Source organism: Apis florea, unplaced genomic scaffold (assembly GCF_048593485.1).
Source record: "Apis florea isolate Af1SG1 unplaced genomic scaffold, ASM4859348v1 contig_3078_pilon, whole genome shotgun sequence".
In the NCBI taxonomy this organism is placed as follows: Eukaryota; Metazoa; Arthropoda; class Insecta; order Hymenoptera; family Apidae; genus Apis; species Apis florea.
In genome coordinates, this window is record NW_028256702.1 from 820,484 (window position 1) to 1,088,467 (window position 267,984).

At 22.4% G+C, this 267,984-nt stretch overlaps 28 protein-coding genes, 1 long non-coding RNA gene and 1 pseudogene across 54 annotated transcripts; 13 read left to right on the forward strand and 17 right to left on the reverse strand.

Moving 5' to 3' along the window:
- Positions 1 to 13,441: 13,441 nt before the first annotated feature.
- On the forward strand, positions 13,442 to 29,097 carry nord (neuron derived neurotrophic factor nord). The gene is made up of 7 exons (XM_003697127.4): positions 13,442 to 13,975; positions 21,189 to 21,319; positions 22,042 to 22,351; positions 23,241 to 23,484; positions 24,817 to 25,050; positions 25,616 to 25,771; positions 26,293 to 29,097. The coding sequence occupies exons 1-7, from the start codon at positions 13,686 to 13,688 to the stop codon at positions 26,659 to 26,661; spliced, it is 1,734 nt and encodes a 577-aa protein (XP_003697175.1). The 5' UTR covers positions 13,442 to 13,685; the 3' UTR covers positions 26,662 to 29,097.
- SmydA-5 (SET and MYND domain containing, arthropod-specific, member 5) lies at positions 28,947 to 35,279 on the reverse strand. Its single transcript, XM_003697081.4, has 5 exons — positions 35,017 to 35,279; positions 33,383 to 33,879; positions 32,013 to 32,390; positions 30,450 to 30,785; positions 28,947 to 29,462 (listed from the first exon to the last, which is right to left on the reverse strand). Exons 2-5 carry the CDS (start codon positions 33,802 to 33,804, stop codon positions 29,156 to 29,158), a joined length of 1,443 nt encoding a protein of 480 aa, XP_003697129.2. The 5' UTR covers positions 33,805 to 33,879; positions 35,017 to 35,279; the 3' UTR covers positions 28,947 to 29,155.
- A 1,430-nt stretch (positions 35,280 to 36,709) lies between these two features.
- SMSr (Sphingomyelin synthase related) lies at positions 36,710 to 40,220 on the reverse strand. 3 transcript variants are annotated; one of them, XM_086908449.1, is made up of 7 exons: positions 39,674 to 40,220; positions 39,117 to 39,322; positions 38,318 to 38,648; positions 37,852 to 38,180; positions 37,655 to 37,795; positions 37,418 to 37,572; positions 36,710 to 37,329 (listed from the first exon to the last, which is right to left on the reverse strand). In XM_086908449.1, exons 3-7 carry the CDS (start codon positions 38,615 to 38,617, stop codon positions 36,926 to 36,928), a joined length of 1,329 nt encoding a protein of 442 aa, XP_086764575.1. In that variant the 5' UTR covers positions 38,618 to 38,648; positions 39,117 to 39,322; positions 39,674 to 40,220; the 3' UTR covers positions 36,710 to 36,925. The 3 variants fall into 3 exon arrangements, with proteins under 3 accessions (XP_086764575.1, XP_003697128.1, XP_031774645.1); XM_003697080.4 differs by lacking the exon at positions 39,674 to 40,220 and having other exon boundaries at positions 39,117 to 39,523; XM_031918785.2 differs by lacking the exon at positions 39,674 to 40,220 and having other exon boundaries at positions 38,318 to 38,644; positions 39,117 to 39,380.
- Sec63 (translocation protein Sec63) lies at positions 39,966 to 47,054 on the forward strand. Its single transcript, XM_086908446.1, has 12 exons — positions 39,966 to 40,441; positions 41,149 to 41,251; positions 41,310 to 41,424; positions 41,521 to 41,626; positions 41,792 to 42,015; positions 42,445 to 42,606; positions 42,823 to 43,063; positions 43,220 to 43,365; positions 43,954 to 44,101; positions 45,616 to 46,099; positions 46,173 to 46,464; positions 46,606 to 47,054. The coding sequence occupies exons 1-12, from the start codon at positions 40,318 to 40,320 to the stop codon at positions 46,744 to 46,746; spliced, it is 2,286 nt and encodes a 761-aa protein (XP_086764572.1). The 5' UTR covers positions 39,966 to 40,317; the 3' UTR covers positions 46,747 to 47,054.
- A 1,295-nt stretch (positions 47,055 to 48,349) lies between these two features.
- IKKbeta (inhibitor of nuclear factor kappa B kinase subunit beta) lies at positions 48,350 to 52,294 on the reverse strand. Its single transcript, XM_012491350.3, has 12 exons — positions 52,073 to 52,294; positions 51,693 to 51,895; positions 51,453 to 51,611; positions 51,126 to 51,343; positions 50,937 to 51,041; positions 50,724 to 50,862; positions 50,459 to 50,647; positions 49,834 to 50,045; positions 49,395 to 49,679; positions 49,176 to 49,325; positions 48,757 to 49,077; positions 48,350 to 48,667 (listed from the first exon to the last, which is right to left on the reverse strand). Exons 1-12 carry the CDS (start codon positions 52,179 to 52,181, stop codon positions 48,604 to 48,606), a joined length of 2,154 nt encoding a protein of 717 aa, XP_012346804.2. The 5' UTR covers positions 52,182 to 52,294; the 3' UTR covers positions 48,350 to 48,603.
- Positions 52,295 to 53,782: 1,488 nt separating this feature from the next.
- Positions 53,783 to 68,833, forward strand: l(3)80Fj (lethal (3) 80Fj). The gene is made up of 13 exons (XM_003697079.4): positions 53,783 to 53,843; positions 53,923 to 54,025; positions 54,819 to 55,014; positions 55,100 to 55,439; positions 55,545 to 59,355; positions 59,455 to 60,940; positions 61,608 to 62,244; positions 62,428 to 62,772; positions 63,207 to 63,400; positions 63,487 to 63,698; positions 64,158 to 64,411; positions 64,526 to 64,747; positions 64,831 to 68,833. The coding sequence occupies exons 1-13, from the start codon at positions 53,829 to 53,831 to the stop codon at positions 64,957 to 64,959; spliced, it is 7,944 nt and encodes a 2,647-aa protein (XP_003697127.3). The 5' UTR covers positions 53,783 to 53,828; the 3' UTR covers positions 64,960 to 68,833.
- LOC100872263 (uncharacterized) lies at positions 66,072 to 84,038 on the reverse strand. Its single transcript, XM_086908445.1, has 16 exons — positions 83,701 to 84,038; positions 83,223 to 83,629; positions 82,646 to 82,745; positions 76,447 to 76,625; positions 75,432 to 75,747; positions 74,934 to 75,109; positions 73,981 to 74,181; positions 73,765 to 73,868; positions 73,617 to 73,703; positions 72,906 to 73,059; positions 71,734 to 71,939; positions 71,302 to 71,604; positions 70,905 to 71,114; positions 69,485 to 69,601; positions 68,517 to 68,690; positions 66,072 to 68,425 (listed from the first exon to the last, which is right to left on the reverse strand). Exons 1-16 carry the CDS (start codon positions 83,992 to 83,994, stop codon positions 68,274 to 68,276), a joined length of 3,180 nt encoding a protein of 1,059 aa, XP_086764571.1. The 5' UTR covers positions 83,995 to 84,038; the 3' UTR covers positions 66,072 to 68,273.
- LOC100872144 (uncharacterized) lies at positions 76,092 to 81,305 on the forward strand. 2 transcript variants are annotated; one of them, XM_086908455.1, is made up of 4 exons: positions 76,092 to 76,998; positions 77,864 to 77,961; positions 79,239 to 79,457; positions 80,353 to 81,305. In XM_086908455.1, exons 1-4 carry the CDS (start codon positions 76,975 to 76,977, stop codon positions 81,221 to 81,223), a joined length of 1,212 nt encoding a protein of 403 aa, XP_086764581.1. In that variant the 5' UTR covers positions 76,092 to 76,974; the 3' UTR covers positions 81,224 to 81,305. The 2 variants fall into 2 exon arrangements, with proteins under 2 accessions (XP_086764581.1, XP_086764582.1); XM_086908456.1 differs by lacking the exons at positions 76,092 to 76,998; positions 77,864 to 77,961 and adding an exon at positions 78,456 to 78,734.
- Positions 84,039 to 85,430: 1,392 nt separating the features above from the next.
- Positions 85,431 to 89,474, reverse strand: LOC100871903 (uncharacterized). Of its 3 annotated transcripts, XM_086908462.1 has the most exons (7): positions 89,033 to 89,474; positions 87,986 to 88,163; positions 86,754 to 87,160; positions 86,064 to 86,163; positions 85,884 to 85,985; positions 85,640 to 85,795; positions 85,431 to 85,573 (listed from the first exon to the last, which is right to left on the reverse strand). In XM_086908462.1, the coding sequence occupies exons 1-7, from the start codon at positions 89,074 to 89,076 to the stop codon at positions 85,511 to 85,513; spliced, it is 1,050 nt and encodes a 349-aa protein (XP_086764588.1). In that variant the 5' UTR covers positions 89,077 to 89,474; the 3' UTR covers positions 85,431 to 85,510. The 3 variants fall into 3 exon arrangements, with proteins under 3 accessions (XP_086764588.1, XP_031774659.2, XP_031774658.2); XM_031918799.2 differs by lacking the exon at positions 89,033 to 89,474 and having other exon boundaries at positions 85,884 to 85,958; positions 87,986 to 89,014; XM_031918798.2 differs by lacking the exon at positions 89,033 to 89,474 and having other exon boundaries at positions 87,986 to 89,014.
- A 109-nt stretch (positions 89,475 to 89,583) lies between these two features.
- LOC100871785 (uncharacterized) lies at positions 89,584 to 93,393 on the reverse strand. 4 transcript variants are annotated; one of them, XM_086908459.1, is made up of 7 exons: positions 92,348 to 93,393; positions 91,663 to 91,721; positions 90,836 to 91,242; positions 90,232 to 90,331; positions 90,052 to 90,153; positions 89,797 to 89,952; positions 89,584 to 89,728 (listed from the first exon to the last, which is right to left on the reverse strand). In XM_086908459.1, the coding sequence occupies exons 3-7, from the start codon at positions 91,225 to 91,227 to the stop codon at positions 89,663 to 89,665; spliced, it is 816 nt and encodes a 271-aa protein (XP_086764585.1). In that variant the 5' UTR covers positions 91,228 to 91,242; positions 91,663 to 91,721; positions 92,348 to 93,393; the 3' UTR covers positions 89,584 to 89,662. The 4 variants fall into 4 exon arrangements, with proteins under 4 accessions (XP_086764585.1, XP_086764583.1, XP_086764584.1 ...); XM_086908457.1 differs by having other exon boundaries at positions 91,855 to 93,393; XM_086908458.1 differs by having other exon boundaries at positions 91,663 to 91,724; positions 91,855 to 93,393.
- LOC147657560 (uncharacterized) lies at positions 91,011 to 95,674 on the forward strand. The gene is made up of 3 exons (XR_015292193.1): positions 91,011 to 91,122; positions 94,759 to 94,869; positions 95,535 to 95,674. It is a non-coding gene; the product is annotated as an uncharacterized LOC147657560 (long non-coding RNA).
- On the reverse strand, positions 93,456 to 95,831 carry LOC105736498 (uncharacterized; annotated as a pseudogene). Its single transcript, XR_015292192.1, has 6 exons — positions 95,529 to 95,831; positions 94,590 to 94,989; positions 94,146 to 94,245; positions 93,961 to 94,070; positions 93,716 to 93,871; positions 93,456 to 93,654 (listed from the first exon to the last, which is right to left on the reverse strand). The product of XR_015292192.1 is annotated as an uncharacterized LOC105736498 (transcript).
- A 1,034-nt stretch (positions 95,832 to 96,865) lies between these two features.
- LOC100871549 (uncharacterized) lies at positions 96,866 to 100,059 on the reverse strand. The gene is made up of 6 exons (XM_086908461.1): positions 99,217 to 100,059; positions 98,056 to 98,462; positions 97,478 to 97,577; positions 97,294 to 97,395; positions 97,063 to 97,218; positions 96,866 to 96,990 (listed from the first exon to the last, which is right to left on the reverse strand). Exons 1-6 carry the CDS (start codon positions 99,508 to 99,510, stop codon positions 96,925 to 96,927), a joined length of 1,125 nt encoding a protein of 374 aa, XP_086764587.1. The 5' UTR covers positions 99,511 to 100,059; the 3' UTR covers positions 96,866 to 96,924.
- LOC116414991 (uncharacterized) lies at positions 98,399 to 138,134 on the reverse strand. Of its 5 annotated transcripts, none has more exons than XM_086908451.1 (7): positions 103,110 to 103,899; positions 101,667 to 102,073; positions 101,469 to 101,568; positions 101,278 to 101,379; positions 101,008 to 101,163; positions 100,861 to 100,902; positions 99,220 to 99,275 (listed from the first exon to the last, which is right to left on the reverse strand). In XM_086908451.1, exons 1-6 carry the CDS (start codon positions 103,494 to 103,496, stop codon positions 100,885 to 100,887), a joined length of 1,170 nt encoding a protein of 389 aa, XP_086764577.1. In that variant the 5' UTR covers positions 103,497 to 103,899; the 3' UTR covers positions 99,220 to 99,275; positions 100,861 to 100,884. The 5 variants fall into 5 exon arrangements, 4 of the variants coding, with proteins under 4 accessions (XP_086764577.1, XP_086764579.1, XP_086764580.1 ...); XM_086908453.1 differs by lacking the exons at positions 99,220 to 99,275; positions 103,110 to 103,899 and adding exons at positions 134,603 to 134,672; positions 137,999 to 138,134 and having other exon boundaries at positions 100,721 to 100,933; XM_086908454.1 differs by lacking the exons at positions 99,220 to 99,275; positions 103,110 to 103,899 and adding exons at positions 134,603 to 134,672; positions 135,940 to 136,077 and having other exon boundaries at positions 100,721 to 100,933.
- Dsk (Drosulfakinin) lies at positions 105,080 to 136,004 on the reverse strand. Of its 2 annotated transcripts, XM_086908465.1 has the most exons (4): positions 135,940 to 136,004; positions 134,603 to 134,672; positions 105,754 to 105,877; positions 105,080 to 105,342 (listed from the first exon to the last, which is right to left on the reverse strand). In XM_086908465.1, exons 3-4 carry the CDS (start codon positions 105,873 to 105,875, stop codon positions 105,192 to 105,194), a joined length of 273 nt encoding a protein of 90 aa, XP_086764591.1. In that variant the 5' UTR covers positions 105,876 to 105,877; positions 134,603 to 134,672; positions 135,940 to 136,004; the 3' UTR covers positions 105,080 to 105,191. The 2 variants fall into 2 exon arrangements, with proteins under 2 accessions (XP_086764591.1, XP_012346753.3); XM_012491299.3 differs by lacking the exons at positions 134,603 to 134,672; positions 135,940 to 136,004 and adding an exon at positions 106,107 to 106,245.
- On the reverse strand, positions 106,461 to 175,791 carry qtc (GRIP domain-containing protein quick-to-court). Of its 4 annotated transcripts, none has more exons than XM_086908448.1 (8): positions 175,552 to 175,791; positions 167,459 to 167,984; positions 157,475 to 157,753; positions 156,103 to 156,648; positions 155,570 to 155,806; positions 155,339 to 155,434; positions 134,603 to 134,672; positions 106,461 to 106,520 (listed from the first exon to the last, which is right to left on the reverse strand). In XM_086908448.1, the coding sequence occupies exons 2-7, from the start codon at positions 167,942 to 167,944 to the stop codon at positions 134,625 to 134,627; spliced, it is 1,692 nt and encodes a 563-aa protein (XP_086764574.1). In that variant the 5' UTR covers positions 167,945 to 167,984; positions 175,552 to 175,791; the 3' UTR covers positions 106,461 to 106,520; positions 134,603 to 134,624. The 4 variants fall into 4 exon arrangements, with proteins under 4 accessions (XP_086764574.1, XP_012346783.1, XP_086764573.1 ...); XM_012491329.3 differs by lacking the exons at positions 106,461 to 106,520; positions 134,603 to 134,672 and adding exons at positions 152,377 to 153,223; positions 154,485 to 154,586; XM_086908447.1 differs by lacking the exons at positions 106,461 to 106,520; positions 134,603 to 134,672 and adding exons at positions 152,377 to 153,223; positions 154,485 to 154,586 and having other exon boundaries at positions 175,712 to 175,767.
- LOC105736499 (uncharacterized) lies at positions 108,357 to 110,038 on the forward strand. The gene is made up of 2 exons (XM_012491297.3): positions 108,357 to 108,812; positions 109,508 to 110,038. Exons 1-2 carry the CDS (start codon positions 108,510 to 108,512, stop codon positions 109,943 to 109,945), a joined length of 741 nt encoding a protein of 246 aa, XP_012346751.1. The 5' UTR covers positions 108,357 to 108,509; the 3' UTR covers positions 109,946 to 110,038.
- On the forward strand, positions 111,725 to 113,148 carry LOC100865748 (uncharacterized). The gene has a single exon (XM_003697077.4). It carries the CDS (start codon positions 111,832 to 111,834, stop codon positions 112,912 to 112,914), a length of 1,083 nt encoding a protein of 360 aa, XP_003697125.1. The 5' UTR covers positions 111,725 to 111,831; the 3' UTR covers positions 112,915 to 113,148.
- On the forward strand, positions 116,656 to 129,342 carry LOC100865632 (tetraspanin-7). 3 transcript variants are annotated; one of them, XM_012491296.3, is made up of 6 exons: positions 116,656 to 117,594; positions 120,846 to 121,034; positions 121,230 to 121,400; positions 121,878 to 122,009; positions 123,400 to 123,584; positions 127,419 to 129,342. In XM_012491296.3, the coding sequence occupies exons 1-5, from the start codon at positions 117,388 to 117,390 to the stop codon at positions 123,553 to 123,555; spliced, it is 855 nt and encodes a 284-aa protein (XP_012346750.1). In that variant the 5' UTR covers positions 116,656 to 117,387; the 3' UTR covers positions 123,556 to 123,584; positions 127,419 to 129,342. The 3 variants fall into 3 exon arrangements, with proteins under 3 accessions (XP_012346750.1, XP_086764589.1, XP_003697124.2); XM_086908463.1 differs by lacking the exon at positions 123,400 to 123,584; XM_003697076.4 differs by lacking the exon at positions 127,419 to 129,342 and having other exon boundaries at positions 123,400 to 124,240.
- Positions 130,760 to 132,975, reverse strand: LOC105736500 (uncharacterized). Its single transcript, XM_012491298.3, has 2 exons — positions 132,325 to 132,975; positions 130,760 to 131,312 (listed from the first exon to the last, which is right to left on the reverse strand). The coding sequence occupies exons 1-2, from the start codon at positions 132,670 to 132,672 to the stop codon at positions 130,860 to 130,862; spliced, it is 801 nt and encodes a 266-aa protein (XP_012346752.3). The 5' UTR covers positions 132,673 to 132,975; the 3' UTR covers positions 130,760 to 130,859.
- On the forward strand, positions 138,542 to 143,424 carry LOC100865514 (ribosomal protein L11). The gene is made up of 6 exons (XM_031918796.2): positions 138,542 to 138,925; positions 140,017 to 140,423; positions 140,949 to 141,048; positions 141,771 to 141,872; positions 143,023 to 143,178; positions 143,271 to 143,424. Exons 1-6 carry the CDS (start codon positions 138,632 to 138,634, stop codon positions 143,334 to 143,336), a joined length of 1,125 nt encoding a protein of 374 aa, XP_031774656.2. The 5' UTR covers positions 138,542 to 138,631; the 3' UTR covers positions 143,337 to 143,424.
- RpL11 (ribosomal protein L11) lies at positions 145,038 to 146,843 on the forward strand. The gene is made up of 4 exons (XM_086908464.1): positions 145,038 to 145,186; positions 145,469 to 145,618; positions 145,681 to 145,828; positions 146,328 to 146,843. The coding sequence occupies exons 1-4, from the start codon at positions 145,106 to 145,108 to the stop codon at positions 146,453 to 146,455; spliced, it is 507 nt and encodes a 168-aa protein (XP_086764590.1). The 5' UTR covers positions 145,038 to 145,105; the 3' UTR covers positions 146,456 to 146,843.
- A 7,092-nt stretch (positions 175,792 to 182,883) lies between the features above and the next one.
- On the reverse strand, positions 182,884 to 183,690 carry LOC105736497 (uncharacterized). The gene has a single exon (XM_012491263.2). It carries the CDS (start codon positions 183,612 to 183,614, stop codon positions 183,102 to 183,104), a length of 513 nt encoding a protein of 170 aa, XP_012346717.2. The 5' UTR covers positions 183,615 to 183,690; the 3' UTR covers positions 182,884 to 183,101.
- A 1,495-nt stretch (positions 183,691 to 185,185) lies between these two features.
- On the forward strand, positions 185,186 to 199,204 carry LOC100871199 (uncharacterized). Its single transcript, XM_003697116.4, has 6 exons — positions 185,186 to 185,542; positions 192,543 to 194,669; positions 195,243 to 195,566; positions 196,165 to 196,398; positions 197,415 to 197,891; positions 198,050 to 199,204. The coding sequence occupies exons 1-6, from the start codon at positions 185,528 to 185,530 to the stop codon at positions 198,068 to 198,070; spliced, it is 3,198 nt and encodes a 1,065-aa protein (XP_003697164.3). The 5' UTR covers positions 185,186 to 185,527; the 3' UTR covers positions 198,071 to 199,204.
- A 1,662-nt stretch (positions 199,205 to 200,866) lies between these two features.
- Positions 200,867 to 216,911, reverse strand: LOC100871077 (uncharacterized). 2 transcript variants are annotated; one of them, XM_086908466.1, is made up of 11 exons: positions 216,816 to 216,911; positions 208,323 to 208,393; positions 205,834 to 206,104; positions 205,446 to 205,609; positions 204,994 to 205,138; positions 204,356 to 204,532; positions 203,935 to 204,030; positions 203,659 to 203,845; positions 202,685 to 203,010; positions 201,623 to 201,814; positions 200,867 to 201,535 (listed from the first exon to the last, which is right to left on the reverse strand). In XM_086908466.1, exons 1-11 carry the CDS (start codon positions 216,898 to 216,900, stop codon positions 201,387 to 201,389), a joined length of 1,863 nt encoding a protein of 620 aa, XP_086764592.1. In that variant the 5' UTR covers positions 216,901 to 216,911; the 3' UTR covers positions 200,867 to 201,386. The 2 variants fall into 2 exon arrangements, with proteins under 2 accessions (XP_086764592.1, XP_086764593.1); XM_086908467.1 differs by lacking the exon at positions 216,816 to 216,911 and having other exon boundaries at positions 208,323 to 208,992.
- On the reverse strand, positions 214,648 to 217,250 carry LOC100870956 (sentrin-specific protease 8). 2 transcript variants are annotated; one of them, XM_086908469.1, is made up of 2 exons: positions 216,816 to 217,250; positions 214,648 to 215,402 (listed from the first exon to the last, which is right to left on the reverse strand). In XM_086908469.1, exon 2 carries the CDS (start codon positions 215,391 to 215,393, stop codon positions 214,722 to 214,724), a length of 672 nt encoding a protein of 223 aa, XP_086764595.1. In that variant the 5' UTR covers positions 215,394 to 215,402; positions 216,816 to 217,250; the 3' UTR covers positions 214,648 to 214,721. The 2 variants fall into 2 exon arrangements, with proteins under 2 accessions (XP_086764595.1, XP_086764594.1); XM_086908468.1 differs by having other exon boundaries at positions 216,423 to 216,823.
- Positions 217,251 to 219,982: 2,732 nt separating this feature from the next.
- On the reverse strand, positions 219,983 to 228,577 carry LOC100870838 (methyl farnesoate epoxidase). Of its 5 annotated transcripts, XM_086908472.1 has the most exons (9): positions 228,229 to 228,577; positions 227,870 to 228,152; positions 225,501 to 225,798; positions 225,131 to 225,319; positions 224,874 to 225,060; positions 223,786 to 223,897; positions 222,744 to 222,924; positions 220,359 to 220,618; positions 219,983 to 220,183 (listed from the first exon to the last, which is right to left on the reverse strand). In XM_086908472.1, exons 3-9 carry the CDS (start codon positions 225,617 to 225,619, stop codon positions 220,002 to 220,004), a joined length of 1,230 nt encoding a protein of 409 aa, XP_086764598.1. In that variant the 5' UTR covers positions 225,620 to 225,798; positions 227,870 to 228,152; positions 228,229 to 228,577; the 3' UTR covers positions 219,983 to 220,001. The 5 variants fall into 5 exon arrangements, with proteins under 5 accessions (XP_086764598.1, XP_086764599.1, XP_086764597.1 ...); XM_086908473.1 differs by lacking the exons at positions 227,870 to 228,152; positions 228,229 to 228,577 and adding an exon at positions 226,929 to 226,998; XM_086908471.1 differs by lacking the exons at positions 227,870 to 228,152; positions 228,229 to 228,577 and adding an exon at positions 226,849 to 226,997.
- A 2,313-nt stretch (positions 228,578 to 230,890) lies between these two features.
- LOC100865158 (carboxypeptidase D) lies at positions 230,891 to 241,406 on the forward strand. Its single transcript, XM_012491347.3, has 9 exons — positions 230,891 to 231,347; positions 233,004 to 233,245; positions 233,601 to 233,734; positions 235,731 to 235,867; positions 236,229 to 236,416; positions 238,034 to 238,329; positions 239,103 to 239,279; positions 239,540 to 239,632; positions 240,015 to 241,406. The coding sequence occupies exons 2-9, from the start codon at positions 233,005 to 233,007 to the stop codon at positions 240,195 to 240,197; spliced, it is 1,449 nt and encodes a 482-aa protein (XP_012346801.2). The 5' UTR covers positions 230,891 to 231,347; position 233,004; the 3' UTR covers positions 240,198 to 241,406.
- A 4,826-nt stretch (positions 241,407 to 246,232) lies between these two features.
- Not11 (CCR4-NOT transcription complex subunit 11) lies at positions 246,233 to 248,869 on the reverse strand. Its single transcript, XM_003697072.4, has one exon. The coding sequence runs from the start codon at positions 248,594 to 248,596 to the stop codon at positions 247,232 to 247,234; it is 1,365 nt and encodes a 454-aa protein (XP_003697120.1). The 5' UTR covers positions 248,597 to 248,869; the 3' UTR covers positions 246,233 to 247,231.
- A 1,715-nt stretch (positions 248,870 to 250,584) lies between these two features.
- On the forward strand, positions 250,585 to 261,756 carry LOC100864564 (uncharacterized). Its single transcript, XM_003697068.4, has 4 exons — positions 250,585 to 251,054; positions 256,789 to 257,033; positions 257,878 to 258,028; positions 258,741 to 261,756. The coding sequence occupies exons 1-4, from the start codon at positions 250,922 to 250,924 to the stop codon at positions 261,578 to 261,580; spliced, it is 3,369 nt and encodes a 1,122-aa protein (XP_003697116.2). The 5' UTR covers positions 250,585 to 250,921; the 3' UTR covers positions 261,581 to 261,756.
- Positions 261,757 to 267,984: the final 6,228 nt, after the last annotated feature.

A 267,984-nucleotide genomic window follows, 5' to 3' on the forward strand; every position in this document is an offset into this window, starting at 1 on the left:
TTACTATAAAATTTTTCAATTCAATTACATTTTACTCACGATCATTATTACTTTTTCACAATATGTAATTATAAAAATACATATTAAAGATTTTTTTACGGTAATTTCAAACACTTCAAGGAATAACTAATAGATACTTTGTTTAAAAGCAAGAATTTTTTTTAAGTGAAACTAAATTTACTCACCTTCTACCATTATCATTTCATTATTTCATTAGGGATATTTTTTTTAATTGGATATCGCAGCGAAAATATTAAAACAGCTACTGAATATGTTATTAAAGCTTTGGCGAGAGCATTAAAACTAGGTAGGTATGAATGTCTTTTATAGAATTTTACGTTAAATTGTACGCGGAAATTAAAAGTTTTAATGAAATGCCGCCTAAATTTTTAAAAAGTATAGATCCTACTCGGCGCAATCTCCTCCTGTGTGGACCGAACTTTCAGAAAGTTTTAAATTACAAAATAATTTGTGCGAATTCGGGCTAATTTCTGTGAATTGTTTCGGTAATGTATGGCATTCTTCTACTTCCGTTCCGTCGGTGTATATTATATTCAAAATTACCACAGGAGGGAAATTTGCTGGAAACAGGAAACAGTGGATAAAAGCAAACGTGTCCCGATATATATTTGAACGATTAACAGTTATGAGTTGAAAAGTAAATTTATCAGGGTAACTGTTAAATATTAAAAAAAAGATAAACACTTCATCTTCGAACACTGAAAACTCTTTAATTTTGTACATATATTTTATACATATATTATACGTTAATTTTATATACGTGTAATAATTGTACTATATATATTATTTATAAAAATGAACGTTCTATCTTAATATATAATTGAAAACTTTTTAAAATTTTTTAATCTCTGTGTTTATATATATAATTAACACAGTGTATAAATAAAATATAGAATATTCGAATGAAATGGGTATAAAATTTAACAAGTGATTCTAAAACAAATATAACACTTCCATGCAAAAGGTTATTAATGCTTATTTTATAAACAAGTTATAGTAAGTATAGTAGTTCTGCATGCAAAATAAAATTACTTGAAACTTGAAAAACTTGATCTGTATGTATTTGATATATAACAATATTTTAACCTATATACTTTCCAAATTTTCATACCATGTTATTTGTATTATGCAATTATTTTCAAGATAAATTTCAAATTCTTTATTTACACACACACACACACACATATATCTAAATATTAAACAACATTACAAAATCACGAATACGAAAAAAAGAAAAAAGAAAAAAAGAAAAAGGAGGGGGAGCAAAATCGATTCGAACCATGTTGAAACGTGTTAATCGAGCGAAACAAATCTAAGAGCGAATTTGATAGGTCACGTTACAACCAACGTAGAGAAATATACGGTATAATGCATACGCGTGTACACGTTCCAAATAAGATCTCAGGTTGCCGATGTGACATCCGAGCACCCGAAAGGGACCTCACGTGGCCAGGTGAGATTTTCTTGCACGGTTATACGGTAACACTTGGACCGCGTAACACTTGGAAGGTGTCGGCAGGTCCTTCGTCCAGGGTCACTATCACGAGGTGGTGGATAGCGGGCGCAGAATAGGTCTTCGTGAACAGCACACAAAGAGAGAGAGAGAGAGAGAGAGAGAGAGAGAACATTCAAATTCAAGGTGGGAGTTACCTGTAAATTCGATACTTGACTGGATCATCGGGACCTGACATTCGAGGCTCCATAATAATGGCCGGTTCGAAAGAATCGATCTAAAGCGATGTATAGAAGATTAGGCGAACTCGCTTGACTTCGAATTATTTCACTTGCGAATTCGAAGAGGATTTAAGCCGGAATTTTATGGGTATTTTTAATATTGTGATATAATTGTTTCGTGTTCCTTTTAAAAGTACGAGGTGTGAGTCAAAATAAGAGAGAAAATATATAGAACGAAATTTTTTTCATCTCGTTTCGAGTAAATCAAGTTTGAAAAAATTTTAGATCAAATATAAAAGTTTGCTATAAGTTGAGGCTTTTTTATTCAAATATAAATGATTGAAGTTTGCATTAGATGAAACGAGATGAAAAGAGAGATGGCTCTACTATCGTCATATCGTTTTTGCATATTAACTTTTTTTTTTTTTTTTTTCTAGAATCGATCCTCCAAAAGTGTTCCACAAATACATTAACGCCCTAAATAAATCGTTTCTTGTATTTTTATCCATTATTTATATAATCAGTTGATTGTAAGTACACTTAATGATCAATAAGCATGTTCATATTTTTCGTTCGTATGTTCATTTAATTTGTTACAAAACGAGACATTTATTTCTCTGCGTTACATGTTGCGTTTACTTTACGAAATTTCAACATGATCACTTAATATTTTAATGATAATGAAATATTTGAAATGTATAATTTCGGGTAGTAATGACACGTTCTTTTAAAATTAATGTTTTATTGGGGAGAAAATTCTGACTTGATAAAGGTACGAAAAATTATTAAATTTATATTTCAAAATTACATAAAAAGTTATGTGTACATGTTTATATTAATGTGACATATAAACTTTTTCTGTCTGATACAAATTATCGATATAAACACGTGGTTATTAAAACGATTAACTGTCATCTTGATATCAATCTCTCGTGAATTGGGTCACTCGTGATCCGACTTTTAAAGAAGACTTTAAAGAAAACGAAAAAGATGAAATGTCAATAATTTTATTAATTGTATCTCAATGATTAAGAAAAAGGATTGACGTTATTATTGCCAATAACGATTATTATTATAAATTATTATTGTTAATGATTAATTTCGTAATATTTATTTTTGATTTCAAGCATTTATCATTTTCACTGTGTAGCATCTCATATTTATTACATACATTCGTAATATAATTTCTATAAGTTTGTAATTTTCTATAAATTAATAAGTAATAATAATAATAAATATATATTCTTTCGAATATTATTTTTTACAAAATAAGTCTATTACAATATTTTTTCTACGATTTTAATTTTCTCTAGAAAAAACGACATTACACATTTTTCTTAAGAAATAACAGAAATGTAATAATAAGTACCAGATAAATTAAATTTATTTATAAAATTATCATAAGTTTCATCCTATTAATATTTAATGCATTTTACATGTATCGATATCGATAAACTATAAATTCTGAAAACAAAAAAAGAATGAGTAGAAGTGATAAAATCTGTCATTTGAGAAAGTTACATAAATTCACAATGTATATACATATAGGTCAGATATGAATCCAATCATCCATAGCCATCCCAAAGGTTAACCCCATTCAACATTGTCTTCCCTTGCTTGAAATGAAAATTTACGCTTCTCGAATGTTTCGAAGATACTTATCTGTGATTCCGGGAAACGTTCCTTGAAATATACATATACATGTTGGTAACATTCGCATTATCTCGTCTCGAAGTACAAAAATTCTTATCGGCGTGAAAGATCGTGCAATTAAAACGCGTCATTGTCCCTTTGAGAGGTCGATGCGACGCGCGATTAGAGAAACGGTACAAGCTGAACAAAAATTTCGTGACGTTTGAGGGGAACAATCCCTAACGCTCGAGTTTCACTATTTTGCTGTAGCCTCTGACTTTTTCGAAAACCAAGAGAAGATGTTTGCTTGCATTTTATTCTATTCTTTTCGACGACTTAACGAAATCTTTCGAAAGATCATGAAGAAAATGTCTAAAACAGTTAGAATGGAACAAGAAAATTAAAATATATACACATATTCATTTTTTAATAATGAATGAACAACTTGTCTTTAATATTTCTTAAATTTTATGCGTGAAAAATAATTGTAAAATGCAATAAAAGGATTAAAGATTTTTGGTTCGTTTTTTAAAGTATGTTTTTAATTTTTATTTTATTAATAATTTATGTGTATACAATTTATCAATAACAGATATAATCAATTATAATAATTTTTCTCACTCGTGTTTTATGAAAAGAATGAATATGTAGAATGATATTAACATGAATGAGAAAATTAAAAATATTTGTGAAATAATAATTTTTCTCGATACATTCAAATTGTAATCCGTAATTTCTTTATTCAAAATTATACAGCATTATTTGCTAAATCTCGCTTTGATTTCGATGAGATGATTCCTCAAACCTAACCTAAATTTACTCCGTATTTAAAACTTATCCAACCCACGTGTTTGGGTTAAACGCATAGTAAATTTAACTCAAACTCGTTCTAAATTTCATAACTATAATATATCGAAAATATTTCAAGCAATAATAACCATAGTGTCAAATCGAATCCACGTATTTACGTAACACTTGTAGTTGTTCCAAAGCTTATTGCCTGCCCAAAGGAAAATAGCATTTCCGGAATTACCGACCAAACAGCAAAACCTGTCAATCGTACCCGAGACTTAAATCACAATTTAATCGTAGATTATCACGTTAATTGTGAAATTATATAATAGAATTACACAAAACATTATAAAATAAACTCTTTGTAGAAGAAACTTTGAAAGAGATGGTTAACAAAAGGCTAACGTATAACAATATTTTTGCTAATATCTTGGAAACAAAAATCGAAATTATATATGCATAGGGAAATATTGTTCATAATAATTGTTGTCAATATATTTCAAAAATATCGAAATCGATGGATTGTACGTAAATGATACATTCTTATATCAAAATCCTCGTGTCATTCTTAATGCTAAATTCGTTCATGGAATTGAATATATATACATATGTATGTCATCAGAATCGTAGTTTAACTGCTGGAAACATATTTTTCGCGTTCAAATCGATAAAAAAACGAATAAGATGAGTTCGATTGAAATTTATGCGAGAACTCAGTGGAAAGTTAAAGTAACACGTGCATACATCGTTCAAAAGACTTATCTGGCCTCTCTTACGACATGCGATCTTCGATATCCTAATATAAAATAGACAGGAATTGAAAATGTCTTTATTTTTTCGTTTTACGAGAAATATGATTAATAAAATTAATATTGGCTTTCATATTCTCTGAGAATATTAACCAATTCATAGATTTGTTAAATAATTAATGTATTCCAAATAAAAAAATGAGATCTTTAATCTATAGAAACTATAGTTATGAATAATTTTTTCAAAAAAAAGACATATCTCTACAAAATATATAAAAATTGTATCAATATTAAGAATATAATAATCACAATAATTATTATGAATTTATATAAAATTTTAAACATCTTTTATTAATAATTCATAACAAGTTATTAAATTTCTTAGTTTGGTTCTGATGTGGATGGCCACATTTTAATCTAACCAATATCAATTCAGCGAAAGATGATTAAGAAGAAGATCTAAGATGAAAAATGACGATCAAAAGATCTTCTGTTTCATCTTTTTATAAATTAGTTTTTGCTAAGCCAGATAAAATGGTTATGAGACCAGAAACAAATCAAGAAATTTAATAACTTGTCATGATATATGCATGATAACACGAACATAAGAAATGCTAGAACTACATGATAAGTTGATATTGTAAAAAATATATCAGAATAATAATATACATTGCACATATATATATATATATTTGCAGATATTTCACAAATTAAAGTGGTAATTATAAAATATGTAATTATGGGGAAAAATTGCTTATATTACTGACTTTGATAACATATTTCAAGGTCATAAAAATCAATGAGATCTTGCTTTAAAAATGATTACTATAATTTTCTCAAATAACCAAGAAACTCTTACAAAAAATTTTTATTCTTTATATAAAATAACACGAATCATGTTACAATAAATTTTATTCTTCAAAAATTTATTAAGATGGATAGCTTTCTCAAGTATCATCATGAAAGACGATTAAAAACGAAAAATGGTAAGAAATAAGAATTGTTGGAACTTAAAAATCTAATAAATATATAAATTGTTTCGTGAAATATTATTCAACGATTATTCAAAATACTGATTAATTTATTACATTTTTATTTTAAAGAAACAAACAGGTTATTTGATAAGTAAATATATCACTAATATATGTTATAACGATATAATTTCGTATCGAGATAATAAATGAGAAAATATTATCTTTATAGATGTTTGAAATTATAAGATGCGACAAGATTTGCAATCATGTAAACATTATTTCATTTTGAATAGTTCGTGTAAAAAGAGATAAAGATATGTGGTCAGAAAATAGTTACAAGAGAATATATATAAAATGATAGTGTTTCCTTTTATTATAACTCGGCATATTCACATATCATAATGATATCTTTATTATGAACGATAATCCTTCACGATAATAATACGATAGATAATTCTCCATTACGGAAAGTAAAATGATAACGTTTGAACAAAATTAACCCATTAATCTTTTTATAAAGATTATTTATACACATATTTACAATTTTATATAATAAGTTTAAGAAAACTTTAGTTCCTCGACAAACTTTGTAAAATTATAATCGCTCGAAATTTAAATCATACGATGAAGTTTATTTATTTAAAAAAAAAATGCAATAATTTTATCTGTTCTTGCATTATTTTTAAATATCATATTTATTTTAATGATAAGCTTTAATGAAAATATAAAGGTATTTCGATATAATTGTAATATATGAAAAAAATTATTATTTTATATTATTCCTTCATAATAACGTTAGACCTCGTATTATAAAATTATTCTTCTGTATTCTTTAGATCCAATATATATTTTCATTTATTCAGATTATTACAAGAACATTATTACAAAACTATATTAAAAATTTATAAATCATTAAAATCCAATAAATTAACTTCAAATATTATTTTACTTAAAAAATTAATTTTATCCAACGTGATTAATAAAAATGTTTTTATACGAATATTTCCCTCTTACTTGTATTACCTAGGATTGTCGTAAAGTCTGATTGGATTTTGATCAGGTTATAAAACATGTTGCCACTATACGCCAACATCTTGTGTACAAGAAGGTGTGGACTACAATGTTGCTGGTTACAGGTATAGTGTAGATCATCGACGTCCTCACATATCCCCAGGCAACAAAAATGACGACCAAAAGATCTTCAACTTCTTTAAAGTGAAGTCGTTATTTATTGCGATTGGCAATTTCGATACTGAAACTTTGGATTCGATATATGGACGATTATAAAGTATCTACACACATCACATTGTTATTGCTGGACCAGTTGTAAGAAGAAAAAAAAAAAAAAAAAAAAAGAAAAGAAAAAGGAGGAAAAAGAATAAAAAAAAAATTAAAAGTCAATTAAGCCGTAGACATACACAAATATTTCTGAAAAAATATTTGGCGGCTATGCTCTCGTGATTGAAATTACGCGGGCAGTTGGCCGCGACAACTCTGCAACTTTATTTGCCCCTATGTAAATTTTAACTGGAATTAATTGCTTGAAATTTGAATAAAATTAAATTTATCTTCTCGAATAACATAAGAACGATATTATTTCCATTCTGCCTCTTACCTGTGCACATTTTAACTTTCCTCTGTTCTCGTTTATCACCACGCACATGTATGCACTCGGTGAAATCGACCGGGTAATACGGACATTTAAACAGCTATATTTTCGAATGAATTTTTAAAATAAATACTGCCTATGAACGTTATATACACACGTACATGTATGCGCGTGTATACATCGAGAAATAATTAGTATCTTGTGATTTATATGTACAATTCTCATGAATAATACTTATTACGAGGGACAAAAATTTAAGGCGATTATCTTCTTAATAAATCACCGTACAATACTATGTAATAAATATTGAATAATCAGCAATTTGTAATTGCATATATTCCACATGTATGTTTTTTTTTTCTGAAAATAATTAAAAATTGTTGATTATCATCTATAATATTACTCTTACCGATATATATTCATTTTAAATTTACCGCCAATTGTTAAAAATATTACTACGTTAATCAAAATAAAAATTGTTTATTTAAAAGTAAAGTAACGCAGGCATTTCATACGTTATTCGTATTAAAGATTATTTCTGTATTTTTTACAAAAAAAAAATATATATATATATATATATACAAAATTATATGACTTTGCATTCCAAAAAAAAAAAAAAGAAAAGAAAAGAAATAGAAAACATAAATCGTAAGAAAAGTAATAATTGCAAAAAAAAAAAAAAAAATTTCCTATAATGCATCAACGATATTTAATGTAGTAACCGCACAGTGTTACATATATCAAAATTAAAAAGAAAAATTGACATTTAGAAAATATTACAGGTTTGATGGTAGGTATCTGAACATGCAATATCTCAGGTATTATTTACGAAGTCAGCTAACGATCCATATCCTGCTGAGATCAACAGAAGGAGATCCAATTTCATTGTGTTAACCCGTTTTGCTGCATTGTGCGTTCATGCACATGCGAACACATTCGAACAACTGTGCAGTATACCGCTTGTATATACCGTGTACGCGATATACACATGACTTCTCCGTGACCGTGTTGCAACAGGAAAGTTATACAATATAGCCATCGATTACGAGGACAACAGCTACTCGAATGTCTACAAAGGATTTTTCAGAAGAAGAAGAAAAAAAAGAGAGAGAGAAAGAGAATGAAAGAATGACGGAGATATAATGTTAAAAGCGATCGAAGCGACAACCTGCCAAAAAACCTCATGGAAGCCGTATCAAAGCTTGTTTTTATCCGTTGTAAAGATTTCGCTTCCCTGAACAATTCCCTCTTTCCTATCCTTCCTTTTTTTTTTTTTTCCGATGCACGTCTATTCGGAACCTGATCTTCTTGTTGAAATGCGTGTCCCTTTTTATGAATTACGTTACACTGTTATGTAACGTATAAAGTTCCGCATTACGCGAATAACTCGATGCACGCACGTGTGTGCATCGATTGCAACTTCTCTTCGTGTGCAAGTTTTCCCCCTCCCATGCAAAATTAGAACGCGGGAACTCGTTTTTTTTAAAAAAAAAAAAAAAAGAAAAGGCCACCCTTCGTTGTTACCTCAGGATAACGAGTATGCTATTTTCATTGATTCATTCAATTATTTTTCTATAATTAGGTTGAAGAAATATTATTTTTGGCATCTCCCGATCGAGCTTTTGTGATTCGAAACTCGGGATGATTGTATGATGAATTTATTTTTATTGAACAAAGCACAATTCGAGATTCATTTGAGGATTAAAAAATTATTTGGTGTCAAGTTCAAGCTGACAGACAGATTTGAATATCTTCTATATAAATATTTTGAAGCAATAAACTTCTCCAGATTTCTGAAGTATGTAATACTTGCAATAATCTAATTACACGCTAGATTAAAAACATCGCATAGATACGATATTTTCGAAATTATACACACATCATTTTTCATTATCCACAATTCTATATAATATCCAATGAAATTCTACTATAACAAACCGTAAATATCGCGCCATCGAATCCCGTCCCGTCGAATATCGATCTGGATCGCACGCTGTTCAACTTGGCTCCTCCTATCCATCGCTAATCGCAACATGGCTACAGCGATCTTCACATTTTTCTTTTCTTTCCTTTTCATTTTTTCCCTTTTCTTTTGTTTATTGAGCCGCCGTTTATGGACGCAGCAGCAGATCTTCCTCCTCGTACAATATTGCTGACACGGTTGAATGGCAAGGCTGCTGCGAGAGAGGATCGGAAAAGAAGTGATTACCGAAAAAGGCCGATGAGCCGGCAGCGCCATTACTGATTATACCGAGATACATCGTTGCCCCTCGCTGTAACAATGTATGATGTATTCATAAGGAACGCGTACACCTACACAGAGGGCGCAACGCCTGCATCATCAAGCCAGCGCCGGCCTGTGTGCGTTTTCTTGTACACACACGGGCGGTGGCCCGAGGAGTATGCATCCCGTTGAAGAGCGTGGAGAGGAGGAAGGAGGCTCGCCCGGGTTGCCGCTCGCACGAGGATGGAAAGAGAGGGAGGAAAGGAGAGAAAGAGTTGTATGCACGTACGACGTACGTGGTCACCCTGCGATCGACTCACGGGAGTAAAGGTTTTACTGATGGCATACCCCATACACGCAGAGAGGGGCATATAGGCAGAGGTTCCCACACTGTAAGCCATGATTTATTGGCCTGCCACCCGCCAGACCTGCTGTCATCATCGTCCCATGGTTGGTCCAAGATACGAAGCGAGGCGTACCGTATATAACTTCCCTTTCTGCACGATCTTCGCGCCATATCGACTCCTTCTTTTCCTCGCACCCCGGCGAAACCGTGGATGGAAGGGCCCCACGGTTGATGCCGCTCCACAACCGTCCATCCACCTTGTTTTACCTTATGTAGCCCGATATCTGCCGCTCGTCGTCGCCATTTAATAATTACCTCCTTCTTATCTACGCAACCGGCATTATCTCCGCGTAGGTAGCGCGGTAACACGGCTTGCCTCTTTTTCTTCCCCTCTTTCCAAGGACCAAGGACGCCTCTTTATCGAACGGTACCTTTATTCCAAAAGGCGATTCGTAACGTGACTAGCCGCTTTCGTAGAAATGAAACTCGAGTTTCTTTTTCCTTTTCTTTCTTTCTTTCTTTCTTTCTTTCTCTTCTTTTCTTTCTTCTTTTTGCAACACTGCTAATTGCAAGACGATGCGCCTCTTGTCGCAAATGATCGGATGCACTTGATGCACAACCCGACAACAACCCGAGGAATGCTTGTGAAAGTTTTATACTCGCTTGTGCTCAATTACGAATCAGGTTTCGACGATTTTCGGCCCGCAGGTCGTTACTCCTCTCGTCTCTATGTTAGCCGCGATCCACGGCACTGCAAACTTGGAGGATCTGCTGTCATATTATTGTTATTATCGTTATTGTTGTTGTTGTTATTATTATTATTATTATTATTATTCTACTCGGGGAGGGGGAAACACGTGTTGTTCGTAAGAGTCGATGCAGACGACGAGCGATGTATTTGTACGAAGGTAAAAGTAAAAGACGGGTAGATGAATAACGAGACGTCGTTTATTTCATCGATGCTTAAGTTCGACGATATCTGTAGAAAGTTGGACGATTCTATGGTGATTCGAATCTTTAATTTTTCTTTTCTATCTTTTTTATTTCATGGTTAAAATTTATTTGTGAAGGTACATATGTCGTGCGATACGAATTAAATGCATGTACAGATTTTGGACTATTGCAGTGAAGATGTTTTATTTTGGTAAATTGCTGCCTTCACCGTTTGATAAAAAGTAATTACGTTTTCGAAAGTGTGATGTTAATTAGAGGCGGCTTTAAATTCTGTTAAAAAATACGTGTATATTTATTCTTGTGTTATTATCTTTTTAAAGGGTGATTCTAGAGGCTAAATACGAAAATTGGTTCATCTAGTGATAAAACAAAGTTGTTTATAACTTGAAAAATAAGCTTCAACAGACACTTTTGCGTATCAACTTTCGTATTTTTTTTAATCTCAGTTTCTTACATTTTCTATCTACTTTTATGTTTATATAATGTTCTGTAAGTATAACGCTTTTGAGCCATGCAATTATGAAATCGCAACAATATCGTATTAGCAATTTGCATCTTATTATCAGTCTTTATACCATGTTTTTTTTTTTTTTCATTGATTCGATATTTTTTAATTAAGTCGATAGTTTAGTGTTCAGTGTATAATTCTTTACACTGGAATTAATTATAAATGGAATTAAATTATTACATAATAAAAACGTAGAAAGTATATGAACAGATACTTAATTCGAGGAGATTAGCGAATCGATGGAAAAATTTTATAATTTTATGATATAATTTTACTTATATAAAATTATATTTACAGATGACAAATGAGAAAAATTGTGATGATCGATCTCACGAGAGATTTGTGATCAAAATAATGGTTTCATGTGTATAATCCATTATGTTTTACAATAAAAACTTTTGAGTTAAGTAAATTTCCTTGTATAAAAGATAAGGGTACGAATACTTTCTAAAGTCACCGTTTAAATTAATTTTCTCTTCTCAACAGTTAATCATTACGTTGTTATAAAATAAATAGATTAATAGATTAAATATATGAAATAGGTTGATATATTAAGGAAGAAAAACGTTGTTGGTTGTTTGCAATATCTGTTTGGAGATGATAATAATTCTAGACACGCTGCTAAAACTACTGCCAAAACCAAATAAATTAGAATAGATTAGAATAGAATTAATTCCTTTTCAAACTGTTCTATTCAACAGATATCATACATTTGACTATTATCTATTTCGTCCAGTGTAATGTGATTTGAATAGAATGATTGAAATACTTGAAAAACGACGACGAAACGAAATATCGGATCTATTTCTTTGTCTCGAAATGGAATTCGATTCTTCTTTTTCTCTTTTCCATATAACAATACACGTAAATAATTCAAACTAGCAGATGTTGTTTGTTTCGATTAAATTTTTGAAATTGCAAATAACAGGCGGAAATTTTGTTCTTCAAACATCAAATCTTTAAACACTTAGAGAAAGTTTCGGAACTGGTTATAAATCGAAAAGAAAAAAAAAAAACAGAAACGAACGAACAACATTAGAAAATTTATGAAATATGACGCATAAATAGTTTCATCTATTTTTATACTCGTCCCTCCCTATCGATCGGAAAAATACGATATTTTATCACTTTTTTCGATGCTTCATAAATCATAAAATAAATAACAAGCCAAACAGCTTACACTTAAATGCACGATGTAAAAACTTGCCGGTATAAAACAAAAAAAAAAAAGAAAAAATATTAATGAACGGCAATGACTGTTGCAAAAGATTCTAATCTTCGTTTTACTTACCTTCTTCAATTATTATTAAATATACAGAGAAAGTTATTATACCAGCTACACAAGTTAGCGACTTATATATCCGTCATCCATCTTTAACTCGAAAAGAAAAGTTTCCTCTAAAACTCCTCCTCCTCCACCCCTCCTTCCCCCTTTCTTTCCTCCTTCAAATAAACAAACAAACAAACAAACAAACCACAAGTAAGAAAGCACAACCCTACGTACGAGAGGGTGAAGCTCCTCGCCACCCCTAGGGGACAGCACGCCCCCCTCCCCCGACGGACTTCCTGTTAATCTCGGTGGACAAATTGGCGGAACCCCCTCCTCCCGAAATTCCTGCGGATCAGGGTCACCCGCGTATGACGCTAGCTCGTTGTATATACACATACACATACGTGTGTACATACACAACACGTGCTCTCTTCATCTCTCTCTCTCTCTCTGTCCACGCTATCTCCACGGAGGCGAGAGCGTAACGAGTGCACAACACACTAACTAAGACCGGGCCGGGCTTACTTACTTACGAGAGCAGGGTTGCGAGAGCAAGGGAAAGGAGGCAAGGACGAGGAGGAGGAGGAGGGAGGGAGAGAAAGAGGGAGAGGAGGGGGGAGAGGGTTCCTTCCAGAAGATGGGGCAAACACGAAGTCGCCGCCTCGGTAGGAAGCGAGAAGAGGGGTTATTTCGTTTCGTCTCAGCGTGGTTTCCCAAGCCGGCGGCGGCAGCCTCGCTCGCATCGTCGTCTACCGTTCGGCAGCCACACAGTCGAACTCGTTCGCCACTGGACGACGGACGTCGCGGCGTCGCCGTCGCCCTTTCCATCCAAGCCGCCAAATTGTTCTCTCTCCTTCTCTCTCTCTCTCTCTCTCCCAGAAGCAAGAAGAAGAAGAAGAAGAAGAAGAAGAAGGGAATCATCGGCCGAGACGATGCGTCACGCGTCGCTCCGCTTCTTCCTCCTCGTGTTCGTGCCAGTGTACGCGCGGCAGGCCACCGGTTGCGCTTTCTGCGAGACGCTGTCCCAGCAACAGTTGCAGCTGCGCCAGCTACACCAGTTGTCCCAGCAGCAACAGCAGCAGCAGGGGTACGGCAAGACGATCGGCAGCCCGAGGCCTTTCGGCGGCGAGAAACCGACGAGGGTGCAGGAGTTCAACAGGACCGGCGTGCTCCACCCCGAGTACCAGATACCGGCCACCCTTCGACCCGGCAACGTGTCTCAGTGAGTATTTGCATTCGACCCTCCTTCTTTTTTCCCCCCTCCCCCTTTCGCTCGAAATAACTCTCGTTCGAGATTTTTATTTAACGAGATGTAAGGATTTCTCTGATGTAAAAAGGGCGGGCGGAATGATGGAATGGGTAAAATTTTAATAAGAAATTTTACTCGTTTTTCGAGAACCGATAGTTCTTGGCAAACGTTCCTTCTGTAATTTTCAAGTCGTAAATATTCTTGTTTGTGGCGAATTATTTCAATGTATTTCCGTACTTTCCGTTGTTTACGAGTATTTGCTTATTAATCAGGAAAGATAAAGTTTTTATAAAGAACTTTCGCAAAGAGTTTCAATTTCATAAAACGAATGATTATTATTCGTATTACAACTACTACTCGATGAAAGCGGAAATTTTGATATACGCGATAAACGTGTTAGAGAGAAAATTGAAACATCGATCCTTTCGTTTCTTCTTCGTATATAGGAAAATTCTGAAGATCGGATTGTGCATGAATGAACGAATTCGTCGTAACGAGCTATCAAATACGAGGAGGAGGGAGGGGCGGGAGAGGTGGAACGTACGTGGCATTCCTTTAAAAAGATTAAAGATCATCTCGTGATCAAAGAATACAAAACAAAAAAAAAAAAAAAAGGTTAATGCACGCTATTAAGTTGATTATAAGAGAAAACTGCAAAATTGTATTCTTCTTCGTCTTCTTACTTCCACGTTGGTTTGCAATATCGTGAACATCCTGTGTTTATCCATTTATTTGATTTATTTCGCAAATTATCCGTGTACTCGATTGAAAAAAAAAAAGAAAAAAAAGAAAAATAATAATTGCATAATTACATAAGACGTAACAGTAGTAATATTGTAATTGAACTGTTGTGTCTATAAATATATAATGTATAATGATGGAAATAAAAGCACGTTTCCTTCGTCTGTACGCGATTTTTCCTCCCCCTCCCCCTATTTTGAAAATAGCAAAATTCCATCTCTGTTTCCTCTCGTTGGAACGAACTATTTTATCATCGAAGTAACACGGATTGCGTTACCAATCCAATTCGCTTGGAATGCCAAATCCTTTGGCCGGGCGATATAATAGAAACGTATATAGTGGATACCTGTAGATTACATTACCGAGAACGTATTACACCTCTGACTATCAAGTATCGGGATATGCTAGAATGACTAATGTATCTTAGAAACCACCACCAGTCCATCTATGCAACAATTCGCTCGTGTACGAAAAAACAATTGGAAACTGAGACCGCTTTACTCCAAGTGAAACCATTGATCTGAAACACACGCTTAATATTATTATTCGCGCGCCTACGTTCAATCGTATCGAGACGAATTGAGAGGAATTTCGAAATTTTTGGAAAGAAATTTCAATCGATCGTGATTGATTTTTCTCTCGATCGAGTAAAACTCGAGGTGAGAGTCGAAGGATGCCGTGAGATCGTTAATCTGAAATTATCTTATTCAAAGGGTAAGATCAAAATTATGTATTGATCAGAATCGAGTTGTAGAATTTTGGCTTTAAAATTCGCATTGTTAGACGGTGTAGATAATTTCAGCTGTAAGAAGAAGAAGGATCGGTGAAGCTCAGTGACGTTTTTTTCTCGATCGAGTTAAACTTTGATCTAAAGATAAACGAAACCGTAAGAAAGGTGCATTCACTTTTCGCCGAACCATAGAAACAATTCGTGCGAATTTCGTTTGGGTTACATAGCTTGTTTATTCGATGCACGTGTACCCAGGCCCATGGAACTTTGAACGTTTATACGAGAACGTCACGAACCCCGTACCACGTTTCATCAACTGTAGCACGGATTTTACAAATGCAATTTGATTCGAATTATTGGCGGATGATATAATGATTCGCACAAGTGATCGATGATCATTTACACGGATGGAAAAATTAAAACGAAGCAAATTATCATTATCGTTGCATCCATTCGTTACATCATTTATTTGGCACTTATTCTTTCTTCTTTCATCGATTCAAAATACAGATTTGCGAGAGACGAAAAATGTTATTGCTCGATGTATTGGTATTAACAAATTGTTAAATCAATTCTTTATTAATTATATAAAATAATGAGCTTAATATATACTTGAATATATACTTTCTACTCCGAGTTTATTACGAGAAGAAAAATTGTCGATGAACTTTTAGTTCAAGAATTTTATCTAGAGACATTTTTCACGATGGATAGAGCATTAAAAATTAAACTTTTATATATATATATATTGACATGATTAATTGGTTAATCTTAGTTAAAACTAAATTAGTTAAATTTATAGTTCTTCGTATTATTATACGTTGTAACAGCATGCACTTAACATAATTAACGTATTTGTACATTGTGTGAACTTTGCAATCTAGTTAGTCATACTTTAGTGAACTTCGTATTATGTGAACTTCCCTGTAAATTAATCACTTAATCATTGTCCTCCATGGAAATTAGGAGAAAAAGCGAAGTATTCTTCGTAGATTTATATAACGTATGAATATATAAGAAACGAATCTTCATCGTAAAATCTGATCTTCATCTCATCACAAAGTGCATCTAATAAACTCGTCGTTAATACGAACGAATTGAACTTACACACAAAAGCAGAAAATGATAGAATTTAAATAATTAACCAATTATTGTAGAAAAATTAACATTCTTACATAACAAAGATATTAATTAATAATATCATTCGCTCAGATTCTATTAATTCTATTAACTTCACTGAAATTTCTACGAGAGGAAAATCTTTGCTCGATCGATTATTTCCTTTTACGCGCACAATTTTCTTCTCGAAGGGATTAAAACTCGCAGATGTGCGTCATTTTGTCGAGCAGGTATTGTCGTCAAACTCCACCTTGTTGCAACGGATCCACCCGCGTGGTTTTAATGGTCCGATGCGTCGCGACGCTACGCGTCATAAAGTCCTGCTATCAGATGGTTTCCGCGAAACTCGTACGCAAGTCTAATTGCACAATTGCTTCAAAGATTGAAACGCTAGGTTGCACGTTAAACTTGAACTTAACACGCGTATATTTAACTTTTTGATAGGTCAGTTAACGTACAGGAGAGGGATTTTAAATAGTGTTTTTTTTTTTAATTATCTCAAAGACGTGAGAAATAAAAAATTCTGAAAAGGTTTTTTAACGATTTAAATCTTGATTATTGCATACAGTGAAATTTATGACGTGTTACGTCTTAAAGTAAACAGTTGTATATAAATAATTCAAATTTCTTTATTAATATATTTGTGTATAATTATTATTTAAATTGTTATCAAGTCGCTTAAAATTTTTCGGAATATATGAAATTCAAATTATAATACATGATATGCAGGAGAGAAGAACGGGCTGGTTAATATTCATAAGAAAATAAAATCTATGATACAATTTATAAAATGATATTTATTAATTTATTCGTACACGTTAATTGTTATTTGTTACAAGAAGAATCTTTATAATTTGTTGGAGTTCCAGTCTTCAATTTAATAATCCTTTTGCTAAAAATGATCTTGTTTCAGAAGTAAGAAATGAATAATATTATAATTACGTGCAATTACACACAAATCGCTCAAACATATAGAAGAATGATCGTTTTAATATCTAAATATAAGTAACGAGTATACGAAATTATCCTTTAATCTTTTGTAATTGTTATTAAGCATGTTTAAATTTTGAAAAGATTCAGAGATAATAAATTTTCTGAATAATATTCTTCTGACAGAAAAATTCTTAAAGTCAAAACTTCTTAATTTCGTTATTATTCCCAACTCATTGTTTATCGTTTGGTTAAAATTTGTGAATCACGATTCATTATCGAAACGTGTTATCACTTTGCCATTACTTTCTTTTAAATTAATTATGTTCGAGAGGAATATTTTTATTTGTTCAATTATGTTGCAATGCTTTATTATGCTTTGACACTGCTTTCATTATTGCTTTTTGTAAATGAGGACACAATTTGGAAGCTATTTGTTGTTACGAAAGGGGGCCACGATTCGAAATAAGCGAAGGAACCAGTGTTCTAACGTTATAGACGCATCCGTCGACGTTTAACAATAGAAATAGCCAAGCAATACAAATTCCATTAGCTGACGGCGAGGATATAGGCATTATACACGAAATACATATTTCAAACGAATATTCAAGCAAAATATTCAAGATATTATAACAACAATATATTTGAAAACAACTATATACCATACCCCAATATTCTTTCATTCTACTTAACGTATAAAGAAACATTATCGTTACACTTCATAGATGGAATAATTTCTCTAATTTCATAGAATTTTTAACAAACTATCTCCAACTACCTCAACGCCCTCCTAATAATAATATCCCTCCTAACCTACAAAAAAAATCCCTAACCAATCGAAACTATTCCAAATCATTTCCCCTCCCCTCGTCCCGCATATAGACCCGTGCTAAGGAACGAAGATGCAAAAGCGATCGCGATCAAACTCCTTTCTCAGGAACTCCATTCACGCCGGGGTTCGTCGCCCGTTCCCTCCTCCTCCTCCTCCTCCTCCTCCTCCTCTTCCCTGAGTAAGCGCGTGAGAGGCTGAGAGCGAAAGGTCGCGCGCGACGTTCCCCTCGGAAGTGGGGTCTAGGCTAAGGTTCGGCGCGCGCGTGCGAGGAAGAGGCGTCGCGATGCCACGCGTCGCGGGCCCCTCTCCTCTGTGTGGATCGGCGTGTGGATTTCCACGAAAACACGGTAGACGGCCTCGCGGCGGCGCTGCCCGAATGACAGAATCAATTCCGTGGAGTCTGCCGTGGGACAAACCGTGGGCCGCCAAAATTAGACGGCGGGGGTCGTGGATGCGCGACCCCAGACGCCGCGACGCCGGCATTGTGTGTAGACGCTAATTTTACAATAGCCGTTTTCAGTGCCAGCCTCAGTGAACGAAGAGCACGTGCGGCGTCCCGACGACGCTCTTCTTCTCCTCGCGGGACGAGTCTTCGAAACTTTGGGGGCGGAGGAGGGGAGGGACAGATCGGAGGAGGGAGAGAAAGGGAGAGAGAGAGAAGCGGAGAAGGCGTAAACTTAACTTCGGTGTACGATCTTTTGAAAGGGGGACTTTTGCGCGATCAAACATTACGACTAAATATAAAACGGGTAACTGGGATTTACGTACACCCCTGATACGCGCGCGCGCGTGTGTGTGTGTGTGTGTGTGTGTGTGGCACGAGCGTGGGTGGATGGTGGGTCTCTACGTATTGTTGTAATTACGTGGATCAGTCGAGTGAGTGGAGGAGATGAAAGGGGGATGGGATGGGTAGTAGGAGAGATAGAGGGGTAGATGGAGGTGTTTCTCTTGGTCTAGATATTGGAGTAGAATAGATTTTTTTAACGTTTAAAAGTTTTTTAAAAGTAAAAGTTTCTGTTTCTGTTTACAAGTGGCAAAAAAACTTGGGTCTCAATGAAGTGAAGATCCTTTGTGCATGTCCATCTGTATGTAAATTAGTTGAAATTGATATAATTGGTTTGAAAAGATTCAATTTATTGTTTGAAGAATTTTTTTTTAATATAATAAATGAATCTAATTGTTTCTCATGTTTATTATAATAATATTGGGTGGAATAAACATTTTAAATGTGTAATTATTATAAAATAAAATAAACTATAATTGTTGTTTTATTTAAAATTTCTTAATTTTTCTCCTCTCAAAGTTACACAAAGTTTTTAATATTGATCTACTTGATGGTTTTGTTTTAATTTTTGAAAATTCTTCAGGTCGAATAACATCATCTTATATTCCTTTTTGTCTAACATAATTTTATTTTCATTTAGCATAACATTATATCTTGTATTATTTTATCTTGTTTCTGTAAAAGTTAATTGTCCGTTAGAACGTACAGTAGATTGACAAGTTCATTGGAACAGGAATAAATCGAGACAAAGAATTAGAAAAAACACATTTCTTATAACAGTGGAGATGTGTGAGAAACGATCACTTTACGACTCGATAATGATCGGTTGCAAACTGTTAAAACTACATCAAAACCAAATAAATTAAAGTAGAAAGTTGATTTTCAACTTATCCACATATTTGACACTTTATCTTTTCGTTTAATGCAATGTTATATAAAAGGATAACATTTATAAAATCATGATGAAACGAAGAATTTTATTTTTTATTTATTTTTAAAATATGTAATGAAAATAGATTATTCAAATTAATTATTGAAATTATGATAAATTATAATAATATTATTTTATTAAGTATTTCAAAGTAAAGAATTTGCAAAATTTATTGAACTTAACAACTTATTACCTTTCTGAAAAGAAATGTGGAGAAAAGATATTTTCGATCATTTTGATAAAAATTTATATTTAAACATTATTTTTACAATTACTTTAATAAATCTGTATATAAGCCGTATAATTTATGTAATTGTATCTGATTTCTTAATATCACTTTACATGTTACATTTTTCAGTTCGTCATTCATAAAATGATGACAATTAATCTTTTCTCATTTTCGAAGAAATAAATAAAAATTGGATGATCATACGTGTCGATAATAGAAAATATACGATTGTTGCATCATAGTCTAATAATTATTTACGTATCTTTTTTTAATACAAAATTTAATAAAACGAAATAATTTATTTATTATTTCTCTTCGATTTATGGATTTCGAATGATCGTTCTTAAATCTTGATCGACGGTTGAAGAATATAATTTGATAAATCTTTCACTTTTTATTTATTTTAATTAAAAATACTTACTCGAGACTTTTTATTATTAATTTTTAAATAAATAAAGAAACCATATTCGTATTAATTTAGATGATTATCAATTTCTCTAAAATAAAATTCATATTTTCTTCTGCAAAGCAATCTTTTATCATGTTGCTATATACAAAATTTACATAAATGAATTTTAATATTTTATATTTTAATTATATATATCTTATTACATACATATATGTCATAATCATTTTTTCTACTTTTAAGTAATTAATATAAATAATCAAGAAATATCTTTTTTTATACGAATATAAATATACAAAATATCTGCATATCATATTAATCTCTTGAAAAAAAGAAAATTAATATAATTAAAACAAGATTTGTTTCACTCTATGAAACAAACTTTTTGCATATCAATTTTGTTTAAAATATTGCTTCGTGTCTGGTTACGTTTAATACGTATCGAACATTAATATCATACTGGATGCAGATAAAATTATTGCAGGTTCTATTACCTGAGTCCACGTGAAGGACCACCTCTCACGTTACTCGTTAGCCCTTGTAGTGGACCGATATCATGGACCGTCAGTTACGTTGAACCACCAGAGAATGCTGAAGAGACAGATGGAGCAAAATGTATGTAGGAGTTAAAATGTACTAAATATTAATAAAAAATTTTAAAATCGAACGAATTCTCTTAAGAGAGAAAAGCGTGTAATTTATATATCGAATAGGCATTTAATTGGCAAGAAAAGAGTGAGAAAATTTAAAATTTAAAAAATTGCATCAAATATAAAAATTTATTTTAAATATAATTATATATGTAATTATATGTTATTAATATATAATTATATGTCAAATCATCTATAATGTATTTAACATTCCTTAATATTATTGTTAAAAATTTAAAATTGAAGAAATATTTTTGATATTATTACAGTTTTCAAATAAATCATGTAATAAAATATGAAAATGCTCTTTTAACTTTAATCTTTTAATTTTTTAATTATTTTAATCCATTATTTTTCGATATTACATTATTACAGCGGAACATAAACAACAATTTATTGCTTTTATTAAAAACGTATGATTAAAATTTTATTTTTATTTTTCAAAATTTACCAAAATAAATAGCAGAAAAACATCTTTTATCAAATTTATGAACATTCAAAATTATTATCAGAAATAATAAATTATTCTTGAAAAAATATTTAAACTAAAGCTTATCACATAGATTCTATCTAAAAATATTGATCGATCGATATTTAATATTTAACAAATTGAAATAATTTGAAATTTAACAAATTAGTAAATCTAATTAAAATAATACACGTAACAAAATATAATCGATGCAACAGCTCAAACACGATGGCCTGTGAAGAGTTTGAAGCCAGGTTCCCCCCTTTTCTCGTATGAAGGTGCGGAGGATCAGAATTTCACGATATCAAAGACACGCGCTGGCCTCTATTGGTTCGAAATTAAATCCGTGCACCCCCCTGGTGCCAGTTTGGAAAAATTGTTACCAAGCACGGTGCTTTTGTACGCCACGTCAAGCAACTTGAACCACATCCCCCAATTGTACGTGAATGAAAAAGAAAATCGTCGTCGTTCGTTAAGATTTCAGCAACGAAGAAGCAAGCGTCGACTTACGATATCGTGGAATAAAAGGTATCGTTAATAATTTTTTTCTTTTTTCTTTTTAACATATATTAATTAATTAATAATAATTAATATATTAATATATGTATATATTACTTTTAATAAATAATTAATAACCTCCTCTTTTTTTTTATGTAAGTTGAGAAAAAATTTAAAAATCAATACATCTTTTATTATATGTTGAATGATTATAAAAGACATTATCTTTGAACTGGTGAAGGAAATATGGTGGTGCAATTATATAAAATAAAAAATATTAAAATTTGTCTATGAAAAATAATAGCAGTCTTTTAAAGAATCTTCTTTATAATTTTTTTTTTTGTGATCACAATCTCTAAAGAATCACTGCATTACTCTCGAATGTGAATATTTTAATCTTTAGAGATCCAAGCAGAATAATTTAGCACAAATTAAATATTTTATATCTTGTAATCTTAAAATTTTATAACTTTAAATATTTCATTTTTTATTGTTTTTAAGATTGTTTAAATAATAAATTATTTAATAAAATTCAATATTAATCTTTGTATAATTTCAAATATTTCTATTATATTTAGAATACCTTCTTAAATCTTTACATACTTTTAAAGAAATATCGTATAGAGTTCTATAAATTAACAAATAAATATTTAAGATATGAAGCAAATCTCTGAAGTTAGCTTTCATTTTTTTTTTTTTAATTATATTTTTAACAATTATTTAAAGAGATTTTCTACCTCACCAAATGTCAAAATCGTAATTCTAAATAATTTCCTATATAAAATTAATATAAAATGTTGAATTAAACAAAAACAAATTATTTGACAAGTTTTCTTTGATTCATTGTTAAATTTGATTCTCAGAGAATTTAAAATTAGCTATAGCAGAGGGCAAATTCGAGAAAAATTTGTTTTTACAGCAACATAGATCCCCACCTCTCTCATTATTGTCTTGCCGTGACGTCGGGGTCCCAGCCTCACCCCTTGACCCTTTGTGCGGCGCAAAACGTTCTTCGTGTTCACCCACATCCGACGAAAGGAAGCTCTGCTTCCAAGGAACAGCAACACCGCGGCATTCCGGAAGGGCTTCATTGCGTGCGTCAAACAAAATTGACGCTTCACAGGATGAAGTACGACACTACGTACAATTTTACCTTATACGTGGTTAGTAATTGCAAAATAGGGAGGAGTAAATTTTATAATAATTGCTTGCAATATGTGACTTCGAGTAAATTGGATGTATTGAGCTGGTGGGAAGGTTATGTGGATTTTTAATAATTTGAAATGTGAAAATGCTGTTGAAATGATTCTTATAATTTCATTTCATAGAGAGGGATAATATTCCATTCTCATCTGAATTTAAAAATCAATTAAGTAGTTGTAACAGATATTTCTATTTTCAATGATTATTATACAGGATGTTATATTATTTATATATTTATGAGATACTCTTGGAAGATTCTAGATTCTAAAGATTCAAAAAAAAAAAATTGATATAAAAAAATGTCGATTGGGAACTTATTTATTGAGTATTTATTAAACAATTTAAAGATAGAAGTATTCTCATTTCTATCTTGTTTAATAAAATTCCATTGCTTATAAAATAAATCTTAATCAATATTTTTATATTTCTACGTTTGTTTTAGAATCGAATATCTTCAAAGGTATTATATATTCATTGACGTTTTATATGAGTTTAAAGAAAATATTCCTATGGAAAATATTTTCTTGTTGTTGAAATAAATATTATGTGTGAGTGCATTTTAATTTAATGATGAAATTATTCGTGTAACAAATAAACAAAATTTATTAGTAGACTACATAATAATCTTATAATAATTTACATAAAGTTTAAATAACATTAAAACTATATATAATACGTATTTATAGTATAGTATAGTAACTGTATCTAAAACTCAACATTATTTTCTCACCAACTTAATGAATTATTTTTTCTCATTATAAATAGACGAAATATAAAGTTTCTTCAAAAATTTTTATTTATACTACTTTTTAAATCATTGCATTTCTTTTTTTACCTATTAGGATAAAGCAAGATTGAAAGTAACACTTTGACTTTGTAATATAATAACTCAATAATTATTATATTTAAAACTTTTACTAAGTAATATGTTATATATTAATAAATTACTGCTACACTTTGTGATAAATAAAAACAAAATTATTAATAATATTTTAATATCGGATAATTACAATTATAATATCTCTCTGAACTTAATATGGTTATATTTTTTGAATGATCTGTTCAACCTGTTCTATCCTAATATATTTTAAAAATAATTTAATTCACTTTTGAGATTCGATGATTGGTTCATTTTTGACTCAAGATAACACTAAACATCTTAATCGTAATTAGATAAATTTTGATTTATTTATACTCTTCACTTTTCACTCGACCATCATATTCTATAACCTGAAAGGAATTCATAAAATTATTTATTATTATTAATCATTATTTTTTTTTCTGTGTTGAAGGTAAATACACGAAATAATGTATCGAATCGTATAGCGACTGATGCTATAAAATTTCGGAAAACATCGGAGTTAAGACTGCGCACTGGGCATTATAGCACAGCCAATTTGCGTAAAACCGATGGATTCGTCAATTTCTTTTATCGTCCTCCGGCAAATACTTCGAGTACCTTTTATATTCTTCCTTGCGGTGGCGGCATCGTTAGAGCAAAATTAAGTGCTCCAGGAATTTTAAGGGTAATAAACCATGTTCCAATTATAATTAATATATATTTACAGGCCTTAGTTAGAAGAAAATAAAAAAATCAATTTTTATTTTAAAAAAGCTTTAATAACGTTTATGTAATGTTAATTATTCGTTTAAATTTGTATTAAATTTTCGAATAATAATCACAATTTCGTTAAGCAAAAATGTCAGGTATTTAAGATCTTATTTATCTGTAATCGAATCCATTAATTCTCCAGCATATTCTTATGTTTTATAATTTTTATAACTTTAAAGTAAAAAAATTTTAAAAGCATGTAGAAATAATCATTTTTCCGGAAATAACAAAATTGTATAATTAATTGAATTTATATTCAAAATTTTATTTTGAAAATGGTATAAATATAATAATAATAATAATAATCTTAAAAATTAGAAACTAAAGTTTGCAAATTAATTTCTAGAATTATTAATTCATCGCTCTTATATATCTATTTATGTTTTTGAGAAATATTTCGTTTCTTTTTATTAAGTATGATTTCACACGAAAAGTCGTCGATGTTAGATGTCAATGTTATAGAAGATTTACATTTGTAGGAAAAGGAGGTAATAGGATATGCATCATTAAGGGTACCACCTTTAACTTCAGGGAAAGGATACACATTACGGATATCCGCTACGCCACAAGAATTAGTACGAGTATCTGCCATTAAAGTACTAGCTACCCAAGAATCGTCTGCCATATATCCACAGGTATGTTCATACAAATTGATACGACTGAATAAAATCCATTTTAAAAGCGTAAAATTATGTTTAATTTTAATGAAAATATGTATATAAAATTTAGCAACGGATCATCAGTGTATTGCAATAAAAATTTAACACAATTATTTTAAGAACAACAATTGTCTTAACAATGCTGATTCTTTTTATTCTTCTTCTATTTTTTATTTTCTTCTATGTTCTTGTATGCGTAAAAAAGAAATTTTCTCTTTCATGTCAAAATTGTGATAATACTTTTTAATACATTCTAGAAGAAAAAATAAAAATATTTCTGAATAATAATAAAAATTTGATTTCTGACACAATTTTATTAATCTCTAATGAAATATCTATTATTTAATTATATATGTTCAATATATTATTATTAAAAATAATCTTAAAATTAGATCTATTTATAGAAAATATCAACGATATCAAGAAACAAACATATCTAAACTTCAGAATTACAAAGATATATATTCCCTTTAAGAAGAGCTGAAAATCTTGTTTAGATTCCTACGAGAAGCGTGCCACGTGAGTACGGATCCCTAAGAACTTGCCACGAGGTGACAGTAGGGGTGGAATCAGCAGGTTCTGCCAAGTATTGCATCCTAGTGCGAGAATTAAAGAGCGGCTCGTCTTTGGCCAGCATGACAACTATTCCAGACCAATGTGGCCTTCATCGTCGGCGACGTTCCGAATACACTTTCGAGATCTGCGAGGAGAAAGAAAATCCACCGAAAGATCGAGCGCTTCCATTCACCCTTAAGAGGTTGCAACCAGGAAAAGCTTATCTCTTACAAATCACAGCCCAATTAAAAGGACAATCTTTGTCTTACCCTTTGTTAACCGTACGCACTCGACGTTCCTGTCTACCTTGATAATAATTCGATTCTCATCGAAGAAAATAGGATGATCTTTGAAAAAAACGAATAGTTCACTAAATCGTTACACTACATATTTTAGATCTTTCGTATTCGCCATTTTTAACATTTTTAATATTTTTCCTTTTTCGGGATGAATGCATTAAAAAAAAAAAAAAAAGAAAATCAAAGAATTACTTATTTATTAATGTTTGTCTTTCGATAAATGGGTAACTCTTTCGTGCATTAGGATAAAATGTAAAAGGAAAAAAAATTTTCGATTTAACATCAGTTCAAATCTTACAACCTTTAGAATCCCACAATTTTGTGTAAAAATTCAAAATGTTTAGGGTTCTTTATGGATTTTTATATACAATTTTTTAATACAAATAGTTTCAAATATTTCAGGTATTTCCAACACTTTGTGTATTAAGATGAAAATTAAATGATTGTATTAAATATTTTTCGTTATGAAAAGTGAATGAGAAAAAAAATTTTTTTTAACATTTTTTTTAAACCTAAGAAAAATTTTATAAGATAGAAATTACTTCGAAATATTTATTTGTAAAACGTCTGACTTATTCCTCTTGGGATCTCTAAAGAATCTCGCTAAGTATTACTCGCATAAGATTTTACTGTTTAAATGCATTTTACTTAAAACGTGCTTTTTCACTTCACTAAATATACTCCAGTTGATTGACATCGGTCGCAAACAGATAAAAAAAATTCCTAATGTTACCTAATGAAGAGAATTATTACCTAAGGAAATATTATATATGTATATAATAACAAAGATACTTTTTATTTTTGATAATTCTCTCTGATTCGAAAGTTTATTAACGAATTCATTTAAACAATTCATGATACAAATATCGATTGATGCACCATCAAATTCTACAGATTATTAAAATGCTTTCATTTCATCGTTTTTATTAATCATTAAAAATTAAATTCATCTGTTTATAGTTCATTTTAAAATTATTCCGAATAATATTTATATCCGAAAATAATATTTATCTATACTAAGCGAATCAATACGTTTAATATCCGTTTTATTGTAAAAGAACTTTTTTTTTTTTTTTTTCTTTTTATCATGGAAAAACCGTTACTCCATTTCGAGGCTAAATCTAGTCTAGATTTACAAGCTGTAACCCAATAATAACGTTTATTTGAAATTTATATCTTTTTTTTTTTTTTTTCTTTTTAGTTTAAGAACATTTTTTTATTTTTATTTTTGCAACAAGAACAATCACATTCAACGATATCGTTTGATGTAGATACAATTTACATTCACATTGTAAATAAAATGTTACCTTAACCAAATGTGACATGCAAAAACGAATCATAGAACTATATAGCACGGTGCTAATGATATGTGTACTGTGTAAATTAATAACTGCGATTCACTTTTATATTAATCGTTAATATTACGATTGTTTATTTTGCATTAACGACAAAATTTCATTTCACCCTTTCAAAACTTTTATTATTTAAAAATAATATATCCTAATACATCCTAAAATAATTTTTACAAGAATTAAGAAGAGTTGTTATAATTTATTTTTTGGTATAAAGCTATCTATTATAAAATTTGATCTTGAAAATTAAACTTAATTTACTTTTTTCTTTAATTCGAGGATTCTATAGCAAGAGTGATACGAATTTATTTTCGCCAATTTTAAAAATTGAAAAAATTTTTTATGAAATTGCTTTGATTTAATATTAAAAAGAAAACGATAATTAAATAACAAATTAATAAAAAAAATATATTTTTTTACACAACATAGCATTATTATATTATAAGCAAATTGAATTGATTATTCATTTTAGTTTTAGACAAATTTTTCAAATTTAAAACGCAAATATGTACAAATTGCAATATTTAATAGCAAAATTCCAAAATCAGAAATGAAATATTTTTTCACCTAAACCAGAACTTTACATTACACAAAATAATGACTGAAAAGTTGTCAAAAATAAATCTGCATTTCTTTTGCTGCAGAATCTTTAATTCATTCTGTTCTTTTAAATTAAAATGTTTTATCTAGCTGTTTTTAAAATAAAAAATATTATAAAAATCTTGAAACATTTTACATAATCTTTTATTTCTAAAGCAAAATCAAAATTCTATTTGTCTTTTGGTCTTATTTATAATCGTGTCTCGTTTATTTTTAAAAAAACATTGTAAAAAAAAGATAAAACTTTTCACATTAGTTAATGCTAGATAGAAAATTTTAACTAAGAAAAAACAGTATTGTATTTCATATTATTGTAATATCGCATCCATTGTCAAATAGAAAAAGTTCATCTCAGAAAGGGTATTTAATCTTGTGTCATGTTACATTTACATCATAGCGATAAGATAGTATGATAAAAAATAGTTTTTATAACATAAATGCATATTATAAATTTAATATAATAAACAGAAATATGAATAATTTTTACAATTCAAAATTTTGTATTATTATATACCATTTTATTAAAAGTTATAATATAAATATAATATAAACTGTTATAATTCGGATTCTATTAATATTCGTAGCTTTTCACCGGCCGAATACTGTGGCTCGTATTGCAATAACGATAGTGCCTTTGACAAAAGATGTTTCCTATCCTCTCCGGGACAAGTAGACAATTCTCTTAACGCGACTGCAGTGTACAATGCCAATCTAGCACCATAAGGATCCAATGTTTCCGTGGTTTCTATAATACGTTTACATAATTCAGATTTTTTAGGATTGTCCGCGGGCATTAGTTGAATCAATGAATGACTGACAGTAATGCACAGTTGATGTCCAGGATGTAACAATTTAGTGAGCCTGAAATTGTATAATTATTATTGAATTACAATCTTGATCTTTGAAACTTGTTTAAAATCAAAATAAATTGTTTTTTTTTTTTTTTTTTTTTACGAAATTTGTTTATTCGAAAAGGCATTTTTTTATCCATTGAAAATGTTTAAAATAAATAAAAATAGAAGATAAAATAACAGGGGGAGAGAATTAAAACTAGTTTTCATTTTCTTCCATGGAATGTATAACACATTATTTGAAATGAAAAATGAAATAATAATAATTCTGTATAAAATATGTACGTATTTTGAAACCACATCGTTTATTCCATTTTTCTTTTTTTTTTCGATCCGTTTTTAAGGCTTTTATTGCATACAGATTCTGGTTAATATTTTACAAGAATATTTGAGAGTGAAACTCTCGAGAGTTCTGGTATTTTTAATAAAAAATAAACACTACCTTGAGAGAACACTAATTATTCAATAATAACTTTTATTCTCGTCGCAGTTTTAATGAAAAATAACTCTGGATATTCTCAAATATATTTGCATTCCAAAAAAAATTATAATCAAAATATTTTAAAGTTGTTTTAAACTAAATGATTTTGTTCTATCACGATATTTCTAGTCTATTCCTAATATACATACCTTTGTAAAAAGAACACTAAATCTTTAATTTTTTTTTATATATACAACATATTATGATCTACAAATTATAACTCTTTTTAAAGTTCTATTTATATTATAAATTTTTATTTTTAATTCAAAATATAATAAAAAAAACTTAGAACGGTTGCTCGACTCTTTTCTCTAATTTAAATCAATTATTGAGAATATTTGAAAATAAAGCAAAGCGATAATTTATATTAATCATTGTAAATATTAAAATAAAAATAAAACAAAAAAACAAAATGATAATTTTAACCATTATTATATTTTAAAAAGATATCCTATATATTAAGAATGATATTGTTTTCGTTATTCGATTTAAATATAAAAAAATAAAAATCTTTACCGTGATAAAAGATTAACCAATTTATCCTTTTGCGCTGAACACATAACGTCATCAACATCTTCCTCCAATTTTCCAATGAATTGCATCATTTCCGATGCGGTAAGAGTTCCAGGGCACGAATCGCATCCCCATTCTGAATCAAAGTCCAATGGATTTTTAGATGAAATAAAGCCATCGTCTTGGGGGCATTTTAACGTTCCAAGATGGGTGCCCAATTCCGTTGGATCCGCGCATCGTTTACAGTGACAAGAAAAATATTTTGTCTCTAAAAGATGAGATCTTCGTGCCCTTGTTGCCCAAAGTGCGTGCGTATACATTGTACTTAGATGGTCCCCCCTGTACATGTGTAATAAATATACGTATATATCATGTATATAAATATTCTTAAACATAAATAAAAAACGAATAATATTTGAATAAAGAAAATACGTGATCGAAGTTCAAGAGGACGTTTTATTATTTTATTTGTTTAGAAAGTGCTAATAAATTTTAAAAAATATTAATCGTGAAAATTTATTGTAATTTATATTTATAGTGTAATAATAAACATTAAATATTTGTAAAAGGAATAAATTTCGACGAATTATTATAACAACAATATACAGAGTATTTCTTTTTATATCATATCAGGATAAATAAATTTTGAAAAATATTTGAATACGAAAAAATATATTACGACAAAAAATATAATAAGAAAAAAATATAAATCATTCTTGAATCGTTAAAATTGTAACTTTTTGTCTGAAACGTATACTTTCAAAAACGAGATATTTCTGGAAAATTAAAATAGAACAGTCTGTATACAATCTATACTGATAAATTATAATAATTTATGAAATACATTTTGCTATAGAAAGAGACCAGTCTCTTTAAACCAAGAAATATATCTATAATGTTCATTATTCAAAAAGGAAGTTACATTCTATTCTTAAACTAACTTTAAAACATACTTTTAAAATATGATCGCATATTGTTTTATATATTTAGTACATTCTGAGATTGAATGTTATATACAAGAAATATGTAATATGTATATCTTTCAAATATACGATCTGTATTTTATAATAAAGTAAACTTGCAAAAAAGTCAATTGATAGTTTCAAATAAATAAGTAATATGTTTCGTAAAATCGTTCGTTTCATATGCAACAATTTATATATTTATGATCTATGTCTAGAAAATTTTATCCTTAAAAATACGTATTTATAATGATATATTTGTGAAATTTTTGGAAGATTGATTCTAGAAGCGAAAACAAACACAAAGATTGATATATAAAAATGTTAACTAAAGTTTATTTATTACGTAAGCATTTGAAGTTTGCATTAAACATAAATAAAGTTTTATTCTTCTTCGTTATACTATATATTCGTCTTCCTTCGTCTTCTAACATGAAATTACTTATAATTTAAAATTTTATTCTCAATCGACATTTTTATTTGCTTTGGCCTCTAGAATCGATCTTCCAAACATATTTCACTCTGTGTATCTTTAAAAATATTAAAAATTACAAAAATATATATATATATATATGGCTTTTATGCGAGAGAAACGTATATTTACTTTTGTATAGAACACACAGCTTTCACTGTGATTCGAGGTCTACCCTTATCGTCGATTGTAAAACTGTGTCTCGTGTTAGCCAGACAAGAATGTTCCAAAAGACACGCTGTTTCATAAATTGCAACACAACCCTCAGGTGGTACTGTTTCCAATGCGTTTACATCTATTAAACCGCATATTTTGCTTACTATGTCCTTGGTAGAGGAATTATCTGGTAAAAGACGTTGAATATGGTAATATATATTCATCGTTTCTTCGTATGCGCTCGTTCCTGGGCCACGAGAATCTTCGTGGCTTTGTAATTTTTGTATAGAATTCCAATGTTTCGATTTCTTACGCCATAATATTAACATACGTATTACCAAAAGAACGTCGCATCTAAAAAAAAAAAAAAAGATAAAAAGAAATAAGTAACATCAATTATAAATTGAATTCTGAATAAAGTAGATAAATAAATATGTACAATATCTTTCACGCAATTAAATAGAGTTATATTTTCGAAATGAAAGAGAAAAAAAATTAAATTATATTATAACATATATATATATATTAATTTGATATTACTATTGATACTATGAATTGTATTCTTTTTTTTTTTTTTTTTTTAGAATTAACTATATTATAATTTTTGTTAGTTATAAAACAATTCTTTAAATCAATGAAAATGAAAATGAGAATGATAATTAATTAAATGTTTGTAATTAAGTTAGATTATAAATTACAAAATTATTATTTTGTGCTACAATTTTTTTTTACAAATTAGAAAACAAGCAAAAACATTATAAAAAAAACAAATAAAATATAGAACTATGTTAATAAATATTTATTGGGCTTTATTAATGATAATTAGATTATATAAAAAAGAAAAGAAGGTTACTTAACGTGACCATAAAAGAACATTTCATACATAATTGCATGCATAAAAAAATTTCATGTAATTATTACTTTTTTTTTCTTGTAAATTAATATACAGAGAATTTAGAAACCAATCATTAAAAATGAAATCAGATTAAAAATGATTCACATAATTCAAAAATTTTCTTTTCTCAAATTTCAATTAACAAATTGATTAAATCACTGCTAAAATACTGAAATAATTGAACGATTTATCAATTAAAAGTTTAAATAATAAAGAAATTCTTGTACTATGATTTTTAAAAAATATAATTTCCACTGACTGGCTAATATATCGAATTAACATATTTTCATATAAATATATAATATATATTAGTAAAAAAATATCGTAAAAAAAAAAAAAAAAATAAAAATAAAAATTTCAATTTTCATTTCGAAATGCTAGATAAAGGGGTGGAGGATATTATTTTTCAAATGCATCCATCTTTTGTGTTTCATCACACAATATTACAAACCTTGGAATGATCTTCGCTTTTATAAGAAAAGAACATTCCAAATCGTGTCTATTTTTATCTGTAAGACCAGAACAATCTACAGCGCACGCAGGCCAAAGACATTTCGTGCATCTTGTATTGGCACTCTTGCATTGTTTTCCACAACCAACGCAAAGTCTTTGATCCGAATGTATCGATGGTCCCCAAGCCAAAGGCGATTCAGACAGGATCACGTCACCTGGATTCAAATCCCTTGAGGCCAATAAATGTCGTCCGAGTTCGGAGTTCTCACGAATCTCCCACGCTTGGCAAATCAACTTGTGTCGAGGCCAATCCACTCGCTGATGCTCTTTTTTACAATAAAATTGTTGCTTGCAACCGCTACATTTCAACGTTGCACGTTGATTACAAATTGGACAAATACCTTCCATTTGTGATTCCATGTTTTCTCATTTATTGAACATTTTGATCGTAGCTTTAAAATTAAATCTTTTGTTTCTTCTCTGTCAATATTATCTCTTAGATAAAGAAGTAAAAAAAATTGATATTTAAAAACAAATTTCGGAACAAAATAAAGCAAATTATTTTACACTTCTGTTCAAAAATTTAAGAATAATTATTGTATTCGCTCTATAATTGAAAACATTAAATAACGATTAAAATACGTAAAAGAATTTACACGATTAAAAAAATATAAGATGTTGATATATTAATAATTTTATTGAAAAATAAGTGTTTCCTAAAATATTTGAGCAGCAGTGCTTAATATATACATATATGTAAAAATATGTTTGCTAGTTTTAATATTTAGGTTATTGATTTGAAATAACAATATTAATGTTACAAAATTAATGAAAAAAATTTTATTAAAAAGTTAGTAAAAAATTAATAAATAAAAATTTTATATAAAGTGTTCGAGCGAAGTAAGTAGAAAATCTAAAAAGTGATTTTTAGACACTAAAATAAATATAAAAATGAGATAGCTTTCGTCTCGCTTCATATAAAGTAAAACTAAATTGCTTATAAGTTAATAAATAAAATTTAACCGATATTTTTTCTGTCTGTCGTTTTAATCTAAATTACGTTTCAAATTTTATACATATTTCGAACATTTTGTATATTTTATTATCTTTTTACCAAAACAATAAATATTCACAATTATTATTTTTTTTTATCAATTTTGAAACTAAAATTTTTTATTAAAGAAAACTTACTAATTGTATATTTTTAAATTACTTATAAATTAAATATATAATTTGTTATAATTTACTAATTTTAAATATCACTATTCAAGTTAATTATTGTAGTCTTTCTATTGAAAAAAAAATCTTTTTAATCATATATTTTACATTTTCTTATGATTTAAAAATTAAACTATTTGAAAAAACGAATTTTTTAATTATAAAGATTTTGCAATTTTTGAAACTCGTAGACGATAATTAAAACTAAATTATTATCACATTTTTATTTTAATTTTTGAAATTTATTAAAAATTTATTTATTAAAATTAAAAATTAAAAAATAAAAAAATTATTAAAATTATTATCCCATTAGATATATGTAATAATAAATTCACTAAATCACGAATATTTGTATTTTTTTAAATAATTGTGTATATATATTATATTATTTGACAAAATGTACTAAAAACTTACCTATTTCTAAATCGAAATTTCTTTAAAATTTCAAAGAAATTTATTGTACATGTCAATAGGTATAATAAATTAACAATATAGAAATAATAAAAATAAAATTAAGAGAAGTATAGCACATATTGATTTGTGTTAAATATTTTATTAATTTTTTAATTTTTAAACGAAAATAAAAAATTAATATATAAAACAATGAAACTAGCAATATCACTAAACCTCGGTATTACAACTCTGAAACGACGACAGTCTAAACTGGTAGTTTAATTATAGGAACAGTATACTTACGTAGACATACCTATTTCTGACAAAACTATATGAGATTATTCAATATAATATTATTTGTTATTTCAAAAATATTACATGATGATATATTTCATGGAAAAAAAAAAAAGAAAAAAAAAGAAAAGAAAATATTTATCAATAGAAAAATGTACGTTCATGTACGTTTCATATAGAGAATGAATATTATAGAAAGAATGTATTATGAAGCATATTGTTATAATATTTTTATATATTTTTATTTATGTTAATATTAGCACCTTTCATATAGATATTAATTTTAAAAATAATTGTAAATATTATATTTACAAATCTTTGTTTTAATTAGATATTTGTAATTATATTGTAATCATATTATATGATATTACATTTATCGAATGTGCATCTATTTATTAAAAAAAGAAATATATATATAAAAAGTATTTATAACAAAACAATATTGAAAAAATTTCATATAACTTAATATAAAATGTTCGTAGAATATAACAATGATTATACACATATTTACAAATATCAATATATATAATTTCTTTCCTATTTTTGTGCTAATTGTTTTTTGATATTATAACATTAGAAATTTTTTTTGAAAATTTAAATAATAATACGCTCTATTTTTAACAAATATAAATATTGTGAATCATTTTATATATAATTTCTTATTGATAAAATCTCGCGAAAAGTTCAATATGTATTCAATTTTAATTTACTGCATAAAGAGTAGTATTATAATTGATGTACTTCAATCACATGTATAATATTACACATGTACTTACGTTTACATGCTACAAAGACTTAACAAATGTCTGATCATGGCCATCATATGATTTGTTGTTTTTTGGTCGTGCATATTTGTTTTTTATTATTTTGAATAAAATTTTTTCGCTTATACTTAATTTCAGTAAAAAATATATGAATCAAAAGTGCAAAACTATTCGTATCTCTATACAGTACTTATATTTCTATATAGTACTGTACTGTTCCATTTTTTATTTTTCTATAGATACATATCAAAAGTTATAGATTAAACAAATACTCAGATTTTTGTATCAAATTAATTTTTAGTACTGTTATTTGTAATTTATTTAAAATTCATTATTATGACTTTCATAAATTTGGAATTTAAATTTATAATGATGTATCTTAAATATAATCATAAATTTGAATTATATTAAAAAAATATATAAATAGTTGTAATAAAAATAATTAATAATCACATTCACTTAATTTTAAATTTTTGTTATTTACAAAATTCACTCAAATATTTAATTTTCATAATATATTTATTTATGAAAAAGAAAATGAAATCTAGTTTTAACTAATAGTAAAAAGAAAAAATAATAATATATTTAAAGTCAAATTTAAACATCAACTAAAGTTAAATTTAAAAAAAGATGATGAAAATAAAACTCAATATGAATTATACAAGAAATATAACATTTTACTAGGTTTTTTTTGGAAAATATTAGTTCAAATAAATTATTATAATTGAAAACATTTCAAAACAAGTCAAACATACCAAACATTAACTACAATTAATTTCGTTAAATAATATAAAGAGAATTGTCAAAATTAATACAATTTTTAAAAATCTATTATCAAATGAATATAAAACTAAAATAACTTATTAAATTGGCTAGTGTTCCTTTTTTGTGCTATTTTTTACACTGCTGTTTACATTACGCCATGATTTACGGAAGCAAATTGAAGATCGTACTAAATGCCATATGTCTTTTCCCGTACATACGAGATTACAAATGATTAAAGATGGAGATTCATATTCATTCGGAACGATACCATCGACAGAAGACTCGAAAAAACTAAATAATGGAAACCAAATTCTAGTTCTATTCGAATCACGTTGCATTAATGCTTGATTATTTGCTAGAGTATGATAATAAAGAAACAATCGAGAAGTAATGTAGAAAGCTACAAAAACATCAATGGAATAATGTTCGTGTGCTGCTAAGATAAAAAATATACCAAACATATTGAGCATCCATGTAAAAGTATGTAAGAAATACAATTGTCTTGGTGTATCTGTAAATAAAATAGTATAATAATAAATAGAATATATTTAAATATATATTAATAAATATTGTCTATTTGAATATATTATAATACTTACATTCTGTAATAAAAAAATTTAACATAGTTAATGCAACAGTATGTCCACTAAACATATAGTCGCCACACGTTCTAACACCTTGAATCGACATACCAGCACCACGCCATATAACATACGCCATAGCAATCTTATTGTACAATTCTACATATGCAGAACTACAAAAAAAAAATATAAATATAATTTTCTTTAATTTCAGTTTTATTTTTTATATAATAAGAAATAATTTGTCCAAAATACTTTGTCCAATCTTCAGGAACCTTCCGTGGTTGACATTGTAAATGTGCACCTGGTACTGATAAGGAAGTAATGAGCATTGTAACGCATCTTAACAGGAAGACTGTACCAGATAAAGCAAAAAATCTCCGTAATAAAATAAATCTGTAAATAAAAATTTGTTGAATGTTTTTAAAATTAATGAATGTTTTTAAATTTACCTGTATTTGTGAAAAATTAAAACAATAAGCCATATTGCAAAAAGTATAGTTCCAGTAACTTCACACATATCAAATGCCCAAGGAATATGTGGAACATTATCTAAAAATATATCAGGTAACGGAGGATATTTTTTCATATCAGGCACTCTATCATGAACAATAACCATTACAAAGGCAGTAATCCATGTAACAATAAATAAATATGCCAAACTAATGAAAGCTTTCCAAATTTCAGGGGGCAAATGTGATGCATGACCATCTTCTGACATAGATGCAGAATAAAATTCATGTTCAATAGAACCTTCATTATTTATACCACTACTAGGCATCTGTTAAAAATATGTATTTGTACTAAATAATGTGACTTTGAAATATTTTATTTATTATCACTTTTTTTTATTTAAAATATATATATATATATATTTAAAGATATTTAATGTTAAGTACTTAAAATTTTCTTTCTTACTTCATGTTTATGATGACTAAAAAAATTTGATGAAGGAAATATATCAATATATCCTAATTCAAATAATACTGCCATATTAGCTCTTTGTAATTGTTTTATACTAATATATAATCTCTTTATATCACCAATTTTCTTTATGTTTGTGGATATTAATTTTAAGTCATCTTCTTTCAAAGTCAAGAGCACCTTTCCATCAATTTCTTGATCAAGAAATAAATCAACAAATTTTTCATGTCCGCTTTCACTAAGCCACTTTGTCACATCCTTTTGTGTCCATTCAATTATATTTTTCTCAGACATTATTTATCTTAATACAAAGTACTAATCCTATCTAAAAAAAAATTTATTTTTTATTACTCTATCAGTGAAAATTTATATTAATAAGTTATTAATTATATTATGAAATATAAAATTATTGACCTATTATGTTTTAAAATAACAGAAAACATTGACAACAAATTTATAACATAGTCATATTCTTAAAACATTAAAAATAATATAATTTCATTAAAAATAATAAAAGTATTATATAATTTCTAATTACTATATATAATTGTATAAATGATTATATTAATGCAAAAATATATTATATTAATGCAAAAAATAATTTTAATTAAAGAGAATAATAATATTAATAAAATTACTAATATAATTAATAATATAAAATATCACAATAAAAATATATTTTTATATAAATTTTTGGTTATGAAATTTATCCTTGTATATATACATAATTGTTTAAATTATTTTCATTTTGAAATGTATTTAACCTTAATCAAATCAAAAATATTTGACTTACCTTAGAAATTTAATAAATAAATTATCAAAGTTAGATATCACAATTTTTTCGTGCGTTTATTGTACATAATGAATATGTATCTTAAATATTGAATATGATCTTATTGTCAAACGAAATCATACATTGGCAGTATTTGTAAATAAACCAATCCAGAAAGAACCATTGATCAGAATATCATGAATATAGTTGAATATATTCATTACTTACTATTTTTCAAATTAAAGCATAATAAGTATCTCGGTAATTTTGTAATTGCTTAATGTAATTTTAATTTTGAATTATATCAATTAATAATTAATATGAATAAATATTAGTAAATAACAAACAATAAATAAATAATAACAAATAAAGCACAGATATCTGATCAGATATAATCAGATAGCCATAAGATATATAAGATCAGATATAAATCAAATCTAAATATAATAAAAATAAATCAAAATTACTTTAAAATAAAATGTTAAGCAAAACAAAATACTTTTATTCAATTTTCGAAAATAATATATGTATTTTATTTTCTCCTATTTAATATTATTTTCGATTACTTATGTACTTACTTTTGTAGTAACTTTTAATTTTTAATATATAAATAAACATTTTATAAATTAACATTATTTGGAATAATTTCTAAACAATTCCCTTATAAATTAGTTAATACAGTAAGTATTTTTTCTCTATTTTTAACTTAGAATATATTAAATTTATAAAAAAAATAATATATTTAAAAAATAGTGATTCTTTTCTTATGGATTTATATTTATAAAGTCGATATATCTATCGATTTCAATATCGATTCAAGATTTGTTTACTCTTAACATTCATATGACGTTGGCATTAGTGACGTTATTCACGGTCAGAGTACAATAGAATCACAAATTATACTATTATCATGCAGTGGCATATTCTAAGTTCATTTAGAAGCAGTAAAATAATCTGTAATCTTACAGTGTGAAGAACGTATCATTTCTTAACGTGTGACTTTTAATTCTTTATATTTTTTATTGCGTGAATATAAACATAATCGGTCAAACATAAACGCCAATTGCACATCAGACCTAAACTAATAACATTCTGTGCTGAGTTGGCAGTCTTGACGGTGACAACTCTGTAACTGTATATTGAATGGTACCGTGAATTCAAAGAAGAGTTTAGTAATGAATGTACTTAAACAATATACTTAAAGATTATTACTTAATGAGCTATGAGCGGTCAAAAATTTCAATACGACGAAAGTGGTGGAATGTTTTTCTACTTTCTACTATCATTTTCGGCACTTCTTCAAATACCTGTGACATACTATTTTTGGCCACGTTGTCCCAAACAAGGTTAGCTCTAGACCAATCTATTTAAATTAACATAAAAAATAAATAATACTACAATAATGTTTCATATTTTCATATTTTCAATTGAATTATATAATTTTATTATATTTTATATTCGTTTTTTTCTTTATTTAATTCACTTCATAATGTTGTGATGAAAGACTAACTAGCACTTAATTGTGAATATCCCGTTACTAATTTTCTAATAACCTCAATAATGAAATGAAATATTTTGAATACTTGTACTTTAATAATATATTGAATACGATTATATATATATTAATATTTTCTATTTTAAGTTTTAATTACATATTTTTTAGAAGTAATTTGGATACACACATACACATCATTTAATAAAATTTGTTATTTTTAAGATGTATAGATTAATTATCATATAATATATCAATAAATTTTTTTATTTATATTATAATATATAATATAATAATTTAGTAAATTTAATAATTTCAATAATTTTATAAATATTTTTTTTTCAATAATTTTAGGATTTAATATCAAGAAATTTGTAATCTTCACTTTATTAAGTTTAATTTATATATCAATTATAAATTAAAAAGTTATATTTAGTATATTTATAAAATCATTTTTATAAAGTATTAAATTTTATTTATCATATTAAAATAAAAGATATCAATAATAATTAGATTATTTATATAATTAATTTATTTTTGTTATTACTTATAACTTATTAGATCCTGATCAAGAAGCAAAGGAATGCCAATGTGATGGATGCAAAAAGAAAAAAGTTATCTTACGACTTAATAAGCCTTGGAAAGAAACCAAGGCATTATTTGAGTAAGTATTAATTATTTTTATATTAATTTTAGATTTTCATAATGTTATATTATTGTAGCAAATTTCTTATTATTCTTGGATGGGTGGTTCTTATCTTTTTGACATATAAAGTATCCCAATTTGATTATGAAATGGCTAATTTTGATCCATTTGAAATACTTGGTGTGTCTTCTGTAAGTATTAATCAATCAAGTATTAACTATTAAAAATATATTTTTTATTTATTCAATAATGTTATCAATATATAATATTATTATTATTATTTATAGAGTGCAACTCAAAGTGACATTAAGAAAGCATATCGTAAATTGTCTTTAATCCTTCATCCTGATAAAGAAACTGGAAATGAAAAAGCTTTTATGCGATTGACTAAAGGTTAAAATAACTATAATATATAAAATATATTAACTATTTGACATATGCTGTTGTTATAATTGATTAATAGTAATATATTTAATAACATTATAATTATATTAAATAATTAAAATAATTTTAATTTCTATTAAAATTAATATTATTTATTTTTATATAAATTAATAGCATATCAAGCTTTAACGGATGAAGAAGCACGAAAAAACTGGGAAAAATATGGAAATCCAGATGGTCCTGGAGCAATGAGTTTTGGAATTGCTTTACCATCTTGGATAGTCGAAAAAGAAAATTCAGTATGGGTTTTGGGATTCTATTCATTGGTGTTTATGTTTGTTTTACCAACAGCTGTTGGAATGTGGTGGTATAAAAGTATTCGTTATACTGGTGATCAAGTAAATATATTTAATTTGCAATATATTCAGAATGTCAATATATTCATGGGATATTTTTGGTCTCGATTTTAAAAATCGAAATAAATAGAAAAATTGATACAAAAATTTTGACTTATTTATTGAGTTATAAGCAATTAAATTTTTAGATAAAAAGAGATGAAATCAAAAATGAAATTGTTTTTTTATCTTTGTCTATATCTCAATTCATCTAATATAAATTTAAATTGTTTATAATTATATATAATAAATAAGCTTTAAGCAAAATTTTTATACATCAATTTTTATTGTTTATTTTAGAATTTCTAGAATCATTTAAAGATGTCTCACTGAATATTAATATTAATAGAATATTAATAGGTATAATATATATATGTAACTAAATATAAACAAAATAAATATTACTGAATTTAATTCATTATTGATTTCTAGGTGTTGTTAGCAACTACTCGATTGTATTATATTTTTTTCATTGAATATCCTCAAATGTCATTAAAAAGAGTTATTACAATTCTTGCTGCTTCATATGAATTTCATAAGAAACGAAATGCAGAAATAGTTGAGAGATATACAGATAGTGAAGAAATTTATTCGGTAAAATATATATTACAGTATTTTATTATTTTTTATTATTACATTAAAATGAATAGAATGTACTATATATATAGTGGAATGTAATAAATGATCAGAATATTATTTTTTAATATTAGTTTTACATATTTAATTTATTTTTTTATTATAAAAAAATTAATGATATGATAATAATGACAAAATTTATTACTTCAAATAATCTTTATATTTTATTTCCAGCTCATTAAGCAACTGCCAGATTTAGGTGCAAAAAACAAGGCAATAGCATTATGTGATTCATATGATGGCTCATATTCAATTAAAGCTAGAGCTTTAATTCATGCACATTTATCTCGTATACCATTAAATCCGAATACATTAGAAAAAGATAAACAATATATAGTAAAAAAATGTCCATATTTGATTCAAGAGATGGTAACTTGTGCTAATAGAGTAATTTTATTAGCTTATGCTAGAAGAGGTACACATGTATATTATATAAATTATAAATTTTTTTGTTTTCTTTCTTCTTTTCTAAAAATAAAATATTCTAAAGTCACATCTTATACTAATAATATTTAATATAAATATTTAAATACACTTATATTTTGATGAATATTTCTTTTTTTTTTTGCAGTTCCCCGTTTACCAAGTATAAAAACTGTAGAAAATTGCATGAAATTATGTGCAATGATAGTACAAGGTTTTTGGGAATTCAAAAATCCTCTTTTACAGTTACCACATATAACTGAAGATAATTTAAAATGTTTTTTACCAAAAAAGGTATCATTCAATTATTATAAAAAGATATTTAAAAAATTTTAATTTTTTTTTAATATAGAATATCTATATTTCTCTATGTACAAAAAATGTTACAAGTCAAAAACATGAAATTTTTCAAATTAAAAAGAAACTGATTCATTAAAAATTATAATTAATCCAACAAGGCGAATCGAAAAGATAATATAGATGCATGATATTCAATTAATAGTGCAGTTATATTATTATCAAACAATAGACAATATGTTGACTTAAAAATAAATTTATAACAGTCTCTTGCCAAAAATTTTTCCATGGACCAGACGAAAATATTAATATTTTCATTGTAAAAATTTAGAAATCAAATCCGACTTATTCACCACACATTAGTTTATATTGATTTAATTAATTAGATCAACCATAATGCTATTTTATTTGAAGTATTTAACTTCAATATATATTATTTTTAAATCTAAATTAAAAAAATTAAATAAAATCTAAATTAAAAGATGTATTTCACATAATAAAATAAAAATTAAATATATTGACTTGTAACACTTTTTTTTATATGTTATAATTTAAAATTTAATCAAATTTATTCAACTAAATTAGCATCAAATCAAAAGTCTTCAACAATTTGCACAATTGAAAGGAGAAGAAAGAAGACTGATTCTTAGACATTTATCAGAGAGTCAATATGAAGATGTAATGAAAGTTCTTGGAAGTATGCCATATATAGAATTCAAAGTACGATCTGAAGGTAAAAATTATTTAATATTTTTTTACTTTTGATAACATTTTATATTTATATTTTAATGCTCTTTTAATTATATAGAAAAAGACATATCTCACAAATTTCAATGATTTTAAATATGTTATGTTAGAAAACAATATTTTATCCAATTTTTTCTTATATAACTATTATTTGGCTTTAATTTTCGAAATATTTGCAAAAAAATGGTTGCTATTACTACATTGAATTTCATCTATACTTATGTATCAATGATAGCGTATGCATCAATATGTTTTTTATTTAATGTTTATATAAATACATTTAATAAGCAATTAAGATATGTAGGATAATCAAAAAATTATTTTCTCATAAATTTTTATGAGTTTAAAAACCAATTCAACATTTCACAGATCCATAGAATGCGATAATAAAATACAATCTTTGGGCAAGTGAAGTCGGAATATTGGAATAACAGAAATTACAATAATAGCAATATATAAATTACAATAATAGTAATATCTCATATATAAAGAATAAAAAACAAATCTTATAGACTTTATAGTTCATACAGTGTTGTCATCGCCTATTCTATCGATTATCACATCGATAAGATATTTGTCCGGTATAATTATATATTTAACTTTTTTAATTTATTAAGCTTTTGAAAACTGATTGAATTTTATAGAGCACTGCTTTTTTGAAAAATCATATAACAATATTATTTATGTTATTTTTTGTTTCACTAACTTAAATAATAAAATATTTACTATATGTCTATAAATATCAATTATTAGAAATATATATATTCCACCTATGATATGAATAGAAAAAAAATGCTCGGGAATTTTTTTAGCATCCGCACAATTCGAGATTGCAATTGCTAATAAATCGATCTGATAGTCCATTTTTTTTCTTGTGATGATATCGTCTTATTTCTTTCAGGAATCGATCCACGATTGTCGATCATCTCCGTGCTTCGGCGATCATCATCTTTCACTCTCCACGTATATTAAACAGGTGTAGACTACCATGCGATTCACGTACCACAAAATTCTTTTACACATATTTAATATTTATTATTATAACATAAGTATTTAGTTATTGTAATTTTGCTCGCTTAAAGGTTATTTATTTATATTTATTTTTGCATTCCATAAATTCGAAAGATTCATGGAATGTACAAGCTTTCTATAGATAAGTACTAAATGATATTAGTTCATCCGTTTTTTATTTTTATTTTTTATTTTTTTATTTTATCAGCTGCTATGATGTGTTTATAAAATACTTGATAAGTGACAGTCATATATTAATGTGTACGCTATCATAGACGCATTCATACAAAATTCAATGTAGTAGTAGCAATCACTTCTTGCAAATATCTTGAAACTAAAATATATATATATATATATATGGAAAAAAGTTGTTCAAAATATTGTCTTCTATAATATATTTAAAAATTATTAAAATTGATGAGATTGTATCTTTTTCTATATATTTATATATACATAAAATATAATTTTTTTTTTTCTATTTAATTTCAGTAATTGATGATGAAAATCCAACTGTTTATACTGCTGGTGCTATTGTGACTGTAACAGTATCATTAACTCGTAAAGATATGAAACATTTATTTGGAGATGATACCATTAAAGAACAAACCATGATTGATGATAGTAAACTAAACAGTGAAGCTCCTGATGAAGTGTCAGAAGAACAGAATCAAACTGTAAAAAAGCCGGCATGGCTTAGGCAAAAGAAAGGTCAAAAAAAGTCCCATAAAAAAGGTACTAGTAAGAAATTTACTTCTACAAAGAATGCTCAGACACAATTACAGTCTAGCAATAACGCTCAACAAACAAATACTCCTAATGCAAAGAAAAAAGAAGATAAAATAGAGAAAGAGTCTTCCAAAGATAAACTATCTGATGTCAGTGACAGTGATGTTGATAGTGACAGAAGTAATGATGAAGATAATCATGAAAAAAAAGATATGTCTATAGATGATGATGATACAGAATGGGAAAGGTAAAATAATTATTTTATAATAATTTGATATATATAATAATAGTTTTTTATGTACTAATATTCTTCTAAGCAGATTTCAGCAAAGAATTTCAAAGAGAGAAAAAGTTTTAGAAGGAAGAAGTAATATATCACATGAAGTGCATTGCCCACTCTTTCCAGATGTTAAGCAAGAATATTGGTGGGTTTACATTTGTGATCGCAAAAGTCAAACTTTATTAACAACTCCTATTTATGTTACATCGTTAGCACATTTTGAAGAAGTTCAGTTAAAATTTACAGCACCACGATGGCCAGGTGTTTATACATTTACTGTGTGTTTACGTAGTGATTCTTATCTTGGTTTTGATCAAGCTCAAGATATTAAGGTGTGTGATAAAACTTTATTTATAGAAATTGAAATTTCATTGTTATTATTATTATTATTATTATTATTTTATTATATATTTTATTATATACTTGCTATTATTATCTATTATTATACTTAACTTAAAAATATTTATTTATAGCTGGATGTAAAAGAAGCACCAAAAGTTCCCACAGAACATCCTCAGTGGGATATTTCAGATGAAGAAACAGCAGAAGATGTAGATGCAGCTGATGAACATTCCGAATATACAACTGATGAAGATATCAGTGACAATGAATAATATCTATTTCTTTTGAAACAGTTAAAAGTTTTAAACTTGTTTCAAAACTCTAAATAGATATTGAAAATGTTCGCATTTTTCCTCTTTTTTTACTTGTCAAGTTAATGTACAATGAACTTTTATACGTGAAATTGCATAATTGTTAATATACGTGGACAATCTAGAAAAAATAGTATGGTGTGTAAGATTTTTCAGTGAAGAGAAAGTAATAGTAAATGAAAATCATATTTATTTTAACATTGTTGTTTAATCCTCAGTTTAGGATGTATATACAGTTTTTTTAATAAAATACATTTCAAAATATGAAATTGTTGATATATCTTATTTAATATTTTTCACTATTATATAGAATTTATGAAGAAATATATTAATTATATAAGAATTGAAAATTTTTTATGTAAGTGAAAGCAAAATAAAAACATTTGCCTTATATATTCATTCAACCATTCAACCATAAGTTTTTGTTGAAGGTAAAATCTATTGATATAGTTTATTATAAAACAGTCAGTATTCTATCTGTTTCTATGATACAATGAATCTTAAAATTTTAAACATCAGAATTGTAAATATAATTTAATTACAAATAAATTGTTAGATATACACTTATTCTTATATATATACAATAATAATCAATTTTATTACAGATATTAAAATCTATTCTTATATATTTATTTTTGTGTGTAATGTTTAAAAAAGGTATGTTTCATAATGTTCAAAATAAATAACTATTAATCAATTTTTTTTATTAATTTTTCTTTAAAATATATATTATTTTCATATTCATATAATTATTGTTTATTAAAATAATTTTGCTTAAAATATATATATATATGAAGAATAAATGTTTTCATCATATGTATATATAATATATATTAAATTATTTTATACTAATATAGTGTGTAAAAAAAGTACATATTATATAAAACTTTGCCATAAATTTACTTAATTATATTTTTATCACACATTTGTATTTATATGAAATGATTGATTAGCATTGTGCAAATACGTATATATATTTATTATAAATATATATATATATATTTATGTACATACATATACATGTATTTATATATCAAATTTTTTATTTATTAACTTTCATCTAATATATAAAATTTTGATATTCAATACAGATTGTTTCTTATTTATAAACGAAATTAAAAAAAATAAATAAAATTTTACTTTATTACAAAATTATAAACAAATATAATATGTAAGAATATATCATTTTATAAAATTAAAAAAAAATTATACATATATTAATCTTTCATATTTTATAATGTAAAATCCATTTGCTAATTTATATTTCATTTTGTAATTAATATTTGTTTATAATTTTAATATATTAAATCATTTTTGTTTAAAATTTTTTTTATTTTTACTTATACTATAAATTATGTATTTACAATTTTTCCAGAAAAATGAAAAATACTCTCTATATATATGTATATATATATAAAATAAAATATTTTTAATTTTTATATTAATAAATAATATTTTACAGATCACTTAACATCATCAAATAATGTTGAGTGGAAAATAAAACAGAAATATATAACAAATGGACCTATATATACATATCTTAAAACAGACAAAAATGCTAATATTAAATGGGGTGTACGACATTATATTTCAAGAAACCAAAAATATTAAAATATACTGCAATTATAAACAAATAAATAAACTTCTTTAAAAATATATATATAAACAAATAAATAAACTTCTTTAAAAAAAAATATATATTTTATAAAAAAAATGTTAAATTTAAAAAAAAAACAATAGTGAAAATCTATTAAAAGAAAAAAAGAAATAAAATCTTAAAAATCAAACAATGCAGTACATACATTCTTTGTTGCATGTTTAAAGTTCCAAACTAAGTAGCTCCATATATTTTTTTTTCATTTCTATCAAAAGATTATCTAACCTGGTAAAATAAAAGATAAAAGTATTTTACACTTTCATTTTAAATATCATATTCTTATTTTATAACATGAAAATTGTAATAAAACATACGTGTAACGTATTAATAAGTTATCATATATCACATCATTATCTGTATTTATAATTTCTTTATGTTTGACATTAAATGTATTCAAAAATTGATTACTATTAAATTCGTTTGATACTTCCATATTATCATTTGATAAAATATTTGCAGTGTCATGTAAAGTAGTAGATAAGTTTAAAGATTCTTTATCAGAAATATCAAACATATTATTAAAACTATGTTGCGTTATACTTTGAAATTCTTCATAATATATGCTCTTCATAGCAATAACTGAATTGAAAATCGTTTCTAATTTTGAAAGTTTTATTTCCAACTTTGTTATTTCTCTAAAATATTAATGTAATATAACAATTAATGCATATATTAATATATTACATATTATTAATATATACAATATAAATATGCTTATACATGGCATACATACTTTATAGTTTTAAAAATATTTTCATTACGAAATTGTATTTCTTCTTCTTTCAAAAATTCAAAAATTAATTTTACCATTTCTATTGGTTTTGCATCTTTATGAGAACATTTGTTTATATGCAACTCATAAATTTTTGCAGCTCTATCATATCTATATAAAATTCAAATAAATATTATACATATATATTTGTATTTAAAATATTATAAAATAAAATCTTACATTTGAAACATATCTTTAATACAATCAATAGATTGTACTGTATCTTTTAATTTACTGTTCTCCAATATTAGCAAATTAAATTTTAATTTTATTTGATTAGTGATCTCAATAAGTTTAGTAACTTTATTACATATAATTTCCAAAGTTATCAATTTATCTTTATTTGTAGATCCTTTTTCCCATTCAGTATGAACTATAGATAGTTTATGCAAAAGAGTATTTATATTTGTTAATGTATCTTTTATATTTTTATCAAATGTATCAAGTCTTGAAATAATCAAATCTCTGAAATATATAATAATATATAAAATAATTGTATTATGTATAATCAAAATATTATAATATATTATAAATATATTTACAGATAAATTATGTAAATTAAGTTTATATACATAATAATTTAAAATAATTATATTGAAAAATTATATGAAAAACTTACACTTTTATACTTAAAGCAAAAATATACTGTTGAAACAAATATATTTGCTGATTCATAAAAAATATTGTTACTCTATAATAATCTTGTAATGTTTCAAAATCTAATTGATTTTTTGATAATCCTATCATTTTTTGAATTTCCATAGGAATATTTGGTGAAGGAATATTGTCTATTAAAGAATTTTCATTTTTAAAAACAAATAAAATTGAATCCTACAATATAATCATTAGATTAAATTAAGATAAAAACAAAAAAATTAAATATGAAGAAATATAAATTTATTATAAGAAAGTAATTCTTCAATGATCAAGATAATATCTATGATATAAATAATTTATTTAAAATTAGTTTTAAACATAAATATTTATGCATGTTTTATTATAAAATAAATTATATGAAATATATGAAATATATGTATATGAATTATATAGTAATGAATATTATATAATATTTACACATATATTAATATATAAATTATACAAATAAAATTATAATTATATTAAAAATTTTATTATAAAGAATTTATATATAATAGAAATTATATAGTTTATTATATTATTACTACTAATCATTGAAGAGTAAAAAATATAATAACTATAAAAATGTATATAACATTATTTTATACCTGAATTTGTAATGAAAGTGGTATTTGATTTTCAATAAGAACTTTACCAAAATAATCTGTTAAAGTTTGTTGATTTATTGGTATATTAGTATCCTTCTCAATCATATATTGTAAATCTGTAATCTTAGTAGTATTAACTATTTCATATGAATTAATTTTATATATTGATGGAAAAAACACACGAATTATCTGAAGAAATAAAATATTTATATTTTTTTATATTTTAAAGTAATACTAATATAATAAAAATTACACACTAAAATACCTGTTTTGATAAAATAGAATGCAATAATTTAAACACCACTAAATTTGATGTTCCATCTTCATCATATTGTTTTCCTCTTTTTTTTGGATCCCATTGTAATACAATCTTAAACCATTCCACCAATTTATTTTGAAGATTTCTAATAAAAAATACGATAAGTTTAAATGAAATTAATACTTTTTATATTATATCAAATATTTTTATAGTTATTACTTTGATAAATTTGTGGGACCAATAATATCTTGACCAAAAATTATATTTTCTTCTGATTTAAAAGCACATATATCATCGTATTTTTTATTTTTAATATATTGCATCCTACAAAACATATAAGTTAATATATTAAAATTCTTATTTTAAATTATTTTTTATAGTTTTATATTTTTTATAATTTTAATATACCATGACATAGTATGTTGCATTCTAGGCAAAAATGGTCTTATACCACTAACAAGTTCATAAAAAAGAATTCCTAAACTCCAATAGTCTACTGAACAGCTATATGTTTGTTTCCATAATAGTTCTGGAGCTACATAATTCAATGTACCTACTAAAGATCCAGATATACTGGTTTCTCCAAGTTCTTTTGCAAATCCTAAATCTATTAATTTATATGAAATCTAAAATATATTTTATATGTATGTATAAATATATATATATATATATATATATATATATATATATATTTTATGCTATATTAAATGCTACAATGAAAGCAATATTATTTACTATATTATGTTCATCTTGTAAAACAATATTTTCAGGCTTTAGATCACGATGAGTAATGTTATTAAAATGTAAATATTCTACTGCAGAAGAAATATCTTTCATTACATTAATTGCTTCTTTTTCACTAACACCACAACAATTTTCTACTTTCTTCAAAACCTAAAATTTAAAAAATATTGATAATATAACCATATAAACATTTCATTAATTAAAGAAAGATAAATATATGTTAATATTTACCGATCTAAGATCACCCTTTCTACAAAATTCCATGCATAGTATAGGTAAATCTTTTTTATCATCAGGATGTTTAAATGGTAAGTCAAATCCTTTAACAATGTTTGGATGCTTTAAACGTTTCATCATATTTACTTCATAAATCCATCTTTTTTGTTGTGTTTCTGTTAAATGTTTGATATCTATCTTTTTGTAGATTTTAATTGCTATAATTTATAAAATATTTTATAATTTTTCAAATATTGAATTTTATAATATCATATCATACAATCATAAATATTGAATTATTAATTATAAATAATAATTATTTTAATCAGGAAGGATAAAATGTTAAAAATATTAAATTTCATCGTTTTATTTCTTTTACAAAAAAATTAACGTACCAATTTTTTTACCATTTTTATGTGTCCAAAGTTGAACAATACCAAATCCACCAGAACCTAAAACTTGATCAAAAGTCCATTCTTGAATAAAAACTGGTATAGCAGTCATATTAAATATTTTAATTAAAAGTTATTTAAAAATTATAAATGTAGAATTTTTATTAAATCAAAACATAGATATTTAATTCTTTATTATTTGTTTTCTGATATATTAATTTTATAAAAAAAAATTAATTATCTTAAATTATAAAATAATTATGTTCATAACACATATATTAATTACTTTGAAAAATAAATATACATATACATATTGTCAATGCATATAAAAATTGAAACCACTGATTGACAATGGTACCAATATAAAAACTTTTGTATGAATATTTAATATAATATTCAATGTATGAATATTCAATTAAATTATTGTTAAAGTTACGATCATATTATGTTTTTAAAAAATAAGAATAATTTAATAATAAATCGTAAATATTTTTAAATTTCAATACATATTTATACATTTATTAACAGTAAAATATATAACAAATATATAAATATTAATAAATCATAATATGATAAGATTTAAAAAAATCTATATTCTTATTTATAAAAATTATTAGTATTAGGGTTCACAAATATAAAGTATTTGGATACAAAATGATGTATAATTATATTTATGTATATAATTTTATTTTTTGATTAAATAAAAATATATTATTGATATCTATATTTGGTTTACATATTTTATTAGTTATAAATATCATGTATTTCATTCGTTAATATTCTAATAAAATAAAATTAAACATATTATATATGTATATATATACATTAATAATGTATACAAGATATTAATATTTATTCATAAAATACGTTTGGAAAGTCAATCTTAGAGATCAAAACAAATACAAAAGTTGATACGAAAATATCGGTTAAGGCTTATTTATTATGAACAATTTATATTAGATAACATAATAAGATGAAAATAGAGTTGCTTTATTTAATAAAGACATAAATATTATCATTTATCTTAAACTTATGTAAAAATATATCTTATTTTAAATAAATAAATATATATATAATTTATTTTTGTAGATAAATAATAACACATTTTTATTAAATTTTAATAAAATCAATTAGATAGTTAATGCTTCATATATTATTAATAATTTGATAATTATTATTAATTAATTATTAAATATAATTTTTATATCACATATATTTATAATATATGCGCATATATATTTATAATATATATGTTCATAATACACATACAGATATAATATTTAAATATAATAGTCTATGTTTATATAAAATTTTTTATTTCTAAAATATAAAATTTTATCTTTGCATTTATTTGACGTGACAGATATAATATGTATAATGATAAAAACTTTATCGAATATATTTTTGTCATTCATTTCAAATATGAAATTTGAAAAATTTAAAAATTATAAAAGTATACTATTTATAACAAATTTTAATAAATTATTTAATAAATTAAAATATAGAAATATTTTATATTATATTATTATATCAAAAACAGATATTTAGCAGATTATATTTTTTTAAAATGATATATATATATGTATATAAATATAACAATCAAATTATTAATAATTATGAATCATTAATATTATCTAATTAATTAAAATATATTTATATATATATAATTTAAGAATAAAAATTTTGAATAGAATAATTTGAATGTCTGTTTAAGCCAATGAAGGATGGCGCTTTAGGCCAGTCCGGTTTTTGAAGAAATATGGCGGATGTCGAGGTGAGTCTGTCACGTGGAAGTTCAAAAACTATATTATTGTCTTGTAATTACTAATTATTTATGTTTGATTTTATTATAGTTAACGAAAGCATTAAAAGATCTGCCAAATCGAGTTCAAACCGCCAGTAAAAACGAGCGGCGAGAGATTCTACAAAATGTCGTCAATGTGTTGTCAAATCCTGGTAAGAAACGAAAATGTGAATAATTTTCTGATAAGAATTTATAACTTTTTTAAATAAAAATATTTAATAATAGAAAAATAAAAAGATTATATATATATATATTTTATAAATATATTAAAAAATTAATGTATTAAGAAAAAATAACATTATATATAATATAATTTTATAACGTATCAATTTATTAACCGACATTTATTAACCGACAATTATTTAATTATAATACTTCTAATTTTTATGTAATTTATGTATATTATTTTTAATCTTTTAGTTTTTTTTCAGTTTTACTTTTGATCACATAAGATAAAGCTATTATTTTTACAAATATCAAAACAAAATATAATATATAAATCAAAAATATATATATATTAAATTTTAATATTTTGACTTAAATTTTTTAAAAAATGAAAAATATATAAAATATCATATTTTGTAGTTAATATACTTCATACTAATGTATTTCATATCTTATATTATGAAATAATTATATATAATAAAAGTAATATATATTTTAATCCTAACAATTAAATTATTTTTAATTAATATTATCATAAAAATGTGAATTATATTGTTTAAATTTCTAGCATAAATTTTGTAATTATATTACATAATATATCTATTATTATAATTTATATTGAAGCAAAAAATATGTAAATTGAGAAAATAAATTAATTTTATTTACAATAAGTATTTGTATAAATTTGCATTAAAATAGAAGAAATATTTAAAATATCTTTTATATATTGAAAATCTCATTTTAATTGAAACATTATTATTATGTATTATATATTTATAGGCATCAATGAGAAGATTGTACATGGAATTTGTAAAACCATATCTCTTACTTTACATCGATATAAGGATACTGCTTCCCAATCTTACGTGAAAAATTTAATTGAAGAATTATTAAAAAAACAACCAGAACCTTCAATAAAACATATGATTAATATTATAATAGAACAAGCTACATGGCATAAAAATGTAGTTCCTACGTATGTAAATGTTACAAATAGTTTCTCAAATATATTTATAATATTAATGAAATATTTTATAAGTTATTAATAAAATATTTTTTAGTCTAAACACAGCTTTAACTGCATATCTTGCATTAAAATGGTCAACATTAATTGTTTTACATGGATATAAGAGCAATTTAAACATCAATTCAGAATTACCAAAACTCATTGAAGCACAAGCAAATTTGAGTGCAGCAGCTTTGGCATCTATGGATAAAAAATTGACAGAAAAAGTATATGTTTTATTAGCACATCAATGGTCAAGTGTTAAAGATATTGACATTGAATATTTAGAAACACTAACAAAACTAGAAGTTGAAAATGGTGTAATTGTTCTTGCTAGTTTACTCACTAAATATTTAGTCACTGCAAAAAAAAGTGAATTAGTGGCAAAATTGAAGGTAATATTCATTAATAATATATTTCTAATAAAAATTTGTTTTTATTAGTAATATTTTTTATTTTTTTATAATGAAATTATTAAACAAATATATATTTTTTTACAGACAAACACCATAGATCCTTTCATAAAATTAACTATTAGTTGTAAGAAAAAGCCAGATCTATATGTTGTTCATAATGCTGTACCTCTTCTTCGTAGAATATCTCATGATGAATTTAAAAGTCAACTATTACCAGCTTTGCAAAAAGCTATGTTAAGAAATCCAGAGATTATTATTGAATCAGTTGGATATATTTTAAGTGGTTTAAGTCTTGATTTAAGTCAATATAGTCAAGATATAAGTAAAGGATTATTTGCAAACTTACATTCAAAAGAAGATTTAGTTAGAGATGAAGCAGTAGGAGCTTGTCGTAGACTTGCTCTTCAATGTTCAGATACTATTGCTTTGGAAAACTTATTGTCATCTGTATTTGCTGTATTTCATGGATCAGAAGGGAAACTTACAGTTGCAACTCATAAGATTTCTGTATTACAAGGTGCTGGCAATCTTAGTTACAATGCAGCTTCAGGAAGTAGTGTTGAAAGATTGGCTGAAACAGCTTGTGAACATTTCATCAAAGTTCTTGAAACTGAAGTTCATGAGAAAACTTTAATTCATGCTCTTGAAATGATGGCCTTATGGACTAACAAATTTGCAAACAATGTCCCAAAATGTGTAATAGATGCATTTAAAAAAGGCATGACTGCTAAAACTTCAACTGCCATAGTGCGTACTGCTTATATTAAACTTTTCTTTTCTGCATCAGTAGCTTCTTATTCTGAAACAATAACTCCATTATTATTACAATCATTAACAAGGGCTATACAACAATCTGCACAACCAACTGCAGTTACAGAAGGTTTAATAGCTGCTTATTTATTGTTGAAATTTGTGCTTGCTAATCAAGTAGAAAATGACAAACAAACTATTTTATGGAATGCAATTGATGAACAAATATTCTTTTCCGAAAAATTTTTGTCAACTTGTGGAGATGATATTTTATATCATCTTATGTTGTTTTGTGAAAGGTTAATTACTGAATTTGGAGATAGATTGAATGAAAAAACTTTAAATGGCGTTCATAGAGCAATTGTAGCATGTGCCATTGCTCCTAAGTATAAAATAAGAAAACGCTGTTTTCCGTTAATTAAAAAAATTTTAACTGGTTTAAGTACATATGGTCCTGCACAAGAATTATTAATGGAATATAATAAATTCTTAGAACGTGTAAAAATTAAATCTGAAAATGATAAAGAAAATAAAGAAGAATCTTTTAATTATGAAACGACTGGTAGATGTCTTGCAGATGGATTACTTGCTATTTGTTCAGGTTCTTTTTTGTTTGAATCACCTGCTATGCAAATGACAAGAGATGCATTGATACCATCTCATCATCCTGCAATTCATAAAGCAATGCCAAATTTATGGTTTAAAATTGCAAAGAATTTTAATCTTATACCAAAACACTTTTTATGTTCATTTAATCATGAAATAAAGAAAATACTTGTACAAAATTACAAACCTATTGCTAGCTATGAAAATGCATTAACAAAAGTAATATCTATTATACCAGACATTATACTACCTGTAATAATATCAAACATTACAAGTAAACTTGATGATGTAGAGATTTTAAAAGTTACTAAAGATGAATATTTTATTTATCTCACTCCAGAAGGAGAATTATATGATAAAAGTGTATTACCAACAAATGATGAAAATGATATTCTCAATTCAATGAATATGAAAAGAGAAAGCAAAGTATATTCATTTAAAGAACAGCAAGAAGAATTACAACTTAGACGAGAATTATATGAAAAAAGAAAGAAAGAAGGGAAAATAAAAGAACCTAAATTAACACCTAAACAAGAAGAAATTCTTAAAGCTCAAATGGCAAAAGAAAGTGCAATTCGTAAAAGATTAACAGAATTAAAACTTAAAATAGATAATGTTGTATCTCTAACTATATGCTCTATGCATGGAAATGGTCAAGAATTATCTTTCTATTTAAAAGATCTTCTACCTCCGATTTTAAAAAACTTAGGATCACCATTAGCTGCTCCTGCAATGTCTGATCTTTATATTCGTTTAAAAGAAATTATAAAAATAAACAATCCAGTTCTTAGTGATTTAGTAGCACATGTTACATTACGACAATTACAACCTCAATGTGATTTAAATCATGCTTGGGAAGAAGAAAATCTTGATACTGCAGTAAAAAGAACTTTAAATCTCTTGCATACAACAGCAATAAGACAAAAAAAATTATTTACAGCACCAACTTTTTGTTATATTTTTCCTTTTATAAAAAAAACTTTATTATCCTATAAAGATGATAATATGATTGTTCAAGGATTACAAATAATACAAGAACATGCTAAACAAAGAGGGAATTCTTCTGATTTCAGAGATATGAAACATCCTCAATTACTTCCACGTAAACATATGTTTGATCTGTTAATAGAATTAATGGAAATCACAAATGGAAGAGTACAGACCCATGCAGTGGCAACATTATTAGATGTTGCTCAATCTGGTAGTGGTCAACCAGGTACTGCAATAGCAACTAATGAAGATATAAATTCTTTAATTGGAGCATTACAAAATTCTTTATCTACAATAAGAGATGCAGCATTAAGAGCTTTAACAGTAATAAGACAAGCTTTTCCATCTCAGAAAGAAGATCCTGATCAATTTTTTTATCTTATTAGAAGAATATGGATTGCTAGATTCGATGTTTGTGACGAAAATAAAATTCTTGCAAATGAACTATGGAATGCTGCAGACTTAGTAATGGATGCAGAAAAACTTTCTGATGAACTTATTCAAGATACTGCACATCCTGTAGAACCTATACAGCAAGCTGCTGCTTGTGCTTTGGCACAATGTTTAACTGAAGTTCCCCATTTAGTACCAATAATATTGGACAAATTATTACAAATGTATCAAGATAAATTAGCTATGATTCCACCAAAATTAAACGATTTTGGTCGTATTGTTGAACAACCTATTGATACTTGGGGTCCACGACGAGGTGTAGCACTTGCATTAGCTCAATTGGCACCTCTTCTTAGTGCTGATACTGTACTTCAACTTGTGCAATTTTTTGTTTCTATTGGTTTAGGAGATAGAAATCAAGCTGTTCGTACAGAAATGTTAACTGCAGCTGTAGCTGTTGTTGATCTTCATGGAAAAGCAAATATAACTTCTTTATTACCAGTTTTTGAAGAATTTATGGATAAAGCTCCAAAAATTGGAAGTTTTGATTCAATTAAGCAGTCTGTAGTTATTCTTATGGGATCTTTAGCAAGACATTTGGACAAAGATGATTCACGTATTAAACCGATAGTTATGCGTTTAATTGCTGCTCTCTCTACACCATCACAACAAGTACAAGAAGCAGTAGCTAATTGTTTACCACATCTTGTGCCTTCTATTAAAGATGATGCACCAAGTATTGTAGACAAATTAATGGATCAATTATTAAAATCAGACAAATATGGAGAACGTAAAGGTGCAGCTTATGGTTTAGCAGGTATAATCAAGGGTATGGGAATTTTGGCATTAAAACAGCTTGATATTATGACCACATTAACTAATGCCATTCAGGATAAGAAAAACTACAGACATAGAGAAGGAGCATTATTCGCTTTTGAAATGTTATGTACAATGCTTGGTAGATTATTTGAACCATACATTGTTCATGTTTTGCCACATTTATTGTTATGTTTTGGAGATTCAAGTCAATATGTAAGAACGGCAACTGATGATACAGCTCGTGTAGTTATGAGTAAATTGTCTGCACATGGAGTAAAACTTGTTTTACCCAGTTTATTAGCAGCATTAGAAGAAGATTCTTGGAGGACTAAAACTGGTAAGTAATTTAAATATTACTATTTTTATTATAATTATTATATTATATTCTGAATTATAATTTGTATTCAAAGAATATAATTTTTTTTATCATTTTAAGGATCTGTTGAATTATTAGGTGCAATGGCATATTGTGCACCAAAACAACTTAGTAGTTGTTTGCCAAGTATAGTTCCAAAACTCATTGAAGTACTTAGTGATTCACATACAAAAGTTCAAGAAGCTGGTGCAGAAGCTCTTAAAGTTATTGGAAGTGTAATTCGTAATCCAGAGATTCAAGCTATTGTACCAGTTTTATTAAAAGCTTTACAAGATCCTTCTCATAAAACAGCTACTTGTCTACAAACTCTTTTAGATACACAATTTGTACATTTTATCGATGCTCCATCATTAGCTCTTATTATGCCTGTAGTACAACGAGCATTTTTGGATCGTTCAACAGAAACAAGAAAAATGGCAGCACAAATTATTGGAAATATGTATTCTTTAACTGATCAAAAAGATTTAACTCCATATTTACCAACTATTATTCCTGGTTTAAAAACAAGTTTATTAGATCCAGTACCAGAAGTACGAAGTGTATCTGCAAGAGCATTAGGAGCCATGGTACGAGGGATGGGTGAATCCAGCTTTGAAGACTTACTTCCTTGGTTGATGCAAACTCTTACATCTGAAACAAGTAGCGTTGATCGATCAGGTGCTGCACAAGGGCTTTCAGAAGTTGTGAGAGGATTAGGTGTTGAAAAACTTCATAAACTTATGCCTGAAATTATTAGTACTGCTGAAAGAACTGACATTGCTCCTCATGTGAAAGATGGTTATATTATGATGTTTATTTACATGCCAAGTGCGTTTACTACAGAATTTACGCCTTATATTGGACAAATTATCAATCCTATTTTAAAAGCTTTAGCTGATGAAAATGAATATGTTCGTGAAACAGCACTTAGAGCAGGACAACGTATTGTTAATCTTTATGCTGATTCTGCGATTATGTTATTATTACCAGAATTAGAAAAAAGTCTTTTTGATGATAATTGGCGTATTAGATATTCATCAGTTCAATTGCTTGGAGATTTATTATATCGAATCTCTGGTGTTTCGGGAAAAATGTCAACAGAAACGGCTAGTGAAGATGATAATTTTGGAACTGAACAATCGCATTTTGCCATTATCAATGCACTTGGTGCTGAAAGACGAAATCGCGTTTTAGCTGGATTATATATGGGTAGATCAGATGTTGCATTAATGGTACGCCAAGCTGCTCTTCATGTATGGAAAGTTGTTGTAACAAATACACCAAGAACTTTAAGAGAAATATTACCAACATTATTTACTTTATTACTTGGCTGTTTAGCTAGTACAAGTAACGATAAGAGACAAGTGGCAGCAAGAACATTAGGAGATTTAGTTAGAAAATTAGGTGAAAGAGTATTACCAGAAATCATACCTATTTTGGAAAAAGGTTTACAAAGTGATCAAGCTGATCAGCGTCAAGGTGTATGTATTGGATTATCAGAAATTATGACAAGTACAAATAAGGATATGGTGATAACTTTTGTAATCAGTTTAGTTCCAACAGTAAGGTAAATATGCATATATAACGAAATTTTAACATGTCAATATTTCTATAAGTTCAATTCAAATATTTGAATTTAAAATCATTTGAAATATTTATGATATTATAAATAATTGAATTTAATATCAATTATAATGTTTTGAAATCAGAAATATATTGTATTTTAAAAAAGTTTAAGTGATTTTGATTTTAATAAAAAAAAAATTTTTTTGACAATTTTAAATATTGCAATTTCTAGTTAATTTTAAATTTATTAACTTTTATTTGAAACATTTTTTATTAAATTATTGAAAATATTTAAAATATCATATACAATAGTTTGCTACTATTATTATTATCATTATTATTTAGATAATTAATGTAGAATAATTAAAATTATTATATATATAGTTATATAATATGTAAAATATTAAAACATTCACGAAAAACATTTGAAACATAATTTTTAAGATAAAAATAATAAATATAAAAGTTGATATAAAAATATCAATTACGATTTATTTGATTATCAAGTTTTGTGTTTGTTTTTATCTCTAGAATCAAATTTCTAAATATATCGCAAATATATTAATATATTAATCTCTATATATTCTTAAATTATACTAATTAATCATAAAAAATTATACTAATAAATCATAAATTATACTAATAAAATTTTATTATTCATATTCTAGAAAAGCATTATGTGATCCATTACCAGAAGTACGGCAAGCTGCAGCAAAAACTTTTGATGGTTTACATTCAACTGTAGGAGTAAGAGCATTAGATGATATATTACCAGCAATGTTAACGCAACTAAATTCACCAGATCCTGCAGAAGCAGAAAATACTTTAGATGGTTTACGCCAAGTAATGGCAATAAAATCTCGTGTTGTTCTACCATATCTAGTACCTCAATTAACAACTCCACCTGTTAATACAAAAGCATTATCAATCTTGGCAAGTGTAGCAGGTGAAGCATTAACAAGGTTTCTTCATAAAATTCTACCAGCATTGTTGACTGCTCTCTCTAGTGCTCAAGGATCACCGAATGAAGTGCAAGAATTAGAATATTGTCAAGCAGTAATTCTGTCTGTTACTGATGAAGTTGGTATTAGAACAGTTATGGATCAACTTATGGAAGCCACACGAGCAGATGATCCATCTAGACGTCGAAGCGCTGCAACTTTGTTATGTGCTTTTTGCCGGGATACACGTGCAGATTACAGTCAATATGTTCCACAATTATTACGAGGTCTCATTCATTTATTTACGGATGATGATAAAGATGTATTACAAATGAGTTGGGAAGCTCTTACAGCAGTTACCAAGGTTATTTTTGTGTTTCATTTATATAAATGAATATCTTGATCTTAATATAATATATCTTTATTTTTTTAATTTATTAATTTATTTATAATAATATTATTATTTATAATATTAATATTTTTTAATTTATAATTTTATAATTTATTTATAATTTTTGTAATTTAATATATTAAATTTCATTTTTAGACTTTAGCATCTGATCAACAAATTGCGCATGTACAAGATATTAGACAAGCTGTTCGATTTGCAGTATCTGATTTAAAAGGACAAGAATTATTGCCAGGATTTTGTTTGCCAAAAGGAATTACCCCTATTCTTCCGATATTCCGAGAAGCTATATTAAATGGATTACCAGAAGCAAAAGAACAAGCAGCTCAAGGCCTTGGAGAAGTTATAAAATTAACTAGTGCTTCAGCATTACAACCGAGTGTTGTACATATTACTGGACCATTGATTCGAATTTTGGGTGATCGTTTTAATTGGAGTGTCAAAGCAGCAGTTTTAGAAACTCTCGCAATTTTACTTGGCAAGGTAATTTCTTATATATATTATTTGTATAATATTAATCCTTTCGTTACTACAAGCGACTATAATCACCCTGCATAAGATGCCACTGAAATATTACGGGCGACTATAGTCATTCTGCATAAGATGCTATTAAGATATTATGGGCAACTATAATCGCTTTGCATAAAATGCTGTGTATTGTATGATATGACGAGCGATTGGAGTTATTGCACATTGAGTATCTTTTTTTAGAAATATCATTAATTTTTTTTTTTTCAATAAACGTCGTCAAAGCAACTTGAATTGTAAGGCGTAAATGCGGCCGCTAATGATCTTTCTCGAGCGCCGTGCATTTTTAGCAGCTCGTTCAGTGGGGGCAGTGGAGAAATCGCCCATAGCGAAAGGGTTAAATATTAAGAGAAAAATAATACAAATAATTACTTAAATGTTTCGATTAGGTTGGAGTAATGTTAAAACAATTTTTACCACAATTACAAACTACTTTCTTAAGAGCATTGAATGACAGTAACAGACAAGTGAGATTAAAAGCTGCTTATGCTTTAAGTAATCTCATTGTAATACATACTCGTGTGGATCCATTATTTACAGAACTTCATACTGGCATAAAAACTGGTGATGATCCAGCTATTAGGTATAAATCAAAGAATTGAATATTTTTCGTATGTTATTTATAAATTTCTAATTAAAATTTATATATATTATCTACATTTTATTCAGAGAAACAATGTTACAAGCTTTAAGAGGTGTTCTTACACCTGCTGGTGATAAAATGACAGAACCAATGAAGAAACAAGTTTTTGCTACTTTAAGTAGTATGCTTGGTCATTCTGAAGACATTACAAGAAATGCAGTAGCTGGTTGTTTTGGAGCATTAGTACGATGGCTTAGTCCAGATCAACTTAATGTTGCATTTAATGAAAATTTATTATGTAAGTTTAATTATTAATATAAAAAATAAATGTTGCTTATGAAATATTTTTTTATACAATAAAAAATAATATAAGTACATAAAATATATAAAATATTAATATATTCGTGGAATATTTTTGGAAATTCTAAAGGCAAAAACAAACACAAAAGTTGAGACTTATATATTATAAACAAATTCGTAATGACGTTTAAGAAGCTATAACACAAAAAACACAATATTTTCATCTCACTTTAAGCTAAATTCAATTGTTTAATAAATAAATAACCAATATTTTTGTATATTACTAAATTTTATAATTAATCCTCCAAAAATGTTCCATAAATATGTTAACTTTGCATATATAATTAAGATATTTAAAATTCAAATTTAAAATTTTTTTCATAACTTTTTTGTGATTTTGTATTTTTTTTTTATATAATATGTTTAACATTTAAATTATTTAATTAACAATTTGTAGGTAATGATTCAACTGTTGATTGGATGCTTAGACATGGACGTTCTGCAGCATTATTTGTCGCATTAAAGGAATCTCCAACAACTGTCTATAATAATAAAGAAAAAGATCGCGTTTGCAATGTAATACTTTCATATTTAAGTGCTGATCGAGTTCAAATTGTTATGAATGGTGTACGAGCTTGTGGTTATCTGTTTCAATATCTTATGAATGAAGGACAATCTATTCCTCAACAAATTTTGTCTCCGTTTGTACGGGTAAAAATTTAAAGATTATTTAATTTTATATTTACAACTTTTTATAACATAAACATATATAAAAATAAATATAAAATAATTTGTATAAATAATTTATCATGTAAATAATTTTAGTCGATGAATAACAATAGCAATGATGTAAAACAATTATTAGCCAAAGTTTGCATTCATTTGGCTCGTAACATATCGCCAGAAAAAATGTCACCAGAATTACTTAAATCACTTTTACCTATGTTGGTAAATGGAACAAAAGAAAAAAATGGTTATGTAAAAGCTAACAGTGAACTTGCGCTCATAGCAGTACTTAGATTGAGACAAGGAGAAGAAGAACATCAGGTATTTATCAATTATATTACACAAATACTACAAACTGAATTGGAATACTGATTAATTATAATTCTACAAATTATATTTTTCAGCGTTGTATGGCTTTCTTGGATGCTGGTGCAAGAGAATCATTATCAGACGTAGTCAGCAAAGTATTGCGTAAAGTTTTATCTCAGCCTGAAGGCAAAATAGAAGAATTGGACGATACATTACTTACGTGAGAGATATTGTATGTCCTGGGGCTCATTACGTACTGCACCCATTCTAATAATTATACTATCAATAATTATTCGAACAATTTTTATAAAAAGACTCACTGTTCGTCTACTAGTTGCATTATAAAGACATTAGTTCGTTCCATATTGTATCTCGATAATCAATTAAACAAAGTAAAATGTAACAGTCGCTCGATGGCATTCAAGTTACTTAAACTAAGGTATCCTATTTACCAAATGGTTTGGATACATGTTGTAGATATTTTTATGAAAAATGTTTTCTACTGTCAATTTATTAATCTGTTTTTTTATATTTTAATCATTAGTATAACGAATTTATCTCAAAAATATAAATTTATAAATGAATCGATAGAAAATAATGAAATATGTCGAATTTGAAAATAATTTACGATACAAATTAAGTTTTGATCGTGTTGTATATTTGTGGTACATTTTTTGGTATGATTTGTTAGTAGTATTATTAAAAATAAATTATTTTATTTTTTACTTATGCAGCAAGTTGAAATAATTTTTGAATAAAAATATATAACTATTTCATATTTTATAAGAATTTTATATTGATTAATTTTAATTCAAATATTATCAAATAATATCAAATATTATTAAACTGAATAATATACTTGCTATCGAGGATTTGAACAGTGTCGCGCTTTATTGTCATAAAAGCGTGTTTTGCTGTGCTGTACTGTAGTTATGTGCATCGGTATATAGTTTATATTTTAGAATTACTTATAGGGATTGTTGAACCGGCTTTAGCCGCGATGACGCGATACTTCTAAATCTACTACTGAAATGTCTGTCTTCAGATTTTTTTTTCATTTTGATTTTAAAAATTAATAATTTTATGATTTCATTCATTGCATAATTTACATTTTGTAAAAATATATATATTTTGTACATAAATTATATAATATTTTAATTTGGCAGTTAAATATGAGATTTTATATTTTTATATATAAGTCTTTTTTTGTTTCAATGAATTTCTTTTTTAAATCAAATTTTCATTCTTCTCACTATCCATATTTCAATTTTTATTTTTGCGAAGAAAACGAGATAAATATTAATAATTAAATTTTTTAATATGAAAAAGAATCAAATTTTATATTTAATCAAATAATTAGTATGTATTTAGTATCTCTAGAATAAATGTAAAAAAGGAAGACATCAAAAGATAATATAATGGATTAGAAGTAACGCGTATACATTGCATTTTAAGTAAAAACATTATTATAAGCGACTTAGTCGCACACTATCGTTCCTCTGACTTCCTGAGCCCTGGGACTTTTATGAACATATTTAGCATAATATTTTATGCATAGAAAAAAAATCGATTAAGTTCCACTGCATCATTATGTGAAAATGCGTAATGGATTCGCTTGTTCCGATGACACTGACAATTTTGTTATTGCTCGCTCAAGACTGAATCGTTCCATCCGTGGCTGCAAGGAGAGCCAACTGCCACGTTCTTTTCAATTTTATGATGTTTCATGAATGAAATTTCTATCTGTACCTGTCCAAAAAGTCCAACGTATTTGTATGTGCAAACATTATCAAATTACTTTTACGGTTGGATGCATTGAATAGTTTGTCATTTAATTATTTTATTATTTAAGCTTCTTTTGTTTTTCCAGATATCGAAAATTATTATAAAAATATCGTACTAATGTAAAAGTCATATAAATTTGATTTATTATTATTTTTCAATTATTTTTTTTTTCATTTTCTTTTTTTCATAACTTTTAAATATTTTACTACAAATTATTTATTAGCGGCAAACATTGAGATATTATGCTGCCAAAAATTTTATGATTTCTTAAATTAAATTAAAAAAATAGCCTTGTAAAGGCAATTTATTTATCCATCAAGGATTTTATAATTTTTAATTATATAGATGTATGTGATACATATAGAACAATACGTGCAAAAAAAAAAATATTTTTTCATTTATACTGTCATTAAATGACAAATTTTAGTTTATATTATTCGAACTGGAGGAACATTGGCAGTAATGAGTCGTTTTTATTAATATCATTTATAAATTATTTTATTAATTTTCTTTAGAAAGTTATGTTTTTATTTTTTATTTTTGTTCTTGTTCTTTAATGTATCAATGTGCCAATGCAATTCTAGTTTACTTCAATAGATATTTTCCTCAATTTGTTTTAAATTGATTTAATTACAATTTTGCGTACTATAAGTATATTTTTAAAAATAAACTGCAGTAAAAACTGCTTAATTTTATTTAATGTTATCCTAAATGTTTAAAGTGAAATAAACTAGAAATAAATTAGAAATAATAATATGAGAGATAAAATTTTCATATAAAATCAGATTTTATTATTATTTTAACAAATTATATTAAATCTATTTTTAAATTCGGAAAATGATTTTGAATCAAAAAAGGTTCATTAATTCAAGATTTCTTTTTTTTATAAATTATTAATTTCTACCGACTTGATTTCCTTCTCAATTTTCGTTTGTAATAATTTTTCAGATTTGTTTTTTAAAAATAATAATTCCTTCGTTGCCTCTAGTATTATTTCATAAAATTCAAGAAATGTCAGCTGTAACATTCAATTTCTATATTGTAAAATATGCATAATACCGTATACGATGTGTCTGTAAAATATATTACACATTTAAGCAAATGATAATTAAGTTAGGAGAAATGCAATTTTTGTAATATCTGTAAATAATCATTGATTAAAGTATTAAATTATATATGGTATTCAATATTGGTTTATGAATAAATATCGATGTAATAAATACAATTTACAATCTATACTATTTATAATATTTTATGTTTTCAATATAAGTAATAATAATTTTATAATTAAAATTGTTATTTCGCTAAAATTCAATTTCACATAATCTTCAGTTTACATTATTTACTCATTTTGTTTATTAATTCACTTATTTTCAATTTCATTTTCGTAATTCTACAATTCTAACATATATAAAATAAAAATTGCATAATAGTAATAATATATAATAATCATAAGAATAATTGTTCAAAAAATAAAAAGATAATATCAAATAACATTTAATGTTATTGTTGATATTATGTAATTTTATTTGATCATACAATTATATAAAATTGAAAATACTTATGAATATCAAATTATTATCTTTCATTTTTTTTAATATAGCACACTTTATCATAATCTATTGCGTTTACTTTAAAAAAATCAATAAATTATAATATCGAAAATTAAAAAATACTAAAGCAAGTACAATCAAATAATCCATTTTATCAATCATTTAGATTTTGAATTACATTTACCGAATTTTATTTATATTTACATTAAAATTTGAACCTTAAAATCATATACCTTATAATCCATATTTATAATTATGCCAGTATTTGTATCTTTTATTCCAGGACATATTAGTGTCATAACTTCTATCATTTTTACAGCTCCTAGCTGACTAAAGATCAACAATTTGTTAACTGTAATATGAATTATATTTTTAATTTAGATAAATTAAAAAATAATGATTTTATAGAGTGTGCTATACAATTAGATGAATGTTATACATACTTAGATTATTTTCATTTTTCTTTGATATATCAGTCGTATAATTATGTAATGTAAAAATTTCGTTAAGTTTTAGTAAATAACTAATTTTTTCACCTATTGTCACAGAATTAATTCCCTCCGGAAATATTTTCATATTTTCAATGGTCGTGGCAAACAATCGTGAATCTTTTGCATCTACATTATTAATATATATATATTTTAATGTAAAAATATCATTATTATAAAAATTAGATTTTAAGCAGATTCTGCATGCATACATACTGTGAAATGTACAAACACATTATTGTTCACTATTAATAAAATACTTTAAACTTGTATATTTTGTTTAAATTATTTTTTGGTATACAAAACTATAAGATAATTAAATAAATTTTAAGTTTTTTAAGTTTAATATATTATTTTATTATAATTTTTAATCTGCAACAAATACTCCCAAAATATTATAATAATATAAAAAATTAAAATAAAGATAATGATTTCTAATAATAATCATAAAAATACTTTATTATTATTAATATTTATTTATCTTTGCAATTCGAAATGTAAAAGTACTTGATAATTATTTGACATATATATTATATTTATATACATTTTATAATATTTTATATACATTTATATAATATATTTTTATATTATCTTAAAAATTGATTCTAGAGAATAAAATAAATATAAAACATTGGTTGAAAATTATTTATTATATATTATAAGATGTAAGCAATTAAAATTTGCGTTGGAAAAAGCAAAATAGAGAGTGAAATTTCTATCTGTTATACTCTGTTTCCTTTTCATTTTAATGCGAATTTAAATTACTTACAATTTAATAAATAAGTCTTAATCGAGATTTTTCTTTGTATCAATTTATCTAGAATCAATTCTCCAAATATATTAACATTATATATATGTTATTATATATATTTTATATCATATCCAAACGAAAAATTCATATTATAAATCAATTATTAACTTACTCAAGATGCATGTTGATTGAAGCAGATCTCTTGCAGAAGGTGGATATCCAATTTGTCGATAAAATTCAAAAACACAATTCATAGGTAATATATCCTTATTTTCATTGCATAAAGTACCTGTATGATATGGAAAATTGTTTTAATTAATAAACCAATCTATCTGCAAAAATTCAAACTTTCTTTCTATCTAGATATCTCAAATAAAAATTGTTTATTATTTAAATACAATAATTTTCTTACAACAATAATTTTGTACTTATGAAGATAAAAATTTGCATTAGGCATTCGAAATTTTTGTGATATATAAAGAAAGAGAAATTTATTTCTTAAATTTATCTCACAATATACATACATTTATATATATATTATTTTTAGAATTGATTTTTATAGAAATAAAATATATATTAGTAAAATTATGAAGGAGGAAGCAATAAAAATTGCAGAGAATCTATTTTTTCTAAGGATTGATAGAATCAATATTACATTGATTAAAGAATTGAAATCGTGCGTCTAAAGAATCGTAAAAATGCACTTACTATCAATTTTGAAAATAAAATTTTTATAATAATTAAAATAAAGTATAGAATTAGCCAGCCTAATTTCAAGAATCTTTACTTGATATGAAAATTTTGATTAATTTTTGGAATATGGATTAAAATATGATGCTATGATAAGTCAAAAGATTCAAATTTAATTTTCATCATATATAATATATTATTAATATAAAAGATTAATACAAAAAACATCTTCGAAGGATTTTTGAGATAAAAATAAACACAAAAGTTGATATATTATACAAAATTATCGGCTTGAGGCTTATTTATTAAATTATAAATAATTTAATTTTACATTACATAAATGAAGCGAGATGAAAATAAAATGAGACAATATAACGGAGAATGTCATATTCTTTCTATCTTATTTCATCTAATTTAAACTTCAATTATATATTATATATAATTATATATAATAAAATTTATATATAATAGTTATATTATATTTATAACTTAATAAATAAGTCTCGAACATTTTTATATATCAATCTTTTCTATTTCTTTGACTTTTTGAATCGATTCTTCAAATTCTCGTGTCCTTATATAATCTTCACAAGTGTATATAATCTTCACAAAAATATCGATATAATAATATCTTTTTATTCTAAAAACTATCACTTTTTTATTAAAAAAAAAGAGTTTGGAGATTCATTGCAAATGTAACATTGTAAAAGCTTAATTCTTTAACTCTTCTAAAGAAATAACTTTCTAGAAAGCTACAAATAAGAATAATATAATGAAATTTTCTTCCTAATAAATAATTTTTTGTAATTTTTCGAGATAAATTATTCTATTTGCGAGATATATCAATATAAATATTTATAATAATCTTTTTCTATTTGTGTAATTTTATGTAGTTTACATACCAACATGATTTCCAACATAAGGAAATATATCATTTTTTAAAAATTTGTGCAAACCATTAGCAAGTTTTCCATTCATTTCTCCGACTTCTATATTATTATATTTTGTGTACAAGTGCCAAGATACTTCTAACAACGCGTGTAAAAATTGCCAGATTTCAATCTTTTCAAATGGATAATGGGGATCTTTCACCATTGTACTTTTATTTTTTGCTATAATATTATTTCAACAATAGATATTAATGTCAAATATATTAAAATAAATAGATTTATAACTATTGATGAATAAATGTTCCAAAATATTTTGTCGTTAACGATAATAAATATTTTTATCTATGAACAATATATATACATATATTAACTATAATCAATAATATAATCAAAATTGATGAATATTTACCTATATGTTTATCGATTTCGGAAAGAGACATTTTTTTTTGAATATTACAATCTCTCCATAATTGCCATAAACACAGTCTGCTCATTACAAGATTACATTTTGGTGCTGGATTTGCAAATAATTTAGCATAATCATTATAAATTTGACGTAAACGTAGAATATGAATCATTAAACATTTATATATCCAGCATTCTTCATAATTCCACTCAGATTTTTTTACATCTATTACATCAGATTTAAAAAGCTGTTCTTGTGGAAAATCATTTTGATCAATTTCATTTACAATTTCATTTATAACAATATCTATAACGAAATTAATAGCATAAATAATAAAATTGATAACAAGTTATTTAATATAGAGGTATAGATAGTATAAAAAAAATAATATGTTAATTTTATTAATTGATAGTATAAGAAATATAAGTAAATAACCTTTTGAAGGTACATAATGTAAACAAGCACAGGATTCGTTTTCACAACTATAACATCTTCCAGATGAGATTGAAGGTTCAAAACGTGGTTCCAAACTTTCTGGATCCAGCAGACGAGTTATATAATAAGTTAAATACGGAAATTGTTCTGGTTTTAGAATAGGTGTTACGAAACCTTTTGCCAATTCGGCAGGTTTTTCAATAAATCTACAAATAATTAAACTGTAAAGATATCTTTAAATGTTTTTATTCTGTAATTTATCATTATTTCCATATTTTATTCTGATTCTATTTTAGCAATATCTATTTTATTAATTCTGATTTTATATATTATGTAACTTATAAAATAATTTATATTTTTAATTATTGTTAAATAAATTTAATTATATCTAAATAAATATTATGCAAAGATTTAAAACATGTAAAATAAAAAAAAATTATTTTAATTCTTTATGAATGAAGTTTAAAGAATGATGTAATATTATTTATATTATTATAAATATTAATTAATATTATTTTAATTTTTTTCTTATTTTTAAAAAATTTTTTTTATTCTTTCTTTCTTTTATATATTAATATTTAGCTTAATATTTGAAGTTTTATATTATTATTATAAATTTTATATTATTTCAATTATTATTCAATTAAATTATTGATTTAATGTATTGTATAAATATTTTTATCTCAATGAAAATTTTTCAGCATACATATATTTATGATTATTTATTCTTTTATAATTAAATAATTTTTCAAATAATTTCATACATTTATTATTTATATAATCGCATAACTATTTAAATCTTTGTTAAGTATAATATGTGAAAAAAAATAATAAATTAAAATTTTTTAATAAATTAAAAAATTTTAAAAAATATATAATAAATTTATAAATATAATATATGAAAAAAATGTATCTAATAAGTATTTAAAAGTTATTTTTATATTTTTTAAATATCACATATAATTGTCTCTTATTTTTACAATTTTATTAAAAATTCCTACTAAATATATGTATATATATATATATATATATATATATATATATATATATAAATGCAGATAATTATTCATATTTATATGTATTTATTACTATATATATTCTTAATATAATAAAAAAAATAATTTTTATATTTGTAATATACATTATATGATTATTAAAGTAGTGATTCTTACTTTGGTTTTAGATCTGTAATTATGCATTCTTCTTTATCTTTTACTTCTGATTTATTTTCTAAATTATTATTATCTTTATTATCTTTCATAATATCAGTACATAAAATATCATTTAAAAATAATGGATCAGCCTCGAATTTTTCTCCATTATTTCCTATATATATGATAAAAGTATATTTTTTAATTAAGATAATGTTTTGAACGAATAAAATAAATATATATTATATACATATATATTAATATATTTGTGAAATACATTTGAAGAATCGATTTTAAAGATAAAATAAACATATATATAATTAGTATACAAAAATATTTTGATGAGATTGATTGATGAGTTTGTTTCTTAAATTATAAACAATTTAAGTTTGCATTAAATGAAATGAGATAGTGAAAAGATAATGTAACAGAGATAAATCTATATTTCAATTATTTAAATCTTAAATAAATCCAATCGATATTTTTATATAATAATTCTTTTTTTTGTTTTTCAATATCTAGAATCAATCCTCCAGAGATATTCTACGAATATATTTTTTTTCTTTTAAAATTTATTATAAATATCATTAGTGAAAAATTTGTTAATACGATTATAAGGAGATATAACGAGATATCTAAATAATTCTTTTATGTATTAAAGTAATAAATTTAAAATACGAATTTTTAAATATATCATATTTTTAAGTTTAATTTTAAAATTATTTATATTACCAAATATAATTCCATAACCGTGTTTCTTATTATCCTTCCAATATCCAGAATACTTTGCTCCACCGACAGAATTAAATTTCATATCTCCTATATGAAAACAATTTAATTAATATTTTTAATTTCGTTATAAAATAAAAATATAATCCACCTTTGCCATGACGCAATCCATGACGCCAATAACCTGAGTAAGATGCTTCTTGTGGCCAAGTAAAAGTTTTGTTGAAGAATCCATTCCATACATGTTCTCCATAACTAATGTATATTACAATATGTATATAATTTCATAATATTAAATTAAGATGAAAAAATGTTTTATATTATATTATATATTTTTGATTAATTATAAGAATTCAGATTAACAAACCCATGCATTGAACCACATTTCCATTCTCCACGATAAAAATTTCCATTAGTCCAAACCATAGTCCCGATACCATCACGAATTCCATTTTTCCATTGACCCACGTAACGAGCACCGCTTGGATAAATTCGTAATCCAATCCCATTCATCTTGTCCATTACCCAATCGCCATCGTATGAACCATTATCTTCATAACGAGCATAACTTTTGTAATAAACATATTGATTGTTCAATCAATATATTGAAAAGCTCATATATAAATGAGAATATATTTATAGTTTTGTTATACACTATGAAAATTTATATAAAACATTTCTTTGTATAATTTAGTAATTTCCGAGTTATTTGGAACAATCTGCGTCTCTCAATATATATTTGTATTTTGTATTTAATACATAATTTTCAATTTTTCGATTTTTCTTTTAAATCAATTTCTTAAAATAACGAAGAAAATATAGAACATTGAAATACATGTAAAAATATTCTCAATTTTTGATAGCTGTAAAATCCAATGCTTAGGATCCTATCTTATGATCATAATAATCCAGATTTGAATTCTCATAATGGCACTATATGGTGGGAATATTGTTACAGAAAAAATATAGAAAAAAGATATTCCTATATTCTTTTTTTAATTTTCGCATTTTTTTTTACTCTACAATATTTACATTATATGTGTAATAACACGATTTTTATAAAAATAAAATTTATTAATGTAAAAAATCAATACGCATTATATTGTAAAACTATAAATTAAAAGTAAGAAATATTAGGGAATAATAAAATATTTTTTATCTAGTCTATATTGTATATGATATTGTTTTTTTTTTTTCTTTTAAATTTTGTACTTGCAAAGTATTTCATCATACGTTATATTTTTTCTAATACTTATATATATTTTAATTTTCATATGAAGTTCTAATTGATTAAAATAATTATCTTATATTTTTACATACCCTTTACCATGTCTCAAACCCTTATACCATTGACCAGTGTACATGTAACGATTTTCTCCATCCACCATCATTCCTCTGCCATGTCGATAACCATTTATAAAATCACCCTCGTACCAGCAAACATTATTCCATTCCAGTAAACCTTTCCCATGCATAAGATTTTGTTCAAATGTTCCCTGCGAAACTATATTATTTTTAATAATGAAACTTTCTATTTTTAAAAAATTTAATCATTTTTATTTATTTTAAAAGAATGAAATTATAATCATAATATAAATTTAATAAAATACATAATTTTTTCGTTATTGAAATAATAAATTAATAAATTATGATTTAAAAATTTATCGGATTGATAAAAACTAATTTAACTTAAATAAAATTTCAATCTTGTTATTAAAATATTATCAGTCTTATTATACAATAATCTGATTCTCTTAATTGAAAAATATATCAATTTGTTAATGATGTTTAAGAAAATAACAAATTGAAAATTCTTACTTTATATTGAGCACCATTAATCCATCTATAAACGCCTTCACCTTCCATCATTTTTCTACTAATACGACCACTGTATGTATTATTATTAATGAACGTTATATTTGCAAATTCATCGGGCAATTTTAACTTCCAAGATAAATCCATGTTCGTTTTAAATGTATCGTTAATACATTCTTCAAAGTTATCATTTTTTTTTTCTTCAACAACAATTTCCTCTTCATAATATTCTTCTTCATCAATACATTCTTCATCACTAAGTATATCATCATCATCAATTATTTTTTTAGGTTTTTTTCTTAAGTATTTACCATCCCATCTATTTAATAATAAAATTTTAATCGTAATAATTAAAATTTTTTTTAAATGATTTAAAATCTAATTAAATTCATTTATAATATTTTGAATAAAATTAATATCAGAGAAAAAATACGTGATATATTTATTTATATCATATATATTTATATCATGTAAAATATACAAAATATATAAAAAATATGTATTTGCATAAAAATCCATAGTCTAAATCATAAGCATTAAGATTTATAAAAACAAATAATCTTTTGGAATATCATAAATCAACATATTCCCATGATTTATTAAACAAAAAATTCGTTCCTATTTTTATTACAAGCTTTTAGTAAAATATTTACAAACTTATATTTATATGCTATTTAACATTCTTATTTTTATTCATATACCAACATTATTTTACAAAAATAATCCATGACATCCAGTATATATATATGTAAAATACATTACAAATAATAATACATATATGAAAGAAATTTTAATTAAAATTTTTTAAAAAATTTATTATATCAAAGTAATAATTTATATCATATATAATTTTTCTTCACTTGTTTATAATTTTTATTTATGAATCAAGTATGTGCAAATAATTGTATTGACTAAATTTTTAGTATTGATAGTTTTATACATTTTAATTAGTTTATAAGAACTGAATTTATAAATAATGAAATTTGAATAAAGATTCAATAATAGGAAAAATAATTACTCTTTCACAAAATACTTCAAAATGTCATTGTAAAGAAGATAAATATATTCTTCCTTAATAGAGTATTTGCGACGTTTATCGGCGAGAATATCATCAAAAGGCAATTCTGGTTCCAATTCGGGCTCTTCTTCTGGGATATCCTCCCTTTCTTCTTCCTCAACATATTCCAAAGATCTAACCTTACGGCATTTTTGTAATATTAATTCTTTTAACATAGTATTCATTTTTTCACAATTTTTTTCTTTTTCAATAAACTTAAAACAAAAAATATACTACCGTTGAATCGATTTAAAAATAACTTAATGCTTAATAGATTTATAATAAATTACATCGTTTATATATCGTCATTTCTAAGAGATGTGAAGATATCAGAGATTCGATAGAAAATATTAAAAAGGAACATTTTATATAATTTTTTTTTTACAAATATTTGATACTATATTCAAAGTAATTTTCAATTAATTATTTGTGCAGTATTCTGTGGAATAAAATATATTAAGAAAATATACATAACATTAAAAAGGAAACATGTTGACGAAAGGAAGATTAAACGTAAGATTAATTATCTTAATTAATTATAAATTTTACTAATTATTATAAACTATGTACTATGTATAAAATATCATTCATATGAAATTTATTTATATATTTTAATATTAATATACATATAATATTATATATTTATTTAATTCAATGTAGATTATGTAGATCCATAATGTCATTTACGTTTATATACAATTTATTTATTATACTTCAATATTTTTCTCTTTTAATGCTATATAATAATATTAATTATATCTTGATACAAGGCAAAATTAAATATTTTTAATAAATAAAGCATTTTCGTTTATTACATATTTATTATTAGAAACATACCTATAGAGTGTTTCAATAATTTAGATATAACTAAGAAAATGATAATTTTCATTGAAAAAAATATGGAATCAAAGTTTTCATATGCAAAAATATATTTGGCTAAATCAAATTTGGAAATGTAATTAATTAAATATATGTGAAATTATTATTAATAAATAAATAAGCGAAAATAAACAAAAAAATGTGGATTAAAATGTTTTTTTTTTAATTTGTTTTTAAGAAAATTATTGAGTTTAAAATAATAATTAAAAAATAAGATTCAATTAAGAATTAGTTAAGTATACATATACTTGATTAACTTTTAGTTTGATTTTCTTGAAAATAAACTTTTATATTATAAAGAATTGATAAATTTTTAAATTAGATTTTCTTAAAAATGAGATTTCAAATTTTATTTTATTCTTTTTTTTTCTTTTACTTATTTTTGTTATTGTTGAATAATTTCTGCGTATTGTATAAAACAAAATTACAACATTAAAAATACTTATTATTATATGTAGAATAATAAATATAAATGTTATAAATATTAATCATATTACAGGCTGCTCTTCCAATTTGTGAAGATGAAATTAAAGAAATGGAACCAATTGTTTTTCATACTCCTGCAATTTATAATACTAAAGTAAAAATTCATAATTGGTAAGCATTCTCTGCATAAAGTAAATTTAATAAAATTAAATTTTTATTTTCATATATAAAATGTTAATTCATGATATATCTTTGGATGATCGATTCTAGAGATCAAAACAACAGTATATAAAAATGTTGATTGAAATTGTAATTACTTTTAATTATTCGAAGTTCGTAGTTAAACGAAGCGAGACGGAAATAAAGTGAAACGTCTCTGTCTCTATTACACTCTATTCCCGTTTCGTTTTATGCAATACGAACTACAATTGCATATAACTTAAATAAACTTTAACCATATATTTTTGTACATCAACTTTTGTATTTGTTTTTAGAATCGATTTTCTAAAAATATTCTACGAATATATTAATATCTTGCAATAAAATGTATAATCAAGATATACATATTACTTTTAAAAATCTTTTTTAATCAACCAAGTGAATAATTAACAATGATGAAAAAAATAATTCTTACAATATTAACACGAAGAATACAATATTAACAGGAAGGAAAATAAGTAAAACGAACGAGGGTAAAACGCACCCTCCTTTTGTTATGCGTAGCAACGCATACGATCAACGTTGATATTAAGAGCATTTATAATGCGACTGGTTTTAATCGTGCACGTAGTTTTTATTTGAGAATCATTAAAGAAAATTTAATCATAATAAAATAATAGTTTAAATACTATAATAAAAAGTGATTAGTCAATAATATAATAAACTATACGAGACAATAACATTGAGAATTTTATTTTATTTTTTTATTGGAATAAATCATTGACGTAAGTATCATTTTTTGTTATCGAAATTTTGAATATATTGTTTTTTTTTTTTAATAAAATCTCCTCTTATTTACCAGAGAAATGAAATTTTTGAAAAAATTTAGTTTATTTCTTGTTTGATAGTTTATCCATAAATAATAAATTGATTATTTTTTAATCTATTAAATTAACTATATGACATTTGAAATCTCAAAATCAATATTTTTATTCAAATAATAATAATTCAATTGAGTTTATGTTTACATTTTTAATATATGTTAATTAATGACTTTATATTAAAAAAGTTTGTATAAAAAAATGTAATTTTTAAATTATTTTTAAGTTAAGATGATTATTAAAATTTTAGTTTATGAGAGAATTTTTAAAAAATCAATAAATAAATATTCTGGATTTTAAAAATTTCGAATTTCGAGAATTTTTTGAATTTTGAGATTCGACTTAAAAATTTTCAAGTTTTATCAACCTAAATATCAAGTTATCGACTAATAAAGCTTGATTTTGTAGGCAAATGCATACATTAGCAGAACCCAGAGATAACAAAGAGATATTTCCACCGAAAGGGAATCTCCATTTATCATCGTATAAAAGACTGGGTCCAGGAGATATTTGTACAGGAATTTCAGAAACACAAGCCATGTTATCACAAATAGAATTAAAAGATCAATATGAACCAATTATTCCGCATCGTGTTTTACATAAAATGAAGAAACTTGTAGAAGAGGTGTACGTATTATAAAATATTCTACATTTGAATATAATCATATTATACATATATATATAATATATATATATTATACATATATATATAACATATATAATTTAATTATTATTTTTATAATTAAATTGATCTCGAAATATCTCTAAATGTGAGCAAATTTCTCTACAGGAATAAATAATATAAATTTTGTTTAATTTTTTTTTATTATTTTTCTTTTATATAACCAGATAATACATTACTTTCTGTTAGATTAGAAGCAAGAAGCAAGATAATTTATTCTTTTCGTAGAAAAATTTGTCATAGAAAAATTGAACTATTTTTAATTGTAGAGAAGGTAATGTTTAAGATTTACATGAATTTCTCTCCATTGAAGACCATTAATGAAAAACCAATATTATATCATTAATAAAATAATGTAATTATATTAAAATAAATAAATTAGAAAATCTTTCAAGAAGCTCTTCTCTTAGAGAGATTAAAAATCAAGTATTCAGTATATTTATAGTGACAACAGTCGAAAATAAAAGTAAAATAACATTACATATTTGAAAATTTTAATTATTCATATAATATTGTCCATATAAAAACATAAGAGTTTACAATTTTATGTATTAAATACTAAAGTATTTAATTTGACAAAATTTCTAAAAAATATCAATGTACAATTTGTTAGTAGAATGTCTTAAATTTTTAAGATATCTTAGTATAAATTTCATAATTCAATTGAGTGAAATCTATATGTTCAATGACAATAAAAATAGCCTTTAATAGAAAAAATTTTCTTATATTTGTAGAAAAATGGTAAAATAATTGCTTATAAAAAAAGTAATATTATTAGAAATATAGCGATGCATGAATATTTTCGAAAAGTGATACTTGAAGAAGTGAAATATATCGCAGGCCTGAAGAAGAAGAACCTACGTTAACAGATATATTGTACGATGCCGAAGAAGCTCGTAGGATGGATTATCGTACGACATCAGAATGTCATTACAGATTACCCTATCCCATGAAACCTAGAGCATTACCACGACCACCAGAACCGGAACCATGGTTGTTGCATCGACGAACTATTGGATACAGTCTGGAAGAATTGGAAAGGCGAAAGGGGATAAACGTGTTTCTGGATGATAACATGGAACTCCATCAACAGGTCGCAAATATAAAATCAAAAAAGCATAAATTGCATTCATTTCGAGATTATAGTTTTCCAGAAAACAATTATGTCGATGAAAAAGAGTGCACTCGACGAGTTACTGATAAGATTGAAGAAGAAGAACCCACTGATCAAATCGAAAAGGTTAATGAACAGATTGATTCTTCTGATGTGAAAGAGTGCAGTCAACAAATTACTAGTCAGATTCAGCAAGTTACCGATTCTCCTGATGTAAAAGAAATTACTGGTCCGATTCAAGAAACTACTGATTCCTCTAAAGTGAAAGAGTGCGATCTAGAAATTACTGATCAAGTTCACGAAGCTAATGATTCTTCTGATATAAAAGAGTGCAATGAGCAAATTACTGGACAAATTCAAGAAGTTATTGATTCTTCTAACATAGAACAAAGCAATCCACAAATTACCGATCAGACTCGAGAAGCTACTGATTCTTCTAATGTAGAACAAACCAATCCACAAATTACCGATCAGATTCAAGAGACTACTGATTCTTCTAATGTAGAACAAAGCAATCTACACATTGTTGATCAGACTCGAAAAGCTAAGGATTATATTGTGAAAGGGTGTAAAATGGATGTAACGGATGAAATGTAGAAATAATTGTGAAAAAATATATTTTTAAAATATATTTTGTCATTGAATTTATCAAAATAAATAATATATTATTATAACAAAATATCATGGTATTATATTTTATTATTATTTATATATTAATATATTATATAAATAATAAAAACTGTAAAATTAATGCATATATATAAAATATCATTTTCTTGAAACTATTTATTTATACTTAAGTTTTTCATATAATTTTCATACATAATTCTCATATATTTTCCAAATATTAAATTTTATTTTTAATTGAATTGAATTTTACAAAATTATGATTATCTATTTATATCAAAACGTTTTGTCAAGAAACTTAAAAAGATAAAATTCAATTAATTCAAAAAGAGAGATCTACAGTGGAAAATAAAGATATTTGTATAGAAATTACATAACTATAAAAATTATAATAACACTAAAATGGCAAAGAATTATATAAAATAATAAAATTAACGTTAACATTTTTTTTTATTGTTTTTTTTATCAATTTATTCTTCTTATGATTTCTAGACTAGAAAGTATTAATATTATACATTATTGCATTATCAAAATAATAGTTTAAGAGTACTTATTATATATTATCTTCTATGACGACACGCAAAGCAGCGAAAATAGAGAAAACATTGGATAGATACTGAAATATCATTTTGTTATTTTTGATTAAATAATTTTTACATAAATAACAATTGACAAATATTAAACTATCTTACCGAGCAATAATAACGTAATGTAAGCTCTGGCAATATACAACTGATAGATAAACTTACTGGTCGTTGAAATATCAATACTTTCAATAAATTCTTTTGCATTTTTAATGTTTGTTTATACCACATTGAATCGTATACTTTTCGTGAAACATTTACACTCTAAGAAATATGGAAGATTAATTTTTTGAATAGAAAAGAACGTAATTAATCTGTATAGATTAATAAATATATATTACTATAAGCTGGGAAAACGTTAGCAACATATTGAGTAAAACTGGTAATATTAAAAATTCATCATTTTTCATTAATTTAAAATGCAAATAAATAAATAAGAAATTAAATCATAATAATTTGCAATAATGCAATAATAGGATCTGTTATAAGATATTCGTTTTAAAAAGAAGAAAATTCCAAAAAAATTAGACATATTTTTTTTTAAATAATATTATAATTTTTACTTTATATAAAAAAATTTTATTATATACAAAAATCTGCTAACTTTTCCCAATTTACAATGCAAAATGGAAGATCATTTACCATATCTGTCATATAATCGGCTGGCCATGTATACATATAAATTTCTGCTAATAGGGTCATACATACAATTACAAATTGATATTTCAAAATTTTTGGTACATTCTGTTTATGAATTTTATTAGTTAGTCTGTTATTATTACGAAAAGTTATAATTAATCTTGCTTACCGTAATTAATATAATACCGGCTAAAGTAAGGACAAGTGTGCTCAGTCCAATGGCATTAAATATTATAAAACGAAATCCATTAATCACTTTTTTTGCATACCTAAAGAAGAAAGAAACATTTATATAATTATATATAATTGTAATCAATTTTTTTTGTTTCTTATTTAATCTTAATTAATCTTCTTAATTAATTAATAAATCAATAAAATATATTTGTAAAAAAATATAAAAAAGATAGAAACAATCATTTTACAATATATAATATTACAATACATAATAATATTGCTATTTTTAAAACTATATAAATAATTGTATAAATTAGAATAAGGAATTTTATTTTCAAACAATCTATTTTATAGATTTTTTTACAATACTATTGATTGATCGATAAAAATTTGCAAATCTTCTCTTTAATATTAATAAAATAATAGAAAAATAAAAATAACTGATTTATCATTCGTTTGTTTAAAAAAAATAATAAATGTCCTATTTTATTTCTTATCTTTTTATGATAAATAAAATATTATTATAATTAATCCAATAAATGCAAATAAATTGATTAAATGATTAAATTTACCTTCGTAAATGTAGTTGCTTTTTAATGCAAACGATCAGCATATCGATATCAGTGGCGTTCTGCAATTCAACGCATAAACACTCAAACCTTGCTGCCGTGAACCAAAGTAAAAGTGATCCGAACATGCTTATGCACATATGTGCGAGACACTGATAGCTAAGGAAAGATTGATGGAAATATACGATGGCGAATACGGGTGTATAATTAAGTTGAAACGGATATTCCGCATCGCATGGAAGAGGAGTTGACATGAATACAGGTCCAATTGTAAATGCCAAAGCGGTCAAGTACATACACGTTATGCTACATCCCCAAACAGTTTTAAGTTTCGCGATATATTTCTGGAAAATTTCTATCTCGTATTTTTGCGCTTCTTTTACGCAGATTTTCATCTCTTCGATTACATGCTGCACAATTCAAATATTAATTTTTTTATAAACGCACATCGGTCAAGTATCTATCCGAAAGAGAGACTTACTTGTAGAGGATAGTACTTTACAAAGCATATGACAGTTTGAATAATATTTTGAGCCACACCTACAAACACGATGATAGTTCTTAAAAATACGATAACATCGTCCGTATGCAGATAAATCGAATATGACAAAGGGAGGAGCAGCATGCAAGCGCTGACAATACTAATTATCTGTAACACTCTGAAAACGAACACTTGAGTTTTGCCACTATTGACAGAAAGCGGCCAACACAAAGTTAAGGCTACGCTCAACCAAGTAATATGGATAGCTTTCTCGGGTGTTATTCCTTTTACCATATTTTCGAGGAAATTAATACGAATCCGTTGGTGGATCGAACGAAATAAAGGTTAACCGGTGCAATAGAACGAAACATGCAGGTTGTTGTTCGATTACATAGTTACTTCACTTCGAGAACGAATAAATATTTATGGACGTTACCTGTATAAAGTTGCTTCGTAAATAAAAGGAATTTAATAAATCATACTCGCAGCATAACAGTTTAGAGCAAATGTATCGGTTAATGTTTCCTTGCAGGGTACACTTGCGCTGCTAGCTCACTCGATAATAGTAGGTAATTATCGGTTGTATTATACATCTGCGCAGTTTTAGACAGGTGCAAAGAAAAGTTATCACGCAAACGGATCCAACATTTCTTTTGAAATAGCATTTGGTAGAACGTTCATTTTACGTAGAATATTTATGTAAGTTATAATAAAAAGATATTATATTCAATAGTATTTGGCCATTTCGTGAAAAGAGAGTAAAAAAATGTATATCGTAGTGCAAATATTTCTGAATAAAACAATCAGATTAATTAATACTATTTATTAATTATTAATTTATATATGTATATGTATATTTTATGATATTTTATATATGTCTTGAAGTGTTACATTACATACAATGAATGTATTACATGTTAAAAATTAAAATAATATAATCTGTATTATATACTATATTTATATTATATTTATATAGAATATATGAAATATTAGTACAATGATCACATTAGTAGAACAAGTTTATATTAATTCTTTTTTCAAATAAAGAAAATAATTTTAGCATAATTCAATCTTTTGGTTTTTGATATTTCCAGTGACACGAATAATTAGAATGAGAATGTTTATGAAAAATTAAATTTTAATCGATTTATCAACGTGATATCTTTACTACGTTTGATCATTCTTAGATATGTTATAGAGGACAAGATTTTCAATAATTGTTTCGTATAAAGTTTTTCAAATATTTGCAGAGAATGATTGCTACTACATTACACTGTATTAAATTACGTCTGAATAACATGAGTCGCGATATTTGCTCACGATTATCTACAATAATTATATTATTATATCATAATATAAATCATATCATAGATAAACAACTTATATAAATATAAAAGATGAACAAAGATCAAAAAACTATTTTCTCATGGATTTTGATAAGTTTGGAATCTCAATTTTAATCTATATTGAACAGATATGTAGAATGCAATAATAAAGTATATAACAATCTTTAAACGATCGAAATTATGAACAATAATGAAAATAACGATAATAACAATATTAATCTTATATTTAATATCATTGGAATATAATATACATTTTAATATAATCTATGAATCTATCATCGTTTAAAGATAGGATTAATAATAAATTTGCAATCTGATTATATTATACATGTTCAAATTAATTTCATTGGAGGATAACAATCAATTATTAATTAAATACATAAATTCATGATTTTTATAAAAATTTAATTAATACATATGTTGGAACGTTTTTATAATTATATAATAAAACAATATTAAATTTATCATGGATCATCTTCTACCATGACACGTATAGTTGTGAAGATAGAGAAAACATTGGACAGATACTGAAATATTATCACTTATATTAATTTATATGTTATAATTGATATTTGAATATTAATTTGACTTACCGAGCAATAATAACGTAACGAAAGTTCTGACAATATACAATTAACAGAAAGGATTATTGGCTGCTGATATACCAACACGTTTAACAGATTCTTCTGCATTTTCAATGTTTGTTTATACCATGTTACGTTGTAGGCACTTTGTGAAACGTCTATACTCTAACAAATATGAACGATACAATCATCACTTCAGAAAATACACATATAATTATATATTTATAGATACAAGTAATAAAACATAATTTACCATGTCTTTCATATGATCAGCAGGCCATGTGTATATATAAATTTCTACAAGTGCGGTCAAACTTATACCTATGAACTGTATTTTCACAATTAACGATGCCTTCTGAATTGTGTAAAAATAATTAAATTATACATGTTATATTATACATGTTCATGTAAAATATTAAGAAGCTTTAGTTACCATTATCATTATAATACCATCTAGAACCAGAATAACTATGCTTATTCCTATAGTATAAACTATCATAAAGCGTAAACTATTCACCACTCTTTTTGCGTATCTAGAGAGAGAAAGAGAGAACAAATAATAATAAAATTACAATGTGTTCAGAAGATTAAAAAAAAAAAATTCGTTTTTCAATGATTTTTAAAACCAACAAAAAGATCTGCAAATATTCTTATACTATTATTTTATACAAATATTATTTTGAAAATATATTCGAGAAAATAGTATTTTAAATAAAAATATTCCAAAAGCAATGCAATCTTTTTTTAAATTTAAAATTATTACAATACACCATACTGTTATACATAAAATAACATACGAAAAAGTCAATCAATTTTAAAAAATAGAAAATGAAAAATAGAACATCTTTGATGCTTTGTATTTAAATGGAAAATAAATATTTTACTTATTATATTTTATTTTTTTTTTTTTTATATCAAATCTAAATATGTAGATAATAGCAATTTTATTTTTGTTCAAGTAAAAAGATTAAATATCAATAATTGAATTCAAACAAAATTTCATTATTTTTTGCTTTACTTGTTTGTCTTATTATGGTTTTTTAAATTATCATTTAAATTTTCTACTTATTTCCAAATATCCTATATGAAGGTATACAAGAGCATAATTTTATGTCAACTTTACCTTCTTATATGTAATTGCTTCTTAACGCAAGCAATCAGCATACTAATATTTGTAATTTTTTGCAATTCCACGGCCAAACATTCGAATCTCGCGGCCGTGATCCAAAGTAAAAGCGCGCCAAATATGCTTATGCATACATGGCCAGTGCATTGAAAGGCAACTAAACTCTGTTGCAAATATATGATTACTTTCACTGGCGTATAATTAATTTGAAACGGATATTCCGCATCTGCTGGGAAGGAAGTGGACAAGAATACAGGTCCTATTATGAAAGCAATTGCAGTCAGATATACACATACTATAGAACATCCGTAAAATATATGACACTTCTTGATGTACTTGCAAATAATTTTCCTTTCGTATTGTTGTGCTTCTTTCACATAAGTTATCATTTCTTCGATTACATGCTGTAAATCCAAAATTAAACTTAAAATTTTCAAAGAATTTTAATTTTGATTGAACTTTGTTATTGTTCATCAATTATCATTTTAACATTCATTTTAAAAGATATAGCATATACGATATATAGTGAAAGATTTTTGATGAAACGATTCTAGATAAAAGCAAATATAAAAGTTGATTAAAAATGTTGAGAAAAAAAATTATAAACGATAGAACACTTGAAAACTTTTAGAACGTTGAAATTCTTTATACGATATATAAATAATATATATTTATTTTCGAGAGATTGGACACTTACAAGGAATAAACAATTTTAAAATTCATCCCATTTCAATATTAAAAGTAATTTTAAAAACTTTTCATTCAAAATTAAGTAATGTAATATTTATTCTTTTAATGTTTTAAAAGTTTCAGTAAAATACAATGATAAAGAAAAATTATAGTGAATATACTCATAATTAAAATTTTTACAAACTTCATTGATTTTATTGATTTGATTTGATATACGGTTAGATGATTTCAATCAACTTCTCCATTATTTTTGTGTATAATTTTTTAAAACTAAATTTTTTAAAAAACCAATTAACACATTTTACATACTCTGATGAATTGAATGTTAAATTACAAAATAATAATTTTAATATATTACGACGATAATTTATTTCAATTTCTATTGTTCGTATGTGTCAATCTAATTAAGACATTAATAAATATTATAATAATAACTCAACGAAAATAATAACAACTCAGTATTATTATTCTAAGATTAACAACAGTCAAATCAACGATACAAGCATGAGAACATTTAATATCTATCTACAAGAACTTACTTGTAAAACGTCGTATTTAACGAAGCATATAGAAGTTTGAACAATGATTTGAGTCAAAGCTATCGCCAATCCAGCGCATTTAGAGACAGTAATAATATCATCAAAATGCAGATAGGCGGAATATAACAACGGCAGAAGCAGCATACAAGCATTAACTATGCTGGTTATCTGTAAAACTCTGAAAACAAACACTTGAGTCTTGCTACTATTGATAGAAAGTGGCCAGCAAAAAGTTGAAGCTACGCTGAGCCAAATAATCTGGATAGCTTTCTCCGGTGTCACTTGTTTTGTCATGTTTCGACAAATTATAAATCACCTAATGAATCGAAATAAAGTATAACCGATGCAATAGAACGAAATACGAGGATTATTGATTTCGATATTACTATTCGGATTCGGTTGCTTCGAAAACAACTGAATATTTGCGTCTACGTTATCTGTATTTAATTGACTTTTAGGTAAAAGAAATTTCATAAATCATATACAAGGATAACAATTAAGTTACAATAATGGATCGATTAGTAAGTTGCAATGTAGTAATTATCTTGCTTATTAAATAACTGTAGATATTATGTAATTATTGATTGCATATTGCCACGTCTTGCAGTATTTGAAAAATGGATAGAACAATTATCAAGTAATAAGACTGGTATTCATAAAGGTGATGTAGTGGAAAATGTAGTTACATACACATTCAATCAATTGTTACAAGAGCTTACTCTCACGATATTTATGAGTTGGTATAGTGTGCAAAACGTTGAAATAGTAGAGAGAACTTTTTTTTTTAGGGTTTGGAAATATCAATTGCGAGTGTCTATGTGTATAATAAATAAAATGTGCAATAGAAAAGAGATAATCGTAAAATTTTAAAGGCATAAGATATTTCGTCAAAAATTGTTGACTCGGTTGATTAAAGACTTAATATCAAGATTAGAGTCTATGTGAAAAATAATAGTGCACAGAATCGTAATAATTAATTGCATTTTCTTAATTGCTTGAAGAAAGTACAAAAAATTATATTATTTATTGATTATTGAAGCAACTTACGTTCCAATATATCCAATCCTTTGAAATGTTAGTGCAACGATCATATATAGCAGAATAAGCTGATTTTCTGAGACCTTCTTTCAAATCGACACGAAATGAATCGAACTTTTGGTTCCTGATACTTCAAGTGTGATGCAACAGGTAGGAATGTTTGTGAAGAATGATAAATTTGATCAACTTATCGATGTGTAATAATCCTTTTGAATTTTTGATCGTCCACAATTTTCGAGATATTTGCAAAAAATAATTGCTGCTATTGCATTGAATTTTGATTGACTTTTTATTTGATTATTTACTTTTTTTCATTTGTGAGTTTAAAGTACCAATTTCAACTTGTACTAATCTTGAATATTTCACATATTCTTAGATTGTGATAATAAAATATAAAACGATCACAAACTATTAAAATTAATTATAAAAATTTTTAGTTGATTCATGAAATCAGTCAATTAATTTTAAATAAAAATATCAATTATTAATCATCATTTAATAAAACAGATTGATACATTATATCATATATATCTAAATCATTAATTTTATAGCCAATGAAGTATTAGTAAATTATTTATTAAATACATAGATACATGAAACAATTGAAATTTTAACAATTACTTAATAAAAAAATTACATTTATGATGGATTATTTTCTATGATAACACGTATAGCTGTGAAGATAGAGAATGCATTGGACAGGTACTGAAATGTAATAATTTTTTTACTTGTACGTTATTATTCATAACTATTTGATTATTGATTTAACTCACCGAACAATATGAACGTAATGAAAGCTCTGGCAATATACAATTAATAGAAAGAATTATCGGCTGCTGATACATTAATACGTTTAACAAATTCTTTTGCATTCTCAATGTCTGTTTGTACCATGTTATGTTGTACACACTTTTTGAAACGTTTATACTCTAAGAAATATGAACGATTCAGTATATTAAAAAATAAAAAACATATATATATATATATAATTATATACTTATAGATGTAAGTAATATAATATAATTTACCATATCTTTCATATGATCAGCAGGCCAGGCGTACATATAAATTTCTGTGAGTAGAGTCAAAATCAAAGTTATGAATTGTATTTTCACAATAAATGGTGCCTTCTGTTTGTGATATACATTGTTAATTATATTGTACACCTTACATTATATATATATATATAAAACAATAGCTTTACTTACTGTTATCATTATAACACCACCTAGAGTCAGAGAAAATATACTTACTCCCATGGCACAAAGTATTATAAAGCGAAAACTAATTACCACTCTTCTTGCGTATCTAAAGAAAAAAAAAAAAAAAGAAGAATTGCAATAATAACTGCAATAAAAACACAACGTATTGGAACGATGTAGCTAGAAAATTTAAAGGATAGTTTTACAAGCGAATTAGAATGAAAATGAAGTATAAATAATCTTTTTTACACGAGACAAATATAGACAACAGCTCAAGAAGAAAATATAATGATTCTTAGATCAAATAACTATGCAAATATTTATTTTAATACTATCACATACAAATATTATTTTGAGATAAGTTGAAAAATTTCATTGAACTGTAAAAAAATATAATTTCAAATACTTCAAGTTATGCAACATAAACAAATCATATTCAATTTAAATTATTATCATCCATGATACTTATTGGTCTATAATTAATCTGATTAATATAATAATGAGTTTATTTTTAATGTTATAAAGGGATAAATTGAAAAAAGAAGTTTCTTTTTGGCTTATCCCTTAATCTTTCTGCACATTTCATACAAACGCATAACTATATCATTACCTTCTTACATGTAACTGTCTCTTAACGCAAACAATCAGCATACCAATATCTGTGATCTTTTGCAATTCCACGGCCAGACATTCAAATCTGGCCGAAGCGAACCAGAGCAAAAGCGCGCCAAATACGCTCAAGCATGCATGTCCAGCGCATTGAAAGGCAACTAAACTCTGTTGCAAATATATGATAATCTTCACTGGCGTACGATTAACTTGAAACGGATATTCCGCATCTGCTGGGAAGGAAGCTGGCGAGAATACAGGTCCTATTACGAAAGCGGTTGCAGTCAGGTACATACACGCTATAGAACATCCGTAAAATGTGTGACATTTCTCTGTATACTTGTGGAAAATTTTCTTTTCGTATTGTTGTGCTTGTTTGACATAAATTATCATCTCTTCGACTACACGCTGTAATTTCGAAATTAAATTTACAATTTTCACCCGACATTGAATTTCGTTAATTGTTATTTTGATATTCATTAAATATGAATTCAAGTAATATTATCAACAAGTTTGAGTACTTTTTCGAACTTATAAAATTAAAAGCTGTTTGAAATGTGAGAAACTTGAAATATAAGAAAAATTATATAATATATATATATATATATAATGATACAGTTAATGTTTTACTGTAATTATAATTTTGAGATCAGGAAAATTTCTTTGTAACTAGAAAAAAGAATTATTTTCGAAGAAATTCATGTAATTTTAAATAATTTCAAGCGTATCAAAGTTTGCACGAACAAGAAGATAATCGGTGATATACTTAAATACTTAATTTCTTACGTAAAATCAATGGTGAAAAAGATAAAATGGATAGAAACTTACTTGTAGAGAGTCGTATTTGACGAAGCATATAGCAGTCTGCGCGATTACTTGAATCAAGCCTACTGACAAAGAAATAGATTTAGAGACAATGATGATATCATCGTAATGCAGATAAATCGAATATAACAACGGGAGAAGCAACATAGAGACATTAATAATACTAATTATCTGTAAAACTTTGAAAATAAACACTTGAGTTTTGCTACTGTTGAGAGGAACTGGCCAACAAAAAGTTATAGCTACGCTGAGCCAAGTAATGTGGATAGCTTTCTCGATTATTTTTCGTTTTAACATCATATCAAGAATAACATAATATCAAGAAACTCCTCGTTTTACGAGCAATATTTAATTGGTTAGAAAAACGATAGAATTGAGGATTATCCTTCAGCTAAGTTGTTACATTGATTCGAAGGCAACTGAATATTTTCTCACGTGTAAAATTGGTTCTTAAGTAAAAGGAATTTAGTAATAATCATATGTGAGAATAGAAAGTAGTGTATCGTTTACCGATTTTCTAATAAATAATCCGAAATAATTATTTTTCTATCGGGTAACTGAACGATAATATATAATTATTCGTTGGATTATACATGCATAGGCTTGTGCTACTTGAAAAATAGATAAGTTATCAAGCAACACGCATAAGAGTTATCTACATATTAAATTGATCATTATAAGAACTTACTCTTATGATATTTACGAGATGATATAGCATACAAAACGTTGAAACGGTGGCTGAAAAATTTTTTTCTAGTTTGAAAATATCAATTGTGAGTGTTGTGTGTAATATAAGGAATGAAAAAATGTGCAATAAAAAAGAATAGTCATAAAATTGTTGATTATGAAATGAAGATACAACATGGAAATCACGACAAGATTCATGATATGAAACAAGCGACAATGAACGGAAACATAATAGCTGCATTTTTTAATTGTTTGGAGGAATGACGAAAGGTTGTATTTCAAATATAACATTTAAAGAAGAAAGAAATAAGAACGAAGCACGAATAGCAAAATAAAAATCTGTTATATTATTTAAAATTCTTTAATCGCTTAAAAAATAATATATTTTCATTGATATAATAAATTCTTGTTCAATAATGATGAAATATAATAATTTAATTATAATAATATTGACTAATAATGGAACAATCGATGAGAAACAAATCGAATTTTGATTCCTAGTATTTCTACTGGAATTGGTGCAAAAAGTAACTAGATTGTGGAAAATTAAATTTTAGTCATTTTAAAAATGTGTAATGTCTTTGTAGACATTTTGAAAATGTCTTTAGAGACGTTGTTATAGAGATTAATAATTAAAAATAACTTTTTTTTGTACATACGATCGATGATCTATCTCAGTTTTCGAAATATTTGCAAAAAATGATTAATATTATTACATTACATTTCTTCTATTTTTTATATTAACGCTTCATGATGACGAATAAAGATATAAAGGATGAACAAATCAGAATGCTGCTTTCTCATGAATTTTGGCGAGTTCAAAATATCTCAATTCCAAATTAAGCTTCGATATTTCATAACGAATGCTAAAATAAAATGTAAAACAATCTTTGGACGATTGAAATTAATGGAAATTACGATAATAACAATATCAATCTTACATTAATATGTATCATTATACTAATTTTAAATGTGATTTATTATGTTGATTAATCCTGTAAAAATTAATTGTAAAAATTCTTCGTTATTTATTAAATTTAAACGAAAATTATTAATTAAATTATAAATCGCTATGAATCGTCGTTTGATAAAGAAAAGATGAATTGATATGCAATTCGAGTCAAACAGTTTATTTCACAATGAAACAACAGTCGATTAAATATTTAAATACATCACTTCGTGATGTAAAAATTTAATTGATGAAGTATTTTAACAATTACATAATAAAACAATAAATAAATTTAATCATGGATTATCTTCTATCATGACACGTATAGCTGTGAAGATAGAGAAGGCATTGGACGGATACTGAAATGTTATCATTTATATTAATTCATTTAATTGATATTTGAATATTAATTTGACTTACCGAACAATAATAACGTAACGAAAGTTCTGACAATATACAATTAACAGAAAGGATTATTGGCTGCTGATACATCAATACGTTTAACAGATTCTTTTGCATGCTCAATGCCTGTTTATACCACGTTATATTGTACACACTTTTTGAGACATTTGTACTCTAAGAAATATGGACGATTCAGTGTACTTCAAAAAAGACACACGCATATGTTATATATTTATAAATATAAATGATGCAGCATAATTCACCATATCTTTCATATAATCAGCAGGCCATGCGTATATATATATATATATATTTCTGTCAGCACTGTCAAACTCAATGTTATGAACTGTATTTTCACGATTAACGATGCCTTCTGTTCGAAATGAATGAAAATAATTAAATAACATATGTTATATCGTATATAAAAAATATTGAAAGTTTCAATTACCATTATTATTATAATATCATCTAGAATCAGGACAAATGTACTCACTCCTATGGCATAAACTATTATAAAACGAAAGCTAATTATCACTTTTTTTGCGTATCTAAAGAAAAAAAAAAAAAAAGAAGGGAGAACTAATTTCAATAAACTATACAATGTGTTCAGTAGATGTAGTTAGAAAATTTAATATAGTTCTAAAAACCGAAACAAGATGAAAATTTCGTTCTTTAGTTTACTAACAATTAAAAATTGACGTGAACAATCTTCTCTGTTCAAACTGAAACATAGAAGACAGCTCAACAGAGAATAGAATGATTTTCAAACAGCAAGCAGATCTGAAATTTTGTTATCTTCCGTTTTTCGTCTTATTTTAGTTTCGTGAATTATAACTTTTTACCTACTCCCGAACATTCTACATAAATGGATAATTTAATCCACGATTTATACCTCCTTACACGTAATTGTTTCTTAACGCAAGCATACCAATATTGGTAATTCTTTGCAATTCCACGGCCAGACATTCGAATCTCGCGGCCGTGAACCAAAGCAAAAGCGCGCCAAATATGCTTATGCATATATGTCCAGCACATTGAAAACTGACCAAAGTTTGTTGCAGGTATATGATAGTCTTCACTGGCGTGTAATTAATTTGAAAGGGGTATTCCGCATCTATTGGGAAGGAAGATGGCGAGAATGCAGGTCCTATTATGAAAACAGTTGTTGTTAGGTACGTGCATGTTATAGAGCATGCATAAAATGTGTAGCATTTCTCGATGTATTTGTGGAAAATTTTTCTTTCGTATTGTTGTGCTGCTTTGATACAGATTATCATTTCTTCGATTACATGCTGTAATTGAAAATTTAGATTTTAGGAAAATTCGTTAAAAATTATTTCGATTCTAATGAATTCATTTTAAGGGATATTGATATAAAAAAATTACTACGTAAATCTTATTGTGTAATGATGAATTGTTATTGTATATTTTAGTTCAATCTATAAATTTTGTAAACAACTTTTATTCGAATTTATAAAAATTTTCAATACAAATTGCATTTGAAATGTGAGAATGTGCACAAATTTTAAGATAAAAAGATTATGAATTATTGAAGAAAAAATACTTGTCATCGAAAAAATCACTATATTATACATATATACTTATAAATTATACGTTATACGTTATACACAATATTTTATTAAAAATAAAAATTTTTGAGATTGGAAAAAATTAATTATTTGCACTCGATAATTCGGCTATTCACAGAAGAATTGTTTAGAAGTGATTTCAAATGTCTGATTTTGTGTCAGAATTAATATAATATAAGAACAATGAATCTAACGTAAAAATATTTAATTTTTAAAATAAGATAAAACAATTGAAAACTTACTTGCAGGGAATCGTATTTAGCGATGCATATGGCAGTCTGTGTGATTAGTTGAGTCAAGCCTATTGAGAGAGCAACACATTTGGAGACAATGATAACGTCATCAAAATGCAGATAGACCGAATATAACAAGGGCAGAAGCAATATAAAAGCATTGATAATGCTAATTATTTGCAGAGCTTTGAATATAAACACTTGAGTTTTGCTACTATTGGCAGGAAGTGGCCAACACAATGTTGAAGCTAATTCAAGTAATGTGGATAACTTTCTCAGGTGTCAATTGTTTTAACATAATATCAAAAGATTTTTCGTCTTATGAATGGAATAATATTTAACGTTTGTACACAACAGAACGATAAGACAATGAAACGATATGTGAACGCTGTTATACTGATTCGAAAAACAGACGTGTAAAATTGTCTTTTAAGTAAGAGGAATTTCATATGGAACATAACATTGGTTAATGACAACATATCGATCAGTAATTTCCTAATAATTTTCTTGCTACTAGGCAACTAGATAATAATATATAATTATTAGATGCATTGTATATATTGGCACGAGTTGTGATGCTAGAAGAACGAATACTTATCAAGATTGATATTCACAAATGTATGATATTGTAAAACGTTCTCTAATTAGATACCTACATATTTAAATGTTGGAATAGCTCACTTATTGACAAGGTGATAAATTATACAAGAGATTGAAATCACGGAGTAAATCTTCCATAGGATTTAGAATCCCATATCCGTTGTGTCTACGTGTATATTATAAAGAATATGCAATAGAAAAGAATAATCGTAAAATTATAACGCACAAGTTATTTTTTATAAAATTATTGATTCGGTGAATTGAAAATTTAATATCGAAATTATGATCTTCAATGTGGGCAATGTGAAAAAAACGACAATGATAAAGTCGTTATAATTAACTTTTTACTTTTCAATTGTTCGAAGGAAATATCAAAGATTCAACTTGTTTCATATATAACAATTCTGGAAAAAAGCGAATGATAAGAGCAAAATTATTATTATTTGTTTCGTGTATAAGTTATAAACATTTTAACATTAGGTTAACATAATAACCGTTAAAAATTATTATTTTATTGATACAATAAATAATGATAAAATATAATATTTTAATATAATGATATGGAATAGTAAATATAGTGATAAAAATTATGCGATAATTCAATTCTCTGTTTCTGCCACTTGATAATCTATTATTAAGATTAAAATCGAGATATTTCCAATTTTTTTTTTTTTTTTACCAGATGTTATTTTTATTTTCCAGTGCATCAAAAAAAACCAATTATTAAATAAATACTTAAATATATTATTTGCATAAAAATCTCATTTAATATTTTAACAATTAGGTAAATAGAAAAATGTTAAATTTATGATGGATCATCTTCTATGATGACACGTATAGCTGTGAAGATAGAGAAAGCATTGGATAGATACTAAAATATTATCATTTTGTTACTTATGCGTTCTTATTCATACGTCATAATTGATATTTTAATTTGACTTACCGAGCAATAATAATGCAATGTAAGCTCTGGCAATATACAGTTAATAGAAAGGATTATCGGTTGTTGATACATTAATACGTTTAACAGATCCTTCTGCATTCTCAATGTCTGTTTATACCATGTTATGTTGTATACACTTTGTGAAACATTCATGCTCTAAGAAATATGGATGATTTAATGTACTTCAAAAAATACATAGCATTTTTATAATTTATATGAAATATAATTTACCATATCTTTCATGTGATCAGCAGGCCACGTATACATATAAATTTCTGTGAGTAGAGTCAAAATCAAAGTTATGAACTGTACTTTCACAATAAATGGTGCTTTCTGTTTGTGATATGTAATATAATTAATTATATTATATATATATTACATTATATATATTCATATAGAATAGAATTTTACTTACTTTTATCATTATAACTCCACCTAAAGTCAAAGCAAATGTACTTACTCCTATGGCACAAAGTATTATAAAGCGAAAGCTAATTACCACTCTTTTTGCATATCTAAAATAAAAAATAAAAGAAAATAATTAATTGCAATTGGAAATATAATGGAAAAATGGAAATATAATGGATTAGAAAATGCAATTAGAAAATTTAAAAGGATAGTTTTAGAAGCCAAAATAAAATAAAAATAAAATATAAAAAAAAAATTTGTGAAATATTCTTTAATAAAAATTAATTTCTTTACTAATAATTAAAAATGATTCAGAAAAAGAATAAAAGTGGAAAATTGAACATCTTCAAGAAATAGAAAATAAGTATTTTTATTTATATAAAATCTATATAATAGTAATCTAATTTTCATTCGTATATTGAATTTTCAACAAATGAAAAGGGAAGTCTCAAATAAATTTTCGTTTAGTTTTGATTTCCATCCTATTTTGACTTCTTGAATTATCCATAAAACTTTCTATTTCATCCAAACATTCCATAAATATTTAAATTGAATCTGGAATTTATTACCATTTTTCATTTTTACCTCCTTACATGCAACTGTTTTTTAACGCAAACAATCAGCATACCAATATTAGTGATTTTTTTCAATTCCACGGCCAAGCATTCGAATCTCGCGGCCGTGAACCAAAGTAAAAGCGCGCCAAACACGCTTAAGCATATATGTGCAGTGCATTGAAAACCAACTAAAGTCTGTTGCAAATATATGATAACTTTTACTGGTTTATAATTAATTTGAAACGGATATTCCGCATCTGCTGGGAAGGAAGCCGGCGAGAATGCAGGCCCTATTATGAAAGCAACTCCAGTCAGGTACATACATATTATAGAACATCCGTAAAATATGTGACACTTCTCGATATACTTGTGGAAAATTTTCCTTTCGTACTGCTGGGCTTCTTTCACATATGTTATCATTTCTTCGATTACACGCTGTAATTTGAAATTAAATTTTTAAGAATTTTTTCCGTTTACATCGAACTTTTTAAGTTGTTTTGATATTCATTTTTTAGAAACATTATAATTACTTGTTATCAATGCTTTTAATATTCTATCGAACTTGTAATATATTCCCATTCGAAATTGTATATTTTGAAATATAAAATTGAATGTTAAAATTTTTAAATGAAATTATTATGAATTAAAAAAAAAATATATATTTGCTGCCGAAAAAGTTAGCTCCATTATGTACAATTTTTTATTAAAATTAAAATGTTGAGCTTAAGTAAATTTCCTTGTAAAATATAATATGTAATAGAGAAAAGTATTTACTTATTCTCAATGGCTACAATAATAGCTGACAGGAAAATTATTTAAATGATTTCAAAATTTACGAATGATATTAAAATTTCAAATAAATTGTATGTGATTTTAAATATAAAGCTGATTTCGTGTAAAAAGGATTTAACATTTTATTCAAAATTAAAGAATAAATGCTTTAAAGGTTTTAGCGAATAAAATTAAAACTGTTTTCATTTTCACTGTAATCATCATACTGATTTTGGTGATATCGATACAATTAAAAAATGTCAAAAGTATAATTCAATGAAAATATAGGAAATTTCGAAGCATCGATATTTTAAAATTAGCAACATCAAAATGAAAAAAAAAATATAAACGATATAAAGTTATTAATAATTTTAGCGTGAAAATAATTTTTCAAAAATAGGATAATAAAGAAACTTACTTGCAGAGAGTCGTATTTAACGAAGCATATAGCAGTTTGTATAATCATTTGAGACAAACCTACACACAAAGCGATAGATTTAAAGACAACGACAATATCATCGAAATGCAGATAAATCGAATATAGCAATGGCAGAAGCAATACAAAGGCATTAATAATGCTAATTATTTGCAGAGCTTTGAACATAAACACTTGAATTTTGCTACTATTGGCAGGAAGTGGCCAACAAAAAGTTATAGCTACGCTGAGCCAAGTAATGTGGATAGCTTTCTCAGGTGTCAATTGTTTTAACATAATATCAAGAAACTCTTCGACTTATAAATCGTATAATATTTAATAATATAGCACTAGAACAAAATGCGAATGCTATCACTTAGATTGTTACATTGATTCGAAAGCAACTGAATGTTCGCAAACGTTTTTATCCGTATAAAATTGCCTTTTAAGTAAAAAGAATTTTATAAATCATATAGAACGTAGTAGTTAATGGCAATATATCGATCAGTAATTTTCTACTTAAATAATTGTCTTGCTACTAGATAACTAGACGATAATATATAATTATTAGTTGCATTATATATATATATTGACATAGGTTGCGATGCTAGAAGAATGAATAAGGTAGTTATCAAGCAACAAGAGTAGTATTCACAAATGTATTATCGTGTAACAACGTTCTCTAGTTAGATAACTACATGCTTTGTTATTAGAAGGGCTTCCAGATAGATAACGATACAGCAAAAAATTGAAAGCTTTCATTAACGCTAAGAAACACCTATCGTCAATATCTACGTGTGTAAAAATGTTTATGTGTGTAGAGAATATACAATAAAAAAAAAAATAAATAAAATTAGATTTGTTAGAATTAAAAAAAATTTAGTATGGAAATTGGTGACGTGAAAAATACGACAATGACGAGGATATATTAATTAATTGTATTTTATTTTTTTTTTATTTCAAATCCGAATCAAACTTTGGTTTCTGATACCTTCAGTAAGATGCATAACAGATAACTAGATTGTGGATATTTATGAAAAATTCTGATCAATTTTTCGATAATATTCTTATGGATTTTGATGATTTTTTAAATATAATAAGATTTTGAACAATTTTTTTCTGTATATATAATCATCGATCAGCCTCAGTTTTCGAGATATTTTACAGTAAAAAAATTACTAGTACTATATTTAATTTCACTTATACTTATTCGTGATATGTACATTAATATACGATTTTTATCTGTTATTTATCATTATTAACACATCATCGGGGAAAAGCAACTAGAATATGACAGGTAAACCGATCGAAGAAGATATTTTCTCGTGAATTAATGAATTAATAAATCGTATTGAAACGATTACGATTAACAATAGCAATATGAACCTTACATTTAATGTTATTATATTATTGTAAAATTTTCAATATGATTTATCGATTGATTGTAACAATCAATTATAAAAATTTAATTTAGATTAATAAAATTAATTGATAACTATTAATTAAAAATACCAATTGCTAATCATCATTTAATAAGAAATATAGATTAATAAGCGTTTGCATAAGTTTGCACAGTCAATTATTAATTAAAATACTTAAATCGTTTGCACAAAAATGATTGATTAATTAAGATATTTTAACAATTACTTAATGGATCTAATTGATCGTCTTCTATGATGACACGTACAGCTGTGAAGATAGAGAAAATATTGGATACGTACTGAAATATTATCACTCTGTTAATTGTTAATTCTTAATTCATAAACGATATCTGAATTATTAATTCCGACTTACCGAGCAAAAATAACGTAACGAAAGCTCTGGCAATATACAACTAATAGAAAAAATTATCGGCTGCTGATACACCAACACGTTTAACAGATTCTTTTGCATTCTCAATGTCTGTTTATACCATATTATGTTGTACACACTTTTTGAAACGTTTATACTCTAAAAAGTACGAACGATTTAATGTATTTCAAATAACACATAACACATATATTTTTAAATATATAATCATATAACTAATTTACTACTAATTTATAAATATAAAACGTATGTTACCATGTCCTTCATGTAATCAGCAGGCCACGCGTATATATAAATTTGTAGGAGTAAAACAAAACTCAAAGTTATAGCCTCTATTTTCATGATTAGCGGTGCCTTCTGTCATAAGAAAAAATGTCATAACGACATTGTGTCGTAAATGTCATCATACATTATACACAAATGTATGAAACAAAAATTTTACTTACCACTATCATTATAATACCGTATAGAGTCAGAGCAAATGTACTTACACCGATCGCATAAACAATCATAAAGCGAAAACTATTCACCACGTTCCTTGCGTATCTGAAAGAAAAGAGAGGATTAATGTAGTAACGGAAATACAGTGTAATTTTCTACTTATTTCATCCGCATAAATTAAATATAGAACGTTTTATCTTTACCTCCTTAAACGTAATTGTTTTTCTATGCAAATAATCAGCATACCAATATTCGTGATTTTTTGCAATTCCACGATCAAACATTCGAATCTCGCGGCCGTGAACCAGAGCAAAAGCGCGCCAAATACGCTCAAGCATACATGTCCAGCGCATTGAACGATAAGTAAAGATTGTTGCAAATATATGATGATCCTTGTTATCGTGTAGTTAACGTGAAACGGGTATTCGGTATCTATTGGAAAAGGTGCTGGCAAGACTACAGGTCCCATTATGTAAACAATTACAACCATGTATGTGAATATTAAAGAACTTCCGTAAAATATGTTGCACTTGTCGATATATTTGCAGAAAATTTTCCTTTCGTATTGCTGTGCTTCTTTGACGCAGGTTATCATTTCCTCGATTACACGCTAAAATTAAATTTAAAATTTCAAAAATTCTATGTTGTACTGTACATTGTCATTTTTATACTCATTTCAAGAGATATTAAAATTAATATAATTAAATTACTATACTAAAAAGTTAAAATTTACACGATTAATTTTATGTTATCAATACGTTTTTATTTTATCGAATTTGTATATTAAAATATATTTCCATTAGAAATTGTATTTGAATGATAAGAAGATAAAAAGATAAGAAAAAAGATTTGTCGCCGAAACGAAGTCCATTATATGTAAACTATACACTGTACATACGCATAATTTTTTAGTGAAGTTAAGATTAAGAAAATTTCTTTGTAAGATGTAATGTATAAAAGAAAAAAGAAAATTCTATTTTAAATTATAAATTCAGCTACTCATAGAAGAATTAATCTAAATGATTTTAAAATTCATATAATTTTGAATGCCACTATAAAATTGATTTTATATAACAAGAATTTTATTTTAATGTTTTAAATATAATAATAATTAATTTGTATTAAAACTATACTACAATATTTAATATTTTTCTTGCAATTTTTTTAAAAATACTAATAAATATGATTAAAATTTATTGATATCGATGTATTTCTTTGAAATACTTACATTAGTTATTTATATATTAAATATTAGTTAATTTCTCCGCTATTCTATAAATAATTTTTTGAAAGTAGAATAATTCACAAATTTTATAAAATTTTCAGTGAATAGAATATTAGATTAGAAAAAAGTAATAATTATTATTAATCATGAAAATAATTTATCTTAAATATCAAATATTTAAGTAAAATTTTTTTTTCTATTCCTCTTATATATATAGAATTTATAATGAATAGATAAAATTAAGAAATAAACTTCCTATTATCAATATTTTAAATTAAACATTAAATTTTAAATATTAAATCTTATTTTATAAGATTGATAATATCAAAATAACGAAGAAAAAAAATAGTTATATATCTAATGTAAAAATTATTTTTTTTATGTGAAATGCGGAAAAAAGATGAAATAAATACAAACTTACTTGCAGAGAGTTGTATTTAACAAAGCATAATATAACAGTTTGAATAATCATTTGAGACAAACCTACTAATATAGAAAGAGATTGAAAGACAATGGCAATATCATTAAAATGCAAATAGATAGAATATAACAACGGCAGAATCAGCATAAAAGCATTAATAATACTAATTATTTGTAAAATTCTGAAAACAAACACTTGATTTTTGGTACTATTGGCAGGAAGTGGCCAGCAAAAAGTTAAAGCTACACTGAACCAAATAATATGTATAACTTTCTCAAATGTCACTTGCTTTAACATAATATTAAAAAACTTTTCGACTTTTCGAATCGAATAATATTTGATAGTATATCGCACTAGAATGATATGTGAAAGCTTGGATTGTTGCATCGATTCGAAAGCAACTGAATATTTTCAAACATTATCCGTATAAAATTGCCTTTCAAATGGGAGAAATTACATATAGCATTAATAACAATGTATCGATTAGTGATTTCGAACTAGATTTTCTTGCTTCTAAGTTTTAACTAAACGATAATATGTAATTATTAGTTGCATTATATATATATATTGGCATAGGTTGCGGTGCTAGAAGAATGTATAAGGCAGTTATCAAGCAACAAGATATATATTCACAAATATATAATCGTGTAAAACGTTCGATAGTTAGATACCTACATATTTAGTCATTAAAAGAATTTCCACGATATTTATAAGGCGAAGATATAAGACATTGAAATGGAAAAAATTTTTTTTAAAATTTAAAAATATTTAAAAATATCATCATGAGTGTTCACATCTGTAATATAAAAAATGTGTAATAAAAAATGTAATTATAAAATTATCATATTTCATTATTTGATGTGATCAATAAAAGATTTTTGAGTATTGAAATTACGAATAAATAATTAGTTATTTATGATATGAAATTGATTTTAACAAAATTTTAAAATATACATCTATATAAAATGTAAGTATATATATATATATATAGCAGAGCAAATGAAGCATAAACAGAAATAAAACTCTTTTTTTACCAATCGTGTTCTAATAAGAAAAAGAAGTTGCTTCTAATAATAATATTTAACTTGTAAAAATTTTCTAATGTAACGCAAACGATTTAAAAATAATTATTTTCATTCATATATGATAAATTTCTATTTAATAATTTATTTAATTTAATCTAATTTAATGCAATTTAATTTTTATATTATAACAAATAATATTTCTAAAAAATAAAAATAATTTTAAGAAAAAAAAAAAAGAAAAGAAATTCAGATCAAATTTAAAATAAATTAAAAAAAATATTTCTTTAAGTATTTTTAATTATCACATATAGTTATTTTTTAATTTCAATAAAAATAACTAATGAAATATAATAATTTAATGAAATATAATAATAATCTGACCATTATTAATGGATTATCTTTTGCTTCCGATAATGGTGATTCTGATGATTTGTTGACAATTTAAATATAAGTACTTTAAATATATGTTAATTAAAAAAAAAAAATAAAAAAAAAAGAATTCTGGAAAAAATAGTTCGATAATAGAAAACGGAATAAGTATATTATAGATAAATTTATAATTTCAAAAAATAATGATCAAAATAAATGATCTTTCAATTTTTTTAAAGTAATATTTTGAAAATCGTTTTGCATAAACTTTAGAAGAGATTAATCGGATAGAAACAATCTAATATTTAAAAATAACCAATATAAAAACTAATTTTTTGATGATCATAAATATTGATTATATAAAATTTATATAAAAAACACAATACTTTTTTATCTCATAATTATGAATCATTATGAATAATTTCATAATTAACATTTCATAATTAGTATTTAAAAAAAAATGAAATCAAACGAAAATTATATTCAATTTTTGGTTTCTAATTATATTTAATTTTTCTGATTAACTCAAGGGGAAGAAAGACAAAAGGGGAAAAAAGAGAAAAACTGCAAAATGGATATTTGCAATGTAAAATATATTTTATCTAGAGTCTAAACAAAATGTGACTCTTGCCGCAATGACAGTGAATTGACACTATACAATTGCATCTATGATCAATTATTAGTGTCATCACTCGTGACTCCTGCCAAATCTCATATGACCATAATCTTCAAATTGTTCTCGTTTTCCAAATCTCAAGTGACCATAATCGTCGAACTGCTGTCGTTTATTTACGTCTGTAAAATCATCTTCTTCGAGAAGGAGATTTTCCACGTTATATCTGAACAGAAAAACAATAATAATTAATCATATAGCTTTAAAAGAAAAGAAAAGAGAATATTATTGAAAAAAATATAATTTTAAAAATAATGAATGTAATCATTTTACTTTCAATTCAAACTACTAATGTTTTCAAGTAAAACAAATGATATTTACAATATTATAAATAACATGTATAATATTTGAATAAAAATTATAATATACATAAAAACAGCATGGTATTAATATACTTGCTAAATAACTAATAACTTTTAACTAATAAATTATATTGATATATAATATTTATCATTATCAAAAAAATTAAAAAAAAAGAAATATCTATAAGATGAAAGTTTAACTTAAAACTATTTAACTATTCAAGACATTTTAATATTTCTAAACATACAATGAATCGATCATGTGTTATACTCACTCTCTTAATAAAGGGCGGTTGCGGAATCTTCGACGCAGATTACTAACGATTTCTGTTTCACATTTTGCAAAAAATAACCAAATGACTGCCATTACGCAAGTTAGGGCGAAAGTTAAATTCATATCTGTAAAAGACAGACAAATATCATTCTGTTAATTGACTAAAATACACGATTACAAAATTATCATTAAGTCATTTGTCCCATAATTAATTACTTAAACGATTAAATTTTCCAGAAAAGAAAGCTTATGTATATATTTTAAGAAACTGTACGAAGCGCAAAAACACGCGGAAGTAACGCGTTTTCATGTCCATCATGTAAAAAAAAGATATGGAAGAAGATGCTTATTCACCTGTATGATGGAGGATTGGAAATCGGCGGAAGAATGCACGGTCCACCGTTTCCACGTGGCTTTTTATACAGCAACTCCATCATCCCCGGTATCCCAGGGGAAACGTTGAGCTCTTTGAATTTTAATTCACGTAGCTAAGGTCTGATAAACAATTTTCTTAACCGCGTAGACACCTTCTCTGTCGAACGTTCAATATTCAACGATGGTATCTGATGATTGGCATCTCGAATAACCGAATTACCGTTTTACCATCCTGGCTTCTCTCACTCACAAGATAATGAAAGCCGCTTTGTCTACGCGCGAACTGTCTTAATTCTGAGAAATTCTGAATAAAGTTGTAAGTTCCTCTTTCCAACTTGAATGAGTTTTCTTATAAACAGTTTTCTATTGGATTTTTTCATCGTTTCGATTAATCTATAATATGAAATTGAAATATAAAATATGATATGAAAATGTAATCTAAAATATAATATAACATGATTAATATCAAGGTTATATATGTAATGTAAATGTACATACAATATAATATATATTATATACTATTGTATACAAATATATTTTAATAATTATTTTGTTATAAAGAAAATGCATTTAATTTCGTTCACCGAAATTCAAGTAATTTTCATTTAAAAGATAATTAATATATTTTATATGTGACGTATACATTATTAACGATTGTTGTAGAAACAAATTTTTCTATAGCAATCAATATATGATATTGATAATATTATGTTATATTATATCTAAATTTTAATATATAAATAAAATATACATATATATTTTTATTTTATTTATATTTTATAAATATGATATTGTTGAATTAATCGGCATTTTTAATCCATTTATCCAATAGAGGCCGGTTAAAAGGAAGTTTATCATAATTAATTTCGGAAAAGAAAAAGAAAATTTATTATTATTTTTATAAAATTTCTTTGTTAATAGAATAAATAGAATAAATAATAAATAAAAATAATAATAGAACTGCGACAGTATATTAGTGAAATAGCGTTGCTAACAATTGAATGCTGAGCGTTAGAAAAAGAGACTTGACAGAAAGAAAAGATGAGATAGCAATATTCGAAATCGAATGTTATGTTTGTGCGTTTTTAAGAATACGAAAGCCTAGATCAACAATCTTTCCCGTTGCTAAGATAGTGTTGCTTTGTTCTGGACTCAGTACGTTCGTAACGTTCATATAACGTATATTAGAAATAAAAGTGTAAGAAAAAAAATTAATGAATTCGTAATATTCATTCAAGCATACATGAAAAAAAACAATTACGATATGTAATATGCATTTTTTATGTGATATACTATTATCAGATTATTATTTCTCTCTGCACAAGAATGAAAAATATTTAGTGCAAGTGAAATGAAGATAAATATTTTGTCAGTGATTTGATTGAATTTAATAATCTGAAATTCAAATTGATTTTGGATTCTTTTGTTCATGTGAAAATAATTAAAAAAGCAATTGTGGATATAAAAACATATTCAACCTTCGAAATCTTATAGAAGTGTGTTTTGATTTGCTTCTATACTATTTCGATAAGTATGGCAGGTTGAATGAAATACAACGATTCATCTATGATTTTAAATGAAATATTATGCAATCATTATATAACTCCAAATATTGTAGAATTTACTAATTTATTAATTTGTCTTAGATAAGTTTCTGTTAAGTAACTAATATAGATTTCAATTTGCATAATTAAAATTTTTTTTTAAGTGATACAAAAATGTTGCATAGTTATATTACACGATATTTATGTACATTGTGTATTAACTTATATTGAAATTCATTTAAAATAATCAATTCTATATACAAAAAAATATCAGTATATTTATTTTCATGGGGGGGCTCAATTTCGCTGAACGTTCTATTAAAAATTATATATATTTAAATCGATTTTTTTAGAATCGATACATCGAATTAAATACATTTCATCTTGATATTTACTGTAATACTAAAATAAGATTCACTGTACGTATATATGGACTATCAGTGTTGCCAAGTTTAATATAATGCCATAATTTATATCTAAAGTTGTCTGTAATGTATAATATTATATGGTATATATTCGTATTACGTGTCTTCCAATGATATGATTTAATACAATTATATGTATTATTATAAAAATGGATATTAATTTGTTACGTATCTATGTATCATATCAGTTTTACGTATCATGTGGATGAACATACATATCAGAATTTGATACGAAGATACGTAACGGGACCAATCGGCCATTTCACTGTTCCGTTGCTCATTTATTTCTGTTGTAAACAGAAATAACGCATTGAAGTGTTTGGATTGTTAATATCTTTGTCATAAAGAAATTATTTCTATCGAATATTTTTTCGAATTTATAAAAATTTCAAATAATAATAATAATAATAATAATGATGAATAAAGAAGAAACCCTTGTGTTCATAAAATTATATCGTAAAAAGAATATTCTTTGGGACCCGAAACATCCAAATCATTATAACAAGAAGGAAAAAGAAAATGCATGGAAAGAAATTTCAAAAGAAAGTAAAAAATCTGTAGATGAATGCAAGAAAAAGATGGAATATCTTTTGGCAGCTCTTAGAAGGGAGAAAATGAAAATAAATAAATCTATTGGATATAAAAGTTCTTGGTTTGCTTTTGATAGTATGAAATTTATATTGGAAAAAAGCAAATATATTCAACCATCTAATTTGGTAAGTAAAAATTAAATTAGTAAGTTGTATTTTATTTTAAATAAACTTACAATATAACAATTAACAAATTTTTTAACTATATTATAATAATTTTGATTAAATTTGGAAAAAAAATTAAATCAATAGTTTAGGTTTAATTCGAAAATTAAGCATAAGATTCGATTTTGTATTCCTAAGAACATGATTAATGCTATTTTGTTGTAAAAAAAATAAATAAATAATTTTTTTTTTACATCAATATGAAAAACAACAAATAACACAATAAAAACTTCGTTTAATTATCTTTCTTATTTTCTGCTTAAAGAATTATAAAAAAGATTCAATTTTGAGCGATTTAGATCAGAAATTTAAGAAAAAAAATTATAATTTTTCTTCTCTTTCATTTAAACAGATAAAGAGAAATAAATAATTCTTAAATATTGTATTTACAGAAGAAAATATAATTCTGAAAAAAATGTAATTGTAATTTATTATATTTATTACATTTATTATATATCTCTATTATCTTTTATGACATTGCAAAGTAAATGTTTAAAGAATTCTATATAGTTTTAAAATCTTTAATTAATAATATTGATTACTTTTATCTAATTTTATCTGAAAAAAATAAATTTCCAAATTTTTTTTATCTTAATTTTATAAATTATAATAAAATTATTACATAATAACAAATAATAATATTCTTTTTGAAATAGGCCCAAAGTGATCAAGAATTTAATAAACCAGGAACACTAAAACGTGAAAAATTCTCGTCTTCAAAATCACAGAACAAGGGTACCAATTCCGGCCATTGCTCTCAAAAAATCGCAATAAAAAGAAAAAAGTTACAATCATGCGTTCAGCAACAATGTTGCGTCAGAGATCGTGAATTATCAACAACCACAAATAACGTGGTTGATGATGAATGTTACTATTTTGGAAATTTGGTGGCTTCGAAATTGCATATTTACAATAATCACGTACGTTGTTTCATTCAAAATGATATTTTGAATATTTTTCTCAAAGCCAACAAAGGTTATTATAATAATCTTAACTCTTCCCCTAATCGTATACTAGAAGAGACAGTTATTGTCAATCCAAGTTACCCATCTGCTCATTCTCCTGCAGCTTCCATATCATCTCATAATTCTTAATTTATTTCAATACAAATTAAGTTATTTAAATTATCTAAACAATTGTTGATAAAACATTTTTGATAAAATAAAAATATGTTAAATTCATAACTATATTACTTTCATTCTTTGATAAAGTATAAATATAATAAGTTCCACATTGAATGCAATTTTTGATTACTTATTTAGAAATATTGAAAAGATTGAAATATAAATCTTCAATGGCTAGAAAATGCTTATAAATGTTTTATTGCTTCTATTTCTTGAATGAAATTTCTTTTTAAAATGCAATATTTTTTTCTTAAATTTTCAAACTATTCATATGTTCAATAATAGAATAATATAAAATTGTGTCTATGATATTTGAAACAATGACTATTTCTAAACTATTTAAATATACCTGATAAATTAATTCATAATAATAAGCCAAAAATAAGATACAAAATTCAATTATAATTAATAATTATATATTGTTAATAACATAATTTATATTAATTATAAATTCTTTTTTTAAAATTAAATTTATTAATTTATTATGTAAATTTTATTATATTATAGTAATAAAACTATAAACGAAAAATATTAAGTATAATTTTATATACATATATATTATAATCAGTCTTAAAACTTCATTATCTTCTAGAAAACTTTTACAAAATATATGTAATATATTGAAATTTATGTGAATCATTTATCTTTTTTTATTAAATGTTTTCAAATATTTATTTTATTTTACTTTTGTTAAAATTATTTAAATAGTTTCTTTATTAAAAATTCTTCAGCGTTTACGCCAAAGTGAAGTTAAAGTTAAATATGATCATGTAGATAAAAATTCGATAACTTATAATTAAAATCAAATATGTTAAGGCAATACTGTCAAATACAAATGCAATTACAATAGAAAATTTTATTTATTATAATTATTTAAATTAAATTTAAATTAAAAATATTAAAAACATTGTTTTTTATTACGTTATTACTTGTTAATTAAATTATATTTTTAAATTTTCTAAAAAAATTTTTTTAAATTCAATAGAGAAAATTGCAAAGGAATGAAAATATTTTAAAATTAGATAAAATTATGTAAAATTATTTATTGTGATCTATTTTTTATTTCATTCTTGTTTTTACTTTTTCAAAATAAAAATAATGCCATAAGCAAACAATATAAAAAAATTTAATTCAATTTAAAATTTCGTTTAAATTTTATTAATTTTAATTCTTGAATATCTTGTTTTTATTTCAATATTAAATAAATACAGAATATAACAAAATGTTGCTTCAAATAATTCTACACCTTCGGATCAATGAAAATTTGTAAAAAAAAGTTATATGCAAAATTGACCTTGACTGAAAAATTCAAGATCAAAATCAATTAAAAGTCTTATTAAAAATATGCAACAGTTGAAATTGCGAATTGAAAATTCGTATTATTGTCAAAATTACTATAAAAAAAAAATTCTTACATCGCTCATTTCTCTTGTCTAAAATATAAACAAACGTGATTTAAAAAAGAAAAAACTGGATTTGCTTCTCAAGTTACTCGTTAATCCACCAACGCCTATTATCTAACGTAAGTCGGTTTACGCGATAAGTTTACGCTATATTTTAGTTATATTTTTTTCGCTTACGAAAAGAGACAGCATGATCTAACAACACACTACGCAATCATCGAACCGATAAATCAAATTCGACGTAACTTCATGCGAATTTCATGGTCAAGGATTACGACAGTTCTCAAATGGCTTCGGTATTTGCGGTGCTTCCAAGCCATCCTATATAAATCACCGACGGTCTCTTTGAAAATTCAATTGTTCTCTATCATCCGACCTAAATTCATCATTTGCGCATCCATCATCGTAGTGTACACGGTGTGTACATTGAACCTGTAGTTTTTAATCATTCGTATGAAGAACAACAGGCGTTTCACCAATCTTCCTATTGCTCGACCCGTAATTATGACCGAGGATGTAACCGTAATGATTCAGAAGGGCCTGTCCGAGTGGTGGAGCGAGGAAACCGAGTATATCTTCCAACGAATCGAACGATGGGCCGCGTACGCGAGAGGTTACAACCGTTTGAGGTCTCAGAGGCTGTCGAGAGGTCGCATGACCATGCAAGGTGGACAGGAGCCGCGATGGAACATCTCGTCGAATAAGCTAGTCATCGATGACTCCACGTGGAATCCTCGTTTCCACACCTTGAAAAAATCTCGACGAAAGTCACGGCCTGAGGAGACCAAGATCAACTGTTGCGGAACCTTCAATTACCAGTCGAACAGCAATCTCGACAGTTCCTGCTTGGAAACGTATAGGTATGATCATAGTATTTACTTCAAAACTATTGGCGACATAAAGAATGGGAAGAAGGAGGTGAACGATGATACGAGGAACGAGGGTGAAGATAGGATTTCTATTAGCAGCGAGGAGTTGGTTGAATGGGACGTTAGCACGGTGTCGGATTTTATCGCCAATCAATTACTGGAAGGCAGGATCGATAATGATGATGATAATGAAAATGTCTTCAACCCGAGGGCAAATTCTGATCGGAACGAGAACAGGTTTGCCTCTGTCACTTGGTTCAACGTGGATTTATCCAAACTCGATCTAAATGAAGACGATGTTAGCATTGGCAATGGGCAAGATGACGAGAATAATTTGACCATCACCGAGATTGAGGAAGAATCGAATAATAATTATATACAGAGTGGAAAATCTCTGGTGAATACGAATGCGAGGAATGAAACGAAATTAAGCTGTCTGAACGAGGATAAAATTACGTGCAACGGAGGAGGAGAAAGGAAGGAGAGAAACGAGGAGGGTATGAAGAGGTTCCATGAGATTCGAAGAACTAAAAGATTGTTGAGGACGGTTAAGCAAGTTCCGGTTGTAGGTGACAACAATGTGATTTGGCCGAGTGTTTTATTGAATTACACTAAAAACATCGACTCTTCCAATTCGCCGCATCATTACAAGAAATCACAGAAATGAATATAAATTTTGGCAAATATTATCATTACTTGGTGCATTATATTGATTGATTTACAGTTATATAAATGTTTCAATAATAATAGACTAATATAAAATTATGTATTTAATATCGTTTCAGCGAATTGAATGTATGTATTTCTTTTGTATTGAATACGCATCATGTTTTTTCTTTTTTTGTTAACCATAATTCCTGCAAAAAATACAATATGGAAAATAAATTAAATTTATACATAATTTATATTGTCATTTGTTTGTTTGAAATCATTAATGTGTGCTTTCGTATTTATTATATATGCATTTTTTTTTTTTATCAAATATTTTCTTTTGGGTATCATTTTATCGATTTTGAATGAATTAATACAATACTTCCAAATTTTTTCTTCTTTTATAATATAACGAATAAATGATGTGCAAACTTTCTCCTTTCTATTCGTATAAAAGAAATTACAATATATTATCCAAAGTTTATTTCATAAGAAAATGCATTTTTCAAAATGCACATGTAAACATTTTAAAATATGCAAATTTAAACCATTCTTATCTTGACTTCGCATAATTGGTGACTGAATAATCAAAATTCGAATAATTGATGTACAAATGTAAATTTTTAATAGGATAATCATTTTTAATATATATAAAATAAATTTATAAAAATATAATTTGCTCTCATAGTCTAATATTTAATTAATTAATAATATGAAATTTTTGATTAATTAATTGTATTAAATTATAAATACGTTATATTAGATGAGAAAATGAATTGCAATTTTTAATAGATAAATCATTTTTCCGAAGTGAAATAATTAGATAGATCTATTTTATTATTTTTTTGGCTATATATTGGAAAATTGTAAGAATTGGAAGAAACAAAAGAATATGTAAATGCTAGAATAGATGTAATACAATAAAATGTATAGCAATAAAAAAATATTTTGCAATTATTTTAAAAAATTGCCAAACAACTTTTATTTTTTGTAAAAATAAACATAAAAGAAAAATATTTATATAAATATGTTACATCAAGAAGTAAATAATATTTCTTTCGATGTAAATGTACACAAATAATATATGTATGTATATTTTATTTCTACAATGACATGAGATTTTTTGTTATCTAGTTAGATTTTCATTTTCGTCTTCATTATATTGCAAAATTATACTGCAAATATAAAACTTGTACAATTTTTTTTGAATTATATAGCTTAAAAGTAGATATTTGAAAATATATCACGAATTTTTTCAGAATTTTTTGCATAATGTAAACATACAAAAAATAAGATTCTAATGTATTATTTGTCATATTAGGTGCCATTGTAGGACAGGGTGTCATTTATATTCTAATACTAATATGATAAAATTCTAAAAATTACTTAAATTGTACTTGTTGAATTGTGAAAAAATAAAATAAAACAAAAATATACATATATGAAATTCATTATAATTTGTTAGAAAGTTTACATTAGATCTTATTTATTGATCATATAATTATACATAACTGAGAAAAAATTCAATTAACGTTAATCTCTATTTCTTACATAATTAATCTCTGTTTTTCTGTTTCTTTGACAAACTATTTGCGTCACGTAATGCTGCGCAATTCAATAATCTTTTCTTTATGACAAATTTAAGTATATAATATATAACATTTTTATTTTAAAAATGAATTATTTTTTTTCTTTAAAAAAGTAATCACATTATATCTAGTATATTATTTTAATATCTTGTGGAATACATTTGTTGCAATAATACCATAACATGAAACGATACAAATGATTTTATGAAAAATTTGCAATTTTTCAATTATTAATATAAAAAAATTGTTATTGCTTATATTTTTTTCTGATATGGTTTTGTAAATAATTTTTGAAATTTTTTTAAAATTTTAATATATCAAATCAAAACATTCAAACATTTGAAAATCGTAATTTTTTAAATATTAAATATTAAAATATTCTTCATTATAAAAAATTAAAAATTTTGTTAACATATAATTGTATGAACTAAATTTTGATTGTATTTCTACGAATAATTAAATAATTGGATTATAATTTTAAATTAATATAATTTTTAATTAGATTCTATATATTTATTATGACCTTCAAGATTAAACAAGGTTAGAAAAAAATAAATGTTATATTTATAATATAATATGTTGTATTGATAAGGCTGATAACAGTACTAAAACTTCTCTCGTTGTCACTTTTTTAAAAATGTTTTCGAAAAAAATATTGGTCTAATATATCCTGTATATTGTTTTTGAATGACACTAAAAGTTCAAATACGTGAAAATTTTGTTAAACTTTGGAATTTAAGTTAAAGAGCGAACAAATAAACAAGACCTTTAAAATTAACATATTGTCACTTCTGAAAAATGGTTCTTACTGATAATTAAAAATATTTGCAATACGTTAACAAGGATAAGTATTTGAAACAAAATTATATTGAAACCTTCGTTTTATCGAAAAAGATACTAGTTATGAAAGATAATAGAGATTGTTATACGATCCTGTTACATGATAACGCAATATAACTAGGAAGATCATAAATTTCAAAAATTATACTCTTATTATTATTTTCTTAATATATATTTAATAAATTTGTAACAAAAAGATTTTTACGAAATACAGAAATCATATAAAATTCAAAAAATTTAAAAATTTTAAAATTAACAGTTTTGATAAATTTAAAATAATAAAATTAATTAAAAAAAGAAAATAATATAGAATTAATGTAATCTATCTAAATACAATATTTTACAAATTGTATAGATATTTATGAAAAGAAATTAAATAAAAAATAATATAACTTGCTTATGTTTATATAAATTATAGATTTATTAAAGATTTATTTCTATTGTATCGTTATCTTTTCCTTATAAAACATAACATATTTTATCATAATATTTTTTTGCTTAATATATTTAAATGATTTTACGAAGTATAGAATTTTTTAATTCGAAGTTATAACATTTAAATACATTTCAAAAACCACAATATTTTATATTCTCGTCAAATAATTAAGTTTCCATATTAATTATTAACTATTAATTATTTATTAATTATTAGTATATATAGGATTGAATTGAATGAATAATGATCTAGATGTTATATAGATAATATTAATCATACAGTACAGCTATAAAATAATATGCACTATGCGTATATTACAAAAAGAGATATTTAACTTGTTCAGTGCGAAATCGATACGTATCTGATAGGTTATTGAATGACAAAGTCGATGTATTAAGTGGTCATTCATTGTTTTCCCAATTCTTTAAGTATAAAATATTTATGATTATTTTAAAATAAAAAAAGAAGAAAAAAATTATGTCTGAGAATGCAATTAATATTTTATCTTGAAACCATTGAATTAAATATATATAATAAATAGAAATAAAATAGAAATTACAATTTATTAATTTGAAAAAGATATATTTGATTTTTGTTTTAATCCTTTTATTTCTAACTTTAATTGATACCCATTCGAGAAATATATGAATTTAAATATCGACTATATGTTATATTTAATTAGTCATAAATACTTTATATAAATACTATAGCTAGCTTTTAGAAATTAATTCCAATTGCAGAAAATTCATTGTAATCTATATTTATACATTCATAATAGATTTCTCCATACTTATATTAAGATCGATCTGTTTTCATTACACTCTATTTCCCATCTTGCTTCATCTAATATGAATTTCAATTGCTTATAAATAAGCCTTAACCAACATTTTTGTAGACTAATTCTTGTATTTATTTTGACATTCTATAATTGATACTTCAAATTATCATATATCATATCATATATATCATATTAATATCTTATATGTATATAGTAGATACATAAAAGGTTTAGTAAATTATATAATGAGATATTTCTTAAAAAAAAAAAATAATACAATATTGCATAGTTTTTAACAAAAACAATTTTGAATATAATATATATTCAATATATAGCTATAATATAGCTATTGAATATCACTTGATTAATTTATATATATTTTATAGAAAATAATACAAATTATTATTAAAAATTAATTCACAAAATAATATTATTTCATACTGATATTTTCATGTAGAAATCAATAAACATGAATGATAGTAATAAATCACAATAATATGAATCAGTAGAGTAAAAGATAGTAATGAATGAGTTTTATCTACTTTAAACGATTGTTCATTCATATTTTCAATAAATTTTGCAAAAATACAATAACAATAAACTACTATTTAAAATTACTTGTCAAATCCTCTAAATAAAAATATTTATTTCTATTTGTTTCTATTTCTTCCATTCATTTCTCTCAAGTTTATTGCACCAAGAATCGTTTTCTATATCAATTGAAATATTTTTATAATTAATCCGGAAGTCATATCGTTGATACGAAAGTCGTTGACAGGACGAACAGATCCTACAACGCGCATGCACTGACTGGTGGGGCAAGCCACGCACGCAACACATAAGTTCATGCAATCCCGCAGCAAATCGATCGATTTCTCTCATTCGTCCAAGGGTGTAGTGCGTAGTATTAGCCGAAAATTGAACCGTGCCACTACGTTCAACACCACAAGAGTAAGGAAAAAGTGTACGAGCAAAATGACAAAACGTTTGGAAACCGTGGCCACTATGGCTTGCATGAAGACTCTACTGATGCTCTTCAACTGCGTTTTCTGGGTAAGAGAAGGACGTTTCATCTGGTGTAATCCACTTTTGACACGTAGATTCAAGAAAGCCTGTTATCTTGGAATACTTTGCACCCAACTGTTGCACAATATGTTATCGTCTCGCTGACGTGTTGACGTGCTATTATCCGAATGTTTTTTTTTTTTCTTTCTATTCGAATTCCTCTTTGTATTTATTATTTTGTGAATTTTTATACAGAAATCAGTTTTAACGAGATGACGCAATGTTTTTCAAGTTTTTAAGGTCATTAAAGTACATTGTGATCTTTCTTTCAAGGTTATTGACAAAAGTTATTTATAGATATTTTTTTTAAAGAAATTCTGCGAAAAATTGGGGAGAAATTTTAAATAAATATTTAAAATGAATATGTATTTTTAATAGTTAGTGACTATTTGTTAATAATTGCATGTAAGAAAATTAATAATTATATATAGCACTAATCAGTGTAATAAAAAAAAATTGCGTTTAAAGAGTTTTAAATAACGTATTATAAGTAAATAAAAGAATTTATTATCGTGTTATTACAATTATATAGAAATTAAGTAATATTGTCATATTTAAAAGAATAATGTGAAATTAAATATTTTTAAATAACGCTAAACTACTAACTAAAATCTTGCTATTCTATATAAATAAATTTAAAAAATTTTTAATAATTGAAAATAAATAATAAAATTTAAAAAATAATTTCTATTTTTATTTGTATTGTGTTTATTTTTTAATTATTTCTAAGTTTTTTCTTTAAAAATTTAAAATATTCCTTCAATTTTTTACAACTTTTATATTTAAAAAGATTCAATTTATATTTTATTAATTTTTAATTGATTCAAATATTTATAATAACACGACATTAAAAGAATCGAAATCTTTATTTTATATCTTGATTGTATAAATAATTTAAGACATAATATAAAGTAAATTTTTTTTTAGTACTAACTTTTTTTTTAGTTACAAATAGCATATAATCACACTTTAATAGATATACAACCACTCATTTTGCTTGATATAAATTAATTGATTTTTCTTGTCGATGAATGAATACTTTATTCATATGAAAAATCAAAATTTATATATTGAAATAATTGCGATATCATATTAAATTAAATTTATTTATTACATGTATTAATTGATAATTTATTGAGAAATTCATATTTATTTTTTTTACTCATATCTACTATTTAATACGATAATCGTTAAGTTCAATAAATAAAAATTTCATTATACTTTTATAATTATAGATTTATGATTATAGATATAGATAATTATAGATATATCTTTATTTCTTTATAATTTTTTTTGTTCACGTAAAAAAACAAAAATATTTATTTTAAAATATTGCTTTTTTTACATATTAAAAATATCAACGTAGGAAAATAAAATAAAATATAAATAAAAAAAATGTTGCTATTAATATAAATTCATATATACCTTTAGAAATTTATTTGAAAAAAATCTAACGAGACATATAATATTACCGAGAACCACCCATAGATGAAATATCAAGAGATTGTAACAAGATCATATTTCATGGTAAGATCAATTTTTTTCAATGTCACTAAATCATATTTCTACTCTTGAAGGTGACACGTAATTGGAATATGGTTTTTTTTATAACATTACATTATTCTGATTCGAATGTAAATAAGTAAATTTAAAATATTTTTTTTTTAAATTCATTCATTTTTTTTTAAATAAAACAAAACTATTTTTCGAGATATATTTTTTTTATTACTTTATTACATCATGATTAAATCAATTTGAAAAGCTTCATTAATTTTTAAAATTTATTCTAAAATTAGATTAAAAAAAATGTATATTATCAGATTCGATTGATTCTATAATTATATAATTATGAATCTACTACTTTTTTCAATTTGTAAGCTATTTTTAAAAAGATATTACTGTATACGAAAAGAAAATAATAAAGAAAGATATAACAAAAAATATTATAAAATTTGAATTTGTTGAATTTTTTAAATTAATTTTCACTTACGTGCTAGAGAAAAATAATTAAAAAAAAAATTTAGAATAAAAGCAAAAAAAAAAAAATTTTTTTAATAAGAAAATTCATAATTATAATTATTATTATAATTATTAGTTGGTATCAAAAAAATTTTAATAATTTAATAGTAATAACTTCATGAAAATAAAAAAATAAGTTTTCATTGATTCATTCAACAATTTAAATTTTAAATTTTATTAGAAAACAAGAATATATTATTACAAATAGATATTTTTTTATTTGATATTGAAAATGTAATCGAGTTAAAAATCCAATATTATTTTATTAAAAATAAGAATAACTTTTAAAAAAATATTTTTAAAAAAAACTTTTATATTTCTATTTGTTTAAATTGAAAATTTAAATTAAAAGTTTTCACCTTATATTGGTGAGTATTAATTGCTTTGGTATCAGCATTCTTGCTATCAACTTCCTCTAAATATATATCTACATGAATGTTATCATTGTAACCTCTTTTCCTCTGAAATCGTTAAAAGTACAACATCTGTTCATGTTGAACTTAGTTTTAATTTAATTTAATTTAAGCCAAGTAAAAAGACTATTTACTACAAAAGAAATATAATAAATTGAATTATAAAATAAGTAATATTTATCATCAGCATATGATATAAAATTAAAAATCGATATTAATTCCACATATATATAAAAATATATACAATTTAGAAATTATATGAACATTTGTTGATTATGAATTTGTTTATACAACAATATATATGTTATAAATAAAATAATTTAAATTCATATTTGATTAATTTTATGAGAATTTACGAACATAAATTTACGAAAATATAATCTATAAAGTTTTATTTTTAATTTACAATTGAATTAATTAGTATTAGTAAAATTTTATAAATCATGTATTAAAAATTGCCAAATATACTAATAAATTTTCTCTTAAATTTATAAAAATATTGATAATAAAATAAAATTTTAGATATAAATTAATAAAATTCTCAATATTTTGTTATTGATATAAAATTATAAAAGAACGATTTATATATAATCAGTAACTGTAATTCAATTCAATTCGTTTTATTACATTGGAAAATCATTTAATTTCTATAGTTCACCAGAATTATTCCATTATCTTTGAATAAAAATTATTTAATTATTTAATATAATGATAATCTTTACTTATAGTTTAGATTAAATTCTAATATTGTAATTATTATATTTCACTATAAAAAAATTTATATAAGTATTCGTATCGTTTTCATAGGTATTTGGCATATTAATGATGATCATTGGTATTTGGGTGAGAATTCAACTTCGTGATTATATAGATGTAAGTGCAGAAAGTAGTAGAACAGCTCTATTGGCATTAGCTAGTTTGGGTGCTATCTTAACTTTGATAGCAACCTTTGCCTGTTGCTGTACAACTCGTGGCCATCCAGCTCTCTTATACTTGGTAAGTCAAATTATATTTGTTGACATTGATATTAATTTAATATAAGGAAATCTGTACAATTTTATTAATTATCATCAATTAGATATTAAGAATTCAATCTATTTTAATCGCTTTAATCGTTATAATTATTTATTAATAATCAATTTATTATCAATTCTGTGTGAAATATTTGTTGTTAAAAATATTTGTTTACAGTACGGAGCGTTTTTAGCTGTTGTTGCATTATTGGAACTTGCAGCTGGTGCATCGATTTATGCTTATCGTACCAATTTAAATGAAAAATTCGATCAAGATCTCAATGAAACTATGTCTGTTTATGGATTAGATGAGAGAAAGAGCGCTAATATCGACACTATGCAATCCACTGTAAGAAATTAGAGAAAAAAATCAATCATTAATTAGTTATTAAAAATTTTTATATTTATATGTTTATGTTATATGTTTCAAAAAATGTTAGAACATTCGTAATTTGATGTTCCAACATTTTAGGAATATATATATATTGTGTTTTAAAATATTAATATAAAAAGTTCACATATACTTTAAATTAATACTTTTTTTACCATTAAATCGATCAATTTAAATGATATATATGTATATTTATATATATTACATTATACAACACGTATGTACATAAAATTTCATTAGATACATGAAATTATTAATATTAATAGAAATTATATTAATAGTAATTACAATACAAAAATAAATAAACTAAATTAATAATAATAATGTATAAACTAAATAAAAATAACTTAATAAAAATAAAGTAATAAACTAAATTATTATATAATATTAAATTATAATTATTTTCATTAAATAAAAATCACTTTTTATTTTTAGCTGCAATGTTGTGGTAACAGAGGTTACACCGATTGGTTAAATATGTCTCCGCCAAAAGAAATTCCGCTATCATGTTGCAAAGTACCAACGAATATATGTGACATTAATGACATAAACAACATTTATATTCAGGTAAGATAGAAAAAAAATATATGTAAAAAATCTGAAGTAAAGAATTTATAAATAATATGATACACACAGAAATATTCGTATCTTATATTACGAATAAATTCATCCCCTCAAAAATTCTAATTTTATTGAAAGTTCGCGTGTATGTAGAACATAATAAATTATATATGGAGCAATTTTTTTATTGACATTTTTTAATCTCTTCTAGAAAATGATATCAATCCTTAAAATTTTTTTCAATTTCATTTTTCAATAGATTGAAAATTAAAAACTAAATATTTTATAATTTAAAATTTTGTTTTATTTCGTATTACTACAAAATTATACTTAAAAAAAAAACGAAAAACGTACTAAAATACGAATTATATATATTTAAAATAATTCATTATGTTCTATATATTCACAAAGTTTTTTTTCATTAAGAATAAAAATTTGTTAAAAAGTAAAATACTTTTTTGATTGACTGTATATATATATTATTGATTTTATAACACATCTATCTCAAAACAAAAAATTAAAGTATCAAAAATAAAAAAAAATTATCATTAGACTATTTAATTAAACAACTCTAATTGTGCAGATTATTAGCTTATCTAATTAATTTTTTTTTTACAATCGTTTTAACCAATGCTGTTACACTTTGTTCACTAACTTAATTTAAGTGCTTAAGTACGTATACACTATATATATGCTACGTATACACATAGTTATAATATATTGCAATCGTAATGAATTTCATCGTAATAATCGTAATAATAATTATAATAATTTCATCGTAATGAAAAAATTAATCAATTATCAAAAATGCTCAAAACAACAATATTACATAATGTACATTTTTTTCACGTATTTAGGCTAAATTTCATTATATGTAAATTGTGCAATTTCTATAAATAAAATATCATTCGATAGAGTATCAATAGAAATATGCTAGTAGTTTTATGCGAAAACGGTAAAAATTGCAGAAAATTAAAAAAACAAATGTTCTTTTATTTATTTTAATTATTTATTTAAGTTTATAGAAGAGTATTGTTTTTTGATAATCTGTAATAATCGCTTTTGAATTTTTTCTATTCATTGCAATTTATTTATAGATATTTTTTCAATCACTAAAAAAACTTATTTTTGTATATGAATATTTGTATTTTTAACAGTTAAAAGAATCGAGTTCTGTTTTTAATCTTCGAATGTCTCTTCCATTCATATTAATCTAATTTGAAATCAAAGTTTTCGCACAAAAAAATATCATTAGATTTGCCTTTTTATATCGAATATATAAAGGCATTTTATTACAAAATTTATCACTTTGCACAAAATAAAATAAAATTTATATTTATCATCTTAAAATTTATCTAATACAATAAACTAGAAAGATTTACATTTTAATTTTCAGGGCTGTTACACTCGTGTATTGCATTTCATAAATGGTAACATCGGTCTGGTTGCTGGAATAGCAGTTGGCGTAGCTTTCTTCCCGCTTATAGGCGTCTTCCTAGCGTGTTGCTTAGCCAGCAACATCAATAAAGTCAAGTACGAGCAGGTTGCTTAGAGTTTTCATCGTTTGCAGAAAAACTCGCCGTAAGAAAAATCCCCACACTTGGAAGAACGGCGTTTTAAAACAATAAATCTCGATTTTCATATTAATGATTTCGAAAAATTGCACGATTGCGTACCAAAATTTCATAAAGAACGAGACTGTTAACGTATAGGTGCTGTTAACGTATAGATCAGAATCATTATTTTTCTATTATGTTTAAAATTATACAAATATTATAGTGTTGTTAAAAAATGATTAAATTGTAATAGGCCAATTTTTTTTTCAAATAACTTCTTTCACATATATTTTGTGTCATATGTATTCATTATTGAAACTTTTCATTCAAAATGCATGTAAAGCACGCCTTTAATAACTTGAATGGAAAGTTTAGCATGTGTTCTATCTGATAAAGAATATGTTAAATAATTATTTCTTTTTCCGTCTTGGTTTTATTAAAAAGAAAAAAGAACAAAAAAGAAAATTAATAATTTTTTAAATAGTTCAATAATTTTATTATTACATACAAATAGAAAAGATATTGATAATTTTAAATAACTTTTAAGTTTGTATAAATAAATATCTGTAAAACTATAATTGTCTCTAATTGCAGAAAATAAAAATAGCAAATTTTAATAAAAAGTGCAATTGCACGAAAAAAAAAAATTACAAATCAATAATATTAAATTATTTGATAAAAGATGCGAGTTTTTCATTATGTTTAATGAGTAATTTTTTTTATTATTTTTACAAATTAAATCAAAAGTTAATAGCGCATGTGATTTATTATTTTAGTGTTTTTATATAAAATTAATTGCATGTATAGTGTCACATTGAAACGAAATTAAAAAGAAAACAAAACTTTTTATTTAATTTATCAACAGCAAAACGCACAAAAAATATTTCAATGTATACTACTTTTTATACATAGACAATAAACTGAATAGATTTCTTTATAATAATTTGAATGGAATGATAAAATTGATGAATATTTTCAAATTAGTAATTTGAATTATATTAAAATAAATGATGAATTCAATAATCAATTATGATAGAATTTAAGATTATTTAAAATATAAAAATTAAATAAATATTTTAGAGATATTTATAACATTAGCCAATTCATTGTTTTTCTATCATTTACAACTATGTAACAAAAAAATCTTTTGAATCATAATTAAACGATGTCAAATGTATTACAATCGATGTAACATATTTATAAATTATATTACAAAATTATAAATATTAATTTAGAATGATAGTTTTTCCATTATATAAATAATAAATCTATTCAATTCGAAAGAAATCTATTCAAATTATTGTTTTATACAAAATAGTAAAATTTTATCTTCTTCCATTTTTCCCACATCAACTTTAATTACGAGAAAAATGCTAGAAACAAATAGTATTAACATCTTGCATATGTATATTTATATATATATATGTATTTTTTTAGCTATAATTTATATGTTTTTCTTATTATTAATATTATTCTCTATTTTTCATATATTTATTTAATTCATTCTAATAATATTATAAATATAGAATAAATGAAATAACATCAAATGTAATATGAAATTATAAATTGATGTTTTCAACTTGTTAAACTTCAGAAAATTGATAAAATATGTTTTATAGTAATATAAAACTCAAAAATAGATCTGTTTCATAGATAATTTCTCAAAAAAATTAATGGTTTACTATATTATAAAGAAATTCATCTAACATAATAATAATTTTGATTTTAATAAAAATTTGTGTGCATATAAAGTGTAATAAATTATAAAAAAATATTTTTTTTATTAATGAAAAATATTTTTGAGAAAATGAAATCAATCTCCGAAGTTTCAGTACTTTTTTCAATGTTTTAAATACAATTCTATTTATGAATTTTTTTGTAATTATACAATATTAAAAATTAAATATAAAAAATTTTCTGCTCTATTTTTACTTACTAATATATTTAAAAAAATGAAGAAAACACTAAAAAATTTTCTTTATTTTCTTTATTTTTTTTATTTTTTTAAATATAACTTTATAATATAATATAATATAATATAAAATATAATATAAAATAATATAAAATAGAATAAAATTTTTCATATAATAAATATTTAATTTTTAACATAGAATCATTTTATTGTAAAAAAATTTCCATACAAAATTGCATTCAAAATTTGAAAAAATTTTAAATATTAAGTTCACTCCTTCAAAGATATTTCTTATAAATTCAAAACATTCTTTATGCTCATGTATGTACACAAATTTTTTTTAAGATTAAAATTATCAAATTAAATGAATTTTTTAAAATACAATCAATATCTTGAATCATTATACTGCATATTCAAATTACAATATATCATAAAACTTATATTATGTTATATATAATCATAGTATTTATAGATTTTGATAACAGAAAATTCGGTTGATTACAGTGATATATGAGATAAGAATTGATAAGAATCGAAGAATCTTAAATTCTATTTTATTAAAAAAAGAATGAAATTTATCCTAAATAGCGATTTTCTTTTTTAATTTGATATATCACTGTATTCCTATCTTCTAACAAAACCAAATATATCATTTCTTAATTTAATATTAATAATATTACTATTTATATATATATATATTTAATGCAATTATTATTATTTTTTTTTTTTTTTGGTTTACGATAGTTGTTAGCTTATTTATGAATATAACTTTTAAAAAAATTTTTTAAAATTATGAGTGATTTTTTTTTCTATAATTTTATAACAATTTCTTAATTTTTCAAATATAATCTATAATGATTATAGTTATTAATATTTATATGTTTTATTAATATTTAATATTTAATTTTTCATCTATAAAAAGAAAATCTGTGTAATCTCTTTGATATATATATATATGTATACACACATTATAGCATGCATTTTTTTATTGCTAACTTGTATCGAAAAACACGTGGTCGTAACTTTTTTGAATTTCTAACACGTGAATTGCCGTCAATCTTTCGTGATATCTCTTCAATTAAAATCTATTATTATATTTACATGTATTATAAATATTATATATAACAAACATTTCATATATTTATAATATATATATATATATTCGGTGAACGAGTAATATAATATTAATTGTGATTTTATGGAGATGCATGCATAAATTAAAGTGCATTTAATAATATATTTTACATTTTTAAAAAATTCTTTTTTTATTATTATGCACTTTTTTTATGATTTTTTCTATTGAAAATTTTATTTTATTCTTTTCTTTATCAGATAAATATAAACGTATATATGTACATCGAAGTTTGAAACGAAAGTATAGTTAATTGCTTAAACATAATTAAGATATATAATTATTTTATTATTTAATTTGAAATTTTATATATTACTTATTATATTTTATAACTATTCATGCCAAGAAAACAAGTTATATACAATATAATAATTTCTGATGATAATATATAAAATTAAAATTATTTTTTAAAATAAAATACATTCTCTTGTATTGAAATTTTATTTTATTTACACATTTAATTCAAATATTAATTAACAAATTATTAAATTTAAACATTTCTCATTAATGCTTAATCGAAGATAAAATTCAATAATTTTTATGTTATTGTATGTTTTTTGTTTTATTAATTACAAATATATCATTGCATGTATGCTATCATTATAATAGCATCATATCATATACAATAGCAACAAACAATTGTCAAAAATGTTAATTAATTGAACAATAATTTTACATAATACAATAATTTCCAACTAAATGTATTAATTATTACAAAAAGTAAAATTAGATATGGAGATTAGATGCGATAGAAAAAGGTGTTAAAATGAAAACCCATACAAATAGAAAATAATTCGTGATGAATAAAATTGCAGGTTGCTATGGAGCAGCAGTCCAATTACAAACGGATGAACAGGATTCTACATTTGATTGTTAAAATCATTTTAAACGGTTATTTCCTTTCATAGTAATATTAAGGATCTAAATATATATTTTCTTTGTTATTAGTAAATTGAAAGATTATTCGAATTGAATTATATCTTGAGCATCTAAAGACTATAATATAAATATAAAATATTATTGATATTTATATTGATTTAAAATACATATAATTACATATTATACATATATATATATAATTTTGAAATTATTTTTACTATTTTGATATTAGATTTTATTAAAAACTATTTACTATATTCATTTTCAATATGAATAAATCAATAAATCAATAAAAAAATCAATAATCTTATCATTAATATCTAAATAATTTAAAACATTTTGTTTTGTTATTAAAAAATTAATGACAAAATTAAAAAATAAAAATCAGTTAAAAAAATTAATCAGAATAATTTTTTAAAAACAATTCTTTATAATAATTCATACTGATTATTAATTTATGATAAAATACTTCCTATTTGTATTTTAATTTTTAACAAAAATATTATTTAATGAAAAACGAAGAAAATTTAATTTCGGTCTTTAATATTACATATATACAAGTTAAAGTAAACATATATCTTAAAAACAATTATAAAATTGTGTATTAAAATTTGATTATAGAAAAATATTTTTTGAACGTTTTTTTTTTTTTTTTTTTTTGAAAAAATGATAGATATATAGATTTAAAAATCTATATATCGACAAAATGCATTTTTTTTTCTTATTATGATATTTTTATGAACATAAAAATACATATTTTGTTACAGAGAATTATTTTTGAAAATTATGTTGCGCAACATTTATATTTATATAATATTAGAGAAATTAATATCGTTGTATCTATATCTTGTTAAATTAAAATAAATATACATATATATATTATATATTTCTCAGGAAAGATTAAGAATAATAAAAATATAATTGTTTCTTGAAAATTTAATATTTTATCTCATAAAATTTATTCTTTAACAGTGTATAAATTTATTGCATAAATATTCTTAAATGCTATGCATTATATTTTTTCATTGTATAAAATGATAAGAAGATAAATTTTAATGTCATTTTACGCATTTCGTCAACTTAAAAAAGGATAAATATATTTAATGCTCTACAAAATTGTTTATTATAGCTTTATCTAGTTTTATCTAATGAGTTTTATTATTCTTTAAATGAGAAATAAAATATTCATATAATATCATATTTGCTTAGAAATCACGAATATGTAATTTAAAAATATTTTTTTATGTCTAATTATTTTTTTTTTCAAAATATTTTAATTTAACATACTAAGAAATTAATTTTTAATCGAACAAAAATGAATGTCAATTGTATTTATTAAATTATAGCCTTATTTTTCTCATTACTTTACAAAATTTAACAAATGAATTATTTATATTAATTATACAATATATGTATACGTTCTAATAATAAGATATATAAGAAATATAAAATATTTCATTCCTATTTTCTTCATATGCGCCTTATGCTAATTCAAATTAACTGAAGCTAGCTGTAATTTTAGAATTGTAATCACACCTCATATATAAAATTATTAAATCTCTTATAAAAAATATATTTAATTATATTCATATATACATATTTAAAAAATATATATGTATACACATAAATGTTATGTTTTATTTCGAACGATATAATCGTATATTTTGAATCTATCAAAGTTATATGAAATTTAATTATTAAATATTTAAACGTATAATATTAAAGTCATCTAGCACATTAATCGATATATTAACATCGTTATTATTGATGTCTAAAATTACATTGTTTTCATATAAGTACTCTATAAAATGTTAAATATTTTACATATATTACAAATATTTAAATAAATATTTAATGAAAGAAGTGTTTTATTTCAAAATTTCCCTGTCTCTTTAATAATTTTTAAATTAGTTAATTCTTTGATTCTTAATATGCAAATATAAATGCAAAAAAAAAAACTTAAAATTCAAACTTAATGTTGTCAACTATTAATGATATTCAACTGTCTTTGAATATTATTTTTTTAGTGCCATTTAAATAGTCGATGAATAATAATAAGAATTACGAAATTCTACAATTGATATAGAAAAAGAATGGAATATATATATCGATAATTAAAATCTTAATTTTAATTCATAATATTTTTTAAATTTAGATTCGTAATTAATTAATAAAATTAAATATTTATCTTGTATAATTATAATAATATATTTTATATATATAAATTATTGTATTTGGATTTGTGAATATTGGATTGTACTAATTAAAATAAATCTAAAATTCAAACATGAATTAAATTATTATATATATTGTTACATGAGCATTGCAAAATTGTCTTTTCATATTTTATTTTATTTTACAATTATTTACAGTATATATAATATTTACAATATTTATTGATATCAAATATTTATAACTATACAAAATGAAATGAGGCACATCCATGTTTCAGAAATAATTTTGTTGAATCGATATTTTCGATATATCGTTAACAATTGATCATCTTGTCATTTCTTATTCTATACTATGATCATCAAACATACTCGTAATAATACTTATATGTAAATATAAATGCAAATAATAATAATCAATTAGATTATTATTATACAATTAATTACACACGTTATCCTTTATCTAGATTTCAATTGCTTAAAATACAAAAATAGTAAATCGAAATTCGAATCACGAGTTCTTATTTGAAATAAATTGGTTGCGATTATCTTGTCGCTGACGACTAGTAATCGACAGTAAGCTTGAGCTTATATTGTATTGTATATCTTAATATATTATTAACAATACATGAAATAAATATAATATTAACAATTGAATTGAAAATTAAAGTATCAAATGTTTTGAAAAATCGAAAAAATATTTTAGAGATTGCAAATTGAATCAACAAAATACAAAGTTAAATCAAAATATTAGTTATCTTAAATAAAATCACAAAACATTCTGACTATTAATTATAAGAAACATTTTTAATTTACAAAAATATATATTATTTACATTAATCCTTTTAACCCGGCTTTTATCAATTCAATTCAAACTTTTATTTCTTTTTCTTTAAGAGATAAACAAAAATACGTGTTAATAAAATTGTAATGTAATTCGTATTAATCAATGATAGAAACATAGTGAAACAAACTTCAAAAAGATAAAAGATAAAGATAACACATATAAGATATCTCTTAAATATTGTTCCATAGAAATATTCATTGAACGTATATGCTTCTCCAGAATTGAAAAGATTAAATCAAACATAAAAAAATATTATCGAAAAAATTAAAAAATTTATTAACAACTGTTGTTAAAGCTTCGAGTTATTTTTCAAAAATAATAACTTCTTTTTATAAAAAGAACGAGACAAAATGATAAAGCTAAGTATCACATATTCTATTGGGAGAAGCTTCCTCCCGAAGAAGGAGAATTCTTTGCGTAAATAATATATCTTGAATTTTTTTTTGGCATTCTATAGCTTCGAGTAGAGGAAATTGCTTTAATTGTGCTGCCACAGATTTGCCAAATATATCAAATTCATTTTCTTCGGAACGTTCATAAAATATATTATTTTTTGGACGTACAACTCTTTCGTTCGTTTTAGGAACATCTACACATTTTTGTTTCTCTTGTGCTGATTTAAAAAATGAATTATTTTTTTCACATTCTATTTCTTCTGGAACGATTGCTCCTTTTTTATTTATTTTCGCGTCAATTGTTTGTGTTTGTAATTTTTTATCTTTTATTAAAGTCTCCATAATATTATCATATACAAGTAATGACGAGTCTTCATTATTATCCAATACATCATCAGTAAAATTACTAAAATATGCCTAAAAGAAATAACTAGTTTCAAGTTTCACTGACAATTATCGAAATAGTGAATATTCAAAATTTTAGAAAAATTTATAAATATATATTTGTTAATATATTTAAAATATTTTCTATAAACATAAAAAAATAATTTCTATAAACATATACTCTCGACCATAAATCACTATGTAATTAATAAGCTAAATACATTCTATTAATCCTAATTTATGAACTTATTTTTTCGTAGTATGGTTTACAAATTTTTAAGAATTTAACATTTTTTTCATAATAATTTTTTCTACAATTTTTAAATTATTATAAATTATAAAATATAATTACATAAATTAATTTTATAAAATTAAAAAAAATTTTAAAAACTTGTACTATATTTTTTAACTATTTTAACTATTTCTCTAATATTTTTTTTTTGGTATAATGATATGTAAATTATCTTATTTATTTTTTTTAATAATATTGTGTTCCTTAATAAATTAAAAAATATTTATATTAAAATTATTGAAACATAATATTTTTTTAAAAACAGTTAGTATCATATTATAATCATAATATTCATTTTTTCCTAAAACATATTGTTGATGTAAGTTTGGTAACTCATAAATATATTTACATTATTTATTTAATTATTAAAGCTATTTGCGGTTTATAATTGATTAATTTATATATTAATCATATAATAATTGTGAAATTTATATAATGCAATGAATATTAAAGCTTTTGATAATATATGAATTACTTTGGCATCACATAAAAAGCAAAACAAATGGCATAGATGGCGTCATTAACGATATTACAAGTAACTATCGTTCTAAAAAAGCGCAAAAACTTCATAATATATACGCAAGATATTTTTTAGAAGAAATATAATATTTTTATTATTAAGATAAAACGAAAAATCAAGAATTTTAACATATTTTTTTTCCGTATTACTTACATCTTATTCTCATTGTGATTGTAATTTAATATTATATTTAAAATTTTTTAATACTACAGTATTTTTTATTAACTGCCTACCGTCTTTGAAATATTGGTTCGTAAAACCGATACAGAACGAAGAAATGGATCTACTCTTTTAAACCAAGATAGTTTTGGTTCATATATATCTCCACTTTCATTTTTGCGAGACTTTATTATTTTATTCAATTCGCGGCGATAAATTGTTCTTATCGATCTGATTTTCTCCTTTATAATAGTAATCGTTAAACCTTCAAAATTCATTTTTTGCATTATATCTTCTATCGCTATTTTTTTCAATTTACAATTTTTATAAGTATCACTTTTATTATTCCATAAACATTCGTGTTTCTTGTATAGCTCGATAAACTTATTTGTTTTGTCCATCGTCCAATTGAATTTAGACATCTTTGCAATCAAGACCTGCTTGTCACTTGATTATCTTAATATTTACGCAATCTTTTAATGCTTAATAAAATTATACTGAATACTGAAAACGATCAGAAGTCGTTTCAACTGATTGATGTTGAGTACACAAGAGCGACTTAGAAGTCGATTGAGGTTAGTTTCTATTTATCTCACACTGTCTCCATTCGCATCGACTCAGTCGGCCGACCAAAAGTTGACTAATGCACATACGCGGTTAATACAAATGCAATTTATTTTTAATTAAACAATTATAATATCATATCAATTACATAAAATTTTTAAAAAACAATTTCCTAATATATTTTTTAAGACTTATAGACTATAATCTTTTTTTATAATAACTAACTTCCTTTCTATATATAATTCATGCATTTTTAATAAAACAAATTTTATTTTTAGGAATGAGTCAATAAAGATTAATATAATGTTATAAAATTATAAAATACATATTGATTTTATAAGTAATATAATTATTCATAGCATCATTAATATAAGATCCTACAAATTTTCTTTAATGTATTGCATAATTAAAGCATTTATATATATTTTGAATTGGAATTTTTATTAGTAGAAAATCTCATTTGCTAACATAATTCTAATAAATAATATTTTATTCTTATACATTTTTATGATTATAAAATTATATGATAATTTTATCATTATATAATCAATTTTATATATGATTCGAAATAGTTTATTCAATATAAATTTATTCAATATAAATGTTTCATATTCATATTGCCAAATAATGATCGAATATAGCATTGACAATTATGAAAATTTTTAAAAAATCATTATTGATATTAATAAATCTCCAAATTCAATATTTTCTTTTGCAATATACACGTGAAAATATATCAATTTAGTCATTATCGTAAAATTCTCTATTTACTAATAATAATATCTTTATTTCATTCATTAATAAAATTGTTGAATTTTTCTACTATATTTGAATTGTATATTTTTCAATGCGATAGAATAATTAAACCTGAAAATCCTAAACTAAAAACATTAATACAAATATTAATATAATTACAATATTAGTATTAATATTAATACAAATATTAATATAAATATTAATAATAAATAATTAATACAAATATCTATATCTGACGAGCTAATAAACTTTGATTTTGTATAATCGTATTTTAATTATATCTTATTTTAATAACTTTACTTTATATTTTACTTTTTATAAACATAATAAATCGTTGAAATTTTAATATCTTATAAAAAAATCACTAATTAAAAAAAAATTTATTTATTAAAAAATTAATTATAAATACAATTTAATGAAATAATTGATTCAAACCTCAAGCAATTCTTTTATCAAAGCACATTTTCGAAAATAAGAAAAAAGTATTAAAAAGTATTAATTTAGTAGTAGGTTTGATTTCAAAATCTGCCTCTCACGAAGTGTCTTTTTGCATATAATATTTAATATATTTTCAAATGAGAAAAATAAAACTATTATCTTGAACACTAGCAACTAAATTAAAATTTAAAACTTAAAAATTATTTATTATCGCATTATTTTTATATATTCTTATATTCATGTTTAATTCATACATGAATATTCATATATTTATATATTTAGGTATTTGCAAATATTTATATTAAAATGTCTCGTATTATGTATATTCTAGAATTTTATGATTTAAATTTACTTATTATATTTGTAACTTGAAAGGTTATTAATATTTAAAGGTGCGATATACAAGAAGACTTATCCTGATTTAATAAGTAAAATATATACAAAATAAAAAATGTAAAAACTACTCATGAGTATAATACCTGTAGTCATTGTGCTCATGTAAAATTCTATGTATACAACCATTTGTGTCAATTTGGATTTTTCATCTTATGATATGAATGAGTAATTGGAGAAATTAAAATGCATGCAACTAACCTTTAAATGCGAAGAATCTGCATTAATGTTGTTGTGGTCTATGGAGGTCGTCGTGAAGAACATAAAATATCTATAACAAAAAATGAAACATTATGATTTACAAATATGATAATAAAGATTGAAATTCTAGTAAAGTATAATAATAATAAAAATTAAAATTCTCAAATGAAAACTTAAAATTTAAAAATTGAAATTATTTATTGGATAGTTCTATTTTTTTATTTTTGAAAGAAAAAAATTTAAATAAGAAAAAAAGAATTACTTTTCGATCATCATTTTCTTAAAAAAACATTGATTCAATATTGTATTGTAAATGAATATTTATATAAAAAAATAAAAATCAAGGACTACAACGTATCTATATTATATAATCGGATAAATACTGATTCCAATTTCGCGTATGACTATTATAATTAAATTTAATTAGAGTTATATTTAAAATGCTATTATGAACTAAACAATGAATCTATTATCTGATTATATTATAATAATGCACACAATGATCTAAAAATAACATTGCGTTAGACAGGAAAATAAAAAAAGATTTGCTAAAAAAAAAATATATAATATAAATTATTTTTAAAAAAACTTATGTTGTTAATGTTCGCTTATGAATTAATAATATGTAACATATTAAAAATATTTAAAAATTTTTGTAAAGTACAACATTCATAAGAAATATAGCAAATCATAAATTACAATTTTTAAAATATTCAAAATCTTTTCAATCTTATTTTGATATTTTCAACAATCAATTTGTAATTATGAATTACATTAAAACTATAATGTATCATGTATAATATATATTCTATATGTATTATATACTATTCAATAAAAAAAAAATACAAAAATATTTATCTAATTTAATCTTTCTCTGATTTAAATTTTATTTATCTTTTCTTATTTCTTTATTTTAATCATAAACTGTCATTCATATCACTGGCGTCCATATTCAAAATTTCCTGTCTAAAATAATCTTAGCAATCAACTACTTATTTGCAAAAAAAATCAAATCTTTTTTTTATCATCTTTTTTATGATAAATATTTAAATATATTATACATAAAATTAAATTGATCATATTAAAACAAAACAATAATTTCATATTTTAACTCAATAATGTGAGCTAATAGTAATTCTAATAGCTAAGAAGGAATAAAAAAAATTAAATTATTCCTCAAAGAATTATATTATATAATTATATATTTATATTATATTCAATAATTGAATAAAAATACATTAATATAAAATAATAGTAATAATAAATAAAAAATAAATAATAAAAATAAAAAATAAAAGAATAATTATCAAGTAAAAATTACGAAATAGATTACGTACCTGATGCGAAACATCTAATCGTTATGAATTTCGACAACAGAATGACACTTCACATTGCGATTTCGATGTATCGAATTACAAATGAAAAGAGAAGATATGCTTAATACTTCAATAAATCGAATGTGACATAAATATAAATACTCAATTTCTTGGGGAAACTAAATTATAAGAAATATTTTAAACACATTAAAATCAAAAACCTCTCACTACACTTTTCAACTGTAGACTGATGACATGCGCATTATAATGCGCGTACTATGATGCGCATTAATTCATTTTGTCGCTAGTCCTTAGCAATTTTTTGATTGGTTGAATTCCTTATTCACTTCAATCGCACGAAAATTGAAATATAATATATTTTATAGATTTTTATACATTGAAATTTAACAAAAATATAAAAATAATTTTAACATGCGTAATTGAACGTATAGATAAAACGCATAAGAAAAAAATAAATATATGTAAAAAAATACATATAATATATGTAAATTGATTGTACTATCTATCTAATCTAGCTACTTCTATCTCTATATGGAAAGAAATAAAGGAAATTTATAGTAACTAAATTTTTATTAAAAGAAATAAAATCTCTACCATGCCTGAAAGTCGTCGGATTATCTGTTGATTATGGTATTTGCAAAAACTATTATATTTTCAAATCTATCCCGCCTTTGAAGTTTTAAACGATAATCTACATAAAAATATTCAATTCTACACAATAGTAAATAAATATGTATTTACATAAGACTTAATAATCTAATAATTAGACCTTATAACCGTAATATAATATCCTACCTAATAAAAATTTTATGTAATACACACATGTAATCACGAAACGCAACCTCTCACTATGCTTTTCAACTGTAGACTGATGACATGCGCATTATAATGCGCGTACTATGATGCGCATTAATTCATTTTGTCGCAATCCTTAGCAATTTTTTGATTGGTTGAAACAATTCCTTATTCACTTCAATCGCACGAAAATTGAAATATAATATATTTTAGTTTATTATAATAGATTTTTATATATTGAAATTTGACAAAAATATCCTGATTATTTTATAAAAATATTATATATATATATATAAATATAAAAATATAATAAGAATAGATTATTATAATTTAATGTAAAAATTATGCAAATTAGAAAGACTGAAACATAAGATTAAATATTTAAAATAAAAAAAATTATTAATAATTTAATTTTAAATTATTAATCAATTAAGCTATATTAAATTAAATTAAAATATATTGAAACATAATGAAAAACAAATTTTAACTTTTGTTGTTAAACTAAAAAAGATATTAAAAAATAGATAAAAAAATTTATATTAGAATATTTATATAAAAATTATATAAAATAGAATACAATATATAAATGCATCTTTTATATTAATCACAATTTATTGTTCTTATATCATATATAAATCATTTTAAAAAATTATTTACATTATTTATATTATAATAAAAAATAAAAAATTAAATCCTATTAATAATAGATTATTGGATATGAAACCTAATATGTTCAGAATGGAATCATGAAAAATGCATCAATGCTCATAAGGAAACGATATCATTTTGAAATTTTTATACTTAAAAAAATAAATGTATTAATGAATATTTTAATAAAAAAAGATTTTATAATAAAATTTATGTATAAAGCTTTAAATATCTCATTTATGAAATAAAATGAGATTTTTGATAATCATTAATTAATCAAATCATTTAGATAATCAAATCATTTTAAAATTCATTTAAGATTCTTAATAGCGTTTAAAATTTTTGTTTTTTTATTCTTTTTTTAGCAAAAAAATACATTTTTGATATTCCATTTTGTTTGATTTTCATGTAAGAATAAAATATGGATTAGAATTCCAAGAAAAATTACGTTCAGAAATATATTAATACAATATATTAATATAAAACAAATTTGTTATAAAATTTTGATAATTAATTGTTTTGAACGTCAAAATAGAAGATTATTCACATAGAATTTCATTTCCTTATCATTTTATATTTTTATGAACTTTAATTGATACGTGTATTAAATACTTACAATATTTTTAATTTCATCGATGGCATCAGAAAATTACTTCAAATCTTTAGATTCTTAGATTACCATATCATATTAAATTTGTATAAATTTTAAAATACATATATTGACTTTGAATTCTATGCGTTTTGCATTATCACATTTTTTTTCTATTAGCTAATCTTTCGTAAATATCGCGTGTATATAAGTTGACTGTCTGAATAGTTAGCTTAATATAATATTCTTTACCTTTTTACAAAAGAACGTTGTAACAGAAGTTTCTAATAGAACGTTTATTCCTTAATATTAATCACTTTACGTAATAACCTTCCTTTGCATGTTTCTAATATACTATCAGTGTAACCAATAATTATTTCTATCGAGCCAGACTATGCAGAAATAGTCTGGAAAAAATCATTACCGATAAATTGTACTTCATTTATGTTGATTTATTAAATTCCTTTTTCTGTTGAAGCAATGCTTCACGAACAATGTCTATGATCATGTAATGAATATTTAATTATCTTTCTTTCTTTTTCTCTTATCTCTATTATCTTTCAACGAACTATAACAACTCAAGCTAGCAACAATCTGCACACAATTTTATTCATCAGTGAAACTTTATTTCATTTGTTTCAACAATAGTTTCTTAAAATTATGATAGAACAAGTAATGTTAAAAAGAGTCATCTACATTACGTGGCTCAGCGTAGCTTTGTGCTTTTGTTGGCCAGTTTCTATTAGTAGCAGTAAAAATCAAATCATTGCTTTCAGATTTTTACAAATCCTCACTATTATTAGTTCTTGTTTGGGAAGCTTGCCTATGATTCATTCAATATACTTACACCAAGACGATATCGTCATTGTCGCTAAATCTATAAGTATAATGGTAGTTTTTATTCAATTAATTGTTCAAACCACTATATGCGCGATCAAACATGACACTTTACAAGTAAGTTATTATACAATAATACAATATTATACAATACAAGACGATATAAAAAGATATATAATAACAGAACATAAAAAAAAAAGAAAAAGAAGAAAATACTTAGAATAAAATTAGTTTTATGGAATAATCAATTAATTTTTTAAAATTAATTTACTTAATTTATTTTATTTAATTTACTATATTATTATATAAAATGTGAACAATTATTTATTTTAAAGTGTAAATTTTAAAATTTAATAATTCACAATCTTGAATTTATATTTCTGATTATATTTTAATAATAATTGAATTCAATAGCAACCTTTATCCGAATTTAGTTAATTTTTACTTTGCAATAAAATAAATAACCAAACAATATTTAAAAAAAGTATAATATATTATTTGTTCATTTTATACAATATTCTATTTTTGAAACATATAAATTATCTATCTTTTTATATATTATTTGTCTTTCATACAATAATTTTTATAAATTAAAATTAAAATATCTTAAAAAGAAATATAATTTAATAAAAATATTTTTGAAAAATATAAATACATATATTTATAATCAATATATATTTATAAATTATAATATATATATTGTTATATTAATATATTATTAAATTAAGATATAAAAAATATATCAGAATAATAGATTTAATTTAATATATTTTAATAACTTTAATTTATAAAGTTTCAAATTTAAAAAAGAGTTTCCTTAAAAAAAATATAATATATTATATATTATCAATATATAATTTATATTGATAATATATAATTTATATATTGTTTTATATTATATATTATTTCATCTTAGTTTTAATTTAAATATAATGTTAATAAATGCTTTCATTTTTTCAAATTTACGAATAAATGTAAAAAAATTTTACAAATAATAATATATATTATTAAAAAAATAAGAATATATTATTATTATTTAAAAATTTATATTCGCAATATTAAAAAAGCAAATCCATAAATTTATATTATCGATTAATAGAATAAAAATTAGCAGAAATTTAATGATTTATGGATGAAAATGATTGTGTTTATTACTATATATGTTTTTGTACATATTTTATCATAAATTATTTATCATAAATTAACAGCACATAATTCAAGAAATGATAACCTATATTAAAGAGGCAAAACAATACGAAAAAGAAATTATCCAGAAATATATAACAAAATGTTATATCCTTTATGGAAGTGCTATAATAATTTCATACTTAACTACGACGATATTTATATTGGGACCTATATTCTTACCTATTTCTTTACCATTCTATACAGAATTTCCATTAAGCCTTAATAATACGGCAGTATATATTATAATATATTTCCATCAATGTTTCTTTGCTTATCAATGTTCTGCAACTGTATGCCTAAGCATATTTGGAGCGCTTTTATTGTGGTTCGTGGTCGTTAGATTTGAATGTTTGATCGTGAAAATACAGAATATTTCGAACAAAGATATGATGATTATTTGTATAAAAAAACAATTACAAATCAGGAGGTAAAGATAACAATCAACTTGCTGATTACTTTTTCTTCATCGATCTTAATAATTCTTTACATATTATAATCTTAATAAATTTGAAATATATCGTTCATTTCATTTTCAATAATTTTTTTCTTTATGCATAACTGTAAATTATTCGTAAAAGAATATATTATATTATTGAATTCTGCTTATATATGTATATCTATACAAGATGGGAATATGAACAATGAATAAATTATAATATTCAATACTTATTATTAATAATATTCGCACTATTCAATTCATATACATATTATTCTTATGAATGCATATATTAAATAAAATTCAATATAATATAGTAATATTTTTTTGCGAATAATTCGAAAACTGCTGATCATTAATTATATATGTATATAAAGAAAAAAGTTGATAAGAACAATAATTACGATTACATTTTAAGATTATTAAAATCAATGAGGAGAGAATTAATCAGTAGGATAATATTTTATAAATTAAATTATTTTTATTTATATTCATTGTAAGCAATTTATTTTTTAGATACGCAAAAGAAATAGCCAATTGTCTCCGTCATATTATTTTTTATACTATAATAGCAACATCATTTAATATGATACTTGCTGGTATTATACTAATAATGGTAAATTTTATGATATCTTATGTGCATATTTTTCATACAAATTAATTTGTCAATTAATTTCTTCTTTATCGATTTCAATGAATTTAAAATATGTTAAAAATATGTTAATAATATTTTTTTTTTATTTATTCGCAAAAAACTTTTAATGATATATTGAATTATACTTATATGTATGCGTTCGTGATATATTTAATGAATCTGTATATAATTTGATTTTGAGATAATTTCAATATTTTTTGTTACTTTATAAAAAATTTTATTACAACTTTGTGAATGAAATATTAACAAAAAACATTGATCAATCACGGAAAGCATAAACTAGTTGAGCAATGACAATAGCATTATTACAATAAAATGTCGCCGAATAACTATGAATAAATTCAAGTAACATATATCGAAGAAAGCGTGTTGAATATTATAATTTATTCATTGTTCATGATATATATATATATATATATATGTTTAAAATCAGTTATGTTTTAGTGATCGACTTCTGGAATTCCTTGTATAAACAAATAATAAATGGAAATTACATAACAACGCATATTTTTATAAAAAAAATAGCAAAAGTTTTTGTGAATAATTCAAAAATTAAAGTAAAGAAAAAATGATTGCTCAAAATGATTTCTTTCATAATATATTTTAAAATCATTAATATCGATGAAAAAACTGATTTATCTTGTAATGATATAATATAATAATATAATATAATTTGTAATTAGGATCCTCTATTAGTTATAAAAATACAGTTTATGATCACATGTTTCACTGCACTCATGGAAGTTTATTTATATGCATGGCCAGCTCAATATATGGATGATATGGTAAAACTCGTTTACATGTACATAATTATTTATATAAAATTTAGAAATTACATTTACGTTCAATGAAAATAATTGAATTCGATAATGAATCAAATACATTTATTATTCATATTCGGAATAGAAAAATAAGCGAACTTGGACAAGTTCAAACAGGTTCGTGTGGGTACAATGATGAGAATATATATAACAAGAAAGCAATTTGATATTTTCGAATAATGTTGCATAATTGCTCCATGTTGCATTAATATAATTAACATATTAATATATTATATATATAACATATATAATAAATTAATATAATATATATATTCTATCAAATTTATCATAATATAATTTAATAATCGTTTTACTTATCCTAATATTATTATTTTATTATTATCTTATAATTTCCGAATTTAATGCATTTAATTTCAATGCAATTCAAAAAATTGAACTATTTTTTATTAAACTATTTAAATTATTTAAATATTTATATATCACACATATCTATTTAACTCGATCTGAGCTCAAAGAAAATAAATTTTTGAAATAGATAAATAGAAATAAATATTTTAATTTCTTTCAATGATATAAAATTTTCTTTTTTGAATATATAAAAAAAAATAATATTTTAAATGTACAAATATTATTTTGAAATGAATATTTTATTGAAATAAGTAATATTCTAAATAATAGCATTTCAAATTATAAAATATTTTTTTAAATTTTAACATGCCATTATTTATATTATATAGACAAATATAAGTGTATTTATTATATAAATATATAATATAAGAGTGTACATATTCCTAAAACATATTTAAAAAATCGATTCTAAAAATGAAAACAAATGTAAAAATTGACTTATGAACAATATAAGTTTGCATTAAATAAAGCGAGATAGAAATAAAATAAGATTTATGTAATAGAAACAGTTTCTATCTCTATTTTTTTCTAACAAACATAAATTGCTTATAATAAATAAATATAAATAAATAAATTACAACATTTAAGATTCTTAAATTTCAAATAAAGTTATTTGTATTATTGAAAAAGCGAAAATAATTAATTTCAAATGAAAATTTAATTTATTTATACATTTTTATGCAATATATAATTTTTATTCATTTATACTGAGTCATATGTATAATTAATTTTCTATAATTTCTAGAGTAAAAATGTTTCAATAAGTGCATATAACTTAAAATGGTATGAACAGACATCAGAAATGCAACAAAACATATTGATTATGCTGATATTTCAGAAACCAATATCTCTTTCTATCAATTTTTTAATACCAAAACTTTCTCTGCGCTCTTATTGTGCGGTAAGACTATTTAATTATTTAATTCTTCAAACATTGATTATAAATTAATTAATTAAAAATAATATATAAATGATAAATTAATAATATTTCAGTATTTGTCCAATGCCTTTTCCATCTTCACAGCTTTACGAGTTATATTAAAAGATAAACATATTTGAAATATTATTCTAATTATATAATGGAGCCTTCAGTGATTATAAAATATAAAATGATAATTATATTAGAAATAAACTATTAATATTTATATTTTATATTTATATTATTATATTTATAATATTTATAAAGATTTAAGCAAATATTAGTGTAAATTAGTATAAAATAAATTTGAATCATTTTATAAATAGAATTATAGCTAAAAATCAATGAATGAATCACAAATACAAAATTGTATTAAAAGACATTATTCTAATTTAATTATAGTTTGTTTTATAAAATCTTATAGAATAAAATATTAAATAAAATAATGTATCAATGTTTATTACATATATATCAAAAATATAATAATCTAAATCAGATTAAATGTTATTATGACACTTTATAAAAACTTTTATGAGTTTGAATCTACAAAAACTAAAAAGATAAAAATAAATCATTTATAATTACTTTGCACAATGAAATGAAAAAAATATTATTTCTTTAATAAAAATAAATAAAAACCCATGCCTGTGTAAATAATCAAAATATATTATTTACTATTTCATTTTTATTCTATACATTCAATGATTTATAAATATAGCAATTTAATGTTTTATAAATTAGAATGGGATTTATAATCATGTTTATAATTTTGAATAATTTATTCTCTATATTTTTCAAATTTTTTTTTATAATCAATATAAATTTTAAAATATAAAATATATTATCTTTTAAATTTTTAAATATGAAATATAAAAAATTTAAATAAAAAATGTAAAAGTTTTTAATTTTAATTTCTACTTAAGCTATTGTACTTAATTAAAAATTAAAATTACATAAAAAAAGAAAAATATGATAATATAAGAAATAGTTGAATTATGTTAACCACAATATTGAGATATAATAATTGCATTGAAATGTACATATAATTAATACTTATTAATTAAGTGAATAATTTCATTAAATTCTTGATTTATTATAACACATTTTGTTAAAAATAAATATTTTATAAACTCAGAAAGAAACAGATCTCAGGTAATTTCTAGTAATTGACTGTATTCTAATATTGTTATTAATTTATTTTCTCTATATTGTGTCTAAAGTAAATTATGTTATTAACTATACATACACATATTTTTTATTATACAAAATATTTTACTTGATCTCAAATTATATATGTAAATAATTTATTTTATATTGTACTTTTATTTATAAGATACTTTAAAAACATTTTTTCGTAGTACTTTTTTATTCGATAGAGGGCGATATTGATTCGTTCTTTCCGGTTCATCATGGCGGTAAGTGTGGAATTCTTGTTTTTAAAATAAATTTTATAATCTTTAAATATCAAAGACATCAAATATTAATGAATTATTTTTTATATATTATAAAAAAAATACTATTATTTATTTATTATTAATTAATATCTTTTTCATTAATATATTAGAATTATAATTTAATATATGACAGTTGGTTAAGGTTTGTGATCAGCATGTATAACAAATATAACCTAAATTTATTTGATGATGTTTATAAATTTATAGTTGTAAATTAATTGTTTATATGTGATAGTTTAAGGAACTAATATGAAAAGTTAAATTAATTTATTATTAGAATAAAATATTTTGAATATTTTTTTATTTTTATATATAATGGAATGTATAATTTTGTTGAATTCATTATTGGTGAAGTAATTTTCTTACAGGATTCAAAGAAATCCTCAGAGAAAAAAGTTGAAAAAAGAATCGAAAAAAAAGTGAGAAAAGAGCCTAAGGATGCATCAAAAAATATTATGCGTGAAGTACGCATTCGTAAACTTTGTTTGAATATTTGTGTGGGTGAATCTGGTGATAGACTAACCCGTGCAGCAAAGGTACTTGTAAAATTATTTCTATTTTGTTTTTTTATATATTATGTTATACACATTTGTGTTATATTTTAAATACATTCATAATTTTCTTGTATTCTTTTATGTCATTTTAGCTATTATATTTATATTATTATATAAAGATATGTTTTTTTTATATTTTTATTTATAATAACGATTGATTTTAAAAAATTAATTGTTTTTTATAAAATTATATTATTGTAAATAAAAATATAATAAAATAATAAATATATATTTCAATTATAATATTACTTTTTTTTTTTATAGGTATTAGAACAATTAACTGGACAACAACCTGTATTTTCCAAAGCAAGATACACTGTCCGTTCTTTTGGAATTCGTCGTAATGAAAAAATTGCAGTACATTGTACAGTACGAGGTGCTAAAGCGGAAGAAATTCTTGAACGTGGATTAAAGGTAATTCTATTACTTATAATCAATGTTTCATAATATTTGATATTAATATTTTTTTTTAAAAGGTACGAGAATACGAATTACGAAAAGAGAACTTTTCTGGTACCGGAAACTTTGGTTTTGGTATTCAAGAACATATTGACTTAGGAATTAAATATGATCCCAGCATTGGTATTTATGGTTTGGACTTCTATGTTGTTCTCGGACGACCAGGTTAGTTTATTTTTACTTTATATTCTATAAAAAATCAATTTGTTAAATATATAAATATATGCACATTTGGCATAATAGTTACTACTATATTCAGTCGTATCTATATTTATAAAATATGTGCTAGAATATAGGCTTCATATTTGCAACTCATGCCCACTTTATTATACTGGGTGTGTTACTTAATTGGAGCTACAATTAATATTTACATTTATATTATAAAACTTGTAATCAAAAATGAATTGAGTAGAAATTTTTATTTATTTCTTTTTCTATTAACTTTTTAATTAATAAAATGATAACTTAAAAAATTTTGAAGAAAATAATTAACATTAATAATATCATGATACCACAACTTAATTTTAATTAATTTACTATGCTTTATATATTTCACTGTAAAAAAATAATATGATTATAACAATTGGTTAAAAAAATAATAAAATAATAAATAAATAATTATTGATTAATAAAAGTTATTTTGTGTATATTATTTTTCTTTAAGGTTTCAATGTAGCTCACAGAAGAAGAAAAACTGGAAAAGTCGGTTTTCAACATAGACTTACCAAAGAAGATGCAATGAAATGGTTTCAACAAAAATATGATGGTATTATTATAGCTGGAAAGAAGTAATTACATAATTTGTATTTTACATTTCTTTCATAAAACTTTTAAGAATAAAATACCTGTTTAAAAAAATTTTATTAATATTTTTGTCACATTATTATTCCATATACTATATAAGAAGTATATTTATGATAATTTTGTAATGTTAATTTAATTTTATTTCATCACTTTATAACAATGTTAAAACTTAAGAATTTTATAAATTACATGTAGTTTTTCAAAATTGATTTCTTGTGAAATGTTTTAAAGGTGTATTTTCAATAATAATATTTATGATAAAGCAAATATATCATATATGTATTTACTATAGAATTTTATCAGATTTTATTAATAACTACTATATCATATCACTATTGTATTAAAATACATAAATAAATCATGCATAAGAAGATAATATAGGAATATTTTATATTCTAATTATTAATATTATTAAAAATTAATGTTAGTTTTAATTAATGTTTAGAATTTCTAAATAATTATTACATCATTTATGAAAAACAGCAAGTAGTATAGTACATGAAAATACAAAAAACCATATTGCATGTAATATGATTCTATTATTTACTATATATGATATTTATTTATGCTATTTTCTTTGCAGAATGTTATGAATAGATAAATTAATAAGAAAATTTTATTTAATATTATGGTTTAACTGTTTAGATTTCATCCTCGCAGTATATTTGAAAGATATAAATATTACTTTTAAAATAACTTTTAAAATTGCTAATTGCATCCCAAGGAAATGTAATTTTAAATAATGAGAAAGGAATTCATAATTACAGTTTTATATCTCTTATAATAAAAATATTCTTTAGAAATGTGAACTAGTTATATTACACATTTTTTTTTTAATTTCAAAATCCATTATTATCAATTCTTTATGATATGATATGCATAAAATATTTTAAATTGAAATTTTAAGCAAAATGTTCACATTTCTATGAACATATTACATTTATTTTTTGAAATTAAAATTTGATATTACATTTTGTTTTTATTATTAAAAAAATTTCTACAAAATAAAATTACTAAGGGTATCGGAAAAATATATAAATTATGCTAATTTAATTTTTTACTCCTTCTGTAGTAAGTCTCTTAAATAAAAAATTTATAATGTAAATTTGTATCGAAATTAATTAACTATTAATTTTTTATTACGATAATAAATTGTTTATTTGAAATATTTTTAATTCAAATAATATATAAAAATACAAATAAATGTCTATATATATATAAATTTTAGTTTATTGAAACTGAAATTATTGTTTTTTTGAATAATGACATTTTTAAAAACAGTTAAATATAGTTTACTACATGAAAATAAACTTATTTTCCAGTACCCTTATAATAGTACTCTAGTATTATTATAAAAGTATAATTAATTAAAATACCCGGATAATAGTGTTCTAATACTATTAACAAAATATAATTATAATAAAACTTGAAGCATAATTATTCTTTTTGAATTGTATGATTTAATTAATATTAGAACACTTATTAAAATACATACATACATATAACAAAGCATATATTTTTTTTTCATAATCTATTTTATATTTAATAATTTTTTGCTATTTATATTTATCTTTGGTTTACCTAATAATGTATATAGGATCATAGTATCGATATTTAATATCGATTTTAGGAATCAAAATAAACATAAAATTGATATATAAAAATTGAAGTTTATTTATTAAGTTATATGTTGAAATTTTAATTGGATAAAATGAGACATGAATATGATCGAGTTAGCCATCTGTTTTATTTCATCTATGTAAATTTAAAATATTTATAACTTAATAAATAAGATTTAAATACTTTTATATTTATTTTGATCTCTAAAATCGATTTTCCAAAGATATCTCACGAATATTAAAATTTTGAATATATAAATTATTTTAAAATGTGTGAAATAGTCATAACAGATATATAAGAAATGTGCTCCTTTTAATTTTTATGTGACGTCCATAAATAGTTACATTATAATACTCTCTCATATCTATCTAACTTGATATCAAGCAGATAAAAAGGCAAAATATTTCCCTCAGTCTCCAAATTGTTTCTTTATCTGGACGCCATATATGGATTAATATTATGAATATATACTATATTTTATTTAATAACAGCTAAATATATACATAAATTATAATATATATATATATATATATATATATATATATATATATATATATATCATATAATTTATGTATATATTTATGTATACATAAATTTACATAATCTATATTCAAAAATTAAAATATTTAATATCTTGCATAACTTACAATTAATTAAATTTAAAATATGTTATATTAAATTATATATATAATATTTCATGAAAGAAAAAAAATATTTCATATTTTACCATGAAATTAATAAATTTTTTTCTCTTTTTTTTTATGAATAAGTAAATGTATTTAGTCTTTTGCATTGAGATACATAAAATGTTTTTCATATACTTATATATTTTTATAATTGCATACATTAAACATATAGATTACAGTTGTTGCAATGCATTTTATGAAATATGCTTAATATCAAAAAATCAATTATATTAAACATGACATAATTTGTACAATATATTACAATGTACAATATGAAATATAAGAATATTTCAATATTTTATATAATAAGAATTATAATATCGTATTTATAATGCAATATATTAATTGATATATATTGCCAACTAATAATTTCAAGTACAATACAAAAGATTAAATCATTTACTTTATTTCATTTACTTATATATTGTATGTATACATATATACATATGTCATTTTTTTATTTTTTATATATATTCTTTTTAAATCAAGTAAATAAAAAATTAAAAAAATTAAATAAAAGAATAATTTTAAATCAATGTATTCTAAATAATTTGCGCAATATCTTTAAAATTTTTCAACAAATATTTTTTATATTTCAAATTAGAAAAACTTATAATAAATTCAAAGTTTACTTTTTTCTTTTATAGAATAGATAATATAATAATAAAAAATAAAATAAAATAAATAATTTTGTTTAAAATTACATATAAAGTATTTTAAATTATAAGATTCTAAATATAATAAATTAATAAATTAAAATAATAAATTTAATTCATACTTCTCAAGTAATATATTAATTGAATACATATCTAGAAATTTTAAAAATATTTGCGTAAACAAGCAAAAATTTATTTTAATAATTAATTTTAATAATTTATTATTCTAAACCATTTCATTTACTTTCGTTACTATTTTTCTCATTTGTTTGTTTTAATATTTTTAATTTTTTTTTGTACTTTAAAATTTAATTTATTGGAACTGATGATATTGAAATACATTAACAACACAAATATGTAAAAAATTAAAAATTATTTAATAAATTATTAATAAAAAAAAAATAAATTCAATGTACAGACATTGAACTATATTTTTGATTTTAATTAATTATTATAAATATTAAATATTATGATTTAAGTATAAATATAATAAACAATATTAAATTGAATACTTTGACGTTATAAAATTTTTTAAATTTTCATTCTTAAAAAAAAAAAAACATTATAAAAACAATAGAAAAATATAATTTACAATTCTTTAAAGATGTGTAATATAATAAGATTTTGATTATCCGAATTATGTAATTATAGAAAATAATTATATCGGATAATTCAATTTTAATATAAGTAATACAATTTTATATAAGTAAAATGACTGCATTTAATATGAAGAATAAAAACTTATTACATATATATTTTAATTTTATTTTTTTCTCAAATTAAAATTAGACTTATCTATACAAAATAAATTAAAAAAAAGAAAAAAATATATTATAGTAAATAATATAGATAAGTATTTATATTTCCTTTGATATTATTCGGATAAAAGATGTTCAGAAAATCGAAATTTTATTATATTATTTCTAACAAATTAATATTTGTAATTTAATATTATGTAACATTGAATTTTAGTTTCAAATTTCAAGCGATTCATAATTAATATTTTTATCGTACTATAATTATATTAAAAATTTAAAAAATTAAGAAAATTATCATTTGAAATTATTTTATACTTACTTAATATATAACAGTTTTAAATTTTTTTTTTAAACATATATAACTGTTTTTATAAATTACTTAAAGCTATACATCTTAATGCTTACAATATTTTTGTTCATAAAATCTTTTTAACCAATAATAAAAATAATTTAAAAATAAATTCGATATATATGTACATATGTACATAACCATTAATAATGGTTTGCTATTTATTATTTTTTTGCTTCGTTAATTATTATGACAAAGTCTAAGTTTGAAACAGTTATTAAGACATTATGTATTATATGTATTTAATAATTATTTAATATTATTTAATAAATTGTTTTATGAAAGTTTAATTTGGAAATATTGTTCAAAATCACCAATTTATTAAAAATTATATATGTATATGATGAAGCACATAAAGCATTATAAGCTATTATTTCATTAAACAAGAATTTTACAAATTATTTATGAAATATATTTTGAATTATAAAAAATATTAAAAAATATATGTTTAAAAAAAACTTTTGATATTAAAAAATAATGGAAAAAATTCTTTTTAAAAAATATTTTATTAAATATTCAAAGTAAACATTCCAATGCAAACATGACAAAACAGATTGTAATATTTTATGTTTTATCTTTTACACTGATAAAATAATAATTTCATTTTTATTAAAATTATGTGATAATTTTATGATTATTTGATTAAATAAATTAAATAAATAATTAGAGATAAAAATAATTATGAAATTACAGAAATTATTAATAAAAATAAAAATATACAATTTATTAAATGATACCAAAAATGTGATCATCTTTAAAATAGAAATAATATTAAATGGAAAATTATATTAATTGTATAAAATGAATATTGAATTATTTATAAAAATTTGAAAAAATAATCTTTATATTCATAAGAAGTTAATTGTTAAGAAAAAAAAATTTAACTAAAAAAATAAGCGATTCTTTATCATATTATATATATTATAATATAATATAACTATAATATAATATAATATATATAAATTAGAAATCAGAATTTTTTTAAATCAAAATTTCAAAAAAATGAATCGAATTTATTAAACAATATTTAAATTATATTAATTTTTATATCATTAAAAATATATAATTTTTAATTATAAATCAACATCTGATAAAATCGAGATATAAAAGAAAGATAAAATTCAAATGAAATAATATATTCATGATATTATTAAAATGATTTATATTATTGATTTTATATATTATATTATTGAAATATTATTGATATTTATATTCGTATAATATTCGTCTAAATATTTATAAGCGAAAACATGGACAATTAAATGAAATTATTTAAATAAAGTAACAAATGAAACAAAATGTAGAAAAAATTTTAAATAAATTTAAATTGAGATATTTAATTTAGATATTTATTTTAAGAGATTATTTTAATAGATATTTTAAACAGATATAATTTTTTATTATAAATATAATAATTATAAATTTCAATATATATTTTATATATCAAAGAAATATATTAAATAATTATCCAAAAATAATGAAGTACTATCACAATGTATAATAATATTAAAATATAAAAAAAGTAAACAAGAATATCATACAATAATAAAAAAATATTTATAAAAGTTTATAGTTTTCATTTTTTATAAAAATATTATATTAGTTTTCTATTACTGCTTCTATTGTATTATAACTATAGTTAATATTATTAAAATACTAACTAAATTCTTCTTGCATGTCTTTCCATAAATATAATTTTTAATAACTGGTGATTTTTTTAGAAGTATTTACGTTTACAAAAGATGTTTTTAATTTTTGTATATTGCATAGAAATGTATTAATTTATTTATATACGAAATATTTTAAATATAATCATGTAATAAAAATAAATACGCAAAAATCTTGTAAGTATTAAGTTGTTTAACTTTTAATAATCACTGTATATCTGTACATAATGTATAATGTATATTCTATTAAATATGTATGTATAAATAAAATTGCAAAATCTTGACTGATGTAAAAAATTTTTTTCTTCTTGTAAGTTATTATTTTTTTTTTATATAGCAAAAAATATTTTGATAGCATCAATGTAAAAAATTTATAATAATAAATTTATAAATGAATTAATAAGCTATTTTATGCAAAATGAATAAAATTAGCAAATTAGCATATAATGATTTTGTTATTGAATTGTTTGTTAATGATAATTAATATTAATTTGAAAAAAAAAATAAAAATTATTAACAAAGATAAAGACAAATATATAATGTGAATATTGTACATATATCTGATGTCATTATTATAAAAATATATATAGCAATGCTATACACTGCCATGTTAATAGGAATAAAGAACTTATAATTGTATAATTATATATTATACAATATCAATATTGATTTTAAACAAAATTCAATTCAAATACTATAATTTGTATCTAATAAAGTATTTTTAAATAGCATTGAATAAAAAAAAATATAATAAATTGTCTGAAAATTTTAGATTTGCATTGAAATTCAATAATGAAAAAGTTTTAAATATTACTTTCTTGTTGATCGATATATTTTATCAATATTGTGCTTTTCAATTTCTGAGAATCCTAAAATGCTTTCAATTGCATTTAAATGCCCATGATGGTTTTCTTTATCCGTTAAGAAATAGTAAATCGCCGATTTTAGGAACTGCAATGTGATCTCTGGATCAAGGGCACCTTGATTATTTCGTGCTTCTAGTATACGTCGGTACATTGCCTGTTAAACAAATTATATTTGCTAATCATTTTGGAAATAATTTCTATAAATTAAATTAATAAGTGTATATATTTTTAATTTTATACATTCCTTGGCAGTGTACTATATATATATTACATATTAGATCCAGACATATTTTATTATTAAATCAATTAAAAATAAATATTTTAATACATTTATATAATTAAATACATTCATTTTGAGAATATTATTAACTCATTTTTCAGGATCTAACATGATAATAATGATATGATTTGTATGCAATGGTGCAAGCATGTAATGCTTAAGCACGTGCAAACTTACATTAACTGAAGAATAATAAGAGGCTGTTTCTTTCAAGTGCACAAAATAGTTTCTTCGAACCTAATAATACTGCATAATAACACGAACCAACTACATTTGTGCTTAAGTTGGCATGCAATTGTGACAAAGCATTATAATAAATACATTCTCTCATAAACATATCTTTATAATGTAATTTATAAATGAAGGCACGTGAAATCAATTCTTACCACTATCACAATTTTTACTTTCAAAATTAATGATAATTAAATTAAATTATATTTAAATATTAATTAATACAAGATTAAATTTTTTAAAAATTAATTAAATAATTACTATAGAAATACAAGAATAATTTTTATTAATTGATATAATATAATTCATGAAAAAAATACTTAATATTTTTTTATTATATAACATACTGACATACTAATTAAAAATAATACAACTATTTCTTTAGATACTTTTATTAAAAAGTAAATAAATAAATAAAATATAAGTATTTGTTATAATAGTAAGTAATTTGTATAAACTATTTATTATTATACTTATATATTTATTTTATATTTATTTTCATGCTTAAAAAAATAGAATATATATACAAATTTATAAAAACTTAATTTAATATAATAAAATAAATTATTTATAGAAGTGAATTTAAATATACATAAATAATTATATATAAAAAAAATTTTATAAGAATATTTGTTAAGAAATAACATTTACAAATAAATAACAGTAAGTTTTTATTTAAAATTGGCTAATATATTTTTATTATTTAAAAGAAAAATGGAGATATTTCATTAAAAAATTAATTGTTCAAATTATAAAAGTCCACTATATTGCAAAAGAAATCTCAACAAGGCAGAAATAAAAAAAAAATATTTGTTTGTGCATTTGTATGTGAACAAATACAACATTGATGCTTAAAACAGTGGATGAGAATTGCGTCACGTGGCGATTCAGCAGAAATACAGACCTTACGTGTGCCAAGGACCCAGAGAGAAACAGCCTCCTGAGCACTTAATAAACTTTGGCTACGATCGGCTGAAATGTGAGGTTCAGGCGAGTAGCTTGTGTCCTGGAGTGTGAGCGGCGACCAAAAAAAGTGGCACATTATTAGTACAAGAGATTTGTGAATAACAGAGATGCACAGAAAATGATGCATGAACAACAGTGATTCCTAAATTATATCTTATTTATTCTTATATATTTGAATTTTTATGTTTTATTGTTATGAATAGAGATATAATTTATATCTCTTTAAGAAGAAATTATAAAAAATTAATAGAAATTAATAGAAATCTAAAATAATAAATAGTAAATAATATAAGAAATAAAATTAAATAACATAATAAATAAAATTTTATTTAAAAGTAAAAATCGTTAATAATTCAATAATTGAATTGGTTAAAAAAATACAGAAATTAAAAAAATTACGTTATAAAAAAATAACATCTATAAATAATATATAAAACATTATTAATTAAATAAAATACACGTTTTACATTCAAAAACAGAATTACAAATCTTTAGAATTACAAATAGTATTATAAATTATTAAATATTCATTTTAAAAATAATTAAATACATTGTTTTTATATTAATGATACTTTTTAGTATTATTATACATTATGATAAATTTTATTATATAAAATAAAGATCATGCCATCTTATATAGCGATGATGATAAATATAAAGCTTCAATTATAAAGAAAGTCAAGCATAAAGAATTTTTTTTCTTCATTTTTAATGTGCACTGTGTATAATATTACTATCATAATATTAACAATGTATAAAAGAAAATATAACGATTAAAATAAAAATATTTACCTTGATATTTTCTAATTCTGCTTGTGTAATTGTTAATTGTTGAAGTAATTCTGCAACAGTAACCTTTGGCGGTGTTTGATGCGCGTGTTCAAGTATCTATAATTATATTTATAAAAGATAAATAAATATATAAATCTTAATTTTCAATTATGTATGGGATAATTTAATTACAAATAATATGAAATTGATAATATTTATATAAATTATGATAATATATATTGTATAATATACCTGATCAGCTTGTTCTATACGTGCTGCTTCTTGACCTTTGGCATACATTTTCAGGTACATTTGTTTATTTCTCTCTTCTTGCTCATTTAATAGAGCCTTTTGTTCTGAGAGTTCTGTTTTTACAGTTTCTAATTCCGCTTCTAATTCACGAGCTCGTGCTTCTGCAGCATCAACAGAAGGCCTCACTTCACAGTAACGTGTATTTACTTCAGCTAGCTGATTTAATAAACTTTCCACCTGAAATGTAAAATAATTTATTGTATAAATTTATATATTGTATTATTAATAATTTTCTTCTATATATATTTAATTAATTAAAAATCTACAGTTATAACCATTATTTTATTATTTTCACTTTAAAAAAAAAAGCGAAAATATCATCAAAAACAAAATCTTATATGTAAAAGTTTTCTTGTGTACTTTTGATTTATTATCTTAAAGAATCACATTCTTTCAAGTTATACTATTCTTTTATTAGAATACTTTGCACATGATAAATACTTAATATATATGTATTTTCTCTGACATATCACCTTATCATTGTGTTTTTGCTTGAGATCTTGAAGTTCATCAACATGTCTACGATGCATTTCCTCAATTCTATTCTCATATAGGTTCACCAATTTGCGCCTCTCTTCATCCCTTTCCGGTGTTTCTATAGTTGATCTTATAAATGTATCGGAAGCATTACTTTCATCAACTTTACTAGGAGTCGTAGTGATATGAGTACTTTCTGGTTGCACTTCTGGTATAAATACAGAATCTTTCGAATGGACGGATCCGTCTTCGAAGTGACCCGAGTCCGCAAGAGAAGAGGGTAAATCAGAGGGAGCACGTTTTTCAGGAGTTTCTGGACTTGTGATCTTTCGTAGCGCACTTTCATCCGGTAAATCTTTGCTTGGGGATTCTGGAGAAAAAGGATTATTTTCTCGTACGGTAAGGGCATCGCTACTATCCGTTCTTTCATCTGGACTATTTAGAGAAGCTTTGTATAATCTTAGCTCCACTACTTCCTTCGTTAATCGAAATATTTCCTGATCCTTCTCTTCAATCTCCTTCCGTGCTTCCTTTAATAAAGCCTAAATAACATAATTTTTATAATGATTAACGAGTAATATTTTATACCATTATTAATATATTATACAAAATAAATATTTATTTTTTATTAATATAATTATATATTTTTTTCGTTAAAAATTTTATTTTGTATTAAATTTTTTAATATCATGATACAATACAAAATGACAATTTTTTTAAAACAATTTTTTTAAAACATTTTCGCAATGAATAATATATCATTTCGTAAAAATTTATGTTATCGATTATTCAAGTTAATGAATTCCAGCAATTGGAATTCAAGTGAGTTCAATTTGATTTAAAATCCTTATTTAAATTAATCCAATGTTACTTGAATTCATATTAAATTGAATGTTTATTAAATTCCAGTATTTAATATGAATCAGTAAATAAAATGCCAATTTATAACAATAAAAGAAATTTTGAATGTAAATTAAATTATATTATCATTACATATCATCATCTTACTTTCATTATCATATTTTTTTTTCGCTTTCAATATTTTACGAACAACATACATATATTTTATACATAAATTATGTACATAAATTATATGTTATTTTTCAATAATATATTCATTAATTTCATCATTTTAAATTGATAAAATTCAAATTATACGACTTCAAGTTCCTCGAATTCAAGTAACATGACTAATTTGAACGAAACTTTAGTTAATTCTTTACATATATTCCTCTATTGTTAATTAATTTGGCTCTATGTACACTCAAAATCCAAAATATCATTGGAATGACAAATGGATTAATTACTGCAATATACAAAAGATATAAGATAATGTCATAAATGATAAAAAACAATATTAATAATTACCTGAAATTTCCTAACTTGTCTAGCTGCTCTTTGGGTAGGTGTAAGATATTGTTCATTGTCACCAGTATGATTTGAACAATGAACAACGTATCTTCGTGATCTACCGGACCATGTGGTACCGTTGAGAGCAAACGTAGCATGGTCACAGGCGCTTGCGGCACTGCAGGCACTTCCGTAACTTTTCACGCTTTCTGCATCGCTGTCGTCGGCAATTCCAGTGCCTGATCCTCCAGAGGCCGCGTGTCCAGGCCGCGGCCTCGCCGGCGTCAATGAAAGACTCTAAAATAGTGACAAAAAAAAAAAAAAAAGAGAGAGAGATAATTTCATCGATTTTTGATAATTTAACTCCTTAAGATTCACTATATTTGTCTCATATTAATTGTTAAAATTTAATAATTTAGAGTTAATATTACATATGTGATTAAATTTTATATTTTTATATATAAATGTAACACGACCATATTAATTATTTATTAAACGATTGATGAGAACAATAATATTTTTCGACTTATAGAATGTTATCTATTTTTAATTCTTTATATATCGATTTAATTTAAAAGAAATCTTTCATTTTGGATCTAATTTAATTTCTTTTTTATATAAATCAGCATTAAATAATAAACATTAAAATGATTTCAGATCAGAAAATATATATTATAAATTAAAATAAATAAATTCAATAATAGTTAAAAGATATATTATTTAATATTGATGACATTATTTAATAATGATGAATTTATTATACTATATTATTATATTTATTGTACCATGTGATGTTTAAAATGAACAAATATATGGAACATATGTTTATATTTGTTAAATATTAATTCAATTCGATTGCTTCATTCTTGTCATCCTGTATTATGAAATACATAAGAATATAAATATATTGAAAATGATATTAATTCTTTAGGATCCATAAAATTTCGATGTTTGAAGGTTGGGTATTTTAAATTGTTTTTTTTTTAATATGTTATTTTTAATACATTTTATATCTTTTTTATCATATAAAGTATAGTATCAAATTAAACGATATCTTCTTTCATATTTTTTAATTTTAGTTAGTTTTAAAGAAAATGTGAACTTACAACTTTCGAACGAAAATGCATGTTTTTAAATGATCTTTATATAATATTGCTAATATTTATGATATTTTCTATATATATAATATATTTTTAAAATAAATATTCAAAGTTATCTTCAATTCTTTTTCATATAACTTTTTCATATCACTAACTAATATAAACAATTTCATATTGAAAATTCAATGAGCTGAAAACATTTTTCTCATTTAATAAAAAACAGAAGATATGCATAGAAAAATTTCAATCATTTTAAAAATCATTTTAGAATCATTTTAATAATATAAAAAAAATTTTGATCGATTCATTAAAATAATAATGAAAATAATTGATATGGTCTATTTTATGTTAAATTTCTTAAATATAGAAATGGAAATTTTTTTTGAAAAAAAAAAAAATGTAAAAAAATTTAATAAGATAGTAAAATAAAAAAAATTATATAGAATATTTTTTTGAAATTAATTAATTTCTTAAGGAGTTAATTATTTTACGATAGGAATTAATTATTTTAAACATTTTATAATTAATCTCATTATTACTTGTTAGATTAATTAAAAGTATAAACCCACATTAAATAAACGAATAATATTATTCGAAAGTCATATTTTATTCATGCAATTCTGGTTAAATTACTTCATATGAAATATAAATTCGTATAAAAGATTAGAGAATGGGGTTGAAGTTATTATATTCCTATTATTATTATTTTTCTATATAAATTTATTAATTATTAATTATAATTTATTCCAATTGTTTTATAAGTAGTTTTAAGAATTTATATATAAATATTTTTTAAATTTCATATTTGAAATGTAGATAGAATATTTCATTTTACAATTATGACATTAAAATATCAAAAAATAAATTTAATTGAAATATTAAAGCTAATCATTTGATTTAATTGTATTGCTTTTGTAGACTATTAAGAATTTTTTTATAATATCTAATAATAAGAATTATAAGAAATAATATATTTTTTAAAATGAATTGAATATAATTTAAATCAATTTGGACAATAATAAAATAAAATTAATTTTATATTTATATATCAAATTTTGAAAATTATAAGGTTGTAAGATGATTTGTTATATCTTTTTCATAAAAATCAAATCAGTTTAATATAAAATATGATAAATGCATTTTAAGATATTTATGAAAATTTTGTAATAAATGATGTGATATAACTATTAATAACTATAAAAACTTAATTGTTTTATATAGTTTCTTCTATATTGTGGATACGACATATAAAGGAATGAATATATAAAAAAGATAAATTAAAAATGAAGACTTATATTTTCCTTACGAAGCCTTATTCGTACATTTGTCGTAAACACTGTAGCAAATATTATTCGTTTATATTATAATTAATCATAATTTTCAGTAGTCATTGTAGTAGATGAATATACTAATGCAATAAATTAATGAATTAAATAATTATAAAGGTAGATAATCAAATTATTCATATCGTAATACGTTTGAAAAATATAAAAAAAAAAAAATAAAAAAAAATTTTTTTTTAATAAAAATCCAGTAAAATCTTTATTTGAATATTAAATTATCTTAAAAGAAGTAAAGATAAATATTTAAATATATTATTTTATTTATATTTTATATCACTTTCATATTATTAATAAATATTTAATATATATTTTCTTTTTCCTAATTAATGAAATTAATGAAATTAAGAGAAATTAATGTAAAAGTAGAAAAGAAATAAATTTTAAAAAAATTATAATATAAAAAAATGATTGAAATATATCAAAAGAAATTAAAAAACCAAGAAGGAAAAAATTATTGAAACAATATAAATAATATGCAATTTTAATTTTTAATGAAAAAAAAAAAAAGAAGTTACAATATGAATTATTCTATTTATTCAATTATTTAAATATCCAAAAAAATCAATTATTCAATTTTTTTATAATTAATTGTTTTGAATAATTGAGTTGTTATTATATAAAACTTTATTTTTATTTCACTTTTTATCTCTTACTATTATTTACTATGTTTTCCTCTTAGTATATCCTATAATGTAATAAATCCTAGTAACAATATAGACACTGCATTGATATTTATTACATGTATACATAAATGAGATCATATGTAAGCGTTTAGCTTCAGTATTGATTTGTTTGGAAATAAGGCTTCATACAAGAAAAATTACATTTTTAATCTATTTTTTCGTGTGAGTTTCCTTTTGAGTTATTCCGTCAATTTGAAAATATCGCGTGTTATAAATATTCTTTATAATTTACAAAATTTTTACATATTTCTATAATGCATTTCTATATATCTTGATTATATATATATATATCGTTGGTTTATAATAAATTGCTTAATATTTTCAAAATAAATGAATTAATCATGCAAGTTACTTTTAGATAATACTAAAATAATATTTCAAATTTTTATGAAAATACTTCTTATAAATAATTCTATATTTTGAATAAATAAGTATTTTAAGATTTTATTAAAGTTTTTTTATTTTATTAAAGTGTTATTAATGAAAGTGTTGAGTTAATAAATCTCAAATATATATTATTTAAAGAAGTGAGTATTTAAGAGAAAGATTAATAGTTTAATTAACATGTATACTATGAAAAATGTCACGTATAGAAAATTAGATAATTACAGCTCTTGGCTATCAAATTAAAGTTTTTAAAAATTTTGAAAATTTATCATTTTTCTATCATTAAGAAATGTATAATATTATACATATGTATTTATTTATTATATGTATTATACATATGTATTATACATTTGTATTTGTATTTGTATATGTATCTTTATTATATCTTATATTTTTCTTATAATAAAAGCTTTAATACGTGTAATAAAACATTTAATTACCAACAAAAAAAAATTTATGTTATTTGAATTCTATATAAATCGAAATATTTTAATTTACTTTCAAATTATAATAATAAAGATTGAATCAATTGAAAAATCGATAATTTAAAGCATTCAGTAAGAGTTAAATATTCCAAAAATAATAGTCTAGAAAGTAATAAATTAATTGTTATATATACATATAATTGTATATAATCATCATTACTGTTTTATTAAATTTTTAATATTACTGTAAAGATGAATATAGTTATCCAATATTACACAAAATGAATTATATAACGTAATATTAAATAACTTGTAAATTATTTTACAAAAGTTAATTGATAAGATTTTTCAGATAAATATATTATTTACAATTAAATAAAAAAAGAATCGTTACGAAAAAAATATTAAATAATTTATAACAGTAAACAATATTAAAAAAACAAATTCATAAATTAATTTTAATTATTAATAATTTTACATTTAAAATTAATTAATAATCAGATTTTATGAACAGGAATATATGTCTCCTTGTACAGCATGCAATTTTCGTAAGAAATACTTTCTCATCCATTAATTAATTTACGTATGTAATTTTATTTGAGGTGATCATGTTACGCGATTCATCCTGCATGTATAGTAGGTCACAACAGTATTGAAACGATATAGAGTGTTCATTAAACTCGTAATACTCGTCAAAAAAAAAATCTTAATAAATATGAATTGAAAAATCCATTAAATATTACAGCATATATTCGATTATATATTCATACATATCCTCTGTTTATTGAAAGATCGCCAACTATAGATCACCAATTAATAATTGGTGTTAATAATTAAATTTTTTGGATTCGTTATATATTATATACAATGAAACCTCTATAATTGTAATATTGGAAATAATAAGGAGATATGAATGTTGGATTAAAAAAAAAATATAATAGAATTTTTATATTTAATTATTTACAGATTTCATAATTTATTTATTTATTAAATCACTTTAAAGTGATTCATTTTTTAAAGTATTGAATATTTTTATTGATTATATTCCATTGTTTTTCAAATCATTTGAATTCTTTTTCCATTGTCATAAACGTTTCAAAAGGAAATAGAAATTTCATCATTATTTTCATCGTAGTCTCCTTTTTGTTCATTGTGAGAATTTAAATTAATATTTAATATAATTGTAAAATATCAAAATATAATAATCTAAAGTTGGAATAAAATCTATTATATTATTAAACAATTTAAACGCAAGTTTAAACTAGAAAAAAAATCTATGTTTATTAAGATTTTTTTGCTTATTTTGATAAATATTATACAATCTATGATGAAGTTTTGCAACAACTTTTATAAACACCCTGTATTTTATAATATTTATCACAACATTTCTCGCTCGTTTGTTGGCTTCGACAAAAAATGATTATAATCAGCCGAATATTATTATCTGCCAAAAGACTGTACGATATACATTCAACAAGTTGAAATACCAACTATAAATAAAATATACACCAAAGCATATTAAAATATGCAAGAGAACGGCCGTATTTATTGATTATTACGATTGTACGTTAGTCAATTGTTGATTCTAAAATCTGATTTATATTATTTCGTATAAAACATATATTTCTGTTCATTCCTCGTTTTTTGTATTTTTATCTATATTCATATTTGTTATATTATATTCGTATTTATAACGAATAATATTAAAGATAAGATATATATAATATAATAGAAATATTGCTGATTATAATTCATCTAAAGATTTCACACAAAGATACATTCTTGTTCTGTCTAATTAATTATATCCGCTATTATGCATGTTTAAAACTGAATAGCATCGTTGAATAAATTACAAATCTCTGAATTTTCGAATTAAAATAAAGGACAACGAGCGTTTTTATGCAAGATTTCGGCCATTAATGAATCAAAAATGTTGCTAAGTGATCTCCTCCTAAAATCTTATCTCCGTTATTTAATTATTAACAGTTTTTCTTTAATCATAATTGTAAAAATAAATTACTTGTTGAAAAAAGAATCAGATATTTCTATTTATATATTGAGAATTTATTTAAAAATATATATTTTTGTAAAAATAAAATGAAATATTGTCTAGAAAATATCGGATATTTCGTACAAACAATCAGTGACTAACATTTATTATTTTGACATGTTTTTACATTATACTTAATGATTGTTTAAGTCATACATATTGTCGAATCATTGACAACAAAAATCACATATGCATGATATGTAAATATTAATTTCAAAATATGATTTCAATTTATGATTTCCATTCATGGCCGAATAGTTATATCCTTCCCTTGATAGCTTTAATCAATACTCACTCTTTGATACTTCAAATTTTATTTATATAACTATTTTTATTTTCAATTTCTTTTATTTTAAGAAACATAACACATAAATTCGCGACTTATCGTTCTTTCGTTGTTTCTACGTTAATCGATTTCAATAAAATTTTCAATACATATACTGATATAAATCTAAAAAATCTATTTTTTAAATTTTCGTTAAAGAATTAGATAAAAAAGTTGTAAAAAGAAATCAATATTTTCTATTTTAAATTTTTCTAATTTTAAAAAAGTTATTGTATTTTAAAGAATAGTACATATATATCGACGAAAAACAGGAAAAGAATTAATTTTAATGATTTTCCAAAAATCATTTATGTTGTGGTGTTCTAGTTAAAAAGTAATTAAAATTGTTGTTGATCTTAATTCAATGGCCAAGGGCTGTATTAAAAAAAAATTAGTAAATAACGCAATGGAATATGAATGTTAATAACAGAAATCGAATGTTTCGCAATGGTTAAAAGAAACAATTTTTCCCAAGTATAATATTGATTTTAAATGTCAGTTTCTAATCTAAATTCTAGAATTTTTATTGAAACGATACCATTTTATTTATCGCATTTAATCACATTACTGTTAAAGATTACAAATGAAATATTCAATTTATCGTTGTAATCATTAAATAAACTTCCTACATATTTTACAATAAGGTTGCATTTAAAGGATTATATAGACATAGAGAAGATTTCATGACTTTTATACCTGATCGCCTAAGGGTAATTTACCTTAAGCTTTTTTTAAGAAGCTTTCTTGCTCCCTGACTAGGAAGTCTCGTTTGAAAGTGATGCAAAATCAAACATCCCATTGAGTAGAAAGATATGAAACTCTTCTTTAAAGGCGAGAAGCTTGCCGTATCTGCACGAGAACAGTTTTTAAATGAAAATAACTAATACATAGTTTTCAAAACATATTTTTTTCTAATTTTCTATCAATGTTTCGATCATAATTAAACGAGCTTTTAATAAATAATATTTATAGAAAAATGATATTTATACTTTCGTGGCAAATAGATTAAAATAAAGTAAACGTATAATCTTGTACGTATAAACAATTTTTCGTTTTTTTTTTCTTTAAAAAGGAAAAATAAAAGAAAAGTTATCACGTTGCATAATATCGTTTTTGTTTATTAGAAATTATATATTATTAGAAATTGTGTTCGCAATAAAATAAAAATAATTATTTCTATATAATTATTCATTATTACAAAAGTAAGATATTATTATTTATATTTTCGAAGTCATGATGTAACTGATAAACGCAATTGAAAAGGAAGCAATTCGTGATTTAAAAATGTATTAATATAGATAATAAGATTTCATCATACACAGTTTCTATTTGTGATAAAATCAAATCATTCTCGTTACACTTACGAGCAATACCAATAAATATAGTTTTAAAAAATATATTTTAATATTTTAATTTGGTTTGTTAAGTGAAAATGTGCTCTTATCTTACTTGGCGAATTAGAGAAGCATCAATCTATTTTAACCTGTTATATTCAAATTTTTCACTCATTTGAACTCACTTTCAATTCACAGCAATTTCTCAGAATAAATTATTTCATATTATTATAACAGCAAATAAAGCTTTTGATGATATTTTTTAATTTTCGTGATTTTTATATAAAAAATATCTATGAAATTATCAATTGAAATATCTATTGAATCCATTGCAAATGCATCCAAACGTGTATCCAATGAATTTCCAAACTTTCTGGATCTTTACACGACAAAATTTTAACTCATTGTTAAAATTATTTCCTGTTCACTTGTATTGATTTCAGAAATATTGTACATATTTTTTATGTAAACTTTTTATTTATTAACAAACGAAACGAACGAAATAAATAATCCTATATTATAAATATAATATATGTAGAATATACATAGAAAATGAAATGACATTTTGTTAAAATCAAAAACTCATTGGAGAATCTTAAAAAAATATCTTAAATATTTTATATTTTAATATATAATATAATATAATATATTTTATTATTATATGCTATTTTATCAATAACCCGACAAACGCGAAAATGGACGTAAAAATAAATAGGGATTTTGTTGAATCATTTCCTGCTTTTCTCGCCATTTTATCCAGAAAAAAAAAATAAATTTAAATCGATATTATATCTGTTGGGATTAAGTATCGATAAATATAGTGCATAATCATTTTATTAGCAGTATTATACGATCTAAAAGCAATGAAGAGGTTTCATCTGCGCTGACGCATAGCTTGCAAAAAGGTCAGAATGTCTCCATATTTCGTTGCTTATCTTGAATCTGCTTAAATCTAAATACAATTAATAATTCAAATTTTGTTTAGCTAAGCACGAGACATCTTTTCATGCTTGCACGCTTTGATGAAAAAGTAATACACGTGTGTAAGTGTGTGTGTATAAGGATCGTTATACGATTTTTCACGACAAAAAGTCAAAGATCCAGTTCACTTTATAGAAAATACCTAATATTAGTGGTTGTAAGAATATATAATTGTTGTTTAATTTTTTTTAAAAAGTAAATTAATCCTAATGAATTGAATTTGATTTCTTAATGGTACAATTATTTTTTATCGAGGCTAGAGAAAATGGAAAGCTATTTATTTAATAATGATTCAACGTGTATGAATTTTAATAAATGAATTGAAAGTATTTTAAAATTGTGATATATTAAAAAATTGTGATATCAAATAAAAATCGGTCTTGGCAAGTTGCCTATATTTACCATGTTATTTGAGTGATTCAAACTTCGTGATATAAACTTACTTAAAAAATAATCTTTTTTTTTGTTTATGTCATTGAAAGATAACACATTATGTTATATATATAAGCTTAAAGCGTATATAAATTTTGCAAAATTTTATTAAACTTAAAAATAAAACTTTAATGCATATGTGTACTAATTGTATTTTTATAAATTTTACAAACTTATTGAAATTATTATCATTTAATTACTAATACTACTTAATATTATTCTCATTATTAAATAATTTACTAAAATTATATCAATTTTAACTAAAATAAAATTTTGCGGAAAATATTATGATTTTGTAATTATTGAAAAATGCTTTTATGTATAAAATATGTATAAATGTTAAAAAAAAAAAAGAAATAATAATAATAAAAATATCGAACTATAAAATCTAAAGTAAAAAATAATTTAGTCATATCTCTTATTTATTATATTTCTATATATATATATATTAAATTTGCATGCAACAAATGAAAATATTATTATAGTCATAAATATAATAATAACTAGATATGCATTTACTACATTTTTACAAATAAAAATATTTTTATTCTTAAACATTATTTCTTTATATCAATTTTATGGATAATAAAATGATATATATTTTTGACAATGGTAAATTCTCTGATAATTTTTTTACGTTTTTAAAAGAAGAAAATAATTTTTTTTTTTTATTTTTTTCAAACATACACGTATATATATTTTTATATTTTTTTTTTCATCATCATTTTCTTTTTTTAATACCATTATTACCGTTATTAAAATTCATATAAGAACTACCCAAAAATAGTCAATAAGACACAATTGTCAGAACGCATCTGTGATCTGCATAGAAGAGTACGACGTAATATTGCGGGGAAAACTAAGAAGTCATATTTCTCTAATAAGAACAATAATAAAAATAAATTGTGATTAATGTTGAACGTATTAAAGGTTAATACTCACGAGAGATCGTTGTCGGGGTGATTCAGTTCCATTCTCCGTGATGACTGGAAAAGTGCGATGGTCCAGGTGATGATGCTGCTGGTGCAGAAGGTTAAAACGACGATGATAAGATCTGCTTAGAGCCGCGGTGGCCGCGGTACTGGGTGGTGGTGGTGGGTTATTCGGTGAAAGTCGTTCACCGCGCATGCGCATACTAGCCGACCGACGCAGGCCTGTAGGCGAGGGACGTGGAATACGGGAATCCAATGGAGAGGATACCGAGGATGATATCGAGGGTGACGGAACGGTGGCCGGTGCACTTCCTGTCGTGTAAACCACGTTGTTATCGGCATTGACCTTGATCGTGCTGCTGTTGTCAGAACATGTTACTGGCTCTGACGGTGCTAACTCCGTCGTGGGTGATTCGCTCGTGTTTAAGCGGACTGAGGAGCCTGGATGCATCGATTGAGAGGAATGTAAGGATCTTTCGCTGCCGTGACGAGCCATCTCCTGCTGATCTAGTTTACCTCATCACTTCGTACAATTCCTGTGCAAGAAAATCAAACTTCTGTTAAGCTTTGTTTGTTAAAAAATACACGGCATATCACTTTATTTCCCTAATGGGTTTTTCCTTTCTAATGGATTTTTCTCGTTTAAAATCATTATATTGAAAATTATTAAGTAAAAATTTCCAGTTGACGTAAATATTTCATAAAATTAGGTTATTCAAGGTAAATTGAAGAACGTGATACAAATCGATGAATTATATAGTGTAAAGTAATCGGTAAGTAATTATATTGTTAAGATAACGAAATTTAATAGCAACTCGACGATAAAAAACAAATATATTACATAAAATACGTAAAACAATTCCTTCTTATATTTAGTGTGAAACATTTATTTTTTTTTTTAGAGATTTAAATAATTATTTCTTGATTTTTAATTGGAAATTAAAAAATAAAGTTTTTAAACATATTTATTTTTTATATTTTTAATTGATTTAAAAATAATATCACATATTATCTTAATAAAATTTTTAATATTCGTTTTTATTTTATTTTTTCTTATTAAATTAGTTTCATCTATAAATATCATAATGCATATTTTATTGAAATTAATATTTTTATATTTTATATATTTTTGTACTCTTAAAATTAATTTTTTATATATGTATAAATATTCACAGTTCGTTTATTAATATTAATTAATATTAAATATGAAAAATTTTAATTTAATTTAGATTATTAATAATTTATTTGATTTTATTTCAAATATGGAAAAATATTATGTTATCAATTGCAATCAAATAAAAAAATTATAAATATATATTTAATTATTTATCAAAAAGAATGATCAAAATAATTAAAAACAAAAATAAAATTATTAAAAAATAAATAAAAATTCTTTTCTATGAATTATTTTATAAAATATTTCATTTATTTTATAAAAAATATTATATTTCTTATTTTATTTGTTTTTTTTTTATAGAATTTATATTATTGATGTGTGATTATATGAGTATGATATCAATCTTTTTATAATAATTGATAATTATTCAAATCTCTATTTATTTATTATTTATTTAAATGTTATTTTATTATCTTTTTATAATTTATTTTCTTTCTATAATATAGTACATGAAATACATATATAAAAATGGCAGGTAATGATAGATAATTAAAATAGTTAAGATCATCTAAATTAAATATTTTCTTCATTTTTAGATATATAATTTTTTTTTATTTTATTTCTTCATTATAAATATTTTTTTTGTAAGAAATAAGTATTGTTTATATATTTATTATTATTAAATTCTTACATCATCTAATCACATTTCATCATATCTAATTAAATTTCAAGAAAGTTCGTATTATATTTCTAAAATTTTTGCAGTATATTTTTCATACAAAAATATTTCATTCCTCTAAATAAATAATTGTAATCAGAATTTTGAATATCATTGATAATCATTAAAAATATCTTGTATTTTACTTATAAAATGTTTAAATATATATAGAATGAAAGTTTGAAGATATTAATAGACTAAGATAATTAAAAAAGAAACAGAATAATTTATTAGAAATATAAAAATTTTTAAAATTGATGTATATTCTTTGCTAAAAATAACTATTGAATTATTTGAATATAAAGAAAGATTTATACTTCTAAGAATTATTTGAATATAAAGAAAGATTTATACTTCTAAGAATAGAAGCTAAAATTAAATTTTATTTTATTTATATATATATATATAATATATATAATTTTATTTTTTATTTTTATATATATTACAATCGTTAATCCAATTAATGATTATTTTTTGAGATTAAAAATTTTTACTCAATTAAGTTAAATTTTTATTTAATTAATGATTCAAACACATAATCATCAATTTAATCGCTAATTGGAATGATTATTTATTAAAATTTTCATTCGTCATAAAATTCATTGGAATGCATCCTCAAATCAATACATTTTGATCTATAATAATAGTTACTTGATATAACAGACATACATATGATATAGATTATAAATATCACATGAATCTACATAAAATAAAATTATAAATTATAATTATAAAATTAAATAAAAATTAATAATTGATAATTAATAATTATTATTAATATTGATGATTTTATTTTTTTCAATTAAATAATATTTTTTATGATTATATAATTTCTTATATAGTAATTGCACATATTAAATATTTTATTATTTAAATTTTTATTAATTTAGATGTAACTTTTATAAAATAAAATAATATAAATTACAATATTTTCATTTTAAAATCTGAAAATATAAAAATAGAAATTTATAATATTTCATTGTGATTTATTATCAAATAGGTATTAATAAATTCACTCACATAATAAAAATTTATTCGTAGAAAATATTTTTTCGGTTTCATTTAAAACAATAATTTCATAATTAATTTAAATCAAATATAAATTAATATTTTTATTCATATATCTTTTTCGTAATCAATGTTTTTCTTTAATCTTAATTTTTAATTATTTTATTATGTAACTATTAAGAAATTAGATATTAATTAAAAATTGTCGCATTTGAAAATATAAAAAAAAGTTAATTATATTTTTTAATTAATCTTAAAACTTTTTTAATTAATCAAAAAGAAAAAAATGTTTTAAAAATACATTAAATAAAAAATATTTATAATATTAATAAAAAAATTAATATTTCGATTAAAAATTAAAATCAATAGAAATAACATTTTGCAATTGGTAATTTTTAATTATCGCATTAATCGATTATCCATAAATTTCTTAAAGAGTTTGTTGTTATAAATATAAAATATTTTTATATTATAAAATTTTATATTATAAATTTTTTAAATATATTCCACACATATATTATGTTATATATATAAATTTTCTATAAAAAGATCAGAATTCTTGGATGAATTTCTTCGTAAAATAGAGTACGATTATTGTGATTGATTCTATATATGTGTATATATAGTCGAATTTTAAGAAAAAAGTATTAAATAGTTATGAACAGTTTTTTTATTGACATTTTCAAATAAAAAAGCTTTAAAAAAAGAAAATTCAACATTTAAAATTATATAAAAATATTGTATTTAATTATAAACAATTCGAAGAAAGAAAAATTCGTGAACGTTATGTTTTTTTTTTGGCATTGCAAGATAAGAAAATATCGAATAGTTTTAATTTTAATTTACTGGTAGATTATGATTCAATTATTTCAATTATTTTGTAGATGTAATATAGTTATAAAGACATTAAAGATGATAAAAGTTGCATTTACATTAAATTTCGACCTGTAAAAGTCACTTTATTCTAAATTACACAGATAAAATAAAATAATCTAAATAATTCAACTTCAACAAATTCATTTTAACTTTGTACATTTTTAAGTATTTTTAAAAGTAAACAAAGGCAAAAGACAATGGACAAAATTATAAAATTATAAATTTGAATTATAGAATTTGTAAAAAATTAACTTTTAATATTTCTATATTTCAAGAGAAATATATTTAATATGAAAGAAGATAAAATAAAAAATAATATACATAAAAGCAATAATAAATTATGCTATATTATAAAATCAATAACTTGTTTCAAAAAATAAATCAGTTTTATACACATGATATTTGCAAATATAAAATATTTTTATAAATTACTAATTTATATATCATAAAACTATATGTAAAAATAATTTGTCATCTTATATTTGTTTATGGAAAGAGTTTATTATAAAATAATTACAATATATATGTTTCAAATAAAATATATATAGAAATGAAAAAAGTACAAAATAATTTGTATTAAAATATAATACAAACTTAAATTGAATAATATTGAATAATTCTTGAATTTATAAGTTTATTATTAATTACTATCTTTAATAAAAATAATTGAATTTTATAATATATATAACATATATATATTGATATTTTTATAAAATTACGCAAAGCATCATACAATGATATAATTCATATAAAAAAAAATACAAAGAAAAATTTTGTGAATTGAAAATCATAAAAAGTAATAAAGTATCATAAAAATGCTTTAAAATTAATTTGAACGAAAGAATGGAATGGTCAATATTTTGAATATGTGATAAAATAAATCTCAATCATAAATAACATTTGTTTTGAATTTTTTAATACTTCTTTTCTCTCTTTTTAATAATTCTTTAATATTTCTAAAGTTATCTTTGAAAAAAGTATTGTTAATAATTTTTTAAATATAAAAAAACAAATATTTGAAATAAATATTGGTAAGAACAATTATCTGAAATCAAAATTAATATTTAATGATTAAATTAATATTACATTTAATTAAAGAAAAAAAGAAAAATATTATAAATTTTCTTTTTCTTTTTCGGAAACTTACAATTCAAATTTAATTTCTAAGAAATTAATGTTTCTGATAATTCATTTCATTAAATAAAAAACTTCAAAATATATTTACATAATAGTTTTGAAAATCTTGGTTCAGAAATTTATTTTTTTAATCTCTATTTAAAAACCATTCTATTATTTACTAATCAATTTTATTATATAATTTATACAGCAAAATTAAATAACAAATATTTTAAATAAAAAAATATAGTTATTTATGTAAATATTATATATTCAATATTATTAAAATAATTTATAAAATATTTCCAACTTAAAATAAAATTAATTTTTTTAAATAATAATTATTTTATTAAATACTTTATCTATTCCTAAATATTATGCAGAAAATTGTTCATTGGATAAGTATTGACCTTGTACCATAAAGACTTATTACATTGAATTATTCATTTTAACGGAACTTCTATTTCCTTTTGTTAGATTTATTTATTGTCTCTTATATCTAATTTATCTTGGTGTGAAATTATTGATGTTTATAAAAATTCAATATAATATAATAATATATCTTTGAAAATTAATATTAATTTAGAAAATAAAAAAAACATACATTACTATATTATTTCATTTTTACTATAATCATTTTTAAAACTAATTCTTTTTAATTTTTTTCTATTTTTCAATTTTTTTATAATTTTACTTTGTTTGTTTTTTATTGAGAAAAATTAATATTACATTTATTTTAGACAAAGAATTCATTGTAAGATGAAAAAGAATGTTATGAATAAAAATAAGCAATAATTTTAAATCTCTTTCTTTTTTTTCTCTCTCTCTCTTTTTCTCTCTCTCTCAACTAAAATTATAAAACCTAATAATAAACAAATAGTATTATATATTATATATATATTTAAAAATAATGTCAAATATTTAAGAAAATCAAATTATTATTAATCAAATATCATAATTTAATCTACATATACAAATAATAAAAAAAATTATATTATTAAATGATATTATTTAATAAAGTAAAGTTTATTGAAAAATATTTTAAAAACTTTTTATTTCGTTTTTTGTTATTTATTGAATTCTGGTTATTTAGTATTAATAAGATTTTTTTATTCATTAGGAAAAAAGTTATATATTATATTATTTTTTTTATATAATTTTTGAAATAAATTTTTTTATATTATCATATATTTTTTAAAATAATTAAATAATATATAAATAATGTATATGTACATTTTTTCAAAAAAATAGAATAAAAAATTACATATCTATATTTTCTTTATGATAAAATTGGGTTATAGTTCCGAAAGGCCTTGACATAAATTTCTCGATCGACACGAAATTTGATTTGATTCACTCTATTACTGTTCTCTAGTACTCTTTCTTTCGAAATTATAACCAAATTAAATTATATTATAAAATATTTTAGTAAGTTATGTCAATAATTTGAATTAAGTTTTAAAAAATACAAATTATTTTTTCAATTTTTTTTATCAAATTGTTCGATTTGATTTTAATTTTAAACGTGCTCTTTAACATAAATGATATATAAACATATTCAAGCATTATCGATTATACTGGACGCGTTTTTTGAATTAACTTTTTTAATTCTAATGAATGAATTTAAAATGTTTATAGGAAAAATTTATGAGATATCTAAAGAATAAAGAATGTAATTATTATTATAAGAATCTATTTTTGGTATTTATTTTAAGGTAATCATTAGAACGTATTGAGTTTAACTAATTAATATTATATCGTTATTATAATTTTAAATCAAAATTTAAAAATGAATATTAAAATTATGTTTTTATATTTTAAATAAATAACATAATATAACATAAATAAAAACATGATTTCATAATTACTTCGAATAATCGAAATATGAATGCATATTTATTAAAATATAATTGATATTGCGAAAATTAAATTATTTTAATTCATTATTTTCATAAATATTATTCTTTAAAAAATAAATATAAATATTATAAATATTATAAATATGTAGTTTTTTCAATAAATATGATTATTTGATTTAATTAAAAATTCTTTATTATATTTCTAAATGTTTTTTCTTTTTATTAGTATAGTTACTTATTTAAAAGAAGAAAATTATGAGATTGAATAATGATTCAAAACTAATCAGACAAGTTTATATTTTAGAAATATATTTTTTATAAATCCCAAATTATTATATATAAATAAATATTGCATTATCGACGATATTTTAAAAATATTTGATCATAATCAATGTAATTCAATGTCAATCAATTTCTGCTTATCTTTTTTTATAATATGTGCTTTAAATTCGTTATCGCATACCTGTAAGATTAGTATGATTTTATTGAAAAACTGCTTGCATTTATACAATATGTGACATAACGAAATAATGTATGAAAGTACAAATGTAAAATTTTGATATTCGCCATAGCGATAACAATTCATTATAGAATCCTATTGTTAATGTTATTAATATTTTCTGCTGAACGTAACTGAAATAATTTGTATAATTTTGTATCATTTCGTATTCAACGAACACGAATTAGAGCAGGGAAAGACCTATTGAAATAAATCGATCATTTGGTATCTTCTAACTCTCTCTCTCTCTATCTATCTATTTCAAGAACATCATGCAGCATTATGCAGCGTCCACATCATCTTTAAAATCGTAAAAATAATATTATTTTCTAAAACTACATTTTATTTTTACTAAGAAATAACGTATATTTTGAAACTTTAAGATTTTTAAAATTTATTTTGTATTTTTACCATTAAATAACTTTAGATTCTGCACTTACTATTTTTATTTAAAAATATATTTTAAATATTTGATAACTGTTATATAATCATTCTATAACAAGTTTTTATAAAATATAAATGAAAAAAAGTCAATATATATATATATATATAACTGTTTAAAATTAAGCAATTAATAAATGAAATTGTCGTTGTACCAATGACTGATTTTGCAAGTTTCTAATGACGTATCATGTGAACGGGAAGTAATAATAATTAGAAAGTAGTAACTAAATCAGTAACGAAACCATATCTTACTTTTCAGATATGAATTTGAAATTATAATAAAGTTCTCATTTGATATAAATTTTCAGAAATTTCTATCATTTAATATATACGTATATAATTATTAGAATTATTAATTAGAATAAAAAGCGCAGACAAATTGAATGAAAAATATTTGATTTAAGTGTTAATTCATGCCACGCGGGCTTATCGCGTGTAAAAGTTGAATATAGCTACGAATACTTACTAATCTAGCAATCCTAGATCTGTTACACAACGTAAATTATAAGAACACATTCATGATAGACAAATTAATAATTATGATTTCAAGAATATTCGATGTTATTAGATGCACTATACACTGATAATTCTAACACTTTTTGACAAGATATGGAAAACATGCTCACTAGTCGAACATCAGTCATCTACGATCCCAACACGACTCATGCAAGGAGTATAGTATTACAACGACAGACAGTCACAAGATGTCGTATTGCAAGAACCGATCATTGACAATGTCGTAATTTTGAGTTATTAACGCCATCTAACAATGTAGATACAATAACAATTTACTGATTGTAGATAAATCATTTTATTTTAAATATTTCGTTTGCAATTGATATTTAGTTTCAATTCTGACCACTAGTAGTGTTGCAATCTTATTCTATCGGTAATATTGAAAATGATACTAAAATATCCATAAAAATAACACAAAAAAACATTGAATATTAAGTCTATTAGATATAGCAATGTTCGATATTAAGTAATAATTATAAAAAACTTACGGATTATTTGTGAACAATGTTATTTGTGAACAATATTCGCAAATTGTTTATTAATGAGAATGCACCTTAAATTCATGAACAATTTCTGAAAACCAATCTTTACTTTCTTCAGTTCTAGAGAAATCGTTAATTATATTTATTGTGTACTTTCTACTTAAAAAATCAAGATTTATAAAAAAAAAATATTGTTAAATTTACTAAAAAACAAGATTTGTAAAAAAATATCAAAGAATTTGTGATTAGCTTTTATAAATTATGAATTAGAAATTTGCAAAAAATTTTATATTATTCGCTTATAGTTAATTATAAATGATTTAAATTATATCATGTTTGTATATTTTCATTTTATTTAGAAAAATCTTATTAAAAAAAATTTAATAAGAAGAATTTCACAAATATGAATTTATTAACTATTTGCAAAAAAATTATATAGTAATTATGAAATATGAACAATATTCATAAATTGCTGGTAAGTCATAAAATATGTTTTTTTTAATTTGTATTACGAAGATTATGAATAGTTCGCGAATAAATAATTTCTAGGAAATTTATTTTTCATATTATTCACAAATAGTTTGCAAATATTGATGATAGACATACTTTAACTTAAATTATTTATAATTATATATATAATTATTTAATAATAATATATAATAATATATATTATATAGAAAGTTGTAATTATATTATTATATATTATATATATACTATATAATTATATTTATATAATAATATATTATTATATAATATATATAAATAAATTTCAATTTTTATATATCAACTTTTATGTTTATTTTGAATTTATAAATCGATATTTTAAATCCTATAAATATATTAATATTTTATATAATATCAAATTATTAAAAAAAAAAAAAAGAAATAATTTCAAAAAATTAATTTTAATTCAGATAAAATATATCTTGAAAATAATATTATTCTATCTTATACTGACAAAATTTTATATTTGTAGGTTATATCCTAATTCTATTATCTAATTCTAATATCCTAATTCTCATTTTATATATAAAATATATATAATATCTTATATATAAAATATACATAATAAAAATAAAAAAATAACCTAAAACAAAACCATCATAATCATTATATCAATCTATTCTATTAAAATAAAATAAAAAAATTATAAATTAACATATATATGTATAAAAAAAATGATTAATTTTTTAAATGATTGTAGAACGAAAATATTCTTTTGAATAATTTAAATCATCAATATTTTTGAAATAGAAGAATTTCTATCTTTTAGAAGAAATAAATCTAAATTTAGTAAAAAAAATAAAATTTTATTTATTTTTGGTAAGAAAACGAAGAAACATTTTCAATTTATTTATTTATTTTCAAGATTCTCTTTTTACTTTGAAAATTGAAATTTAGTATTAGTATATATAATATATTTATACAATACGTATACAATAATTTATTATATCGATATTTTATTTTGCATTTGTTTATTTATTATTTATTTATTTTTATTTATTTTTTACTCAATGTCCAATGTTTCTTTACATGTTGCCACTTCTGTTGGAATCAAAATTGGAATATATTTTTGCATGAAACATTTTCTGCATTGAGAAGATTTAAATAATTGTATGAAATATATTAGCTTTGGTAAGCAAATCTCGTTGTTCTTTTACATTTTTTATATGTAATGCTATTATATAGTAGTTTTTTAGCTGCATTTTTTTTATTTTATTCATACGGATTCCATACGGATTCGAATTCTCCTATCATAAATGTAGCTAAATCGATTATGTTTCTACTAGCTAATTTTTCCATGTTGCTAATTAATTATGAATCATTAATTAAATTTTTATTGACAACAATATATTATATATGGATATTATAATTTTTTATATTTACCGAAAAATTCTTTTATGAGTAATTACGAGATTCTATTCATCTTTTTTTTGTGCGCGCGAAAATTTATTTATTTTTAAATAAATTTTCTTTTTTCTAATGTGTATATATATATATATTTATGATCGTTGTCTAATGTAATAAAAAAAGTAGTAAAAGTGTAAAGTAATAAAAAATAATTGTAAGGAAACCGAAATGGAAAAATCTGAAAATAAAATCTAAATTAAAAGATTTTCTATCAATATTTTGCATTTTTATCATGAAACTGAGAAATAATTGATAGAAAGATTGATAGAAATTTAAAAACATAAAAAGAATAAAAACAAAAAATAAACGAAATAAATTTTTTATAAAGCACTATTATTATTTTGCTCATTAATTATGTATTTATTTACAATACGTTATTTTATTAAACTATTTAAACTGTTTAATTAAATTTTTATGAATATCTATCTGATGAATATCAAATCTAAGTATATTTTATTTAATTAACATTTTTTTATCATGCAATTTCCTTATAAAAGATCTTGAAATAAACTTAAGTACAATATTAAAATATTTTAAACATTCTATCTATTTTAAAAACTCTTTCCATGTTTTTTCAAATTTATAATCTGTCATATATATGTGCAATTTTGTAATAGTAATGATTAATAATAATGATTTAAACAAATATATATTAAATAAATAAGAGTTAATTTATGATTGTTAAGTTTAATAATACATGATACGTTATTAATAAAAATTCTACGTAATTATAAATAAAATAAGTAATCAATTTTCTATTATAGATTGTGCATTATAATGCCCTAATTCGTCTTTAAACTTATGATTGACAGAAGTGGTGTATTTTTCTATTCATTTCGACCACATAAAACAAAAATTGAAATATATTTTATATACATATTTATATACTTATATAATACTTACATATACTTATAATATATACTTATAATATATACTTTAACTGATTTTTATACTTTTTAATTTAAAGAGTTTTCCCTGATAAAAATATAATAAGAATAATTTATTATAATTAATTTAATATGAAAATTATTTAAATTAAAAAGATTAAAATGTAAGATTAAAAATAATATTTATAAATAAAATAAAAAAATGTGTTAATTAAATCTGAAAAAAGTATAATGTAAAAAAGAATTCAATCATATAAAATGTATATGATTAAAGAATATTGAAATATATACTTTCCAGAAATAAGAATAAAAATTAAATAAATTGAGTTTTTAATCAAAGAAGGAAAATTAATGAATCCTTAATTTCTATTTTTTTTAAAATAATTAATTGAAAAAAGATAAATAATCTTAAAGAATATAGAAATCAATATTTAATTAATATTTATTATTTATATTTATTATTTATGTTTTACCGTATACATGACTCATTGATACAATGTTCTTTAATTCAGAAAATAAAAATCTATAACAATTCGAGTTATGTGACCAATAATAATAAATTACATCAGTATACTTTCGACTACGTTGAGCCAATGTATAGCATAATAAAATGAAAAAAGTTGAAAAAAAATTGATTAACACTGTTATAATAGTTCATGCATACTTTCCAATTTTACTAAAAAAAAAAATTGAAAATTTTAAAGAATTTTAATAAAATAAAATTCTTAAATAAAATAATTAAAATCTTAAATAAAATATACATTAAAAATAACGTTATTCTGTAAATTTATTTTATGTTAGTAAAGACAAAATTTTATATTTGTACATTGTTATCTTTCTTATTTTATATGTATAGAATATACGTATAAGAAAAATAAAAAGGTAGCAAAAAATTGCAAGAATTGAAGTAACAATTGAAAAAATTATAAATTAACATATCTATAAAAATATATAAAATGATTAATTTTTAAATGAAATAATTTGTGAAAAATATTCTTTTGAATAATTTAATATTTTCAAAGTAGAATATCTTTAAGAAAAAATACATTTAAAAAAACAATTTTATATTTAATATATTTAATATATTTTTAGCGACGAAATTTAAAATATTTTTAATTTTAAAGAATTATCGCTTTCATTTCATTCATTCTTTTGCTCTGAAAATTGAAAATTATTATTAATATAGATTTAATACAATAATTTATTTCCTATATAAGTTTTACTTACTCAATTATTTTTACATTTTTACATCTATATCAAATTCCTTGAATTTTATCAAGTACGTTTGTACTGCAGGCACAAATTCAATAAATTTTTGCAAGAAACACTTTCTTATAGTGAGAAGATTTGGACAATTATAAGAATCAAAAGAAGTAGCTTTGACGATCAAATTTCGTTGCTCTTTTATATGTATCAAATATAATTTCATTATGCGATAATTGACTTGGCTAGGATCTATTTTATTTATCTTAGTCCATACAGATTCGAATTCTTCCATCATAGCTCCAGCTAATTCGATTATATTTCTAGCGACTATTGCATCCATGTTGCTAATTAAATATGAATTATCATATGAAGTCTTATCATCAGCAATGTTTTGTATATCAATATTTACAATTATTTTGTACTTACCATAAATTTTCTTAAAATTAATTGAAGAAATTTCTAATCACTGAAGATTTTTGAAAAATTATAATTTGAAATAAGAATGAAAAACTTTTTTTTAAATTATTTCTAACTGATGGAAATATTATTGATAAACTATGATTATGAACTCAAAAACGAATAACGATTCTTCCTATTTATTTCTTGTTAAAGTACGTGTATTGTTGACAAACGTTAGTCAACTGAAAGATTCATGTATGTATCTTAATTTCATAATCGAATAATACATGTATACATATTATATTGACCAATAATTTAAAAGCATAATATCGGGTATAAGTAAAGTAATAGATATATATTTTTTTCTTTTAGCAATTAGAAAATTACATTTTATTAATTAATATTAAAAATATTCGTATGGGAATAGAATATTGCGAAAATCCAGAAATATTTTGATCAGAAAGTTTTATCAATGGAAAAAGTGAATTTAAACGAATAATTTTTAATTTGTTATTATTTCGATTTAAGTTTGGAAGAAAGCAAGACAGAAATAGCTTATCGAAATAAAAATAGCTTTGTCTTCTTTACACTTTTGTTATATCTCTATCTCTTTTCTAGTGCAAATTTAAGTTATTTATAATTTAATAAATAAGTTCAATCGATATTTTAAATACTAATTTTTGTATTTACTTATTTATATTATATTATATATAATATTATAATATATAATTATATATTATATTTCATTATTTATAAAGTTCATTCGATCGTAATCATAAATTAATAAATTAAAATAAATTAATACGTAAGATAAAAATTAGTTTAAATAAAATTTAGTTTTGCTTTCGATATCAATTTCGAAATAAATTGTAAAATGTAATTATAATTTTTTTAGATTTTTAATTTATTTTAAATCTGTTTTTTTAAAATATTTATTGAATGAAAATTTCTTTCAAATCTTCAAATAATAAACTTTTATATCTAAAATGTAATTATTCAAAAACCTTAAAATAATAAATAATTAATTAAATTATTATAAAATGATTTTATTAAATTATTATTAAAATTAAATTATTAAAATTAATGACAAATCTGTGATAACGATATCAAAATTAAAAAAAAAAATTAAACCTGAATTGAATATTATATATATATAACTAATATATATATATATATATAAAATAGTTCATATTGCAATTTATATTTTTTTGTATTTGTAAATACAATATATATAATACGTATATATAAATATTTTAAATTAAATTTTTTTTAATCTGATCTTTAGATCATGCGTTCGAAAATGATACAAATATTGAATTTAATAATAAGTTAATAATAATTAATCAAATAAAATTTTTGTTGGATTGATTTTTTAATATTGATAATTAGTCGGTAACGCAGTTTTTAAAAATATATGATGATAAATTCTACTACAAATAGTGTTTCTTACGCCCTCTACAATTTGCTATGATCAAAGTAGAAATTATATTCATCTCATCATATAAAAATATATATATATATATAGGGTGTTCATTTAAAAATTTTCAATTTAAATAACAAAACAATGCATTTTCAAGATAAATATTGAATATAAAAATTTCATAATTTTAAAGGGAAAATACAGTTATTTACTTTTACTTTGTTGTATTTTTTTAATGGTTAACTTGAAGATGAACTTTCTTTCTTTAAATAGAAAGTTATATTTTTTTCATACGTTCTTATTCTATTAGAAAAAAAAACAAAACAAAACTTGTAAACATTGAAGACATAAAGAAGTGTTACAAAAACTTAAAAAAAAAAAATGAGAAAGAAAATGAGAAGAAAATTTAAGGATCTCAAATTATAACATATAATATTATCATTTAATCTTTTTCTCTTAATTTCTTTAATTTTCTATAATTTCTATAACTACTAGCATTTTACTAAAGATTATATATAACATGTCATTTTACACAATGTTAATGTTACATACAATTTGATATAGAATTTATATTTAAGAGAATCAAATTTTCATATTATATCGATGATATAATATACATTTATAAGTATATATATTTATTAATATAATAATTTTTCCTATAAATTATAAGAAAAAAACAAAATTTATGTAATAAGTTATAATGAAAAAAATATATTTATATTTTGGAATACATACATGTATATATATTCTATTTATTATACTATATATATAATAATTATGATATATATCATCATTATATTTTATTGTGATAAAATTATCTTGAATTTACAATAATGGACTAAAAAATGTATAATACACAATAATTTCCTTATCATATAAAATTATTTTTTTTTAAATTTTTAATTCTAAAAATATCTAATTGCATTCATTAATTAGATTTATGATTTATGATTAATTTTAATAAAAATATAATTTAATTTAATTTTATACGAATAAAAAATTATATTTCTTTATTATAATTTATAATTTATATAAGTAGAAATATCATGACAAAATTATGAAAGTAATTAGACAGAAAATATAATAATACAATATAATAATAAAATATAATAATTTTTTTGATTATTAGAATAGCGGCCTAAGAGAAACAACAACAATGTTAATTCGTATCTATCATCATATCATTAATTGCTATTTATGACACTTTACAATTTGTACAGGATAAAGAAGTTTCTAAAGAAGAAGATGGACATGGTAACATACATTTTTGTGTCTTCGAGTTAAATTGTAAATCATTTGGGCATGTGAAATTATATCTCACAAATTGTCCATTTTCCACGAAACAATAATAATATTTCTGACACTTGGAATCACTTGGAATCATTGGAAATCTACCAACTCCAAGGGGACAAGGGTCCACTATCGTAGCAGGAGTTGTAGTAGTTGTAATTTGTGTGCAAGTATAATCTGCAGTGCACAATTTATTTGTAGGGTTAAATAGAGTTGAACCTTTACATGTCATATCGTATGAGGTATATACGACTCCATTATATACACAGAGGTAATAATTTTTGCACGTTCCATCAATAATTTCAAACAATCCTTGCGTTACGCACTGTCTTCCAGAAGGAGCTAATGCTTGAAATATCCCTGATTGAATCAAAGTAAAGATGAAAAGAATTTTAAACGCGACGAGAAATACTCTCATCTTAGGTATTGGTTTTACGTATTGATTCGTAAAGAATGAACTTCACTCGAAGAAAATCGAAAAGAAAATGTTCCTTGATTTAATCATTGTAATGATTATATTATCCTCGCTAAATTTATTGATTTATTGTTTTATTGTAGCATATCTGCTTAATTCTTAGAAGACTAGCTAAATGTAATGCTAATATTAATAGAGATACACGAATTCTCTTATTCAAATATATCACAGGAAAAGTTAAAAATATAACATACCTAACATAAATAAAAAATCGAGAAAATAATTTTTAATGATTTTTTAATGATTTAAAATATTTTTATACAAATGATGTTACAAAAAATGAACACGTTAAATTGTATATTTAACATTGCAACATATTTTCATATTTTGTAAATATTTAAGAGAGTTTGTTGAAAGTATCTAATGAATACTCGAGCAAAAAATATTAAAAAAGTATCAAAAAGAAATTATAATATAATTCATTGACAAAAAAGAAATGATATATTTATTTAAAATATAATTATTGTTTAATTATGTTTCATATTTCTTTTGGTAGATGATAAATTTTTCCATTTCATTATTAATTTATTAAAAATATTTTATTATTAAATATTTTACTCTTATAATATTTCATTTATGCTTCATTTTTTCTTTATTAAATTTTAAATAATCGAAATTTGTGTTAAATGAAGAAAAACGAAAAAAAAATAAGAGCGCTTTCCTTCTTACTTCTTTTATTTCCTTCTTAATTCTTCTATTTCCTTCTTACTTCATCTAATAAAACTTAAATTGCTTATAATTTAATAAATAAACTTCATTAATATTTTTGTATATCAACTTTTGTACTTATTTTTTTCTAGAATCAAAGATATATTAACACCACATATATAAAAATACTACTATAATATTTTTTTTCTTAATCTTATGTTATGAATTTATTGATATTTTAAAATAATATATAAAATAATGTTTATATAAATTGAAATGATTATTTTCTTTAATCTATTAACTTGGAATTTTTTCAACCAAAATTATATTTACATAGTAAGAAATACTACTTATTAAAAATAAAATCCATGTTATTATATATCTATTGAATAAAAATTTATAAAATTGATAATGAAAAGTAATAATTTTTAAATGATTTGCGGTGTGTAAATCAAATTTAGATTTAAATATTATAATTTAGATTTAAATACATAATCTATAAAAAGTGACTTTTATTCATTATACAATAACAAAAAGAAATTTTACCCTATGTCTTAAAAATAAAAATACAATAAAATATTATATTTTTTTATTTGGAATTGTCTGTTTGGAATCATCAATTCAATAGTTTTCTCAAACAATCCCTAAATTCAAATAAATTTCCCCTAGATTGTTCTTCAACAGAGAGGGTACACAGCTAAGAGAACTTTCGTAGAAATATATGCATTATGAGAGAGAGAGATTGGTAGGTAGAAAAGGAGTTCGATTCTTTAAGAGTAAAAGAAAGGATAAAGAGATGGAGAGAAAGAGAGAAGAAAGGAAAGAAGGAGCAAATGTATATAAGCGTGTTGCATGGAAAACGCTCCAATGGACTCTCTCTTTGACCCTACTGAAGCGTGCACCTTCCTGTTTTTTCTTCGTTCTTCTTGCTCTTTGAAGTTCTCTTCTACAAGATCTTCTTCGCCTCGTGTCCTTCTTCTTCGATACATATCTTACTGTGAAGAAACGATAATTCTTTCGCGTCGCGCTCATTTCAATTGTGTGTTATCAAGGATGAAACATTGAATTTTTTGCTGCCTTCAAATTGCGTGGTTTTTTGTAAATTGTTTCTTTTCAATTAAAAAGTGTGATAATCGAATTGAAAAGTTTTAATTTGGTTTTTGTGATATGTTTTTAACGAAAAGGATCTAAAATATAGATAGTGAAACATGAATATTCTTCGAGTGAGTATAAATCATATTTTAAATTAAAATGTTTATTAAATATTTAATTTCAAATAATAGCAATTTTAATAAAGGATGTTATTTTTAAAGTATAACTATTTCAAAGAAAAATGATAATTTTTAAGATTTTTATATTTACATTATTTCTGGAAACTTTAAATATACTTTATAATTTCATATAATTAATTGTTCGTTTAAAGAAATTATAATGAATAAAACGATAACAAAAACAATAATAATTATTTTAATTTAAATTCTAAATAAATGAAAAATTATATTTAAATAATTATATTTTGGAAAATATTATAAAAATATTTGTATATATGAGTTAAATGCATAATATAATAATTCATCTCTTAAGCTAAATAATAATAATTTTATTACATAAAATTTCTTCAAATTCTAGGTATAAATAATAACATTATGATATTAAAATTTTTACACGTTGGATAACATATTATATATATTATATATATTATATTTTACATATTATTTATTATTTTATATTTATTTTAAATCATATTTATTTAAATTTTATATTTATTTTAATTTTATTCTGTTCTTAATTGATATAAACTAAATCTAATTTAATATATATATATATGTATGATCATTAAAAATTTAAAAAGAAAATATTGAAAAAGTAAATTAAATATAAGCAAATGAAATCTTTGAAATCTTTCTTATAATATCTTTAAAGCTTTTTAGCAAAACTTATTTCACATTTGTTTTCACATTTGTTCACAAAAATATATCAAATCATGTTATATTATGAGAATGTTACAATCTTTTCACTTTAATAAGTAAGTAAATATATAGATATAGAATGTTTTTAAAAAATTATATATAATATAATCTTTTTATCTTAATTTTTCAAATTAATAATCAAAAATTTAATTTTATAATTAAATATCCTACAAAATTCTATATAGTAAAATATAAATAAATATAGATAAATTTTTCTAAATTATTAAAAATTATTTTTTTTTATTTTTTCTATAGCATTAATATTTTTTTTTTAATCTTTTTATTCAATTAAATTTTTTATTTATGATTACATTTACTAGTAATTAAAAATTAATGATTAGAAACTCTATACATATGTATTTTATTGATTTTGCATTATATTTGTGAGAGTAGATGTTCGACTTTTTAACTATACATCTTATGAGGCGAAAGCCGTACTGACGAAGATAAATTACTATTTTTTTTCAGATAAATTTTATATTATATTACATGTATATATAAATATATTCTAATTTTATATATGTTCTATAAATTTTATAATTTCTATTGTTTTATTGTCTAATTTTTCGATTTTTATAAATTCTTTATTCATAATTCATATTCATAATTCATAAATTATCTTAAATTGTAATTAATGCTATTGAAACATTAATTTTAATACAAAATAAGAAAAGCATAATTATCTTTCTATTTTAATTAAATAAAAAAACTTACTTTTATTAAGAAATATATTTTTGTTTCTTAATTTTTTATTCAAAAAGAAATTATTTTATGTAGATATATTTTGAAAATTACAAACAATAAAACATTATGGAATAATATAATTGTTATTATGTATTAAGAAAAAATTATTATTTACTTATTTATTTACTTTAAAATATAATTAGTAGTATAGTTGAAATGAGAATTAAATAATTATTCTCTTAAAATTATTGCAAATTAAAAACCTATGCTTTTTAATTTGAAATTTTTATAAAACTTAATATATGTTTCTTTGTGTAGAATTCTATAAAGGAACAGAATTTTATAAAGTACTTGATTTATCATGCAAAGTATATCAAGCGAAAGTTAAAAATCACGAATTCAAAGTCTGGCAACACAACAATCCAAAGACATGACCAAATTTAAGTATTTTAAAATCCGTTTACGATCAGTTTACTTCCGATTTTCGATAAATTAACTAAAACTTACGATATTAAAATGTGATAATATTAATTTATTTGTTAAATATGAATAAACAATTTAAAACTTAAAAATTTTAAGATATTTTGAGATTAAATTTTCTAAATTTTTCTTACAAAATTCCTATTATTTAAATTTTTTTGAAAAATTTTTACGAAAAAATTAATTCAAATATTATTTTGAAATATACACTTCGACTTCATCGTATATACTTACAATTTCATTAACAATTCAACTGAAATAAAAATATCAATTTGAATAAGAACAAAGATATATATATATATGGAAATATTAATTTATTTTAACAAAAAAAATCTTATATAACTTAATATAATAATCTTATATATCTTATATTTTATTTTTAGACATTTTAATTTTTTGTTAAAAATTTGAAAATATTTTCTGACACATTACTATAATAAACATTACTAATTTACACACTTCTAATAGTTAAAATATAACAAACTTATTTGTGCATAGATAAATATAAAGGATATATAAAGGATACTATACATTATATTTTATAAATTCCATATAATTGCATATTGCATTTCTTTGTTTGAAAAATTTTACTACGATTTTTTTTATTTAACTTTTGGCAAACTATCAAGAAACAGGAAATTAATTCACGCGGACATGACCATTTGCAAAAGCTTTCGAAAGTTAGGACTGATTTGTATACATCGTGAATTGTCAATCACACATGATCCAACAAGGACGCGTGAACGATACAAGGGAAACATATGTTCGACGCTTTCGAATGATCCTCGTTGTTTGGCATAGTGCCAACGTAGGAGCGAAACTCTTCCGAATACGACCTAAATCTGTCGCTTTCCGTTTGCACGTTTCTTCTTCTTATCAATGTCAATACGGATTTTCTTCGAATAAGCTTTATGACCTTATTAAGTATTGACATGATTAGAGTTTAAATTCTATTTTTATGTCCCTTCTTCTCTTTTTTTTTTTTGAATTACTAGGTAATATAGATATTACTTTTTTTCTGCTTTTCTAAATTTTCAATATTATTATTATTCAATAAATTTGTTTTTCATAATTGAATTGTAATTAGAAAACTATTTTTATTAAAATAAAGCATATATAAAATATTTATTTTTATACATAATTCTATGTAAATGATAAGTTGATTGATTGTCTTATTATTAATATAAAATTGTAATTTACATGTAATTTTAATTTTTTCATTTACTATATTTATATACAACTTTGTCATTTCTTATTATTAATATTAATTAATTATTATTTAAAAAGATTCACAATCAGAAATGATTTTCATGTATTTATTAATAGATTTTTATTAACAACTATATTATTAATATTGCAACTATATTATTAATCATTTATCTAAAACAAATATTTGCTTCGATAATAAAAATGAAAAACATGATTTATTCTAACATCGTTTAGATTTTATTATAGCTTCGAAAATTAAATATCATATATATATATCAAATATTCGAATAGTTAAATAAAATTTGTTTTATTTTGTTATAAAAATAGCTTATATCGATTACATGTTGATTACAAAATGTCGAAAACAAGAATATTAAATGTATATTCTGTATTTGTTATTTTCTCTTATTTGTTAAAAAAATTAAATAATCAAATCTAACTTAACTTAATCGAATCTATACATTAATTATAAAATAAACAAAAATATTAAATATTCTTATTGTTTTCTGTCTTTTAAAAACCGGAATATGTTTTGTGCATATGATGTACGCGATAATTAACTCTCATTATCAAGGTATTCCTGTAATTGTTTTTCCCATTCAAGATATTTCGTTAAAACCGTTAGAACTTGTTTCTTTTTAAGAGTAAGATTTCAAGATTTTCACTTTATCTCTTCTCACTAAGTTCTCAACAAACAGAATCTTTCTGTTTGAAATTCATTTTTTACTACAGTTACCTCATAAAAAGATTACACAGAGATAAGATATGTATTGAGATAAGTCGGAATAAGATTTATGATAAAATTTCTCTCTTTGAAAAATCGTATTAAAAAAATTCTATTAACAATTATTAAGGAAACGTATTGAGAAATCGTATTAAAAAAACTCTATTAACAATTATTAAAATAATATAATAATAGCAAGTATAGATTAACCAGAATACTAAATTCATTATTGCAAATGATCATCATGATTTCATTCAATCTATATATTTTCATTTTCATTTAATTTTACAATCGATTATTAATAATCAATAATCTTTTGTTGTACTTTTCCATACGTTAAGCTTATTAATGTACATATCAAAAAATTCTTTTGATCTATCTAATGTTCTCATCATAATTATTTAATTTTATGATATTAAAAGTCAACAAAAAATTTAATATTATTTGCTATTTTAAATATTTTCTCATTATCTAATAGTGTAACTATATTATTATTAGTTTTAAAGACAATACTTTTATATCGCCTATATTATTTTCTTTTCAGTTCCTGTTAAAATAGGATTTTTAGCACATTGCCTCAAAGAAAAATTCTTAATAAACGACGATATTATTTCAATTTGAGGTAACCAGAAGAAAATTGCAGTCTCATTATCGATATTGGTTAGTCTCGATTAGCGTCGGCATTTATTCTGGCACAAGTGTCCCTCACATGAGCGCACTAACACCTTGCTGAATGCGCATTATACAGATTACATGCAACCACGTATTACATCTTTTCACTGTAGGTCGACTCTCGTAATACCCACAGCCCACTTACCTACATTACCCCTGCTACACTGAATATCTCTTATATATCTCGATTATTACAGTGTGTGAACCACCTACTCTTCAATGAAGAAAAGATCTATCTCACGATCAGACGGCACATACCGAGCATATACCGTTTTTTGATAACCAAAATTAGATGACAATGTAATTTTAATGACTCAATTATCTATATCTTAGTAGCTAGTAAGAGTATCGTTGGATAAATGTTACAATTAAGTATTACTTTTTTTTTAACGAATATTTTAAGTATAAGCATATTTGACAATAATTTTGCATTATATATAAATGATGAATTTTAAGATTAAGATAAAAATTATATTTGTTAATTTTTTATATTTTCTTATATGAAAGCATATTTATATCGAATTTTATTTCTATATAATGTCGAAAATCTAAATAAGTAAAAAGACATATAAAGAATATATTAACGTATTTTCAATCAAACGATTTATTATTTTTTATTTTATAAATTATTTGTTATTTAATTTTAATAAAAATAATAAGTTTCTTATAGTGTTTATAAATATTTTTGTTATTATTGTTTCTTATTATTACACGCTTATTACTATAAATTTATTGTTCAATATTTATTTTGAATATTTCAAGAACAAATATTAATTTTCAATTAAAAAATAAATATTGTTTCTTTAGTTTATCATATTTCCAAATATTGATATCTCAAATTCCTTTTGATTAAATATTTAATATCAATTGAAATACGTTGTTCATCAAACAACAATTAATATAAAATAAAATTTTAATTATTTTCAAATTATTATTCGAAACAAATCTCATTCTTGATTCGAATTCGATTAAATAACAAATTTGTTATCAAATTATTTATTTTAATTTTAATTTAATTAATTATCATTTATCATATTATCTTATCTCTATTCTTTCTAAGATATTTACAAAGACGACAAATGATAAAAAAATTGCACATTGTTTGCTACTTTCGCTTGAGCAACCATTTCTTGTCCGCGGCTAAAAATATAAAGCACACTGGCTTTGATGTTAGTAGGTTTAAAAGCGATATGAGGGGATTGTGTCTTTTTTTTTTTTTTTTTTTTTTTTGTTTCCGTTTGTTCACTTTCTTATGCAGTTCCTGTTCTCGCGATAAATACAGTGATCCACGAGTACTCTCGTTCTTTCTCACACGTCCGCATATTTCACGATAAACGTAAAATAGTACATGGAGCTCCACAGGAACACCATTGACTTTGTAACTCGTGAGAAACTCATAGCTGCCCGCTCAAATCTTCTCTGCACTTGATTTTATACCATGCTTGCTCCCCTTTCACTTCTGACCCTTTGATTTGATTATTTAGTCGAATATTAATCTATACAGTGATGAAGAAGAATCTTAATTTTGAATCTTTTTATCGTTATATCTATATACAATCAAGATATAGAGAAATATTTATATCCTATGTTATAAGGAAATCTTGATTTTATTGTCTATGTAAAATATAATGAACTATTACATGAAGCAATTTTTTTTGTCAATAAAATCTCTTTGAGAGAATGAAATTAACCTCCAAAAGTTTCAATATTTTTTTAATTTTGGAAACAATCTTATCTAAGGATACTTTTTATAACAAGATGATAAAGCATTAAATATTTTATAATTTAAAATTCTGTGAAAGAAATAGTACTGAAATGCTGATTTCATTTTCTTAAAGTTCTATTTAAAAATTGCCGCATATATATTCATTATACACAAAGTTTTATTAAAAGTAAAAAAATGTTTTAAAAATAAAGAATTAAAAAGAGTTTTAAGTTTTTGTAACGTAGAATACAAATACTTTTTTGTGATTAAGTTTTATTTACATATAATTATAAAAATAATTTATTTTTAGCATCTTTTAAAATTTCTTGTTAAATCGAAAATAATTGATCAAATATAAAATATGGAAATAAAATTTATATATAATTAGTACAGAAATATAGAAGTATTTTAATTTAAGTGAAATTGTGTAGCTCTGGCATAATTCAAAGCAGTACTGAAAGTTCCTCAGGAAGTGACCTACTTCAGTTTACCCTATGTGTTTATTTTCCATGGTTATTGACTATTGTGAGAAGTGTACAAAGTTTTCTTAGAATATGCATTCATGAATTTTCATCTCTGTTAGAAATCTAATATTTATTAATTATTATTGAATTTATGATACATTACTTCTCGTGATATCAAATCGTTTCAATAAATCTATATTTGAAAATTTTACTTTTTATGTTACACACACTTTCGTTATATATGAAATATCTAAATATCTAAAAATGAAGTAAATTTAAAATTTAATCTAATTGTCAATATATATGCTTTTATAGGTCTCATTAACGCTATTTCTATTCACCTTTATGTGTGATACAACCTCATGCTTGAAGACTGATCGAAGCGAATCGTTCTTTAATAATGGCCCAAATATTAATCGTCGCAGTCGAAGGATCGAATTAAATGAATATTTAGTTCCACCTCCTATATCAAAATCTCATTCTCTGAGAACAGGAAGAGTGACAAATTCTTCGCCAACGGAATCACCAGGATACCTCTCACAATTGATGAACTGGTTAAATCCTTTCAATTACGGTTCTTCCACTTCTGCGCCACTGAAACCACCATCACACATTGAAGTATCTTATCCTCCACCCCCTCAATCTTATAACTCACCAACGTTTAATTTGCATTCTGCTCTGCAACCTGGTCCACCTCCACCTCCACTTCTTCATCCTCCAATTGGACCTCAAACTGGCCCATCTCTACATTTCCCTATTAGTTCATCCGCTCCTGTTCAACATTCTGGCCTATTTCACACAGCTTCTTCCGTCCCTCATCTTGGTCCACCACGTAGCCCTCCACCTGGCCCAAGTTTACAATTTTACAATATCCCTTCAGACAATTTTCACGACGTGCAACGTGCCCAGAAAGACCACCGTGCAATTCACATATCAATGAACAAAGGGAAGCAATGCAATCCTTGCAATAAAGTTCCTTGGATTCCAATGCAAAGTGGAAGTCATTCTGACAATTATCCTCCTCTTCCTCCTCCCCCTGCACAACTTTCGAACGGTTATCTCCCTCCTAGCAATCAAGCGAATCACGACGTCCAATTCGCGGCCTCGCATGAGATCAGGATACCAGAAATTCCTCAGGCACCCATCGATCAAAATCCATTCAACAATCCATTACCAAATCCACAATTATATTCTGTACCAGTGCCTCCACTGTATAAACCTTTCGATAGACCGTCTCAAAATCCATCAGAGATAGAACCACCGCCTCTTCCTGTAATACCGTTGGATGGCCAGGAACACAAAGGCTCCGAAATTAACGACGAACGCTATAACGTTCATAACAACAATGATATAAGATCCATTGGAACGGAAGTTAATGAAGGAATACTTCAAAACCAAAATGAAATAAGCAAAGGGCCTACAGGTCACAAAGAATTATACGACTATACGAGAGAGAATTATACGAGTTCTATTCTCAATACTCAACCTCCTGTATCAGGACCGTTTTTTGATCAAGGGTATAGCAATAATCCTTTTTCGATCTCGAACCAAGAAAATGGCGGAGTTTTAAATCAGCCTGTGTCACAAGTTCAGGATACTGTGAATAGTTTTGGCTCGAATCTTGAAAATCACGAGTTCTCCGATCAAAATGATTACCAAGAATCGTTTAAATCGAACTCGATCCCGAATACCGATTTGAATTATTTACCGCCAGATTTAAATCCATCGGCAAGCTTCGGTACTTCGATCATTCACCAAGACGCGGGAAATTTGAATTATTCTGACGATTTGTCTCCCAGCGGGAGTGTCGTGAAGGATTCTCACATAACGGCTCAGACACCTAAAACGAGTTTTGTCTCGAAAGAGGAATCGATACACTATGAAGAATCGCCGCTGTTGGATCTGACGAAAAATGGCGAAAGTCGAACAGACGCGCAATGGCCGACTTCCACTAATGGATACAACGATATCGATGATGTTTCCGATAATACGGCGAAGACAACTACGGATTATAGTTTAGAAACCGACAATGTATACTTCGAGGATTCGTCGAGCTATGTCAAACCGACTGATTCTTATACTTCGTCGGATATTCAAAATATTAACAATATTTTTGGAGGTTCGACAACCACTACTGAAGTTTTTTTAAACCATAATAATAAAAATCAGGATGTCGAAACGTCAACAATTACTACACAATATACGAGTCAACAAGATGTTTCGTATATTCCGCCATCCGGACAACCGGGATATTTGTGGCCAAGTTTGTCCACAATGAATACGTCGAACGATTATTCGAGAAATCAAGCGTTTTTGAATCATCTTGCTGAATCGAACAATTCTTTTCTAGAAACTAAGAATTTTTGGAAGCAAGATAGTGTAGATTTAAAAAATGCCAAAGATACATTTCAGAAGCAACAAAATATGAAGCGAAATAAACAAGTAAGTAAAATAAAAGAATTTATATATGACAGTGTATTATGGTAAAATTTTTATACAAAAATTATAGTGAATTTAAAATATAATGATTATTAAAATAAAATAATTGTAAATTTGTTGCGTAAATTTCTTTTTCAACGAGATTTAATTTTAATAATAAATGAGTATGAAAAGCATTGATATAATTAATAAATTAAATTTTCTAACATATAAGAGATTAATATATTATTATTTGCAATAATTGTTAAATAGTTTATTTATAAAGTTGAATTATTTGAAATATATATTGATAAAGCAATATAGTACAAAAATATAATACATATGGTCGTCTTAAATTTAAAATTTTATTAATTGAAAAAAAAAAAATTTTTTATCTTATCAAGAGAAGATTAAAACGGTATGAATTTTTATAATACTTTTAATCTTTTTTTCTCTATTTTCAATATCATTTGATTGATATATCACACAAAATACACACAAAATGTGAATTTATAAATTTAATATTTCTAATTATAAATATCACAAATATTTCATCTATCTGAATTATATAAATTTATTAAAATAATGATATTTTAGGTACAAGTCATCATACCGTATACATCAGAATATACGCCAATTCCGTTTCAACAATCTTACGGAGATTGGAGTGTCAAAACTAATTTCAATCGAACACAGTCAAGAAAGATTCCTCCTCGAAGCGAATTGAACGGTGATAACTACCTGCAACAAGAATCTAGAAATGAAATTCGAGTTGTTAATCAATTTCAATCGCAATTCAATTTCAACAATTCGAACGTGCAATCGCTAAGACCGGAGGATTCACGAAGCACTACAACAAGAGCAAACACTTCCATTGACGTACGCAGATTACAAAAAAATATCGATAATTGGACGATACAAGTAAGTTTACGAATTGTAAAAAAAATAAATATACATATATCTTATTAATTATATAATATAATAGAGGAGAAAAATTATTTAAAATTAAGTTCTTATAAATAAAATTTTATAACTTTGGAAAATTACGATAAAATGAAAAACAAATGCAAAATTATAATTTTAATAAATAAATATCACGTGTGCTTTTAATAAATCATTAAAATGATGAGGATATTTGGATGCTAGAAAGTTTTAAACTACTTTATAAATAAGTCACGATTTTACCCAGATTTCATTTTTTGGCTAATTTTTTTTATACTTGCTACATAATTTTCATATTTCTATTTTTTTTTTAAAGAAAAGTTTTATTTATTTTATTATCTTTTTCGAAAATTATGATTTTTTTATTAAATTTTTTTCTAATTTTAATTGTCAAATTAATTAATACGCATGACACAGTTCTAATTCTTAACAATTCTTTTTTAATTTTTCAAAAGATTGAATATAATAATAAAAAAAAAGTATTAATATGATTAATGTTGATTCGATGATTCTCTATATCGCAAAACAAAATTATTGCGATATAGAGAATAAAGAATAACTAAACATTTTTCTTTAGGAATATTCAAAACCTACAACATCTAGCACGATTTTACCTAGTTCTTTGCACCCTTACCTTTCGCCATCAAAGAAAATTCCAACTGAATACTTGACAACGACGGAACCAGGCGACCACGGGAACCAGTTGAAAGATCACAATGAAAGTGTGAAAACGTATTCTTTAGCTGGCTTTAGTTTCAATGAAGTAGAACACGAAGGATCCGCGAGCAATCATATTGAAGAAACGCAGCCGGTAATTTATTATGTGCTACCTTTGTAAACTCTAATTTTCACCTTTCATTTACTTACATTTATTTCCAAATTGTTATTTCTCATCTTCTCTAAATTCTCTAAATTGTGAATGATATTAATGTATATACAATAATGATCCTTTACTATTATTGATATCTTTAATATTATTTTTCTACAATAATCTCATTATTACTATATAAAACGCGAAAAACACATCTGAAATTTTTTTATATTATAAATATTCTTAAAAATATATATTTCTGATATTGATATATTTTTTAAACTACATATTTAGTTTAAAAAAAGATATATATTATAGTATTAATATAATTAATAATAATTATGAAACTAAAACTGTTTATCTTTAAATAGAATTTTTTAATCAGGAGATTTTTGCTTGAAAAGTTTTCAAAATTTCTAAATTAAATTATTAAAACCTGTCTTTAAGTGAAAGAAGAGATGCTAAAGCAAGAATTCGAAATATACCTTTATGATAAAAAGATTCATGCTTTAAGAAAACTGAATAAAAAGATTTTTCTGTTTTTAAGATTCATTTTAATTTAAGTAATCTATATTTTAAATATTTAACTCTTTGAAGAAAAATTTATTTATCTAATGAATATTTTTTCAATTTTTTAAAACATAATTTTCTTATTAATATGATACGTATTATTAATAAAATACGTATTTATTATCAACATATAATTTTTTTTATATATTTAATATTTTTCTTGATCCATTCCATTTCTATAGATACTGTAACATAAAAATTAAAAATATTAAAATCCACCAAAAAACAAAATTTATTCAAAAATTCATTTTCAACAGTTTAATTTTTGTAAAACTTCAAAACTTTTTTTTGAAATTTTTGCTTTTTCTTTATTAAGTTATTATATTATCGCTCTTTAGCTATGCTTTAATAATATTTGTGTAATTAATATAATAATTTTATAATTCGTATAATATATTTTTTATCGATTACTTTTTCTCATAAATACGTTAATTGTTGATTTTCAGTCCGTGAAAATTGCACGCATAAGTAATCCAAAAGCCAGTAGCGTGCATAGCGTAAATAAATCCGCGACAGAAGAAAAATCGACATGGGAATCGCATTCTGTGTCTATATCGCCTGTAAATAAAGAACGAGTTTATGTGGTGACGCCATTACCAACACCCGAAATACCTTCGAAAAACGGTTTGAAAAAACAACAAAGGAAAGAGGAACAAAAAAATGTGCAACGATCAAGTGAACCGATTGTGATTGATACAAGCAACAATAAAAATAATTTAAGCGAATTCGAGGCTATCGAAAAAGCTTATCAAGTACTTCCACAAGCTGTAAATAATCTTGCTGTAGCATCCACGGGAAAAGAGAACATTCCTTTGTGGGGAATCATGGAACACGAAGAATTTGCCTCGTTGAATCCGGACGAAAACGACGAGGAAACTGACGATGTTGCGGATGGACCGGTACTTTATTCTGGACATTCAAAGGTGATAAAACATTGAAAATGTTAAATTGAAAATGATATTTTTGCATTTTTTTTTTTTTTGATATCCTTTCAATAATTTGAAAAACAGAAAATTATTCGAAGATAGAAGTATCGTTGATTGCTAATTATTAAATTTATATGAAATGACATTATTTATAGGTATCACGAGCTAAACGATGACGTAAATACTCCTTAAATATGAAGGCTGAAGAACACAATTTTTAATTGTGAATATTTGACTGTAGTATCATTTCAATTTTAAGAACTTTTTTATTATTTGATCTTCGTGTATCAAAATATGAATGAGACAAATCTAGTGTTTTCAATGCACGATTTCAATTTTATTACGGCCAGTGAATACTAATAGTACTAAGTCAAATATTAGTCAAATACGTTAGTTATTTGTAAAATAAGTAGATATATAATCAATCATAGAAATATTCATATCCTATATTACAAAAAAAAATCATCTTATTCGAAAGTTTTAATTTTATTGAAGAATTTATGTAGAGCATAATAAGTTATATATGCAGCATTTTCTTATCGATAGGAAATTTCTTTGAGGTATAAAGTTAATGAAGTTAAAACAATTTCATCTGGAAATATTTTTCATAATAAAGTAAAAGAACAGTTTAGTTAAAAACTAAACATTTTATAATTTAAGATTTTATTTTAATTTATACTGTTACAAAATTATATTGAAACTTTGAACGATTTCATTTCGTTTTTAAAGTGATATTCGCTAAAAAAAATTGCTACGTATATAATTTTTTAAAGTTTTATTAAAAAGGAAAAAATTTAAAAAGAAAAAAAATTAAAAACATTAAATTTTCGTAATTTTTGTAAGACTATAAATATTTCTGTGATTGTATATTTTTGTAAAAAGGTGCGTTTTATTGAGATTTTCTATTTTCTATTTTTATTTTTGCCTTTTATACTAAGAATTACTATAAATATATTTTTTCATTCGCATAAAATTAATTCAATGCATTATGTGCATTATTTTGTAAATACTTAAAATTAAATATATTGTAAAATTAATAATAGAATTAAACTAATTCTAAAGATCGTACACAGGTAAGCTTACACATAAGTTTCTTAATTATAATTGTACAATAGTAGAAAATTCAATTTGTTATATACTATTAAATAAATTAAGATACAATTAATAATATAAATTATTAATGTAACATTGTTAAAAATTTTTTCTAGTTATGAATTTAAAATATCACTTTACTAAATGAAAAAGTGAAACACAAAACAGTAAATAACATAAACCTGAAATATATAAAACAATAAATATTTTTCAACGAACTATAGTTATAATATTAATCACTTCCTGAAAATATTTATCACTTTCTGAAATTGATTTTTTAATGCGATTAAATTTAAATTTTGTTTAAACGAATTAAAAGTTTACGTTTAGACATTTTATAAATTTTTTCTATGAACATACATATATACATACACACACACATATATATTTTTTCTTTTATGTTCACCACTTTCGATTTTGCACAATTGGAAACGATCCAAAGGAAGTATGTACTTATTTGTATTCAGATGCTATAGTAATGCACATTTATACGTATTCCACATACATGTTTGACAATGTTTTAAACTTTCCCGATTATATGGTGAAAGGAGATCGTATTCCGGTTCACGTTGTTTCATCAATTGAAAAGTGCGATCATTTTACCATAATTTCGTGACTAAAATTTAAAATGCCATGGAATAACGCAGAGAAATGTTTAAAGAACATTTATACTTTTGCCATATTTATTTTTAAATTTTACTACAAAAGTGTATCTATTAATAACTGAATATGAGATTAAAAAATATTAGAAAGTTTCAACCGAAAAAAAAATGTTTTTATATAGAATTTTATATAGAATTTAGAGATAAATTTAAAAGAGCAATCTCTTGTGATCGAATTAAAAATTTCTACGATATATAAATTGTAATATTTTCATTTATTTCCATTTTAATTTATTTAAAATTTATCATTTATTATTTATTTATTTATCATTTATTATTTACACATAGAGAGTTATATATTTTATTTGAAATAATTAATAACTAATAAAAATTAAATTCAAAAGTAATTAATGATAAATTAATTTTTCTGTACATATGATTATCTAAATATTTAATAATAATCTGACTAAATAGAAATAATTTTGAATGAAAAAAAATTAGAAATTAAATTTGAAAGAAATTTTTGAAAAAATATATTATTTTACAATTATTTTTAATTTACTCATTTATATTTTAATCATTTTAGATATATATTTCAATATATTAATAAATTTAAAATGTTTTGGATTCTAGAAAAAATTATAATTGATAATACAATAAAAATAAGTATCAAAAAATTAAGAAATATAGATATTTAAAGATATATTTTAAAAAAAAGAATTTCAAAGCTTTAACAGTATCAAAAATTAATATCAATTATTACTATTTTTTTTAATAAGAAGATATATAAATCATATACTAAATCAGGAAAAATTATAGAGATAAATATCTTTCATTATTAGAAAATTATATCTAATTTTAATTTTTTCCATCAACTTAATGTGTATACAAATATGTAAAAAAGAAATAAAAAATAAAAAATCTTTTTTATATTTTGATCTAAAAAAAAATTTATCTTTATGCTATCTTTCGAATATTTACAAGTTAATCTCTTATGTTATTTCTTTAACAATATGTGAAAATTTTTACCGGAACATTCTGAGAAAAAGCGATCTATTGTTATCATATAAGATCGTGATTGTTGCGGTAACGAAACTCTTCACGTCATTGTTTCTGTGACGAATGACATTGAACACGCACATTGACCTTAATTAAATTCGAAATGATATAGCAGTTGCTGTTTTATGTAGAAAGTGTCTCAGTATTTTCATTTCACAAACACTATGTGTGAAGAAGATGTATGCTAAAATCTTCTTCAAAATAGAACAGTTCATAAAATAAGTATTTATAATTATTAATATTTTAATGTTATATTTATATAATAATTTACAAAATATAGATAGTTCACATTTTATAAATTCTATTATATTGATATCCACTAAGATTTTTAGAAATAAGAATTAGAAATTTTTTGAATTATTCAATTAATAATTCAATCACAAAAAATAAACATATTTATAGCATTCGAAAATGTGAAATAATTAATTAGCAATAAAGATTAAATATTTCTAGTTAACAAAGTTTAATATGTTTGTAAAAAATCCGTATAAATTTTCTCAAATTTTAATAAAAAAAATTTTTGATATAAAAGAGTATGCATTTATTCTTTGTTTCTTTTTCTTTTTCATTTCTTTCGTATCTTTAAATTTGATACTTTTGTTATTTTATAAGTATGTATATATATAAATAAATTAAATAAATTTTTTTATAATATGGAATCATCCAAATGATTAATATCATTTCACTGTGATACGATGAATATATATAGGGTTAATTAATTAAATATTTTACTATGAAATCAAGAAACTTCCTGTTCTATTCGTTTCTTTGATTTTTTTCTTCGAACAAGTATAATTTCTATCGTCCACATTATTATTGTAAATGCTGTAACACTATTTATCACAATTAGGGAAGGTACGAAACTTCCAAAATTATCACGCATTATCCCTGTAACAATAACAAAAATGATACAATTTATTGAATATCAAATATTTTGAATTTTTAATGATATTGCAAAATTTTCATTTTACGTACCAAGCATAGGGCCTGCACATAAAAGCAGTATTCCATTTACAATCATTTGAATTCCTGATGCATTCGGTAATTTATGGATTGGTACGTAAGAAGGTATTATTAAACTCATATATATTGAACGTATTCCTTTGGCAGCTCCTAATCCACAGGCAACGATTAATAATGAAGCAAATCCATTAACGAATAATAAGGCTGTATGAAAATTAAAAAAAATTTATGTTAAATATAAATATATAATAAAAAATACTCGATAATAAAGTAATAAGTTTGAAGAGATTATTTTTTAAAAAATTTTATTATATATTTTATTTTAAATTATTATTTTATTAGCAAAGTAAATATGTAAAAAGAAGTAGTACACTGAAAAACAAGTATACAATGATAAAATAATACAAAATAATGATTGGTATAGTAAATATTGCTATAATTGATATAATTAGTATGTATGATTAAAAAATTTAATTAATAAATTATTATTATATAATATAAAATGGAATAAAATATTTTTTTGATTGATTAAAAAATAATAAAAAATTAATCATCTAAATAAATTAATTATTAAGTAAAGAATGATATTTATAATGAATCTTGATCTTTGTTAATAAAAAAATTCAATTTTATTTGTTGAAATATTATTTTTATATATTTCAATTTATAAACAAAACAGCTGTTTTTTGATTAAAATAATATTTTACAAAGAGATTTATAATTCTCTTTCAAACAAATTAATAAGTAAAAACATTTCAAAATTAAAATTTAAGATTATAAAAAAAATATTTGCTATTTTTTTTCTAGAAGAAAAATATAAATTTCTTCTTTCTGTATATTATTATTTGTATATTTGGAAAATTTTGTTATAAAAAATAAATAAATTAATAAAATCATTATTAAATATTATTTTGATATTGTTAATGAAAATATTTCATAAAAAAACATTAAAATGTAAATTATAAAATACATATCTTCTATTTGCTTTATATTCAAATTTCAAAATATTTTAAGAAAAAATACTTTTCTTTTTATCGAACATAAAATAAATTACATATATGATCAAATACTTACATGATCGACTGATAATTAAGAGACATAAACTTATCATATACATTATTTTTGGTGGTTGATTAAACCATTCCCCGATAAAAGGAGCAAGAATTCTAAAAACCAAATCCACACATGCAAGGTTACTCATTATATATGCAATCTGCTTAGTTGATATGTTCATGTCCGTTAGAATAAAAGGTGTCAGTTGGGAGAAATTTATTTCAGCAAAAACAGCTATGGACATTCCTAACATCAGATTAACATAGCCTGGATCCATTAACAAATCCAGATCAAAACATTCTGCTATCGTCCTCAACATTCGTGACATAATAGATTTATTCTTTGACCTACAATTGATTAAATTTTATGTTCATTTCATTTATTATATCGTTCATTTTCAATTTTTTAACTCATTTAATTGTATTATTTGAAATTTGAAAATTTATTTATATAGTTCTTTTTTACCAAGATCTGTTTAAGTAGATTAATAATATTCATAAGATTTTGAAAATAAAAAATTTCTTATAAAAAGGAAAATTTTCTTAAAATTTCTTTTAAAAAGTATGAAATATAACATTCTGTATAAAAGGAAATAATTTATTTCGTATTGTTATGCTATAAAAAAATCGAAATTTTTTACAATATCTGTCTCAATTATAATTTTTTCGTTTTTCATATCAATATTAATATTTCTATAATGATTCTATAATCGATTTTTTTCATAATTATAATATAATAATATTTTTATAATTAAAATCATTATAGTATCTTGTATCCTAACCATAGTTCAAAATTTTGTGTGAGATAAAGAGAAAAATAAGTGAAAAATAAGTGATAATAATAATAAACTTAGAGAGATAAAATTATAATCAAGATACAAAATATAATATTATAAATTTTATAGCTAAAGATAAATGTATATGCATATTATTTTAATCTATATAATAGATATATATAGATAGTAAAATATATGTAAATATATGTATAATACATACTTTTCATCGTTATCATTTTCTGCATTCGATGTTGCGTTTATATCATTTTTTGTTAGTAATATATCGTTTTCTTCGCTTATTATATTCTTGTAATCATCAATTTCATTTTTACTATTATATTTTGTCAAAGGTTTCTCTTCAAAGATTTTAATACTGCTACCAAGATTGATCGTATCAATGCTTTTAACTGGAATAAAATATTTTCAATTATTTACTTCTTTTTATAAATCTTAAGATTTATAAAAAGATAATTGTATCTATTGTATGTATACTCACATCGACGATTATTATATTGAATTCTTGAACGCTCTTTTCCCATTTCGCCATTTTCAATGATTTTGTACATATCAACTTCCTTCTCTCCTATAGAAACTATAATAATACTTTTTAAAATTAAAATTAACACATAAAAAATAATAATTAAAAAAAAAATCATTGATCTTGCATTTGTACATGTAAAATGTGTAAAAATAGAAATAATTCTTTGATTAAAAATAATAAGTCTGAGATTATAATCTCACAAATTAAAAATTTAAAATATAATTTTGTCATAAATATTTTACGTAAAATAATATTTAAAAAAGAAGAAATGAATTTATATTATAATATAATAAAATAAAAAAAATTAGTTTTACAATTTTGTTTTCGTGATATTTATTAAATATTAAATATTATGACTCCTGTATTATTTTTTTACCATTTAATGTTTCTGACATTTGGCGAGCATAAGGTATATCGAATCCATAAATACTTCCAATTTCTGCATCGTGATCGATACTCGAAAGAGTTATTTTTCTTTTTCGTGATACGTTATTTAAGTCCATGATTGAATTTTTAATATTTACTTCTTCTTGAATAGTAGTCTCTTTCTGATCTAAAATTAATTTCATTTTAATTTAATTATTGTTTTCCTTTTTTTTTTAAGATTTTTAAATATTTTTTAAAATTTTCGTCATGATTTTTATATACCGGGTGTCAAGCTATTTAAGGATCATTATAGAAATTTCTATATACATAATGAAGCAAAAATATTGATATATAAAAATTTCGGAGACTTATTTATTAAGTTATAAGTTGAAAATTTACATTAGATGAAGAAAAACAAATCAAAATTATAGTGATAAACACATAACAGTCTCACTCTATCTTCATCTCGCTTTATTTAATATAAATAAAAATCGTTTATAATTTAATAAATATGGTTCAATAAAAATTTTTATATAATAATTTTTATTATTTTTTTAATATTTAAAATCATCCTATGTAAATAGGAAAATGGTATATAAATAATTAATAAATATGTTAGATTTAGTTTTGTTTCTAAACAATTTTTACCTAATATATTATTTTTATCTTCTATCATTAATGATTCTTCGTTGGAAGATTTAGTTGTATCTTTCGTATGCCATTTGAGCGGATGAAGTAGTAAAGCCCCTATCAATGAATGGAAAGAAAATGCTCCATATAACAGTATCGTGCCCTAATAACATAAAAATAAGAAATATATAACAGATATGAAACTAATTATATTAAATTACATTTTCATTTCTTAAAATATTTTAATATAGTTTCCATATTTAATATGTTTTTATCTTTCAAATGTATTATAAATATAGAACGATAAATTTAAAGAATCTATGGAAATTCTAAAGAATTATATATTTAATTCTTTCCTTTCCATTTCAAAATTGTTATTTTCTTTGATTTAATTTATTATTATCGTGATAAATATATAATTATAAAAATTAAATTAATTATAGGAATATATGATATATTTTTTAAAATACCTGAAATCCATAATATGAAAGTAAAAAGGAAGTCACTTGAGGTACAATTATAGGTCCCAATCCAATAAATGTCATTGCTAAAGACATCGCGCGTCCTCTCTTTGTTGTAAAATAGGAGTTCAATGCATATGAAAAAGCAGACAACGTCATATACGTACCTAATGCTACATAAAAAAATATCATCTTACTAATAATGAAGATACTCTACAAAATATTATTTCAGTCATTATATAATGTATTTTGTGTATCTGTATATAAAATATTATTTGAAGTTTTTGATAAAATGAAATTTCTATGTCACGAAGATTTTTTTATTATATATATTTTGTACTTTTCTCATTATTTAAATGTTTGAATAACTTTTTATTATAATATGAATCACACTTACACGTGAATATACCGTAGAATAATATGAAAGAAGTAAAAGAACTGATAAATGCTGTTATAATTACTCCAACACTGAAGAATAAGCTACCAATTATGGCCATTTTTCTATATCCATAATTCCGTAGCAATGGACCGTTCACCAGTCCAAGTATCATACCAAAAGCGAAACTTGTATTAATAATAATAGTCCCTTGAGTTGCATTGAACCCAAAACGAGGGAAAAGATCTTTAAATATTAATCCAAATCCTTGTATGATTGATACAGTACATATCTATAAAAACAATTCGATATTATTAATAATTGTTATTTGATAATAAGCAAATCCGAAAGATTGTTATATAATTATTAATTATAAAATGTTAAGAGTACTTTTTTAAAGATAATACTTAATAAAAGACGACATATTTTTAAAATAATTCTCTTTCTTTGAAACGAATTTCGCCATATTCTAAAGTTGGGTTCAAACATTCCAATGTCAAATACAATGTTTCGAAGTCAGAACATATAGTCACTAAATAATTTGATGTTAATAATTGCAAATTATTTTTATTAATTTCTAAAATTATAAATGATAAGGGAAAACGAAAAACAAAAAAATTTGAGAAACAGAAAATTATTTTTAGAATAAAATTAAGAACAAAATTTTTATTATATGAATAAAACCTGTTTTTATTTTTTCTAAAAAAACATTTATATTAGGCAATATGGAATCTAAAATAAAAATATATATTCTATAAATTCTAATAAATTTCTTCATAAATTTGAGATATGTGTCAATTTTTTAATTTTTTATATGAATTCTGATAATTAAGATGGAAAAAATAAATAAAAATTGCTTTAAAATATCTATTATATTTATTGACAATATAAAAAATAAAAATGTTATTACAAATCATTAAAATATTTTTTTATCAAGGTATACAGAAAAAAAATAAATTTGCAAAACATAACATAAAACATACAGAAAAATAATTTTAATATAAATTGATATAAATTTTGTTTTGTTCTATACAAGGAAAAATAGAAACATATCTAGATATATGTAGATATAGATGTTCATTTGAAATATACACATCTTCGTTTTTCAAGATTATTTAGATGCAATAAATTTATTTAACTATTTTTTCAATACAAACACTTGTTAACAAAATGGTTAGCAAAATGTCCCAAACATACAAATGTAATCTTTTAGCATGATTTTACGTTTTTTTTTTTTCAAGATCATTGAAATCCAATCATTCATTTTTTTTTTATTTTTTCTGTTGCATGTAATTATATTATAAATCTCGTTTAAATTTCCAAAAAAGCAAGAGTTCATTATTATGATAATATTCATATCTTGATCTATATCTTACATAGCTAAGTGAATAATATTATCTTTCTTTGTTTACAAATGATATTTGTTAATATATGAATAAATACACGAAAAAATTTAACTGATAATAATCAAGGTATATATGTGATTATAAATCGTTATTTATCTGAGGTTATGATGAAAATGGCAGGAAATATGATCTCAGTTGTTACAAACACAAAAATAATTTTTAAATGCTGAGAGAAAATACTGTGAATTGAAATATTTGCGCATAACTTATTTCTTTCATTTATTTACTATAAATGATGATATGATATATATATATAAATATATATAATTCATTTTTTTATTTATGATACTTTTTAGATATCAACAATGTGAAATAGATAATAATCTCGCCTTGTTTTATTTTTGTTTAACTATTAAAAAGTTAATTTTATTAATATTACAAAATTTATATTAAAAAAAGCAAATTGAAGATTTCACTTAATCATTATTTTTTATGTATTAATTGAAAATTAATATATTAAGATTTCCATATCCATGATTTGAAAAAATATATAGATTATATATGTATATAAGTAAAAATATGATATATTGTTCATATTTTTTTTTGTTTCGTCTTATCGGATAAACATTCTATCGTCTTATCACAACATTCATCATTATAATTTTATTGTTTTATTATACTAATTAAATTGTGCGTTTATTATCCGATATTAGTAAATGAATACTTAATAATATAGAAATAAGTGCATATATTATAAATAATCGAATGGTTATTTGAAAATATTATGATTTACCAATCATGGTACATCATATATATGATAAATAATGATATAAAAGATATATTAATTGAAAATTAATTTTAATTCTGATAAATGATAAACAAATATTTTAACCAAAATTTCATTTTAATTAAAGAAATTTCACTGAAACTTTTCATTAAAAAAAATTCATATCTATAATTAAAGTGAAATCATTGAAATTATTCTACTTGAAGAAAGAGCAAAAGAAAAATTTTTTTTTTAATCAATTAAAGTTTTGCTAATAATTATTATAGATCAATTATTATAAATAACAAATTAACAATTATTATAAATCATTGATAATCAACATTAGCCAAAATATGGATAATGTGAATTTTCTATTTATAATATATTATTTAACATACCCCGTTCAATCCATAAGCCAAAACAATCATCCAACCCCATTTTCCATCTGGAGGTAACTGATTCGTTTCTTCTGTAATCATTATTATTATTTTTCCTTTTCTTTCTTCTTATTATTTAAATGTATCACACCATAAAAAAATAATATTGCAATAATTCTGTTTATAATTATAATTTTATAATTTCTGTTTATAAATATAATTATTCTTAATAAAAATAACGATTAAAAATTTATTAAGTAATCTATTTTATACAACGCATATATTTTTCATCTAATATATTTATTATATTTAAATATTATTAGTTTCTAATATCGCTGATTTATGTAAATATATATATATATAACACTGTATTATAATACTATTGCAGATTAATACACTATCATTCCTTTCAACACAGTATAAATATATTAATTATAAATCATAAACACTGCACTCATTGTTCATAGATTATTTGAATAATATAACTATATAATTATTTGAATAAATAAAATAAAATCATTATGTATTGATAAAGTCATGCACAATATATTTCACATAACATAATTTCATAATAAAATTAACATAATATTATACCACAAGAAAAATTACAACAAATGATGGTGATATCAGTCTTTTATTGTTAACATGACAGATAGAAAAGAGGTGCTCGTATGAAACGAGTGCTTATTACACTTCACATTCGATAAAATTACGTATTATCGATTAATCTAATCTTTATCTTTATATTGCTTTGTCATTATACATTGCAGAAATAGATGTTAGAATACAAAGTCATAATATCGCTTATCTTTATTTATATTTTTTGATACTTCAAATATCAGAGAGAAAAAAAAATTTAAAGACAGAATGTTTCGTAATCTTTTAAAAAAGTGATAAATTAATATCGGATTAAAAGAAATATTAAAAGAAATATTAAAATAATATTTAATTAAATTAATTTTGAAAAAAGAAATAATACATTCGGAGAGACTTCCGAGAACAGTTAAAAACAAATACTTATTAAAATTATTGCGAATAACTAATAATAGAAAACATTATCCATAAATTAGATAATGAAATAAAAACAATTGCTGCAATTTTTTGATACAGAAAAACAAAGAACATTTTACAAATTTTTTGTTTATGTCTCGTAGAAATTAATTCGAAATTAATTAGAAAATTTAAAAAATTTTAGAATGTTCCCAAAATGAAAAATAATAATTTTGATATAATAAACTTATTGTATATGTATATTGTTTTGAAAAATTAACTTTTAAATTTTGAATAATTTTCATTGTACGTATAATTACTGTTCAACCTTACTTTTCAAAATATCTACGAAAATAATTACTAATTGAATTTTATTATATATATATATATATATATATATAAATTTATATATATATATGTGAACGATAACATGTATCTACGTGTAACGTATTTATCAATTTTCAACTATTTTTGTATTAATAATAATCTTCTATCTTCTATCTATACTTTTTACATAGAGAACTAAAAAAAAAAAAAAAAAAAAAAACTATTCTTGCTATTTATAATACTTTTTATATAAATTATATAATATTTTTTATATAATAAATATAAAAAATTTTTTATTTATGATTTTTTGATATTATGTATTAAATTATGATTAAATACTGAATATTGCTAAAATATTCTATATTATAGAATTTTTATTTCAATGAATATAAATATTTAACTGAATAATTATTAATTATTATTCTGTATTTATATTTATATTTAATATTTATATTAAAAATTTATAATACAATTTAAACAACTGAAAATTTTAAGTCGCAACAAATATTTGTTACAAATAAAATATATTAATTCTTAATTTTATGAATAATGCAAGTGATTCATCTCTTAATGCTTCTTAATTTACAAGTTTATCAATCTCGATTATAATCAACATGTGTATTTAATTTATTAAACGTTTCATTCTTTTTTTCATCTTACAATGCACATTTTAAGAAGCCACGAAATTATAGTTAAATAAATAAAAATATTTAAAAAATGAAACAGAATTATGTAATTTGAAAATATACCAATTCAAATTATCCAATTAAAATGATTCGGAATCGTTGATATATTAACAATATTCATAAGTTGAATAATATTTGCACAGAATCACGATGGAGGAACACGATTCAACAAATTATTAAACTATTTTTAAAATTTTTAATGTATATTAACGTTGAAAAAAATTAACATATGTGTAATAACATTATACATATGCGTATATTAATTTTTTATTTGTTAAAATTTAAAATTTTATCATTTGTTAAGTGCGAAAATTGTGATATTCTCTAAGTGGTTTTTAATATAAGTAATACTCAAAATATTATCCATTATAATCAATACGAATGAGTAATCGATTGACAACATGTATTGAAATTATAATTCTTGAAATGTATATGTATATTTCTATCCTCTAACGATTTTTCATAAAATTTTGAAGAACTTGACTTCTCTAATATAAAAATGAAATTGATTAATTTCAAATTAATAAAAAGAATTATAAAATTATCTATATGAATTCGTAAAATATTATTTTACCAAGTATCAAAACATAACATAAAATTTTGTTTATTTATCTTCATTCTTAAAATATTCAAAAGTGAAGTTTTAACTTGTTAAAATGGATCCAAAATTATCGTGAAAGATTATCTTGAACAGCATAATAAAATAATTAATAACTGAAATACTCAATGAAACATTTCACGATAGTAAATAGACGATAATATTCAGATTGATATCACATCATTGTTTTTTTATCGGTGTATGACGCAATATTTCGTCATTTGATAATTCAAAATTTTATTTCATTATTTCATTATTTCATTATTTATATTAATTTTCGATATAATTTCGAAGTATATCTAAATATCTAGTCATAAAGTATATTAAAAAAATTACAAAATTTAGAGGCATAAAAAAAACATTTTAATAAACAATTGAATTTGTAACAATCGATTTTTGTTACAAATTAATATGCAGTTTTATAAATTTGTCTCTAAAAATTGCGATACTAAAAAATTAAAATACTCTAAATTTAAAAATATAACAAAAAATATTCAATTACATTCATTATAATTATAATTATAATAATTATATAGTGTAATATTATAGTATAATATTAAAATAGATATAAATGCAATATTATTAATATATATTTATAAATTTAAAATAAATTATTATATAAATGCTAAAACAAATTATAATTATAATTTTATTATACTGTTTAAAAATTTTTAATTAAATATTTAAATAATAATACTAATAATATTTACTATTAATATATCTAATTTTACAATTAATACATTTAAGATTAATCATAATTTACATTAAAAAATTATTGCTATTACTATTATTCAATCAAATGAAACAAAAATATTGAAATTTTTTATATTTTCCATTTGTTTATTTAACTGCTTTTTCGAGTAACGATTTATTATTTTTAATACATATGATTAAACGTTTGCTGAATTTCTAAAAATTTGTGCAATTTATGCATAAACCGCCTTTATATTATTGTTTTAAAAACACAAACTAAAAACACAAAAAAATTATGACGCATTTGTATATTAATGCAACATAAAATATGTATAATTTATTCACATTTTCACATTTGTAAAAAATTCAATTTCAATTAAAATTTGAAATACAATTTAATTTTTAGAAAACACAACTTGCCTATTAGAAACACAAAGTTAATGTGATGATACATAAGATACACGAGTACTGTACTTCAAGAATTCCTGCATTTTAATGCGATCATCATTGTGATTAGCATTTATATTATTTCTTTATTTTCAACTATGTATGGCAAATATTATTTTATTTAATTATATAGTAATTAAATATTATTTGTATTATATATTATATTAATAATATATATTTTATGATTGGATTTCCAAGTATAAATTTATTATTTACAAAAAATTTATCATATATATGTATAATTTGTGACAATAATTGCATATTATCATAGCTCGTGTAATATTTATCAGTTTATTTATCAATTTATTATCGGGTTTAAAATATTAATTAGTTCTACACCGTGTTACTTATATATATTGTCTATATTATTTTAAAAATTAAAATGCAATACGATTAAATTCAGATTTGTCTTTTTTATAACGTAAGGATTGGTTGAAAAATAATTCATAATTTCGTAAAAGTAATTTCGCAAAAAGAAATATTTAAAAAGTTAGAAACAAAAATGAAAGTAAAATTTTTTTCGTTGAAAAAGAATTGTATGCAATATTGCAATGATATGGCATATTTAATTTTTAATTTTTAATTTATAATTGTCATTATTATTAAGCGTAGTGAATAAAAACATAAATATATAAAAATGAACAATTATGATATATAAAATAATTACAATCTGCTAATTCATGTTATTTTCTATTTTCAAATATTCTTCTTTCGAATTACATGCACACTACAATTTTCCAGTTGAAGCATATATATTACTGAAAAAAATGTTGTAATAATAGTAGAAAATATTTACTTATTATTTTTGTTCAATATATTATATAAAATTGTAAATAATATTCTTAAGAATATTCTTACTTTTCTGTTAAGAAGTTAATTATATTTATTACATAAAAAAATTACGCTAAAATGATTCATCATTGATAATGTTATCAAATATCATTAACTTATAACATCGAATTACATCAAAATATATGATATATAATATATGAATTATGAAATAAGTTTTCTTTCATAACAGATTACTTTGTTATTTTATATAATAAAAAGCATTAAAAAAATTTTTCCCTTAAATATTTACTGTTTCACTTCATCTAAGACAAATTTAAATTGTTTATAAATTAATAAATAAATCTCAATCGATATTTTTGTATATCAACTTTGATGTTTATTTTAGATTCTAGAATTGACTCAAATCTTAATATCTTAATATTCTATATATGATTTATGGAGATACTATTAATAAATAATCATGTAATAGTTTTATAATCTGATTCCTAATTTGATGGATAATTAATGGATAATATATAAAAAATATATAATATGCAAATAATATATATTGTTCAAAATATGTAAAATAAAAAATATTTTTTTTAAACTTTTATTGAAATAATAGAAATATACATTTGCATAAACAAAGTCTAATTATTATCATAAGATATAAGTTATTTTAAATATCATTTAAAATATAAAATAATATATTTCATTATGAAAAGAAACATGAGTTGATAGGATTACTTATTTTTATAAATTCCTTTTATTATAAAAATTCAAAAAAGTGATATTATTTTGATAGCTATTTTAATATTAGAACTTACTTTCTATTTTTTTAAATTTATCTAATAAAATATATCAAACTATTTATATAATTCATAAATGCTGAACAATTCTTATATAATATACTTACACTAATATAATATTTATATAACGCGATATTTCAATATGAATTTATATGACATCATCTATTTGTATTACTTTCATTCATTGTTTGTGAAATGTTTTATCTTAATTTATTATTTTATTATCTATAAGTTTATTAAATTAAATATATGTTAAGATAAATCTATTTTCTGATTAAATTTAGTTAAGGCAATATTTCTTAACTTTTCTTAGATCATGATCAATCTCAACATGTCAAATATTTTGATTTTCTTCCTATAATAACCAATCAAATTTTAAAAATACATACATAGAACAATTCTCTGGCTAGTGGTTCCCAAATATTTATGAATCATGATTCTTTATTTATAAAATAACTGTATCGAAAATGAGTTCATATGTTTAAGAATCATTATTCGTTAATAGTTTGAAATTATTTCATCAATGCTTTTTTTAAATTCACTAACGAGAGAATCATCTGTATTACAAGACGGAATTTTATCACAATAATGTTGCAGAAATAATAAGGATTCAAAAATAATATCTCATCTACTAAAAACTCATCTAAAAACTTAAATTTACATTTAATCATAAATTATTATTATAAATAAAATTATTCGAATGTAATATATATCGAAAAGTATATTGTGAATCATGAAATAGTTTGTAATTATTTAGTCGTTTTTGGAATCAAATAATATCAAATAAAAAATATTATACAAAATAAATTATAAAAATATTCACATTTAATTATAATTTATATTTAAGAATATATATATTTTATTATCTATTTATAAATATATAATAATAGCAACGTATATATAATATAGAAATATTGTACTTATTTAATTATTAATATTTACTTATTTATTTACATAAACTATATTATCTATTTACATGAACACAGCTCAAAATTATAAACAAAACATTGAATATAAACACTAAATAATAATTACATATACAATATATTTACATATAAAAAAAATTACATGTAATAGTTATATGTATACATTATACATATTATTTATCAATGTTTGATTTGCGTTTAAGATCATTTATTAAATTTAATAATACTGTACGTTTTGTTTGTACTAATTTTTTAGCATGATTATAATCACATTCAGTTATATTACCAGTTTCCAAAACATTCCTTGCAATTACATCTGCTAAACATAAAACATAAACACCACAATCGTAACCATTATCTTGTTGTGGACTATCCATATCAACAAATTTCTTGTTAGATTCATCTTTATCAAGTAAACAGCTCATTACATTCTTTGCAAACTTTGAAGCAATACTACTATTATAACCTCTTGATGAATCAAAATGGTAACATGTTTTATCTTGCTTACAAAATACTAATAAACTCCAATGTGATCCTCCTGCTGCATCTTTCCTATCACAATTGTTCAAAGGAAAAAATATATATTTACATTCTGATATATTCAAAGGATCTAAAAATACATTATATTGAGATGGATCTGTCATTTTTAATAATTGTGTTAATTCCGGACTTATAAAATATAGTTCTTTCTTTTCAATTTTATTAAATGTGTTATCTAAATATTCAAAATAGAATCCTATTATAACATCATTCAACCAATGTGATCCTTGAAGTAATGCAACATCACTAGTCCTCAGTAAGCAATCGTAGTAGCTCAAAACAATTTCATTCAATTCTTTTGCCATATTATCAAACTAAAATATAATATAAAAATATAACAAAAAATATTAATTTCATTTAATATTATTCCAATACAAATATATTTATATTAGAATTTATATATTTAAAATTAAGTTAATATAAACATATTCAAATGAAATAAATGTACATTAAAGACTAAAATATAATTTCAAATCAAATTAAATATTTTATTTAATATTTGTAAGTACCTAAGATAAAAAATAATTAGGATATAAAAAAACCAAAATATGAAATGCTATGTATATTTTATCTTTCTAAATATTATAAAAGAATTATATTATTTAATACTTAAATATATGTTTATTGTTTAAAACAAATTTATTACTTATATTATTATTTATATTTCTTTTATGAAATTAGTTTTACATCGCACTAGTATTTTCAGAATTAACAGCCACAAATAAATACTTTATCAAGAATTTTATTTAATTTTGATGAGCAGTAAATGAAATTTATTTATTCTATTGTATTTTATTCTATTCAATAAAAATCCTTTAACAATACAATTAATATTTTTTCACTAAGAAATTATCATAAAATATAAAAAAAAAATATTTTCAATTTGTCACTGCGATATTTATAAAAAATCAATGTGATATAAAATGTTTTCATAATTTATAACAAAAATATATTATATTTATATTAAAAATAACATTATTATTAAAGAAATCTATATTAATGAAAATATAATAACGTTAACCTAATTATTTTATAATTTTTGAGAAAATAGAACATTGATTTGGCCATATTTTAATTTTTCTATGTCCTAAATATAAATATTAAATAAAATATTATTTAAAATAAAATTTTTTATGAATTCAATTTTATTCCAAATTTAAAGTAAATCATTATATTACGATAAATTAAATATTTATAATTATTAATAATAATAAACTGTTACATAAAATTTAATAATTATTAATATTTTTAAATCATAAATTTAATTGCTTAAACGCAGATAATAAGATATTTATTTATATACATTCTAAAAATTAAATTTGAATAAATATTACCTGTATAAATAACTTATTTATTTTAGATTAATAGCATCTTGTATATGTAAATTATTACACAAAGTTAATCTTTCTTTAGAATATTTTTAATCACTTTTAATGTATAATAAAAACTAAATAATTTTCTTTTTTTTATATTAATTATAAATTTGAATTTTCTAATATGTCATGTGTATATGATGTATGAATAAAAATAAGATAGAGAAGAAACTTATATAAAATAAATAAAAATTATATGACAATTTTTACAGATGGCGCAAAACAGATATTATACTGAACCTTATTAAGAGTCACGAAATAACATTTAAAAGCTATTTTATATTATTCGTTTGAATTTTTGTTATCGTTCAGTTGAAAATAGATATTATCAAACTGTAAATATTCTTTCCTTACTTTTCTCTTCTATTATGCATTTTTGATGTCGATTATACACGTAATTCGATCGAACAACGTTTATTTTCAAGACACATATTGCCATTTTCTACCCAACTATATTCTTCTAATATAAAATTGAAAATTTGGACAGAAATTTTTATCTTAGAATTTTTTAAACGTATAATTTATATTTATTATTATAAATTATAGATATATTAAGATTTATAGATTTATAATCAATTGAGACAAAGAAAATAATAAAGTCAGATTTCAGAAATATTTTTTAAGCACATAAAATTTACAGAAAAAGTACAAGAAAAATAAATAGTTACAAAAAGATAAAGATAATATAAAAATTGAGGAAATTTTATATTATTATTTTTAGAATGTTTTAAATGAAACAAATATGAAAAACTACGTAAGTAGAAGAATAAATGAATAAGAATTAACTATTAGCGCCATTTCTTATTAAAGATATGTTTCTAAAATTATTTAAAAGATGGCGTTAATTCTCAATTCTCATTTTATTTTATGTTTTGAAGAAATATTTTTGGTACTCAAAAGATGGTGCTAATAGTAAATACTTTATCTATTTCTATCTTTTTCTTATTATTTGTCTTCTTTTTCTGTGTATGTTTAATTTGCAGCACACTACAGATGGCGTGAATTTCTGAATTTTACTCTCCCTATCCTTCTCCTATTATTTGATCTCCTTATCTATACTTGTCTATGCTCTTGCTCTTGTGATCACAGAGATACGAGATGTCAATTAAATATTTAAATACATATTTCTCTTTCAAAACTACAATATTTTAATCTTTAATGTACGATATTAATTCATAAATTAATTAATCATAAAATAGCTTTATAATAAAAATCAATATCTTATAGATTATGTTTTTAAAAATGAAATTATATTGTTTAAATTTTTGAATTTAATTTTAAAATATAATTTCTATGGGATTATTATTAATTTATGAATTATTTATTATTATATTATAATCGATTTCATTAAAACAATTTGTTTTGAAAAATTTGAAAAATAAATAAACTTAAATTAATTATAATTTAATAAATAAACTTCAATCAACATTTTTGTATATCAATTTTTATATTTATTTTGATCTCTAGAATCGACTCTCTAAAATTATATATATTTTACGTTATAAAATTATACATATTTTTTATATATTAGATTAATATTTGAACCTGAACTTTTTACCTGTATAAAAATCCGCAATTCAAACTATAATATCGAAATACATCTTTCTAATCTTTATTACTAAGAAAAAAATATATTTTTATGTATCACATTATTCAATTCAAAATTCTGTTCAATAGTATATTAACTTTCGTTCAATAACATATATATATATATATATATATGATACATAGTGATACATGATAAAATATATACATAAGTAAGTAATAATATTTTGGGCCTTTCAGTTAGCTACCATTTGTCAACATTACATTTGCTAGTTGGAAACAAACGAGAAATCGTTTATTTATTCGTTTTTCGAAATTTCGTTATTCATAATCATAGTTCATCACAGTAATATTTCTATTTAAAAATAATTTTTAAAAAATTTTTTGTTGTTCTTTCAAACAATAATCTTTCAAAAATCTTCAGTGATTAGAAATAAAAATTAGTCTTAAGAAAATTTAAAATAATTCAATTTTGGTAAGTATGAACAATTGCAAAATATTGATCGAGAAAACTTTATATCCATATAATATTTTCAGTTAACAATATGAATAACATGAACAACATGTATTCAAAGAATATAATCGATTTAGCTGATTTTATGATAGAAGAATTCGATGTTGCGTGGGTCGCATTTTTTAAACAAAACTATAATCAACTTGATTATTATACAATAAAACTATATGTGGAAAATCTAAAAGAGCAACGAAATTTGATCATCTCAGCTAGCGCGTTCAATTCGGATAATTATCCAGATCTTCAGAAAAAAAGAAAGCGCTTTATGCAAAAATATATTCGTCTTATAGCTGCAGCGGAAATCTATTTAACGAGATACAAGAAATTCGAAATGGAGGAACCGATTACAAGTAATTAAATAAATAAAATTGATATTGGAAATCTATTATGTAACTAAATTTATATATTAAATAAGTATTAATATATAAATATGTAATAATATATAAATATATATATATATATATATATATATATATATATAATATAAATGAAATTACACCAAAAACAATAAAAATGTAAGGATAAAACATAAGAATGACATAAAGTAATATTTTAAAGTTGATGAAATTATAAAAAAAATGAATCAAATCCAATTTAAAATCTTGAAAATAATGACGATTCTTAAAAATTAAATGCATTTTTTCATTTTGTCAAAAATATATTTAGTTCTTTTTTAAATTTAAATTTATTTTTTATCATCAAATCTTATTTAAATTTCTTTTCAATGAATTGAAATCGTTCAAAATCTTTAATATTTTTTTTTTATTTTTTATCAAAATTGTAAAACTTATCTTGATCATAATATTCTTTTAATAATAAAAATTTAACCATTTATAAAAACTTAAATTTGGTTAAATTTTACATAATTTATAATATTTTCATTTTTTTTTAATTCATTTTATAATATTAAGAATTATAACTACATATTTATTAAATTAATGATTAATAATGTTTCAATAGCAAGTATAAATAATGTACATATCTATATATGTATACGTATACTATATGTATGTGTATATAGTATGTTCCATTAACTCTGAAATATCTTTCTTATTTCGAATAATACGCGAAAATATTTCCAATAAAAGTTAAGATTTAAGAAAAACATAATATAATAATAATGATTTCTTGACAAAGATCATTTTTATTTTTTTAAATAAAATGTCTTATTTTTTTATCCTTAATTTTGATAGAATATTCTGACTATTCATTCAATTCTCAGAGTATAAAAGTACTAAGATTATAAATTTTGTACTAAAATTTAAAATTTCTAAAATATTCTAAAATATTTGACTTTATTCATTGCATATATTTCAATAATTGCATTATTTTGTGGAATTATTGTCACACAATATTTTTCAATGTTTTTCCACAAGATAAAACTTGGAAACTTAGCTGGTTAATTGATCCAACGCGTTATCAAAAACTAGCGAGTTTTTTTTAAAATAATTTAATTTATATATAATCTGTTTAATCATTTATTAGAATCTTTGAACAGCAATAATATCCATTACAGGTGGAGCAATCACAAATCCATCAATACCTTGAAGGCAAGGTGGAGGATGATTTGATGGCAACATGAAATGAAGCCTTTGCAACATGCACGCTACAAAGAGAAAAACTGTATTTTTTGCCAAAGTTTCACCCAAACATTTTCTGCGACCTAACAAAAAATAAATAGATATATAATTTGATTATGTAATAATATTTAATAAATTAAATATCTCTTTTAATCTATTGTCTTCTAATTTAATATCCAGATAATTTAATAATTTAAGGAAATTATTGAGAATTTAAGAAAAATTTAAAGCTGTCCAAATTAAAATTAAATTCATTACCTAATCCAAATGGCATAAGCCAAGAATCGTTAATAAAATCACCCTTTTCATCGATAAATCTTTCTGGTCGAAATACTTCAGGATCTCCCCAATGTTCTTTATCCATGTGAACACTTTTAAGATTTGCTAACAAAGTATAATTTTTTTTTATTTCGAAACCTAGTAAAGTGGAATCCTTTACTGCTCGATGCGGAATAGAAGTTGGTCCAATATTGGCTAATCTTGATACTTCTGCTATAACTGCTTTTAAATATGGTAATCTGTAAAAGATCATGGTAAAAGTAAAAAGAGAAAATTTGTTGCAATTTTAAATATTTATTTTAAAAACTAATTATTGCCATAGCCACTTCTTAAAATAGTTTCAAACTTTCTATCATTGAATTACATATTTTTTAATATTAATGTGATATTTTCTATCAATATATACTTTATATAAAATAAAATTAATACAATAATATTAATTTTTGCTTTCAGATTATTCAAACTAAGAAATATTATGGGCGTTTATCTAAATTAATAATTTTAAAACAAAAATATAGATGAATAAATGACATGAATAAATTAATTAATCATCTTTATCGCTGAGAAAAGAATATATATATTGATTTTAAATTTTTGTTCAATAAAAGTATATATGTATATGTTATTCTATCATGAAAATAAGATATATACATAATAATATTTTGAATTTTCAAATTGATTAATATTTGTCAACAATACTTTGGAAGGAAACAGACAAGGAATCATTTATTCATTCGTTCTTATGTTCCTAGTCATAGTTCATCTCAACGATATTTCCATTTCCAATTAGAAATAATTTTTAAAAAAATTTCCATTGTTGTATTAAATGATTTTTTAAGAATCTTCATTGATTGAAAATATCTTCAATTAATTTTAAGAAAAAAATTTATCGGTAAGTATAAAAAAATTGATACATAAAACATTACTGTAATAAAATTTTATACGATAATTCATATTTAATTAGCAACATGGATGCCATAATTGCTAGAAATATAATCGAATTAGCTGGAGCTATGATGGAAGAATTCGAAACAACATGGAACAACATAAATAAAAAAGAAATTAACCAACTCAATTATCATACAATAAAATTACATTTGTCGCATATAAAAGAACAACGAGATTTGCTTATCAATGCTAATACATTCAATTCTTATCATTTTCCAAATCTTCTCGTTATAAGAAAGAACTTCATGCAAAAATATATTCCAATTGTGGCTGCAGCAGACTTGTACATGATACAGTACAAAAACTTCGACATAGAGTAAAAATAAGTAAGTAAATTTTATATCGAAAACAAATTATTGTGTACTAATATTAAATTTTAATTTGCAGAATCTTGATAATAATAAAAGTAACAATTCTTTAAAATTAAAAAATAGTTAAATTTCATTTTTTTTTTTTTTTTTATTATTAAATTTAGAGATTCATTTCTTCTTAAAGATGTTATGAAAAATATTAAATTGCTCGAAAAATATTTTCGTTTTATTAAAATCGTTTCATCATTTTATTCATTTTTACATGTACATATATTAATTTATAACTTTTTTATATATTTTTACTTCGATTCTTGCGTTAGATTAATAGCACATGATTTTATTATTTGCTCTCTTTTTAATTTTGTTATATAGATATATTTTACATATAAAAATAAAAACTAAAATACAAATCTACAGATATAAAATTTTGTCATTACACATAGAATAGAACTATAAAACAATATTGTTTTCAACGTATGTACTTTATCTAAGTTAAAATAAAATCCTTTAAAATTTTTAATACTTTTTATTTTTTAATAAAATAAGGATTTATAATTAATTTCTAGAATATTAATATATTCGTGGAATATACCTTTCGATTGTAGAGATTAAAACAAATACAAAAATTTATATATAAAAATGTCGGTTGAGGCTTATTTATTAAATTATAAGCAATTTAAATTCGCGTTACATGAAATGAAGCGGCAATAGAATCAATACAGTAGTGAAACGAAGATGGAACTATCTCATTTTCTTTCATAATCTCGTTTCATAATCTAAATTTTAATTATAATTTAATAAACAAATCTTAACCGACAATTTTGTATATCGACTTTTATACTTCGACCTTTAGAATCAATTTTTTATTTTTGTTTAATATATAAAGTACGTAAAAAAAGAAGAAATAAATATTTTAATATAAATAAATTAACTAATAAAAGAAAATAAAAAATGAAATATTAATTGTAATATTATTTTAAATTATATCATGTCATTATTATTTTATTTTATTTTATGTGAAAATAGATTCTTTAATGCAATTATCCATGACTGATTACATGTATTACTGTTTTTAAAGGAATATAAGTGTTGTAATATATCTTACCGGTCTTTGTCGCTAAGAGAAGGATAAATATCTTTGTTTATCATTCTACTGATTTCATCGTACACCTTAAACTGTACATCTTGATGAACTACGAGAAATGCTATTATAAAACCAATGGTACTGTCAGTGGTATCAACGCCAGCAGAAAATAAATCCTTTATTACGTATAGTAGTTGATTTTCTACAAAAGAAAAAATACTTACATTATCTATACGAAGAATACAAAGAAACAAGTATTCAAAAATAATGAAAATATATATTTTATTTTATTTTTAAAAATAAAAATAAACGTATCAGTTATTTATTTGTTTATATTTATTCATCTAATGTTGCCCTTTATTTGATATTATTTGATATGATAAAAATGTGATATTTCTCCATAAGAATTCGTATTATACAGGATAATAATATATTCGTGGGATACTTTTATAAAAGGTTAATTCTAAATGATAAAAAATTGATATATAAAATATCAATTAAGACTTATTAAGTGATAAATAATTTAAATTAAGTATTGAGATGAAATAAAACAAAAATTGTGCATAATAGAGCGATCTCATGTCTAACAAAAGTAAATTTCATTTTTTGTATATCAATTTTTGTGTTCGTTTTGGAATCGATTCTCCAAAGATATCACATGAACATATTAATATCTTGCATAAAGCTTAAAGTCCCAAGTTTAAAAAATTTATTCAACTAAAGGAAATCCACTACAATTTTTTCTTTTAGTATTCTAGATACGTCTGAAACTTTAAAATTATATTAAGAACAATTTTTTAAAAAAATTTAAATATTATATAATCAATTTAACATAAGAAAAGAGTCTTATGAAGAAACCTTATTACGAAATATTTAATTTAAGAGAATTTTATTTAATTCGAAAGTTGTTTTGCTTGTTTATAAAGATCTATTGAAAAATCCATTAAGCATTATCAATCATCAGTCACTGGTAATGATCAAAAACTAGAAAATCAAACTTCACAAATAATAAATAATCAAAAATCGTATATTTTGAAAAGAATAATCTAGATAAAATGATTACCATTAAAACATGAATGAGATGAATTTTTTTTTTCTATTTCTTGTAAATAAACGTCTATGAAATTTGTACATTCTTCATTTGTTTTCTTCCACTTATGCTTTGCTATAACCTCCTGTGAAATTAATAAACAAAAAATAAAGATTTTCCATCATTATCATCTTTTGTGACTTATATAATAAATATAAATATTTTTTTTATTAAATATTTAATATTTTATTATTTTTAACAATAATAGGATATTATGTTGTAATAACATGATGTGCTTGTTTTGGTCTTTAAAATCGATCTTCCAAATATGTTCTGAAAATATAGTAACATTCTATATAAAATCTAACTTATCAAAAATGAATCTATTGCACTATATATCTATAATTTTATATTTCAATTTTGTGTTAATTATTATTACAATATTGAATAATCTATTTTAATTAATTTTTTATAACTTTTTATAAATTTACCTTAAACTTATTTCATAAAGTAAATTTTTTAAACATTGGAAAGTTTAATAATATAAAATTTAATAAATATCCGAGTAATGTATATAATAGATTAGAATAAGAAACAATTTATTAATCTTTATTAATTTATAAGTTTTTTATATTTAAATTTTTAAATGAAATTATTTGAAGTTCTGATAATTTTTAGTATGTTTTTTAATGTAAATATTGTAAATAAACAATATTTTTATAATATTTAAAAGAAAAGATGAACTAAATTATTCAATAATAAATTCAAGCAGAAAAAGAAAGATACACATTAATAAAAAATTATTATTAATAAAAAATTACTAAACTATGAATATTTATACATTTATAAAAAATTTATATGTATAAAAGTGTGAAGAAAACATATAATATATAAGAACATGTAGAATATTTAAAGTAATATATTCATTATGATATTTAAAGAATAAATCAAATCTTTATTTAAGTTCCATTTCTATAATTCAAAAATATGAATTTGATAAATAATGGTATAATCGTTTAAAAGTTACGTGCATGTATATTATCACATTTGATACGTTTTCAAAATCGATTTTTTCGAAAACGAAATTTTACAAACTTGAAAATAAATTTTTTACAACTTACCATAAAAAAATCATTTATACGTTTTTGTCGTTTTACAAACGCGGAAAAACCTGTCATATTTGGAAACAAATATCTGAGAAAAGGAAATTGATTTATAATTCCACCAGATACATTCGAACTTTTAACAATATCTTGTACTATGTTTATCGCTTCTTTTAGATTTGTACTTTCCATTCCTACGTCAAATCTAAATATTTAAAAATATTAATTAAATATATAAATTAATAATATTATCCTTCTTTATTTTAATCACGTACTTTGTACCATCCAGAAGAAGCCATAAATTGCTCAAAACAGCTACTGAAATGATAGATCGAATATTTTTAACTGTTCCATTTTTTGTTAATTCAATAATAATATTTGTCAATGCAATTGCATCGTGCTGGAGTATATGTTCCATTGAATTTTTTCCAAAACCAAACTGTTTCAGAGTCTTCAATGTAAATCTATTAAAAAGAATAGATTAAAGCACGTTATTAAATTGTTATTATATTCTTAATACTATAAAATATTTGAAAAATAAGATATTTTTAAATATTTTAATATCTGTGCAATATTTAAATTAATAACAAATTATTATATCATATTTATAAATGTTGATTTATGATATAAAAATTTTGATTATACCTTCTTTGACTATGCCAAATATCCGTATCTGTAAATAATATTCCTTGTTGCATACCACCACATCTGTATTTATATAAAAATCCACTTGGTCTGCCATCGAATTCAGATCGATTTAACATCTCTGTTACTGCAGATTTACCAGAAACTATAATCAATGGTTGGTCGAAACCTAATCTGAGGCCAACAACAGACCCATATTTTTCGGCTAATCGACACCAAGTATCAGAATAATATTTCGTTTCCTTTATTAATCTTATGATATCAAGTATATTACCAATGATAGGTAATCCTCGTGGACCTTAAATATGAATATATATCGTTAAAAATTAATATTATTTATATATGAATACATGATTGAAAATTTTCACATAAATAGTACCCGGAGGAAAATTTATAGGTCGGCTATAATCGAATAATATCTTAATTAATACAATTACGAAACACAAGATGACAAACCACATCGTTGGTTCAATAATTATACAACATCACTAATTTCTGTAATTTCTGTAAATTATAATAATCTGTAAATATGATTATTATAATTAAAAATTCTAATATAAATTTAAAGAAAATTTGAATTATTACAATTTTATTATAAATTTAATAATAAAACATTACAGCAAGATTGTTATCTTGAATTTCAATTACATTTCAAAAATTGTTCCAAAAATATTTGTATTTATTCCATGATATAAATAGTTGATTAAAATATGTCTTCATTGTATGATATTTTAATAAAATAAATTTTTAGAAATTTTTAAAATAATGACTGAAAAATTTTAATCTTTAACACGTTTTTTATTTAAATAATCATCCTTGTCAATCAGAAAAATTATTATCTAGTATTTATTCTAATTTATTCTTCACCATTTATTCTAATTTTTTTTTCTCATATTTTTAATTTTTAGATCTTTGATTTTCTAAAATAGAATAATAAAAGTTAATAAAATTTTTGTAACAAAGCGCGATAATTAAAAATTTTTTAAAAAATATATTTAGATTTATTAAATTATATTTATATTATATTATATATGTATATATAATATTACTATATATTATAAACAATATTTTATTAATTGAAAAATATTAGAATTAATTTAGGAACGTATAAATAGAATTATAAATTATTAATATATATTCAGATTTTAATGCATAACTTTCAATTGATACTTAAATAAAAAGATTAAAAACAAAATGTATAAAAATATAACGATATAAAAATAAGATATCGGTTATTTTCTGTCAATATGCAATGTAATAAATCTTGTTAATATAATGCAATCTAATAAAAATTATAATATCGTATATTGACACAAGAGTTTATTTAAAAATTCGAAAAAATATATACAATTCACCACTTTCACTATTTTACACAATTTTTGAACGAGTTTCATTTAAATTTCATTATAAATTACATTTTATTATTACGTTAAAAGCACAATCAATAAATAAGAGAAAATAGATGTTTACTTCTCCGAAGCGAAGATTAATGTAAAAAGCCATAATGTTAAAAGCACGTTATATAGAGAAAATCCCTTTCACTAAACTGTTGGCCAACATTGACGACAACGCTGTTTAAATGTTGAAGAAGTTCTGCTTATGTGCAGAATCAAGACGTGAAATATTAATTATATATGTGTATAACAAATATATTTCACAAGTTGTTAAAAAAATAATCGTAATTTGCTTTATATTATTCATAGATTAATGAGTAAAAAATTTTTATGAGTTTCATTATAAATAAATGTTATAAGTAATTATATTATTTTCTCAAAAAAAATTAATAATCATATATAATAATCATAGTTAATCATATAATCGTTATTATCTTCCATTATTAGTCATTTTCTTCTATTATTGTAATCGATATAATTGAATTTTAAAACATGTAAAAAACTCATAAAATACATAAAAAATAAGGATTCTTTGATTTATATTATATTATACTTGTAGAAGGAATATACATATGTTTTTATAAATAATTGAATTTTTACAAATAATAATTCTGTACGTTCAAAAAATTAGAAAATGTTTTTCGACAATTTTGTGAAAATTTTTATATTGATAACGTAAAAAAAAATATAGAAAAATAAACTTAAAAATATAATATAATATAATATATTATAAAGCTATAATGTTATTAAAAAAAAATTAAATAAGAAAATCAATTTAAATAATTTAAATAATATATTAGATAAATTTATTTAATAAATATTGAATGATAAAACGATATTTAACTATTTAAATTAATTTTTCTTTTATATTTTATTTAATATGACAATTGTAACTTCAATAAAATAGTATTATCCTATAAAACTACCACTTATTATCTATTCCATTCATGGTCAAATACATTCAATTTTATTCACCTATACAATTTTATTTCCTTCATATTTAAAACACATTCGAAAATAAAATGAGTATCGATACAAGTCGATATTTGTCGATAGTTATTATTGAAAACAATATAATTCAATTATAATTCCTTCGCACAATCTGAAAATGAAATTTCTTCTCTAATTCATTCCTAGTTCAGTAATTACTTTTATACTATTTCGGAAGCTCGTACGTTCTCCAAGCTGACCACTTTTATGGACGCATTAACGCTCACGAATTTTCTCACGAAACTAACCCCTCTTACATAGCCGAACCCTGAAATTGCATTTGATAAAATGAAATAGCGCAGTAGTGAATATATTAAAATTAGAAGCTGAAAATATTCACTGACCTTTAAGAATGAGGTCCCGTGGTCATCTCAAGGTAGATCATCGACCGTGAGAAGTTCTCTTCTCCAACCTCCCCCACTCTATCCCTTTACCATCACCCCCATTTTCCCCCACTTCTACTCTCAACAGCTAGTATCATACATCGCTGTGACACACTTCTGACTGGAATTTTTTTCAAACGTGTTCCATACTTCAGGGTTCAACGATCCATCCAACAGTATGATCTGTTACTTGGTAAGCACTGCTAGTAGGACACTAGTCTCGATAGCACTTGAAACGTGTACAAGGGCTGCTTCGAAGATAATGCCTGTGCTCTTCCTTCTTACTGGCCCACCAATTCTCAGATTATTGCTTATCATTTAAAAAAAAATTATACAATAGTATATAATAAAATTTTAATATTACATACATAATATGTTATTTAATGTTATTTATTAATATAATTACGCATTTATTGTTAGTATGATAGCTTAAGCATCAAAATGTAATAATCAAATGGTAAATATTCGTTGCAAAATAAATTATTACATTGGAAAGTTTTAAAAAAATTAAAGTGAAAATTAACATTTTTGACAACTTTCACTAGTTGCATTCAGATATAACTGTTAATTTGTGCGAATTATATTATCATTTGACTTGACTAAGTTTCGCTTTTCTAAATTTCAAGAATAATGTTTCGATATAATTAAATATTATGTAAGTGAGAAAAATGTACACAGTAATAATATACATATACAAAGATATTTTAAAAAAATAAATATTCTTTGTAAATTGAACATTTATTTTTATGCATATAAATAAAATTGTATGAAAATTTAAGTATTAACGTTATTATAATTATTGAAAACTTAAATTTTATTATATTTTCCTTTCTTTTTTTATTTCTGTCTCTGTTAAATTAAATTAATTAAATAATAAATATAGAAAATTTACAATATATATTAAAGTCATTTATTTTGTAATAGAAAAATTAAAAAGTTTAAAACAAATGAAATTATTTTTAATGATATTGAATTTTAAATAAAATAATTTCTGAAGTCAAACTATAACTATTTTTCATTTAAAAGTTTTTTTATTTTAAAATTAAAAATTAAAGGATATTAATTAAAGTTTAACGTTTATTTAAAAAATTTTAATATAACAAATAATTGATATATTTATAATCATCATTATTTATAAAAATTTATTATATTTATTTCTTTGAATATATTTATATTATTTATTTATATCTGATTTATAAAAATGTAATCTAATATTTTTTAAACATATAATATTAAACAATATTTTATATATATTTAATATTTTTTACTATCGATATTATAAAATATTATTAAAAAAATATTATAATTTTATAACATATAAATCAAACGAATTAGAATATATTGGAATTACTTACATAGTTTACAATTTTTTTATATATAATTTATGGAAATTATAGTAAAACAGAAAGCAACAAAAACTAAAAGTGTTTACATAAAATAGTATTCATATATGAATGAAACGAACTTAAACATTTTCGTTTACATTTTGGTTTCACTGACCTTTTTATATTTGCAGGTCAACCATTAAAAACGCTTTCATTTATTCGAAAATTTCGAATGGAATATCGATTATTTCGTTCCACTTACTTTCTCTCTCACATTCGTACGACACCATTATTTAAGGTAAACTTGTACAACCATTTCTCGTAAGTCGTGTTCTCTTTTCATATTTTGTAAAGTAGGTTTCTCATTTTACGCGAGAGTTCCTCTCGCATATGCGGTCACATGCACGCAAAAAATTTGGAATTCAAGAATCTAAGATGTGAAACCGGATTTTTACGAAAGAAGTACCTCCATTTACAGAAAGGAACTAACGATGTTTTAAAAAAAAGTAAAGCACGTATAGAAAAAGAGAACGATATGATTATTTTTCTCTCAAGTTACGAGAACGAAGACGAAGAAATGAAAAAAAAAAAAAAAGAAACAAAAAGTAATGAAAAAACAAATTTAATTACGCATTCGATAAAAAACATTGATCTAAATTTATTTATTTATTCATTTAAGCAAAAAAAAAATTACTTAACATCTTTCAAACTTGTTTGAAACGAGCGTATATTTACTCGTATACACGCGATAACGGATACAGGAAGTGAAAGAAAGTGCGCGTAGAGCGTACGCGATTGGAAATGTAGGATAATGATGATAATTCAAAATGTAAAAAAATGTCTATTGTCAAGCGTGACCTATTGAATTTTCGTTAGACACTTCCTATCTCACTAATTACGTATAGAAAGACAAAATAAAGCGGATTTTTCAAAATATATGTATCAGAAGGAAATTGAAATTTTTCGGAGAAACCAGAGAAGTGGGAGATGAGAATGAGGAATTGATGAGATGCCAGGAAGAAAGAAAAGAGAGAGAGAGAGAGAGAGAGAGAGAGAGAGAGAGAGAGAAAGAGGAGCGTAGAACGAAGAGAAGAGAAGAGAAGAGAAGAGAGGAGAGAAGAGAAGAGAAAAGAAGAGAAGGGGCCAGAATGACACCGTTCGTGTGTTACTCATTGTTTTGTCGAAAGTGGTAGTAGTAGGACGCAATGGTGTTAACCACGTATTTATTAAACGACGAAGGAGTAGTGGTGGCCGTTCTAGAACGTCAGATGCTAGCGACGAAGGAAGTGGCTTTCATTAGTAGTGGTGGAGGTGGTGGTAGTGAACGCGCGGCACACTTCGCGCTTCTCTTTGTAAATTCTCACAGTATCACGCACCACGGGTTACTCTCGCAGGTGAAACAAACTGTTCGGTTCCGCGTATCATCCGCGGCCAATTATTATTCCTTTTTCTTTCTTTTTTTTTTTTTTTTTTTTTCTGATGATTCTGCTCTGTGCAACCGTGTTCGTTGGAAAATAGAACGTCCAATGTGTTCAACCGCGAAAGACGGCCTCGGCCTTGCTACTGTTACCAGTGTACTATGCCATTGAGAAGATCCATCTGAACGAACGAAGAATCAGATTTCTCTTCGCGACCTTTTCCGTTGCTCCACGTGCTTCGCATCCTTTGGATATTTTCGCAACGTTTTACGTGTTTACGTGTTTCATCGGCTCAATTCAATTCCTCCACTGTTTTCCCGCATAATTCGCAAATCAGGTAATTTATTCTTCTTTCGAGAAAAACTTGTTTGTTATCTTTCTTGTTATATTTATTTATTTTATCATTTGATTAACGCTTGCACAATGTATTAATCTTTTGCTTTTTGTGTTATTAAATAGAAATGTCGTGGTGCAATCGTTGATCTTGTTATTCGATTATTCTTATTAAATCTATTTGATTTAAACATGGCGCGGTTAAGGAACACATTTGTTCAGAGGAGAAAATATAAAGCGTTATATAGCAAACGTGTTTTAAAGATGTAGCTGAAAGTTAGTTAAATTGAAATGCAAGAATACAATTCTATTTTCTAAATATTTTATATTATATTTTTTGATAGTTTTTTTTATTAAGAATTTAATAAGAATATATTTTATTATATATAATAAAATATTATTAATAGGATATATTTTAGATAATATAAAAAATTTATTAATTATATAAAGTTAATTATATAAAAATAATGAAAAATATATTTATAAAAGAATTATATTTAATAATATTTTTGTTATTTTCATGTTTCACATTGTACAATAATTAGAATAATATATTAAACAATGATTTTAATAGATTATAATATAGAAGATAAGATATTGGATATTGTTATTTTGTTATACATATATCTTATATTATTAAATTATTTTAAAAAAGCTATAAGTTTTTAATATATAATTTATTTAATTTAGAAGTATAATTAAATTAAAATTAATAATTAAATTTAATACTGTAATAATTGTCCCAAATATATTTAAATTATTTTCTCGAATACAGTTAACCTTTGCTTTTACTTTATAGAAGTATTCTCTGATTGATCGATGACTAATTTCGTCCGTGGCCAATAATTGTAACCCAATTTTTTTTTTTTTTTTGGCGAAACCTTATATTTTTAGATACTCGTCGCGACTCCATTTAATAAATAATTATACTCTTTTCGACACAGATCGATCTTATAAGGGTATAAGAAGTAGCCAACATGGGTTCAATCTATGTATAGGAAACGTAAATGCATTGCAATTTTCTTTAGTTCCTACTTGTTCGTTATAATTTACATGGAGGGATATCAAACCTTGATCTGATTTTATGCAACGTATGAGCGTGAAATGATACCATTTTATATACCATTTTATAGTCATTTTATCTATTTTATACACTATATATATATACTTATAGTGAAGATATAAAATAAAGAACTTATGTGCTTAACTTACTGTTAAAGTTATAAAATACAATTTTTCAAAAGTTAAAAAATTTATTTATAAATAATTTCGAATATTACATATATTAACTTGTATTAGTCATAAATATATTATAATTGAATTGATTTGATATATAGATATACGTTTAGTCTTTTTTTTAAATTAAAATTATTCTTTAATAAAAAAAAATTAAAATCTATTGAAGAATTCTTTACTATACAATCTTTTAATAAAAAAAAAAAAATTAATATTTTATTTTATTTTTGACAATCAGACTTTGAAAAAATTGTTACGATGTCTTTAGGATAGGATCTCTGAAAAAATTAAAAATATTTTGTATATTATAAATATAATTTAACGAGATTCTTAAATATTTATAATACATTATACTATTACTTTCATTGGATATTTTTGTTTAAAAAAATGTGAAATTTCTGTAAAATACTTTTTTAATTCGCAGAATGTATGGACCGATTTTCTTCGTTTCCATTCTTGGAGTGTTTCACGAAATTGCCGCTGCCTCGCAATACATTAACAAAGACCTCACGAATCACTACAATGCTCGTTTTCACGCTTACGAGGAACCGTATAATATCGACTACACATATCATAATTACGAGCGAATGAGCCGTTTTCTACGAACAACCTCTCTTCGATTTCAAAATCTCACTGCCTTATATTCTATAGGAAAATCAGTGAAAGGTATGCTTTTTAAGAAACTTTTCATTTGAAAAATTCTAAATAATTCTAAATATTTTAAGAATTCAAAAATCAAAGATTACCATTTCTACATTGCATTAATTACATTTATTTTACTCTAATCCTTGAATTACGAATCACGGAATATGGTGAGTGAATGGAAAATAATCCATAACAAAAGATCTAAAGTTATCTAATTTTTGTCATTTATTTAATATCATCAATGTAATCAATGGACTTAAAGATTATCTATATCACCATCGAATCACAACAATAAAATATTAAAAATTTATTTCTCTTTTTTGATATAGTAATAAGTAATTCAAGAGAGATGTATGTAAATATGTATATTTTACAGGTCGTGATTTGTGGGTAATGGTTGTTTCTTCCTCGCCTTACGAACATATGATCGGTAAGCCAGATGTGAAATATGTTGCCAATATACATGGAAACGAAGCTGTAGGTCGGGAATTAATGTTACATTTGATTCACGTAAGTATATAGCGCAACGATAGCATGTCACAATCCTTCATTAACCCTGAATTTTATAAATATTCTCAAGAAAAGCACAATTATTTACATATAAAACTTTTATACAGTTATGTATCATTCTCTTACATAGAATTTGTATATTTATAAGAATTATATGAATAATCATAAACTTTGTAATCTTTTATAATTATATAATATATATAAGTAATATTTTTTTATAATTTTACCATTTTATTTCATCTTATCTATCGTGTATTATTTATATTAGGAGAAAATAAAAAAAACCAAAATTTTATCTTTATTTTTTAGTGAAATAAAAAGAACTTGCTTCTAATCTTGCAGATTTATCGTACGAAAGATAATTTTCGAAATAAAATTAATTTTTAAAACGATATAAAAACTTTGATGTTCCAACTTTTTGTTTTTCTTTTAAAGTATATTTTTAAATATATATTTTCTTATTCTTATTATATTATCAATTATAATATTATTTTCTTCATAAATATATTGATATTATAAAATGAATACGTAAGATATTACAAGATAATAATTTTTTTTAATCTATTTCAAATTCAGTTTCTATCCAAATTCAAAATTCTTAATCTAAAATTATTTTTACACGATAAGAAATATTATTTTTTAAAAATAAAAATTAAATTAAATTACTGAAAAAATTTATAGTATCAAGGAAAATAATTTTCAAATGATTCACAATACAAAATTCTTCTAACAAAATTTATCGATAAAATTCAGATTTTAATAGCTTATATATTGCTATGGAAGTAATTTCATTTGTTAAAAATCATGAATATTAAAAATTTTGTTTTTATTGCTTTAATATATACATTATATAGATATTATTATTCAATGTTAATTTTTTAATCATTTATTTTATATCATTAAATGTTTTAAAATAAATTTTCCAAAAGTAGAAATTAAAAAAACCGTTTTATATATAAAATAAATATGAGCATTCTAATAAAATCTGGTTATATGTATTAGAACCCAGTTTTCCAACCTGTAGGTCGCGACCCACAAGAGGATCGCAAAGTGTTTTGTAAGAGGTCGCTCTATTTTTAATTATAATTATTTTTATAGAAAATTATACAGATATACAATTATCGCCTTAAATAAGTTGAAAAATTGAAACTATTATATTTTTAAAAATCTTTAATTTTTAATAAATATTCATTCTTCTTTTTTCATATTAAAAAGATATTTTTGTAAAAAAAAAATGGATTATCAAAATATTTAGGAAAAAAAAGAAAAAACTATTAGTAGACTTATTAAATTGTGAATATTTATGTAAAATCAAATTTATATGTTGAAATACAACTTAAATAGAGATTTATTTTACTCTATTATAATTTAAATATCATAATACATATTTTGATTATTTTGCATTTTATCGTATTACTTTTTGTATATTCAAATATTGCATAAATATTACATTATATAAAATCTTTAATAATACATCTCTAATCTAGCTATTAAAATAAAATAGAATAAAAGACAATCATGAAAAAAAATATTGTAGATTAGAATATGGAAGAAAATTATATTTGCATTCTTAAATATGATTTTTTTCCTTACTATATTTGATACAATTAATATAATAAAAATATCAAATAACATACATAGTATGAAATATATTTTTGTTCGCAAGTTCTATTTATATCAAATAAAAATTTTATTTCTGCTTATTATTATACATCTATCTAATACAAAATTTGTTAAACTTTTTGCAATATATAAAAAATTATAACATTTTAAAGTCGTAGAACTCATTAATTTAATTTTATAAGATATTTTTATAAGATGATATGTTTTTTTTAATGTTTAAAAATATTAAAAATTTATTCAAACAATAATTTAAATAATATATAATCTTCATTAATATATTTAAAATCTTTAGATTATTATTAATTAGAAATATATACATATATATATTTTTTTTGTCATAATACATGTAAAAAATTTCATTTCTTATTTATAGTTTCTTGTTACGAATTATGGATCGGATCCATACATTACGTGGCTCTTAGACAATACTAGAATTCATATTCTTCCATCAATGAATCCTGATGGTTTTGAAGTTTCAAAAGAAGGATATTGCGAAGGTGGTCAAGGCAGGTAAGAATTTCTTCAAAACTATTAGAAATTACTATCAGAAATTAGAAAGAAGAAGAACTTAAGAAATAAAATAAATAGAATTTCACCTCTCAATAATAAGAATAACTCATGATAAAAAAAACATCCAAAATGAATTTGTTGGACCTATGTATCAATATTTATATTCATATCTTTTTTTTTATATCAAATAAATTAATAGATATAATTTATAATTTTACGTATCATAATTATTATCATAATTCTAAATATATTGTAACGAATCATTATCAATAATTCTATATCTTACTTTAAAATTTGGACAAATCATAAAATCTTAAGATTATAATTTTTTAATTTTGCACGTGATTGCATTTCTCTTTAGATACAATGCACGTGGTTTCGATCTAAATCGAAATTTCCCTGATTACTTCAAACAAAACAATAAAAAAAGTCAACCAGAAACAGAAGCTGTGAAGGAATGGGTTTCTAAAATTCAATTCGTTTTATCAGGAAGCTTACATGGAGGAGCATTGGTTGCTAGTTATCCATTTGATAATACACCTAATTCGCGTAAGTTTGTTTTTATACATATTCCTCTTTCATGTTAATAAGTTCATTAATTTAGTTTCTTTCGTGTGCAATGCAAGTACAAGATTTACAGACTACAGTTAAGTATGCAAACTTAACTGAGTAGAATTACCAAGCATTTTATTACGTAATACTTAATAATTATTGCAATCAATTAAATATTACTTTTAATAAACTCATACACCGAAGCCAACATTTTGTCTTTAAGACATTTTGGACATTGCATATGGAATTGATTTAGATTATTTTTAATGTTATTAATATCGTCAAAATGTTTTTTCAACATTTCTACTATCTTTTATAAAAAACTTATGAAAATCCAATGAATAAGGAAGATAACCCAATTTTCTTATTCTTAAAAAAATCCTTCAAAAAAAGACATTTTAATAATATTTATTAATAATATTAAAACAGCTCTAAAAATCATTTCACAAAATTATTTTCAAAATTTTCAATGACCAATGGGAAGTATATACTTTGATGCTCAGCAATGAAATATTAGTAATTTTATCACGAACTTTATTATTAGATCTCGTGTACCATCTTTGAATTAAAGGATTTTCAATATTTATCATATTTTGATTTATTTAAATAGATCATTAAAAATATAAATAAGAATGTGCATATAATCCACATTGACAATAAATTAATTTAATTGAATTTCACGTGAATAAATTATTCCTGCTATAATATATGTTACGTAGAATTGTATTAGATAATTAATATCATTGAAAGCAATCTGATCGTATTGTGTAACTTTTCATGCTGTCAGGAATATGCCGGTCAGCGCCATTATGTGCAGGTATAGTATATACATTTACAAATCAGAAAACTTGTTTTAGCGCTTCTATGATATTATTCTTATCGTATAGTTCGTTCATGAAAAGAAGATTTGGTAGTGTTTACATCATTGCTTCAATTATCATTTATATCGAATCCCCTTCTCCGATATTTTAAACTATTCTTTACACAGATTTTACCATCACATATCAAATATACAATTTAAACGCGTTGCAGATAATATAAACGTATGCATCACGGGGATTTCCTATTCTATGAGTGTTGACAGTTTCTAAGAAAAAAAATAACGAAATAAAAGAATTCGAAAATTCTGGACAATAGAAAACATGAATGTTGAAATAATTTTTGCAGTACCTTTTTTACAATAATTTGAAATGAATTTAATTTGAATTACAATAAATTTCGTAATTGTTTCGAAAATTTTTTTCATTAAACAATAATATAAAATTTATTAGAAATTTTATTCAATTTACAGTTAATGTTAAAGAATAAAAACTGAAATAATTATTATATATACAGAGTATATATATATATATATATATATATATATATATCTGAAAAGTTATTATTTTTTTACAAATTAATTATATTGTTATATTATTAATTATATTATAAAATAATTATATAATATATAAAATATGAATAAATGATAATCTTTCTTTTTTCCTTTTTCTGAACAAACAATGAATTAATTTTGTTCTAATTAATTTATAATAATATAAATAATAAGATTCGAATTTTATAAAAATTTTAAAAATTCTTAGAAAAACAGATGCCAAATTTATACGAATAATTTAGTGTTTCAGAGTTATACTTCAGCACCGAGTATTTCGCCGGATGACGACGTATTTCAACATTTATCGCTAGTGTACTCTCGAAATCATGGATCTATGTATCAAGGACTGCCTTGTTCACCGTCTCAACCGGGATTCAAAAATGGTATTACTAATGGAGCTCAATGGTATCCGCTTACTGGTGGAATGCAAGATTTCAATTACGTGTGGAATGGATGTATGGAAATTACATTGGAACTTTCGTGTTGTAAATATCCACCCGCTTCTGATTTGCAATTTTATTGGGAAGAAAATCGCGTGGTAAGTTATTAAATTAAATTGGAATATAATTGTTTAAAAAAATAATACATTGTTTCATATTCATTTTACAAATTATTTGGTGCAAATTGTTATATTATATTTAAATCAATGATAATGTTTAATGATAATAAACATTATTATTTTTCAATTATCGTCTTTATCTTTTCTATTATCATATTGATTTATACAAAATGAGATGACTGCATAGCAAAATTAAAAAAAATATTATATTAAAAAAAAAATTAATAAAGACCAATAATTTAGGAAGCAATAAATTTTGGAAATATATTCTCCATGCCTAAAAAATTCAATTTTTCAAACTGAAAGATATATAAATTAATTTTCCATTTTATATAATTAATAATTATAGAAAAATATTTATATTTGTAACAATATCAAAGAAAATAAGCTGTAATGCTTTATAATGCGCTCCATTCTACATGAAAAAGCTGTTAATAAAAAAAGTATTTATCATAAAATATTTACATTTTTTTTTAAAATTGAAATAAATATAAAAACAATATATAGGAATCAATTTGTTTAAAAAATTGTTCTATATCATCTATCTTTTTTAATGTATTAAGATTAATGTATTTTAAAGTTTAATGATGTATTTTAATGTGTGAAAGTAAATCTTGTTATTAAAATATAATTTTATCTTTTTTAGAATTTTTTTTATATTTTATCACTTGTATATAATTTTTATAAATACTTTATATTAAAAAAAAACAAAACAATGAATTCTTTATGTACATATTTTAATTTTTTTCTAGGCTTTAATTAAATTTTTAGCGGAAGCTCATAGAGGAATCCATGGATTTGTTATTGATGAAAATGGAAATCCTATTGAAAGAGCATCCATTAAAGTAAAATCGCGAGACGTTAGTTTCCTTACTACAAAATATGGCGAGTTTTGGAGAATTTTACTGCCCGGAGTGTACAAATTAGAGGTAATTTTTTTTAATTTTTTATACTTTTTAAAAAAGACAATATTTACAATATTGTTTTTAAATAATAAGTTTTAAAGAATTTAATGCGCGAAAAAAATTCACAAAAAAAAATTATTGTAAAATCTCCAATTACAAAAAAATTATTCCGTTTAAAGCTCCAATAATAAGAGTTAAAAAACACACGAGAGTATAATATGCTACGATACATAATATTTTACATTATTAATTATTTACATAATTTCTATGATATTATGTTATAGGTATATGCGAATGGATACTTTCCTCGTGATATAGAATTTAGAGTAGTAGAACAACATCCAACATCTTTCAATGTAACGTTATACAGAGCAAGCGTGAGTATTTTTATAAAATCATCTATATATATATCACTTTTACAATTTCATTAATTAATTGAGAGTTAAATATACAAAAATTTCAAAAATCGAAAAGTAATAAAAATATCTTTTCAATAATCAAATTAGCGAATAATCAAATAAAATAATAAGCTAAAAACTTCACGAGCTTGTTATTAAAATATTAATGTAAAATTAATATTTTCATTATAACTTAATTAATTAAAATTGATATAGATCTTGATATCATTCTACTAATTAAAATTAAAATTTAACTAATTTTTGAAATTCAAAATCTTTCAACCTACTATATTTAATATAAAATATTATTGATATATTTTTGATTAATTAAAATTTTTTATTACATATTTTAACATAATAGAGACATCCAGGAGAAGATGAAACTGGATCCAATTTTTATAATGAAAATAGGGACCATAATCGAGATCACATAATACATTTTCGACCACATCCTGGGACTAATACTGCAGCCGAAACAAATAACGGGATTTTCTCATCTCTTAGTAATGGATTCAATTCCTTCGTCAATAATTGGTTTGGGTGATTAATGATAATTTAGCGAATAGCTAATTTTTCGATATTGTTATTATTTCATAATAACCAGAATTTCATATTAATCAGAGAAAACGATGAAACATTGTTGAAAATATTCATCATTACTTGTTATTCTATTTTGCTACAAATGACGATATGAAATAATAATAATGAATAGTAAATAGAAAATAATAATAATGATATCGTATTAAATGTTGAATCGTTTTAATAAATAACAAAGATTCTTGAAAGAAACAAAGAATATATAATTTGACATGTGGATATTATAGTTTGATGAATGAACAATTTTATTTTTTAATTTTGTAATTCTATCTAATTTCAATAACTTATTTTTTATTTGTGTCTTTAAATTGATTATTTATAAATATTATTTAAAATATTATTTATTGACAAAAATAGTACATATTTCCATCATTTAATTTCTGAAAAATATTATTATATAATAATTAATTCTTATTATAAATACTTAAAAAATACGTTTTATAATTTTGCAGAGGAACAAAATTATATCATTATTAAATATTTATCTTATTACTTTCATTAATTTTTATCTAAAAAATTCATTTTTCCAATTTCTTAATAAGTGAGATTAGATGATCTTTTATTTAGATAAGGATCAAATCTCACTAACTGAAATAATTTAAACAAAAATTAAATATTATCTTTAAAATATATACATTGCTCATTTGTAATAGCAATGATATAAAACAAACATTATGATTTTAAAGACAATGTTTTAGAATATTTCGAATCGTTAAAAAAATTACATTACAATCTTGAATTAAATTTAAATATTTGAAATCTCTCTTTTTGTTAATGAAAAATACATATAAAAACGATTTTTTATGTTCCATACCTTAAAAATTATTGTTACAACAAACGAGTAATATATGTGTACTTAGTTTATTTTATATTTGTTGTTTATTTATATATGAAAAATTTATATGTTATATTATTTCAAAAAGTATTTCCTACTTTATAAATTTTCTTATTGAATATATATACAATTCAAATTTACATGAAATTAGTTAATTATTAAAACTAATTTTTATTATTTTTTATTAATAATAAATATTAATTAATAAAACAAGAAAATTAAAGAATATTATTGTTAATTTTGTTTCTAAAACTAGAAAATATATTAGTACATATAAAAATTATTTTACTCACAAATAAAAGATATCATTCAAAAAAAAAATGTTTAATTACAATGTTTGGAATATGATACATGTGAATGGAATGACAATTAATTTATTATATTTAATTAATATTTAATACATAAAAGGCATGCTGAAACATTGTGCCTTCACATATGCTATGTGTATGTGACGTACATTATATACACAAATATAATTTAAAAAATGTTCAGTCTCAAAATTAAGAATAATATCAAAAAATGGCCTTAAAAATGTATAATAGTTTTTCATTTCAAAATGAAAAATTATTTATTATTCTAATTATATTCCAATATATTTTTTTGTTTTTTTTTTTTTATAAAATATGAAATAAGACATATGAATAAAATAACAATAGCTAAAAGAGCTCGGGTAAAAAAGGGACCTGCTATATTTTTCTTTGCATATTATATACATATATATTATATATAATATATATAAACATAAATTATTACATTAATATTATATATTATATATATAATATATTATATATAAGTATAAATTATATTTTTTAAATAATACATTGAAAAAATGAATGAATTTTAAACAACATAATATTATACATATATTATATAACATGTTATATGTTATATTATATAACATGATATTTTACTATAGAATCATATTAAAAGAGAACATATTTACTGCAAGAATAAAAATATAATTAGAGTAAAAAAGAAATTATTGTAATATTAGATAAGTAGAAAAATCCACTTACATATATATATATATTCTAAAAGACTATTCAAGTTTTTGAGAAAATAATATTTTTGTAGAATTTTAGTATTCAAAAAAATAAAAAATAAAAATAAAAAGATAATAAATATACAATAAATAAAGATATATAATAAAAAAGAAATTATTAATAAAACTAATACTAAATTAATAAAAGCGTGCTAAAATTTCTATTAAATTAAAATTAAATTAAATAAAATAATGAAACTGTGTATGAAGTATGTGTTCAATGCAATTGATCAACATTAATTGCAATATATAGATTTTAACTATAATAAAAAATGTAGTTTCCTATAACATAATCCGGTAATAAATTTTTATAAATTAATTTGCACATCGAAATATTGAACAAGATAACTTAATATCTATCTAGTAAAATTTTTACAATTAATTTATTTTTAAATATATAAAATAATAAATATTAATAATTATGTTTAAAATTTTTTAAAATAATTATTTCTAAACGTTATATAAATATTCAATTAAAAAATTATTATTTATTTTTAATGAATATATAATAAAATTAGTATATGAATATATTGTACAAAAACAAAAAAATATTTAATAATTTATAAAAATAATTGATAAATAAAATAATCCTTAAATAAATATACACTTTAAAATTAATATAATATATAAAAGAAAAATTAAGTGCTTAGATTTATTAAAATAAAAAAAATATATAAAAATATAAAAGAAATTATAAAATATAATTTATTTATGATTCGTATAGAATTTTATATTAAAAAAAAAGCATTTGATTGATATTATATATATATGTATATACATACATATATTTTATAATATATCAATTAAAGTGAATATAAAGAAAATTTATATCATAAATTAAAATATATATTTACATAATATAACAAATGCAACAAAAATTTATTTATTATATATATGCATTTAAAATTAAAAAATAAAAATGACTATATTAAGTATATTACGTATGAGTAGTAACTATTTTTATTAGTTATATTATGTATTAGTTTATAATAATTTTATAATAATATAAATGTTGTACATTATTTTATAATTTTGTACTCTTATACATTTTTGTTTTTCTTAAATGCATCTAATAAAATATGAAAATAAAGCTAAAATTGCTTTTAGTATGAATTTTGATTTATTATATTTTAATATAATTTTTTATTATTGACGTGACTATTTTAATTACTAATATTAATATTCATCAAATCGAAATAAAATAAATTATTCTCAAACTTAAATATTTAAATTATTAATTAAACCAAAAACATTTTATAAATTATTGTTATTTATATCTATTAATATATCTATTATCATAAAAAATAAATATAATTCAGAATAGCTTTAAATATTTTAAATAAAAAAATTAATAAATACATTTTTTAAATAAAATTAATAATTTTACTTAAAAAAATTAAATTAAAAGATATTTTAAAAAATGAAATTATCGTATCTTTTTGAGCTAGTATATTTCTTTTAAATAATAATAATAATTCTTTAAATATGTTCAAAATAAAAGATATTAATTTTCAAATTATTTTCGGAGCACTTAATGATTCAAATTAGTTCAAATTTAAATTATAATATAATACTTATATATATTTATATCATTTTATGTTATGAAAAATATATCGCAGTTTTTAACATGTTTAACTTTATTTTTTTTTACTATTTTATTTAATAATTTTATTTTAATTTAATTTTTTAGTTTAGAATTAAAAAGATGTAAATATTTAATATATACAGCAATTAGAAAATTTGTAGATATAAAAATTATTTTAAAACTTATTCGAAAAAATATAAATTGAAGATAATCTTACAAACAATAAATTGTTGAATTTATTTTACATATTATTTGAAATTAAATGTTAAAATATATTGAAATGATTATATTGAAATGATTTGTTTTTATATTTAAATAATACTTATCTTCGCATAAAAATTGTTTTATTTTTGAACCACAAATTATTTCTAAAAAAGATAATAAAATATCTTATATATATAAATATATAATATATATAATTATAAATAAATAAACTAGAAAATATTAAAATATAACAAACCAATACAAATTATAAAAATAAATATAAATGAAAAAAATATAACATTTCATATATAAACAGTTTATGCTATTTTTGTATAATTTGTTTACTATCATGAATGTGACCATTTTTATTTATATTTTTATAGAATTATATTAATATTAATAAAATAGTCAAATCATTGAAAAAAAAATAAAATTTACATATGTAATACTATGTATATATATAGTTTATAAAAATTTAAAAAGTGATTTTTTAAATCAAAATAAAAATCAAGAATAAAAAATTGCGTTCTCAGTTTTATTATTAGATTTAAAGATTTATTATTATTTTTGCTATTGTTATTGACAATTAAAAGAACGAAAATATTCCTAAATATAAGCAAATCTTACACAAACAAATATAAGGCAACTCAAATAGCGGAGATCATAGTTGATTCTTAAAAGATTCTTAAAAGACTAAATATCTTTTATTCTATAACTTCTATTTTATATCATAAACTGCTATTCGTATTCGTATTAAGATTGTGTTCTTTCAATTCGATTGTATATTCTTTCATAGATATATAAAAGATATATGAAGATTTGATCGCATCGAAAGATATTTTTAAATATTATAATTATTAAAATAAAAATATTTATTTTTAATTATCAATATGTAAAAAATATAGCTAGAAATGCAATTTTTTTATTTTTGATTTTTATTTTGAAATATCATTAGTATATATGAATAATATACAAGATATTAATATATTCATGAAACATCTTGTGATGGTTAATTATAATAGTCAAAACAAATTCAAAAGTTACAAACAAATACATAAAAATGTTAGTTTAAATTTATTATATTATAAACAATTTAAATTTGCTTTAAATGAAACAAAACGGAGATAGAGTGAAACAATTCTATATAATCATACCATCATTTCATTCTATCTTTATCATGCTTTATCTAATGCAAATTCAAATTGCTTTTAACTTAATAAATAAGCCTCAATAAATATTGTTGTATACTAACAATTAGTATAAATTAAATTATATAAATTATAATAATTATATTAACAATTATATAAATTGTATAATATGTACAATAATATACCAAAATTTTATATTTATTTTGGTCTCTAAAAATGATCTTTTAAAAATATCTTATCAATATATTAACTCGTTGTATATATAATAGACATTAATTTAAAAATATTAAAAATTAAGAAAATTATAATAAATAATTGTAATGATTATTTTTCATAAACAGTAAACACTGCCTTTATGGAATTCGAAAGGCGTTGGTAATATGAATAAATATTATAATTTATTGTTTATTGTATCTTATATTTAATGTAATAAATATTTATGAGATATTAATTTTTTGTAAAATTTTATTGAATTTAATATTATAATATTAAAAATAATAATTATTTAATATAAGAAATTTAACTGCGTGATAATTACAAATATTACATTAATATATAATAATAAATAAAAAATAATAAATAAATATTTTATTTTTAATATAACAAATTCAATTTATTCTAGTTCTATTCAATATCCAATTTATCCTATATTTATTATTTATTTTGAAAATGGTGAATGTATATTATTGATAATGTATATTTATATTTTTAAAAATATTTTAATAATTAAATAAAATTAAAATATTTTAATAATTAATAAATAATTAAATAATTAAAAATAGTTTACTATTGTCAAATAAAAATTTTGTTTTATTAAAATCGATTAAATTTAATTTTGATGTTTTAATAATAATTTTGATGTAATTTCATTTTAAATATGTAGAAATAGAATTGCTTTTGGTTTTTCAAAAAATATAAAATTTTGTAAAAATACAAATAATTTTATTTAAAAATAAAATATTGAAGAAATTAAAATTTAATTTAATTTAAATGATAAAGAAAAATTCTTCGAATACTATATGGATATTGAAAATTATCAAATTTTATGTTTTTATTTAACTAAAAATTATTATGATGTTTTTCATTTAAAAATTGAAAAAAATAAAGATAAAGATTTCACTTAAACTAAAATAAAAATGGATAAATAAAAAAAATTTTAAATGAAATCTTAATTGTATAAGATTTTATTATTTATTTTTATATTACTTACATCCCTAATTTTGATAAATTTAAATACGAAAAATAACGATAATATATAAAAATTTACAAATTTGTTTACAACTAAAATTATGCACACATATTATAACCTATTTTTATAAGATTTAAAATTTATTATAAATATATTTATAATTTTTTTTCATATATATCTAAATTTAAACTATCATTTTTATTATTTTTTTAATATTGTTCTATTTTTTATCATAAAATCATACTATTAATTTAATATGATTATCTTAAATTTCTAATATTGTATTTATACAATATCAGTTAATATTTTATAATAAACAATTATTATAAAAAAAATATTTCAATTTTTATATTGAGAATATAAAAAGTATCATTTATTTATTTTTTGTAGTTTTGAAATACAAAATGTATAGTATGTAAAGATACATCTATATAGTATCTTATTATAGAGAAACAAACATACAAAAGCATTATAAAATGTTTCAAAATACTTGTAACAAAAAATATTTGATATCTGAGTATCAATAATAATCTGTTTTATTTTTTCCTAAGAACAATTTTTACAATTTATTACTAGAAAATAACTTACATTATTTTTTAAGACATATATATTATATTATACCTACAATAATAGTGTACATATATTTCATTTAGTTTTAACAAAAATTGTGACACATAAATAAATATACTTTATGTATATTATTATAAAAACATTTCTTTTTTTGGTTCTTTGAATGAAATTATCATGTTAATATTTTAATAATTAATCGAAAATAAATGAATTAGCCAATAATTTATTCATATTATTAAAATTATATATAAAACTTTACTAAGTTTATAATCATCATTTTCAAAAAAGTACTGTGAAATTGTATCTACATCTTAGTTCGTTGTAATTTAATTAATCAAAAAAAATATTTAAAAATTTTAATAAATTTATTAATTTCCTATCAGATATTTGAAAAATATGTTAATTATATTAACACATATCCAATTTATTGTTAGTATTTGGTGCATTTAATCCACCAATATCACCAGATTCAAGTTGTTTAAGCAGACGGAAAAGAGCCGCAGCTTCCCTAATGCGACTAAATTCTATACAAAAGGCTTGCACTTCAATGAAAAGTTCCTTGACATTTATAATTTTGTTCCTAATTAAGGATTGCAAAAAAACACAAACTAAACGTACTAAACGGTTTTGCATATAACGATCTTTTATAGTTTCACAAGTAGAAATACAGTTACTGATATATAAATGAACAAATTCTGTAGGTAAATCAACAGTAGTGGTCAATCTATTAACAACTTCCATTGAATGAAGTGACATCTCCATATTTACCAAAACACTAAAATATTCTGTTATCTGACTTGATTGCATGAGTTTTAACAAAACTTCAATTGCAATCAAAGGGTTATTCTCCACCAAATCTGGTAATTTTCCTGGAGTAAGTCCAATGTGATATACTAATTTTGGATCTCTATCTAATTCATTAACAAGATGCTGTTGTTGTTGTAATGTCAGTACACTTTTAAAAGCTTTACCCATCAATCTACGAGCTTCTGCACCAGCACAATTTGAAACACACATATTAGTGTCATATTCAATTGTAAACTGAGAAGGTTCTGTGACATTAAACCATGGTAATTCATCAACTGAGCGATAAAGAGGAGGTGCTAATCTTAAAAATTCAGGTTGATAACTTTGACTGCATAATGGTGGATCATTAACAATTAAAATTTCTGTCATATTTTTTGTTGCATTTTTATCAATCTCTGTTATTTTGGAATGGTCCATATCAGGTAAAATTACAGGATGTCCACATTTAGCAATAGAAGGTAATTCTGAATGATGTTCTGCTAATTGTACTTGTAAATTACTTAAATCAACAGGTGGTACAGAAACAAAATATAATTCATCCACAATTTGTCTTGGAGTTTTCTTTAAAATATCCTTTTGGTTATATCCCAATAAATTTACTAAAAGATTTTTCTCACATTGTGATAAAACTGGTATATGTCCTGAAAAATTAGTCTTTGGTACTCCATTATTTGTATCTTCTTGTGATTTTAAAACCTGAACAAAAACAGGTGCAAAAGGTGTTGAGGCCAGTGTTTCTCCTCTATAAAGATCGAATAATAATGCCACTGCTATTATACGTTGCACATTTTTTGGCAACAAATCTATATGTTGTAAAAGGAGAACCAATGTCATTCCTACTTTGAATCGAACTTCTTTTGGAAATACTTGATGTAATTGATTACAAAGATTTTCCAAACTTGTATCCAAATTTTCTTCCTCTAGGATATCCAATAATTTCGTTAAATCTTTCGGAGTAAGAGTCATGATGCTAAGTAACAAATAGAATTAGGTTATAGCACCTCGTTTATGTTTCTTTTTCACGATTATATTCATGAATATCGTAATACAAATATGATAATCCGTCCTTAAAATTAATAATTACATATGACATATTAACTTGCAGCGTTTTAATATAGATAAATTTAATTTTATTACATTTTATAGTTGTTACTTTACAGGTTATGACTAGAATGCGAATAGACTCAATTATCATACAACTCAACTGAAGATAGTGAACCATTTCATTGCAATATGGAATCGATTACTATAAAGTTTCAGAAAAAAGAGTTGAAACACAATGTAACAATATGAAACTACTTTAGCGCTATCTATTTTAGTATTTCTGATATATATTTCGCGCTAATTTTAAAATTTCTTTTTCACTATTAACATTTATTTTATAAAGATATTTATTACATTTATTATAAATTACAGATTAAAAAGTTATTTCAACTTTTATAATTTTTAAAATTATATTAAAATTCTATTCAATATATATTTCGAGAAGCTTTATATTTTTATTTGTTACTTTTATATATTATGAATTTTATTTTTACATATTAATTTTAATTATATTGAAAATTATTATATTACAAATAAATTAATTAATTTACGAATATAAACAAATATACTATATTAATAAATAATATAAAAATTATTATTTGCATAAAAAATACTATAAGAATTATTTTTTAAAAAAAATATTAATGTAACTTCAATTGCTATATATTTTTTACTAATTGTTAATTTTTATTATTATATATATTATTATATTTTTATTATTATTTTTGACTATAATTTATATAAATATATATAATAATATATATAAATATACACATATAATTTATTACTAAAAATTATTTTTTAAAATATTTTATAAAATGTCTAAAATTTTACATATAAATATTTTTTTATTTTATATATTATTGACTTTCTTTATTGATTATTGATTTAATGATTTAAGCAAATATTATATCTGTTTTTAAAAATGATAAATTATTGTAAGCAATATTTATGATTTTTAAATATATACATAAATATGTTATTTATATGTTATATATAGATGTAATTATTTTTTTAATTATATCTAGATATATTTTATATATTATATATATTTATTTATATGAATCTCAAATATATACATATGTTTTGAATTTGACAAAATATTTAATATTTCAAATTAGAAATTTACAAGAAAAAATAAAATAAATAATAAATTTTTATTAGATTATAATTTATGATTTATATTTTAAAATTTAGGTATAGAAATTAGTTTCTAATTTAAATTAGAAAGAATTATGTAGAAAACGGCATATTATAACACGCTCGAAATAATTAGATTTTCTAAGTCTATATATATATTTTTAATCATTAATAATTCATACAAATTATTTAATAATTTTAAAAAATTTTTTAAATTTTGAATACATTTGATGTTTGTAATAATTTTTAAACGATGATTTTTCTTATTTTTTTAATTTTCTTAAAAATTATTATATATAATAAAAAATATAATTAACTGTAATCTTTGCATAAAATCTAAATGATAAGTACCAATTAATAAATTAATAATTACATCTTATTTATTAATTTAATATTATCTATATATATATATATATATATTGATAACTTGCCTAATTAATATGTGAATTATTATTACTTTTTTAAGTACTTTTATAAAACTTAATATTATTAACCGATATATTATTATTTAAAATTTCTACATTATTCGTTATGTGATTTGTTTTGGTAGCGGCTTTTCTACTTTGTAAAAATCAATCCATATAGGAATTATTTCTTTATACGCCTACAGCTTACATTCATATAGTGCTTCTAGGCTAGGTATCAGAAAATACGGTCAACTCTGAAACGGTGAAGGAATGCCAGAATCCCCCACTGTTCTCGCATACTCGTTCCACTCCTACCCCCGGCCCTCTGTAAATTGTGCAGAGATGGAATCCCCACTTCATAGGCAGAAGCACCTGTTGCGCAGCTACCTGTTTTACTCGATCCATGGGTCTGTTCTCTCTTTTCTGTTTCTCTTACTGCTTCTCTTTCTCTTTCTCTTTAGTATCGTGCACGGTGTCACGACAGTAGGACGGTTTTCGATCTTAGTACTGATTCTTCGGTAAAGGGCAACGACTCGCGAAGTGAAAATAATGTCTCCTTATGCACTTCAAACGGAGACACGGTGAACAGTGTGAACTAATTTATTTAAAGGTTTAGAACGGATATTTATTAAAAAAAAACGTGAGTACGTTTGCAGCAAGTACGTTGGAAATGCATCGAAGGAGAGTTTAAGAAGGAGCAATGGAGGACGAGCCACGGGATACCTGTTTCGGGGCAGGAAATGTGGCAGGGGCTGTGATCGGTACTTTCCTTACAACGATTCTCCTGCTGTTGATTGCTGCGCTTCTTTACAGACAGTGGCGTAGGCACAAGGGTAAGTTTTGGCATTTTCCCATAAATATTCAAATCATATCAACTGCCGGTAATAGTCTGTCGGCAAGATTTGTAATGACAGATCATGGTTTACATTCATGCTTTTACATATATTTGTTTGAGTGCTAAGTTTGCGTTGAGTTGAAACTATTACAACATCATTCTTGCGACAACTAATTTTCTGATATTTAATAGTGTTTTATCATTGAATTTTATCATCGAGGACAACAATTTATCGATTTGCTGTTGTGCTATTATTGCACCAGGCGTATGTAAACTCAATGGAATTTGTTGCACAATGTATCGGAATTTATTCCTACACGTTACTTCTTTGCAACTTCTTTGGAAACATATCAAATGCGTGATGTAAAAAACTCCACCCTAGCGCACAAAACAATAGATAATTGTATGTCTATTTTTTAATCGATTGAAAATTGAATAATTTGAACAATTAAGTCTATTGAGCAACATAATTAGCAACATAATTATATAACTAATTAGCATATTTCATTAAATGAACTTTATAAAATATTCTAGAATATAACTTAAAAAATATTATATCATTGAAGATGTAAAAAGAAAAATTAAAATGGTTTATAATATATATCAGTTGAATTTTCATAAAAATTTTAGATGAATATGTAAAAATCATGAAAAATACATATATATTAATATAAAAAATAATTGTAAAAAAATATTCTTGATCATTTCATAAATTTTGTTAATGTGTTGCATGTTACAAATCTTTTCGCTATTGCGTCGCAATTGATGGGTATATTCACGCAAAAGATAGACCTTGGAATGCCTACTCGAAAGACACAATGGGTCACGAAAGTCTCTCTAGCTCGATATATTGGAATTTCTATTTAATAAAATAATATTTATAGATTATTTTAATTTATGGATTAGAGTATAAAATGTTTTTTATGAAAAATATTCCTTTGAAATTATTTTTAAAATTGACTTATTTGTTGTCATTAATGAAATGTATTACATATGGAACACTTAACGACTTAGATATTATTACTATTAGATATTATTTTTAATAAAAAAAATCTATAAATATATAAATTTTTGTTAATTCAAAAATGCGAATTTTTTTTAAATTTGTATGTATATTTTTCTTTTTCTTTTTTTTTTTTCTTTTTTTTTATTTTTAGAAGTTATCTAGAAATAAAGAGCTAAAAGAAACACTTATATAATGATCATACTGCCTAGCATAAATTTAAATTGCAGATATGTACAATTTAAATTTGTAGATATGAGATACAAAAGTGAATAAGTTTAAATTGTACAATTAGAAATAAAATTTTAATATTTTATATTCAAATATCCTGTTTAATATTTAAATTTTATTTTTTATGATTATTTTTTATATTTATATAATATATATGATATTATTTCTTATGTTTTTCATAAAAATTTATTAGTTCATAGAAAAAGATTCGATAAAAAATAAAAGTACAATAAAATATTGCTTTAAATCAAATTAAATAAAATTGAAATAATTATTATATATTAATAATCAATATTTTATTTATTATTAATATTTTATTATATATTTAATTATAACACATTTTAAATTCTTTTGAGGTATAATATATAATAAGAATTTTATTAATTATGTAATAATCTACAATTTTTTTTTAGATTAAAATTTGTTTAACAAATAACTATTTCTTTCATGATTAGAATAATAAAATGATTAACTACAAATTTATCTTTATGATTGTATAATCATGATTACTTGATGAAGTAAAATAGTCTTTCTAAATTCCTATTCATTGTTAATGGAAGTTCAAAAATTGATTATATTTGAATTAATTGATATTTTTTGAAATTAATTTATAAAAATAATTCATTAAAATAAATAAAATTCGGTAAATATTTATTTAACATAAATAATTATAAATGTTATTGCTAAATTAAAAAAATATTAAAATTAATAACATTATATAATTACTTTATATAAATAAAAATAATATCTAATAAGATAAAAAATAATATATCTAATAAATATATGTATAATTACATATTATTATATATACGTAAAATAAAAAAATATCTAAACAATATAAATTATAATAATCTAAATTAATAATAGTAAATATTATTGATAAATAAATAAAAATGTTAAAACTAATAACACCATATAATAGCACCGTTAAAAATAATCTTACTAAGCATATCGAATTACATTATATCAGATAAATGGAACCTGAGATAATTGAAACACTGATCATATAAGTATTCTATTATAATTGAAAACATATGATATATCGGATATAAGTAATTAATCTAACAACAAATATTTATTATGTATCTGTATATAGTATCAATCAAATATATAATATATAAATATGCTAAAACAAATATAATATAAGTATAAACACGTATTTTTTCAAAATGTTACGTGAATATTAACATTTTTTGTTAATTAAATAATTAAAAAATTATTATCTTATAAAATGGAAAATATATAAATAACAAATGATGAGAAAGTAAATAATGATAAAATAATAATATTTTAAAGTATTAAAATGTTTTCAATGCTTAAATTCTTGTAAGCATTTATTAGAGGTTATTAGAAATTTATTGTTAAAGAATATTTATATATATATATATATATATATTATCTATAATAATAGATTGAAATTTATTGTTTATATATATATATTATATATATAGTGTTTTATGTACTTTACATATATTCTATTTATTCTACTATACATATATTATATTTTTGTTATAAATTATAACAATTTAATTTGCTTTAAATCTCTTAACTGATAAAATCATGAAAACATTTGAATAAAAACGAAATTTATCAATTGTGATAAACTAGTCTATTGAAATTAATGTACTGAAAAATTTATTATACATTTAAATTTTATTTATACAATAATTTTTTATTGTTTTAAATATTTAATTCAATGTAGAATACAATTTATTTTGGAACTTAATAATTTTTAATTTAATTTAATTTAATAAATAAAATAATATTAAAATAATTAAAATTAAATTAAAATTAAATATTTGCATAATAGATATATATACTTTGAAAAAATCAGAATAAAATACAAAATAATTTTTAATATGTATGCAAACATACAATATGCATGAATATGCTAAACATAATTAACAAGGATAAATCTTATAAATAAATAGCTGATCATTTCTAATATAATTTACAAAATTTTAAATATCATTTTTAAAATTTAAATCAATGATACATTTTGTATATAAATTATACAATGTATATTGTAATTTTTCTATATTATATAATTCATTCCTTGCGTAAATACATTTATCTAAACATAAACCGATGTATAATATTAATTCGTACATATACAATAATGCAATAAATGAATATTTATAATATACCGTTTATATAAGGCTCATATACTCATATTTCAGTGTTTTTCTATTGGAATCCAGTTTTCTTAATGTTTATTAAGATGCATTTACATATATTATAATGAATAAATATAAGTAAGTAAGCAAGTTAAATATTTTAAGCATTATTAACCAGCAGCAATAATTACGATATTGGATAAAATATCACAAACTATGATATTGAATATAACTATTAAAAATCATATTCATTATATATAATAATAATTAAAATTAATTTTTTATTATTATATATAAAAAAAATCAGAAATATATATATAATAATATTTAATAAAATCGAGAAGTATTTAATAAAATTGTTTAATATTAAATATAATTTTAAATTTTTTGAATATACAAAAATACTACAGATCAAAAGTTTTAAATCATTAATATATTCCATGAAATTCAAGAATTTGAAAAATAGAATATTGTTAGCACAAAAATGTTAAAATAAATTACACTTTTGATATTTATGATTAATTACACTTTAAATTAATAACAAATATTAACGAATATATAACGGATTTAGAGATAAATAAAATTAATTAATAAAATGTTATCTTTATAAATATAACAGATTTTAACCTAACAAATTCTACAAGATTGAGTTTCTAAATACATAAATAAATAATTGATTTAATTCAATAATATATATATTGAATATTTTTTTAAAGATTCAAAGAAAAAATGGAGGAAAAAAAAATTTTAGATCTTCTACAGAAAATATTTATCCAATGTAGATATTTTTCTATTAAATTCATTTAAAATGTTAATATAATATATATAATTTTTTTTTCTTATATGAGATAAAATTCGTACCTATTATTAAGTTTGAAAATCACATAGAAGTTTTCTTGAATTCAAAAGTATCTTATAATTCTTTAATTTAATTAATGTTAATAATTAAAATGCTTGAAAATGTAATTTTTTTTATTTTTAAATTTATCTTATTTTGATGTGAAAAATTATTTCTTAAATTTTTGAACACTATATAATTTTTATTGTATATTCAAATTGCATAATTAATAATAATTTTTCAATAATTTCTTATCTTTTCAAAATAATTTATTTTTTATATTCAAATTTTACATTTTTTAGTTAATATTTTCCTATTTCAAATATTAAAGTAAAAGAAATTTTAAATATAAATTAATGATATATATATAAGTTATATGATAATTATATAAGTTATCATGTAAGTTAATATTAATTAACATTATATATATAAATTAATAATATATAAATATAATATATAAGTTATATTATTTTATAATTATCCTATTATTAATAATTATTAATAATGCTTTTTTCTCGTTTTAATCAATACTAATTTTTTTATTTTTAGAAAATTTGAAAAAAAAATTTAATAATTCCATATAGATATATCTATAAATATAATATTTTTAAAAAAATTTTAAAACGTTAAATTAAAAAAAAATTGAATTACAAAATTTAATTATTAAATTTTTTATAATTTTTAGATTAGTTATTTTTTTTTATTAATATTTTTTTGTTTATTTTTTTGCAACTTGAAACGAAAATATGATCAGTTAAAACATGATATAATATGATATTTACAAGAAAATGATTTAGAAGATAGAATAATTTACCATTTTTATAATTAAAATTTTGCATATAAAAAATATTATTATTTGTAATCATAAAAAAAATTAAAATAATTTTAATAATTACAATTATCAATTAATTAAATTAAATTAATAATTAATTTAAAATCATAAATGATTAATAATTTTGAATTTTTTCTTTATTTAAAAAATTTATTTTTATGTAAATATTTACTTAATTTTAAAAAATATATTTTTTAAATAATTTACATCTAATGGAATTTAATGATTATACATAATAATTAAAATTGATAAATACATTACATATAACATTATATCTGATATTATTTTATAAATATATTATATATATATTTATAATTAATAAAGAATATGATTTGTAATTTCCTATTATTGATAAAATATATTAAATGTTTATATTAATAATTAAATATTCATTTAGCAATTTTCTGAAATAATGTTATATTGCGTTAAATATATATATGAATAAATAATTAACAGTTCTGTCTTCGTCACACTATCTTCTCACTTTATCTCCGTTCTCCTTCATCTAACATAAATTTAAATTGTTTATAAATTATTTATAAAGATTCAATTGATACTTTTCTATATTAATTTTTGTTTTGAATTTTTTTAGAATCGATTTTGCAAAGATATTTCAGAAATATATTAACATCCTGTATATGTGAATGTTGATAAAAAAAAATTATTTAATTTTATAATATTGTTATAATATTATTGAATAAATATTTATAGGAAAACACTTAGTATTGGTGACAGATCCAGAAATCGTCGAAGAAGCCTATGCCTTTGATAATCCTTGTTTCAAAGATGTTACAATATCGTCCAATAATCGAAATCGAGAGACAGCAATATCTTTAACACCTGGGGATACTCCAGGTAAAGATTCTACACGATGGTCTACCTCTTGGACATCTTTAGGGTTAGGTTCAACTAACCGCAATGATAAACGGAAAACCCTCGACGATTCTTGCCTTGGAGTAAGTTTTATCTTTTTTTTTTTCCTTTTATCTTATGATGTGATATGGAAAGTATATACAAAATACTTGTTCGTATTTGTAATATCTTTGATATTAAAATCATTCATAAAAAGCAACTTTTGTAAATATAAGGGAATTATTTATTTTAATTTAATTTATTTAATAATGTATAAGATATTTTTAAACAAGAAGATTTAACTTATTGTAGATAAAATCTACTATTTTATTTGTAAAAGTAATTTTTTTTTATAGAAATTATTATTATTTTTTTAATACACAAAAACGAAAAAATATGAACAAATATTCTAGTATATCAAATTAAATTACAACAACAAACAATATCAATATATAAAAAAATATAAAAAGGAATTTTTTCTTCTTTTTGAAATTTATTCTTTTTTTTAATAAATAAAGAAAAAAATTTTATTTTAATAAATATATGGTAATTAACATTTATATTTCGTTTTGATATTCCAAACATCGAAGCTATTGTGCATGGCCAAATTTAGATACATGTACAGTTAATCTAGCCATGTTTGATATGTGCCCTTATGCTTCTTGACAAAGAGGAAGTCGGCAGTATATGAGTCGAATTACAAAATTAATTTTTACAAATGAGTATTACGAGTATGAAGTGATAATTTTTTAAATATAATACAATAAAATTAAAGCATTTTTCATCCTTTCAAAGGATATCGATTATTTAAAATAGAGAAAATATAAAGAATATAAAAAAACTATTTAATATAATATTTTAATATAACATAATCTAAAAAAAAATAATTAATAGCATAATATATTATCTATATTTTCTTTTCAAACAATTAATAATTTCTTTTCTCAGCCGAAAGCAACAAGAATTAATGTAGTTAGTTTGAAAAGTCGAGATTTCACAGGACTAGGATTTAATATTTGTGGCAACATGAGAGAAGGAATCTTTGTTAAAGATCTCCTACATCGTGGGCCAGCATCGGAATCTGGTCGAATACATCCAGGTTAGTAATTATTTTTATATTTGTAATCTATTTAAAATATAATCTATTTCAAAAAGATATGCATCTATTATAATTAATATAAAGAAACATTTTTTTTAACTATAACTTAATTATTAAGAATCTTAATCATTTAAATATAATTAAAAAATCATTTTTTATCGAATTATTTTTCGATAAAAATTAATGATTTAATTAATGATTAATTTAAATGTTTCAGAAATAAATAATAATTATATCTATATATTTATTAATAATTACAGCCGTGAAGAACAGAAATTAATTTATCAATGTATTAATTTTTTGTTATTTTAATAGTTAAAAGTCCTATTGTATTATTCAATTATTATGCTAATATAAATATGATTTAAAATTCTAATAATTATTACAATAAATTAAATATTAAAACGCAATAACACTATATTTATATTTTATGCTGATAAATTAAATTTACTGACTCATATTTATTTTTCTATATTTATTTGTAATATTTATTATCAATCATCGATAACTTTCGATTGATATACTTTTTCATTTTTAAACAAATAAATCTATATTAAGATATAAATGTTATTATTTTTTTAAATCATAAAATATATTGATAGTATAGTTTATCAGTATCTATTGTTTTTTTTTTTTTTATTAGATAGATATAAGTAAAAACATATAATATAAGAATTTAATTTTTATTTTTTTTCTTATTCTTGTATTCCAGGTGATCGTATAGTTAGTGTAAAAATTAGTTTTCGCAATATGGTGTATGAAGATGCTTTAACGATTTTAAGTTATGCTTCACCATATGATGTAAAACTAGAAGTAGAAAATGGAGGAATTGGATCGAAACCAACTACACTTTTGAAGAAAAGTGTTGGTCCTAGCGCAGCAAGAATTTGCCATCCTTTGTATAGGAGTCAATCGATTCCAGAACTCTCACAGTCAAAAAGTATCGCGAAGAGACTTTTTATAGTAGATCCGAATGAATCTATGAATTCTAATTATTCGACGATGAATTCAACATTAAAATCTTCGAAATCTATATCGAATAGTCAAACATTTGAAAAATCCCATGATGAATCCAAGAGCAATCACCATAAATTTGGTATCAAAGTTTTACCTTCCCTTGATGGAACTGTTCATCGTATTGAAAATCAAAATGAACATAACACGAATCTTGAAAGAAGACATTCAAAGAAACTGGGTACAGAAAAGCATTTGCCAAATATAAATAAAACTTCTTTATTTGGTGATAAAAAAGAAGAAGTTCAACGTCAACAGACTTCACAAGTATCGCAAATTACCAAAGGAAAAAATGAAATTTTTGAATCACGTAATATTGATATATTAAATAAAAGCGGTAAAGTCATTGATACATCGATTCATGTTCCATCAGAAGTACCGACAGAAGTCCATAATGCAGCTATGGCTGCTCGTAGAAATCGAAAAAATAGTTCTGAATTATTAAATAGCCCAAAAAATATAGAATCTATTGAAGCAGAGGATTCTAAAAATCAACAAAAAAATAAAAGAAAAGCTCCACTACCACCAAAAAGTAACAATTATGATGTCGAGTCTCCGAAAAAAGATTCATCATCCACAAAAATTTATGATTTAAAAAAAGAAGATGAAATTAATAGTATTACTGATTATAAAGATTCTTTATCTGATTATATAAAGAAAGTACGTGAAACAGAAAAAGTAGATTCATGTGTAGAAGAAAAAGAAGAAACTTTAATAATTGATGGGAGACATTCTGAATCTGATACAGACAGTGAAATACAAAATAGTTTTACAACTATTGAATTGAATTCTGCTGATATCACAATTCATCGGACACCTGTACCTGAAACAAATAACGACGAAGATGAAGAAGATGATGTTTATAGGAAAGCTGCAAGTTTAGGTGATTTATCAAAGTACGAATGCAAAACATCAACAACTCTTGAAAGAGCACAAAGTTTAGATATGACTGATACTGGGACGAAAAAACGTAAAGCACCTTTGCCACCAGAAGATATTAATGAATCTACTGAAGATTTAACTAAACTTGATCAAATAGATACGTTTGATAGACGATTATTAAAGAAATCAAATGAATGGGGTAATTTAGAAGATGTTGTTTGGCGTAAAAAACTAGATTCAGAAGATAAATTAAAAAAATCAAATATTAGAAAAAAAAGTAATGGCTCACTCGAACGATCTAAATCTGCCGTAGAAATTAAATTAAAAAATGAAGATTCTGAATCAAAAGAAGAAAATCCTGCAAATGATGAAACAAGTATAGAACTTTATAATCTTCCTTTGAGTAAAAGACTTACAGAAGAATTTATTCATACAGAACGAATGTTCAATCCAGATGAAGATAATTCTTTGATCAGGATTGTTAACGATGGTAATGTTATTAAAAGTCCTACACTTGAAGAAGTAGAATTACAATTTAAAAGAGAAACTTCATTACCTAGTGATTTTAATGATGATAGTATAATTCCAAATGAACAATTTTCAGATGATGATGAGAAAGTATTAAATAAAAATTTTGGAAAAGCATTGAAACATTTTGAAACATATACACAAAAGCAACAACTCTCCGATTGTTCTAAACACAATCTATTTCGTTCAAAAAATTGGAAGGAAGATAATTTATTAACAACGAATGATATAATTTCATATACTGATAATAAAGTTGATGAAGAACCAATGACAAAAATTAATATTAAAAGAGGATGTCATGCATGTGATGAAAACTGTAATCGTCATGAAACCTGTAAAAAAAAATCTTTTTCCACGAAACGATCATCTACTCCAATACCTTTGCAAGACTATTCTTCCAATTCAATAGAAGGTAATGGTTCCGATTCGATAACAATTAATGATACGGAAGAATCAAATTCAATGACGCATACATATCGATCGATATTTAAAGACAAAGAAAGTACAAATGAAAAGTCATCAATAAATTCAAAATCGCCATCAAAACGATTTTTCAATAATCAAAGAATTAATCGAGAAAATGATGAAGATGAAGATGAATACGAATTTGGTTCTGGTGTAACTATAAATAACAAAAGTTTATTTGATCGTGAGGATCGTCGTAACATTAACAATATCAGTGTTTCAAGTGGTGAAAACAGTGAAGATAGCGGGTTAGTTGGTGAATCTATGGATTATAATTCACAAGACTTCGATAATCGACCACCACTTCCAAATACGCCAATGCCACATAAAATGACTTATATTACAGAGATCAAACTTTCTGCTAATAAAGGAAAATTTCAAGAGGATGATAATGAAAACAACGAGACAGATTCCACAATGGAAAATAAGGGTAAGAAATCAGTGCAAAACGAAATTAAAACATCAAATGGAAAAACTTCTTCTAATAAAAAACCTCCTGTGCCTCCTAGAAAAACAGACATTACAAAATATAATAAAAAAGAAAGTACTGAAAAACAAGTTATTTATGTATCCGAATATAAATCTAATGAATCTAAAGAATCAGATGATTCAGATACGAATCATGAAATCAAACAATCAGATAATTGGTCCGCAGAAACATGATAAATTATTTTAAAACATAAGAAACAAAATCCGCGTAGTCACAAAAATAAATTATTAGTGAATTAGAAATCAATAATGTTCTTCGGATCTTTAATCTGTAATCTTCAATTGTATTTTTTGCATTATAATTTAAATTAAAATAATAAATTAAAAAAGGAACTTTTAGATATTGCAAATTATTAGCAATTTTTTTCTACTAACCGTTTTTTTAGTATATTTTTTTTGTTAGTGTATTATAACTAAAAAATAATTAGAATATACTGTACTTAAAAGTTTTTCACGCAAAAAAATCAAATTTCGGTCGTTATACGTAATATATGTATGTATGTATGTATTTGTGCTCATCCTTAACAGATCTGCTTTTAAACTAGTCGAAAAAATTTAAGTTATCTAAGTTTCTTCGATACTGTGAAAAGACTGGTACTTATTTAAAAACAATGTTTATTATACAACAAACTTCTTATTTTAAAAATGATTATAATTAGAATTTGTATTATGTAAAAATGCATTTGTATAAAATAGTACAGTATTATAAAGTATCATACATATCAAAAATCGTACATAATTTGCAAATACTTTTCTAAACATTATATTTTTATTATATAAATGGTATTACAAAATTAATTCATTTATAATATCTTAAATAGTTCTGCAATTTGATATGAATTAATATCTTATATAATATGTGGTTATAAATCTATCATGAAATAAATTTTTATTAATGATATCAATATTTATTGTTAATTAATTATAGAATAGAATAACTTTAGATAGATATTATAATTTATATTACAAATATAAATGTCATATTACAAAAAATGTTGATTAAAACAAAAATACAAAGGATATAATATAAAATAAATATTCAGATTTTACAAGTAAATCTTTTGAATAATTTAAAAATTCTTATAAATTTCATTCATTAATAATTATAAATTTTATTCATAAAAATTTTATTAATTGTATATATTTATTATTATGAATAATTTACTATTAAAAATATTGCAATACGCGAAGCTATATTTGACAAATTAGTAATAATTAAAAATTAGATATAAAAAAAGTTATATCTATTAAAATTAAAATTTTATATATTTATAATTCTATATATATATATACATATATATATATATATAGAATTATAAATATATATATAGAATATATATATGTATAGAATATATATATATATATGTACATAAAAATTAAATTTATATAATAGTATATTTTACATATGAAATCAAACTTAACATAATTGTAAATTTTTAAAGTTCAAATATAAAAAATAGAAATAATGTGTTTAATATATTACTTAATATATTATGTTTTGTGTCATAATAAAAATATTAAAATAGTGTTGTTTGTGTATATTTCAATTTTTTTTTGTTACAATATCAATGATGATGATTTATTAAAAATTTACATGTAGACTAATAACCACATGACATTTATGTAGATAATAAAAATTTTGATATTAAGATTTTAAGATTATTTTATACGATTATTGATATTAAATGATATTTTACAATCAATAATAATTCAATATGAGACAAAAAGATTTGTGCAAATTTTCTAAAATTTAAAAATATAAATATTTATAGATATGGTTGGTAGAAAAATATTTAATACTCTTATATTAACGATATTAATAGTAATAGGGTAACATGGGGCAAAGTAAAATGATAACAATAATATGAAATAATATTACCATATATATTCTATTTTTTTAATTAATTATTAGTTCATTTAAAAAAAATAAATTAACAATTAAAATATTATCATTTTTAAAACATAAAATGAATATTTATGAATAATTATAATTTTTTTTCTTTATATATTAAATACTAAAAAATTTAATAAAAGTTGAAGATATGATTTTTTATAGAAATATATATAATATTTTTAATATACTTTACTTAAATATTATATTTCTCAAATATTAAATACTAATGATAATTACAAAATAATAAAATAATCGCATATAAAAAAAGTTATTTAAATATAAAGTTATATATTGTTTATGTTATAAAATATATATAAAAAATATAAAACAAATAACAAATGATAGTGAAATAGATTATAAAGCTTTGATTACATAAGAATATAGCATGATATATGCATGTATAATAATTGTACAGATTGTTGAACATTAATCGTTAATTAATTGCAAAAAGAAAAATAATAAATAATGATTTATAATCAATTATTATACAAATTTTAACATTATTTTTTACTACATATACTAAATATTCTAATAAATATAATTTAAACTAATTTGTTATTTTACTCTTATTGAGTAAAAGTTACTTTATTAAACTTATAATTTTTTAAACTTTCTATATTAAAAAATAAATAAGCAAGTCCATATTTGCGTTTATTTTTTTGATTCTATGTTTCATCTTTTATCAAAATTCGTTTATAATTTCATAATCATGATTTTAATAATTAATTGTCTATAATTTTATTTTCTTTAGTTCTAATAGATATTAATGAAAAGATAAAGGAAGAGGAATAATTCCCTTTACCTCATGTTACTCACTTTAACAATTATTTACTGCAGAATATGCCATGAAAATTTATAATATATAGATACAAAAAATATTCATATATATAATATAAAATTTTTCTACGCTTGTTCATGATAAATATTTAGAAACTTTATTTCATGTTATTAAATCCGTCCGTTATATATTATTAATTGAGAATATTCGAAAAACAATGAAAAATAATAAATTAATCAAATTAAAAATTATGCAGTATATATAGAATAATTTCAAAATAGGTTATCGAATTATAAGAGACTACAACATTTAATAAATAATTATAATAAAATATCAATTATCCAAACTAATTGGAAAACAAATAAATGGATAACCGGTTAAAAAAACAAATTGTGAAACAATTAAGTTTAGTTTATTTTAAATACTTTTAAATTTAATAAATGTGTATATATACCATATATATTATGTAAACAAACATTACTTAAAGTGCTTACTTCAAATTACACGTGTACATTTTCTTTTTTTAATTATAGGAAATATTTAAATATATCAAATTATCATTTTATATTTATCTTGTTTTCGAATAATCAATGATTTTAATAATTAAAATTCGGATAATTGACTACCGTATATATACTATTATATAATTTTTTTTTATATATTTAATTATATTTAATTATATTTTGATTGTATAAAATAGGCAATTATTAATTTTCCATAAATATTATAATTATATGATAATATTATGGATATTATATGGATATTGGACATCAATCTTATAAATCTACATGCAAATCTTAGAAATAAAAAGTGCTTTAAAGTATTATGTTATCAGTATTTAAAATGTAAATATAATTAGATGCTTAAAAATTTAAAAATGCTATTGCGATAAATTCATTGAAATTTTACTTAATTTTAATATTGTTAAAAAATTAATTTATTACGCAATATCCCATTCGAAATCAAATCATTTTTTATATTCGTCTGAATTAAATAATAAAAACGGCTATATGAAAAATTATTACAATTCTTTTACATTTAAAATTTGAAAATAATTTAATGAAAGTAATTTAGCATTTTAATTTATATATGGGTGCTTTTTCTAGTCTACTTATTCGGTAACCTATTTTAGAATCATCCTGTGTGCATTTCGATTATTTATAAGGCTGTGTGCAAACAAAAATATGATAATTCGAAAAATTATTTCTTGTATAAGAAATAAAATTAATAGATAAATTAATAAATTCTGCGACAATAATATCTTTTAAGTAACATAACAATTTATATATATTTTCATATTTTTTAGATTAATGGTTAAATTTTACTTCTTTAAATTTTAAATGTAAATATAAAATTAAGTCATTTAATTTCTAATTTTTAGAAGTTAAAAATTAAAAATATACATATGTATACATATACAAGTATTACTCGTAGGCATCTTTAAGATTATTATCTATAATCTAAAAAAATATATTATAGAAGCAAAAATGAATATAATTAGTCGATTTATTAAATTACAAGCAATTTAAATTTATATGAAATGAGATAGAGATTAAGTAAAATGTTACAGCATTTTTACTTCATCTATTTATATAATTAATAAACTTCAAAACTATAACTTAATAAATAAATTAACATTTTTGAATATCAATTTTTATTTATTTTTATTTCTAATCGACCTTTGGTATCTTATGAATATATTAACATTTTATGTATATGTATATATATATATATATTTTTTTTTTCTGAGGATAGAATATACAGTTATAAATGTTTTTTGTTGTAAATAGAGGCCAGTTACAAATATGTTTTCATACTCATGATTTAATTTGCAATGAATGATCGAATGATAAAAAACAATAATTTTATCATAATTAAATTTTTCTTGTATTTCAACAACAATATTAAAATTTAAATAATAAGATTTTATTAACTTTTATAAATGTTAATAATTAATTTTAAAAAATTTATAAACTTCAAAATAATATATGTAAGTACCTCAAATCTGTATGATGTATGTTTTGAAATCTTATATTAAATATCTTTTCTTAGTATTAATTTATATTTATAAAGAAAAAGCTCAATAGAATGCTTTAAAAAATTAAAATTTTATAATAAAAAATATACTCATAATAATAAAATCCTTGATTTTATGTTATTTACTGTTATTTATCGTTAAAATAGTATTCAAGGATATTTTGCACTATTCTGCTAAATGCTTAAAAATATTCATTTATTGTATATTATTATTTTTATTCATTTCTTTATTGTTTGTATGTATTTTTAATAATTCTTATTATATAAAAATCTATACACGTAATAGAATAAACAATTTGATAAAATGTATGCACATAACCATGAGCTGAAAAATATTGTAACAAAATCTAAGAAATTAATACTAAGAATTAAAAAGCAAACAAATATTTACTAACAAATTCAATCTAATAATATAAAAAGTATGTAATATGTATGTTTTAGACATAAATCAATTTTCTAGATTTACAGAATATTAATATATTCATGACATCTTCGAAAGATCGATTCTAGAAATCAAATCGAATATAAAAGTTTGTATATAAAAATATTTGTTAATATTTTTTTATTTATTAAGATATAAACAATTGAATTTTATATTTAATAAAGCAAAATAAAAAAAAGAATGAAACCGTTCTGTTTTTGTTACACTGGTACACATTCTGTTTATTCTCGCTTCATTCAAGCTAAACTTAAATTGCTTGCAACTTAATAAATAAGCCTCAATCGATATTTTTATACATCAATTTTTGTGTTTGTCTTGATATTTAAAATCGATTCTTGAAAATTATTTCATGAATATATTAGCATTCTGTATATAGATTATTTTAAAGATATGAAATTTTTAAAATCTTCTAATGTATGTAAAATGTTGTAAATATAATATGTTATTAATATTTAAAATGTTATGTATTTTAATCCCTTAATATTATAATATTATATAATACTATAGTTCCTAAAGTTAATAATTTTGTTGATGTTTAATGATAAAATTGAAAAACAATATACTGGAATTATAAAATAACAATTAATTCAAATAACAAAAGATCACAATTCTAAAATATATCTCATGTTTTTTCAAATCTAATTAATATGTTTTATTTTAACTACATTTTTTATATTTTTTCATATTAAAAAATATAATTTTATATAAAAAAGCAAATAAAAACTATCGAGTGACATCTTTTCATGTAAAGTTTCATTTTCAAACAAATTTTAAAAATTGAGCATCGATATATATATATATATATATCTCTTTCTTTTTTAAGCATGTTTTTTATATATGTTTTTTATAAATACTATATATATTTGATATTTTATTATTTTACGTATAATTTTTTTATAGAAATCGAATTTTTATTGATCTGCAAAAATATAATAAAATATAATAATTTAATAATCTGAAAAACTATTGAAGTAAATTGATTCATTATTTTATTCTGTACAAAATGTGAAAAATAAAAAGAACTATAACAATAAGAATCAGAAATCAATTTAAAGTTAAAAATAATTAAAAGATATTACATAAAATATAGCAAAATATAATCTATTTTTCATATAACTTTTTTTTTCTATCTAATTAGTATTTAAATATTTTTCAAAATAATATTGATAAATGATTTTAAAAAATATGCTGAGAACATAATAGAAGAATTAAAAACAAAAAAAAATAAATAAAAATATTCATATTCTTCGATTGAAAATAATAATTTTCTGTTAATAATGAGATAGAGTTTTAAAAAAAGATAGAGTAACGTTGTAAAAATTGAGAAGAATCACTAAACTTAATGATATTGTAATTATATTATATGAAAAATCTATAATATGATTTTACATGATATATTGCTATTTATAAAAAAATTGTAATATCGA

Coding starts and splice junctions, on each gene's coding strand:
- nord (XM_003697127.4), top strand. CDS start 13,686: ATGCGTCACGCGTCGCTCCGCTTCTTCCTCCTCGTGTTCGTGCCAGTG. Junction 22,352..23,240: donor ACGATATCGTGGAATAAAAG/GTATCGTTAATA, acceptor TTGTTTTTACAG/CAACATAGATCCCCACCTCT. Junction 25,772..26,292: donor CGTCTGCCATATATCCACAG/GTATGTTCATAC, acceptor AATCTTGTTTAG/ATTCCTACGAGAAGCGTGCC.
- SmydA-5 (XM_003697081.4), bottom strand. CDS start 33,804: ATGGAATCACAAATGGAAGGTATTTGTCCAATTTGTAATCAACGTGCA. Junction 32,391..33,382: donor AAAGCGAAGATCATTCCAAG/GTTTGTAATATT, acceptor TTTTTTTTTTAG/ATGCGACGTTCTTTTGGTAA. Junction 30,786..32,012: donor GCTGTGTGTTCTATACAAAA/GTAAATATACGT, acceptor ACACATGTACAG/GGGGGACCATCTAAGTACAA.
- SMSr (XM_086908449.1), bottom strand. CDS start 38,617: ATGTCTGAGAAAAATATAATTGAATGGACACAAAAGGATGTGACAAAG. Junction 38,181..38,317: donor TTAGTCATCATAAACATGAA/GTAAGAAAGAAA, acceptor TATTTTTAACAG/ATGCCTAGTAGTGGTATAAA. Junction 37,330..37,417: donor AAATTTTTTTATTACAGAAT/GTAAGTATTATA, acceptor TTTTATTTACAG/ATACACCAAGACAATTGTAT.
- Sec63 (XM_086908446.1), top strand. CDS start 40,318: ATGAGCGGTCAAAAATTTCAATACGACGAAAGTGGTGGAATGTTTTTC. Junction 42,607..42,822: donor ATAGTGAAGAAATTTATTCG/GTAAAATATATA, acceptor TTTTATTTCCAG/CTCATTAAGCAACTGCCAGA. Junction 44,102..45,615: donor ATTCAAAGTACGATCTGAAG/GTAAAAATTATT, acceptor ATTTAATTTCAG/TAATTGATGATGAAAATCCA.
- IKKbeta (XM_012491350.3), bottom strand. CDS start 52,181: ATGACTGCTATACCAGTTTTTATTCAAGAATGGACTTTTGATCAAGTT. Junction 51,344..51,452: donor TACAAGATGAACATAATATA/GTAAATAATATT, acceptor AATATATTTTAG/ATTTCATATAAATTAATAGA. Junction 50,648..50,723: donor ATTCTATTTTATCAAAACAG/GTATTTTAGTGT, acceptor TTATTTCTTCAG/ATAATTCGTGTGTTTTTTCC.
- LOC100872144 (XM_086908455.1), top strand. CDS start 76,975: ATGTTGACGAAAGGAAGATTAAAC. Junction 76,999..77,863: donor TGACGAAAGGAAGATTAAAC/GTAAGATTAATT, acceptor ATCATATTACAG/GCTGCTCTTCCAATTTGTGA. Junction 77,962..79,238: donor AAAGTAAAAATTCATAATTG/GTAAGCATTCTC, acceptor TTGATTTTGTAG/GCAAATGCATACATTAGCAG.
- LOC100872263 (XM_086908445.1), bottom strand. CDS start 83,994: ATGGTAAAAGGAATAACACCCGAGAAAGCTATCCATATTACTTGGTTG. Junction 82,746..83,222: donor AAGCAACTACATTTACGAAG/GTAAATTTAATC, acceptor TTTCTTCTTTAG/GTATGCAAAAAAAGTGATTA. Junction 71,115..71,301: donor CGAAATCGATAAACATATAG/GTAAATATTCAT, acceptor ATAATATTATAG/CAAAAAATAAAAGTACAATG.
- LOC100871903 (XM_031918798.2), bottom strand. CDS start 88,279: ATGACAAAACAAGTGACACCGGAGAAAGCTATCCAGATTATTTGGCTC. Junction 85,986..86,063: donor ATGGTATTATAATGATAATG/GTAACTAAAGCT, acceptor TACACAATTCAG/AAGGCATCGTTAATTGTGAA. Junction 85,574..85,639: donor CGTTACGTTATTATTGCTCG/GTAAGTCAAATT, acceptor ATAATATTTCAG/TATCTGTCCAATGTTTTCTC.
- LOC100871785 (XM_031918795.2), bottom strand. CDS start 91,959: ATGATGTTAAAACGAAAAATAATCGAGAAAGCTATCCACATTACTTGG. Junction 89,953..90,051: donor CTGATCATATGAAAGATATG/GTAAATTATATT, acceptor CATATTTCTTAG/AGTATAAACGTTTCAAAAAG. Junction 89,729..89,796: donor CATTACGTTCATATTGTTCG/GTGAGTTAAATC, acceptor ATTACATTTCAG/TACCTGTCCAATGCATTCTC.
- LOC100871549 (XM_086908461.1), bottom strand. CDS start 99,510: ATGTTAAAACAATTGACACCTGAGAAAGCTATCCACATTACTTGGCTC. Junction 97,578..98,055: donor AAACAGTTGCATGTAAGGAG/GTAAAAATGAAA, acceptor TTTTTATTTTAG/ATATGCAAAAAGAGTGGTAA. Junction 96,991..97,062: donor CATTGCATTATTATTGCTCG/GTAAGTCAAATT, acceptor ATAATATTTTAG/TATCTATCCAATGCTTTCTC.
- LOC116414991 (XM_086908450.1), bottom strand. CDS start 103,496: ATGCAACAATCCAAGCTTTCACATATCATTCTAGTGCGATATACTATC. Junction 102,074..103,109: donor TTAAATACAACTCTCTGCAA/GTAAGTTTGTAT, acceptor ATTTAATTTTAG/CGTGTAATCGAGGAAATGAT. Junction 101,164..101,277: donor CTGATTACATGAAGGACATG/GTAACATACGTT, acceptor CGTACTTTTTAG/AGTATAAACGTTTCAAAAAG.
- Dsk (XM_086908465.1), bottom strand. CDS start 105,875: ATGAATTTAACTTTCGCCCTAACTTGCGTAATGGCAGTCATTTGGTTA. Junction 105,343..105,753: donor AACCGCCCTTTATTAAGAGA/GTGAGTATAACA, acceptor TTTTCTGTTCAG/ATATAACGTGGAAAATCTCC.
- LOC105736499 (XM_012491297.3), top strand. CDS start 108,510: ATGATGAATAAAGAAGAAACCCTTGTGTTCATAAAATTATATCGTAAA. Junction 108,813..109,507: donor ATATTCAACCATCTAATTTG/GTAAGTAAAAAT, acceptor TTTTTGAAATAG/GCCCAAAGTGATCAAGAATT.
- LOC100865748 (XM_003697077.4), top strand. CDS start 111,832: ATGAAGAACAACAGGCGTTTCACCAATCTTCCTATTGCTCGACCCGTA.
- LOC100865632 (XM_012491296.3), top strand. CDS start 117,388: ATGCAATCCCGCAGCAAATCGATCGATTTCTCTCATTCGTCCAAGGGT. Junction 121,035..121,229: donor ATCCAGCTCTCTTATACTTG/GTAAGTCAAATT, acceptor ATTTGTTTACAG/TACGGAGCGTTTTTAGCTGT. Junction 121,401..121,877: donor TCGACACTATGCAATCCACT/GTAAGAAATTAG, acceptor TTTTATTTTTAG/CTGCAATGTTGTGGTAACAG.
- LOC105736500 (XM_012491298.3), bottom strand. CDS start 132,672: ATGTCTAAATTCAATTGGACGATGGACAAAACAAATAAGTTTATCGAG. Junction 131,313..132,324: donor GAACCAATATTTCAAAGACG/GTAGGCAGTTAA, acceptor TATTTCTTTTAG/GCATATTTTAGTAATTTTAC.
- LOC100865514 (XM_031918796.2), top strand. CDS start 138,632: ATGATAGAACAAGTAATGTTAAAAAGAGTCATCTACATTACGTGGCTC. Junction 138,926..140,016: donor TCAAACATGACACTTTACAA/GTAAGTTATTAT, acceptor ATAAATTAACAG/CACATAATTCAAGAAATGAT. Junction 141,873..143,022: donor CTCAATATATGGATGATATG/GTAAAACTCGTT, acceptor TATAATTTCTAG/AGTAAAAATGTTTCAATAAG.
- RpL11 (XM_086908464.1), top strand. CDS start 145,106: ATGCGTGAAGTACGCATTCGTAAACTTTGTTTGAATATTTGTGTGGGT. Junction 145,187..145,468: donor GACTAACCCGTGCAGCAAAG/GTACTTGTAAAA, acceptor TTTTTTTTATAG/GTATTAGAACAATTAACTGG. Junction 145,829..146,327: donor TGTTGTTCTCGGACGACCAG/GTTAGTTTATTT, acceptor TTTTTCTTTAAG/GTTTCAATGTAGCTCACAGA.
- qtc (XM_012491329.3), bottom strand. CDS start 167,944: ATGGCTCGTCACGGCAGCGAAAGATCCTTACATTCCTCTCAATCGATG. Junction 155,807..156,102: donor AGCAAAAACACAATGATAAG/GTGATATGTCAG, acceptor TTTACATTTCAG/GTGGAAAGTTTATTAAATCA. Junction 155,435..155,569: donor GTATAGAACAAGCTGATCAG/GTATATTATACA, acceptor ATATAATTATAG/ATACTTGAACACGCGCATCA.
- LOC105736497 (XM_012491263.2), bottom strand. CDS start 183,614: ATGAGAGTATTTCTCGTCGCGTTTAAAATTCTTTTCATCTTTACTTTG.
- LOC100871199 (XM_003697116.4), top strand. Junction 195,567..196,164: donor TCGATAATTGGACGATACAA/GTAAGTTTACGA, acceptor ATTTTTCTTTAG/GAATATTCAAAACCTACAAC. Junction 197,892..198,049: donor TTTATTCTGGACATTCAAAG/GTGATAAAACAT, acceptor CATTATTTATAG/GTATCACGAGCTAAACGATG.
- LOC100870956 (XM_086908469.1), bottom strand. CDS start 215,393: ATGGCAAAAGAATTGAATGAAATTGTTTTGAGCTACTACGATTGCTTA.
- LOC100871077 (XM_086908466.1), bottom strand. CDS start 216,900: ATGGCAATATGTGTCTTGAAAATAAACGTTGTTCGATCGAATTACGTG. Junction 204,533..204,993: donor AGATAAAAATAATATATTAG/GTAAAAATTGTT, acceptor AATTAATTTTAG/ATCAGAAAGAGACTACTATT. Junction 201,536..201,622: donor ATGTGCAGGCCCTATGCTTG/GTACGTAAAATG, acceptor TTATTGTTACAG/GGATAATGCGTGATAATTTT.
- LOC100870838 (XM_086908470.1), bottom strand. CDS start 225,961: ATGTGGTTTGTCATCTTGTGTTTCGTAATTGTATTAATTAAGATATTA. Junction 223,898..224,873: donor GTATAAATGATTTTTTTATG/GTAAGTTGTAAA, acceptor TTAATTTCACAG/GAGGTTATAGCAAAGCATAA. Junction 222,925..223,785: donor ATCTCATTCATGTTTTAATG/GTAATCATTTTA, acceptor TTTCTTTTGTAG/AAAATCAACTACTATACGTA.
- LOC100865158 (XM_012491347.3), top strand. CDS start 233,005: ATGTATGGACCGATTTTCTTCGTTTCCATTCTTGGAGTGTTTCACGAA. Junction 235,868..236,228: donor TGCGAAGGTGGTCAAGGCAG/GTAAGAATTTCT, acceptor ATTTCTCTTTAG/ATACAATGCACGTGGTTTCG. Junction 236,417..238,033: donor TGATAATACACCTAATTCGC/GTAAGTTTGTTT, acceptor CGAATAATTTAG/TGTTTCAGAGTTATACTTCA.
- Not11 (XM_003697072.4), bottom strand. CDS start 248,596: ATGACTCTTACTCCGAAAGATTTAACGAAATTATTGGATATCCTAGAG.
- LOC100864564 (XM_003697068.4), top strand. CDS start 250,922: ATGGAGGACGAGCCACGGGATACCTGTTTCGGGGCAGGAAATGTGGCA. Junction 251,055..256,788: donor ACAGTGGCGTAGGCACAAGG/GTAAGTTTTGGC, acceptor AAATATTTATAG/GAAAACACTTAGTATTGGTG. Junction 258,029..258,740: donor ATCTGGTCGAATACATCCAG/GTTAGTAATTAT, acceptor CTTGTATTCCAG/GTGATCGTATAGTTAGTGTA.